The sequence below is a fragment of the Cyprinodon tularosa genome, unplaced genomic scaffold (genome assembly GCF_016077235.1).
Source record: "Cyprinodon tularosa strain WSP-4 unplaced genomic scaffold, ASM1607723v1 ctg207, whole genome shotgun sequence".
NCBI lineage: Eukaryota > Metazoa > Chordata > Actinopteri > Cyprinodontiformes > Cyprinodontidae > Cyprinodon > Cyprinodon tularosa.
The window spans coordinates 1,992,639-2,240,264 of record NW_024038767.1 but is presented as its reverse complement, the minus strand read 5'-3'; the positions used below and the strand labels follow the sequence as shown (position 1 = coordinate 2,240,264).

The following is a 247,626-nucleotide window of genomic DNA, read 5'->3' as shown; positions in this document are numbered from 1 at the left end:
ATATTACATTTCTGACTGTATATCCCTGTAATTATTACACACTGTAGCTTTAAATATATTGCAAAAAAACTAAGAAAAAGGCCAACAGGAAACTATGAGGTGGAGAAGAAAAAAATTACATCAAAAAACAGAATACAGGGTGAAAAATCAACTCAAGGTTTTTCACACTGCAGAAATATCCTTTGGTTTAGTAAAACAAAAGTTGAATTGTTTACCTGTAAGGAGGAGCTTACAATTCAGTTCAGTTCTGTTCAGTTTATTTCTATAGCTCCAATTCACATCATGTCATCTCAGGTCACATTCCAATTCACCAGATCATCCAGTCAGATTGATTCAAAGTTTTCTATCTAAGGAAAACCAGCTGATTGCATCGACTCATTGACTCTTCAGCAATCCCTCACACTAAGCATGCTTGTAGCGACAGTGGAGAGGAAAAACTCCCTTTGAACAGGAAGAAACCTCCAGCAGAACCAGGCTCAGTGTGAGCGGCCATCTGCTGAGGCCCACTGGGGTTCAAGGAGACAGAAGCAGAGGATGAAGAGAGCACATCCAGTTACTCACAGTCAGAGAAACAGGACTACACTGGAAAACAGGCCAAGCTCCAACATCTGGAAACAAAGGTGTTGATGGCAGCAGCACAGCTGATATTTCTCTCCAGGATGGAGTCACAGCCAAACAGGAACAGACCAGATGAAGCTACTATGAGAAAAAGCAGATAGAGCAGAACGTTAGAGATTGAACTAACAGATTCTGCAGAGTGGGAGAATAGAGATAGAATGAAGCAGAAACAAGCCTCAGGATGATGTATGGGGTGGCAGCGTCATGCTGTGGGCGTGATTTGCTGGTGAAATAGATGGCATCATGAGTAGAAAAGGACAACACTAAAGATGCCCTTCATGATTTAGGAATTGGTCTAAAAACAACACTTCTGTAAACTAGTTGGAGAAAGATGTGAAAGGATTTCTCATTTGACCCAAATCCTAAAACAATATCAACTAGTAACTACTGTAGCCTGCTGTTTGTAAACTATGTGAATGTAGAATGTTTTTTTTCAACAACTATTAAATATATATATATTTTTTGTTTTCTGATTTTTTGTGATCTTAAAGAGGAAAAGCTGCATCTTTTTATGGCGTTTAAACATCTAGTTATATCTTTTTTTCTGTGGCTTCATGGCAAAATAATCTTACCGTCTGTTTCTGACCCTCAAACTTTACCTTTTCCGCTCTTTCTTTGAAACTTTGACAACTTTAGGAATATTATAGTTTTTCGTTTGGAAATATTAAGGAGTGTTTCCTGACTTTGTGATAATTGTAAAGCTAAACTCTGTTCCAGTAAATGGGACAGTTATTGTTTTATATTAGCTTTAATGTTTTTGTGTGATGTTGTTTTCCTTCATAGTCACAGATTCTTATTGCATCCTTCCATCGAGACTCTAAAGGCTTTTACTGCCCTCCTATGTATATAATGTCTAAAGGTCTACTTCAAGCTCTGCTTCATATTCAAATCATTTCCAGTCATAAAATGTTATTAAATTTCTACTCATCGCGGAGTGTAACTCTCTTGCAGACTGTTTCTCTCCGATGCAATAGAAAACTATCATCTCTGTGTGATTCACCGTTAAGACAAATAAACAGACTACAGCAACTGCTAACTTTGAATGAAATAGAATAGTAAAGAAAAACTTAATTGTCTACCGTACACAATGACCACAGACCTTTGCCTTTGGCACAGCGCATGTAATAAAAATACATTTAAATGAAATTGTAAAAGAGTTCATGGGAGTCGCAGCAGCAGATTCACTTCATCGAGGGAAAGGAAGCAGAACAGACTGAGTGACATTCAGCTCCTTGAGGCCATAAAATCATTTCTGAACACATTTTTCTTGGCATAAGAAAGTCTGTATCTTTGCCGTGATGGAAGCTGAAAGTGAGAGGAGAGTGGATGGATGTCATGTGTGACCTTTGACTGACCCGATGCACCGCCTTACTGTAATGCTGAGACTAATGAATCTTACTGCCCTGTTTAACAACTCTGCCAATTTAAGCTTTGATTTTGGTAATTAAAGCATAACCCTAACCTAGAATGTTAAATGTCAGTAAACCCAGAATAACTAAATAATAAATAATAACTCTGAAATAAACCCTGGATAGGATGTGGTCACTGACCCCTCAGCTGGTGCAGCAGAAGGGGCCATTGCTGTGCTTTCTAGTAAACACAGTCAATATGTTAACTAAAAGTGAAAGAATCGTCCAAAATGACGCCTAAGTATATGAATGAGGTCACCTGCTCTACATCCTGATGCGGTTCAAACATCTCCAGTTTCCGTTGGCTGCTAACACGCATTTCTTTAGTTTTATTTAAGTTTAACTGGAGATTAACGTTCTGAAACCACCGGTAGTTCAGAATGATCTGTAACCAATTAAAAACCAGCGAGATCCAAAAAAAGAAAATCATCAACCAGTAAAGGTCTGGAGACATTTTTTATTATAATCTGTTATTTTAAACTGAATTTAACACTGAAAAAAAAAGAAAGAAAAAAAAAATATATATATATATATATATATATATATAAGAAACATTTTCCTGTCCAAACTGTTTCTAAATCTCACCCCGAGGTTTGGTGAAAGGTTTGCAGCGCTTAATGTTGGCAGTGGGCTTTAGGCTGCCCTGCAAGGCTTTAAACCTGGGTTTAACCGGAGACTAAGCCATTCTCAAGCACATATCAAGGAGCTCATTTTGAGCCTGGATCCAGATTTATTATTGATTCTGTTCATGGTGGAGAATCCTGCTTCACAGCAGCAGGTTGAGCCAAACATCCTCTAAATGTGCAGGGTCATCTTTGAGCACGCCATTTCACTTTTCTTTCACCAGTTCACCGCAGTTCTTCCAGCAGTCCACACTTTCTCTGCTCTCTTTTTCTCATGGTCTTCTCCTTCTTTCCCATCGCCGGCCTCTGCCCTTAAGACCCGCCCCTCCTCATTTGCATTATGAGGCTGAAATGCAGACAGAAATGAAAATACAACAGGCAGAAATAAACAGGCTAAAACAACACAAAGGAAGAATAAACCAGACAAAAATATTATAACATGCACATAAATAAATACTTAAAGAAATAAGAAATAAATAAATAAAGTTAAAGAATATTACGGACAATAAATAAATAAGGTAATTAATAAAAAGGCAAATAAACTAAGCTAATAAAAAGAGATACATATTTATGTCTCATTGTATAATTAAATTTCTACCTACATTTATTTGTTTATTGTATTTTGGGGGGAATTAATTGTATGCTTGTTTATTTTTGGAGCATTTATTTATATCTGTATTTATTTTTAATGATGGCAGGATTAGTCCTCCATATACCACAGGTTTGCCTGCAGCAGCAACCCAGACTGACAGCAGCTCGTTGGATAATTGGGATCACGCGCAGCCTGGTCACGGGTGCGCTGGAAGGCTTTACCGTATTAACAGGAGAAGAGGCGCAAGGCAGTTAGAGACTGTCGTCAGACAACATGCAGTAATCTATAAATGTTTTCTATCAGGTTGGCTCTGGACCGCGGTTCGCTAAACCGTGACCTCTGCATGTATGAAAGTAGTTAAATAAAGTTACTGACTTATTTATGATGACTGTAAGTTTTCTGTTTCTATAAGTATGTTGCTGTGTTTCAAAAATCCACGTGCAACAGGATAAATGAATTCACTGATAGTGAATCTGTGTCACATTTGTCTAAATCAGGCTCCTAGTTCACCTTCTTTGGAACCGTCAGTCGCATTTAGCTCCATCTTCAGTTACTTTCCTATTCTTTACACAACTGTTGTTTGAATTTAGGAAAACTTATTACAAATTCCTTAACCATGTAAAACCTGAACTATGAAACAATTATCAAAAATGTTTTATAGTGTGTTCATTGGGAAAAAAATCTGTAGATTTGTGTCATTTGTTCTTTCTGTGTAATTTATTGTGTTTTGTTTGCCTTTCAAAACACATTTTAATACATTAAAGTTTTATTTAAATTTTATTTATTTTTTTTCTCCATATTACATCATTACATCAAAGGTATTATACCTGCTGAAATGAAAACATGATGATCAGAGGTGAACAAAGTTATTCTACAGTAGTATTTGAGTAAAAGTATTGATACTCGTAGTAAAAGTTACTCAGTCAAACATCTATTCAAGTTAAATTAAACTTGACTACAACTCTGACTGTTGGGAGCTGGAGAAAATCCCATCTTTCTCCAGCAGAGTCCGCCGTGGATCCTCTGAGGGAGCCTCCTGCACAGGTGCAGCTCATCAAGACCATCAGAGGATCCACTACTTAAGCTGTCTTCAGACCTTGCCTCAACGCCGCAGTGTTGTTCCAGTTGGTCAGCGCTAAAGCCTAGCTCCTTGTGAATCTCCATGACTTTGAATCCAGATTGGATTCTAACTTCTCTCTCTGTGTTCCCAGGAAACCCGTGTCTCCTCCGTGAAAGCTCTAGGAGAGCTAACCTGCCGAGCCGACCCTCTGAGCCAAACCCTGAAGACTTTCTGAGAACCTCCAAGCAGCTCAGGACTAGAGCTGGAAAAACCAAACCAAGGTCTGTACGAGCTAGACGTGAGACGCTGAAGCAGCTACGGACTCTGCTGATAAACTCTTCTCCAGAACCAACAGAAACTCCCCCAAGGAGAATAACTCAAGAACCCTCAAGGTACTATCTGAGCTCACTTGAAAACCAAACCCTGCCAGCAGTACATAACAGCTCTGTCTCTCACGCAGACTCCAGTGAAACCAGGACCCAGGCCCGAACCAGATTCCAGTACACTCTGTGTTTGTGCTTAAATAAACTGTTAAACTTTTATCCTCGTGTCCGCCTTGTGGTGTTCTGCATAACTGGGTCTCCATTTGAGAACCCATCATGACAGAACACTGCGGCCAAACACAAGGCCCAGCAGATCACCTCACCCGTCGTTTGGAGGAACAGGATGCCCAACTTCAGGGACAAACCCAAACGCTCCGTGAGTTATACCATCTAGTTGGGACTCATAACCAAATGCTACAGAGTTGTGCTAATTTCCTTAATAGCGCTAATGCTGCATCTGTACAGCAACCATTTCCGGGTCCAGTCCCTCCCCCGAGGGACTGGACCCAAGATTGCAAAGGATTTTTATTTCAGTGCCGGTTGATTTTTCAGAATTCTCCAGGTTGTTTTTCTACTGATCACAAGAAAATAACGTTCATTCTTTCTCAGTTAACATGAAGAGCCTTGGAATGGGCTCAGGCAAGATTTGCCTCTGACGACAGTTTAAATTGCCTTTTCTCTGATTTCATTACTGAATTTACCCAGGTTTTTAACCAGGAAACTGACCAAACTATTGATTCCAGAGCTCTTTTCAGCCTCAAACAGGGAAATTCTTCGGTGGCAGATTTTTCGATTAACTTCCGGGTTAAGGCGGCAGCTTCCGGATGGAATCAAAGCGCCTTAAAAGGAGCTTTCTTCATGGCATTAAATGAACAGATTAAAGATGAACTAGCAACCCTCGACGAACCAGCTTCCCTCGAAGATTTAATTCGCCTCTCCATTAGACTTGATAATAGGATTCGAGCCAGAAACAGTTCTAAGAAGCAGAGTAATTTCTCTCCTGCCCCTCTTAACGTGACTGTGTGTTCTCCCTCTACAGAGCAGATGCCCACTCGGAGGCCTAAACCCCAGTCTCTTCCATTGCCTGTTCAGGCCTCTCATTCGGGGGAAGGGGACTCCGAACCCATGCAGGTGGGACACACTAGGCTCACTCCTGAGGAGAGACAGAGGCAAAACCTAAGTAAACTTTGTATCTACTGCGGCGAGAGTGGACATTTTATCGCCTCCTGCCCGGCAAGATCAAAAGCCGGGGCCCGCCAGAGGATCTGAGGAGTCTGGCGGGCCAAATTAACACAACAAAATCTCCTTGTTTGTTGCTTCCAGCCACCCTCTTCTGTGATAACCAGAGTCTCTCTTTTTCCGCCTTCATCGACTCAGGCTGTGAGTGTAACTTAATAGACTCTAACCTCGTCCAGCAACTTCACATAAAGACCGTTCCCCTCTCTCAGCCTCTCTGTGTGTCAGCCATCGACGGAAAAAGACTCCACCGAGTTACCCACCAAACCCAGCCCCTCGAGCTACTTCTATCAGGTAACCACCGAGAGACAATAACCTTCTTTGTTTTTCCCTCTGCATGTTCCCCGCTAGTCCTCGGGTTTGAGTGGTTGGAGAAGCATAATCCTCACATTAACTGGACTAAACGTCTCCTGGAATCATGGTCCACTACGTGCCACGAAACATGCCTTCATTCTGCTGCCCCTATGGTGGGGCCTCCTAGTGGTGGGGGGGAGATGGACGCTCCTGACCTTTCTTCAGTTCCCTCTGAGTACCATGACTTAGCCCCTGTCTTCAGTAAGGTCAGTGCTACGTCCCTACCTCCACACAGACCATACGATTGCGCCATTGAACTTTTACCTGGTGCTCCTCTTCCAAGCAGCAGACTGTATAACATTTCCAAGCCTGAAAGAGAAACTATGGAGAAATACATCAACGAATCATTAGCTGCTGGAATTATTCGTCCTTCATCCTCTCCGTTGGGTGCAGGTTTCTTCTTTGTGGGCAAGAAGGATGGTTCCCTGAGGCCATGCATTGATTATCGGGGTTTGAACCAGATCACAATTAAAAATAAATACCCATTGCCTCTTCTTGCTTCTGCCTTTGAACCTGTACAGGGTGCTACAGTGTTTACTAAGTTGGATTTAAGAAACGCCTATCATCTTCTGAGGATACGAGAGGGCGATGAATGGAAAACTGCCTTTAAGACTCCTTTGGGCCAATTCGAATATCTGGTAATGCCCTTTGGTTTAACCAACGCTCCTGCCTGTTTCCAGGCCCTAGTAAACGATGTTCTCAGAGATTTCCTCAATGTGTTTGTTTTTGTGTACATTGATGACATTCTCATTTATTCCAAGGACCTCAATGAACACAAGAGACATGTTCGCCTTGTCTTAAAGAGACTACTGGAGAATAAGCTGTTCGTGAAAGCCGAAAAGTGCGAATTCCATCAACCGTCAGTCACCTTTTTGGGGTTTGTGCTCGAGGGCGGCCAGGTAAAACCTTCTGAGGATAAGATCAAAGCTGTTTTAGACTGGCCAGTCCCTGAAAACCGAAAACAGCTACAGAGGTTTTTAGGGTTCGCAAACTTCTATCGTCGATTCATAAGAAACTACAGTCAAACCACCCTTCCATTAACCTCTCTTACCTCCATCAAACGAACCTTTCAGTGGACCCCCGAGGCTCAAGCAGCATTTGAAAAACTAAAATCCTTGTTTTCCAGAGCTCCTGTTCTAATTCAATCTGATCCAGCTAAACAGTTAATCCTTGAGGTGGATGCTTCTGATTCCGGAGTTGGAGCGGTTCTCTCCCAAAGGCTCGACTCTGATCAGAAGATACACCCCTGTGCTTTCTTCTCCCGTAGGCTTTCTTCAGCTGAACAGAACTATGACGTGGGCGACCGTGAGCTCCTGGCTATTAAACTGGCGCTGGAAGAATGGAGGCATTGGCTGGAGGGAGCTGAGCATCCAGTTCTCGTGTGGACAGACCACAAGAATCTGGCTCACATCCAGTCAACTAAACAGGCAAATCCTCGCCAGTCCAGGTGGTCAATCTTCTTCTCACGTTTCAACCTTATCATTTCCTACAGACCCGGATCCAAGAACGTGAAGCCCGATTCTCTCTCTCTCGTCTCTACTCCGTCGATCATCCTGAGACACCTGAACCCATCCTCCCAGCTTCGTGTACCATAGGAGTGGTCAACTGGGAGATATCGGACCTCATCAATTCTGCCCTAGCCACAGAACCAGACCCAGGTACCGGTCCGCCTAACCGGTCCCATCTTCAGTCAGGTCCCGTCTCATCCAGTGGATGCACGCCGCCAAATTCACCGCTCATCCAGGAGTGAGTAGGACTATAGCTCTCATCTCCAGGCGCTTCTGGTGGCCCAAACTCCACAGAGACGTTAAGGAGTATGTGTTGGCTTGCCCCACCTGTGCCCGCAACAAAGCCTCACACCAACCTCCTTCTGGCCTGCTTCAACCACTTCCTGTTCCCTCGCGTCCATGGTCTCATATAGCTATAGATTTTGTCACCGGCCTCCCTGTCTCCCGAGGTATGTCCACTATTTTAACCATTGTTGATCGTTTCTCGAAGTCCTGCCATCTGGTTCCCCTCAGGAAACTTCCCACGGCCTTCCAGACAGCCCAGCTTTTAATAAAACATGTTTTCCGGCTTCATGGCATTCCCCAGGAGATTCTATCGGACAGAGGTCCACAATTCATCTCGCAGGTATGGAAGGCTTTCTGTTCTGCTCTCGGCTGCAAACCATCTCTCACTTCAGGTTACCATCCTCAATCAAACGGCCAGACAGAACGCATGAATCAGCAACTGGAATCCACCCTCCGCTGTCTCACTTCCAACAACCCCGTGGATTGGAGTCAATACCTCCCGTGGATAGAATATGCCCACAACTCTCTCCGTTCTGCATCCACTGGACAGTCCCCGTTCCAGGTCAGTCTCGGATACCAACCACCTCTTTTCCCTGCAGATGAGAGAGAGATATCGGTGCTGTCCGTTAACCATCACATCCGTCGCTGCCAGAGGATTTGGAGGGAGACAATCGCCACACTCAACCAGTCAACCGAGTCAGTCAAGCGTTTCGCTGACGCTAAGAGACGCCCCGCCCCTGAGTATTCTGTGGGCCAAGAAGTTTGGCTCTCCACTCGAGACATCCCCCTCAAGTCTGCAACTTCCCCAGTCCCTCCGTATCCATCCCACTTTCCATGTTTCCCAGATCAAACCTGTTTCCTCGAGCCCCCAAGGTCTGTACGAGCTAGACGTGAGACGCTGAAGCAGCTACGGACTCTGCTGATAAACTCTTCTCCAGAACCAACAGAAACTCCCCCAAGGAGAATAACTCAAGAACCCTCAAGGTACTATCTGAGCTCACTTGAAAACCAAACCCTGCCAGCAGTACATAACAGCTCTGTCTCTCACGCAGACTCCAGTGAAACCAGGACCCAGGCCCGAACCAGATTCCAGTACACTCTGTGTTTGTGCTTTAATAAACTGTTAAACTTTTATCCTCGTGTCCGCCTTGTGGTGTTCTGCATAACTGGGTCTCCATTTGAGAACCCATCATGACACTAACTTGATGACTAATGAACAACTTGGCCACATGGCAACAACTATCTCCTTAATAAAATGATAAACTACAGATAATATCTGTCCTGAGTTTCTTACATTTGTGGAACTTCATGTACATTTCTAAAGCAGTGGTGTCCAGATCCAGTTCTAAGGGCTGCTATCTGCCATGTAGAAATTACATTTCAAGAGAGAAAAACTGCAGCAGCAGATTACAGAGCTAAGCTGAACCAAAAGAAACAAATAACAAGCAGCTTCCTAGAAATTTAGAGGAGTAGAAAATATAATATTTAACTTTGAAAAGTAGTGGAGTGAAATTCATAAGTATTCCCTAAAAAAAGATACTCAAAAAGTACTTAAGTACAGGAATCAGGTAAATATATTTTGTTACTTTGCACCACTGATGACGACCAATTAAAAAACCTCCAATGGAGCAGGCGTAGTGGTAGAGGAACTAATGACTTATTTCAGTTTTTGATTAATATGTTTATTTTGCATTGTGATAAATTTGAAAACATCTAGTATACCCATGAAAAAAGAAACGATTGGCTGAGCTGTGGTCACATTTGTCTGGTTTTTTCTGATTGGAAAATTTCTTTCTTTCTTTCTAATGTCAAAGGGAGGTGCAGCCGTTTGCTTCCTGCTGGTGGTGGAGGTCTGTGCTGCTTCCTGGAACGTTAACAGGATGTTAACAGTGAGACTGATTACTGCCACACTGATGATCTGCCACCTACAGTGAAGCAGGTGAGGGTCTGGACGGAGGGGGCCATGGAGGCACTCCAGGACTGCTTTGAATGCTCAGAATGGGACATGTTCAAATCAGCAGCAACATATGACAACAAGATCAATGTTGATGAGTACGCCATGACTGTTTCAGCCTACATCAACCACTGCATCGAGGACGTCAGCACAACAAAGACCATCACCACCCGAGCCAACCAACGGCCCTGGATGACTGAGGAGGTCCGCCACGCGCTAAAAGCACGGAACTCAGCCTTCAAGTCTGGTGACAAGGAGGCACTGAGGACAGCTAGAGCCACCCTGAACCGTGCCATTAGGTTAGCAAAGCGGAACCATAACCAGAAAATCCAGCATCTGTTCCACGACGCCAACAACACCAGGAGCATGTGGCAAGGCATACGGGCGATCACGGACTACAACACGCCCCCTAGCCTCGGTGGACGGACTAAATAACTTCTTTGGGAGGTTCGAGGCACTAAATCGCACTCCAGCAGTGAAGGCTGTCCCACATCAGGAAGAGGAGGTGCTCTGCCTTGACACAGCCGACGTGTGGAAGACTCTGAGGAGGGTCAACCCGCGGAAGGCCCCAGGTCCCGACAACATACCTGGGCGGGTGCTCAAGGAGTGTGCAGGTCAGCTAGCTGTTGTCCTCACGGACATTTTTAACACCTCGCTGGAGCAAGCCACAGTGCCAGCATGCTTCAAGTCTGCCTCCATCATCCCAGTGCCAAAGAAACCTCAAGTCACCTGCTACAACGACTACCGGCCCGTCGCACTGACTCCCATCATGATGAAGTGCTTTGAAAGGCTGGTAAAGGAACACATCGTCTCCAGTCTCCCCCCAACACTCGACCCGTTCCAGTTTGCCTACCGGCGAAACCGCTCCACTGAGGACGCCATCTCCTCTGCTCTTCACCTGAGCCTGGCCCACCTGGAGGAGAAGAACACCCACGTGCGGATGCTGTTCCTGGACTTCAGTTCAGCGTTTAACACCATCATCCCACAGCACCTGGTGGAAAAGCTGGAACATCTGGGCTTCAACACACCCCTTCGAAACTGGCTGCTGGACTTCCTCACCAACAGACCTCAGTCGGTCCGGGTCGGTCAGAACACCTCTGACGTCATCACCCTCAGCACGGGCTCCCCTCAGGGCTGCGTCCTGAGCCCCCTGCTGTTCACCCTGATGACATATGACTGCGTCCCCAGGTTCACCACCAATCACATCGTGAAGTTTGCGGACGACACAACGGTGGTGGGCCTCATCAGGGACGACAACGACCGGGACTACAGAGAGGAGGTGGAGCAGCTGGTGGACTGGTGCAGTGAAAACAGTCTGATCCTGAACGTGGAGAAGACGAAGGAGATCATCGTCGACTTCAGGAAAAACCGCCCCCACCATGCTCCACTGCTCATCAACAGCTCAGCTGTGGAGGTGGTCAGCAGCACAAAGTTCCTGGGGGTGCACATCACGGACAACCTCACCTGGACTGTAAACACTTCATCTCTAGTGAAGAGGGCACAGAAGCGCTTGTACTTTCTGCGGAGGATGAGGAGAGCCCGCCTGCCCCCGCCCATCCTCACAACCTTCTACAGAAGCACCATAGAGAGCATTCTGACCAGCTGTCTCTCTCTGTGGTGTGGAGGCTGCAGAGCCTCTGACTGGAAGAATGTGAGGAGGGTGGTGAGGACAGCAGAAGGAATCATTGGGGCTCCTCTTCCCTCCATTAAGGACATTTCATCACAGCGCTGTGTGTCCCGAGCCCGTGACATCATCAAAGACCCCTCACACCCCCACCACGGACTGTTCTCCCTGCTGCCCTCTGGAAAGAGGTTCCGCAGCATCCGCTGCAGATCCACCAGGTTGTGCAACAGCTTCTTCCCCACTGCCATCAGACTGTTGAACCTTTGATCCACAAACCGAACTCTGCACCTATTGCACATTATCAGGCATCAATGCTGCTGAACGTTTAACGTTTAACTTTTAGCCCTTAAATTGTTCATCTCATTTCTATTTTCAATAACGCATTTTTTGCACAAATGCCTATTTGCACTGAACCACTGCAACTTGCACACTGTCTCTTATCCTCTCCACTGTTCACACTTTGACCACTGCTGCACTTTTTGTATTTAACTCGTGCCATTTGAAATATCAATGCAACGTTCATAAGCTGTATGTAACGCAATTTCGTTCTGTATGCACCCTGTGCATACAAAATGACAAATAAAGAAGTCTAACCTGTCTAACCTCTAACCTAACTAGGTCTACATGCAGATTAAAACACATAAACTGTCAGGTTTTCATCCTGAGTTTCGTCACTTTTCCATCTATAATCATCTTCAATTTATCTTCAACACACAATATATACACCAAGTAAAAATAGTATATAAAGTAAATTAATGTTTTCTGTATTGTTCAGTTTTAGCAGAAACAAAAAAACATAATTACTATTTAATTTTTTTTTTTTACTCAGAATACTCACGTTTGCCCAAATGACAAAAAGACTGCATGTTGCTTTAGCGAATAGCAGATGAGACGCAATAAAAAGAAACTGGGGAGAAGATTGAGAGATTTGCATTTATTTTTGTTACATTTTCAACACAGTTATTCTAGAAATCAGGTTTTGAAACATTAAACACTTAGAAATAGCTTTTTCCAGCCTCAGTAACAATTTAAATGTTTTCTTTACGCTTTTAAAACTAGCAAAACATGCGTGGTTCACTTATTGCAGCTTTTCTGCATGAACAGCTCCAGTAGATGACAGAAGAAATGATTCACTGCAAAGATAAGGACACCTGGCGATCTTTAAATCTGATTAAATCAGTGAAACTGAAACCAACAATCAGCAGAAAGTCTTCCTCTTAACAGATGATGTGCAGATTTTCCCCAAAGTGTAAACCAGTCACTGTAGGACATTCTTACACATCATTATGAGACGGTAGAAGTGTAGAAAATTATTATGACCTGAACAGAGAATAAATATTTAGTATTCATTCAGTTTAGAAGTCAGCAAACTATAAAATTGGCCATTATTTTATTTTTTTCCCAGATCTATAAGACATACTTTATTTTAACTACTTAAAATAATTTTGTTTTTTTAATAAAGATGTCAATTGTCAAGAGTGAAGTTAACAGTCTTAAACTAAGCTATTTTTCAGATAAACCTCTAATGCAAAGTAGTGTTTTACTCATAAAAAGAATTTGCTCCACAAAAAAAAAAAAAAACGTACATTTAACTTAAATGTATTTGGAAATATATCATTTTGAATTAAAAGCTGCAAATTGTATGGGAATATGATCAGAAAAGAGAAAAAAGTGTGCAACCTTTAGCAGAGGAAGTGCAACATAGTAGATAAATAGAAAAATATATAATAAAAACAGCTAAACGTCTCTGAAAGGACAAGTTTCCATAAGCAGAAAAAGTGTCTGAACAATGTTAGTTTTAGTCCGTGAGGCAGACACCCTGTCTACTTTTAAGGCTAGGCTTAAAACTTTCCTTTTTGATAAAGCTTCTAGTTAGAGTGGCTCAGGTTATCCTGATCTATCTCTATAGTTCTGCTGCTATAGGCTTAGACTGCTGGAGGACATAGGGACCCCTTTTTCATCATTCTGCTTCATTCTATCTCTATTCTCCCACTCTGCAGAATCTGTTAGTTCAATCTCTAACGTTCTGCTCTCTCTGCTTTTTCTCATAGTAGCTTCATCTGGTCTGTTCCTGTTTGGCTGTGACTCCATCCTGGAGAGAAATATCAGCTGTGCTGCTGCCATCAACACCTTTGTTTCTAGATGTTGGAGCTTGGCCCGTTTTCCAGTGTGGTCCTGTTTCTCTGACTGTGACTAACTGGATGTGCTCTCTTCATCCTCTGACATGGGAGCTGGCTCGGAGCTCGTGTGCCTGGCTGTGTGTTTCCTGGACGGGGCCGCCTGTGGAGCTGGTTGACAGTTGCCTTTTGTATCTATGCTTCTTTTTCTATGTCTGCTTCTGTCTCCTTGAACCCCAGTGGGCCTCAGCAGATGGCCGCTCACACTGAGCCTGGTTCTGCTGGAGGTTTCTTCCTGTTCAAAGGGAGTTTTTCCTCTCCACTGTCGCTACAAGCATGCTTAGTGTGAGGGATTGCTGAAGAGTCAATGAGTCGATGCAATCAGCTGGTTTTCCTTAGATAGAAAACTTTGAATCAATCTGACTGGATGATCTGGTGAACTGGAAAGTGACCTGAGATGACATGATGTGAATTGGAGCTATAGAAATAGAATTATTTTTATAGAGTTGCTATGCTGCCCCTGCAGGTCAGCTTCTGCTATTTTTAAAGCCATTGGCAGCAAACTGTTGCATCTTTTTAGTTTAAGCTGTAATTAACCTAAAGTTCCACTTGAGGGCAGCAAACACCATCATTTACTATAACTTTTCTATGAAAATAACGAACCCAATGTTTTTCTCACTAGTGAAAAATTACTTTGGCGCTTTTAATTTGGTTCGCTTTTTGCAAACCAATATTTTCCTCTGCTTACGGGAGAAATTTATCTAGCTAACTACATTATGCTGAACTAGAAATATAATAAAAAGAACAAATAATAATAATAAAAAAATACAATATCAGAACTGTACTTTTCATAAATAACAAAAGCTGAAATTTATTCTATATCAAAAAGGAAATTTGCTGTCCTGCTTGAAGTCATAAAATGTCATAATGTACTTCTTTAATCAGAATTAATATTGATAGTAGATTTTTTTTATCTAAGTTTTTCTTCTGTTCACTAATTTAATTTTGTTAGGTTTATTTATTGCCCCCTCCAGCAGTAAAAGCATCACTTTATTTCTGTTCAGTCGTTCTTCTCTCCCTTCACTCTGAGGCTCCCGCCTGCTTTGAGTCGCCTTCATGCTAAATCTGGGTGGAAAACATGCTGCGTTACAAGAATAAAAGCTTCTGCTTCACATTTTCTTTGTCGAGCGCTTTTCTCTCTTTTTGAAAGGTTTTAACTTTAATGGCCTTTTTAGGAAGAAGTTTTTGATCAAGTTGATCCTTCTAAGTTTCTTTTCATTTCACAACGCTGAAAAATGAATTTTACGAACCACACTGAATGTTATTTTTTCCTCTTAATTCTTGCTTTGAAGTAGTTTTAAAGTTCTTCAAGTCTTTGATATAAAATATAAATATTTCCTCCATTTCCAAAGTATCTGTTGCTTTTCTGTTTATGGCGTTACTCTGTTCTTTAGTTTGACTGATGTTTTATATTTATCTCACAGCAGGGTCAGAATTAACACATTTTCACACAATCTTGGAGCAAAGTTCCAGGTTCTATTTTAATATTTTTCACTAAAACAGGTCATTTCTAATAAAGACAATATATCAACATCTATGCTGATGATTTTCTGACATGTTATGCCAACTTCTCAATGGCAATGAGTTCTTGAAGACTGTTTCGCCTGTTTTCTCTGTAGTAGTTGAAAGGTCCTACATGTAGGAATTATAGAGAGCTGTTCTTTTTCTTTTAATATCATGGTTTATTTTTTCCCATCAGTCTAGGATTTATCTCCGCAGGATCTTCCTTGTTTTGCTGCAAACATGAAGCAGATTTAGTCTGGAGTGCACCTGCTGTTCCATAAAAGCAGGAATAGATGTTCTCTATTTCCTTCTCTACTCCTGTTAGCTCACAGCCAGACGTAGGAAATCATAACTGCATCATGCGAAGAAAGATCAAACATGGAAGGTAACAAACTTAAGAAATATCATCAGCATATAAGCCATATTCTGTTTTTTTATTAACCGTCTACTGAAAATCCACTGGCAGCTTATGAGATATTTGGATATTTTCTAATCTTATTTATTTTGGTCAGATTTTTGAATAATAAAGATACAGAAGTGGTGTGATGGATTTTTATATGTATATTTTAAACACACTGACATATTTTTTTTTTCCTAACTAGGATTGTTTTCTAGGTTCTTATAATAAAATGGTTAAAGTCTATAAATGTGATGACGGGTACCTGGATTTGAAGCGGAGTCGCTTCCTGTGCAAAAACGTTTGTTAGTCTTTGAGCGATTTCTGACTGCTGGTTTTCCCTGAATATGGCGGAAGCCGAAAGGAAAAACTTGACTGTTTTGTCTTTTTCTTTGAAAGCATCAACCTTGTTTTTTCTTCTCTTATTCACATTCCTTACTCTTCTAAATACAGACAAAAATAAGTTCTGTCCAATTTCATAAATAAGTAATAACTATATTATCCTGCTTTTTATTGCCTTTTACATTATCAGTTTCATTTAATATTTAATTAGAAAAATATGAAAATATAAATTCTTAATGCTTTTAAATAAACTAATGGAACCCAACAATGTATTTCAAAAAAAATTTAAGTCCTTTTTTTTAAATGGTCTTAAAGTAAAATAAAATATTTCTGTCATCTGAACAAAAACATGAAGGCAGACAGTTCCGAGATGAAAATTAGTTTATTATTATTACTCTTTTAAATTAACAAACACTGCTATACATATTGCTGTTTTTATTCATTTTGAATCATTTTAAACAATTAAAGCATTTAAAAAAAAGAAGAAATCATAGTTCAACAGGCGACAGACAGCAGATGACATGTACAGCAGAACATCTACAGTCAATGGCTTTTAATTGAAGTGTTGAGGGGGCTCTAGAACGTTCCAACATACAGACATTTAGACGGTTCTGGTTCTCAGATCGACTCTGTGCTGTCGAACCAAATCACCCCCCCATTGCTAGAAAACAGCCTGTCAAATAGAAATGACATTAAAAAACAGCTGACTTGCTTCCCCAAAAACGGAGAAGCAGCTTGAATCGGCCGTAGAACGAATCTGCATCCAGAATCATCTCCAATTCCTCTGATTAGAAAATAAAAGGAGGTTTACGCTCAAAGTCTTTGACGTTAAATTCATTTGGAATGTTTCAAGTAAACAAAATAAATTGTAAATATCGCTGATCTGTCAGTGCAAGATAGCAGAACCCTTGTCCCTTTAACATATACAAATAATAAACAAGAGATTCCTTTTTAAAGTGTTGGCTCTTTCACGTCAGACCAGCTGTAGAGAGAGTCTTCTTCATCCGTTTCCTCATCTAAAGTACCTCTGGCACTCAAAAACCAGCCCGTCTGAGTGGAGTTTAAAAATCACTGTTTTACTAAAAGTGACTGATCTACAAACACCATTTAGCCTATACAAATATATATATATAAACAGGGTTGACATCATGATGCAGCTGGCGACAGTCTGGACCACCGTGGCTTTTGTTCAAGTTAACCAAAAATTCCTCCTTTTTTATTTTAGACAAGGACTGATGAAACGCAGGATTACACGTGCCCAGAAAAAGCGGATTTGGCTTTTTTTGAAACCCGAGCTGCCCCTGAGAAGGCAGCGGCGGAACAAAAGGATGTTTATTTAGAGAAAGAAGCGGAGGAGGGTTTTCTTCAAACTTTGTTTTATATCAAAAAAACGACTCACAACAAGGAGATGAAACCTTTTTTTTTTCCCCAAAAGTACCACCTTTGCCACAGCCACTCTTTACGACGGGGGGGTTCTACTAAAACAAGCAAGATAATCCCTGACATCAATGTAAATCACATACACTTTGTCAAAAGAATAAAGGGTTCAGGTACAAAAATCACTGAGGAGGATAAAAAGCACACGATACTACTGCAAATTCATGCCGCTATGGCAAAAAAAGAGAGAAAGTATTGAGGATGTAGCTGGCTCAAACGTTCTGAGGTCAACCTCAGGTCACCTTCAGATTTAAAGGACAGGATGTTTCCACCAGCACAGGTCATAAATACACTGAAAGAGATGAAGTCAACAGAAGAAAGCGTGACCTCTGTCCTGAATCAGAGTCAGAAAATAAAACGAGAGTCTTTGCCTCTCTGCAGAAATCCCAGCAGATGCTGACCTCGTTTGGCGATCTGTTATTGAGTGCAAGCGTCAACCGCATGGCTTTTTAGGTGTTCTCAGAAAAATAATATATTAGTAAACCGTTCTGTGGGTGATGTCACAACATGGCCATGTTTTCCTTTTTTTTTCTATTTTCATAAATGTCAGTAAACACATCAGCAGTCAGGAGTTGAAATGGCGAAGGGTGGTAGATGAGCGCAGACACTGATGGATAGAAAAATGTTCACGCTGAAGAAGAAACGCGGCGTAGCCCTTATGGCTCCCCCCCTCCCTCCGGCTCACGCGTTCAGCTTGGTCGGGACTTTTTCCATGTGCTTTAGAGAGACCAGAGGGTCTCTGGGTGGAGGGCCGGTCTGTCCTCATTGTTTTCAACCACAGTGTTTGTTTCCCGGTTGGGCCTTGGCGCCCCGGCCCCGGCTGACTCAGAGCGCCAGGAGAGTGGGTGAGTTGAGGGAGTCGGAGGACTGGTCACCACTGCTGCTGCTGCGCCGGTGGGCTTTGGAGCAGGACTCAGAGGAGGGTGAGGGGCTCTCTGGCTCCATCATGTTGGAAAAGGTGAATATGAGGTTCTGGGCGTTTGGCGTGGCTGCCGGGGTGGACGCCACCACCACCGGCGTGTTCAGGCTGTCTCCATCTGGGATGTACATCCCACCACTGACGCCGCCGCCTCCCAGGCAGATGGGCTTAATGACAGAGCGCTGAGGTTTGCCCACCTGCTCTTCCATGTCCTCGGGCTCCTGCTTCACCACCACCTGGTTCATCTGAGCGCGCGTGTTCATGCTGTGGCGCATGGTGAGCTGCAGCGGGTTGCACTGATGCTGCTGCTGCTGGTGACTGGACTGCTGGTGGCGCTCCTCCATGGGCAGTTTGCACATGGGATTATGGGCGACCAGCATGAACTCCAGCTTGTCTTTCTCCTTCTGCAGGCTCTCGATCTCCTTCTGCAGGTCGGCCTTCTCCTCCTCCAGCTTCTCGGTCTCCTGTTCAGAAATAAACACGACAGGTCAGAGGTCAGAGGTCAGAAGAAGTGACACACAAAGAAAAATACACACATTAGAAAGTACTCCAACGTAGATTTCGGAATATTACTAAACACAAAAATAAGGGTGAAAAAAAAAACTTAATCTTTATGCTTTTACATAGATATTAAAATCAATTTAAAAAACTTTCTACTTTTTTGTTTATACACTTAAATTAATATAATTATTTGAAATATTTTACGTATTAGATGTCTATTCTATGCATGATCTTTTTGATGTACAAAATATGTTTACTAAGCATTTCATTTATTGTTCAGATTCGAAAATAAATTTTAGGCAGACAGCAACAAGAAAATATACCATTAAATCTAAATAATTATTTCTTATTTATATTTGTGTTATACCTTATTTTTTATATACATATAAACCTTTTTCTCTTCAGTGTGTGTATCTATATATATCTATATATATCTATATATATATATATATATATATCAAAATGACTATGCTATATACGGTTTTGTTTATGAATAAATATAATTGTTGCTTTTATTTCTAAATAAACATACATTTTAATTGTGTAAAAATCTCTCCTATTATTGTATAAAATGTTTCGCTCCATTCAGTTATTTTTTTAGTCTCATAATATCAACACGTATTTTTATTACTTGAAATCGTCAAGCTTGTTTTTTTTTACTATTTAACGTTTTTTTTATATTTTTATTGGCTGTACGTTTTTGCATTTCTTAGCGATTTAATACTTTTGACTATCAATTAAATCTTTTTTGTTTTCATTTAGTTTTTCTTTATTCTGGCAGTTTAAAATGATTTTTTTTGCCTAAGTTCGGCAGCCGACTTATAGAAATAGCAAACAGTGAAGAGAGTTACTTTGTCTAAAGCATTAAAAACTAAACCATCCTAAATCTGCTCAAAGTAGAAAACTTTGCTCCCATTGCTGTTTCTGGCTCCTAAGGCACCAGCAGAGGGCAGTGTTCGCCTGCTTCAGATTCATGCTGTTTTTGTGTGGCATGACCTTTGGACTGAAACCATGTAACTCAGAAGCCTGAATCAAAGAGTCTCCTAATGACTCTAATGTTTGTGTCTCTAAGAGATGCTGCCTCCTTCAACAGTTTGACTCCAATGTGTCAAATCAAACGAATCAAACGAAGGGAAACTGCAGTCGGACGTCAGGTAGGCTGACATGAAGGCCGTCACAGACCTTTGACTCATGGGAAAAGCAATCAGGAAGTAATAAATTAGACATGACGTTTTTTCTTAAAGGAGAAATAGTGCTGCTCAACTTCACTAGAAACCTATTTTTGGATGATTAAAAAGAAAATGATCAGGCGGGATAAAATGTGCCGCTTTACTCACAAAGCCACCTGCCTACAGCCAGTTCCACTCCAGGTTTTAAGCTCAGCCTGTCTCTAATTCCACTAATTAGTCCATTTAGACACCGTTACTGTCTGCCTACGAGACAGCCCAGCCTCTGTCTGCAGCCGCCCGACACAAAAAGCTTTTCAACGCCTTCAGTCAGAGCCTGCACTTAGAGTCAAACTTGTCTGGCGAGCTTGCTAAAGCAGGAGTGGAGTTGGTGCTTTCATCAGAGCGTCTGGGCACCCGTCCGATGGGCTGGATGTGATGCTCACCCCCTGCAGCATCTCTGTCAGCTCCCGCCTGCGGTTTCTACATTTGGCTGCAGCCAGCTTGTTCCTCTCCCGTCTCACCCTCCTTTTCTCCTCTTCCTCTGGAGTCAGCTGCGTTCAAAGATGAAAGAGAAAATAAGGGTGAAAAAGCTGTCCGATCTGTAGGCAGGATTAATGTGTAATAAAACCTTCAAACTGCTCACCTGCTCGTCTCTCTTGCGTCGCCTGAGGTCGCCGGTGGAGCGGATGACCCCGGGTCGGGCCAGCGTGTTGTGTGCCAGCAGGCCCGGCCCGTTGGTCAGGTGATGGCCGTAGGGGTGGGAGCGGGAGTATGGGTTGGACATGGAGGTGATGACGGTCGGCTGCACCATCCACTGCAGGTCTTGGCTGGTTGTGATTGCATTGATTGTAGGGATGAAGGCACTGTTGGAGCCAGGCATGTCAACCCTGTACTTCTGGAAAAAGAGAGGAAAACAGGGCGATGAAAGAGGAAAAAAGTCACCTTTTATCTTCACTTCCAAAGGATAAAGCTAAATCCTCTGAGCGTCGCCATCTTAAACATTTGCTGGAATATAAGCAACGCCACAAACACCTCCAACCACCAATAAATGAGCACATTTCCCCGAGTTTAAAAGCTTATAGTAATGATTCAATCCGTGTGGACTGTAGCCCCCAGAGTGGAACGCTGACACATGCAGTGAATCATGTGGGAAAGCCCAAAGGTGTCCAGCATCTCATTGTTCTACAACAACCAACGCCGCTCAGGCTTCTGATTGGATAAAACAGCTTTTTAATCATTTATTTGTGGAAACCTTGAACCAAAAAGAAGAACCAGTCTTATTTTTTCAGATAAGACATATTAGTGCCCCCCCCCAACCGAAGGCCCATCATAGCTCAGCCTCTGCCAAATATCTCTGGTTTGTCTTTCTTTGATTGTTTTTTTTTTTATCCCTGTTTTAAATAAATCCCACTGAAGATGCCTTCAGGTCTCCACATCTCTAACTTTTCAAAGCAGATCACTGTTCCTCCACAGATGGGGGGCCTGTCAGCTGCGCGTAATTTACGCACGTCCCCCACAATATTCCCGACTTTCCGTCGGATATCCCGGCAGTCTACTGGAACTTTGTTTATCCCAGTGAGTCACTGTGTATGGGATTTGTCCAGCACGTGTGAAACCAGCTCAGTTCCAGTAAAATGGGGGGAAGCAGCCAGCTGGAACAAGCCAGGAATCGCGCATTGAGGAATGTGAGAGCGAGAAATAAAGGGAAAAAACTGCTAGGTAATAAAACAAGCCTGGATGGATCCTCTCTGTGCTGCAGCGACTCAGACATTCCTTGGAGTTGTTACATTGAATACTTGCAGAGTGATAAAATCCTCTATTGCTCCAATAAAGCCAGAAACGGGAGGGCCGTGTAATGGAAAACAGGCAGTGAGTGATTACAGGCTGATAGAAACAGGCCAAAAGTCGTTTACTGTAATGTTGCGTTAGACTGACGCCACTTTTCCACAGAAGTGGAACCGACGTAAGACCGGGGTGTGGGGAAATAACATGCCTCGTCCTGAATTTACATCCTTTTTCTTTTAATCAGAATGTTAAATGGACGCTGCAGAACACCTTAATATTAACATGGTGCTTTTAATGCCCGAAGCGACCCTAAATGTTGCATTTCCTCTGCAAGGAAGGATCCTGGTCGTGTGAGCCGCTTCCCGCTGGAGGAAACGCGGCCATGTGCGGCCGGAGGCACCGACGGATCCAATCAGACAATCTGGACCCAAATATTAATAGTTATAATAATAAAAACGCCGCAAACCTCAAACTGCGGCAAAACAACACGCGATGTTTCCATAGATGCGCAGGAGCCACAGCAGCCTGTTGCATCCAGGACGCGCGTTACGCTCCGCTGGCTCAGAAAAATGCGTAAAATGATCTGAGCTTTAGTTTACTGCCGCCGCAGACCGATGATCAAACCGATGATCAGACCGGATCTGGAATCAGAGGCTTGAATCCATGTCGGTTTGAACGGAACAGGTTTCACATCGTATCAAACGCTCTGCTGGGAACAAGAAACGGATTTTCTGCGTAAATTCCGGGTTTTTCGTCCATAACTTGATGCGGTTTCATTTGTATTTTATAGTCTCCACTGTTTCAGTCAATTAAATAAACATTTAATTCAAAATGATGTAAATTGGTAGAGGTGGGAGAAGGTCTCACCTGGTAGTTTGAGGTAGATATCGGACTCCCGATCGTGCTGCTGCCGCTGGTGAAGGACTCTGGCTGCGCCGGAGAGGCGCTGCTGCCGCGGGATGAGGTGTCGTAATTCCCGGAGTAGTCCTGGTACATGATCCGGGAGGGAGGAAGGTTTCAGGGGACTGTTGGAGCTCTGGAGCTTTTTTCTTTCTTTCCTCCTCTGTCACTGACACACAGCCCCCCCGCAGTAAAAAGGCACCAGCAAGAAAAGAAAGAATCCTCTGATTGTTCAGGTATCCAGGAGCGCAAAGTGCAAATATTACAGCTGATCTACAACATCTTAGAAATATTGCAGGTGTGTTGTGCTTTCAGGTAGAACAGACTATCAGATCCTCTCAGGCAGTCAGTGACTCAGTCTTGCCTTCTTACTCTCAGCTCTCTCTCGCTCACGGAACCTCCAACTTTTTTTCTTTCCCTTTTCACCCCACTTCCTACAGATGACTCACTTCAATGGCACTAAGAAGAAGCGCGACGGCTTTTCAACACCAACGAAACGGCCCACGTCACGGCGGGGCGTGGCTTGCATTCAGCAGGGGAGGGGCTCTCTGTTCTCCTGCTTCAGTTTGTGGATGAGCGCAAAGAGAGAAGAGCGCAGTTCTCCCTCTGCGCATCGCCGCTGGGACCAAAACCTGCTCAGCAGCCAGAGCGGCTTTTATTCCTGGACGTCAGTCACCTGCTGCGGACTTTACGGTTCTGTCTCTGTCTGTCTCTGTCTGTCTCTGTCTGTCTCTGTCTGTCTCTGCGGCCCATTGACGCATGTTTCCTAAAATGGGCAGTTGCGTCAGAGCGCGTGTGGGTTTCCTTGGTAAAAAAGAAAGCGTCAGACTCTGGAGGGATTCCCTCCCCTTCAGCTGCGGGGCGCCGGATCCGCAGCTCTCAGGGTCCAGATTTGGTCTGAACAGCAAAAACATTCAAATGATGAAAGATGAAGAATAATCTGGATGATCAGATACAGGCAGGGGCGTCAAAAGAAAGTTTAGGGGGAGGGCGGGGGTAAAATAATTCCTACATTAAATATAGACTCTGTCTTCAAATACTCAAATCCTAAAATACATATTTTTTAAATATGTTAAATGCAATATCCTCATCCCTTTAAAATATTAGTTATACATTGGTTTTAATGAATCCATTGTTATTTTTTTATTTCATCAGTGAATCTGACCAAGTTATGCATAAAATAATCAGAATAGTTAATATTTACAAGGTAAGTAGATTTCTATCATCCATCTATCTATCTATCTATCATCTATCTATCTATCTATCTATCATCTATCATCTATATATCTAGAATCTGACAAAAGTAATAATAAATATATATTCTTTCAAATTGGACAAATTAAAATCAGGTTTTACTTTTTAACCATAAACACTCAACATGTAGAAAGTAAAGGAAAGAGAAAAACACAGAAAGAAAAATCACTTCTAAAGAGATTAAAGGTGAACGAACACCTGAAGGAACCAGAGTGACAAATCACAGTGTCCATCATCGTTTGAGCCAAAGTGGACTTAATGGGAACTGACCAGGGAGGAAACCACTGTTGAAAATAAATAATAAAAAAAGTCAGAAGGGAATTAGCAAAACTACATGTTAAGTAAAGTTCTGAGGGAATATCCTATGGACAGATGAGACAAAAATGTAATGTTTTTTGTCAAAGTAGATCAACTCTATGTTCACAGACAGAAAAATGAAGCATATGAGGAAAAGAACGCTGTCCTACTGGGAAACATGGAGGAGGCTCTGTTATGATCTGGGCTGCTTTGCCTCATCCCAGGATCGCCTAGATCCGTAGCGTAATTAAAGTTTATTCTGCAAAATGTAATTTAGGTTTTATTATTCTCAGAAAGATCTGCAAAAAATGAAAATAATAAAACAAAACAAATAAAACAACAGAAACCCAGCAGAACTTGTTCAGCTAAGGGTTCAAATTGATTGATTGATCTGATATATATGATCCCTTACTAAGTGGTAAAGCACTCTGCCCTGCAAACACCAGTTATGAGTCGTTAAGGCAAACTAATTAGCCCCGCCCCTTTCAGAATGTTGTAAAAGGCAGTGGTTATAGAAGAACTCTCTTTGGTGAAACATCACATAGATATTTCTCTCTGGCAAAGATGGAATCATGCAGGGTTTGAAACCAATGATCTGTAGAGAATGATTTAGCCCTCCAGTGTTGGTCATCTGTGTTGGTTTGGGTGTTTTATATTTCTGCTTAATTTTATGTTTGATTAGGTTCTGTCAGTTACTGTTTAAACGTCCTTAATGTTCCATAATGTTCCTTAATGTTTTCTAGCCTAGATAGGTTAAGTGGTGTCTGAATATTCCTGGGGTCTCTGTGATCCAGTGGTAAATCTTTTCCTCTCCACCTTTAGAGATCCACACTTGTAACCTTCTGAGATTAGAGTTTGCTTTAGAATATAGATGGATCGTTCTAGTTCCTGGTTCCCCTCACAGATGTTTACAATCAGCCCAACCAATAACCTGTTTTCATTCGCTTATGCTACGTTCACACCTAAAGCAGCAGGAGCAGCTAAAACGCGCGTGCTGCTTCATTTCTGATGCTTGTACCAGTTTAGTTCTGACGCGCGGCGGAAGCATCTTTGCTGCTCTAGCTGCACGGTGATAAAGTGGGTCTGATGCGCGGTGGGCGGAGCTACTCTATCCTTTCTCTGCCTGGAACAATGGCGGCTATATTAGCTGTGATCAGCGGGTAGAAAGTAGTTAGAATCTATGTTGAAGTGAGAAAGTCCTCCTGAAAACATGGTCTGTGCAGTCAGTTCATCCAGATTACCATCCTGCCTTCAAAGATTATTTCTCTGTGGGAGCCGCTCAGACCCCCACATACCGGCGCTGCGCTGTCACTGGGAATCCCCAGCAGCAGCTGCCTCTGGCCCGGGAGCCTCTTGGCGGTTTGCCGCGGCTGCTTAAAGGCGTTTTTTCTTGTCCGTAATCCAAACTGCAGGCAGCAGGATAATAAAAGCCAACATATTCTGCCGGCAGGTTTCTACATTCGAAGTTAATTTAGGCGTTAATAAACTGTTTCAGAGGAGTGATCATAGCGCTCTGCATCAGCAGTGCTGCGTCTGACTCCCTGCCAGCTCCCAGATCAGCTTCCCTGATTGGTTGATGAGGCGCGTCCAGCAGCTAAAGTTAAATAATTCCAACTCCAGCAGCTGCTGCGTTTGCGGCCCGTCGTACTTAAATGCTCCCGACCCGCTGCCTCAGCTGCTCAGACGCGCTGCGGGACGTTTTGCTACACCTTGATGCACGTCAACCATTGACTTTGCATGTAACCTAGCTGCTCCTGCTGCCTCTGCTGCCTCTGCTGCTTTAGGTTTGAACGTAGCATTATGTTCCTTCTCAGTGCATCTTTCAGTCTTTTCACCCTCTTTAATAAATCCCTCTGCAGTATGATTCTCTCTAACTCCTGCCTCTGCTTGGCTGCTATACAAAAATACTAATCTTTGTATGTTATCAATATGCTCATATTGGAAAATGATTGACTGGATGATCAGGTTGAACTGTAAAGTGCCTTGAGATGACATGTGTTGTGAATTGGCGCTATAGAAATAAACTGAATTGAACTGAATTGATGTTGAAGCCCCACATCTTTGATGATGGAATCAAGTTGGAAGATTTGATCTCTCAATTTCTTTTCTCTTGCCATCAACACCTTTGTTTCTAGATGTTGGAGCTTGGCCTGTTTTCCAGTGTAGTCCTGTTTCTCTGACTGTGACTAACTGGATGTGCTCTCTTCATCCTCTGACATGGGAGCTGGCTCGGAGCTCGTCTGCCTGGCTGTGTGTTTCCTGGACGGGGCCGCCTGTGGAGCTGGTTGACAGTTGCCTTTTGTATCTATGCTTCTTTTTCTATGTCTGCTTCTGTCTCCTTGAACCCCAGTGGGCCTCAGCAGATGGCCGCTCACACTGAGCCTGGTTCTGCTGGAGGTTTCTTCCTGTTCAAAGGGAGTTTTTCCTCTCCACTGTCGCTACAAGCATGCTTAGTGTGAGGGATTGCTGAAGAGTCAATGAGTCGATGCAATCAGCTGGTTTTCCTTAGATAGAAAACTTTGAATCAATCTGACTGGATGATCTGGTTGATCTGGATCTATACAGTGACCTGAGATGACATGATGTGAATTGGAGCTATAGAAATAAACTGAATAGAACTGAATTACTGTCATATCAGGGATTTAGTCTTTAAAACTTGGGAGAATCAGGATAAAGGGACCAGGTTAAATCGACTTTGATATGAACAGCTGCTCCTGCCTTTCTGAGAAGTATTTGTAGAGAGTTTAAAGTGCGATCTCAGCTCAGAAACAAACAGAAATTATTTCTATAGTCGCAGGGTTCAACTATGACTGAGTATTACATGATGGAAATCTGATTATTATGTTTACACACCTAGAAGTTCTGTAATTAGTTCTTATTGGTCTTATAGTTTAGGGTCACATTGGGTCTCTGTTTAATTTGTCACAGCCCAGTTGTGTGTAATCGGTCAGATTCAATGGGGCTGCACTGATTAGGGCAACACAACAAACCGTGGAAGCTGAATCCCTGTGAAATGTGGGCTAATTGTAATTCGGACGCACCTCATAAACAAGGGCAAAGCGCCCAGAATGTGACACGTTCCGCCACATAAAATGTCCTATTAAGTGTAATCCAATCTGCTACGGTTCCTATTTTAATCTGCATCACCAAAGCTGGGTGTTCTGAGCTCCTAAAGCTCCTTCCAGCATCAATGTTTGCCAGAAAGACTCGCCGTGCTAAATAAAAGTTCATTTATGTACTTTTTTTATTTTATAACTTGTGGAAGGGGGGGTTTGTTATTTTATGAGGTCCATAACAAGTCTTTTTTCTTACATGTGTTGCTTGATTGTAGAAATTTTAAAATCTTATTTTTTAATCTTTGGCAACAGAACTAAAAACTTGCATCTCAATAAACTAGAGAATTACTAAAAAGTTTATTTATTTTAATTATTCCGATTCAAAAAGCTCTTATATTATTTGGCCATTTATTTTTGTTACCTGTGGTTTGCACTCAATTAAAACTGAAATAAAGTTCATAGAAAGTTATTGCATTGCCAAAAACTAATAAATTGTTTATTAAGTACAAACATACTATGTATTATGTAGGGTGTCAGTTAAGATAATGAACATAATTCTTCCAGTGGAGGAAAAGACCTCAAAGGTGAATTCTAAAGAGGAGGCGTCTTAGAAACTACAGATAATACAGAGAACTTTGAGAGAATTTAAGAAGAAAAGAGTTTGGACAAATTTTATAGGTGCGGATTGAAAGTTTTATGACCCCCGCAAAGAATACTGTCAAATTGTAGCTCAGTGTTTCTAGACTATTTATTTATTTTTAATGAAGGCATTCTTGCATTTCATTTTGGAATCGAGGTCCTACAGTTTGGAGGAACAGTAGAGAAGCACCGAATCCAGGCTGGAAAGTTTCCATAATAAACGATGATTAGAATCAGCTGGTCTGAAATCCACCATCAGCACAGAGATAAAAGCATCACTATTCAGCAGAAGTGAAGGAGCTCCAGCTGAATACTGAGGGATAAATGCTGCACAGTGCATGGACACAGGTACCTTTAAGTAGGCCTGAATTCCCACATTTAACCATTTGTTTTGTTACAGTTTTCTAAGCAGCTGAATCTTGAGTTTTTATAAACTTTAAACCATCAAAACTTACAGGGATGTAAAACTTTCTGATTATATCAGCATTCAGATGAATCTCAACCTCTGCTCAGAATAAAATGGTCAACAGTTCAGCGACTTTCAGCTCAGAACATGAACTACTGAGATGCTGCCCTGCAGAATGTGATCTGCACCCAATGAGCAGAGACCATCCAGATGTTTAATAAATCTGTGTTTGACTGATATTAATTTATCATGAATGCTTAGCCTGTAATAAGCCAGCGGCGCAGCTTTTTGAACCGGAGCTGCGTTGCTAAGCGACACAGTTTCTGCTAAATTGCTGGAGGGGAATCAAATTAGCCATAATAGTCCTACAATAATTAATGCCTTAAATATCATGTGAGCTGCTGCTGGAGGGAAAACACAGTTTGATGTGGTGACAGCTCTACAGCTTGGCTTTAACAGCAGAAAGAAAATATACAGCAGACCAAGATCCTATCCAGGGGTCACGGTCAGGTGAGGGCAGGTGAGGAGCGTGGGTCAGCGCACGCGCTGAGGTCAGCCGGTGCGCAGTTTGTGCGCCACTGACGCGTCGATGTGCCGCAATCACACATCAGAAGGAATCAGGCGCCCAGAACATCTCATCCAGGATTATATCCTGCTGTCAGACTGCAGGCTTACCTGGCCAAGCGACGTGCGCCCGTGACGCAGAAGCCTGGTGCCTAATGCTGCATTCAGGTACTGTCGGATAAATCCCCACCTGCTAATAGGCAGCTCATAAAGTCCAGACTGTTTTAAGGGGAAAAGTCGGCAAAATGGATGAATATAAGTCAGTTTGTTTTTTTAAGCTTCCAGAAAATTGGGTCAGGGTTAACCAACCAAACTGGAGCCCAAAGACAACCTTGAGGTTGCTCACCAAAAGAAAAGAATATTTCTGGTGTTGAATTTTAGCCTAAATGTGTTTTAATTCCCATACAGATGTTTAACTTATGAATAACCATTATCCAGCATTCATTTACTGAAGTGCTTTCAGCTTGTTTATGAAGACATTTTTAAAACTAAACGCTGAATTATCTAAAGGCCAGAAAGACACTGACTGCAGGAACAATTAGGGCAGAAAATGCAAAATAATTATATGTGAAAGGTTTAAGTTGTCTTCTAAATAATCATTATATATTTGAGAAATTTTATTTTAACCCTGTAATGCCAAATGTATCGTATTTGATCCTTACGGTTTCTGGAATGTTTTGCGTCTAAAACCTTTTGCATAATTTAATGGTAAAAACTTTGCTCAAAATCCTATTGTACACAATCAGATTTACCTGATAACAGACGACAGAAGACTACACAAAAAATAATCCTGACTTATCGCATAGTGATAAATTATTAATATATAAAAATTTTTTTTTTTTTACATATTTTGTTAAAAGGCCAAATAAGGACTTCAAACCAAAAAAAAGTTATTTTCTGTTTTATTTTATTCTTGGATCGGGCTTTAAAGGGTTAGAATATCCATTATGTTTTTGCATTTTGTAATTGTGTAATAAACACATGATATTTAACAAATATTCTTGCTTGTAAATGTTAAATATTGTAAAAGCGTCATTATTTGTGTAAAGTAGGTTTAGCTCTAGGCGCTAGTTTAGGCTTTAGGCTAGCTTAACCACAATATTTAAATACAGAATTAAAGTATCATTAAATAAAGTAAAGCTTTGTTTATCACTTCATATGAGGTTCTAAACGAGCATTTCATGGACTAAAAATAAAACCCATAAATCTTTTTAGAAGTCTGAGGGCCCCCCATGTGGTCCATGAGGGGCCCCTTGGGGCCCGCAGGCACCACGTTGGTGACCCCTGCTTTAAAGTATAAAATAAAACATTTTATTTAAACCGCTGGACGGATATCAGTCACAGTGAGGTTTTCAATCTATTTCAAGAATGATTTAATAAAATAAAATAAAATATTTGTGACTCAACAGGTGAATAACTATGAAGAGGGAAAAAAAATCCATTGTTTTCCTTCAGATTGTTCTGTATGTATGATCCTCTGATGGAAAGCATCCCCACATCATGATGCAGCCATCACCATGTTTGATCATGCAGTGATAGTTTTATTTAGTTTTACAGTTCAAATCCTGACCAAACCCGGTCTTCCCTGCCTTTCAGGGTGCGGGTCATCGCCCTTCACGTTCAAAGCCTGGATATTTTTTTACCATCTGACCCTGATTTAAAATTCTCTCCAGCTTTGTTTCTGACCCACCTGCTTGGTTCCTTCTTCTGCATGATACAATTTGTTCACTGCTCTTCTGTAACAAACATCATCGGCCGACACAAAACAGCTTTTTACTATTTAGTTTAAATTAGCAGTCTTATTCAGGGGAATCAGAGTAAAGGGGTTTGTGCGACCCGATGTTTGGGATATTTATTTGTCTTACTTTGCACATCATAAAACCTCAATGAAATACATTAAAGTTTGCAGTATTGTAGCTCAAAATGAAAAAAAGTTGTGGTGTGCAAAAAGATCTGAAACATCAGCAAACAGTTTGGTGACTAATGGTTGGACTGTTTTATCTCTTTCTGTCTCATTTTGCATGTAAATCTATATAAATGTGTCTCCTCGCCTCTTAGAAGGTGAGATCAGCCTGTTCCTAGAAAACAAAAGCTAAACATGTTTTTACCTTTTTTCACACCACAAACAATAAGATCCAATTTTTGCACTGAAAGAGCAAGATAGCATCAGATAAACTGATCAGAACGCAGATGTAATTAAGTCTTGTGATATTGTCAGAGGCTGAACAAGAATCCCACCCATCTCTGCAAAATGAGACGCATTCAGCCTCTGACTCACTTTATTGCTGAACATTTAGAATTGAAACAGGTGTTTACCTGACTTTTTTTTTTTTGCCCTTGCATACCTTTGTTTTTTTTTTTTTTCTGCCCATAGCGTCATTCACATGTCAAGCTGCAAAACCTTAGCCTGGATAATCCTTAGCACGATTAGCATGGCTTATAGCTCAGCTCAGGTGCTGTCAGTGAGACATACGTAGACACCATAGTGCTGACTCAGACTGTGGAGACTGGGTTAAAGAGCAATCAGCATGACTGACAGCAGAGCTTATTATCATGCCAGTGGTCTGTTTACACACTTAATGCACTGCTTTATTATGCAATGCTGCACAGAAACAGCAACATGGGGCTGCAGCAGAAAAAGGAGTAAATCCAGCGTTGATCAACAGGTTGCCTGTTTGCATGAACCCACATGCTCCTCCTAGTCTTAGTATTTTGTGCAGGTCTGGCTTTAAAATAGAAATCCAATCACAGACCACCAGCTGTGGGGGAGCGGGGCTTAAAGAAGTGGCTGCTGTGAATTAAAACGACCCTCATCAAGGGTTTCATTTCCCCGTTGCCTTGGTGACAGATGCAGAGCAGTCGACTTTAGCAAATCAGAAGGGATAATACTAACGTCCATGACCTCCAGAGAGTGCAACTGGGGAAAATGGATTCCTTGGACATTTGCTCCACATTTTGGTCCATCACAACAAGAAATAGATATTTGGGCATTTTTGGACTAATCTGATTTTCCTAAAATGTTTAATATTTAATTAATTAAAGATCAGGTAACAGCTCTATCTCTGTAGTTTTTCTAGGTTGAGGTTTGATGATGCTGTCTGTGGGCATAGAGAGGCGAACTCCTGTTTTATCAGTTTCTGTCAGTGTGTTCAAATTTATTGAATTTTTTAAAATGTACAGAAAGGGGAGAAAATGCACAAATGAATTATTTTCTTTTGTCTCTTAATTGCATTGATTCTGGTTCAAATCATTCTTACTTCCTTGTTTTTCCTTTAGAATCTAGTTTGATAATCTTTTTTCATGCACTGGAATAAATCAAAATCTAGATAAGTAATTTTTTTCTTAAAATAAGTGCATTTGTTGTTGGATTGAGGAGGTAAAAGAGACATTTTGTCAATGGAGCAAGACAATTTACACTTAAAATAAGAAAACATTGCATCGTCTTATTTCAAGTGCATATTATCTAATTATCTTATTATAAGAGTAAGAATACTTATTCCATTGGGAAATCATCTAATTAGCCTACTAAAATTAATGGTAAATACACTTAATTTAAGACATTTTTACTTATTTCTAGATCATTATTTCCAGTGTGGATCCTAAAAGAGGGTAAAAATCCAGCAGAATCCAGCTTTAAGCCATGATGACAGCTGCTTCTCCACAGGTTTGGATTTACTGTGGTCCCACTAGGATCCGACCCTTGCACAAAATCTGAATCAAGCTTCCTCCGTAGGCCGGCGTGGCTCTACCTTAGAGATACGGTGAGCTGCTCCTCTGCAGCATAAAGGAGCCGCTTTAGAATCTGATTAGGATTCATCAAAGGTATGAAAACTCTTTAATATCACAGGAAAGTGTTGCTGAGGAGATATTTGGTTTCTGGACCTGCTGCCAACAGACAATCCAAGTTAAAATGGTAATAAGAATAGTTTATATGAGTTATTTAGAAATAGTGATTACCGATAAGATCAGGTATTTCTCATGAATCAAATGAATTTAGGGTGCAGGCATGGTGACGGTGATGGGGAACTGAAGCCAGATTGCATCATCATTTCTCAGACATTTACTGTCACATAAAAATGTATTCATAGATCAACTGTATCAGATCCAAAACTGGCTCTGCTGACATCAAAATACGGTTCAATGGCAGCTTATATTTCAACTGAAACTGGCTCATTTAGGATTACAGGTTTAAATAACCTTAGCAGTGAAAGTTCCTCCTCAGGTTTTAAAGGCAATAAATAATTATTGGACTTTCGGTCAGAAGCTGCTTTTAGGAACAAAATAATTTTATGAAATCATCCATTAATCTGAGAAATCACAGATGATCAGAGGTTGAAGGTGTCTGTAATAATACTTCCTTTATTTACCGTGGCTATCAAACATCATGACTTTCCGCCTCACACGGGTTAAACTGGCTTTTTTTCTACTCTCTTGATTGTGGTTTCCGTTGGTAACCATTACACCCATCAGCCGTCTCATTTAAATACACAAGGATGGTTTATGGTTGAAGGTGGTTGACGTGTGAAAAGGGCAGGACATGAGATAAAGCCTTCTGCCTAAACTTTAAGGCCCAGCTGGGATTTATAAAGGACAAATATTTGGGTTTTTTTGCACATTTTTATACATAAAGATTTTTTTGCTACTCCATTTTTGGGTGTTCTGCAAACATCCTGTTTTATAAATGAGACCCTTTGATGTTAACTGGACCATTCTTCTTTTTTTTAGGCTTTCTATTTTAAATTTCCACTATTTTTTAGATTTTCCATCATTGACCCATGTTGGTAAAGCTTCTCTTGCTGGAAACATATCTGACTTATCAATAATATCATATACTAAGGAAAATGTGTTTGATTCGGTGGCTGTAAGGTGCCCAGGCCCCATGCCTACATTGATAAAAAAGCCCCAATAATGACACATCCACCACTGTGCTGAAGTGTTAATATGAAGAGTTTCTGCAAAAGTTTAATTTGGTTTAGTCCAAACATTGCAGATGTTGAACCAGATGTCAGATCTGTGACAGAAGCTTCAGTATCTAATAATATTTAAAAACACTCATTTAGTTTTCAGAAAAATAAACATGTTTTTATCCAACTGCTGTGAATATTTAGAAATTTTCCCAAATGTGAATTCATACAAATATGCAAGATGCAAGTAAAATGGAACAAACGGGATTATTTGTGGTAGTAAACAAGCTTCATGCAGATATTCAGACGTATAGATTATAAAATAGGCTCCATTTCCATTAATATCAGGCAGGGTTAAAAGAAGAGCGTTTTCCTGTAGGGCTGAAATGTGTTGCAACCTGAAACCAGCCTACACATCCACTCTCCCTTTACTGTAAACAAAGGGTTAACCTTCTCTTCATGTAACAAATCCATCATTTTCATTTAATCTTTACCTGAAAAAAAGGAACCAGTGAGAATTTTCATTTTTCCCTTTCCGTCATTTAACTTTAGCTTCATCATCAAAGTTTTACATCAAGATTGAACTCACAGCCTTTTAAAGTGAGTGAATCACCTGCCGTGATCCCCAGAACCTTCCAATCAATACCCTCCAGTCACTATTGACAGTAAACTTAGTAGCTTTAAGGTATCAGTTTCTGAGACAATGGAAGGAAGTGCGTCACAGGAACGCTAAAGATCGAGACAAAGAAGAGCGGAACGCCGCTTGGGGTACAAACAGCTCAGTGGTAGAAGGGGAAGTGTTGTCGGGGCATGCGGTGGAAGAAGTGAACCAATAGCAAAGGTCTGAGAGAAGGAAAGGAGCGAGTGGTCGGGGGACTTCAGCCACCTGCAGCTCGCAAAAACAAGCAGGACCCTGATGTTCCTTCCACTTTTACTGGACGGCTTGTTTTTGACGGAGGAAAACAAAAATCCCCTCCCTGCTTCCACCTCGACGCAAGAAACCGAGGAGAGGAAAGTGTTGGCTGTCTGACAAAAGTGGGCTTATTATTCTGTTTTGTTCTCCTGCGACTTGTTTTCCTCGTCGTTGGCCCAAAACAATCAAATCAAATAACACTGGAGTGGAGCTGGGTGAGAGCAGCAGCAGTTCGCTCACAATGGGCCGGTTTATCTCCATCTGTCAACAAGGTTGTCAAAGTAATTTAGAGCACAGTGGACTGAGAGCAGACCCTGGGTAGTGCAGCCTGGAATGTTAATGGCTTTTTGGTTGAGAAGTCATCAGCCAAAACAATGTATGCAAATATTGGACAAAAGATAAATAAATATCCTTTTATTGCTCTCTGACATTTGACCCAGCATTTCAAATGTTTAAAGTTAAGCTAAGATCACCTAAACTCATTTTATTTGCTAAATTCCAGAATTTTGGAAAAGCCTGGATGATTAATTTATGGATTAAGACGCTTCTAGTTGGTTTATTTACAAATTTCTGGGTAAAATAAAGCAACACATTTATAAGTGATTATAAATGCTGGATGCCTAAAGGTTCCACATCCATTTCAACTATCATTGTAAGTATAAAGACTAAGCAAAGGCCTAAACATTATACCATTTTGAAAAGAGATGGGTTCTATGTTCCAGATTTGAACATATTTTAGTTTGAAATGTTCTCATCATCCAAAAATAAAAGACTAGGTAAAGATGCCAATACCAGCAACTCCTGTTTGCCCCAAATGGAAGAATGAAATCTCCAAAATCATCATTAAAGGTTACATTACACTGCAGATGCACAGAGGGACAGAGACCGTGACTCTTATGGTGACATGTGTTACGCATGAAGATTCGGTCACATTTAAAATCCCAGTGTGAGAAAACTCCTGGGATTGCAGTCTTAGACTTAGCTGAACAAGGAGGATTTTATTTTTAACTTATAATAAGGCATTGAAGCTACAGGATGGGATCCAAAGATCCCAAACAACGATCTGGAAGAATCAAATGCCTCAATATCTGGACACATAAAACAGTTTCTAACGTTTGCCTGGAGGGGAACAGCATCATGCTGTTGGGGTGTTTGGCTCCACTTTAAATCATGAATACCATCCTGAGGTAAAAATAAATACATAAAAGATCTTTTGGAAATATCTCAGGACATCAGCTGGTAAGCTAAAGCAAAAATCCATTTATAATATTCAATGAAATACTTTGAAAATCCAGATTTTAAGCCAATAGGGTTATTGGAATCCAGGATTAGACCTTATTACCTTTGTAACATTAAAAAATATGGATATTTTGATGGTAAAGATAAATGTCAATATAATAACAGGAAACGCCAACTTACCCGAATATATTAAGAAAAATAATAAAAGTGCTTCTAGAAGAAATTCATGAAAAACACTCTAAGAGTGAAACACATTTTTTTGATACAACTTAACCTTAGAGCATTAATGCTGATTCTGGAACTTACATTTTTTAGTTTATAAACCTAAATATTATTGTTAACTAGCCTTATTAACTTTTAAACTTTGCTCTTTAATTTAATTAGCTTTTTACCTTTTTTCTTCAGTTGTTAACTTTCTTTCACCTTAATTTCCAGCAGGTAATCTATTATTCAGGGCTCATCTAATTGATCAAATGCCAAAATCAGATGTACAGCCGTGTAGCAGGATCTATGCTGAATGGCTGGATATAGATCTAGTGCTTCTAGACCTCACTGAGGGACGGGGGGATTCCATTTCTAAGGGAACACAGCAAGTGATCAAAAACGCTTACTGGCCCAGTTCAGGGTTAATAATAATAATAATAATAAATCCAATTTTGTACCGCACTTTTCATTAAGAAAAATCTCAAAGTGCTACACAGTGCAGTGCAGGTTAAGCATGCTGACAAATTTATAACAAATGAGCCGAAACTAGAAAGAGTTCATAGCAGACAGAGAGAAAAAGGACACAGTGTTTTCATAGAGTGTTTGTAAAAAGCGGGTTTGAACTGCCGCCTCGCTGGAGTTTCGGCTGTTCGGGGCGACTTTTACTTGGAAGTTGCATTTCAAGAGTTTCAAGTTGAAAGAATCTGCTGAATTTCTGCAAGTTTAAAATTAACCTTCAACCAGAACACGGCTGATCACATTTAGCAGAGCGCCCAACATCCTAATAAGTTCAAAAATATGCAACTTTAAAAAACTCTAATTGAAAGATTAAATGACTCTAGGCTAGGCCTGTCATGATAGGAGTTAGCGAGAAAAAAAAAACACATCTTATGTTGGGGGAGAAAGCTCAAAATGGAACTGGTTTGAAAGCCGAGCGCAACAGCCGCAGTGTGGGAATATTTCGGATTCAAACCAAATGACCGAAGCGAACCGCTGAACTTATGCGAGCCAGCATGTCGCATTTGTCATAAAACAGTTGCAACTAAAAGCAGCCAACCTACACATGCAGCTAACATTTTTATTTCCACTGTGGGTTTATCTTTTGTTTAGTTTTTATTCAAGTGTATTTTTAGTTAACAGAGACTGAGAGTCCATTTGATTTTTATTTCTGGTTTATTTTGTTAACCAGTTCCAGTGTTGTGTTGAAAATAAGTGTGTTTATCTTTGGCAGGAAAATACATGCATTATTATGTCATTTTTATTAAATCAGTGTAAAAAGGTCTTAAAACAATATTATCGTTTATTGCAATAATTTTTGAGACAATTAATCTTTCAGCAACATTTGTTATCGTGGCAGGCCTACTCTAGGCTATTGTTTGCAATTAGGAGAGAGTGGTGCAAACTTTAGCAGAATTGCAACCCTTAGTAAACAAAAAGGTGTGTTTTGCTTAGTGGCTTTGGCCTTATGGTGTGTGAGCAAATACTTCTTCAAAATCATAAACTTGACATGGACTTTGGACCAATCCACCCCCTCGGCCAAGGCAAGCCCAGCCACCAGACATCCTCCATCGTCCCCTCACCTTACAGCAGGCACAGGCCGATGCAGGGTTAAGGTAGGCAGCCGGGTAGTACGGGAACGGTAGTTGTATCCTACCTGCTGTACAGCCAGCTGGCTCCGCCTCAAGGATGAAGCCAAACCCTCCAATGTCCCAGACCCCCACCCAATGCCAGGAACCAGGATCTCCTTTCCCAGACAAGGCATCAAAGCCATAGGATGGGAACCAAAGAGCCCAAGGTAAGCCAGAAACGCCGCTCCTGATTGGTTGAAGTATTGTTGTCTGTTGGACTACCGTGGATTTAAAACCACCTTCCTTTCCTAAACTCTAAGTGTCAAAATTCCTTCCAACGATCACAGGTGGGTGTGAGGAAGCAAAGCCAGAAAGGCGGACCCTTCTCCTTTGCCCCAATGGATGGAAATGTTCTAAATGATGCTGGTTAGGGTGTTCATTAAAACTGGGTCATAGATGCTACAAGCTTCAGAGGACCCACCCTGGTGAGGATCTCTTCCCCAGGATCCTATGTGTGTGGTTGTGGAATAGAGCAGGTGAGAGGAAGCATCAGAGATGGGGAGCAAAGGACGGGGGAACAGGGTTCCCCCAGGGAGCCAGCTCTCCTAATGACCCCAATAGGCACCCTGTTCTCCATCCTCCACCAGGGGAGCAAGGCCCCAATCACCGGGGGCAAGCCACCACCCAGACCGAGGGCTCCCAGCCCCCACTCTCTCCCCAACCCTCAAATCCCAACCCCAATACCGCACCAGAAATAGAGAGAGTCTGTCCCTGGAAGACAGGCTGTGGACAGGCTGCCGAGGCGACAGAGCACCCCTAAACCCCCGATGAGAACCGACCAGCCAGCGCCATGCAACCTTACCAGGGGGCACCATGCCCAGATGAGCGCAAGCCAAAGCACAGGGTCAAACCCAGCACAGAGCCCCCCACAGCCAGATCAGAAAACAATCACAGCAAGACTCACACCTAGCCAAGGCGGATCGAGGGCCGGACCAGCAGCTACACTTGCTAACACATTCCTCACACAATAGGACTGGATTGACCAGTGTTAGCCGAGCAGGTAGCCTGACAGGCCAACCCCCCATCCAGGCCTCCAGTGACTCCAAAGTGACTGTGTGGAAACCAATTAAAACAGGATCCTCTGCTCCATCCATCTTCCCATCATTTTCTAATACCCCCACCATGATACTGCCACCACCTGAATGATAAAGCCACGTTCTTGAACTGATGTTGCTAACTAAGAAAAATAAACCTTTTTTAATTTTACAGATAACTGTACATGTTGCACTTCTGTCTGTTTGTTGTCATATTTCACTATAAAATAAACCTGAAAAACTTGCATAAGTTTTGCCATAAATTCCCCTTCCTGACGCCCTGGATTCAAACCAACATCCACCATATTAGACAAACTGACTTAGCAAGCTAGAGTAAAGTGGGACACATTTGTTGCATCTTTCAAAACAGTTTAAATTTTCTCATTTGTCCTAAAATTTAAAGTCATCATCATGATGAGCATTCCTTAAGCGAAAAAATCCAAACAATTATTAAGTGGAAATGCAAACCAGAATGCCATCTACAATGGAGTCCTAGAGAGCATTGTGCTGAACATAAACACAGCTTTTACTGAAGCTGCTGCTCAGTCCTTGTTTATGAGGCTGTTTTATTGTCTGTGAAAACATTTCCCAGAACTCTCCTGTTGAACTAACTGTGGGTGGTAAAGAGGCTGTTTGCTTTGGATTTTCACCTGAAGATGACTCGGTTTCACAACTTTTCATCTGTTTTGCTAACTGTCAGCACGTTTGTTCCTATAGCCAGGAAATGCAAACAAATCGCTCGCCCTATTTCTGCCAGCTGTCCCAGGAAGTGGCAACCATGTTTGGAAACCTTCCCTGTTTCAGGGCAGCTTACAAGAAGATTATTTATGGCATGTTTTTACATGCAGTCATGTGTTTAGTGATGTTGATGTATGAACCCTAACCTGAAGAGATATCTTCACTGCGGAATATCCCTTGTTTTTAGAAGATAAACAGAGTGAATGCTCTGGAAGACTGATGGAACCAATTTATTGTCTAGTTAGTGCATGAAGTTTAGAAGGATTTGGCTTTAGTTTATGTTTTATCACTTGTTCTTAAAAAAGGACCTCAGTTGGATTGAGATCCTCCTGAAAGATACATCAAGATGTGCCTGAATAATTGGAAGAATATTTATGCACTTTTCTGCAGAATTTCAGTCTGAATAACTTCATTGGTCAGAGAGGCTTGATGTCCTGCAACCCCCCCCCCCCCCCCCCCCCCCCCACAGGAGGAGACTTCATTGGTGTCAGATGTTAAAGCTCTTTATTTTACTCTTCCACAGCATCACTGTGCTGATCATATATTTGCATTGCAGACAAATGTTTGCTTAAAGCTAGCATGAATTAATTATTGATTAATTATTATCAATAATGAAAAATTTATAACGACAAAAAAACTGTATGTTCAAACCAAGAGTGCATCACCCTAAAAAACGCCACAACAATCTCCACTGTGAAATACGGTGGTGGCAGCATTATACTTTGGGAGCGCTTATCTTCAGTTGGTAAAATAAGACGGTCAGAAGATAAAACAGGTTTATAGAAAAACAAGAACATCTAACCCCCCCCCCCTGCAACTATAATCATTTTTAAGAGTTTTACTGTTTAATCTTTTAGTTTCCTTCAGGTTGGATGAAGAGGCGGAGTTTAAGGACCTTGGGGTCGTATTTTTACGAGAGAGCGGAGAATGGAGCAGGAGGTGGATGGACGGATCGGTGCGGCTGCTGCTATAAAGCTGAGTGAAAAGTCAAACCTCTGGATTTATGGGTCGGTCTACTTTCCTGACCTCATCATAACATCTGGATCATGAAGGAATGAGATCATTGATAGAAGCAGCTTCTAACTGTTGATGTTTCCTCAAGTTTCAGGTGAAACTTACCGATCGAAGCTAACTTAGAAAACAAGCATGGTGGCAGATCTCCTTTCAGGGGGGGGTGTGGTGTGTGTGTGTGTGTGTGGGGGGGGGGGTCTTCCTCTCTTCCTCCTCTGCTGCGTCCATTCCTTCCATCCAGCTCACTGGAGGCTTAATGTGAGTGTTGAAAACTGGAAAATTTAATTAGGCTGCCAAAGGGGGTTTATGTCACTTGGGACGTGCTGCCCCCCCCCCCCCCCCCCCCCCATTATCACTCCCCCTCTGCTCTCACCCTTTGCATTTCCCCTTCAGCTTCAGCTACCGTCTTGCTTGCACTTCTTGTGGTAGTTTTAGCCGACCCACCAGGCCACAGAGTCAGACGGAGGTCAGCAGCTGAGTGCAGAGCAGAGTGGGTGTGAACTGATGTGTGGATACACTCAAGCTGCCTCTCCTCACATAATTACTGCCATACTGTTGGTCCTCAGATCTGGGCGATGAACCTTTAAGTCAAACAAGCTTGTGACAACCTTATTAACCTTATTGCCTCATGGCTGCAGCAGACCGTGGCAGGGTTCATACTTACCCTCATAGTTTGGGATTATGAAGAAGAATTTTCTTACTTTCTAAACTTTAAGCCCTTTTTCTGTGCCTGTGTTTACATCAGGTGTGGCTTAGCTGGTGTCCCTGGGGCAAAGATCTGCTGTCAGGCCCGTTTTAGGCCCCACCCATCTTACACATTCAGACTGTTCTGTTCTGAACATTGTGTTAAATCTTTCCAAAGATCCAAACCTGTTCCTTTCCCAGACTGTAGCTTCTAAATGCGTCTGCTGTCTGAATCTCCCAGTAAGCTGTAACACAGCAACATGTCGACCCTTACACTGCAAAAACACGCCGACATACATGTAAAAATGGAGCTCATTTTAGAGTCTCTCTGCGAATTTTGATTGTTTTTGTTAAATAAAGCTGAGCTGCATGAAGACATTTAAATATTGTTTTCATACATGACATTTAAATAAAACTTCAGGTTTGAAATTAATTGACTTTTCTTTATTATAAGTGAAATATCTTTTAAACTTAAAATTGCTCCAATCCTTTTTTGTATCCTTGGCAACTCTTTAAATGAACCAAAGGTTGTTATCTGAGTGGCCTGTTAAAGTTGACTGTATTTTTGGGGGGGGGTGGGGGGGTGGGGGGGGGGGGGTATTTGCAATCTGTAATCTTTGCTTTTTATGTTGCTTTAGGCTTAACAGCTCCTTCCTGCCTGACTTACCTTACAGCTCATATTTGTAGAGGACTCACCTCAGCGTGGATAATTAAACCTGTCAGCCAGTCTTTTTACAAAGTTTTCTGTTCTCTTGTGAGGCTGACATGTACGATCTGCATAAAGACATTTATCTCTGGGACCAAGAACCTATTCTCCTTTCTGAAAAGTATGTTTAGTGGCTAAAAGTGTTTAAACTGATGTGAGTTAAAGGTCTTGTTTACAATTTAATAAAATATTGCTGATTAACCAATCAAAACCATCCAAAGCAATAGCCTCATTATCTTGGTTTTCCAGATTGTTTAAAACCAAACCTTTGGTTTGTGAACTTTTAACCATTTATTATTGAGGTAGCTAAAACAGGACAGGTTTGGTCTGCTGCCGTTCAGACCATCTGGAGCACATGGCCTCCTTAGGCTAGCAGCACTTATATGCTAACAGCGCTCTAAAATTAGAAATAAAAATGAGACCTGCATTGAATGAGCTGTTCTTGACTGTAACAAACGCAGCATAGAAAAGCAGCACATAGAACTGCTCCCAGTCTGTCACCCTCAGTCATGCTTGACAATAGGAGCAATGACCATTACATCCGTAACTTAGTTTATAGGTCATAGTTCACTAAGTTTAGTGAAAAAGTGAACTGCACCACCAATGAAGTCCACTTTTGGTCAAAAACCAAGCAAGCGGATCAAAAGATGTCCCTGATTTGAAGATGCTTATCTGGCCCCTGTTATGATGACGAAATACTAAAAAGAAATTCTAATGATGATCTGCGCTGGAACAGACTTGGTTACTGATTGGTCCTTTGGATCTATTTCATTCTTTTTCTTTAAAAAAATTCTGTTTTACTAATTATTCAGAAACAATAAGCTGATAGCTTCAGTGGGACTGAGATAGGATCCCAGTTTTCATCTGTTAAATATTTTTTTCCACAACAAATAAAAATAATGGAGTTCTAATTTTTTAGAATTTTATAGAAAACTGTAGTTTTAACTTAAATGAAGTAAAAAATATGTAAAATTCCTAAATTATAAATGTCTATTGACTTCATAAGAAATATAATTTCTATTGAACCTAATTGAAAAGAAATTGCTCCACCATAGAAAGATTCCTTTATTGTGTTTCTATAATTTCATCAGTGCAACCAAACCTAAACCAGGCGGTGACGCGTTCACTGCTCCTCCCTCACCTCATGCTGCTGTGTGACCTTTGCTCCAGGATTTAATCATGAATGTTTATTATATATTTAAGCCCATATAGTCCTTTTCTATAGAGGGATAAAACACTCAGAGCCGTGATTCCAGACGAGGCTGATAGAAGACTTTTACATTTTTGCGGCTCCAGACAGATTTAGTTTTTGTTTGGGTTACCGACCTCTGACCTTTATTAACTTAAAATGTAGAAACCTGCCGGCAAAATATCTTTGCTTTTTTTAATTCTGGTTCCTGCAGTTTGGATTAGATAGACGAGAACCGCTAACAGCTCCTTCCAGCCGCAACAACCAGTCGCGGAAACCCCAAGAGGCGACTGGCCAGAGGGGATTTCCAGTGACAGCCGCTGGTGTACAGCCGATCTCTGCCATTGAACACAGAGCAGCAGGAGCATTAGACACATTTGCACTCACTTTACTGGACTGGTTAGGGTTAGACCTGGACCTCGTCAGACCTTAATGTGGAAAAGCATCCAAATGAAGCAGCAGGAGCTTTTGGAAACCAAACGGTGTCAATAAAAGAAAAAAGCACAGAGATAAAGATAAACTTTCTTTAGATCTCATCTGTAATGAAGATGAACTTGTGATTTCATGAAGTTGCTCAATAGCTTATCAATCCCGTGCAGAAAGTCAGGATGTTCAGATCAACGATTCGTCATGTAGCTGCATCACATTTATTCAGCCTCAAACTAAAACTTTCCCTTAACTCGTCAGGATACATCCTCATCCTTTCTGCCCTCTTCCAACTTATGGGTATTTATTTTTTCCAAGGTAAGGAGGACGGGGGGAGGGGGTTGGAGAGGAGAGGAAGCGGGGAGTCTTGTCACATTACATGTACCTGTCTGCGTGCGTCTTCAGTCGCAGCCGTCATCCCACCTGACAGGTCTATCAGTGTCCACGGCTGATCGGAACGCATCCCTCAGCGTGACAGGCTGAACCGACAGCGCCGAGATCCAGAGTGACAGCTCCTCAGAGGGGGGGGGGCACAGAGCCATGGGATGGGGGGGGCACAGAGCCATGGGATGGGGGGGGCACAGAGCCATGGGATGCACTACCAATGGAAAGTATTCAGACCCCTTTAATTCTTCCACATTTTGCTAAATTAATAACCAATTTGGAAACAAACATTTTCTAAACATTTGACAATCAGTGGCTTTTAGAAAGAAATCAACAATTATTGATTCATTCTATGTTAAAATGATGAAAGTGAACTAGATGCAAACCAGCAGCTCCTGACAGTAAAAGGTGAACTGGAAAAAACATCTAGAAATTAGTAAACATTTATTAAATTAAGTGTATTTACTCTTAATTTGAGTAAATGAGATGATTTGCCAATGGAATGAGATTAAAATAAGATACTTAGATAACATGCACTTGAAATAAGACAATGAAATCGTGTTTTCTTGTTTAAACTGTAAATTGTCTTGTTCTATTGGAAAATGTCTCTTTTATCTCCTTAATCCAAGAACAAATGAAATCATTTTAAGAAAAAAATGACTTATCTAGATTTAGATTTTTTTCCACTGAAACACATATCTTCTTTTTTTTATTTAGTTAATATGTTCTTTTGAAATCTAAATCCTTTCAAGCAAAAATACATTCAGGATTATAATAATTTTAATTGTAAGGGAAATACGGAAGACAGGAGAGGTTGGAAAGTCTATTTAGTGGCACTTTAATCAGAAAGAATAAATGCTTCAAGCTTTTCCATGATCCTAATATTTTAAAACATTTATTCTCTCCAGATTGGCAAAGAAGGCAGACTGGGCCTGTTTCAGTATTTTTCTCTAAAGGTTTAATCTTTTTTGACAATCATAGCAAAGCAAAGCCAAAAACAGCTTCTGCACTGCGAAGAAAACCAAACACCTGCAGGAAAAGCTTTAGTTAAGCTTTAAACTAATGATGGCGCCCACAGGGGTGGAATAAAGGGAGTCCTTCCTCGCTTTTTAAGGAGATCTCTGTACATCTTGTCAGCGGCCATACAAAACAAGCTCCTTCCAGAAAATGATACGAAACGGGAAAAACCTACCAGCTCCTGGGTGAAGACTCATCAGATCAGCTTAGCTACGCTCTCCTGCCTTAATAATTAGCAATTAACGAGCCGGGTTTAACTGGATCCAGTTAATAACTAGAGGAGTGGGAAGGAAGAGTGTTTGACTCAGGACTGCAACATCCTCCAAAAAAAACAAGTGGAGTGAGGAACCGAAGAAACGATTCAATTTATTTCTTTTTTTTTAATTTATAGATCAAACAGGCAGCAACAGAAGCCCCCCCCCCCCCCCCCCCCCCCCCCCTTTCCAAAATTAGTTAAGCCTTTCAGCTCCATCATCCCAACTCGGCTCGCATCAACAACCCTACGTCGCTTTGCAAACGCCCCAAACTTCGCCAGAGATCAGGAGAAACGTGGAAACTTTACAGCCTGACTCTCTGCCATGCAGAGCAACCGGCGGCTCGTCCTGTGCCTTCGGTCTGTAGAAACAATGAAGAAAAGGTCAAACATGCAAAGGAAGGATGACAGATGCAGTTAGTCGAGAGGAGAAGTAAACATGCTCCAATAAGGCGCCTGTCCACTATGGCTGACATATTGAGGCCTTTCAGACGCCTCCCTCTCTCAGATTAGCTCAGTCTTGCAACAGTTTGTCGTCTTTCTGGGAGATGATTCAGGATTTTCAGTCGCTCACTTTCTTATCTCTTCTGCATGTAGACACACTTCGTTTTCAGCAGAGTTTTGTGCTCTTCAGAAGTTTCCCACGACTCGGCTGACTTCTGGGATAAAGTGGGAAGGTTGAAGAGTTGCGGCGCTTTAAGTGATCCTGTTTCACACACTTGTCATTTCTTTAAGGCTGGCAGGTCCTGACTTCCTTTAAGCATCATGCTTGCAGAGTTTCTTTACTTAAAGTTAATCTAATGTAAATATTCATCTTTTTTTCTGAAAAGAGATGCAAATACTTCTATTAAGGAAAATATGACAATTGCATTTTGGTTTTGAGACAGAAACAGCCCCATGAAGCAAAAACCCATTTTCTTCATCTCTTTAGATCACTGTGTGTCCGAAGATTCCAACTAATATTTCCCATTTTAATGATTCCATCTGCCTGCTGTGGTTGGATTAGTGGATTTGGAGAATTAGCGGTGAGGGTTGGCAGACCTCTGAACTGTGATTCAGAAATACATCTTCAAAAGGTGCCTTTGCAGGATCATTAAGACGGGATAAATCCGCGTTAAGATGTCCTAAAGCGCATTAAGGTGAGACGTTTTTAGGTGCAGGGAGGTTTTTAAACAGGAGGCTAACTAAATGTGACTGTGATGCAGTTTAGGACACTTTGCAGGGAATTGTTGGAGTTGTATTAAAAGGCTTATGTCAGCTCGGGTCAACATCAGTGACTGGAAGAAAACGGTTTTCTCTAACTGACTCTCCAAGTTGTTGAACTTTCCCTCCTGTGATGTTGTAATCTGCACTTAAGCTTAAATTAAAGGCGCCGTTTTTAGACACTAGATTAAAGATGGTCAAACTCTTTGGAGCGCGTAATCAAGCTTTACCTATTTTTTTATGTTTCGGCTGCGACGCCTGCAGCCTTCTGTCAACTTCTTTACATAAGCTTATTAAAGATGCCCCCCCCCCCCCCCCCCACTGACTCCCTTCAAAAATAAAAGCAACTTATCCTCCGGCTGACAGCCGAGAATTTTTCAAAAACAGGTCGGAAAGGTTAGAGCGACAAATGAGGAGCGGGGCATTCCAAAAGAAAAATAATCTTGTTTTTATTTATTATTTTCTTAAGAGGCTTCCTGCTATTAAATGGCCCAGAAACATTCATCCTATAGTTCTCAATTAGAGCTGACAGCTGCTGCTTTACAGACAATAAATATAGCAAAGGGCTGCGCCTCCAGCCAGCAAGGACCCCAAACAACGAGCTGCTTTTAATGATGAAAACAAGTGAGTGTGCACCCCCCCCCCCCCACACACACACACACACACACAGACCCCCCCCCCCCCTTCTTCACATTCAGAAAACCTTGATGTCTGCTGCAGCAAACTGCTTTATTTGGAAAAGTGTTTGCTTGAATGAGACGTTAATGTGGAACATTATTTAGTAATTAAATGTGTTCATAACTCTTACCTTATTGAGGCTTGTTTTTTTCCTATTAACTGCAGGTTTAACGCTCGAGCTATTTCCCAGCTTCCCCACAACAAAAAGGCTCAATTAAATTTTTCGTATTTTCTCTCCAGTATGAGCTGCGCCGTAATGAATGCTTACACAGAACGTTATACCGGTTGTGCTTAGAGAACTTCGTTTTCATATAAATCTACTAATTCTTCTGAAAACTGATGAAATGAGGCAGTTTTAAGTTGAGGAGTCTGGAGAATCACTATGAATCTAAATATTGTCACTTCTTTTTCCAACATATTAAAAGTAATCTCTAGATTACTTGTATTAGATTACACTAGGAATGTTTTAGTACAGTAGACAGTTGATGAAAAAATCCTGCTTTAAAATATATTTATATAGAAAGATGATCAGATCCTTTCTGATCTGCTCTCACTGAAGTAAATGTTCTAATTCCTCGTTTTAAACATGCATATATTTCTTTTCTTTTTGGTTTAGGGATCATTTGTTGACGCTCTCTGGTTAATTAAAAGTACCACATATATTTCCAAGTTATATATATTAGACAGTAACGTGATATTTATTTGGATGGATTGTTAATAACAATAAAGAAAAACATTACTGTCTTTCGTACTCTTATGTTATCATGCAACTTTAACAAGCAGTAAATAGTTGATTAAAGGTTAAATAGTTTAGGGAGTTTTAAAGTGTAGCTCTAGCAAAATAACTAAGATTGACATCAGCAGTGAAGGTCAGTTCATGGAGTTATTGAACACGTTTTAGTGAATGTGATTCCCGATCACTAATGTTACAGCAGTAGCCATTGAAAATGTCCCCTTGGCCGAGTCGCTACGATTCCTTTGAAACATCAGACTTTGTAATAAAATATTCTGTCTTTTGTGGAGTTTAAGATCTAAAGAGAAGTTTAATCTCCTGGTCAGACCCTGTGATTCACTGAAAGGTTGGAGTCAGAGTAACAAAATACAAACGCCCAGGAGGGGGGGCGGGGGGTGGGGGGGTGTACTGCAGCATATGTGAAACTTCTCTGGACTGTTTCCCACCCTGAATTTGTAAAGTACTTTATAAAAAACTTAAGCTGGGGGGGTTAATATTTCTTGATTACATTTTGGTTTATTTCTGCCTCTAATTTCTGTATTTTTCTTTTTGATGGAATAAACTATTAAAAGTAAAATTGAACACTGCCAATTGAGATATGATCTTCTAAAAGAACGACGAAGCTGTTTTCCCGCTGGGTGTTTCAGTGTGTTTGGATTATTACAGGGAGTCTAAATACATTTATATTATACCTCTTTCACACTGGATGAAAACCAGTTTAAACTGGTGAACAATTGGCTCTTAATGGCAGTGCAAACAGCTCACGGACTAGCCGGGTCAAACAGCTCGGCAAGCGACCCGCGTTAAAATCCCCTCGGCTCTGATCGGCATTCTGTGCGAACACCAGACCCGGGTTGACCCGCTAAATTACGTGACACCATTGAACGCAGCGTACGGACGTCAGCACGCCGCGGCAGCAGCTTCTGATCTAAAACTCTGTTCATAGTCGATAAAAACGGTGCAGCACTGAAAAGAGATTCGGACAGATAAGAACGAAATAATGATGAATACTGACGACTCTCTGGCTCCCGTCCATGCTGCTCTCCATTATTTACTTCCCTGATTTCCGTTCCGCTGTCGACATCGTAAACGCTCACGCAGAGTGATGCCGTCGACAGACACCCAGTGTTGGGGGGACGGTGGCCATGCAGCTTGCCGATGAAATAGAACAAATAGCAGAAAGCCGATCGTTAGCGGGTCAAGCTAGCTTTGAGTGTTCAGCAGGGAAGCGGCTTAAATGTCTTACGCCCGTTTGGCATAGTTAGCTCTTGGGAAACACGATCAGACCAAAATAGTTTCCTGCAGCCTCCGACTTACAGGCAACATTTCCTACATCAGCAAACAGTAAATGATCGGCAGGATATTGAAAAATCATCAGTTATTGAAGTCGGTTTAAAACATTGAAACTGTGACACGGTAGAACGACTGAAACATTTCCTCATTCGGTGTTAAGTTAGCAGAAAAAATGAAGTTCTGTGCAACTTATATTAGTCAAAGCATCCTGAAAATAAGAATATTTATTTTCCAAATAGTGAAGTTTGTTAAGGTTTGAGTTACTAATAAAGCCTCATGTGTTTTTTTTTCTGTTTATCATTTCTTGACCTCTTTAAACGTCTAATGTATGTAAAAAAAATGTCCCCAACTCAATGTAGAATTAAACCATAATTTCTTTAAATCTCAGATTTATTCAATGCACTAAAACAATCAGAGGAAACATTGTTTTACTAAATGAATATAATGAACATTTCAGAAAGAGACCATTTAAGGAATAAACAGCTAAGTGAATAGAAAACATATCTAACATCATCAGCTGAGCACTAACTGAGAACCTGATGAAAGCAAGTAAACAAAGCTTGTTCTTTCAGCTCTTTCTAAAGCAAATAAATCTGAGCGTGGAGTTTCTAGACGTCACACACAAAACAAAACAGTATTTACTGTAAGAAAAAGTACAATACAAGCTGTCAGCTTCATTTTCTGCAAAAGTTTTAAGATTTAACGCTTTTTACTCAGCTGTCAACACTTGTGACGAATCTTCATGATGCCACAGAAAACAATTTCTACAGAAAAACGGCTTCTCCCCGAAGCTTCGGTGAGAACAATGTGAGATTCAAAGTGCAGACAGAGACACTAGAGCACAAACACTCAGACGCACTCCAGCAAATGTCAGCAGAGCTACAGTTTCCCGTTGGCGAAGGCTCCCTCCTGGAACTGAGGGATGAAGCTCTTGAAGTACGCTCTGAAAGAGAGACAGAGGTTTTAGAGGAGCTCTTCCGTACTTTCTTTACGCTGCAGGTTTGACCTACTTTGCCCTTTTAGCCATCTCGTTACCGTCCCAGCGTGGGCTGTAGGGGTATGACGTCTGCACCTGAGAGTAGAGCTGACCGCTGCTGGTGAAGTGGTACACGGACTGGAAGGTTAGGCTGGGTTGGTCCCTGGGGAAGTACAGCGGAAGATCCACTGCGATTTGCAGAGAAAAAACAAGGAGATAAATGTTAGAGAAAATAAAAACTAAACCTCAGGTTAAAGGAGGAGTTTTTAAAGCCCCGCCCTCTCCACTTAAAAGGAAAAATATTATACATCAGACTAAATAATACTACTTATACTTCAGCGACAGCATCAAGGTGTTACTTTATTATATCTCTTATATCTGTTGGTTGTTCTGTTCTTTTTCCTTCTCTCTGCAGCTGATGAAGAAGACTGAAAATGTTTTATCATTATCTCCATTTTATCTCCTCTTTCTTTCATCTTTTCTCCTTTTTTCTGTTTTTCCTTTCCTGTTCTATTTCCACTGCAGTGTCCATAGAATCTGTTTAACTTCCTGCATGAATCATAATAAATGTATTTATAAGCATAAATCAAGGCATCATCATGGCGATAGCCGTACTGCTCCACCTGGGAAAGTAAAATCTGTTGGCCTCTTTCTGGCATCAAGACAATGAGCGTGCGAGAGCGTGCACAAGCCCATTTATCCTCGTGCACGCTCTGTTTACACTGGAAAAACAAAGTAAGTGTATTTACAATTCATTTGAGAAGGTAAATAAGATAGTTTGCCAATGAAATGAGTAATTTTACTCTTGAAATAAGACAATGCAATTGTTTTCTTTCTAATATTAAATGTAAATCATCTCGTTCCAAACTGTCGCTTTCCTCCTCAATTCAAGAAGAAATTCACTTATTTTAAGAAAAAAATACTTCTTATATTTTATTTTTTTTGCAGATTAAAAGTTGTTTGCATCACTCATACAAGCTTACTTTCCAACAGAAGATTTGGAATTTTTCCAGCATGTCAGACTCACCAGTAGAAATAAACATATGAGCAGAATGATTGACATTTAGGAGGACCACTTATTTAGATGATCCACCTGGAAAAACCTCCTCCACCATGTTTGTAACTTCCCTACCATGCACCAGGAAGCAGAAGTCTTTCCACATGAGGAGGAGAGTCAGTTTGGTGAATCCCTCTGCGTCGTACTCCACCACCCCCCTGAAACACGCAGCGCCATTTTGAATCCGTTTCATATTTATCATGGAGAGCTGATAATGATTTGAAAGCAGACTTACGTTCCAAAGTGGCTAAGAAATGCAGCGATGTATTCCCTCCTCTTGTGATAACCTTGTATGACGTACTGAACCTGGACAAAAGGAAGAAACAGGACAACAAACTGTATCCTTTCAAAAAAATCAGATTATTCCTTAGAAATGGTCCATTTAAAAGAGTTTTTGACCATTTTTATTCTTTTTAAAACCATAAAACAAGCAACAATTGCTAAAAGTTGGATCCAAATGGAGACATTAAAGTGGCCTAATCTCCTGAAATGGCTTTGCAGCTTTTTAACGCTGAATCCCAAACCACTGACTATTAGTCAGTGGTTTGTCTGTGGAAGGTGCCTGGATTGCACGTAAGGCGGGTATGAACATGAAAGGGACGGCCTCCAATGGAAAGGGAAAGCAGCCGTTCCTATGGCAACACAGTGACGCCTCATGTGGATGGATGTAGCTCTGCTGCGCAGCTGAACATAACATTTGCCCCTTTCTTCAAAATGAATTTATGTCGTTAAATGTAATAACTTCAAAGAGGACCCCAGCGTTTAGCGATGAATGGATCTCTCTGTATTTTTTCTAACTTCTGTCATTGTGACGCAGATGCAGCAAACCGGTGGAAGGAAATGTAGGTGTTTCCTCCTCCATCAGGCCGCTGTTACACCTGCTGCCGAATAGGGAGGCTGCATGGATGCAGACTGGCACTTTAAGGGCTGAACTCGCCCTACCCACTACGTGCTTTGGGATGGGCGTGATGCACCTGCTGCAGGAACGTGCAAACACAGGGTTAGGTCAGGGTTGGCGCTGAGGAGCCGGTTTAGGATCAGGTCCAAATATAAGAGCAAGAGAGACTTTAGAAAACTTTTCACAGCAGATCTAGGATTGTTAATCAGGATTAGTCTGCAAGAGTCCGTTAAGAAAAGAACAAAGTAGCATATTTGGCTTTAAAATGTCGCGTGTGTGTGTGTGTGTGTGTGTGGCCTATAATTAATACAGCCTAACATTACTTCTACCTGCAGCCATGCATGTATCCAGTTTCTCTTTCCAGTTCTAAGTGAAATCATAGGAACCTATAAAGACTGTTTGATGGAGGTTTATGCAGCGTGTTTAGAGCAGGAGGATGTTTCATCATTTTCTGCAGAGTAAGCTGCACATTACTCACCTTCATGTATGACTGATAGTGTTTTGTAATAGTAGTAATATATGACACACACACACACACACACACATGGAGCTGTAATCCATTGATTGGTGGCGTCTCTTGAAGAACTCAAACACTCATTGTGTCTGCAGCTTCCGTTCAGTTGTGATGGTGACGGTGGAGGCGGCTGCTTTCTGAAAACAGCTGCAAGGCCACATATTCATTACACTACAAACATGTCGCTGTGTTTTTAAGGAACTGTGGATCACTGAACTTTCATGCAGTCTGAAAATGGGCTTCCTGCACACCCCCGCTGCTGTCATTGTGCCTCCACCTCCCATTGGCCGCCTGCAGCCGTGGGTGATGCAACCAAGGTGAGGTTGCTGTGCAGGTATTTGGACCTGCCCGCGCCCATGGCTGCTCGCCTCAGCTTCCAGTTACTGTTTGCTAATGGCTGCAGGGAGGATGATGCAATAAAGCAGGTCGTTTTTACTGCAGTTCCATTCACACTGACCTCTGACCCTCACATCAGAGAGGAGACAACTCTGTTTTTCCTCTTTTTATAGAGATTAATGCTGTTTGGACGTCTGATCATTACATGGGCTGAAAAACAGAGACGATACTGATAGAATAACTACAGAGCTAGCATCTAATCCGGTTCTTCAAACTTTTTCCATCTACACTTTCCCAGAATTCAGAAGACTTCTGAATCGACTTTGTCGATTTTCCAAACATTTACTAGAAATCTAGTGCAGGTTTTCCTATCAGATGCTTTGAAATAACAAACCTGCACAAACAGCATGGAGGAATAAAAAGGAAGGAAGGAGAAAAGGATGGGAATCAGGGCAAGATGGGGGGGCACAAAAAAAGACAGAAAGGTCAGGAAACAGGAAGGTAAACAAGAGAAAAGGGAAGCAATATAGAGAGAAATAAGGAGAAGGGAAGGAAATGTGCAGGTGAAAAAGAAAGGATGGAGAAACAAGAAGGAAACAAGAAGGAAGGAGAAATGATTGAGTTATGGAAGGACAGAGTGAAGGAAAGGAAATAAGAAGGAAAAGACAAAGGAAAGAAGAAAGGGAGAAAAAAGGAAGAACTACGCTCGTCATCTTCTGCTTATGGGGGATCAGATCAGATGCCTGACCGACGCAGGGCGCTCCCAGACCGACGCAGGGCGCTCCCAGACCGACGCAGGGCGCTCCCAGACCGACGCAGGGCGCTCCCAGACCGACGCAGGGCGCTCCCAGACCGACGCAGGGCGCTCCCAGACCGACGCAGGCAGGGCGCTCCCAGACCGACGCAGGCAGGGCGCTCCCAGACCGACGCAGGGCGCTCCCAGACAGACGCAGGGCGCTCCCAGACCGACGCAGGGCGCTCCCAGACCGACGCAGGGCGCCCCCAGACAGACGCAGGGCGCTCCCAGACAGACGCAGGGCGCCCCCAGACAGACGCAGGGCGCTCCCAGACAGACGCAGGGCGCTCCCAGACAGACGCAGGGCGCCCCCAGACAGACGCAGGGCGCTCCCAGACAGACGCAGGGCGCCCCCAGACAGACGCAGGGCGCCCCCAGACAGACGCAGGGCGCCCCCAGACCGACGCAGGGCGCTCCCAGACCGACGCAGGGCGCTCCCAGACAGACGCAGGGCGCTCCCAGACCGACGCAGGGCGCTCCCAGACAGACGCAGGGCGCTCCCAGACAGACGCAGGGCGCTCCCAGACCGACGCAGGGCGCTCCCAGACCGACGCAGGGCGCCCCCAGACAGACGCAGGGCGCCCCCAGACAGACGCAGGGCGCCCCCAGACAGACGCAGGGCGCCCCCAGACAGACGCAGGGCGCCCCCAGACAGACGCAGGGCGCTCCCAGACCGACGCAGGGCGCTCCCAGACAGACGCAGGGCGCTCCCAGACAGACGCAGGGCGCTCCCAGACCGACGCAGGGCGCTCCCAGACCGACGCAGGGCGCTCCCAGACAGACGCAGGGCGCCCCCAGACAGACGCAGGGCGCCCCCAGACAGACGCAGGGCGCCCCCAGACAGACGCAGGGCGCTCCCAGACCGACGCAGGGCGCTCCCAGACAGACGCAGGGCGCTCCCAGACAGACGCAGGGCGCTCCCAGACAGACGCAGGGCGCCCCCAGACAGACGCAGGGCGCTCCCAGACAGACGCAGGGCGCTCCCAGACAGACGCAGGGCGCCCCCAGACAGACGCAGGGCGCCCCCAGACAGACGCAGGACGCCCCCAGACAGACGCAGGGCGCCCCCAGACAGACGCAGGGCGCCCCCAGACAGACGCAGGGCGCTCCCAGACAGACGCAGGGCGCTCCCAGACAGACGCAGGGCGCTCCCAGACAGACGCAGGGCGCTCCCAGACCGACGCAGGGCGCTCCCAGACCGACGCAGGGCGCTCCCAGACCGACGCAGGGCGCTCCCAGACCGACGCAGGGCGCTCCCAGACAGACGCAGGGCGCTCCCAGACCGACGCAGGGCGCTCCCAGACAGACGCAGGGCGCTCCCAGACCGACGCAGGGCGCTCCCAGACAGACGCAGGGCGCTCCCAGACCGACGCAGGGCGCTCCCAGACCGACGCAGGGCGCTCCCAGACCGACGCAGGGCGCCCCCAGACAGACGCAGGGCGCCCCCAGACAGACGCAGGGCGCCCCCAGACAGACGCAGGGCGCCCCCAGACAGACGCAGGGCGCCCCCAGACAGACGCAGGGCGCTCCCAGACCGACGCAGGGCGCTCCCAGACAGACGCAGGGCGCTCCCAGACAGACGCAGGGCGCTCCCAGACCGACGCAGGGCGCTCCCAGACCGACGCAGGGCGCTCCCAGACAGACGCAGGGCGCCCCCAGACAGACGCAGGGCGCCCCCAGACAGACGCAGGGCGCCCCCAGACAGACGCAGGGCGCTCCCAGACCGACGCAGGGCGCTCCCAGACAGACGCAGGGCGCTCCCAGACAGACGCAGGGCGCTCCCAGACAGACGCAGGGCGCCCCCAGACAGACGCAGGGCGCTCCCAGACAGACGCAGGGCGCTCCCAGACAGACGCAGGGCGCCCCCAGACAGACGCAGGGCGCCCCCAGACAGACGCAGGACGCCCCCAGACAGACGCAGGGCGCCCCCAGACAGACGCAGGGCGCCCCCAGACAGACGCAGGGCGCTCCCAGACAGACGCAGGGCGCTCCCAGACAGACGCAGGGCGCTCCCAGACAGACGCAGGGCGCTCCCAGACAGACGCAGGGCGCTCCCAGACCGACGCAGGGCGCTCCCAGACCGACGCAGGGCGCTCCCAGACCGACGCAGGGCGCTCCCAGACAGACGCAGGGCGCTCCCAGACCGACGCAGGGCGCTCCCAGACAGACGCAGGGCGCTCCCAGACCGACGCAGGGCGCTCCCAGACAGACGCAGGGCGCTCCCAGACAGACGCAGGGCGCTCCCAGACCGACGCAGGGCGCTCCCAGACCGACGCAGGGCGCTCCCAGACCGACGCAGGGCGCTCCCAGACAGACGCAGGGCGCTCCCAGACAGACGCAGGGCGCCCCCAGACAGACGCAGGGCGCTCCCAGACAGACGCAGGGCGCTCCCAGACCGACGCAGGGCGCTCCCAGACAGACGCAGGGCGCTCCCAGACCGACGCAGGGCGCTCCCAGACCGACGCAGGGCGCTCCCAGACCGACGCAGGCAGGGCGCTCCCAGACCGACGCAGGCAGGGCGCTCCCAGACCGACGCAGGCAGGGCGCTCCCAGACCGACGCAGGCAGGGCGCCCCCAGACCGACGCAGGGCGCTCCCAGACCGACGCAGGGCGCTCCCAGACCGACGCAGGCAGGGCGCTCCCAGACCGACGCAGGGCGCTCCCAGACCGACGCAGGCAGGGCGCTCCCAGACCGACGCAGGCAGGGCGCCCCCAGACCGACGCAGGGCGCTCCCAGACCGACGCAGGGCGACCCCAGACCGACGCAGGCAGGGCGCTCCCAGACCGACGCAGGCAGGGCGCTCCCAGACCGACGCAGGGCGCCCCCAGACCGACGCAGGGCGCCCCCAGACCGACGCAGGGCGCTCCCAGACCGACGCAGGGCGCTCCCAGACCGACGCAGGCAGGGCGCTCCCAGACCGACGCAGGGCGCTCCCAGACCGACGCAGGGCGCTCCCAGACCGACGCAGGGCGCTCCCAGACCGACGCAGGGCGCTCCCAGACCGACGCAGGGCGCTCCCAGACCGACGCAGGGCGCTCCCAGACCGACGCAGGGCGCTCCCAGACAGACGCAGGGCGCTCCCAGACAGACGCAGGGCGCCCCCAGACAGACGCAGGGCGCCCCCAGACAGACGCAGGGCGCTCCCAGACAGACGCAGGGCGCTCCCAGACAGACGCAGGGCGCTCCCAGACAGACGCAGGGCGCTCCCAGACAGACGCAGGGCGCCCCCAGACAGACGCAGGGCGCTCCCAGACAGACGCAGGGCGCTCCCAGACAGACGCAGGGCGCTCCCAGACAGACGCAGGGCGCTCCCAGACAGACGCAGGGCGCTCCCAGACCGACGCAGGGCGCTCCCAGACCGACGCAGGGCGCTCCCAGACCGACGCAGGGCGCTCCCAGACAGACGCAGGGCGCTCCCAGACAGACGCAGGGCGCTCCCAGACAGACGCAGGGCGCTCCCAGACCGACGCAGGGCGCTCCCAGACCGACGCAGGGCGCTCCCAGACAGACGCAGGGCGCCCCCAGACAGACGCAGGGCGCCCCCAGACAGACGCAGGGCGCCCCCAGACAGACGCAGGGCGCCCCCAGACAGACGCAGGGCGCTCCCAGACAGACGCAGGGCGCTCCCAGACCGACGCAGGGCGCTCCCAGACAGACGCAGGGCGCTCCCAGACCGACGCAGGGCGCTCCCAGACCGACGCAGGGCGCTCCCAGACCGACGCAGGGCGCTCCCAGACAGACGCAGGGCGCCCCCAGACAGACGCAGGCAGGGCGCTCCCAGACCGACGCAGGGCGCCCCCAGACAGACGCAGGGCGCTCCCAGACCGACGCAGGGCGCTCCCAGACAGACGCAGGGCGCTCCCAGACAGACGCAGGGCGCTCCCAGACAGACGCAGGGCGCTCCCAGACAGACGCAGGCAGGGCGCCCCCAGACAGACGCAGGGCGCTCCCAGACAGACGCAGGGCGCCCCCAGACAGACGCAGGCAGGGCGCTCCCAGACAGACGCAGGCAGGGCGCTCCCAGACCGACGCAGGGCGCCCCCAGACAGACGCAGGGCGCTCCCAGACAGACGCAGGGCGCTCCCAGACCGACGCAGGGCGCTCCCAGACCGACGCAGGGCGCTCCCAGACCGACGCAGGGCGCTCCCAGACAGACGCAGGGCGCTCCCAGACCGACGCAGGGCGCTCCCAGACAGACGCAGGGCGCTCCCAGACCGACGCAGGGCGCTCCCAGACAGACGCAGGGCGCTCCCAGACCGACGCAGGGCGCTCCCAGACCGACGCAGGGCGCTCCCAGACCGACGCAGGGCGCTCCCAGACCGACGCAGGGCGCTCCCAGACAGACGCAGGGCGCTCCCAGACCGACGCAGGGCGCTCCCAGACCGACGCCGGGCGCTCCCAGGGCGCTCCCAGACCGACGCAGGACGCTCCCAGGGCGCTCCCAGACCGACGCAGGGCGCTCCCAGACCGACGCAGGGCGCCCCCAGACCGACGCAGGGCGCTCCCAGACCGACGCAGGGCGCTCCCAGACCGACGCAGGGCGCTCCCAGACCGACGCAGGGCGCTCCCAGACCGACGCAGGGCGCTCCCAGACCGACGCAGGGCGCTCCCAGACCGACGCAGGCAGGGCGCTCCCAGACCGACGCAGGGCGCTCCCAGACCGACGCAGGCAGGGCGCTCCCAGACCGACGCAGGCAGGGCGCCCCCAGACCGACGCAGGGCGCTCCCAGACCGACGCAGGGCGCTCCCAGACCGACGCAGGCAGGGCGCTCCCAGACCGACGCAGGGCGCTCCCAGACCGACGCAGGGCGCTCCCAGACCGACGCAGGGCGCCCCCAGACCGACGCAGGGCGCTCCCAGACCGACGCAGGGCGCCCCCAGACCGACGCAGGGCGCTCCCAGACAGACGCAGGGCGCTCCCAGACCGACGCAGGGCGCTCCCAGACCGACGCAGGGCGCCCCCAGACCGACGCAGGGCGCTCCCAGACCGACGCAGGGCGCTCCCAGACCGACGCAGGGCGCTCCCAGACCGACGCAGGGCGCTCCCAGACCGACGCAGGGCGCTCCCAGACAGACGCAGGGCGCTCCCAGACAGACGCAGGGCGCCCCCAGACAGACGCAGGGCGCTCCCAGACAGACGCAGGGCGCTCCCAGACCGACGCAGGGCGCTCCCAGACAGACGCAGGGCGCTCCCAGACCGACGCAGGGCGCTCCCAGACAGACGCAGGGCGCTCCCAGACAGACGCAGGGCGCTCCCAGACAGACGCAGGGCGCCCCCAGACAGACGCAGGGCGCTCCCAGACAGACGCAGGGCGCTCCCAGACAGACGCAGGGCGCTCCCAGACCGACGCAGGGCGCTCCCAGACCGACGCAGGGCGCTCCCAGACCGACGCAGGGCGCTCCCAGACAGACGCAGGGCGCTCCCAGACAGACGCAGGGCGCTCCCAGACAGACGCAGGGCGCTCCCAGACCGACGCAGGGCGCTCCCAGACCGACGCAGGGCGCTCCCAGACCGACGCAGGGCGCCCCCAGACCGACGCAGGGCGCTCCCAGACAGACGCAGGGCGCTCCCAGACCGACGCAGGGCGCTCCCAGACAGACGCAGGGCGCTCCCAGACCGACGCAGGGCGCTCCCAGACCGACGCAGGGCGCTCCCAGACAGACGCAGGGCGCTCCCAGACCGACGCAGGGCGCTCCCAGACAGACGCAGGGCGCTCCCAGACCGACGCAGGGCGCTCCCAGACCGACGCAGGGCGCTCCCAGACCGACGCAGGGCGCTCCCAGACCGACGCAGGGCGCTCCCAGACCGACGCAGGGCGCTCCCAGACCGACGCAGGGCGCTCCCAGACAGACGCAGGGCGCTCCCAGACCGACGCAGGGCGCTCCCAGACAGACGCAGGGCGCTCCCAGACCGACGCAGGGCGCCCCCAGACCGACGCAGGGCGCTCCCAGACCGACGCAGGCAGGGCGCTCCCAGACCGACGCAGGGCGCTCCCAGACCGACGCAGGGCGCCCCCAGACCGACGCAGGGCGCTCCCAGACAGACGCAGGGCGCTCCCAGACCGACGCAGGGCGCTCCCAGGACGCTCCCAGACCGACGCAGGGCGCTCCCAGGGCGCTCCCAGACCGACGCAGGACGCTCCCAGGGCGCTCCCAGACCGACGCAGGGCGCTCCCAGACCGACGCAGGGCGCCCCCAGACCGACGCAGGGCGCTCCCAGACCGACGCAGGGCGCTCCCAGACCGACGCAGGGCGCCCCCAGACCGACGCAGGGCGCTCCCAGACCGACGCAGGGCGCTCCCAGACCGACGCAGGGCGCTCCCAGACCGACGCAGGGCGCTCCCAGTGTGCTCCCAGGGCGTCCCATAGAAAAACCAGAGCCTCCTCATCTGATGCCTCTCGATGTGGAGCTACTTCCAGCATCTACCGGATGGCCGAGCTCCTCACCACATCTTTAACGTCACTTTCAGTAAGATGGTTTCTGTAGAGTGTCGTTTATAGAAAAACTCATAAATGTTACTTTGTTGCAGGAAAACTGCTTAAAATATCAGTTTGTCCTAAAGGTTTACTAAAAACCAAAAACAACTTTAGCACAACGAGGAAGATTCAACAATCAGAAACAAATGTTTCTATGAGTCCTAATCTGACTTCTATTTAAATCGTTCTAAACTCTATAACCGAACATCTAAGTCTCTGTTAAGGTTTTCATTTATAAAGCAGATCTAAAATGTCTCTACTCAGCTGCAGACGGTTAGTTTCAGAGGAATTTAACAGCTAAGCCTGAACGGTCTGTTTAACGGCATCATATTCCACCTTTAAGGGAATATTCTAATGAAGGTTCTTCTCTGACAGGATGATTGGTTTTAGGAAGCGATTAATCACTAATGAGTCACGATGTTCTCAGCAATGCTTGATGCTCTTTGTTTACATAATGCATTAAATATCCTGGCATCCATATGTTGCACCGGCGCCATTAACCAGGAGGCAGACATGACAGTTGGTCAAACTAGACATTTACTCAACATAGTTATGAAGATTTTTACAACTAGTTGATTTATTTAAAAATGTAAAATAAAAATCTCCTATGGATTCACTCAATGGCCCAATTAGAAATATTCAACCTGGAGAAAAGTTTGACCTAATTAGTACTTTATTTTTTTTAGTGTGAAAAAGTATGAAAATGATTTTCTTTCTTTAGGATATTTCTTATTTAAGCTGAAATATGAACAATTTTAATAGAGATGAAAACTTTTAGTCCTCAAATATGTTGATATCTTGACTTTTGAAGCCTTTTCTTGGTTTTCTTTACGCCAGTTTTTACAGTTAAAATGTGTAATTATATTATGTTAGTTGAGTGCAGGTTTTATTTAGTTTCTACGTTGTTTAGTAACTTATATTATAACAGACATATTCTTAATATTGTTAGATTTGATACAAAAGCAGCTGAGTCTACGTCTGTCCGTTTAGAGGTGGAACATATCGAGGTAACGATGATCGAAGGGGAAATGTAACGCATGACGGCTCGGATAGATGATGTGTAAATATTTCTGCTTGAGATGAAACAAAAGAGAAAAACCTGCTTTCAGAAAATCCCTCAACATGTTTAGCTTCCCTCTTAAGAAAGCAGCGTGTTTATTTCCCTTCTGTAATTTATTCCAGTTAGATGACAGGTTAGAGCTTTGTTTCTACGTTTCCCTGCTTTGGTTGAATGTTGTAAAGTTGTAGTGGTCTGAGGAGGAGGCTGGGCTCTGCAGGATAGATCATTTGGAGGTTCATCGTGATCCGGCTAAACCACTTCAAGACAGCCGATCTGAAACCAAGCAGTAATGATCTTGAGGTGTTTTGCACTGAACATTTCGTGCTTTTTCTTTAAAAAAAAAAAAGACATCCTGAACAGAATTAGTCTTTTTTTCTTTCTTTTTGTTAAAAGCAAAGCCAGATGCATCTTCTTTCTCCTGTTGGTCAGGCTGTAATTTGAACAGGAAGAGATGGAGAATCTGTGTGTGAGCGGCGAGGAGGAGGATGGGTATTCTGCCTTGAAGGAAATGGCATTACACCGCGTTCACGCTGCATATCTGCCTGTCAACCTGCGGAGGCCAAAGAGCACTCAGACAGCCTATGGAGGCTGGCCAGAACGCCCACGCTGCATTGGGCCGACACACGTGCACGAACACACAGATGCACACCTTTAGTTAGACGTTGCACCACATGTACAATAACTGATGTAAATAAATGGAAGCAGTGACAGAAAGGGTCCCTGTGCTCATCCAAAGAACAGCAGCAGCTTTTACCTTGTTGGTGAGTAACTGACACACTTGAGGGACGTAATCGATTAGGCATCCTCCGCTGGGGAATGCTGGGATGTGGAGAGCGGAGGAGCCTCCCAGAGCGCTGAGGAAGGAGAAAAAAGAAGCAACAGTTAGCAGTGCTTCTCATTTGTACTTTATGTTAAATATCATGTATAATGCTGAGTCTATTTTTAGATGCATTCGTGGCTCCAGGAGCAAATCCAGGCCGTGCGTGAGTCTGCCTGACTTTATAGGACTGAGCGTTTACAGCTAAACAAATCCAAAAAACAAGCATGTTAACATTTGCAGCAATCTACCTGAAACTGAGGAATTACAATTTTAAAAAAGAGCAAGTGGAGCCTGTGGCGCTGCCTTCATTCTCTTTCAGTTATTATTGTGACATCCATCTGATTTAATCCTGGAGCACAGCTCCATTAGTGATTAGCGCATGCTTATTTAATCAGGAAATCTGCTGCTGTGGCTCCCTGGTGACTAAGCCGTCGCCGAAGCGACTCCCCTCTTCATTTCTGACTGGGGCAGAAACTGAGGGAATACCCGGAGGACTGCTTGAAGGTCTCAGGAAGCTGCTTTAATGCTTTAAATGCTCATTTAAAGGCAGATAGAGGGGGGGGTTCTTTCACAGTTTGCTGTTTTTATGTCAGACTTGATAACATCAGGGAAGTCACAAACTGATTACAATAAGTTTTATCAGTTGCAAATAAACAGTCTGTTTAGAAATACAACAAAAAGGTTTTTCTTTAGAATATGGTTTCCTTTGGTCAAATACTGGAGCAGAACTTTATTGTTTAACGACTTTAACCAACGAATAAGAAGAAATAAATGCAAACCAATAATCTACTGGACAGAGTAATGGTCGGAATATTTAGATACTGAAGCGTTGAACAAAGCAACAATTTTCATACTATGTTGTTTTTCATATTTATCATAACCTGGAAATTATTTCTAGACAGAAAAATGAACCAAAGCAGAAGAACCGCAGTGTTAGAGGAGACATTGCTAGTTTGATTTCTGCTCTTTTTGCATTTTATCCATTTTTTATAAGGAGATTAATTGTATTCTGGATCATTAAAGCAGCTTTAAAAGCCAAAGATTCCTACTTTCTGTTCATGGGTCATTTTCAAAAAAAAAAAAATCAACCAAATTTAAATAAATAAAAAAAACTGTTGATCAACAGCAGAATAAAATATGGCAAAGTATAATAGATAAAGAATATTATTATGCTTTAGAAGGCTAATAAAACGTTTTAAACATTTAGCTTGTTTAATAAAATGTTCTCACCAAATCTCTTTTTATGTAGAAGCTGTTCTGTTAAATAAAATATCTGCTTCTTACAAACTGATGATGTTTTAGCAACTAAAAAAATAAAACAATTCAAAGGTGAGAGAGTAAAAATGAAAGATGAATAATTTCATCCAACGGCAAAAACTCAGGCATTTATATGTCCAATGTCTCTGACTTTTAAAACAGGCCAAAACCAGACAAACTTAGAAGGAATTTAGAGTTTATCTTTGATTAACCACCAAGTTAATAAAAAGGAATAAAATAGAAGCACATTTAAGGACAATGAATGTTGCAAAAGCACATTAAAGCTACAAAAAACAGGTTGCAAGAGCCAGATAACGTAATACAGCAGCTGAACATGGTCAGGAAACCCTTCCCATCATGTCCGAAATATTTTACACATCTACTCACAGTGTATTACAATTACAAGAAAAACAATTGCACAAGACTATTCCAAAGAAAAGCAGTGGGAGTAGCTCCTCCCAAATGCTCCACCTTGCTGTCATGAGACCAAACGACTCTTTCTGTGGAAAAAACTTAACTTAAGTCAAACAAATCCAACAGAAATAAAATAAGCCCAACAGGTTGAATCAGGACAAAAGTAAACCTTTAAACAAAGTTCTGCTAGTTAGAAAATAATCAACCAAGTTTGAATTTCAGTTTGAAGTTATTAGCAATGTCTATGGTGCTCAGCTGGAAAAGAAGAGCCTGTATTCAGAGGAAAACAGGGCATGTCATAAAGACGTTTTCATTGTCGAAATCCTTTTTTCAAGAACTCCAAAGCCACCATTTACAGTAGGCTTTGTGCACATAATTAGCATTAGCCTGCACACTAACAAACGGTCGATTGAAAATAGCTCCGAGCCGCGAGGAGAAAAGCTTTTGAAAATGAAAACCTAAATGATGCCCATCTATCCTCCCACAGATCTAAGAATAGCTGCACATCATTCAGATGGAAATGCGGACAGAGCCACAGAATAGTTGGCTCTGCGCTCGTCATTCATTTGTGTCGTTAGAAACCATCGGATCAAATGTGATGCATAATGCATTTCATGGCTTTAGCATTGGGAAGTATGTTAAGGGAGGAAGATGAGGAGATTAAGTTTAACCTCAGCTTCTCCGAATATCCTAATAATCTGTGTAGATTGTTTTATTTTATCAATCAGACCCCTCATATTTAGCACCATTAAATCTGACGGAGGAAAAAACCTGATCGATAAACCATGCAGAGCCCAACCCTACTTCAGACGAGTCTAGCCTGTTGGTTAAAACCGAAAACAAATCAGACTTTAACAGTGTTCCTGCTCATTTTGCATCACTTACTGTTTTAGTATTTGGTGTCCGGGTTTTTAGAAACAGGAGACAAAGCTGAGAAACGTAGTGGATTAAAGGCGACGGCGTGTTACGGAAAGACCGGCTGCATGGTCAACAGATAATCCAAATGAAAAGAACTTTACAGGGAAATCTGTTTTCCTTTATTTTAAAAGTGCCATCTGCAGCTCCTGTTAAAAATGGACCTTTACAGGATGAAGGGTTTTAATAAAGCTGCTAAAAAGGATCAAGTTCATCTGTTTTAATGTCTTAAAACACGTGTCTCAGGTTTGTTTTAGAGAAAGAATTTAGTTAAATATCGTAATACTTTGGTAAAGGAAATACATCTACATTTACAGTCATCTTTTTTCATTTTCTTGTGTAATCAAACATTTTAACTTTGTTTTTGTCCTATAATTTTCTATCACCAATTTAATTTGTGCAAATGAAGCTATTCTACATGGAGAAGAGACTGGAGGAACAGAGTGGAGCTCAGTTCTTAGCCAGAAACATCAGTCCTGTTTATTTCTAACCAATCAGCGTTACTTTGACAGCAAAGGTCTCTCTACATGGAACTACTTCCTGTCCTCCCAGAGTATTTACACCATTTCTACTGCATCCAGCAGCAGCAGTACACGGCCGTTACTCATGCAGGCATACCTAGGCCTTTTTAGGTTAGGAAGCGCTTGGCGGGACAGACTGGATTCATCAGTTCCTCACGCCACGCCATGTCTCATTCTGTCTCTACGGAAACACTGATTTGTTGAATGTGGGACATGGAAACGAGTCCAGGTGTTGGAAGATTATAGGATAGTTGTACTGGCAAAAAAAACACCCATTTAAACCTTTAAAACAAAACTTTTCAGCCCCCTCCAAATTCACAACATTGCACAGATTAATTTGGCCTCTGTGGCTGAATGGAGCTTCTGCTAACACAAAAAACCCTCAATGGTTTCTAGCTGTGCTGACTCTCATTTTCACAAATAAAGTTCTTAACTTTTTTTCTTATATAAAGTAAATTTTATTTCCCCGAACTAATAATTGCTGTGTCCAAATTTCTGCCCTAACCACTATATATGGCACTATATAATGATTACGCCATTTTAGATGAGTGTCCGAATGTCTAGTGGATGAAAAAGTAGTGGACTTGAAAGTTCCCACAATGCACCTTGAAAAGTATCCTCGGTCAGCTCTCCTCGCAAAGATTGTCACATCGGTCCGCTGTTGCCACCCAGAATACAAAGATGGTGCAGGCAACATGCTTTTTTTTTTTAAACTCCAGTTGGAAGAAAGTCTCTTAAGCAACTTTTAGCAGGTAGTCCAACAGCAGATGGCCAACTTTTATACTATATATGAGAGTCACAGCAAACATGGCTAATCTTCCTCACAATAAGCATTTAAATGGCCCATAGTTGTGTGAAAAAGGGTTTGTACTTTTCCTGATTTTTTATTATTTTGTCACACTTTACATCAGAACACCAAAATGTTTAAATAAAGACACAACGAGTAAATACAAAAAGTGCTTCCTAAATGATTTATTATCATAGAAAGAAAACAAACCTAGATGGCCTGTATGCTAAGATGTAATTCACCTGATTACTGTCACACCTTTTATCACCTGAACAGATCCCGCCACAAAGCAAAGGATGCCAGAACGTCATTAGACATTATCCTAAAAGACATTACACCTAGATCCAAACAAATTCATGAACAAATGACAAATAAAGTAAAATCTGTCCTCATCATCAGTTTAAATAAATTTCTAAAGCTTTGGGACTCGAGGTCTAACAAATGGCCGCCGACACTGACCCTGGTTATGCTCCATTGTCTCTAGAAGCATGCTTAGTGTGAGGGATTGCTGAAGAGTCAATGAGTCGGTGCAATTAGCTGGGTTTCCTTAGATAGAAAACTTTGAATCAATCTATCTGTATGATCTGGGTAAGTTGTTTCTGTAAAGTGTCTTGAAATGATGTGTTGTGAATTGGCACTATAGAAATAAACTGAATTAAAGGAAACCTGAATGAGATCCACTTTCCATAAATGGAGAAAAGTGCTAATGCTTCCCAGGAGAGGCTAGCTAAATAAAATCGAGGAATCCCAACGACTCATCCAAGACGTCACAAAGGACTCTACAACTAAAGCTGCTTGCCTTACTTGCCTCAGTTGATGTCAGATTCCCTGCCTCTGTCACAAAGAGACAAGAGAAACTGGAGATGAAAGACTGCTGCCTAGAATTATTATAATTATTATTAATATTATTATTATTATTATTATTATTATTATTATTACTATTATTATGTGATTTTGCCAAACAACTCTTGGCAATCACCAAGACTTTGGTGAATATCTTCTGCAGATTGATGAAACAAAAGATTAACTTTTAGGAAGGTGTGTCCCATTTAATGTGCCGTAAAACAAACACGTTGAAAACAGCATTATATAAACAATTAAAGATGGCGGTGGTAATGTTATGGTCCGGGGATATTTGGCTGTGATGAATGGAATGAATTCTGCTGCCTACTAAAATACCCAGAAACAGAACATCTTTCCATCTGTTCATGAACTAATGTTGAAAACAAAACGTGGGTTCCGCAGCAGAGCTACGATCTAAAACACAGATAAACAGAATTAAGATTTTAGACTAGCCTAGTCAAAGTCCTGACCAGAATCTAAGTCAGATGCTGTGACCTAAAAGAGGGCGTTCGTGCTCCTGACAAGATCACAGCAAAGTTTGGTTAGTGAAGGTAGGAAAGCCATCGTTAAACAATGATTGTACTATATTAGGTCAGAGACGGATTATCCTCGGTGCAGTTTCTCTAAACATCCATGTATTCTGGTTCTGAGAAAGCACTCTGCTTCTTCCCTCAGTGAAAGCTTTAAACCAAGCTTCCTGTGGGTGGACTCACAATCAAGACATAATGGTGTTTAAATCTCCCAAGAGGCACCCTGAAGTGTCTCCACTGGTGACACCACTCTCAGCACTACCCACACATGCTGGAGTCACGGTGCAGACATGCTGCCTGAGTCGAACCCTCTGAGCCATCCAACCCACCGCATGACATATTTACATTAGACTGTGTACATGTAAACACACAGCGTCCCATGCTGTACAGTGACGGGGCTGCCTGTGACTTCATCAAACGGAGAGATTATCCTCTGTGACTCAGGTGAATGGTGACGAAGCTCGGTTTGTTTGTTTGTGTGCGTGTGTGAGGGAGAAAAGCAGGAGTGTGTATAGCAGCGTGGGAAAAGATAAAGGCGCCAATGGAAGGAGGGCAGCCGTGATTCATGATGAAAGTGAAAGATGAGGCCAGGAGGAACTGTTTGGGAATTCAAACGCAGCTTCCAAAGCTGCATATTTCCATTTTCATTCCTTCATCATTTCCAAAAGGCCTGGGAGGCATAAGTCTGGATGTATGCCGTCTGCATAAAGCAGCACCGTGTGGTTCCTCTGAGAACGGACGAGGAGACCTTTGGCCTTTGGCAACACAACTTGGTGCCCTTTCCTCCGACAGTAATGAAATAATGTACATTTTCCATATATCAACCATTATGATAAAATCACATTCAGGGCTCCATGTTAACCATCTCCCAGGGCAAGTAGTTTTTATTGTTGGGAGAGTCCAAATTTCATTGCATTTGCCCGCCGGGCAATGATCGCAAAAAAATCATTTTATTTTATTTATCTTCTTTAGGACTAAAGAAGGGCTGCGTGGCCAAGAAACGCTGCTTTTAATGACAAAGTAGCATCAGGAAGTTTCCTTCACATGATTTCAGAGAAATATGCAAAGCAGGAATTTTCAAGGAGAGAAGAAGGAAGCAGTGAACCGTCTGCTCTGACATCTCAGACTGTCGAGTGTCTGCAGAGCTGGTGGAAATTTATTTTATAAAACACACAATTTCTGACTGTGACAAGATGTTTAAAAAAAACCTTGAAAAAAAAAAAGAAAGATCTGATTGAAATGCAGACTTTCAAAGTCCATAACACACCTCTGCAGACCCTGGAGAGGGGACACATGCACCCCCACAGCCGGCATGCACACACTCAGGGTAAAGCATGTGTGCACACAGGCAGAGGCACCTACAGGCAAACGCAGACGCACAAACATTAGTGCACTGCAGCCTAAAACTGTCTGTGTTGATTTTTCTGGGCTCCTAAATCTGGTTTGGGGGCAGAGATGGTGCCCACTCCATTCCTTTATGCCACGCTGCAGGTTTCTCTGGGGAAAGGAGAGATGTATCCAGCTTGTCTCACAGGCTTGGGAAAATCAGGTAAATGAGATGAGAGCATAGAGAAAAAAAAAAGAATTGAGAGACGGTCGGGTCCAGCTATGAAATGCCTAAAAATTAGCCAGAAATTAACGTCTTTGCAGAGGCAAAAAATAACGGCTGAGATTATGATGGAAGCTGCAGGTAAACCAACGGATTACTGGGTCTGATCTTCAGTTAGCACAGGTGCAGCTTCAATGAGGCGAGTTAATGAGCAGCTTCATTGCTGCAGGTAACAGGGAACCTTCCTTCACACAGATACAACATGAGAGCATTAGGGAGATTTTACCAAGAGGGCGACTTCATGTCTGAATTTCCTCGTTCTTTTAACCACAGAAAGGTAACTGGTCTAATAACAACATCAGATGTAGAGCCATGTAGCAGGATCTATGCTGAATGGCTGGTTATAGATCTGGTGCTTCTAGACCTCACTGGGGGGGGGGGGGGGGGGTTGTCTGTATTTGTAAGGGGGGATGCAAGTGATCAAAAACGCTAACTGGCCCTATTAAGGGTTAATATAGGGCACTTGGTGGAATACTTTAAAAATCTAAATTTCAAGCCAATATTTTTAGTGGAATCCAGGATTAGACCTTATTACCTTTGAAACATAAAATAAAAATGGATATTTGATGGCAAAAATTTATTTCAATGTAATAATGAGAAATGCCAACTTGCCCGAATATATTCAGAAAAATTACCAAAGTGCTTCTAGAAGAAATTCATGAAAAACAGAGTAAAAGAAAATCATTTTTTTTGGTCCAACATAAACTTAGAGGCATTAATGCTGATACTGGCAGTTAAAATTGGTTTATAAACCTAAATATTATAGTTAACTAGGCTTGTTAAAGATATAGTGGAGGAAAAACTGCAAATACAAAACCTAGTAAATAAGTGAAATGTTAAATTTCACTTATTTTAAGTGAAATGTGTGTGAGAGCGTGCACAAACGCTCGTGCACAAACGCTCGTGCACAAACGCTCGTGCACAAACGCTTGTGCATGCTCTGTTTGAAAGTTGCTGTGTGCATCGCTCATCCAAGCTTACTTTCCAAAAGAAGGTTTGTAATTTTTCCACCATGTCAGACTGACCACCGGTTAGTGAAAATGGGGAGGGGCATGTAGGACGGCCTCACAGAAACAAATCACCAGAATGATTGACAGTTAGGAGGACCACTTATTTTCATGATCCACCCAGAAAAACAACATCCTCCACTTTACAGTTAATATAGAACATTTGATTGATCAAAATGTGAATTCCAGCCAATCACAGCAAACCTCATGTTTTGTCTTAACGTTTCCTTTTCCTACAGATTCATTTTATTCAGCCAGCTGTCCATCATCCATTGCGCTGTTCTGCAGTCTGCCATTAAAGGCGGGTGAAGCAGGTTGGAGGAGGAGGCAGATCTCCCTCGCTTCAACTCCACTCTGATGTCCGTATTCTGATGATCGGTACATGTTTCCCAACATATCTGCTGGTTGGCCCCTTTGTGGGACCAGAAGAGGAGACCGTTGCTGCTTTAGGCCTGCAGCTCCTTCTAGGCACTAATAGTGAGGCTGGTGAACTGGCTGCATTGTCTCTGTTCACATTAGACTGCTAACGATGCAGCTGTTGAATAACAGGCAACAAATCCACCCAAAGCTTCAGTTATTTATGCTTTCTAAATGTCTACATAAATCTAACAGCTACTTTAAATGAGTGTAACACTATCGGCTTCACAGGACATTTTATTCCAGACGTCCCGTAAAATATTACATAACCAACGAACACTGAATGTTAAACAGGTGCAGCAGAGTGAACCCAGCAGAGTGGAAGGTTTAACACGATAAATGATTTCCACAGAAAAGAAGCAAACAAATCGGAAAGCTGTGTCTCATACGCTCGACTTAATCGATGAAAGACGTGGGTGTTTGTTGGGGTACTTCAACATGTTGTTGTTTTCCTTTCCCCTTGTCGCTCTGAAGGGCTGAAAACAGAGTGACGATGCGTGGAGGGAAAAAGCAGAGAGAATGGGGGGGGGAGAGAAGAAGAAGGGAATGGAAATGGAGGTATCAGGCTGTAGCTCAGGGGGCTTACTAGTGAGCGTTCAGAGCGCTGAGATCCAAGCCACCGCTGAAAGACAGCAAAAGTGAGATATCAAACAAAGCAGGAGTGATGGAAGGAAAGAAGTAGAGAGGTGGAAGGGAAGAGAAAATGAATGCTGTTTTTTTCTCCATGATGCGTTTTATTTGAGCGAGGGACGACCTTGCTGGTGAGAGCGCGGTGCTTTCCTCTCTTTTAAGTCCCACTCACTCCCTCAGTTTCCCTTTGAGGATCAGCCAGAGGGATCAGCAGAGGAAAGCAGAGAGAAGGATGGAAGCAGAGAGGAAGACGAGCAGCAACGCATGTGGAAAACATGAGGGGCAAAGATGGGGGTGGAGAGACATACGACCGGCGACGCACAAGTTCAAAACTTCAAAACTGAGTGACGGCGTAAAAAATAAAGACCAGAAAACATTTATTCATCATTAAAGGGAGAAAATGATGAAATATTTCTAAATATGAATGAATCATTTAGTCTTTTCATAATCTTTGAATCAATAAAACTAAACTGACATAAACATTTCACCTTAAATAACATTTTTTAAATGTTATTTACTTAATTTAATTATGTTTTCATACATGATGCTTAATAAACAGCTTCAAACAAGAGTTCGACTCTCATGGCCATCAGCTTTATACAACTAGAACCTCATTTATCAGTAATTAACTTTAAAAAGTGAAACTTGTTTTCTTTGTTACAGGATGATTAACGTCATGTTTCTGTTTGCTGTGATTATTACGGCTCAAACCGCCCTGCTTGTTCCAAATACTATTTCATTCCTGGTGTTTTCATCCAACCATAAAGACTCGGGTCGTGGTTAACATGCCTGCTGGTGACTCCAGCTGTGGGACTGCAGCTGGACTCACATCCACATACAGTACATGTGTGTATAAATATATAAAGTATAAGCCGTATGTCTGAACCAGAGGCGGCAAATATCGACTGGTTTTATTGTTTAGACACAATTCAATAATAAAGTTCCTTTTAAGATCTAGAGCAGAGTTAACCAATAAAAAACAATGAATAAAGAAAATAATCAACCAGTAAAGGTCCGGAGACATTTTGAATTATCACCTGTTACTTTAAACAGCATTTAATGCTTACATAAAATTAGTATTTTATGCACCCATGGGTGAATTGAATTTTTAAACAACAAAAAATAAATAAATAAAAGAAAATGATTCCATGTTAAAATCTAAAGTGTTTTTGAAGTAGAGAACAACAATCGTTCAGTTTGGTTTATAGATAATTTCCTGATTCCCATATTTTCTCAAACCCCTGAACTGATGGTTTGTTATTTTCTTTCTTTTTTCTGTCTTAATGTTGGCAGTGGGCTTTAGGCTGCCCTGCAAGGCTTTAAACCTGGGTTTAACCAGAGACTAAGCCATTCTCAAGCACAGATCAAATAGCATTTATTTGAGTTACAATACAATTATAGTTTCATGTTGTTTTTCAGACATTTCTTCTACTTCACCTTTTTTTATGTAATAAGCCTGTGTGACGGTTGGGATACGCTTCATTCAGAGCTGCTGTTTTATAATTAGTTCATAAACAGACTCACATATAGAGATAAATATTAGATATCGCCATCAGGCTTTAAAATAATAGAAAACTGCCCAGGCTCAACATGATCCAATTATCTAAAGGTTTAATGTGAAGGTTCCTCTCTGCTTACCTCATCAGACGTTAGCACAGAAATTTGGGAGGTTTTCATACTTTTGTGTGCTGAAATCATTTTCCATCATGATTAGTCATTTGCCTACAATCTTAAATGTACCAATACTTGCAACAGACCTAGCCCCTATCCCTCCCTATGGAAAAAATGTGCATGGGTCCAAATTTCATTGAATCCAGAAGAAATGCAGCCGTATTTCCACTAAGATATCTGATCTTATTTATAGTTGGACAATCCGGCACTTCCAAGCTAGTCAAAACAAGTCCGCCTAAAATTAGGGATTCCTGGAAAACCCAGAACTGTGAAACACAGCATGATGTCATCTTATCAAAGTCACCTTTGTACTCTGATGTCACAGAGGCCTCACATTTATCCCATCTTTGACTTCTTAGGATTAAACAGGAGACATCTAATAATTATGTGTTTCTTTTTGCAGAAATATACACTTTGTGAAATAATATGAAGAAGTCGTGTGTGAAATATATACTACTCAAAAAGATTAAAGGAACAGGTTGTAATCAGAGTAAAGCATGAAGTTGATTAAAGTTGTGGGATATTGATTTGGTCAGGTCAGTAGCAGGGGGGGTGTTAATCAGTTTCAGCTGCTTTGGTGTGAATGAAATGAACAACAGGTGAACTAGAGGAGCAACAACCAGACGACCATCAGAACAGGAATGGTTTTACAGGTGGAGGCATTTTATCCCCTCCTCATCTTTTCTGACTCTGTTTCATCAGTTTAGCATTTGGCTAGGGTCACTGTCACTACTGTTAGCATGAGGCGCTACCTGGACCCTACAGAGGTTGCACAGGCAGTCCACCTCCTCCAGGATGGCGCATCAATACGTGCCATTGCCAGAAGGTTCGCTGCGTCTCCCAGCACAATCTCAAGAGCATGGGGGAGATTCCAGGAGAAAGGCAGTTACTCCAGGAGAGCTGGACAGGGCCGTAGAAGGTCTACAACCCATCAGCAGGACCGCTATCTGCTCCTTTGTTCAAGGAGGAGCAGGAGGAGCACTGCCAGAGCCCTACAGAATGACCTCCAGCAGGCCACTGGTGTGAATGTCTCTGACCAAACAATCAGAAACAGACTCCACGAGGGTGGCCTGAGGGCCCCACATCCTCTAGTGGGCCCTGTGCTCACTGCCCGGCACCATGGAGCTCCATTGGCATTTGCCACAGAACACCGGAATCGGCAAGTCGGCCACTGGCGCCCTGTGCTTTTCACAGATGAGAGCAGGTTCACCCTGAGCACATGTGACAGACGTGAAAGGGTCTGGAGAAGCGTTCTGCTGCCTGTAACATCATTCAGCATGTTTGGTGGGGGGTCAGTGATGGTCTGGGGAGGCATATCCATGGAGGGACGCACAGACCTATACAGACTAGACAACACCACCCTGACTGCCATTAGGGATCGGGATGAAATCCTTGCACCCATTGCCAGACCCTGTGCTGGTGCAGTGGGTCCTGGGTTCCTCCTGGTGCACGACAATGCCCGGCCTCATGTGGCGAGAGCATGCAGGCAGGATGAAGGAATTGGTACCATTGATTGCCCCCCCCCCCCCCCCCCCCCACGCTCGCCTGACCTAAATCCAATAGAACACCTCTGAGACATTATGTTTCCATCCATCCCACGCCGCCATGTTGCACCTCAGACTCACCAGGAGCTCAGTGATGCCCTGGTCCAGATCTGGGAGGAGATACCCCAGGACGCCATCCGTCGTCTCATTAGGAGCGTGCCCCGACGTTGTCAGGCATGCATACATGCACGTGGGGGGGGGGGCATACAAATGATTGAATACCATTTTGAGTTGCTGCAATTAAATTTCAGCTAAATGGACTATAAGCCTGCAGCATCATTTTTTCACTGTAATTTTTGGGGTGTCTTTGAATTCAGCCCTCTGTAGGTTTGATCATTTTCATTTCCATCAAATGATGCGGCATCCTTTGTTCCTAACACATCACCCAGTCCATCTCAGGATAAATAAACAGCAGGATTCTTTTGCTACATTGAGATCTGATGTGTTTTCAAAGTGTCGCTTTAATTTTTTTGAGTAGTGTAGAAATTAACCCAACTTTAGAACTGCAATAGGTTAAAATACTGATAACGTGCTGTAAATCCTGCAGACAATTGTAGGTTTTCACTTTTAACAATGATTATTGAGGAAAATTAGGCCACAGAGAATAGCAAGTAAGTTGATTGTTTGTGAAGTGGAAGGAAAATATGATGTGCATTTACATTTGATACCTCTTTTACTTTGATCCCTGCAAATAAAATCCAGTTAAAGCTTTTCAAAGTCACCTAATTAGTGAAGAGAATCCCCGTGTGTTTTAATCTCAGTATAACCACAGCTGTCGTTTGAAGGCTTCAGCATCATGACGACCAAGGAACAGCAGGAGAAGCAGAAATTACAGCGAGGTTTAAAGGAGGAGTATTTTCTAAAAAGGGTACCCTAAACTTTGCACATCTCAATAACCAAAGCGCAACTAAAAACACTAGTAGTAGAACTGCAAATGTACCAAAACACACTATGGTGAAACATGGTTGTGGCAGTATCATGCTGAGGGGCTGCTTTTCTTTAGCAGAAACAGCAAAGCTTGTCAGAGTTGATGGGAGAGTGGACTTAGGTAAATAAAGGAGAATCCTGGCAGAAAAAGACATGAGAATATAGCTAAGGGTTCCAATTCCAGGATTAAAACTCCTCATTAACAGTCAGAGAGGGTTTAGTTCAAGGCATGGTTATCTGTTTAAACTTTCCTCCCTCCTTAAAGACTCGTTCTGTCTAATCTGACGGAGTCTGAGGGGTGATGCAAAGACAGATGGTCAAAACCTTCAGTCTCCAGGAGCTGGTAGGACCATGCTTGGACAGCGCTGAATATAAGAGCACCACAGAGTTTTTAAAACCAGATGCTACCTTGTGTTGGTCTATCACAGAAAATCTAAATCCCATTGAGGTCTGTGGCTATTAGGGTTAAATCGATTAATAATAATAATAATATTAATAATAATAATAATTGAGATTTATTGATCTCACATTGGAGAAATTTACCTCAGCATTTAACCCCTCCCCTTGGGGAGCAGTGGGCTGCCATAGTGCGGCGCCCGGGGAGCAGTGGGGGGTTTAGGGTCTTGTTCACAGACTGCGGGAGTGGGATTCGAACTCAGAACCTCAGGATTCCAGGCTCTATACCCAAACCTCTAGGCTGCATCTCCCCTAATGGGAACAATCGATTATTGAAATAATCCTTTACTAAATTAGTAATTGATTAATTGTTACCTGGAGTTAAAAAACTCTAAAATATGCCTTTAGCTCACAGAGCAACACACTGAGAGCAGAAAATATACAAAAAACATTTATATATATATATATATATATATATATATATATAAATAAAACACAGCAAAATCCTTGTTCTTCACCGTCCACAGGCTGCAGCCATTTTCCCAATTCCTCGTTTTTCAGCCACTTTTATTGAAATTTCTATTGTTTAATTTTCCAGCTTTTTCTCCGCCTCGAGATTCTTTATGATCAACCAGAAGATTTCCGCCCAAATATAATATATCTGACTAAATTTCTTCTATAAACGTTTTTTTTTTTTTTTTTTATAAAGCATTTTAAATGCCACAATAATCACGTTTAATCAATTTTAACGCCAATAAGGCCTTAATTTAAGAAATAAAAAGTTTGATGACTTTTAATGATTTTTAATGTTCCGCAGAAACCCAGAATATGCTGCATCCAGATCTCCACAAGGGGGAAACGTTTAGTGTCTGCAGGTTTAATTCTATAAAACTCTTCTTTAAGGAACCTTTTCTATCTGAATATTAATCAATGAATTAAGATAATAATTGAGAGATGAATCAATTAGCAAAAGAATCGTTGCAGTATGTACAGAGTGAAAAGACAGAATCATAAATTCAAGGCTCCACAGACAAATTCAGACTGACAGAAAAATTGCAAACAGAATGAGCTGTGATCATTTTCTGACTGAGGAGCTGTTATGACGCCCAGCACCGACAAAGCTGAGACACTCTGTGGATCTGTCACTTCTTACATTCACAAATTGACGGAAATGGGAATTGATTTAAACATTTTCCAAATCTGCTCCGATGCAGTTTTTTTCTTCCCTCCTGGCTTCATGAGATGCTGTGAACGTTTGTTGATAATGAGATTCGACGGCGAGCCTCCTGAACGTCGATCAAAAGGCTCTGCTAGAAAAACACAGACGTGTGCAGGCGCGCTGCAGCAAATGGCTTTTCCTCTTCAGTGGAGACAATGCAGAGATAATGGGCGGCTGTACAGGAGCGAAGACAAACCAGGGTCAGAGGGGACGTGGAACGGAGCTAACATGTTTGCATAAACACAAGTATCTGCATGCTAAATAAAGAGGCGTCCTCGCCAAATGCAACACTCGAGCTCATCAACCTTGCAGTCTTCAAATAACGGTGAATATGACTTTTTTATTTTATTTTTTGCCCTGGGTCATGAATTAACAAACTCCCACACAGCTGACAGAAAGGTGCATAAAAACACGCAGCGCAGCGTATTCATGGATGGCCTTGATATGCATGAAGAGGCAACATGGAGCAGAGGGCTTGGAAACTGGCTCAATCAGGCAGGTTTCAGCCTCTGCATTTGGTGATGTTTCTGAGAAGGTTCCTTCCTCTCCGCCGCCACCCCCCCTCACAGCCTCCCTCTGTCTGCTCGCAGCGTGAAGCTGGCAGAGGACTGAACCTCCACCGCAGCTGAAGCTGCATCAGTCTGGCCACTAATGCACCATAGTTGTAGCATTTCACAGATCACCAATCAGCAGCTCCATCAAATCAGAACTCTACCCGTTAAAATCAAACAATAGTTCAGAGGAGAAGAGAAGGAGCAGGAAGATCTGATGAGTTCTTCATGCACCCAGAATGAAATAATTGAGGCTTATGTGGGGCAGTCAGTAGGTAGGTGACCTTCTGTGTGGGGTAATTAGCTGCAGGGTGAGGATAAGGTCTCGCTCATGTCATCCTAATGAAGAGGACAATCAGCTGGGTGTGTGGGTGTACCTGTCTAGCCCTCACAGTGAGGACCTTTTTTTCCAATTTTACCATCAAATTGAGGACCAGTTGTTTCAAAGTGAGGAAACAAAAATAAAATTAATGAGGTGACCTGTTGTAAAGCTACTTGCTGCTCTGTTGAGATTTCTTCCTGGTTTTTGGAAATAAATATCAACAATTTAGAGTCTAAACTATGCTGATAATATTCTGCATGGTAATCATTTCAACGGCCGTATATTGATGACTTTTTCTTCTGTTCACTTCTGCTCTCCTGCTTTTGCTGCTGTAACACCAGAATGTCCCCTTTGTGGGACAATAAATGGATTTTCTATTCTATTTTTCTATTCTGTTTTATACAACAGCAATAAAATACTAAATATTGTCTTTATTACCTTTTATATTACATCATTTACAAAATGCTCGGCAGTAGAAGACATTAGTGGATAGATGACTTTTAAACTGGATGTTTTTTGTAGTGCAGCTTGCTGAAGGTTCCTGCCTGAAACTTGAGGTCATTGGTCCTTTTTGCTGATGTAAAATATCATTTATCCATTTTTCCTCTACGGTTTGGCTCAGTTTCCACTCTGGGACCCTGAGCAAAACCCTTAACCCCCCCGCTCCCCGGGCGCCACACAGTGGCAGCCCACTGCTCCCCAGGGGGAGGGGTTAAATGCAGGGATACATTTCTCCAATGTGAAATCAATAAAGTTCAATTATTATTATCATTTTTCCTCTATAGTCTAATAGAGTTAATCTGTTTATATTTGGTATTTCTTATATATTCTAACTTCCAGCCTCCTGAATTACATCAGAAATATTTTGCATTATGATCCCAGGAACTTTAACCTGCAGGTATGCAGTTTTTTTCTCCAAACCATAATAAATAATTTTCACTTCAATACATAAAGGATATATTCACTGCACAGCAACTGTAAACTATGAGGCAAACTCTTCAGATTGAGCATAAAGCACAGAAAGCAGTCATTAAAGTCCGCTCTCTGATAGGACTGACAAATAAATCCAGCAATTCCCACTTTGAAATATTGCAAATTCCTCCTTTTAAATATTTCTCTTTTCTCAGCACCCAGTCGGTGATTTAAAATCACTCAGGTTCATTCAGGAAGGAAATGACTTAGCGACAATCAAAAAAGCAGCTAAATTTGTTGACTTTGCTTAAATACTTTTTATGTTATATATAAAAATGCATTTATTATATAAACAAAAAAAATCAAAACATTAGCTGGAGTTTTCAGCTACTGGTATAAGGCGTTCATGTTAGGAATTGTTGTAATAAATAGGAGAGAAAAGCATGCAAACTAGCACGGAGCATAAATGTGAGAAAAACTCAGGAAGGTTTCCAGGAATGTGTCGCTATCGGCCGAACTGGGATTGTTCGGTCATGTAAGGTAAATGTTCGCCAAGTCAGAACTTCATCAGCAGATGCGTTTCTAACTCATGTTTAGCACATCAGCAAACAGGCCTGGAGACTTTTTTGCAAAATCACGAAATGTATTAAGAAATTATCTGTTTTTAATCGACCATATAAATCTGTTTACAGTCAGTTGATGTCAGCAGGACGTCCATCGGCTCTGGGCGGCAACATTTAGGTCCTGGATTAGTTGCTGTAGCAGTGGAGCAGTGATGCTCATCCATCCATCCATGCTGTCAAACTCATTAAAATGATGGACAGTGTAACGCCAGCATAGTTATAACCTACTGTGATCAAAGTGTAAAGTTAGAAACACTTTAGGAGAAATGAGGATCCCTCTCTGAGCCTTCTCCGTCTTCCTTACGCTTATTATTCTTCTTTTGGAAGGAGTTGTTTTTTTTTCTTCTCCTAAGTAATTTAAACCTCTAGCTTTAAGGAAAGTGGTAAATATTTTCTACCAACTGAACTATGTAAACAAGAGTCAGATGTTTTTAACCCTGATTGTAAATCAGTGACATAGATTATTAACCACCGGGGAGAAGTCGCCAGTCCATCGCAGAGCAACACAGAGAAGAACAACCAGTCACACACTGACACTCATTTAGAGAAGCCAATTAACCTAACAGTCATGCCTGTGGACTGTGGGAGGAAGCCGGAGTACCTGGAGAGAACCCACGCATGCTCAGGGAGAACATGCAGACTCCATGCAGAAACACCCCGGGAACCTAACCTGGGAACGGGAATCGAACCTGGAACCTTTTTTTTTTTGCTGCAAGGAAGGAAGCAGTGCTACCCACTGCCATATAAATAAATATATATATATATATATATATATATATATATATATATATATATATATATATATATATATATATATATATATATATATATATATATATATATATGTATACACGTGTGTATGTTTTTCTGAGGCAAAAAAAGTCAATCAGCTTCCCACGGTGTTTGTCAGATGGAATAAAAATGGATGCCTCTCAGCTACAGACATGATTACACTCATGAATCAACATGTCATCCTGGTTCTGCAGCAGCTATTGTTGATTCTGCAAACCCAAATTAATCAGCTGAATTCATGCAGTTTATCGTTCTTCCCTCTTGAGTCCTTTACAGTTAAAAAGCTCTTCTTCTGAGCGCTCTGCCTCTTCTGAAGAGAAGAAAAGCTGTTGAGGTTTCACAGGTGTAACAATAGCTTGATATCCAGCCCAGAACACCTGCTTTCTATTTTAAAGTGGTTTAGATCAATAGTTATTCAGAGTTTAGGCTGCCTTTTCTCCATCATAACCATTTTAAAGTACTGGAGACATAAAAGTAACTGAAAAGGTTGAATCTTTCTTCCAATCTCTTGAGCTCACATTTTTATTGAACATTTAGGTTTCTTTTCAATGTTAATAAGATGAAGTAATGCTGCAGAGAGGAAGTGGAGCTAAATTAGTTTGGATTACTAAAAGCCTAATAAAAATAAATAAATAAAAAAACAAACAAAAAATAAAACGAAAAAACAAAAACGTCGGTATTTGTGTCTCTATGCCATTCAGCCTCGGACTGCCTATAAATGCACAGAAATCTTTCTAGGTTTTTTTTAGTAAGCTTTTATTCCTGCCTTGCATATGCAATGAAAAAATAGTTCTACTTTTGGTTATATACTAATAAAAATTTTCAGTAGATTTTGCATTCTGTCTAATGTAGACAGTGATGGCAGCAAAAAGAGAAGACAGCTTAGGTGGTGAGAGGTCCGTTAATGCAGGAAAACATATCAAACAAGTTGAGAGAAATGAGAAGAAGAACAGATAAAAATGGCAAAATGGGGAGACGGAATAATTTAGGATAGAAGGAAAGAAAGTAGAGAGGAGCAGAGAGCAGTGGAGAAAAAGCATCTTAACCTGGTGTGACGGGGCGTGTGCTCGTAAATAAACATCAGCCCGCGATTATTCCGAGCACGGACGCCCAGACCGTGAGGCCCTGAGGTTAGAGTGGGCCCATACCTGGCTCTCTCCGTCAAACATACAAAACACATCTACATCCACCCATACAAGGACATGGCGCTTGGAGCAAAGCCTACTGGATTGCTGGTGCAAGCATGCAAACACAGCAGAATAATGAGATGGAGGCGTATCCCTCATAGGGGACATTAAACCCCTCACTCCTACATGTATAGAGAAACAAACGCATCTACAGACATGAGCCCAGAAATGCACACAAACACAAGAGAAAAAAAAACTGTGTATACACCTGCAGCAAACTGATTAAAAAAGAAAATCAACTTCCACCTTCAAACACAGACGTGTTTTTAAGGCTTAGCTGTGTGCAGACGTCCAGTCATCCCTGGTTTACACGCCGTCATCCATTAAATCTCCCATTTTTACTCTTTAGGAGAAATAACTAATGAGTTCAAACATAAAGATGCACAATTATCGTCAGCGACAAAACAAGATGCAAGGTGTTCAACCTGCTCATTAAATTAGTTTTGATTTAGGCTGTAAACAGGGAGAGCAGGAAAAACAGGTAAGGAACAGAAGGTTATTTCCTCTTTACCACCTTTTGAAGGAAGAATCTTGAAACAAACTATTATTACAGACTCCAGCTATGACTGATGAGTGGATGTACTTACTGCTCAATGCTGGGAGAGAGGTAGAGTTTAGGGAAGACCTGAGTAGCTTCAGCATCCTCAAAGCTGACCGAGAGCAGAGCCACATCCTCTCCTGGGTCCAGAGCAGTGTCCTGGCAGAGACAAGGGGAAAGTCAGAGGCCAAAGCTTTATCACAATATATTTCCTAAAGTCAGTCCATATAATTCCAACTTATAAACAAGATAACCTGCCAGAGACAACAGAGGCCTATAAAAACCTCTAAATGTTATTATCCAGTCCATTCAGCTCTTCCAGTATAGCATTTTTGAATTTATTGGTCAAAAAAAAAAAGAATCCACATCTATAACCGCATTCTGTTTACGTCAGGCCGTCCTACGGGCTCGTCCTGTCAGCCATCTTTCCTGCGTATATCTGTGGTGAGCTACGGCTTCAGGCAGTCATCGAAGCTCAGCTTTCTCACCGCGGTTCTTTGAAAATGGCCGACGGTCGGAAGAGAAAAGGTGTTGACAAAGCGTATGAGAAGAAAATAAAGACCTCAGCAGAGGCAGATATATCCCAGAATGTTTTGCGTAGAGAGCTCTCCTTGCAAAGCATTATGGGATTTGCTGTCACAGCGGTCCGCTGTCACCATTGGCTGTCGTTACCTGACAGCGGCGACTACTAACAAAGATGCTGATGATACCAGGCAGTGGAGGGAGTCACGTGACCACCGGGGAGCAAAAAGTAGTGATCTTCTGTCCGAACTGTCAGTTAAATGAGTTCACTATACAATCCACTATATAGTCCGCACCCGAACCCATGTAGATTTAGGGGTTACGGCGGACGTTCGGGGGAGTGAGCTTGAATGAGATATAAGAACAGAATCTTTTATACAGAGCGTGCACGAGGAGAAATGGGTTTGCGCACACTCTTGCACGCATTTTTTTTTAGGTGTTCCCTCTCCCTTGTGCATGTCCATTTTTTTAAAGTGGCAAGGGTGGATCTTTTAAAAAATCAGGAAAATCATCAACAATACCTTTAAGTTTCACCTGGTTTAATTTACTGAATAATCTTCTTTAAGGTTTTTCCATGTAGAGCGGTGATACATATTTACTGCATACTCATACTCTGGAGTTGACCAAAGTATTGGTTACAAGTCAGGGGCAGAAATATCATGACATCCCAGAAAAGAAGCTGGGTGTCTGATACTGATACTGTTTGAAAGTGCATTGTTTGGGTTTTCACTTGAATCTTATTTGAGTTTCATCCATCTTGGATTTAAATACCTGTCCCTTTCCACATTGGATCTTGGATTTTTCTTTTATTATTTTCATAACTCAGCTGGGAGGTGCTAACTGGCTTAGCTCATTACTTCCTCCTTTACCCCTGCAAACATGTGCTGTATCATACTTCTGGTTTGTATTCAACAAAATAAGGTCCTGGTGTATTAAGTTAATAAATGTCATATTACAAAGTAAAGTTTGTAATATGACAAGCTAAAGTAAAGTTTTCCAGCATTTTTATTGTCATTCCACTGTCACAAGTACAGTGCAATGAAATTCCCTCACTAGGCTGCCACTCCCCATACAAAAACCCTCAAGCCAGCAGTAGACGTAGCTTCGGCCCAATGACAATGGATTAAAGGGGTCATGTTGCAATATGTTGAGATAGAGTCCTCATTTTAAAAGCTTTGCATTGTTTTCTCTCCAACCGAGGCTTTCATCTTCTCTATTCAGGGTTTTTTACACCTATTACTGTTACAAAAACAAGTTTGCTTCTATAAAATAAAATAAAATAAAGCAGTCCTGCTGAAGGTTTACTCACAAATAGAATAAATGAAACTAAAATCCTCTTCTAACCTGCTTCCATCCTTAATTAAACTATAGGTGCTGGGCTCTGATGGCTTGGAAAATGCAGCTTATCTTAGTGCAGCACCTGAACACATCAAATGCAGATGCAAGGAGAGGACTGAGGCTGGTTACTGGAGCTAAGTCACCTTTTACCCCCACCACCATCATTTAGCTAGAGAAGTGTTTACAGTAACCTTCATTAATCTATTGGTAGGAATCAATGAGCAGAGAGTTGGTTGAACAGCCCTGAACAATGGAAGGATGATGAAAACCAACAGGAACCAGTAGCAGCATCTGCTTTGCTTCATTCAACATTAGATTCAACAGCTGCAGCATGAGTCTGAGCTTCTGACTGGGAGTACGATTAAAATCACGTCTACAATGCAGCTTTTCGTGCTGAACTTCTAGCTCTCTGAGGCGGTAGTTTTTTCTTCTAGGTTTTGTTTTTCTTTCTTTCTTGGAGCGTGGCTTCTTCTATTAGGGCAATTCCACATCAGGTCCTATTCTGGACTCCGCCTCTCATCAGGCTCTGCAGCGTTAATCAAATCTCTTACAGATGGTTTGAACTCATCCAATTGTTATAATCGTAGCCTGCCTTGGTGAGAGGAAATCTAACCACCATACATGACGGACGGAGGCACAGTGCAACCAGTCTGTTAGGAAGGCTGTTAACTAACACAAGCTTTGGACTGCTGATCCCAGTTCTAAGCTAAACCCTACATTCCTTTAGAGAACATTTCCTTCCCAACTAGACTGGAAGTAATCTATCAGCAGTTAATTTGATAATTGTTTAATCAAGGAACAAGGAAATGAAGCAGATAGGGAGAAATCAATGAGAATAGTTGCAGCCCTGAGTGATATACAGATGTGGAATGAAAAGATGCATTCATTAGCAGATGATTATTGGTAGAGAGGAAAAGCTCGACTGAGTGTCACACAGTCTGCCGTGCCACAGCTGATAAATGAGCGGCTCCAGACAGAAGAAGCAGGGAGGCAGAGGAAGACGGCATCCAAAAGTGTTGCCTGATGAAATCAGCTCACATCAGTGCAGAGCGCATCAGTAAACAAGAACTGCTCTCTGCCTCACAGCAGCGCTGGGGGCTGCGCTGGCTGACAATATGGGACAGATAGGAATAGGCATGGAAGTGGGGAGTGGGCTCTGGGAGAACATTGCTTTGCTCCAGTTTGTAGCTGTCATTTCCGGTTTTCATCTTTAGAGGTGATTTAATGAATGCTTCCTTTAGACTGGGAGAGAGTAAACAGACGGATGAGAACCAACAGAAAGGTGAGAGGGCCAGGAGACGCTCACAGGACGACTCTGTACGGGAGGCGGAGGGTTGCCCTTCATTCTGGTCAGACCGAAGGCTCTGAGGGAAGGCGAGTCCCTTTGTGGAATGATTCAGACTGATCTTGTCCCAGAAGACAGAGAAAATCTGTCACAAGTCATTCTGAATCAGGGAAACAAACCAAATCCAAAGGCAGACCCTTTATCTTTAAGCTAATGCCGTTCTAAATTAATGTGCTTTTTAGAGAACTGAACTAAACAGACATAAATAGCTGTTTTTGCTCAGTGAACTCAGAAATATTGCATAAGTTACTTTTACAAATAAAAGTTTTTGGTTTGTTTTTTTCTTCTGCCCAGCGTCACTGAAAACAGAAAACTTAAGTTTTGGATTTGTGACCCACAGAACCCGGTTTGGAAGGAATGTAACTTTTTTGTAATTTTGAAAGACATACGAAAAAGAAAAGCTGTTTTTTAATCACATTCCTTCCAATTCTTTTATTAGGAGAATTACAAGGCAGAGCGATTCATGATTGTAGTGAGCAAAATGCACGTTTTCGGTGAATGCAGTAAAGCTGAAGCTCCGCCCATCCTGCGAAGTACGCAAAGCTAAATTCGCAGAGGTTGAAATATCTGCACCTTTGTGCATATCGGTGCCCAGCCAGTCAGTTTGTCCCAGTTCTGGTGCTCTATGCTGGGTTGCTCTGATCTCTTGTTTCTCTTGTCTGAGCTCCAGAACATAAGAACAGTTTTAACTTTCCTTAACCTGCATGGAAAGTGGCTGTGAACCAGCTGTAACTCTGGACTCCTCCAACTGGGAGCCTCTTTGCAGCATCTGTTGCACCTGGAGACGGCAGCAGCTTTGTTCGACTTTCCAAGTGAATAAAAAGTGACGACTCACTCATTAAAATCTAGGTCTGCCATGTTGAGGTGAAGCAGCTAACTAACAGATGACGCGGCGAAGCCTTTCTCCACCCATTTAATTGATGACTGTCACAAAACTCGCTATTTTTTTTTCGCAGGTCTTGTGTTTTGATGGAAACACACCATAATATTACAGATATTAATTTATCAAACTGCTACAATCTAATGAAACAGAACCGCTATGCAGAAAATAACTCAGGAAATGGGATCCAGATAATGTCTTTTCAAACCTTTCCCTAATCTGCCTGAGATGCTTTATGCAGGTTTAGTCATTACTGCAGAATTGATTATCATAATCACAGAAAATTACAAAGTATAATAAACTGAATGATTGTTTCTTAGGTTATTTCCTTAAACATCATGGTGCAAAATACAACTTTCAAAGTAAAGTAAATTGTAGAGATGCAATGATTTTCTCTAGAGATGGTTTTAGTTACGGAATAGACAGAGAAGTAAAGGAATCCTCTTTAAGTACGGTGGTTATCTGGATGCGTTTTAAAATTCTGTTGCTTTTCGTCTCACAAAACCAAACAAACCAAAATGATCCTGCAAGCAAACGTTGACCTTTCAGTCTCCTTGCCTTGAAAGGAAAGAAAGAAAAACATCACAGCATAATGAAAGATAAGCCTCCAAATGACCAATAATGGTTCTCCTTTTATAGCATATCCACTTGAGGCTGATTGAAAGTATTAAAAAAAGGTTTTGCTGCAGAGGCTACAGGCTGGACTTTAATGAAGAGATTTTATTGTTTAGTAATGAGCATGAAATCCGAGGCAAGCATCCTGTACTAATGTCTGAGGCAGAATTTACTATATGCCCCCAAGAAGATGAGTCAAGTCTTCAAGGTCTGCCTTTACGAGAAGGGCAGAGGAGGAAGTACGTTAACGTAGAAGACAGAGGGGCCTCCCAGTCAACCCTCTTCACATGTCCACCACCCAACATCCTCCTACAATCTTAAAGCGCACAAAGACACACAGAGTGTGCCTGTCCTTGTGCTTTTGATGTCCCGCCCTCTGGCATCTCCTCAGCATGGCGTGTGACAGGTTGGAAATGTGACAGCTGTCCTTATGCCGGACCGTGTCTGGCCAATGTCACAACAAACACACACGTACAAACACGCTCATCTAAGTGAACGCTCCACATGCAAGGCCTGCACTACAGGGCTCAAACGGAGGAGGTGAGGGCACTTTGTCCGCCTTCTTCGCCCAACTTTAAATGTCATGCCTAGCGTAATGGGGCAGTTTGACTGACAGCAGGGCTGTCGTGTGAGGACGTGTCCAGCTTCAAGGCGAGCGCCTTGGAGATTCTGGACACCGTCTCGTCCCTGTACCGCTGTTTTAACGACAACGTGAAAATCTCCACATTACAATAACAGATCTTCAAGGCTGACAGAGAAATCTCAGTCCAATCTCACAGGAATGTGGATTTGAAAAGGAAAAAAATATCTTTATTTCACATTGGCTGCCTAAATCCATTAGCCATTATTAAACCAGAGGATTTCCTTTTAGAGGAAGAAATTTGACCCAAGAGTGAGAAAGTATTTGAAAACAAGTTTTCTGTTTAGGGAAAAAATGTCTTCAATATTGAACAAATAAATCAGCAACACTAATCTGTGTTTAGCGGTATTACAAAAACAAAGAGCCATGTCCTTAAACTTAATAGGGCTGGAATAAATGTCCATCATGTGTCCTTGGATAACTCCTGCAGTAGATTGGCCCAACACAAATGCTAAGAATTTACACAAACGGGTTGGAAAAACTATCATAAAGAAAAGAAAATGGGAAATATTAGTCCTTCAGAAGAAAAAGTAGGACACAACCCAAGACATGTTACCTACAAGAGGCTTAAAGTATAAATGAATGTTTGCTCAGTCCACAAACTGAACCCAGGAGGGTTCAAATAACTTTTTATTCACATCTTTTATCCCTTTTGAGATTCAACATCCAAAGCATAATTGCTAATTATCGTTACAGTTTTAGGCAGATATTTCTATAGTGGTAAAGCTTTACATTTTGGAACCTGTAAAAACTCAAAGAAGAAAGGAAGCAGGACAAACGGACACATTGATGGAAGGATGGATGGATGGACAGTTTAGCAAAGTGAAGATTAATCAATGAACAAATACTTGATTCAGACTTTCAGTCTAGAAGCTTCCAGGACCTACTTTAATCGCCTACTTTTCTAGGTCAACCGTGTGCAGCAGAGATTTTAGTTGAAGAAAAGTTAAGCAGAATGTTATAACCCCGACCCTCATGGTGTCAATAAAACCACAGCAACACTGGAAAAACAGCATTAGAGTCAGCTATCTAAATCAGCATAATTTAAGGTATTTTAAAAAATAAAGATGGCTTGCATTACCAAATGCAATGAGAATGGTGGACGCATGTGGAGTCACGATTAAGATCTTATTTTAATATAAGCCAGGCGACTGCGACAGCTGCAGAGAGTATGCAGAAAGAAACTAACAAAAACAAAAGAAAAGAAAAAGACAGTTGGTTATTGCTAAAGTATTTGTCCTCTGTTTGCAGAAGGTGCACTCAGTGAATCTAAATAATCCCACTTTCTCCACCTAAGTGCAGAGAGCTTGCATAAGCATGTAAATGTGGCCTCCATGTCTGAGGAAACTTTGTCTGTGTGTCTCCAGCAGCCGATCAGCTCATAAAACCGTGCAGGTAGATGATTAACCGGGCAGCTCTGTGCCGCTTCATAGTCGCAGCCCGAGCCAGGGATTCATTTTGACATGGAGACAATAGAGCAGAGATTAAGGAGCTCCACCTGGAACCATATTGGTGGACCAGCAGCCGCACACACCCTAACATTAGGCAGTGCTTGCTGTCACGAAAGCTTTGTGCACAGGCTGTTCTTACTGGACAGCAGGCAGCAGATTAACAAGATGAAAGGAGCAAAAATAAATTACAAACAGGACAAGAAACTCATACAGTATATTTCAGTTGCAAAGTTTGACATATTTAAGTAATTATAGAAGAAATATATATAATATAATCTTTCTAAGAGTTTGTATTCAATGCTCCAAGAAGGCCCAGTTTTGTAATAAAAAAAAAAAACATAAATTATTTTAATGAACAAATTTATCCTTAGGATTTCAAATGTCAGTTCTTCTCAGTGATGCTGTCCTAAATATTAATAGTAAACAAAGAGAAAAGTTTTTCTACACACAAGAGTGAATATGAAAATGTATTTCTTAGAATTTAGCCCTATTTCTTTTTAGATACTTTTTAAAGATATAAAGACTCAGACCTGCTGCCTAGAGTCAAAAACATGAGCTCCTAAACCTCTCACTGATGGACAGGTCACTGCTTAACAAACCTGAGTCAAATACAGTATACTATTACTACAGTATACTATTACTACAGTATACTATTACTATATTATACTATTACTACAGTATACTATTGCTACAGTATACTATTGCTACAGTATACTATTGCTAATACTTCTGCCCAGCATCACGGAGTCTATGCTACCTCTAGGCCATCATAGATTTTTTCTTGTACTTATTTACAGTAGGTAATATATGGTGGCATTAAAGCTAATTGGTTTAATAAATAACATTAACGGCCATGTGGCAGTGTCTTTGCCGAACTGCTGGATGTAGATCTTGTGCTTCTTGACCTCACAGAGCGATGGTGGCGACTCCGTTTGTAAGCGATCAAAAACTGTAACTTGCCCTATAAAGTCAAGGCAGGAGCAACATTTAAAAAATTCAAAAAAATGTTTTTGTTGTCTCAGTGAAATTAGCTGTCCCTTTTAGCACAAAGCATCATTTAAAACAAATTGCAACAGAATATAGACTGAAACTGTAAAACATTATTAAAATCAAATAAAGAGTAGATGGAAGAATTTCTAGTGGTAATCATTTTCTAATAACTTTTTTCCCTTTTTTTCCTGATATCTTGATAATTCATCTTCCACGGTTTGAGGTTGGAATTTCTTCCCACTATCACCATAACTTTAAACTCCCTCCACAGATTATCTGCCAGATTGAAGTTAAAACCCTTGATGGGCAGCTGCAAAAACGTAATATAACCTCTGGTCAGCAGACACAATATGGTCAAATTAAAATATTACTAAGATTGAAAGATGTATGAGAAGGTTGAGCTTTACTGCATCGCCTCTGTGATTCAGTCACAATAAAAAAACTTTTTAAAATACACATCTGACGAGTTGCCAACAGCAGAATGTAGTTCATGAAATCTACTGGACCCATTTAACTGTTTATAAAGTCTAATGACACCGAGCGACATCCTAAAAACTCCACAGTCTTTACTATGGAAAATAAAATAGAAATGGATAATTATGATGGGGTAACAGAAAACATGATTAACAACATAATGCATAAAAATACTATTTGCAATCCTTTTGAGACACTTTGACATAATGTTTGACTTCCATGACCTGTTTTTCTGTATCATAAGGCCATATGTGTTGTTTGGTACTTAGTTTGACCTTTTAACTTAGTCAAACATTGTTGCTAAATTTCTGAAACCTGTAACCGCTGCAAAAGGTTAGAAGTGCAATCTGTTGCACAACCATTTACCAATAATTCCTCCACCCTATAAAGCCTTGAGTTTACACTTATTGCTTTGTGTGGAGCGATCTGTCGTTGGCGGGAAATAGCTGCACTCTCCTCACAGTTCAAGCCGTCTAATAAAGCCAAATCAAAATGAACAGACGATCTAAATCAAACGTGGAGTATTGAGAGAACTGCAGAGATGACAGTCATGCAGGATTTCTGACTTTTCTGACCAATGTAAGGAAATCTTCTCCACTGTGACATGTAGGGCAGACAGACCACCAACATCCAATAATGTCTTCCATTTAAATCTGCAACCAGGACGTCTAGGAGAAATGCTGGAGAAATTTTCCTGCAATGTCATAAGTGTGATTGGGGCCAAGTGTTAATGATAGTGTGTCTCTGCAATGATCTGGTGCGTTCTGCACAGCTTGTGCTAAAAGTGTGATGGTGGGGCTCAAAGCCACAAGGGTGACTCAAAGAATGTGACATTGCATGTGGAAAATTAACACATGCATATGGTATGTTCATGCCGATGACATAATGTGGAGTGAGGCATCAGTCCACTGCCTCCTGATTTATACACATTGGTCCCACAACGTTTCACATTTGGTGTACCCTGGAACAAATCGCTTTGCTTAAACTTTCACACTTGTTCACAAACTGTAGAATTTCTAAGGCCGATGTTAGTGATAATACACTATTTTTAACGCCAAACCTCCAGGCTGTTTTAATCCCAATTTATCCCAGAACATTATGGAACAAAGTCATTTTCATGTAAACAATCAGGAAATAATACATTTATTCTTACTATAGAAAACTGAGACAGTTCATATAGTTAGAGCCATAATATGTTTGCATGGATTTGGTTTTAGTCCAGCTCTTACCATCCAAGTAACCATGTGCAGTTTAACATGGACTTTGAGAAGGAAGCTGAGTAGTCAGTCACTTCATCTGCATGGGATTCAATTGTTCTCAGATAATGTAAAAACCTTGGTGTTAAAGATAATCTGGACTTGTCATTTAAATCCCATATTAGACAAAAAAATTCAAATTATATTATCCAGTGATGAAGGAGAGAAACTAGTTCATGCATTTGTTACTTTAAGACTGGACTATTGTAATTATTTTTTATCAGGAAGTTGAGGAAATGCTAACAAAAGCTGAGAAGCCAAAGTCCTGATGAAAATTAAAGAGAGAGATTATTTCTCCTAACCTAGCCTCCCTTTATTAGTTTCCTATTAACACAAAATAAAATTTAAAATCCTCCTTCTCACATATAAAGCCTTAAATGGCCAAGCTCCATCTGATATCAGAGATCTGATTGTTCCTTATGTTCCTAACAGAGCACTTCGCTCTCAATCTGCAGGTTTACTAGTGGTTCCTAGAATAAAAATAAAATAAAATGAGGGGCAGATCTTTCGACTCTCCTGAGGGAACAACAATCAGTTTTAGTCCGTGAGGCAGAAACCCCGTCTACTTTTAAGGCTAGGCTTAAAACTTTCCTTTCTAGTAAAGCTTATAGAGTGCCTCAGGTTATCATGAGCTTCCTTTATAGTGATGCTGCTATAGACTTAGGCTGCTGGAGGACATGGGGGGAACTTTACATCATTCTGCTTCATTCCATCTCTGTTCTCCCACTCTGCAGTATTTGTTAATTTAACCCCTAACTTTCTGTTATATGAGCTTTTTCTCAGCATAGTAGCTTCATCTGGTCTGTTCCTGTTTGGCTGTAACACCATCCTGGAGATAAATATCAGCTGCGCTGTTTTAATCAAGGCTGTGATTATAGATTATAGACTTGGGCATGTTTTTGAGTGTTTAGTAATGTTTCTCTCCTAGACATAGCTATGGACTCAGAGGAACAGTTGGGGAAGTGTTCCTGGACCTATGAAAGGCATTTGATACAGACAGTGGTTGATTACGTTACTCTTGATCATCTGTCCATCATCGTATAAAGCCCGCCCTGACAATTTGATTGGATCGCCTGACAGTGGGCGATAATACTCGCGCTACTATGGAGCAGAGCCAGACCAAACTTCCCGACCTCAAACTTTGTGGGCGGGACTAAGTTCGGAATGGCACCCAGGCTAATACCAGCCACCCTCGCACACAGGCCAAACACCTAAATTACTTTTATTTCTTTCGCCAACATAGGAACATTTTTGCCGGTTATCGTAGTGAATGATGGTAGCGGCATATATTTAGTTTATCGCGCAGGCCTACATTTTGTCGTTTACTTTTGTTCCCTGTTTGATTAACATTACTTGATCAAACCTTTTGTACAGTTCTACAATATAAAATAAGTAATAAAAAAAGCCGCTGTGATTCATGCTAATATTGTATCAGGTCAATATCAGTATCGACCAAGTCTCAAAGGTACACTGTCGCTATGCAAAAGACTCTGTGGCACATGGAAAAGTGTGGGGGTGAATGGAGGGGGTGTAGTCATGATGATGGAAAGTGAATTTCACATGACTGAATAATCAAACTACTTGAATTAAAATGTTATGTCAACTAATTCAGAAGAGAAATCTCACCTGAGACACACTGGCTATTAATGCTAGCAACTCCAAGAGCTTTGTTCATGGTCAGAAACCAGATCGTCTGCGACGCAGTTAATGTAGATATGCCCCTCCCCCCTTTCCGCAGACACTATGTGTAATTCCTGTTTAGTACCTAATTGCAGAAAGTCTGGCTGTAGTGCCGTCCACAACTATCCCAGACAGCGTGCAGGATGCTAGTTTGTGCTAGCTCTGTGCGAGGGTCTGTTGGTTTGCACAGAAATTGCATCATCTTCTGCTTTTTTAGTTTGAGTCTTTTTGATATGGTAGACATGAAAAAGAACACAAACAATATAAAACTTCCGTAAAAATTCAAAAAATATCCACTGGACTTGATTTCCAAGATTTGAAGACGTTTCTCCACCTCTCCAGGAAGCTTTCTCAATTCAAATGTCTGGATCCGCAGTGAGTTTGAGTCTTTATAGACGAAGGCTTGTATCGCTTGGAAACATGCAAATGGAACCGATGAATGGGTCGTTGGGTTCCATTGTTAGCCTGTAATATCTGAAACCTGTCTATGATCCTGATGGTCGGTCGTTAAAGGGGGGGGGGGGGATTGCCGTTAAGGGGGGGATTGTCTCCTGTAATACCTGAAACCTATCTATGATTGTTAAGAGTCGGTCGTTAAGGAGGTATTGTTCACCGGCTGGCCGTCTTCAAATCTTGGAAACCAAGTCCAGTGGATATTTTTTGAATTTTTACGGAATGACTATGACCTGGATGACTGAGAACCTTCATCAGCATAACAATATAAAACCAATCATCAGTTCAAACAATTCTTAGTACATATTGACTGATAGTCCCCCCTTTTTCGGATGCTGATAATGATTATCTTCAAATCAGTCTTACCAATTCCTGATGTGTGCTGCTGATTTTAAGGGGCTTACGTTTTTGAAGCCATTATTGCTTTTTCATGGTACAATTATAACACATTTTTCTTAAAACTTGATTTAAACAAAAAAGGAACATTTAATGACAAGTGGAGGGAACGGTAGAGCAAGTGCTTCATATGGTCTCACAGCATGGCTGCATTCATTAATGCACAGAAATATATTGGCTGATCTGTCTATATAAAAAAAACCCTGCAGGTATGGGCCAAAAATATTGGCAGGCTGATGTATCGGTTTACCTCTACTTATTAGGGACATTTTGCAGCCACTTGACTTTTACAGCTGCTTTTTGTATCTATGCTTCTTTTTCTATGTCTGCTTCTGTCTCCTTGAACCCCAGTGGGCCTCAGCAGATGGCCGCTCACACTGAGCCTGGTTCTGCTGGAGGTTTCTTCCTGTTCAAAGGGAGTTTTTCCTCTCCACTGTCGCTACAAGCATGCTTAGTGTGAGGGATTGCTGAAGAGTCAATGAGTCGATGCAATCAGCTGGTTTTCCTTAGATAGAAAACTTTGAATCAATCTGACTGGATGATCTGGTTGATCTGGATCTATAAAGTGACCTGAGATGACATGATGTGAATTGGAGCTATAGAAAAACACTTATAATCCATATGTTGTGCCTTTAGCATTGTTTATATTTTCCCCATATTATCAATTTTACACATCAGTCGGAAAGAGAATCACAAGGAATAAAATGCATACTGTTAAAAGGAGAAAAAGAAAGAGCAGATACAGCTTGTTTAAGAGTGATGGTGGAAAGTAGGCCATATGCAAATAATTCCACAAGGAAACGTACAGAGGTGGGGGTCGATTGAGGTAAGGAGAGGGGGGTGGAGAGGGGTGGGGGATCTACTCCTGAGATGGTAAAGCAGGAAACTTCTGATGCTCAGCTTGGGGTCCATGCAGGTGGGTGGGATTCGTTTGGAGATGCTGTGTGGGTGGTTAGGGGAAGCGGGGGATGGCCACTGAAGCGCTCCGTTGAAGATTTGCAGTGAGAGACGAGGGAAGATTGACTTGACCTTTGGCTTCAAGGTGTCAAACTGGGGTCAATGTTACATCAGGGAATGGGTTGGAGCTCAGTGAACTCTAGTAACCCCTCCTGAGGCGACGGTGCCTCTTTGACAGCCTTGCTCCGCTGAGGATGCTAACTTTCTCTCCATCATCTCCCTAAACAAGATCTTTTTTCGGAGGTAATGGAAGCTTCTAATGTGGTACATGAAAGGCATGAGTGTTTCATCATTTCCCAATATAGAAACCCGGCACTTCATGTATTTTTATCTGCACAGGGGGATGTAAAGAACGTCCATAACATGGTGGGCTTCAACAAGCAGAGACTGAACTCTTTTAAATGAAAATAGCCTATTGTGTCCTTAAAAAGGAAAAAAAACAGACAATTCAACCAGAGTATCGCCTGCGGTTTCATCACCATCAAGGTGAAAGCAACTGAGAAAACATGTGCCCTGAATGCATGACATCATGATGCAACAGATGACTCAGATACAGCGAGGAAAACGTTCATCATGTGCAAACAATTATCAATTCATCACCATCAGAGCTGTTCGGAGGCATTAGTCACCGCATATGCTCCCACACCTAGCTACGCTATGATACAGCAAGACTTCATAGGCCAAACGTGTGTCATCAGCAGGGTGCTGAGGTAGTGAATGATGAATTCTCACTTCTAATGAAAAGTGTGCTTCCAGGTTTAGGACAGCTGCATAAAAGGAAAAAGGTATAACAAGGTGGGGAAGGCAAAGAAAAGACTTTCTGTTCTTGTAAAGCGCCTTATTATCTGCTCAAGGAGTTTGGAGAAGTGAGAGAAAGAAAAATGGTATCATCATCCATTAAAACATCTCCTGCCTTACTCTGCTTTTCATTATGAAAATTTAGAAAGTTCTTAAGACTCCCTGACTGCCAAAGCATTGCACTGAAAGTAGTTATAATGTGTGGTTACTGGTAAGTGATTTCTGATTGGGATGCATGGAGCATGGATCCTCTCCTTGGCCAATGCAGGTCATGGTTTAAAATCAGGACTCAAACATAAATGAGTCTATGTGGCTCTGTGTGTGTGTGTGTGTGTGTGTTTGGGGGGGGGTACAGATATTTCATAGAAAAAGTACAGCAATGTTGTGTTTCATTTTAAATAATCCTGCATAGAAGATATTTTCTCCTGAACCTTTACCAATGGGAACCATTTCAGTACAACAACAAAAAATAAAATCTGAAATGTGAGAAAAGTAATGGGCAGCCATTTTTAATAATATAAGAGTCCGCCTTTTTTCACTGAACCACAACAGACTGTTAGGATAATTATCACTGATGATGCGTGAGTTTATTACACCTTAATATTAGCTGCCTGTTGGGCGTCAGAAGGGATGTTTAATTATCATAGTTCCTCTATATACAGTTATAATCTTCATTCTGTACGTGGCAAAGATTTGGGAATGGAATGAGAACAATGTTTAATATTTTGATAAGGCTGGAGCCATGGATGTCTCCTCACCTGCTGACACGTTGGATGTAAAATGTGACGATATGGCAGACTGGAGACGTATAAAATGACTCTTTAACTGTCCAGGCCACTTCCATAGGGGTGAGCCCGGTGGGGGGGGGGGGGGGGGGGGGGGGAGGAGATTGCAGCTGCCTTCTGTAACTCTGAGCTACTTCTCTGATCTGAGTGAGATTATAATCTGTTGTCATGTCTCCTGGTTATTTAACACATATAAGTTATGAGGTGTTATTTAAAGCTACAGTGTGTAATTTTCAGCGACATCTAACGTCCAGACTGCAGCAACATGAACATCTCCCCCCCACCGCTTCTCCCCCCAACAGTACGGCGAGCGTTATGGGACAAAATGTCTTCCACGACGTCGGAATCACCTACCTTCTCAAGTGATGAGGTTTGTTTACATAGATAATTTTACAGATAGTATTTCATTAGTCTGTGTAGGGTATAGATTTCATGTAGACTTTAGATAATGAATATACCCGTTATTTTTTCTACATCGTTGTGACGTTTTGGTGAGCTGCTTTGCATGGTGATATAAACAGACGAAGTAATTGTAGTCATTAGTTTAACAGCGAGATTGTGTTCGCTGGAAGAATATATATTCCCCGTTTACAGAGTCCAAGTCTTGTTTGTGGCACGGGGGTTACAACGCGAGGAAGAGGGAGAGGAAGAGGGCAGAGAGGCCGGGGTGGGCGTGCAGCCAGGGCCAGGCGAGGGAGAGAGCAGAGGAGGAAAGGCTTGAAGATCTCCAAAGGAGCCGGAGAGAAGTAACCGAGGTATATATCCAGAAAATTATTTTACAGAAAATTACTGAATCATTACCTGTGAAACGTCAGGGACGTTGCTGAATAAGTATACTGGAGAGTAACAGCATCATCACGGAGCATGTTATTGTTTTAGACAGGTCTGAGCATCCTGTACTCCAAAAACTGCAGTGATATTAGCATTTGATAATATATTAAAACATCACATGTATTTGTCCTGTGTTTAATTTTCTCAGAGACTTATTGGGGAGATGACCCTGGAGGAGCACAGGGAGCTCACCACCCAGCTCCTGGAGAGGCAGCCAGGACTACTTTTTGATGCCCTGATGATGCATCAGCTCAGGCATGGTGCCCCACCGTTTACTGGTGTACAGGGAGTACCATGGTGTACTTGTGGTAACTGCAGGGACATGCCTACAGACCGGGAGAGGATATGCTGTGGCCAGGATCCAGCTCACTGTGTAAGCCGGCTACCTCACTTCTCCCAGTACTGCTTGGAAGAAGGTTTTTTACGTATTCATAGGCAGTACAGGGAGGAACTGACAGTATTTGGGCAAGTTAGGGGGCCTGGGGATGACAACCGGGAGTACCGTTATGCAGCATATAGGCATTTTATTTTCTGGCAACATGGCTCTTTAGGCCAGGGAAACCGTGTTGTCATCCCCAGCTGCTGTGTTTGGAGCATCAGGGACAAGTTCCCTGACCCCACTGGACATTACACAGGATTCATACCAGGCATCTGAGTATTCTCCCTGGCCCTCTGGCATGTCAATACAGGACCACAAGTGCTCACAAACCTGTGTGAACATCATCAGGGCATCAAAGCTATTTTTCCTTTTTTTGTGGTTAGACTTTACTATTTTTTATTATCTTTCAAAGTATGTTCTATTTTTTTCACTGCAACTTTGTCCAGGAATTATTTTGTATTAAATTATTTATTTGTGAAAGTTATTTGTTTTTGCAATTGTAAATAAAATCTAAAAAATTACATATACCTGTTGTATTTGTCAGTATATACATATAAGCATGGACCCATAGAAAAAGTACTTTCCTGTTATGTTTGTAAATGATAATTTGTAATTCAGGCTACACTAATGTACTTGTGTTATCACAGGGATCAGCTTTGTCCATGTAATTTTAACCCAAAAAGGAATCTACAAAAATAACTTATGTTGACACAGTTTATAATCTAAATAATTTCCAAGTTAAATATTTTGGCCATCTCTTCAAATCTTGACAATATAAATAGAAACATTGTACAATCATAAACCTGCAGTTTCTAGTGTATAAATAGTTGTAAACAGCTCATTTCATCTTCACCAGAACTGTCTTTGACAAAGTCAAAAAATAAAGTATAATTTCTTGTTTGAACTGAAAGCTAAATGCACCCTATCATCCTGTAGTTCTGCCTTCAACTCAAATTTGTATAAAAAATACAATAGCTATAAGAAAAACAGCGGATCACCAGCTATGCATCATTTATTTACTGCAGTGACATAGATATTTTCACTTGTGCAAAAGGGGAATATATTTCCCAGCAATATCTGTACACATCTGAACTCGTTCATTACAACTTTTTTTCATGTTGTATGAAGCAGGATGTCTGAATCACATATCATCAGGTGGACTGAAGACTGGTCCTGTTGGAGACAGTGTCATGATACAAGTAGTTAGTATAGTATTGCACTGATTTCTGTTTGTGGTCAACATCTTACTTCACTTGTCATGCAAGCTATACCCTAATATGCCACAATTGAGGCAAATAAATGTGTGTGACTTACCTAGACCTCTCCTGACTTGTGTTGGCACAAGTTCTGATGTGGCAGGTGCAGTTATGGGGGGCACCAAACCGAGCCTCCTGGGGTCATCTGGTCGAAGGCTCCGTCTTCGCGGCATCCCCACCTCAGTCACAAGTCTTCTTTTAAGAATTCGTTCCTGCAGCTCCGGGATATAGCTGTAGTTTTTTTCAGATTTCAGGGCATATACACTGTATCTTCTGGCGTTTTTGTTGTACAGCCTTCTGAAACTAATTAGACAGATTACAACACTTCAGAGTCAGTTTTTTTTCCCCCACAAAAGAAAAAAATAAATAAGCTCTTTTAAAAAAACATAGATTAAGAGTGTCAGTATGTGCTGTAGTTACTGGGAGTATTTAGTTGTAAGTTTATTAGACTTACATCTCTTTGCCTTCGGCTGTTTTCATTGTAGGTCGGTTCCGATGGAAGTTGTAGTCAAGAGCAGCCAGCAGAACTCTTGCCTCATAAACTGGGGGACTGAAAGCATGACGCTTGCTGGCATACATCAGAATATGGTTCTGGAATGCTTCTAGGTCAGCAGTTGATCTGATTGAACAGTAATTGTAAACTTCAGTGTTTGCAAAAACAACCACAGAATAGTATAATGTACACAATGTGATTTTGTGTGAAGCATTTAGATGCACTTTACCTGAAGCGTAGGTATTTATGAACATTCTTCTGCCAACGCTTATTGAGAATAATGTCTATTAAAGCTTTGTGGCATTTGGAGTCTCTCTGGATCCACTCCTTTCCATGCAGTTCTTCCAGATGTCCATGTTCGCATTTTCCTGTTTTCCATGTGTGAATGTTGCACACATGGTGGGTGATGCCAATCCATAGTGTCTGTGTAGAAAGTAGAAAAGCACTTTTTCATACACAAACTGTATCCTGAAATTCATTAAATATGTGTGCAAATTCTCATACACATATGCACTTACAAGAAAATGCTCAGTTGTGTCAGCCATCTTACAACACCACCAAAAATGGTTCACAATGTCTTTCAGCCAGACAAAGAGGGTTGATTGTCCTTTGATTTTTGCTGCCTTTAGCAGAAAAACAAAACATATATAAAAGGCAAATGACATAAGGTATTCAACCATATTACATGTAAGGGTAAAAGTAGACACATTTTAATGTTGAAGAATACACCTGATTGATTAGCTAACTTCAGTCATACTGTAGATGCCTATACAGTCATCACTTTATGATTAATGTAAATGATAAAATTTGAGCCATTTTTTAACTTACAGCTGCTATTTTTTTAGCCAGGTTTTTGGCACCATGCCACATGTCCAGACTGTGATGAATTCCAAGTGCCTTGTATTTGCCTTTATCTGGGTCTGCATAGTAGGGAAACATACAATATCACTACAGTATTCTAGTAATGTTTAAAACAAAGAAATTCATACACTTTATCAGATAAAGCCTTACTCATAAGGGCCCCAATCTGGGCATGAGCATCAGTGCAGACCTCTACAAGCTTTATCTCTGATGTTAGCTTGTCTACAGTCTGGATAAAGCCCTCCCTCTCCATGACAACAGAGTTCCAGGATGTGTGCCGCTTGTCAATGGTGGCAACATGAATGATCTCTTTGGTGTCATTCTCCATGGTGGTGTAGCTGCAGTACTGTGCACAGTGGCCTGGTGAGTCATTTCTTCCATCCGCTGAAAAAGTAACAAATACAAAAAGGCAAAAAATAAAATGATCAGCTGCTTACAATCACACTGTCCTTGTCTAATGTCTTTATTACTCGTTGAGCTATGTACCTAGAACAACAACATCTTTCCCTTGAAGGGAACTGAGGGCCTCACTCCTCCTCTCTTCCCAGAAGTCTTTTATGGTGTCAACACAGTAACTGTCCTGAATGGAGAAGAAGGTGTTCTTGTTCACCATCCCCATGTTCATAAATTTGAACAAAAGGGCAACCTTTGCATAGTTATTGCCAGACAGTAAAATGTTGGTGGACAAGAGAAAATCTCCTATTTGCATCCCAAACTTCATTTTTGCCTGGGAATTCCATCTCCACAAGCTGTGTCCTTTGGGACAGACCTAAAAGTCAAAGACATGCGAATAAATAAATAAATAAATAAATAATACTGGCTTCCACTAGAAAATTGTCATAGCTAGACAACCATAATCTTACGATGTGCCACAAGGGTCTAGACTTACCCATTCCACACTTATTGCTGTCCCCTTGGTAGCGATGTTTATCTCAAATGGGGCACTGCTGTTGCAAAACGTGCCAGTCTGAAGAAGAGCTGTACACTTATCCACCGGCAGGATCAGAAATGTGGCCAGTTGTTTCAAGCAGTCTTCATAAACTATTGCTGCTCTGGCACCGATGTCATCCTCACAGAGGACATGCAGTGGCTGTGGGAAAGCAGGTGCTTCATCACATGGTGGCTCATCAGGAGGGTCTTCACGTGCAGGCTGATCATGTACAGTTTCATCTAGTCCAATAACTGGAAGTTCATCAATTGATAGTCCTTTAAGTGCTCCACCCATTCTATTGAGACACATAATGAAAGCATGTGTGCAACAAATAATTTGACAAAAAAAAAACTATAATACCACACAACAGTTGCAGTACAAAGAATGAGTGATGACATACCGTATACAAATAGGTGGAAAATACTCTTCATCTGAGCTGTCATAATTCTTGCCATCATCACTTTTGGGATGAATGTTGGAAGAACCTTCATCTGTCCAATCGATTCTGTAAAGAAGGGAAAATTAGGGGGGAAAAGAAATAAATTAAAAATATAAAAATCGTTCACAGCACATTTAGAATAGTTAGAAAGTATCACTTACACACTATTCAACAGATCATTGAAAACATTTTCCCCCATCTCCTCCTCAACAATACTCATGTCCTGTAAGCTGTTAAAAAATAAAAAAAATACACCAATTATAAGTTTATAAAAGAAGATGACATAGCTCAAAGATGGTACAAGTTAGCTGTTACCTTTGCTCCAGGCTCTGAATTTCTGTAGCTCCTGCAATTACATCCAAATGCTCCTCTCTGTAAAGTATAATCACAGCATGTTTCTTTACACATATGGAGAGCGACGGTAAACACTACAGAAAGCTGACTCACTTGCTATTTTATTAGCATCAGAATCTTAGAGTAGCTTTATTTATTACTGAACCAATGTCACAATACAACAAAACTACAATCAGGTTATGAAGTGTGTTGGGACCACAATAGTTTCAGAGTGATGACTTGCCTTTCTGTGCCACTAGAAGCACCAATCGTTGACAGAGCTGGGGCTGTCACAAGAGAGGGTTTTCCCTTCATCGGAGTAGACGCTGAAGGACTTCTCTCATAGCTGTAGGACCAGTGACACATCTGAGGTTACAGAGTCACACACAGCTGTAATAATTGCTGTTACCGTACATAAGATGAAGCTGAGAGGAATGGCTTGCCTAGACTTACAATATTGAAATATACCTGTATACGTGATAAACAGCTATCAGATACAAGTGTTAGATAAATCCAGTGATAAGTCTGCTGCCTGGCACGTAGCTCGCTAATATGCAGCTTCATATATCTGTCCCTCTCACACTCACACACGCCACTATCAGCTGTGGTAATTTTATGAAGCTGTGGCCTTATCTAGGTAATGCTACCAGACATCTTGACAATAGTTTGGTTGAAACGGGATGTGGGGGTGGGGTATTACGTGTATAAAAAGACAATTGTGTGTGTAGGATTAATTACCTGTCCAAGAGAAAACTGGCAACTTGAGCGTCACTTTGAAAACCTTTTTCCTCCATCAGTGACTTCCATCGTGTAAATGCCGTGCCAATGTTGATCCGTGTTTTTTGCCGTTTCTTGTCACGCTTGAGTTTATTCTCGTCGTGTTTCCGCTTCTTAGATGACGGGGGTTCGGTGTCCGCCGCTTTTCGTTGTGATACAGAGTAGGCATGATCCTCCATTCGTCTGATGTTTGGCCACACAGTGCCAAACAGTTTGCCAAGTCACTCACGCCTGCCGCCTTGTTCACCTTTGTTGTTACTGAAGCGCCGTATACCTGCTTCTTCTTCTTCTTTGGTTTCAGGCAGACTAAACGCTTCTCAGGCATAATACTGCCATCTACTGTTCAGTACCATCTCAGTTCATCTCTCTCAACTTGCCGTAGTTATTTTCGAGCGTAATGGGAGATCTCGCAATCGCTAGTTTGTTGCCTCTGCGCTGCCGTAGAGCAAAGATGTCAGCCCCCATGGCTGCGCGACCCGCTCCTATGTAATTATAAATAACGAATTCTAAGGCAACGCAAATATTATGGTTAAAAGGCTGATCTCAAAGGTGATGATAAATAACATAGTTATGTATAATATATTACATTTCTGACTTTATATTCCTGTAAAAATTACACACTGTAGCTTTAAAGAGTTTTTCCCAACTGATCTCAGGAAAAATAACGGGAGAGAAAGCTCCAAGGTGTAGAAACAGAAAGCCTATTTTAACAGGACAAACATCTCATCATCTTTTTGACTTCTACTTTTCTCAGGCTGCAATCACTCAGTTAAATGTTGTTTCTTTAAAGCTACAGTGTGTAATTTTCAGCGACATCTAGCGGTCAGACTGCAGACCGCAGCAACATGAACATCTCCCCCCCAGCGCTTCTCCCCCCCAACAGTACGGCGAGCGTTACGGGACAAAATTTCTTCCACGACGTCCACATCACCTACCTTCTCAAGTGATGAGGTTTGTTTACATAGATAATTTTACAGATAGTATTTCATTAGTCTGAGTAGGGTATAGATTTCATGTAGACTTAAGATAATAAATATACCCGTTATTTTTTCTACATCGTTGTGACGTTTTGGTGAGCTGCTTTGCATGGTGATATAAACAGACGAAGTAATTGTAGTCATTAGTTTAACAGCGAGATTGTGTTCGCTGGAAGAATATATATTCCCCGTTTACAGAGTCCAAGTCTTGTTTGTGGCACGGGGGTTACAAGGCAAGGAAGAGGGAAAGGAAGAGGGCAGAGAGGCCGGGGTGAGCCTGCAGCTGGGGCCAGGCGAGAGAGGGGAGCCAGCGGGGTGAGAGCAGAGGAGGAAAGGCTTGAAGATCTCCAAAGGAGCCGGAGAGAAGTAACCGAGGTATATATCCAGAAAATTATTTTACAGAAAATTACTGAATCATTACCTATGAAACGTCAGGGACGTTGCTGAATAAGTATACTGGAGAGGAACAGCATCATCACGCCGCAGCATGTTATTGTTTTAGACAGGTCTGAGCATCCTGTACTCCAAAAACTGCAGTGATATTAGACAATTGTGTGTATAGGATTAATTACCTGTCCAAGAGAAAACTGGCAACTTGAGCGTCACTTTGAAAACCTTTTTCCTCCATCAGTGACTTCCATCGTGTAAATGCCGTGCCAATGTTGATCCGTGTTTTTTGTCGTTTCTTGTCACGCTTGCGTTTATTCTCGTCGTGTTTCCGCTTCTTAGATGACGGGGGTTCGGTGTCCGCCGCTTTTCGTTGTGATACAGAGTAGGCATGATCCTCCATTCGTCTGATGTTTGGCCACACAGTGCCAAACAGTTTGCAAAGTCACTCACGCCTGCCGCCTTGTTCACCTTTCTTGTTACTGAGGCGCAGTATACCTGCTTCTTCTTCTTCTTTGGTTTCAGGCAGACTAAACGCTTCTCAGGCCTAATACTGCCATCTACTGTTCAGTACCGTCTCAGTTAATCTCTCTCAACTTGCCGTAGTTATTTTCGAGCGTAATGGGAGATCTCGCAATCGCTAGTTTGTTGCCTCTGCGCTTGCCGTAGCGCAAAGATGTCAGCCTCCATGGCTGCGAGACCCGCTCCTATGTAATTATAAATAACGAATTCTAAGGCAACGCAAATGTTATGGTTAAGAGGCTGAGCTCATAGGTGATGATAAATAACATAGTTATGTATAATATATTAAATTTCTGACTTTATATCCCTGTAATTATTACACACTGTAGCTTTAAATAGCACCAATTCACACGTGTCTTTATTTCTTGACGGTGTTTCTGCTGACAGAACTGAGGCCATTTTGTTGGATGTTGCTGTTGGCATTCTGAGACCTGCTTCCTGGAACCTGGATCTATACCTGCGTTTATTAAAGTTTATCACTTTGCTTCCAAAATCCTTGGAAAGCTTTAGGTATGTTTCCATCAGCTTCGTCTCATGTGAATTTTAAAGTATTGCATCAGAAAAGCCAAAAAAACAAACAAAAAAGGAATAACTGGAAAAAATTAAACCCACCAATTCATATACAAGGTTTTAAACCTGCTTCAGGTGGTTTTTGGCAAATGCGCAAAACAGGAGATGGAAAACTTTTTCCGTTTCAGTTCTGACGTCAAACTTTGATCCCACATGACTGATCGGCTCTCCCTACTGTTGCGTTTTCCTCGATGTTTCTATTATTCTCACAGACATGGCTCACAGCGGCATCGCCATTATTAAGACATCTGATTGCAATATATTCATTAAAACTCTCCTCCACTGATCTGTGGTCAGCGCTGGATTGCAGCCTCTACTTCCTGTTTATTACAGCCACGCGTGATGGCGTATGATGACATTAGGCTTTGAGGTGATTGGTTAATTCGCTTTAAACCAAATGAAAACACCACAAGTTCACATTTCCTGTTTTGTTTTTTAAGTTTGAAAAGTTTGCTTTAAGTATGAATCTTGGTCGGATGGAAACACGACTTCCAGGAAGGATTGAAGTAGCTCTTGCAGCAAAGTTCCAGGTTTATTTGTTTTTTTCTTGTAAATCTCTGAATTCATTTTTTTAGTTCATTACTGCACTGCAGGTCAATCGGTTCCATTTGCAGCATAACAGGAGAGAAGGTGCAAAAAGCTGGAATGTATCACCCTGGGCTGACGTCTATAAATCTTTCATCCAACTCCATGTTTCCAATATCCGTCCCACAATAATCAGCACTAAATGCTGCAAACTTTTCCATCAAACATCTGCACGCACGCAGATGTTCCTTCCATAGTTTAAGTTTTGTGCAGAAAGCTTTCTGTTGTGATGAGCTAATCAGGACATTGGACAGTAAGGTTTAGGATTTTAGTTCATGTGTAATGTCCACAAATAATGTCACATCCATCCCCCCATTTTGGAGCATCTAGCACATGAATATCCACTCTACTATCTTCCATGAATTTCTATATTTCAGCTCTTCACTCAAACCTCTTCAAACACCTCCCCTGCTGAGCCAGTGTACCTCAGTGGAGTACATGGCGAACATGGCCATAACACGTGTCGATTTCTTCTGAAAACAAACAGAACTGTGTCGTAAACCTCTGGACCTGATGTAATTCATGTATTTCTAAACTACTGAAGCATTTGCTATATAGTGCTTGCTGATATATGATGCAATGCGGAACGATTGCTGGCTCAGCGTTTTCCTCCTCCAGCTTTCTTGGGACCAGCTCAATCTCGCTCCATTATTTTTGTCCGTCACTCATGGCGCTCCATCAGTGGTAGCACCCACCTGTCTGTCCCATGGCATACCAGTTACACTCAATCACATTACACAGCTGCTTCTAATACATATATGTGGCTGTGGCCCGGCTGAAAACCAAACCCAAACCTAGAAACTCTACCGTCTGATAGAGGCTGCCAGTCGTATGATGTCACGTCTATCAGAGCTTCCATCCAGCACCATGACGTGGTGATGTAAAACTTTGGCTTTGTCCCATAGTTGTTCATGATGTTAGCTGAGAGCCCCTTAATTCACTCTCCCACATTCTTTTCTTCTCAGAGCAGAGAGTATCAGCCACAGCACGGAGTCTTTCAGAAACTCACCTTCCTTAAATGCTTTTCCTGCTTTGGAAAACTAACTTGTTGCATCAGTAACTTAATGGACTTTTTGAAGATTCCTTGCTGGATATGGAATCCTGCTGCTCTTCTCGTTGTATTCTGCACTCCCCTTTGTAGTTCTAATATTGCTTGCTGTGGCATAATGACTCTTGAAGCCGTATTCACTGAGAACAGACGCTCTTTCTCTTCACATCAAATCGCTTTTTTAACAAACTCAACAAATAATCCTGCAAAGTCCACCTGTCTTGAAAATGTCTGGTTAGCAGCTCATTTGGTTTCTTCTTCTACTGCTAGTTGGCCAACCTCTTCTTCATGTGTTCTCCCACATTTAGAGCAATGCTCTTCCTTTGTAACGATGTTTCTTTGTCAGTTCTAGTAAGATGATTAAAGAAGAAGATCTTATAGAGGAAAACTGCATTAGATCTTTGAGAGGGGTCGGGTGTGAATGAATGAATGAATGGATGGATGGATGGATGGATGGATGGATGGATGGATGGATGGATGATGGATGGATGGATGGATGGATGATGGATGGATGGACGGATGGATGGATGGTTGGATGATGGATGGACGGATGGATGGATGGATGGTTGGATGATGGATGATGGATGGATGGATGGATGGATGATGGATGGATGGATGATGGATGGATGGACGGATGGATGGTTGGATGATGGATGGACGGATGGATGGATGGATGGATGATGGATGATGGATGAATGGATGGATGGATGATGGATGATGGATGGATGGATGGATGGATGGATGGATGGATGTCTGGATGGATGGATGATGGATGGATGGATGGATGGATGATGGATGGATGATGGATGGATGGATGATGGATGGATGATGGATGGATGATGGATGGATGGATGATGGATGGATGGATGGATGATGGATGGATGATGGATGGATGTCTGGATGGATGATGGATGGATGGATGGATGGATGATGGATGGATGGATGATGGATGGATGATGGATGGATGGATGATGGATGGATGTCTGGATGGATGGATGATGGATGGATGGATGATGGATGGATGGATGTCTGGATGGATGGATGATGGATGGATGGATGATGGATGGATGGATGGATGTCTGGATGGATGGATGATGGATAGATGGATGGATGGATGGATGGATGGATGGATGGATGGATGGATGGATGGATGATGGATGGATGGATGGATGGATGTCTGGATGGATGGATGATGGATGGATGGATGGATGATGGATGGATGATGGATGGATGGATGAGTGCAGGTAGAGGCAGTCCCGGGTCGTTGGGACATCCAAGAAAAAAAGAAAAACTAGACTCCAAAGTAAAATAAAAACCAGACCTAAACACTTACTGTCAAACCTTCATTTAACTTACTGGTAGAATAACTAATTAATAAAACATTCATGATCTGTAGAAGGAAGACAAAGTCCCATGAAAACCCACACAAGTATGAGAAGAATCTAAAACCAGTCCGTATTTCTGACAATGGGACAGTAAATAAGCCTATATATATATATTTTTTTTTTTTTTTCAAACCTGAGTTAAACATCGACATGGACGATTCAAACCCCTTATCTTTATGTAATAAACAGGGAGCCTGTATTTATTCCTGAATCTTATTATCCAAGCTTCCAATGTTCAGAACTGCTGCTCTTGAACTCTCTGAGGACCTGTTCGCTCCTGTCTAAGTGTTATTTATGGTTATAGGTTGGATTCCTCAGTCTGTGTTAAGTCGCCTTTGGAAGAAGTTTTAAAACAACATCTATTGTTTCAGCTCTGTTGCTGAATCAGTGTTTAACGTCAATAAACCAACTAAAACAGCTAGTTAGTTCTGCCAACACTCCTGTTTTCCTAGAAAGCATTTGGCAGATTTTAGTCTTTTCTGCTATTTGTTTCTGAGATGCAAAGGACAGTGTAATTACAGTGTTCATCTGCATAGTGTAGTTCTATAATGATCTGAAACAATAAGTTGCCTAAAAAGTTTAGTTACTATTTGTTTGTTTTTTTGGCCAATAAATTACATTGTTTTTCATTTGTTTGTGTGTTTTTTTGCAGTCCAGGGTCTGATCAGACTGGGTAGGTCTCAGCCAACCCTTGGCCTCCACCTCCTAAAAAAAACAACAAAACAAACAAACAAAACGCTTAACTTTCAGAATGTACTTTTGGTTTCATGTCTTCTTTAAAAAAAAAAACTGAAGCCTAGAGTTCACCTTTACCTTTGACCTTCTTTATGGTCCTACCTGCAGATTTTTTGTCTATTGATGCAACCTTTTTCCCCCACTGTTCCGGTCCAGAATCGCACTTCCGAGCTCTCGTATTTATATTTTAAAAGGGAGAAAAAAAAAGGTTTGCTTGTAAGAGACGCAAACTGTGGTGGTTTCTGCCAATAGCCCTGTGGCTATACTTCAGGTCAGACCTGATTTTCCTGCTTTGTTCAACAGAATGATGAGGGTGATGCATATCAAACCACCACATCCACATGCCTTCACACCTCCAACTTCTCACTGATAAGGTTTTCTGGAAGAAGAAACCTGAAACTTTACAAACCTCAAACTAAGTTTAAAAAAGAAACTTAGATAATCTTCATGTCGCCAACTCTGGTTGTTGTTCAGCATTTGTTTTTACAAATAGAGTTTGATAGGTTCCTCTTTACTAAAAATCATAAAATGAAATTGAGGGCTTAAAGAATTTAGCAGTAATGATGATGCCAGAACTTCAAATATTTACATTAGGCTCTGTGGGTGTTTGAGGGCGTGGCTATCACCGACCTCAAACTGATATTTACAGGAATGCGGATCAAAAGCTCTCTGGTTTTCCACAGACTCTTTTTTTAGGCTTTAGATGCTGGTTGCTGCGGGTTCAGCTGTTGACCTGAACAGTCACATCTATTCCAGCTAATACGCAGTAATTGCAAATGACCTCACACTCCTCATGACCTCATCTATGCTACAAGGCCACATTAATATGAGCATGATGAAATCAATCTCAACTCAAATCTCCTTTGAGTCTTACTGGCAGAAGACTGGACGCTCCAGACAACTGTCCTCTAACTTTATTATGTTCCATTGATCGAGAGTCTGGTGTTAATGGTAAGCAGTAAATCGTCATAGCTACAGCAAGTTTTACTCATTAAGAAGCTGTAAAAGTTTTGCGTGAAAAAACAAAGGAAAAAAAAAATCAGACTCCTTCCATCCACAATAGCAGAAAACAAGTGTGAAAAAGGTTCTCCATCAGTCTAAAAAAACTATTAAATCCTTTTTTGAATGTCACAAAATGTTCTTGCATTCCCTAAAGGAAGTTTAGACAGAGGAATTTCTTTCAAGAAAAAAGGTTGAAATTTATTTAACGTCCTCAGAAGGAGAGATAGAGCTCTGACTGGCCAAAGCCCAGTACAAACATTTATACCTTACCATTTCTCAACCCCCGCAGGGGAACCAACCCACCCCCTGCATAAAGAACTTTCTCACACTTGAACTTTTGGAAAAAAACTACTTAAGTTCATCAAGGCCGTTCCCTGTTAGGTTAATCTATCTCTCACTGGCCAGATGGATGTTTTAATAACAGCAGTCCTCCCCTTTATGCCACGAAGGAGGCTGTGAACTTATTCTTATCTCTCATGACCTTCGTTTGGAGCCTGTGAGGCTAAGAACAGACAAACCTCAACATTTTTAACTCCACACTACTTTTCTGATACTTTTGCATCCTAATATCAGGAGGCCTAGGACCTATGCCATGTAATAAATACAATGCAAAACCATCTATTCAGAAATAAATTGCATTTATAAAATAAAATGCATTTATATTCACCCCTCCTCTCTTACTCACCCCTGAACACAATCAACTGGAATGATGCTTTCAGAAGTTATCTCATAAACCCCACCGTGAGAAAGGGGGGTTCCATGATAATGATTGGGGGAAACCTTTCTTCAACAAGAACAGAAAAGCTGAGCTTGTCAAAAATAAAAGGAGCTACATGCAAAGAAAATAAAAAGAGAAGGAAAGGGATCAGAGGCTGCCTCAGTCTGACTGACTGATTAAGATGAAGCCCCACCTTCCAGTGAGACACTGACCCTAAACGTCTTATAGGAGCAATGATGTAAAGGGTTCGAGTGTATTCGTGTGTTTGAAGGACCTTCACTTATATGGAGTCGAGTTTTGACCAGACTTGAAAGGGAATATTCGCAGACCGTCATCGTCTGAACTAAAGCTATTTTTGTGAAGAGTTAGCTCTAACTGGCTAAAGCTGGTGGAGATTAACACTAAAAGACTTGAAGCTGTAACTGATACAAAAAGAGGTTCTTTAAATAAAGAAGGAAGAAAAACATCATAAAACTATATTAAACTTTGTGGTCAAAAGATGAAAGAAGGGAAACAGTTCAAGTATGAAGTATTTTTGGTTTATATTGTACTTTACTTGCACATTCAAGAGCAACAGGTGCTTTTTCAAAGATGCTACAGAATTAACTCACATGCAGAAATGATTAAAAGCATAATTCTGCCTTTGATGGCTCAGCCCAAAAAATCACTTATTTTACATGCAACTGCACAGGTGCCCTTTGATTCCAGCTGTTTGGACACTGCATGGCTGTGCGCTACCTTTCCCTTTGTGACAGCCTGGAACAAGAACAAGATGAAAGGATTTTATCATTAGCAGAAGCGGCTACATCCAGTCTCTTTTTAATGTTCTCAGAGCAGAACATTTTTCTCAAAGCACAACAGAGCCAGATGTTACAGCAGCTGGCAGTGATCACAGCAGGCTCCCAGGTCTGCAGGACGCATGAAGGAGACAAATCAGATGTAAAGCTGGACCTCCAACAATGTTGGTTGGTAATATTAAAAACAGTAAACATTGACTGCAATTAGTGTCCGTGTTCTCCTGACCATGACTCAAAGCTTCAAACAAATGTCGATGTGTGTCGAGGTTTTCATTAACCCAAAAATGAAGAACTGTTGATGAAATCTAACAGGCTAACTTAAAGAGATGAAATTTCCTTTATTCTAGGTGGTGTTGGAGATGTGTGGACAGGAAGAACTTCCTTCAGTTAATCTGCATTCAGGGAACCTAAATTTCTCTAGAAGTCGACTTAATCGCTGAAAACCCGGGTTTTTCAAAACCGGGTCGACTCGTTAACAAAGAGATTTTGGCTCTTTTCCCATTTGAACGAAAAGCCGCGTCTGACCCCTAGCTGGGTGGCTACTATCCCCCACCACTGCGTGTCTGATGAAGGCATCACGCTGGGTGAGCGTTGATGATGTCACAACAGAAATCAGGGAAGTAAATAATGGAGAGCAACATGGACGGGAGCTGGAGCGTAGTTAGTATTCTTTATTATTTCGCTGTTTTATCGGTCTGAATCTTTCTCACCAGAGCTGTTCCATGTTTATCGAATGTAAGCAGAGTTGTTTCGGAGTGATGAGATGATTTCCGTACATTGCGTTCAATATATATATATTATAATGCAGTGGGTCAACCCGTATCTGGTGTTCCCACAGCATGCCGATCCGAGCTGGGGGGATTTTAACCTGGGTTACTAGTTGTTTGACCCCGGTAGACGCGAGTCAGTGAGCTGTTCCCACTGCCACTAAAAGTTGATTGTTCTCGGCTTTAAACAGGTTTTTGGCCGATGGTAAAAGGGCAGTGTTAATAAGATTACTGTCCTAAAAGCAAAGCTTTTGCCTTTACATTGTCACGTTAAAACGCTCCAACTGTTGGGAGCCGCTGCAATGAGGGGAAATGGCTCCTTTCTGTAGAGAAGCTGTTTGAAGAGATTCACCCAACTGAGGAGACCAAAGCTGCTTGTATTGATGAACATCTAAAGAAAAATGCTTTTAGGGTTACCATTAGTACACAAGCAGCTACTATTTTAAATAAAACAGTTACCACAGATCTTCTGAATAAACACAAAGCAAACACTATTATCTGTTCATGCTGAGAGGAAAAGAGAAATAACTCTTTCCAAAACAGGGTGTAAACTATCCGAGAACTTTTAATGTTCTTTTAAGGTTTTTTTGAGTTTGATAAATACATGAAGATGATGGATAAGAAAATCAAAGTATGGAATTCATTAAAGCCACGCAGGCAGGGGTCCGACACAGACAAGTTGTTGAGAGTATCATCTTCCCCGCAGTGTGGGTGTTCCTGATAAATATATGTGGTCAAAAGTTCTTCAAATACAATTAGTGTAAAGATCTGATCTGGAGCAAATATCTGAGAGTTGGGTAGGAACTGTTCCAGCTGTGATGTGAAGCTGGTTTTATAAGATCAATATTATCAAAAATGGACGTTGATTCGGTTTGGGCCTGAAACACCAAGAGTAGACCTTCCTCTTCTCAGTGACGTTGATGTAACATCTAGGATAGATCATAACCAAACATCCTGTGGCCCACTGTATCCTGCTGTTTTGCAACTGCATCAAGCTTCTTGCAACAGAGAACTTTCTGTTTGCCGCGTCAGCAATCTGCGGAGAGGATTGTGCATTTCCTGCCATCCGTTTGGACATAAGCCTACCCTTATTTGGTGCTATTCTGTAATAACGCCAGTTGGAAACAAGCTTTTTGACATTATCTTCAGGCAAAGTTATTAATCACAGATTAGTAATAAAGAAGTCGTTTCTTGAGAGTAAAAAATAAAAACATTCATTGGACTTTTTTTGCACTCTCACATAAGATTTGAGTTTCGGACCTTTTATGCCTGACATTTAAATTCATCTTCCAGAGCACACCAAGCTATAATACATCCACCGTTTAAAAGCCACATAATTGTTTATCTGCATGGAAGCATTGGCTGGCCTTTTCTGATTTCACTCGCACACTACATTAGTGCAGCCCAAACTGGCAATTACTTGCCGATGTCTTTTGGCCAACTTGCATTCTGAATAAATGCCACATTTCTCAGTGCTGCACGAATACCTCATCAATCAACGATGGCTTCTTAAAAAGCCCAATGTTTCATTAGGAGAGTATTTCCAATATTAGAGATCGATTTAGATTTGAAGCCGTTATGAAAAGAGGTCCAGCGACAGCTAGGCTGAAATCAATGTAAAAGGAGTGCTGTTTTACAGATTAAATGGCTCACATGAGATGGACATACAAGAACATGTGAATAAATGACATCATCAGTTAAAAAAGGACATTTTCCTTTAATTATAACAATGCATGTGTGATATATCACCTCTATACTGGGTTGGATCATTGTATGAAGGAACCACTACATCATGGAGGGATTCAACCTGAATCTAGAAGCCCAGGTTACTTTAAAAGCAGCCTTCAGCCTTTGTTGAGTCTGTACTGATACGCCGTATATTATCTATACGGTTCTGGTCAGGCCCATTAGCTTAGTCCAATTTACCGCCGTTAATAAACAAGGTATGAATAGTTTTGGTGCCAATTCTGGTTTAAAAAAACAACCTGTTCTAATTTACAGCTTTCATGACTGCAACTAATAAATGAAAAAGATCCACATCATCAGATGAACCCAAATCATCACTGACTGTGGAAACTTCCGGCAGCTTTGATGCTCTGCTTTTTGACAGACTAGTGGACTGAGGAAAGGGTTTAGACCCTCTTTTTGCTTTTTAAACTCTAGAAAGGACATTTTCTTCATTACAACCTCAAGAAATTGCTTTTTTATGTCTATAAACCTTTTTAAACATTATATCAACTCAATAATCAATTGCTATGGTTGGATGCAGCCAGTTTAATTGGCAATGATATTGTGTAGCTTCACCTAAAGTCAGAAACTGTCTGCTAAACAACACTTAAAAACGCAGCTCTTGCATCTTAAATGCTGTTATAACAGAGTTTCACTGTCTAAATATTTATTTCCCTTATTGACCTTGCATAATATTCATGTAAGGCCAATGACAATAACTGGAATGATTTGAATAAAAATAAACTCCCACTCTTGTCTAACTAATTTATCAAAAATAAACTTTTATATAAGAATATAAAACCCATCTTGATTGTGGTGAAACGACATTTGAGAATCATCTTTTGCTCTTTGTTGTGTGAGGTTGTCTCACTCGGTTGCCGAATGCATGAGGTCTTTACTTGTCCTTTAAAAATGGGATTTCTTATGAGCAACATCTGCTGCTGAGCGGTCAGAGCTGGTCGGGCGTAAGGACTGGAAGTCCAAACTCAAACCATCCATGTTGCCCTGAGTCTTCTAAACCTTTTGTTGTTTGATGCAAATCATAAAAACTTTTTCACAAAAACTTTTTCAAACTAGTTTTATATTGTTTTGGGAAAGAAATACTGCAGTCTGCTTCCTGCTGCAGATACTATAGGCTTAACTAATTATCTCTATATGTATGGCAGCCAGTGCAATAACTATATATATAAATATAAATATCCATCTATATCAATACCCATGTAAACACACTTTACCATCATGTTCCAACAGGTCTGCAGGACCTCTGCACACCAACACCCACCCCTGCGTCCTTCTAGTGTCCCCCATTCTTGGACAATTCCTCACACCAGCTGTTTATGGACATGCCTGGACGTCTCCACATTGTTCACTTGCTCAGTCGCCACATTTGACTTGTTGAAAATGCACCTGCTGATTTCCCACCTTGCTTTTCTTCTCCAATGAAAGTTTCCTTTTGAGAATAAACATGAATTTTATGCTCCTTGGTGCACAGGGCGATGTGCAATACCATGAGCAAAATAGAGAAATATTTAGTTTATTTATGATCGAGGAGGTTTCAATAATGTTAGAACTGTGTTGCATCATTATGGTTGAATTCCATCGTTTAACTGTAAATCATAAAAGCTAAAACATTGGGATCGATGCTCCTTTAATTTAACTTAAGAGTCAAATTTCCGTTTATTCTGCAAAGTTCATTTTTCTGCATCTTAAATTTTGCGTTTAACTTTTGGCCACAGGTTTGTTTTTTATTTGTTTTTTTTAGCACTTTATACATTAAAGCCCCAGATGTTTATAGGCACTGTGTAAAAATATCCATAAAGTAGTTTAAACCAGCAGTGTCCAAAATGTGACCTAAACATAACATTGACATTAAATATATAAATACGTAAAAGCTTAATAAATCAGCATACAATTAAATGGATGAACAAATACATCAAACAAACACATGTGAACAGTTTCTAAATTTTTGAATAAGAAATAAATGTAGAAATATATTTTCATTAGTTTTTTTCACTATTGCCTATAAATATGTAATTTAAAATGTTATTTATTATAATGATCATTTTTCGCAATTTTCTAATCTCTTTTAAATGTATGGTTTTTGATGGATGATTGAATTTTCTCTTTATTTCCTTATATCCATTTTTAGTCCATACATTTCTTCAACCGTATTTATTTCCTTTTTTGTAAGCATATCTGGCTTGTTATGCAACATGAGGAGGGTCTGGTTTTAAGGCAACAGTTACTGCTTACTAGTTGGTTACCAGGGCAACCACAGTTACAACAAGATGGCTACCCCCCAGATTATAAGGAAGGTGAGCAACTATAATCGAAAACATTTCAGGGGAAGCAAATTTAGTTTCCATCTGATTTCTGAGCAGCTGGATGTGGAAATAATGGTGTTTGACTTTAGTTAAAAAGTGAGAGAAGGTCTAAATCTCCTGCCTTGTGTATTTTGGGTTTGTTACCAGAGAACATCCGTCTATCTGGAAGAACGAGGCTTTGGATCTGATTAGTAGCCTTAACTGGATGTAGGGTAATACTAAGGCATTGGAAATCTGCTGTTTTAGGGAATGAACCGATCTGATGACTAAAATGGCCTTAATGAGACGGTAACCTTTAGTAGCAGAGGGAGAGGAGATCCGTTCAATCAGGTTTGGGGGTATTTTGAATTATATAGAAGACATGGTGGGATAAATGTGATGTATGTGATACTCAGGGGGTCCAGGTTTAATATATGGTGTAAAATAGGCACTTTGTCTTTGTTTTGTCTTTGGTATTTTTTGTTCTGTTGTTCGTTTCTTTTTTATTGTGGTTTGTGTGTTGTTTCCCAACACACCCAAAAGGGACAGAAAACTCATGTACATCTATAATCTTCTTGATTTCATTGATTTATATGTTTATATGTCTGCCAAAACGACTAAAAAAATAAAAACGACGATGCCTGGTTCAGTCAATAAAGTTTGTTTTTAGCTAAATGAGCTGGAATGTTGGATGATGTCCTCACCTGTTTGCTCCTCCTCTATCCAGGTGATGCTCATTTGGCACCCGAGATAAAAAGCACAGTCTTTATAAAAACAAAAGCGTATACAGATATAAATACATACAAAAAACAACTATAAAAAAATAAAGGTGAAAATTAGAAATATTATTAAATAAATGAAGTAATTATTACAAAGATGAATAAATAAAGAAGCTAATTAAACTATAGTTTTTTGTTCCTCATTGTAAAATTTAATTACTGTTTATATTGATAAGTTCTCTATTAAGTTGTATGCCTATTTTTCATTTCTCTATTTATTTTTAATTATGTCAGAGTTGGTCCTCCATAGGCCTTTGATGTAGAAAGAAAAAAACTTTAACAACTTATTATCCTCGTTTTTGTGTTTTATTTAATGAAGCAAAAAAATCCAACAAATTCCAGTGACTTTTACTCAAATCCCATATTTATCAACAGCTTTCTATTTTTTTTTTTGATTATATAAGGTAAAAAATATAAACCAACAAAAAAAGAGAACATTTAACCACCAAAATAAAGAAAGTACATATATTTTTTTTTTTATTGAAATGTTTATGTTTCAGATAAACTTTTTCTAGAAAGGTCTGACTCTGTTATTTGTTCAATAAATTGCTAAGAAAGTGATGGGAATTAATAAAACTCCAGGAAGTCTTATATTAGTTCATATTTGGATTAAAAAAAGGTTTTGTGGTGTGAAACAGTAGCATTTTGGACCCTTTAGGTCTGAACTGTAAAGTTTTAAGAATTCATAGGTGAGATTAAGTTTTAAAAGTCATGCTATGGTTTACCTGCACGTGTAAAATGGTTTAACTGCAGGAATGATGATGAAACAGGAAGGGAGGATAAGGGTTTCTTTTGTGCTATTTTGGGGTATACATTTGTGAACCTGGCCTGGAGCCTTTATGGTGTTTGCTATAGTTTTATATTGTGTGTCATTATTGTCATTTTGTACGTTTTGATGGTGTTAAGCTTTACCTGCTCATTTGATTCTTTGCTTTTGTTTTGCATCAGCACCAATTATCCTCTCAGCTTGTAACTCATTACACTCTTAGTGTATTTATAGTTCCAGGTTTATGAATGTCTTTGTTCAGCTAAAGCATCTCTCTGTTGATGTTTCTCTAATGTTTTTATGTCCGATGTTATTTTCTATAGACACTGTGTCTGTTGGCTTTTTGTTTTTTATAATTTAATGGATTTAAAGTGTTTTGCATTTTCTGTTTTCACCTTAGTTTTTCTCTCACCTAAATTCTTAGCATGACACAAACAACATATAATACAATAATTTGATTCCATCATGAAAAACAAGAAATGGGCAAACAGGGACTAATTCGCCCTGTAAAAAAAATCTAATAAAAAGATTGTAATGTGACCAAGAGAGCTTAAAGAAAAAACCAAAAAAACCCAGATGAGACAGAGCTGAGCCAGAGGAGCAGCACACTCTGAACATTATGGGAGTAACCTGCAATTATTTTATAGCTCTTAAGATTCCTGAGCTCTTAGTCAGTGTTTACCGTGCAGGGGCAAGGCAAGGCCACAAATTACAACCGCTGCTTTGGCACCAAAGGCTCAGCAGTCACGCACATGCATGGGCTTTCTTTCAAGGTGGCAAACGGGCTGCAAATTGAAAAACAAAAAGGGTAATGGTGTCAGGGCAGCCCTTCTGTAACACTCCTACTTAATATTTGTGCGCACAATGATTCAGAATCGTGGACAGTTCAAGCTGCATTAAGCGCATGGCATGATGAGATGATTCCTCCAGCAAAGCTCTGCTGTGCCACATTTACCTGCTTGCAGAGTGACAGATTTATGGCCTCTGGAAAACGTCCACAGGGTTGTTTTTCCAGGTCTGTGGAGGGAATTGTGAAAGACCTGTCATGTGATGAAGTGGGCTATCTTCAGCCACGACTTCTCCAAAAGCTCAACTGCCACAGAAAGAGGGACAGCAAACCGCAACAACGACAGCCTCATGGGAGGTTGAGAAAGGAGCAGTAATTATGTGGCAACCAGAGAGGTAAGGTGACCACGGCTGCTGAAGGCCGATGAGCCTTCTGGCTTATCTTTAGGGAAGCTGAAGGAGCTACCTGGCCCACATGCAGAAATACAATAATCAGAATCCAGACCCATATACAAATAAACATTAGTGGAGTTTATTAGTGGCTGTGTGTCTTTCTGCAGCTTGCTTTGTCCTGCTCCTGAGATGGGGAGTACGGCAAAAAAATATTTCAATCCCAAGATTGAAACCGTCTGGTTCCGGGAATAAATTGCTTCTCTGAAGAGATTTAAAAGAACAGTTGCAATAATTTGATTTCAGGTTAACGCGTTAGAGTAGACCAGCCAATGGTCTCAGCTGCCTTTAGTCTTTCACAGAGGGGGTTCTGGTGAATTCAAAACAATCTTTTCTGTAATCAGGGTTTTATTTTCCTCTGAAGGTAAAACTTAAATCTGGGATTAATACCAAATATTACCTCAAGAAGTTCCAGTAAAACTTAGGAATCTTGTGGAATTTGCTCATTTCTATCCTTAGTGACCAACCAGACAAGGAATGCTGACTCTTGCAGCAGTCTTAATCAAAAACAAAAACAATTCTTTTACCACCATTTATATGATTTTGCAAAGTTTTTTTAATTTTTGCTATTATCACTATGGCAGCCATATTGGACTTGAGGGATCAGGTTGACACCACTGTTCTCTATTTATTCAATGGATTGCTGGTAGCTCGAAAAAGGTGAAGCCACCATATTGGCACTCCCCGCTCCCACGGAGACGCGCCATAAATATGCCTACGTGCTAAAAAAATAAGCAGTTTTCTGGCTTTTTTTACAGGTAATTTCAGTCAGTGGATGTACTAACCAAGAAAATCCATAAATACGTCGATATATCATATAGTATAGTATATAGCATAACAAAAGTTAATAGGCTGGCTATCCAGTTAGCATGACCATCCAGTTAGCATCAATTGTGTCTCACCTGAGAAAATAGAAAGCGATTCACTGCGAAATGTTAATGTAGTAATTTTTGATTAAATGGATGATGCTGTCGTTTTTGTTTTGTTTCTCATTTGAAAAAGTCATGAGCTGAAATATATTGCAACTTATATTGATGGAAAAAAAGCAACTCAGACGTTTTTCAAGGCTAATGCACATAAACGCAGTCGCAGCTTAAACGTATATGGCACCATTGCATGCACAATCTGCAAATAGGAAAAAAAATATAGAATTAATGGACTGAACTTGAAATTTAGTCTTTATATGATTTTTAAAACTATATGGAATATGTAATTACCAAAAAAATGTTTATCAATACATGTATATTACATGTACATCATCAATTTAGGCATTTGGCACAACAGTATTCTGTTTTAACCCAACAGCTAACTTGGAGCTTTAACCTCCTGACAAACAAGGAATTGCATTTTATAAAAGTAACAAAAGTTAGAACACTCTTCTTAAAATGTGAGAGCATATTACAGATACCACCAAATAAATGTAGCATGTTATAGGTTTGGAAATAAAAATGTTGTTCTGTCCTTTCCCAGCTGGAAAACCGAAAGGGAAAAAGAAATGATGCATTTTCTAAGCAACATCGCTGACTCATGTTTCATTACTATTTCCCTTCCAAGCAATCTCACGCATATTATCCTTTAAACATATCAGCCAAACCTTTTTTTCTAAAATCAACCGAAGTGGCATTAGATGCAGTTTGTTACGGGATGTCTAGTTTAGTTCTTTAGCTTTAACAATTTAGTTGTAAACATTTCTGACATACCAAGAAAATCCTTCCTCCTTAAAATGCTGAGAACGCTGCATGGATTTCAGATACTTTTGGCAACAAAAACACAAACTATAACCTGATCAGTCATAATGATTCAGCCACAGGAACATAAAGCGATTGTTAAAGTCAACCACAGCCACTGTCAACACTTTGCTTTCCGTCAGCATCAATAATAGCCGAGTGGAAACTAGAGTCAAACTCATAAAGCCAAATGAAATGAAATGCTACAATTTCTGGTGTTTCTTCAGGTCAACTGATCGGTTTGATTCTTTTGCCTTCGGTGATGTCATGGACATGGAGCACAGCTAAAGTCGTAGGGAAGCGGCTGTTCCAACCGTTGCATTCCCAAATTCTCCCGAGTGGTGCACGGCTTTACACGGGTGAATGTGATTATCAAGAAGGTGGGATTGTTGTGGCGGAAGGTTCGCAAGCAAGTTTGATTGTAGCCGGTTTGTGGGAAGCATCTTGCTAACCAGTTAGCAACTTAGTGCTAGCACGTTCCCAATGGGAAATTCCATTGGGACCAAGTAGCACTAAATTGGTGACTTAGAAACGACGCTGTCAAGGAACGCTATGGACAGTGGAAACATGCAAGAGGAGGAGAGTTTAGTGTCGGAGGTCGTGGATGAGTCTCCTCCGTCATCCATTTTTTATTTAGAGGAGGAAAGCGGGGACGAAGATGTTGTGGAAGAGGACGCCAGGGCGGCAGAAGCTTGGTTTGGTGTAGAAGGCTTCCAGCCGTACATGTTTGAGCCCTTGCCTCGCAACGCTGCCAGTTCCGTTAGCTCTACGCCTGCCGAAGACACAGACGTCCATCCCCGTGAACACTGGGACGCAACTCAATGGGAAAGGAAAGGATTCTGATTTCAACCGTTGCGTATATTAGCTGCGACACATGAATCAAGATGCTATGACTGAAAAAATGTGATTTACAGATGACCGTTGATATATGATTGGCCGAATTTAGGTGTTCAGGCTGACGTAGAACTAACTGGCCTGCAGAAGATAACGGAAAAAAACAGACTGTAAGACAGGATTAAAAATTTATATTTTTTTTTTTTGAATTTTTGGAACAATATCGCCTGATAAAGATAAATTTATATACATGTTTAAGCCATGATATGATTTCCCTACGACTTTAAGCTGGTGTTGATCTTCAGCATGCTTAAAAAAACCCTGTAATTTATAAAGTCCTTTGCTAGGAAAAAACAGCACTTTGTTTTTAAACTGCGTCCATTTTGCATGTGGGTAATTAATGCATGGAATAGCATAGTTAATATATATTGATTATTAGTTCTGGATTTAATTCTTAATTACATGAGCCTCAATAATGATTTTTATTATCAGAATGACAAAACAAAAAAAGCAATGACTCAGCACCTTTGGTTTGCTTAGGGCAGGGGGCATGACAGCAACACAGGAGAGGGTTAAACACGGTGAAGAAGATCATAACAATATTGTGCTTCTGTTCCTTCACTTCCCCTCCCAAGAGAATCCTGTCGACATTCAGCATTCAAGAAAAATCTCTCCTCTTAGAAATTACACATCAAGAGGTTCTTAAGTGATATAAATCATAAGAAGTCAAGATTGTAAATACAATGCAGTAACTAAGTTGTTATCAAAGTTTGTGGATATAATTTTGCTACAGGCTAATTTGAGTCTTGATTAAATGAGTGAAAATAATTCTTCTTCAAACAGCAACACAGTGACAGAATGAAAGCCGATGGCTCTGCTTCACCCCAGCCCTCCCTGTCGGCCTCTGCCTGCAGACATCAGAAGGTTAAAGCGAGCATGTGTGGTGGGGGGGGGAAGGGGCTACGAGGGTGTGCAACCAAAAATAATTAGAGTACAAATAATTAGATGCAAGAGCTGTTGCTGAAGTATGCACAGCCTTTACTGACCAAACAGCCATGCAGGGATGCCAAGGGCTGGGTGCTGAAACCCCTCAGGTCCTTCTTACCGGGGGGGGGGGGGGGGGGGGGGGGGGGGACAAATGAACTAATGGGAAAACATTCGGCTAAATACTCAATAGTTATTTGATAATGAAAAAGACTCAATATGAGAAAGAAGTGAGTAGAATATTTTTCGCTGTAAACCATAAAACTATTTAATCAACTCAGTTCAGACGACAGAACTGAGCTTTCTGAAACAAGATAAAGTCTAAACATCTGATGAATGAAGCAGCCATTACAGCAGGAGGTCTAAAGCAACTCCTTACAAAAATGAATTTTGGAGCAGCTGTTTCAGAAAAACATTAAGCTTTACAGACCAACCCCCCCCCCCCCCAGATTTATTAGCAAAGAAAGCAGCATGGCTCACTTCAAGAAGATGGATGGATGGACGGATGGATGGATGGATGGATGGACGGATGGATGGATGGATGAATAGATGGATGATGGATGGATGGACGGATGGATGGATGGATGGATGGACGGATGGATGGATGGATGAATAGATGGATGATGGATGGATGGACGGATGGATGGACGGATGGATGGATGAATAGATGGATGATGGATGGATGGATGGATGGATGGATGGACGGATGGATGGATGGATTGATTGATTGATTGACGGACGGACGGACTGATGGATGGATGGACGGACAGACGGATTGATGGATGGATGGACGGATTGATTGATTGATTGATGGACGGACGGACTGATGGATGGACGGATGGATGGATGATGGATGGACGATGGACGGACGGACGGATGGATGATGGACTATGGATGGACGGACGGACGGATGGATGCAGGGATGGATGGATGGACAGACGGAACAACAGCTAAATATAGTGAATTCCAGCCACCCTTAATCCATATGAATATCTCTGCAGTATTTTTTAGACCAGATTCCTGGGGTAGAAACTACAGGGGTCAGGGGTCAAGGGTCAGACCTCCAGAGGAAACTTCCCTTTGGTCTCCAAAAACTGAAGCTAATCATCCAGCATCCATATCCCAGAACATCCAGTCCACTCCAGCGAATGCCTGAACAACCAAGGCCAGCTGCTGGAGGACCCGAAACGCATCAATCTTCCTCTGACGCACACATTCACACAGTGTGCAGTCACTCCAGAGTTGGTGACACGGGTCACTGCTTGTAGGGAAACAAAGTCCAGTGAAGCGAGAGTGGAGGGCTCAGTCACGAATGTGGCATCAGTCCGCGCTCACGACACTGACAAGGAATCAGCTGCAGCTCAACCTGCACTTCACCAACTACCAAGCCCAGGGGGGACAGGGTCGTTTTTGGTCTAGTTTTTCTTTTTTCAAGCATTTGTTACTACATTTTGTTTACTTATATATACACCATCTATTTGCTTTAATAACATTTTAAACATTCATTTATTTCTATTAGATATGCATCTCCACTTTATTTTGGTATTTCTCAAATCATTAAAGGAATAGTACACCCAAAACATGATTAGCCTTCATTTTCTACTCCCCCCCATGCTGAACAAAACTCTGGAGTACTTTTTTGATATCTCAAATGCATCTGGAGATCTGGGAGGCTTCTTGCTGTCTGCTGACATTCAGATAATGGAGGTCTATGGCGCCCGAGGCAGAAAGGTCCACAAAAGTCCACAAAAAACGTGTCAATATTCCTCCATACTGCTCGTCCAATGTATTCCAAGTGTCCTGAGTGGGTAGCGTCCATAATTTACTCGAAACGAAGTCATTTAGAACGTTTTAGAGCCTAAACAGTAGTGTATAGGATTTCCTAATAGCGCCCCCATGCACGCTCACGATTCTACGGAAGCCGGCAGACCAAACCAGATGAAAGTGCGCATTCAGCTCGGCAAAGAACTCATGCTCTTCCTCAACACTGAAGTCCTCAGACATTTTTCTTTCGTTGTTTCTTTCTTTGCACAGGTAAACAGCACATTTCTTCTTCTACGCTTGCATTATCGGCAGAGCAGACGCTGAATGCGCACTTTCTTCCGGTTTGGTCTGCCGGCTTCCGTAGAATCGTTTCGAGTAAATTCTGGATGCTACCCACTCAGGACACTTGGAATACATTGGACGAGCAGTATGGAGGAATATTGACACGTTTTTGTGGACTTTTATGGACCTTTCTGCCTCGGGCGCCATAGACCTCCATTATTTGAATGTCAGCAGACAGCAAGAAGCCTCCCAGATCTCCAGATGCATTTGAGATATCAAAAAAGTACTCCAGAGTGTTGTTCAGCATGGGGGTGAGTAGAAAATGAAGGCTAATCATGTTTTGGGTGTACTATTCCTTTAATATTGTTAATTGCTTTAACCAGATTTGTATTATACACATACACATATATATATATACATATATATATAAATGTATATGTACAGACAGACAGACAGACAGACAGACAGACAGACAGACAGACAGACAGACAGACAGACAGACAGACAGATAGATAGATAGATAGATCCGTTTTGTTTGGTCATAGTTTCTATAAAGCAACCAACCTGCTGACATATACTCTGTGCACAATAAGCAAACATATAGCAGTTAGAAGTGAAATGGGATTTCTAAAGATACTGGGACTCCAAAGGGATGACTGGGGAGAGGATCAAAGACTGGAGACACTATATTGGTCTTAATGGCCTCTAAAGTAGAAGAAGAAACTGCCGATTCTCACTTCCCTCAATGCTCTTTCTCAGCGTCCCTCCCACTCTTTTTCTCTCTCTCTCTCTCTCTCTCTCTCTCTCTCTCTCTCTCTCTCTGCCCCCCCCCCATCCCTCCAATCTTTAAAAATAAAAATGAAATGAATAAACCAGCTCTCCTCCCTGAGGCCAGACGGACCGTGCAGGAAGGTAAACATGTCCGCTGTCGTGAGCTCAGACTATGCGGATGCTTCGCTTCAGGTAACGGTCGTCCTCCACGGCTCTGTGCCCACCAGCAACATCTCGCCGTTCGCCAGCAGAGCACGGTAGCTTGTGTCTGAACAGATTTCTGCTTCACTGCCAAACCGGCGCTCCTCAAGCAAGGACATCCATGGATTTGTTAGAAGGTTGATTAAAATCAGGGTCAACAGTCCAACCTCTACCTACAGCACCTGGCTGATGGCTCATATTTTCATTCTGGATCTACTTCTTGATCAGTAAATTTGTTTTTACTTAAATCTGACATTTAAAATGGGAATGTATAGCTATTTAAGACCAAAACCACGTCAGCATTTAAGAATTTCTGTAAAGCAGCGACGGACACAGATTTTAAGAAATTAATCAACAGTTAAAAAAAAAAATCTGAGGATCATCTGGAATCAGATGAACAAATGTTTATCAAAATCTAGAAGTGGTCTCAAACTGTTCCTCAAGGGCCAGTATCGGGCAACCACCTTTACCTCAACACACTCGACTCCAACATGAGCTCATTAGCAGAGCGCTGCATAGCTTAACTGCTGCTAACGGCTAGCGTGGTAGTTTAGCCCTTTGATTTAGGTCTGCAGAACTAGGGACAGATCTAAAAGGACAGCCGGCCAGCTGCATTTGACTGTAAAATGTAACATAGAAAACTGTATTATCTTCTTTTATTTCGTTTATAATTTATTAGAGCTGTGGATCCTTGTTGGTTATTGTTAAAAAGATCTAAACGAAAGTCGACCTCATGTTGGTGGTCCTGCCCCGTCTCTGTAATACTTCTCATTTCACCCAGGTTTGAATAGTTGCATGTTTTGGTATCAAAGGTGTGTAACCTGAAGAGACTGAACAAACTGGACTGAGAGGAGGGAGCTGTCCAAGCTTTCATCCATCATGGACGCCACCTTCCACCCTCTGCAGCAGACTGGAGAGGAGCTGAGCAGCTCCTTTAGTCAAAGATTTTTACAGTAAAAAGCGGCGCTACTGCAGGTCATTCATCCCTGCTGCAATGCAACACTACAACAGCAATGACTGGTGCAATATCTAATGTGCAATCACTATTTAATACCCTATAACAGGCATCCCCAAACTCGGTCCTCGAGGGCCGCTGTCCTGCAGGTTTTAGAGGTTTCCCTGCTTTAGCACAGCTGATTATCATGATTGCAGTAGAGCTGAAGCCTGTTAATCAGCTTTCAATTAAAATCAGCTGTGCTGGAACAAGGAAACCTCTAAAACCTGCAGGACAGTGACCCTCGAGGACCGAGTTTGGGGATGCCTGCCCTATAATAATAATAACCTGTTCTTTATATCTATAGATCAATAAAGTCAAATCAATCAATCAATGGAACCGTTGCTTTTTATTAGTTCAACAACCAAAAATGACCTTCATATGGGAGCCACCAATAATAATAATGTGTATTACAAAAGTTCTGACCATTGACAAACTAAAGAAATGCTTCTCTGACCAACATTCAGCATTCGTCGGACCCAGATGGGTTCTGCTGCGGTGAGGCGGTAGTTATGTGGCTTGACGCCATCATTGGCTTCACTAATGAGACAATGTTTGGGTGAATTAATAAATCTCAGCCCCTGATGTTTATGCAGCATCCTTAAATGGCATTCAACTAATCGTTGCAAATTATACAACTGATAAATAATTCATATGGGTCCCACTTTTACTAAAAGCAAAACTCAATCAGTTTACCAATTTTTTATTTAATATGATGCAAAAAATGCATCTGAGCCTGCAAAAAATAAACTATAATACAACTTTACCCCTAATGAATCAGTAGACAAATTTAATATCATGAGATTTTATCCACAATATTAAGGTCAGTTTATACTTCTGCCTCTATACTCTATACCTCTGCAACCGTCAAATCTGTCTCTGTGTGCGACCACGCCCCCCGCACACCTAAAAAAAAATCCTGACTATGCGTTGGACCGTCGCAAACCCGCACAGACCTGAAGCGAAAGTGCGCAGACAAAAGCAGCTGTGATTGGTCCTTGGTTTGCCTTTCCGCCTGTCTGTGCGGTCGTCCTTCTGGATTCGGTGCCGGGTCCAGACTCCCCGGTCTCATCCCTGGTCTGATCCAAGGGGCGTAAACGCCACCTACGCGTTCTCCTGTCTTTTTGCCATCTCCATTGACAGAAACCTGATCCTCTTCGATGTCTAGCAACTCTAGATCCGTGACGGTGATATCTCCCAGACGCCCCAATGTTGTTTTGGAAATGAAAACACTCCCTCCGGCGCCACCGAAGAGGTTCTGGTGATCATCCGCCTAAGTCCCATCTATATCCAGAATCTTCCAGGATCAAACCTAAGAAGCCAATGAACAAGTGGCCATTTTACAGCTCATACACACCAAGGCTCAATAGCTTGACTAATGTCCGCCCCCTTTTTGCTCCGTTCTGTTTGACTGGTATCTGAGAAATGTGACGCCAGAAGCCAGAGAAACAACCATCACACAACGATTGAGCAGATTGCAGAAACGTTTTGTGACAGCGTCGTGAACTAGAGGTAAAAATGTGTCTATTTGAGTCCTGTCAAAATGTGTGAAACTATTTTTTATATATAATTAATAGTTTAATTCTGACTACTTAAGATGTTTTACGACTGTATTCTTTTTTCAAAAGCTTTTTTTTTTTTTCCTCAGTTTCCTAAGGCATAAAAAGAACCTTTATGTTAATCATTTGGGTCCTCCTGGTCTCAGCAGTAACCTACCAGTCCAGTTTCAGTCGCGTGGCTAAGAACATGAATATATTTCATATAAATGACGTGCATGAGGTATAATCCAGTGAGTATTAAACTTGTTTCACTGCTTCTTTATGTGGGATTTTATAGAGAATTTCATTCGCTCCGTCACACGCCATCGAAAGAATAACTTAATTACACTTCAGCTGCCCTTCAACACCGAAGAACTGCATGAAGAGCAGGAATGCGCAATGCATGGAAACAATTGACTCAAGAATACACAGACACACACACACACACACACACACACACACACACACACACACACACACACACACACACACACACACACCCCTACTGACAGAAGCAATCTGAAGACAAGTGTGGAAATGAAAATTGAGGTCATGGGTTTTGGGATGTGGTCCAGTCCAGCCTGCATGCAGCCTGCCTGACTCCCTTAGAGCGCGGAGGTGGACAAGGTGTGTGGGCTGATGATGTTCATTACTTTCCTTTCTTCAAGTGTTCAAGCACTCCCTTACTGACACTATGCATACCACAGCTGCCAAGTATTTCATATATATATATATATTTATGATAGGGGTGACAGGAATATTAATACTTTTCCAAGATTTGATTTATTATTTTAAAATATTGAAACATTATAGTTGTATTATTTCCAAGCTTTTGGGCCACCGCCACCCACTGGTAAAAGGTCAGTGAGTCTGAGCATTGCTTCTGCAAGTGACAGCAAGCATGTCACCAATAAGGCTTCCCTCAGGGCGAGGTTTAAACCTGTTTCTTGGCTAAAATTGCACAGAGACAAAAATAAATGACACCAAATTCCCAGAATGAGTGGAAATGTGACTGACTTGATAAGCCAATTCACTGCCTGCTAGAAGAGAGAGAGATCAGTCTTGGGGCTTCAGGTTTGACAGATAAAGCTGATGATGGTTGCCGTTTCCCGTATGTTTACCATCACAGACGGAGGCAGGGCTGGAAGGCCGGAGAGCAGAGGCCTCTGGCTGCTAAAGATCATCAGCGAGGAAAGAGAACGGAGACAGACATGGAAATATTTATAGATACCCAGTGTGTGTGTGCCTGCAGACACCACGCGGCTCAGAGCAGATCCACAGTGACAGTTGCTGATTAGTCAACTCGCAGCCCCTCAACACCGAGGCAGGCGCACACACACAGCTGCACTTCACTTCATTTGAATAAATCCCTCTGTTATCGACGCAAACATTTAAACCCACTGACACACGTACATGTGAAGGAAGTGAGAACAGCTCATCTCAGGACTGATGCTGGAGTCTGCAGCAGTGTCTGCACAGCATGCAGGAAGCGCCCCGTGCTTTAATGGCGCCTCCTGCTTTAATAGCGCCCCGTGCTTTAATAGCGCCTCCTGCTTTAATAGCGCCTCCTGCTTTAATAGCGCCCCGTGCTTTAATAGCGCCCCGTGCTTTAATAGCGCCCCGTGCTTTAATAGCGCCTCCTGCTTTAATAGCGCCCCGTGCTTTGATAGCGCCCCGTGCTTTAATGGCGCCCCGTGCTTTGATAGCGCCCCGTGCTTTAATAGCGCCCCGTGCTTTAATAGCGCCTCCTGCTTTGATAGCGCCCCGTGCTTTGATAGCGCCTCCTGCTTTGATAGCGCCCCGTGCTTTGATAGCGCCCCGTGCTTTAATGGCGCCCCGTGCTTTAATAGCGCCCCGTGCTTTAATAGCGCCCCGTGCTTTGATAGCGCCCCGTGCTTTAATAGCGCCCCGTGCTTTAATAGCGCCTCCTGCTTTGATAGCGCCCCGTGCTTTGATAGTGCCCCGTGCTTTAATAGCGCCCCGTGCTTTAATAGCGCCCCGTGCTTTGATAGCGCCTCCTGCTTTAATAGCGCCCCGTGCTTTAATGGCGCCCCGTGCTTTAATGGCGCCCCGTGCTTTAATAGCGCCCCGTGCTTTGATAGCGCCTCCTGCTTTGATAGCGCCCCGTGCTTTGATAGCGCCCCGTGCTTTGATAGCGCCCCGTGCTTTGATAGCGCCTCCTGCTTTGATAGCGCCTCCTGCTTTGATAGCGCCCCGTGCTTTGATAGCGCCCCGTGCTTTGATAGCGCCCCGTGCTTTAATAGCGCCTCCTGCTTTGATAGCGCCCCGTGCTTTGATAGCGCCTCCTGCTTTGATAGCGCCCCGTGCTTTGATAGCGCCCCGTGCTTTGATAGCGCCTCCTGCTTTGATAGCGCCCCGTGCTTTGATAGCGCCCCGTGCTTTGATAGCGCCCCGTGCTTTGATAGCGCCCCGTGCTTTGATAGCGCCCCGTGCTTTGATAGCGCCCCGTGCTTTGATAGCGCCCCGTGCTTTGATAGCGCCCCGTGCTTTGATAGCGCCCCGTGCTTTGATAGCGCCCCGTGCTTTGATAGCGCCCCGTGCTTTGATAGCGCCCCGTGCTTTAATAGCGCCCCGTGCTTTGATAGCGCCTCCTGCTTTGATAGCGCCCCGTGCTTTGATAGCGCCCCGTGCTTTAATAGCGCCCCGTGCTTTAATAGCGCCTCCTGCTTTGATAGCGCCCCGTGCTTTGATAGCGCCTCCTGCTTTGATAGCGCCCCGTGCTTTGATAGCGCCCCGTGCTTTGATAGCGCCTCCTGCTTTGATAGCGCCTCCTGCTTTGATAGCGCCCCGTGCTTTGATAGCGCCCCGTGCTTTGATAGCGCCCCGTGCTTTGATAGCGCCCCGTGCTTTGATAGCGCCCCGTGCTTTGATAGCGCCCCGTGCTTTGATAGCGCCCCGTGCTTTGATAGCGCCCCGTGCTTTGATAGCGCCCCGTGCTTTGATAGCGCCCCGTGCTTTAATAGCGCCCCGTGCTTTGATAGCGCCTCCTGCTTTGATAGCGCCCCGTGCTTTGATAGCGCCCCGTGCTTTAATAGCGCCCCGTGCTTTAATAGCGCCCCGTGCTTTGATAGCGCCTCCTGCTTTGATAGCGCCCCGTGCTTTGATAGCGCCCCGTGCTTTGATAGCGCCCCGTGCTTTGATAGCGCCTCCTGCTTTGATAGCGCCCCGTGCTTTGATAGCGCCCCGTGCTTTAATAGCGCCCCGTGCTTTAATAGCGCCCCGTGCTTTGATAGCGCCCCGTGCTTTGATAGCGCCCCGTGCTTTAATGGCGCCCCGTGCTTTAATAGCGCCCCGTGCTTTAATAGCGCCCCGTGCTTTGATAGCGCCTCCTGCTTTGATAGCGCCCCGTGCTTTGATAGCGCCCCGTGCTTTGATAGCGCCCCGTGCTTTGATAGCGCCCCGTGCTTTGGTAGCGCCCCGTGCTTTAATGGCGCCCCGTGCTTTAATAGCGCCCCGTGTTTTGATAGCACCCCGTGCTTTGGTAGCGCCCCGTGCTTTAATAGCGCCCCGTGCTTTGATAGCGCCCCGTGTTTTGATAGCACCCCGTGCTTTGGTAGCGCCCCGTGCTTTAATAGCGCCCCGTGCTTTGATAGCGCCCCGTGCTTTGATAGCGCCCCGTGCTTTGATAGCGCCCCGTGCTTTGATAGCGCCCCGTGCTTTGATAGCGCCCCGTGCTTTGGTAGCGCCCCGTGCTTTAATAGCGCCCCGTGCTTTAATGGCGCCTCCTGCTTGATGTGGCTAACTAACTACCTTGAGAAGATAAACCGGGATGTTGCTGAAGTCCACTGGGAGTTTCAGGAGGAAACGGGCTGAAAACTCTCCTGTCTGGGAACACACAAAAAAGACGGGAAAATATCAGACCAGAGAAAGAGGCAATAAATACAAAATAAAGTCACGATTTATTTAACAGCAAATTTTATTTGAACCTCTTATTTCCATACCCAGTGTTCCTACATTTACCTGATCTAATCTGATTAAATCTGATGTGAATAACCATGTAGTAAACCCAGTGCTTTAAGGTGCATGAATTAGCTTTGAAATGAGGAACAGAGAATTTTCAAACTTTCGCCCTGAATCGAATATTATTTCATTTTTATAAGTAGAAGTTTGTTTAGTCTTAAACCCCTGCAACCAAGAGTTGTTACTACATTACAGCATTAAGAGATCAGCGTTGCCATGACGACAAGACAACACAACAGGGTGCGAGAGCACCTGTCAGCAGAACCTGCAACTGAAAAAGCTCAGATGGCAGGATTGGTCCATCCCACTCAGAACGGTCCACTGGAGCATTACTGCAGCACAGGAGACTTCAATAAACGTAGAGTGGAAGAGAAAAGAGGAGTTTCCTGGATTTTAGCATCTAAAACATATTTTATTCATTGGATTTTGCAATGCAAATTAACTTTATGGTTTTATGATAACATGTTAGTCAATCTTTTCCTTTTTAAAAGGATTATAAAGTTTTTAATTGTGCAGGTCTTAATAGGTTCGATTTCAAAAAAAGAAGAAAAAAACTTAGTAAACCTTGTTGACATAAAATTCTCCCCAAAAAGTTAAAGAACTCCATGAAATTCAAACAAACACAGTATGTAATAACGTTTTTAACTTTAACTAAAACTAAATGTGACTAATTGTTGAAGCAGAGGTGTCTGGAAACGTTTTCCTCTACGGAGCGACGCCATGCCTGAAGGATCAAACCTTTTCACTAAGGACCTCCTCCTCTCACGGTTTTGTAACCTCTTTTTAAAAAGGCTTTTTGGACTGTTTGACATATTTATCTGTAAAATAAAAATATTAATATGTTTTATATATTTAATGTAAAAGGATATTCATATGTGTAAGACGGATAAACTTAGTCCAGTTTCAGATAACAAAGAAGGAAACAGGAAGTCTTGTTACATGATGTCTCCTGTTGATTTTTTCATAAAACAACTTCTCATTTTTTAGACCAGATGAAATATAAGCAGCCCAGATCCATGTGACCTCTGCTAAGCCATGGCCTTAATGTGATTCCATGTTGACGGTCATGTTTACTTTGCTTTCTTCTGTTTTCAGAACTATCCTGCTTGCGTAATACCAAATGACCCGATAAAAGATCTTACCCAGGCGTTCTTCCGTCCGGCATAAATCTCTAGGTTCTGTCCAAAGCTGGGGTCTGCTAGCAGGCTGTCGTACTCAAACAGCAGCCTGGAGCTTTCACGCAGGCGGTGGCACTGGTACTGATGGTACTGCTGGATGAGCTCCTTCACCAGCTGAAGCAAACACTCTGGGTTCCCAGCATCCCAGTCAACCAAGTGCTGCAGAAGACATTAAACATGTCATCAACATTACAGTTACATATCTGTCTCTATACGTCTATATACGTCTATATACATATATATATATATATATATATATATATATATACATATATATATTTATTTATATATATATATACAGCATTTTATTGTTTGATAAAAGAACAAGGAGCAATAATTGGTTTTGGAAAAGCTGGCTAGAGTGCAAATCAAAATGAAATGTAATTTAAGGAAAAGGTATTCGATTTAAATAGATTTTTTCCTTAAAAAAAGTTTAATTTCATTTTTTTTATAATATTTCACCTTATGAAAAAAAAAACATGAACTGTTTAGAACTACAAGGAGCAGAAATTGTACTACAGAGGCATCAGGGAAAAACTAATTTGTCCCAGAAGGAGGAAAAAAGTCTGATGTGACAAAGACTTCTTGCTATAAAAAGGAAGCAGGTTGGGCTGAAGGATGTCCTGATTTAGGCTGATATGGAAAAGTACTGAAACGTCCAAATGCTCCAAACACACTTTTAGACTCCAGCTGGAAACAGAGAATTTACTATCGATCAGAACCGGACAAACATGGAACCAATTCTAGCTTCAAAACAGTTTTTTCCTAAAAGTCTACAAAAAAAATTAAGGGCAAAAAAAAACAAGTCTATTACAACAAAAATGATAAAGTGTCAAATATAATGGAAAACATGTCCAGCCTCAACGTAAATGAAATGTCTTTGGAAATTTAACCCTGTTAAAAATAAGCAGATATAGGGGAGAAAATGAGCCTTTGTAACATAATTAGTCCAGTTTGAGCCATCAAATAATTTTGAAATGTTAATGAGGAAACCAATTTCAGATTCTACTATGATGCAGATTTTCCAGCTAATTTATCCACCGTCTGCCAAAACTCCTCAGTTTCCTGGGTATCGCGGGTTTACCATTGGATCTAAAAAGGAAAGTGCCCCCCCACCAACTCATTCTGAAAGTAAAGGATTGCTTTCAGACTAAACTGATGAACTTTCCAAACGTGCTTGTGTAAATATTGCGTCAAAGAAAATATGTTATATACACTCAGGCTTACGAAAAGCAGAGCAGCCTAAACAAAAATCTGGAGTTATAAATATGCATCCGGTGAGCAGGAGGATTAATTAGGGAATTAACCGTTCATACCAGCAACATTTAGATTACAAAAGCAGGATGTCTCTGACTTGCAATAGCTTGTCTCCACGACTGTCTGTCTGCAGGCCCGTATCAGCCCTAAGGAGAAAGCTCCCATTGTTTCAGGAGGCATCGGTGGCTGTGGCAAGGGCAGGCCAAACAGAGCCCATGACCTCATCATCCTGAGCCACCAGCGGTTACCAGCAATGCCTGGATTCCCGAAACGCAGGGGGAGAGATGCAAACAAAGATGGGCATTGTCCAAAAGAAGCAGTCAGAGCCCCGGGCAGAAGGGAGCTGAGACCGAGGAAGTGCTGCGTCAGGACTGTGACAGAGAGTATCAGCCAAACTCCTCTGAAGGGCGAGGAGGGAAGGATCCGAGGTGGGAGAGGGAGAACAGACAACGCTGCAGAGTTCATGCAAGTAGGCCAAGGCCGGGCGGAAAGTGGGCCAAGTCTTCGCGTGTTTGCCGTCTCTGACATCTAAGTTATGAAACCGTTGCTGAAATGAAAATAATATTTCAGGTTATAGCTGTGATGCACAGGCTCATATTTTCCCAACAGGAGAAGTGCTGTTGAGAAGAAGAAGAGGAGCATGATTTGTGGGTGTGAGGACAACAGAGCAGTATAAACACTTCATGGGTAATTACAGCTAAAGTCTCCACATGGTTAGTGGTTAAAGTGAGCTGCTCCAGCGGCCAATGACAGAGAGCCTGGGCTGCTCCCACATCAAGCCAATCGTTTTCCAAGAATAAAGAAAGGCCCTAAAAATATCCTTCAAGCAGACAGAAACAGCAATTACTGGGACCAATAAAGATGAACACTTTGAAAAGATGGACCTCTAAATCATTGAATGAACAGCATCCTTTAATGGCTCTGCTATTCATTTAAAAAAGCAGACTAAAGTTTCATCTCTACAACAAGAAACTTAGACGGTGAAAAGCAAAGAGAAATTTGACAAACATTCATGTATCTAAATAATATACATGTGCAAAGATCTAGTAAATTAGCTAACATGTTTTATTACGACCCTAACAGAACCTGTAAAACCAGATTGTTGTGATCTACATGTGGTTTTACTTGCAGTTTTTGGGTGAGGCATTTTAAGCTCCACATGAATGGGAGTTTCATCATCATGCACTTCTGGTACACATGATTGATAGTCCATGTGGGAACCCGGGAGGCCCTCGCCAAAAGGTAACAGTCACTCCATAAAGGGCCCACTATTGCATAAACTGGAATTGAACAAACAGGAATATATGAATTTAGTCTGATCTGATTTATTTTGGTACAGGTAAGAGTAAAAGCCAGAATTCCTGGCCTACAAAAATAATTTAGAAAAAATATTACATATTGTAGACAAAATCCTGTTAGAAGAAGTGTAAAAATTACGGTCAGGGAAAAATAAATAAATGAATTTTTTATATAATTAGCAACTAACTAATGATATGAAGATATTAACCCTGGATATTGCTTATATAGTGCACTTCACATATAAGCTTTTCAAAGTGCTAAAACATTTCACTAAAAACATAAAAAAAAAGAAAATCATAAAAGCTAAATTGAAGAAAAATATCTAATTAGATGTTGGAGCTTGGCCTGTTTTCCAGTGTGGTCCTGTTTCTCTGACCGTGACTGAGTGGATGTGCTCTCTTCATCCTCTGACATGGGAGCTGCCTTGGAGCTCGTCTGCCTGGCTGTGTGTTTCCTGGACGGGGCCGCCTTTTACAGCTGCTTTTTGTATCTATGCTTCTTTTTCTATGTCTGCTTCTGTCTCCTTGAACCCCAGTGGGCCTCAGCAGATGGCCGCTCACACTGAGCCTGGTTCTGCTGGAGGTTTCTTCCTGTTCAAAGGGAGTTTTTCCTCTCCACTGTCGCTACAAGCATGCTTAGTGTGAGGGATTGCTGAAGAGTCAATGAGTCGATGCAATCAACTGGTTTTCCTTAGATAGAAAACTTTGTATCAATCTGACTGGATGATCTGGTTGAACTGTAAAGTGCCTTGAGATGACATGTGTTGTGAATTTGGCGCTATATAAATAAACTGAATTGAATTGAAATTAATTTCAATCATTAAACTTCAAAGAGCTGACATTATACTTTAGGGTTTGATAAATCACACTTCCTGTAGTTAGTAATATATTGCATTTCTCTCCCAGAATTTAGCATGTTCTGATGATCAGCATATGTTCTGCATATTCATCAGGTTAAATCCCTGACATTTTTAAGCTCATTTTAGGCAGATGAACCTCATATACAAATGGTCAGTAGCTATCTGTGTTATCAGGTTTGCATGTGATTTTAAACATTCAAACCTTTAGTGGATCAGGGTCATATTAGCAATTGCTCTCGGCAGTGTCTTTCATTCTATTATTCTAGAGTTTGCAGATGAGTATTTCTATATACCCAAATCAAAAACATCTCCACTTTTGGGTTTAAATGTGAGAAATTAACCATTTAGAGACATTTCCAATTAACATTAACCACTAGGTTCATGCAGTCAACAAATGGAAAAACAGCTTGACCATTTAGCCAGCAGCATATGCATGACGTCCAGAATCTTCTAAAACCCTGGCCTACGCTGAACTTCCTATTTATTTTTTCTAGTTCAGGCATACATAGAGCATTCATAACAAGTCAAGACCTTCTGTCCATCGACAGCCTAACTTCTGCATAACGCACGGCAGCGTAATGTCCATGAATTGTCCATGATGCTGCCAGAGGCATCCGGCCTGCAGAAAAAGATCTCTTTGATCGCAGTATCAATCTAGCTGCTGTTTACCGCCCACCATAAAAAAAGAATAAATAAAAAGAAAAAAGAAGGTTTGCAGTCACAGCAAATTCAGATGTACCTAATAAAATGGCAGGTGAGCATTTGTCTCTTATTTTTATTATTTTTATGAAATGTATTGTCCACATGCTGGTGGTTAAATAGATTAAAATAGTTACTGGGTTTAGTTTGGATGATTGTAAAATAAAAAATGGGACTCGTTTATGTTGTTCTTAAATGCAACAGTTGTGACTGAGTTGCATTTAGGGACCAGTGAAAACCATAAAAACATTTTACTGCATAAATCCAAGCTTTTAAATGGCTCATTCCTTCAACGGCTGTCATAAAAACGTTTTCTTTAGTGCATTAGAGGAAAACAGCTGTGAGACAAAAAGGGCACGGAAAAGGCCAACAATAGGAGACACTACAGCGGCTTCTCTCACGCTGTTCTTAGCATTCAGATTTTCTGTGAAACAGGTAGAAGCTGAATGCTGGAGCCGAACATTGGTCAAACATAGCTGTGAAGAAAAACAAGCGGAGAGAAGAAAAGCGGCGCTCATGTTTTGCAGTATGAGCGTGGCTGTTTGCAGACATGTGAGGCTGTACAGACTCTTCACTGAATTGATTTTGCACGCTCTGCTGAAGGCTGTGTATGCCAAAACAAATCTATGTGTTATTCTAGTTTTTTTCCTACATGAATAAAATAAGCCCTGAGGAAAATGTACAGACTTGATACATGAATATATACAAAAAGACGCCACAGTCACAATCTAAGCAGTTTGAAAGCTGAGATCTAACATTTGATGAAAGGAAGTGAAAAGAAAAAGCATCTACACGGCCTTCAGATCCGTCAGTTTGGAAGAAACAGCTTTTTCAGGGCTTTAACCACAGGGGGTAAGAATCACAGGCCCCAACAATAGTCCTCAGTTCAATCTGGACCTTATAATCCAATTATTTTGTCACAACGCTCTAGCTAAACCTGTGTCAGAGGTTTTAAGTACTACCTTGGCTGATGATAAAACAGGTCACTTGAAAAAATAAACCAGCAATACCTTCTATTTCTTTGAAAAAGAGTGCACATCTTTAAGGGCAATTTCTAATCGTATTACCACAAGATATTAGGATTTGATTCATTATCAATGTTAAAAACTGCATCTTAAAAATATAGTGGATTAGTGGGATTTTGCATCTGGGGTATTCATAGAGCAATGAGTCGAAGTTGACGATAAACAACGCGAAGCCAACAGACAGAAATATTGCATAAAACAAAAAAACACCTTCGTTTTGAAAAGGAAGGTCTTAGCTCTTACATCCCACCGATTTGTTCAGTTAAATTGCATTTTTTCAGATTATATAGGCTTTGATGTTTTGGGCTTTAAGATAATAAAGAAAAACAACAAATGAACCATTTGGGTTAAATCCCTTAAAGTCTGTTATTTTAACTTTGTTTGAGGATTTGGAACAATTAAAACTATGGCTGGCTAGTTGGTCAAACTAATTTCTCAAAACTTGCAATGAAAATGGATTATTTTAAATATGAGTCTGGATTTTTGGAAAAACTTGGATAGTAAAAGATTAAGCAGTAAAAAAATAAATCAAAAGGAACCACTTTTAGCAGAAAAAAGGAAGTGGTTTTACGTCTGACATCCTCAGCCTCTCACGTTGCTGCAGAAGTCAGAAACTTCCTCATTTAGGACGTTGCTTCACTTCTTTAAGGTCTGCAGGTATTTGCTTATGCAGAGCTCTCTAAACGACTCTCCTCTTAATGCCGTCTGCAGAGGCCGTTTGCTTTGGGACTCGCAAACTAAAGAATTTTCTTCAAGTAGGAAATAAAAAGTAATCATGGTTTCATCCATTATAAATTTAAACAATTTTTACATTTATTAAAATTGGATAAAAACATGTCTGCATCACATGTCCAGTCTAGCACAGTGATTTGAACATTATTTTTGTGTCAGTCAATCACACGACTGAAAACCTGTATATTTGTCAAGAGAAGAATCATTTGTGAAAAAGAGAAAATGGATTTAAAAGTTATAAAAGGGATTGTGCTTAAGCTCTGGTTATTTGGTATTCCTTTTGTGTCGGTGGGACACACATGAAATTTACTCATTTTCTGTGTTTTGGATATTTATGCACGGCCGACCCAGAACGTCTGGACCAGCGGCTCAAACCTGAAAGTCTCAGAGCTGCTGGTCTTCTCCCGTAACGTCAGAGGGACCCTGTCCATCCCAGCTGAGACCATCAGTCCTCCGGCGTGATCTCCGGGTTTCTAGAAACACCTTCCAGAGGAAGAATTTTCAAACATTATATGTGTGGATGGAGGTACAGCTCTGGAGCGACTTCAGTTGTACTTTAATGTAAAGTAGCTGTGAGGCTAAAAGAGGTTCACTACTTTACTATATCCTTTATTTCTCCTCCTGAAGTTTATTTCTTTTCGAGAAGATTGATCAACTTTCTGTCCCGCGTTGATTTTACTCAAAGAGGATCACTGATTTATCCATTATCCATTTATTCGTAAAGTTTGATCACTTTTAATGTTTAATTGATTGTTTTTGTACGACTTTGTCTCGTTTGCTGTGTATGCTCTGTGCAACTCCAAAACGGACTGTTTCCCCTGGACTCTTAAGAGATTTTACTTTGTATTTTCCCCCAAAGCGGATGTGTTTTACTTTGTAACCGCTTCCTCTTCCTGTCCGATGCATGAAGTTGTCTCTGAAAAGCTGCATAGTCCAACTCAAACAGACCTGGGTTCTATCTCAGTCGGAGCTAAACAAGCCCCCTTACGTAAAATCATGTCGGCGTGATTATCCCCGTTGACTTTCAATGAGCGCTAAACGGCACAACCTTTGTCCAATGCGATCCTCATTGCGTGCAGCAGCCACCACAGCCTCCCAGACACTGTTCTCCCTCCCTGTAGATCTCACCTTTCATGAAGGACCACAGGTTCTCCATGGGGTTCAGATCAGGTGACCAAGGCGGCCATGTCATTATTTTTTCTCCTTTTAGCCTTTTTCTGGCCGCCACGCTGTGGTGTATTCTGATGCGTGTGACGGAGCATCGTCCTGCAGGAATATCAGGTGTTTCTGGAATGATGGCGGCTTCTTCTTGTTCCGCTGTTTGAAGAAGGTATCTTCCAGAAACTGGCAGTAGGTCTGGGCGTTGATCCTGACTCCATCATCAACCTGAAAAGGTCCCACAGGCTCATCTTTGATGATAGCAGCCTATAGCACCACCCCACCTCCACCTTGCTGGCGTCTGAGTGGATAAGGAACTTGCTGCCCTTTACTGATCCAGCCTGGTGTCCATCCATCCATCTGGACCATCTAGACTCTCTCTCATTCCATCAGACCAAAACACCTTGGAGGAATCAGTCTGCAGAGATTTCTTGGCCCAATCTTGACGTTTTGTCTCGTGCGTCTTGTTCAAAGGTGGCCTTTTTTCAGCTTTCCTTACCTTGGCCAGGTCCCTAAGGATTGAGCACCTTGTGCTTCTGGGCGCTCCAGACATGTTGCAGCTCTGAAATATGGCCCAACTGGTGGCTAATGGCTTCCTGGCAGCTTCACGCTTCATTCTTCTCTATTCATGGGGAGTTATTTTGCATCTTCTTTTTTCAACACGCTTCTTTCGCCCCTGTTGGCTGTTTGCCATGAACCGCTTGATTGTGCGATGATCCCACTTCAAAAGCTTGGTTATTTCCAAACTGCTCAATATCACTAAGCCGCCGAAAGATACATTTCAGCCCAACTGGCTCAAGCTACATCCCTGCTGAAATGAGCTGCTCCAGCTTCGGAACGTCCGGTACCGCGCCCTTTACCAGCCAAAGCTGTAAAACCTCAACTTTATGGCGTCTGATGGTGTTTCTCACACTGCGTAAGTGAAAAAGGAAACGTGAGGCAGATTCAGCTAAAAATGTCACGGCCAAAGCTATCCACGATGTGCAACTGCTGAGCAAAGATGAAATAAAAGACTTCCTAAAACTGCTTACTTTGTTGCAGAAGATGAAATGGCCAAAGCAACATTTAGCATATATATGCATTAATCTGAGGATAGAATATATATGCATAGGTAACCTTACAAGTTTTTTCCATGGGAAGGTTTTCCATCCGAAAAAAAAAATTTTCTTCCTTTAAATCCACTATTAAGTGAGAAAAAGAGATCAAGCAAGAGAGATCAGCTGGAACAACAGCTAAGGAGACAAAAGGTGGAAAATGAAAGCGATAAATTAATCTAAGGTATGTTTAGCACAATATAAGACCTGTAGTCATTAACTAATAATCCCCCAAAAAATTTATAAATCCCCCCCACTCTTAATTCAATTCAATTTATTTCTATAGCACCAATTCACAACACGTCATCTCAAGGCACTTTCCAGTTCAACCAGATCATCCAGTCAGATTTAAGCATATAAGGGAGGGATTCAAAAGTGAATCTCAGGCCCTGTTAACTTGGACAATTGGGACAAACCTCCACTTTTGTCCAAAATACGGTTTCTTCTCTAGTTTCCTGCATCATTTAAATTAGATTAGATTAGATGAGCTTTATTGATCTCACAGCAGAGAAATTCACTGGTCACATATTGGCATAGTAGTTAAAGAAGGTGCAAACAAGGAGGAAAAAGGTGCATTAAGGAGCTATTGAACAAGTTTTGGGTAAATTTAGTACAACATCCACTCCTTGGAAGATTCAAAGCGTTCTTACATGATTTCAACTTGTTGCTCAACAAAGAATGATTGTTGTACAATTCTTTAGTGGAGAAAAGCTACACTGATAACATTTGTTCTTACTAAAAGTTAAGTAAGATTAGATAATCTTTAACTAAATCATTGCAGTCTTTTTAGTGAGCACCTAAAGGACATATATCCTGGATTAAATGATTCCATAAGACCTGCATCTTCCTTTAAGAACAAAATGTCCTGATTTGGGAATCTTCACATTGAATAGACCCAAGTTGACAGAATTATGTCTTCCTCTGCCATCCTTCTGTATCATCTTCCATCCAATATTTATCTTAGGCCAATAAGAGAGAGACTGGCATCTGCCAGATAATTATATAGGCCAAATGAAGATATTTGTTTTTAACGTCTTAAATGTGATTTTTATAGATGCTGGCAACCTGATCCAATAAACCGCTGTAGACTTGAAAGTGCAAGGCATTAAAAACTCCCAAGTATTAAATTAATCTCTGTTAGTGTGGGCTCACACCCTGTTCTGCCCCCAGAGAGTGCCAAACGTAAGATCACGCTAAATTGCTCTTGTCATGTGTTTAAGACACTTGGCATTCTCAGCCCAGCATTTTTCACTGGGATCTGAGCAGCTTGTGTCCAACGCAGCAGAACTTGCCGACAGAAATAGCTCTTTTCTGACTACTTTTATTCAGCCAATGACAGCTCCCCGCCTGAAATCAATCCACTGTTAGGGGCTGACAGGAGAGTCCTGTCTCTCCCTGCACTCGCATGCCTTATTTTTCCCTGTCCATCAGTTAGTGTTCCAGAATTACAGGACCCTTATCCACCAGCCTTCTCTCCTAGCTAACAATACCATGCCCATTAAGAGCATTCCCAGACCTGTCAGGGAGACCTTCCAATAATAAACGCAAATAAAAGCTGAAACGCATTATTCCCTGAAGCAGGAAGGAAGCAGGACCAACAGTTGGTACACCGCTACAATATTCTGGCTTTATGGGCCATCTGAGGCCCTTTGTTAGAACGGTAACAGGGGACAACAGGAGCTGCAGAGAGGAAGCACTCACCACTGTTTGGCATTAAGGATCACCGAGGGGAACGTCACGCTGGGACAGTTTGCTTTTTCAATATGGAAGAGCGATTAAAATGCTCCGGCCCCTTGGTCATTGTTGGGGTTGTTTCGATGTACAAAAACACTCCTCCATGACCCTTACCAATGCTTAACAATTAGGTCTCAAACATTTGTAGCTTTGCCTCGTCTAAAGTTAGTAGTAAAAGTTGGTGAACAGGAAACAAAACAGCAGGTTATAAAAACTGTTTGTAGGAGGGTTGCAATGAATAGATGATATCAGCCAGGAATGGGATTTTTAGCACGAGTAAAATGTAGTTTTTATTGATGCATTACATTATGAGGAACTACTGGGTCACTATTGTCTTGACAGTCTGCAAAACACTTAAGGGTTTAAAGTGGAGCTATTAGGGCAGGGGTGTCAAAGTCGTTCCAGAAAGGGCCGTGTGGCTGCTGGTTTTCTTTCCACCCCAGCAGTAGCACACCAGACTCCATTCATCTCATCAAGTCATCAGGTAAAGACTAGACTCACCTTGATGAGATGAATGGAGTCTGGTGTGCTACTGCTGGGGTGGAAAGAAAACCAGCAGCCACACGGCCCTTTCTGGAACGACTTTGACGCCTGTGCATTAGGGCGATTAATCATCATTAATTGATAATTGAAATAAACATCAACTAATTTAGTAATCGATTTGGTATAAATTGGAATATAGAGACTCTGAAACATGCTTTTAGCTCACAGAGCAACCATCTAGGAGCAGTACTGTAACCAGAATTTTAAAAAGTATATAAAACATTTTGCATTCAGGATTAGAATGTGAAATGTAAAAAAATATATAATTTAATCTGTCAGTATGCTCTATCCAGAACTCCTCAAATAAAAAAGTTTTAGTTTCCGGTGGTTTAATTCCATAAAAGGTCTTCTTTAAGGAATCCTTGGCTATCTGATAAATAATCATTAAGACTCATTAGTTGCAGCAATAGTTTAAAGTAAAACAAAAACCAAACCTTTAAGCTCAACTTCCAGTGAGATAATAGTCGTCACCTTCAGACCTTCTCATAGAATTTCATTTCCTTGAACGTTTAACATTTAGTGTAAATATTCCAAAAAATTATCCGTTGGTTATTTTCAATAAGATTATAAATATTGAACCTATGAACTCTAATGTAAATTGTATGAATGTTCTTTTTACAGGGTTACATTTTTACACAGATTCCCCTTTTTAAAAACCTAATTGAAACCAATTCACACGTATCGAGTGTTTGACGCTGCAGGTATCTATGCCGCATAAAACACTTTTATTACTTTGTTTACCTGATGATGAAGTTTTGCTTTTGTGGACAGAGGAATGATGAGATTTCACACTCTTAGCAGAATAGTGCAGCGGGGTGTTTAATCATGTTGGTTATGCACTGTCCTTTGCATATGTGACAAGCCGTGACAAATGAGTAAGTCTACCCGGGGCCCGTTTGAGGTCATTTACACTAAGATTCAAGGCTAAGCTTTAAAATAATGTCAAACTGGTGGAAATCAAAAAATAACTGAAGAACATTTGACCTTCTGTATGTTGGCACTGATCTTTAAGAACAAATCAGTCTAGCAGGATGTGATGCTTCAAAGACAGCTTTCAAATGTCCAGAAAAAAAAAAAGAAAATTAAATTACAACAGTAAAACACACAAACACAGAAAACTAGTGGTTTTGAAAATTGGTAGATGTTTTTTCATCTCTGCATGTTTTTGGTGTGTGCAAAATGGTCCTAAAAACACATGTTGGTTTAAATGTTTTTCATCAATCAATCCCTCAATAGAAGCGCAGGCTGCTGAAAGACAGCAGGTTGTGGTTTGCTGGTTAAAGCGAGTGTCAGAAAGCAGGAATGAATAAAGGTATGGGGCCATTATGTTTACAACATGGAAAAGGTGTCAATCTATGACTGATGATCAACAGCATCAAGCCTTTTGTCTGAATGGACTTTATTCTTACAGCTTTATTCTATAAATCACTTTGAGGATGAATCCAAGTTCTGTAATAATAAACTCCACAATGTTGATTTTATTAATTATACTTTATATATTTCCTGATTCTAATCCCTCTTAAAATCATTTTCCTTTGCTCATTTTCCTTCATATAAGGTAAAACACATTTATCTTTTGTAAAAGTATAAATGACACTGTTGGTGGATTTTTATTTTATTTTTTTAAAGATTTCCCTTATGTGTTACAGATGCTTTTATAACATTAATATAGAAAGTTATTTTTTAAATAACAAATACTGTATTATTGTTTATTTGCAGGTGGTAAATGTGCTTAAATGACAACTACAGTCTCTGATTTTACTTTTCCTTATTTTTACTCATTCATGTAAACGCCTACAGCCACATGAACGTACAGGAAGCGCCGTGTGTTAAATTACGAATCCTGGAAAGTGTCCAAAGGTGAAACAACACAAAGCTGTAGGAAATCCATGATGGAGCTTCATTAAACTGTTTGCTCAGTTTTATATTCAGTGTAAATAGTTAAACAGGGACATCCGTCATGTTTTATCTTGCTTTATGGGCCGATCAACGATCTCCCATAATTAAGGAAGGTGAAGCCGACCAATCCATCGGTGCGATACTCTCCACAGATATCCTCCATCTTCATTCAAGGACACCGCGTATAGCCTCAGGATTAGGATTGCTTATATAATGCATCCATGATGGTGGATGGAACTGATGCCTTAAACTTCCTTCCTTCCTCATTCCTCCTTTCTGCTGCTCTCCATCCTCTGCTCCTCGTCATCAACTCATTTACAGAAGTAGCTGATTTACATACATTTCTGAGATCTAGAAAATCGACAGGAATTTTTATTTTTCATCACTTAATGAGATCCAACTACTTTAATACTAAAGCATGTTAATCAAGGTGAGTCCATTAATTAGCCTTACCGGTGTCTACAATCTTATACAGTAGAAGCAATTCAAAAATGTCCCCACTTTCCTTGATGGGTCCTTGGCTGGTCCCCTTTAATTCCTTTTTAAACATCAATCTTTGTACTAAAATATTCTTTCTGTTTTGATTTGTGGACATTAAGATCTAAAGAGAAGCGCCACCTCATGGTCAGACCCTGTAATTCAGTGAAAAGGTGGAGTCAGAGGAAAAACTGCACGCCCAAAGGAGGGAGGGGTCACTCCAGTGGCTGGAAGTTGGAGGGGATTTTGCAGGGAGTTGCACGGAAGAGGGCTGCCAATCGGCTGGCGTTTGACTGGGAGCGGCCATTTTGAAAGGCTGCTACTGTATTTAGGGCTTCTGGCTACTAGCTGTGCTGTTTGGTGACATGACCACATTCAACTTGGACCAGAGTAGCAAACAGACCCTGATGGATGAAGCGGGAGAAGTTGGTTGGAGCCAGTGTTAATTTCATCAACCAGGACGATGACGAAAATATTTCGTTAACACCCCTTTTAACTGTGGCGATGACGAGACGATGATTAACAAACATTGTTCCAGAAACTAAAAATATGATGACAATAAAAAATTATTTTCGTCAAGGAGACTAAGACCAGACAAAATTTACGAGCCATGGACGAACGGACATAAAACATTTAATTGTTTATAATTAGTTTGTAATGGTTAATATAAATGTTTCTTGAGCTTCATAGAAGATTATGCATTGTTGCCCTGTTTGTCCCTAAACAGTTCCTGTCCCACAGCGCCTCACGCCACTCAGTCAATAATAGCAGAGGGTTTATACTGGTCAATGGTTAACCATGGCTAGCTCAACCTAGCAGTCATGGCGTCGGGCTCTGATACCGGTGGATGGTTTGTTGGAGGAGCTGGGCGAAGACAACGCCTGGATATATGAGCCATTTGGTTGACAACGTGAAGGAGAACAAAACAACCTGCATGATAATGACTGACACCAAAACCACATCAGAGGTTGGGGAAGGACAGAAAGTCTGATGCAGAGATGTTGGGAGCCCCCCCACTGTACAAACCTGACTCCAAAGAGCAGAAAGCCCTGCAGAACTCAGTGGTAAAGTGGATTGGATGTTCTGGCCTGCCTGCAAGGACCATTGAGGATGAAGACTTTGTGGATATGATGAAACAAGCCGACAGAAGGTTCAATGTGGGATATATGTTAAAAAGAGAAGCAGTGTGTGGAGAAAATCTATTATTTACAGTGTTGACTAAAGTGACTAAAATATGACTAAGACTAAAATAGATTTTCTTCATTTAGACTAAGACTAAATTGGTAAGGCAATAACTAAATATGACTAAGACTAAAATAGATTTTCTTCATTTAGACTAAGACTAAATTGGTAAGGCAATAACTAAATATGACTAAGACTAAAATAGATTTTCGTCATTTAGACTAAGACTAAATTGGTAAGGCAATAACTAAATATGACTAAGACTAAAATAGATTTTCTTCATTTAGACTAAGACTAAATTGGTAAGGCAATAACTAAATATGACTAAGACTAAAATAGATTTTCGTCATTTAGACTAAGACTAAATTGGTAAGGCAATAACTAAATATGACTAAGACTAAAATAGATTTTCTTCATTTAGACTAAGACTAAATTGGTAAGGCAATAACTAAATATGACTAAGACTAAAATAGATTTTCGTCATTGTGACTAAGACTAAATTGGTAAGGCAATAACTAAATATGACTAAGACTAAAATAGATTTTCGTCATTGTGACTAAGACTAAATTGGTAAGGCAATAACTAAATATGACTAGGACTAAAATAGATTTTCTTCATTTAGACTAAGACTAAATTGGTAAGGCAATAACTAAATATGACTAAGACTAAAATAGATTTTCGTCATTTAGACTAAGACTAAATTGGTAAGGCAATAACTAAATATGACTAAGACTAAAATAGATTTTCTTCATTTAGACTAAGACTAAATTGGTAAGGCAATAACTAAATATGACTAAGACTAAAATAGATTTTCTTCATTTAGACTAAGACTAAATTGGTAAGGCAATAACTAAATATGACTAAGACTAAAATAGATTTTCTTCATTTAGACTAAGACTAAATTGGTAAGGCAATAACTAAATATGACTAAGACTAAAATAGATTTTCTTCATTTAGACTAAGACTAAATTGGTAAGGCAATAACTAAATATGACTAAGACTAAAATAGATTTTCTTCATTTAGACTAAGACTAAATTGGTAAGGCAATAACTAAATATGACTAAGACTAAAATAGATTTTCGTCATTGTGACTAAGACTAAATTGGTAAGGCAATAACTAAATATGACTAAGACTAAAATAGATTTTCTTCATTTAGACTAAGACTAAATTGGTAAGGCAATAACTAAATATGACTAAGACTAAAATAGATTTTCTTCATTTAGACTAAGACTAAATTGGTAAGGCAATAACTAAATATGACTAAGACTAAAATAGATTTTCTTCATTTAGACTAAGACTAAATTGGTAAGGCAATAACTAAATATGACTAAGACTAAAATAGATTTTCGTCATTGTGACTAAGACTAAATTGGTAAGGCAATAACTAAATATGACTAAGACTAAAATAGATTTTCGTCATTGTGACTAAGACTAAATTGGTAAGGCAATAACTAAATATGACTAGGACTAAAATAGATTTTCTTCATTTAGACTAAGACTAAATTGGTAAGGCAATAACTAAATATGACTAAGACTAAAATAGATTTTCTTCATTTAGACTAAGACTAAATTGGTAAGGCAATAACTAAATATGACTAAGACTAAAATAGATTTTCGTCATTGTGACTAAGACTAAATTGGTAAGGCAATAACTAAATATGACTAAGACTAAAATAGATTTTCGTCATTGTGACTAAGACTAAATTGGTAAGGCAATAACTAAATATGACTAGGACTAAAATAGATTTTCTTCATTTAGACTAAGACTAAATTGGTAAGGCAATAACTAAATATGACTAAGACTAAAATAGATTTTCTTCATTTAGACTAAGACTAAATTGGTAAGGCAATAACTAAATATGACTAAGACTAAAATAGATTTTCTTCATTTAGACTAAGACTAAATTGGTAAGGCAATAACTAAATATGACTAAGACTAAAATAGATTTTCTTCATTTAGACTAAGACTAAATTGGTAAGGCAATAACTAAATATGACTAAGACTAAAATAGATTTTCGTCATTGTGACTAAGACTAAATTGGTAAGGCAATAACTAAATATGACTAAGACTAAAATAGATTTTCGTCATTGTGACTAAGACTAAATTGGTAAGGCAATAACTAAATATGACTAGGACTAAAATAGATTTTCTTCATTTAGACTAAGACTAAATTGGTAAGGCAATAACTAAATATGACTAAGACTAAAATTGATTTTCGTCATTGTGACTAAGCCTAAATTAAAAAAAGCTGACAAAATTAAGACTGGTTGGAGCCCAGAAAACCCTTTAGAAAGATGAAAGGTAAACTTGAAGCTCAAGAAACCGTGTCAGGAGGCATCAGATGGCATTGTTTGAGCCACAGTGTACGACCAAGGATGACACCATTGTAGAAAACAAAGAAAATAGCAAGGAAGGAATTTGCCAAACTACCTGTTGCCTCTGGGAGAATGTCCAACAGACAGGGGAGACAACATCACGCTATGTCTATGAACATAGAGCTGATGTAGCTCTAGGTTCATAGATGGAAAAATACAGCATATCAAGAAAGTAACTCTGTCCCTACTGATCAACACGGAGGAGGCTCTGTTATGTTATGGGACTGCATTGCTTTATCTGGCACAGATTGTCTCTGAAAGGTAAAATAACATTTTAAGAGTATCCAGGGATTCTAGAGAGTGTCTTGGTCTCACACCCAGGTCTTTACTTTAGCACCAGGATAACCAACAAGGAAGGCTAAAAGGAAAACACTGGATAATTCTGCAGTGTCCATCCATGAGCCTGATTTAAATCCTATTGAGCATCTTTGGAAGAAGCTGAAACATGCTGCCTGGAAAAGGCACCTTTTGACCACTGGAGCTTTTTGCTCAGCTGAAGTCTCAAAGATTGACTATAAAGGTTGGAGAACAACATATCAAGTTAAGGACACAATCATTTCTTCTAGGCCTGTTTCTGAGTTTATTTTTCTAAATCATTCTGCTGAAGCATAGTTGAAAAGCAATGATTGAATTTTTTTTATTTTCATTGGTTTATTTTAACAGAATATTTCCTTATTATTTTGTCACATTGAAGTTATTGTGAACATTGTAGGTTTATCTTTCATTCAAGAGGTACAAACTATTTTGTCAATGTGTGTGAAAAAATATGGTCTATACAGTTCAGAAAAAAAGAAACAACTATTTGTAGTTTTTATCCCTATGCCTAAACAGGTAAAACAGAAAATGTATATTAAAACATTTTAATCTAATGATCAGAAGGGGACCTAAGTGGGAAATTAAATAAATGAGCTTAAATAAAGACGTTTTAAGCACTAAGCTGTTTCTCATCTTAGCAGCAGAGGACTACATGGCGGATAAGTGGGAACAAGTTTGCAGTCATGTAGAGAGGCCATGGAGGTTAATCTTCAGTATCATGCAGACTGAGAAGCATGCTAAATGCTGGGAAACTCCCCAAAGCTTAACTGCCTGCATGCATCGCTGGGCAAGTCTAGACCAGAGCAATGATATGCTGCACACAAAGAAAGGGGACAGAGGAGCAGACGCATGAGGAGCAGATAAGTAAATAATGAAAAAACAGACACAACAGATTTGATCTGCTGAACACTCCAGCAGTAGAATAAAAACACCAGACTACAGTGACAACATTTAACATTACCACAACTCAAGGAATATGAGTAAAGAAATTCAGGATATTTCTGTTATCTGGCAGAATCGCATAAATGGCTCCTCCACATTTTACTACCAAAGATTTTCTTTAGTTAATTGAGACACATTTTACAGTCAATACATTCTTATTCTGCAGCTGCTGCTTTATATGCATTCCTGAAAAACAATAGATAGAAAAAAAACATTAAAAAATGTCAAATTTTAAGGCAATTAGGGGGGAGAAATAATTTTTTTCCTTCAATTGTGACTTTAAAGAGGCACTAAAAGGTTTTTTTAATGATACTGCCACCTGTGGCCAAAACACAGAACTGCTGTTTCTTTAAGCTCGCGCTCATAATTAATACTGACATTAAAAATATAATACAAAGAAAAAATAAACCCTGAGAGATCTTTTATAGTCCAATGGTGGATATTTAGGTATAGAGTAAAGCGCACTCATTTTAGAGGGTTTTATCGGCTGATGTGGGACTGATGTTTTATCGGGGCTTCGCTTGTTGTTTTGTTTCTGAGGTTTGCATGACCAGCCCATGAAGCGGGAAATGAGTCTGAGTGAATTGATAATGTCTCCTGTCAGGAGAAGAAACGCAGCCGGTCTATGAAAAATTCTCCATGTGGAATGTCTTTATCAGTGCCGTCTAAATCAAGAACCAATGACTTTTACCCACTCATTTTTTCTGGTTTGGGATTATTGGCTTTAAATTATTGCTCATTTACTGTGAATTTACTTCAGACTTGGTTGAAAAGCTAACCCATATAATCCTAACCCTCACTACAATAGTTTGAAAAGCAGGAGGATGCAGTCTGGAAACTGTTAAATTTTCCCATATCTAAAAATAGATTCAGTTTGAGATTTTTCCTGATTTATTGTACATGAACGTCGTCTTAACATGAACAACTGAGCAGCGACTCACTTGATTAACCAGTACCATGTAAAAAGCACAGAGGACCTGGGAAAACCTTTTATGGCTTCATTTGGTTCCTGTTATTGCATCACCTCTAAGTCATTGAACATGTGGGCGGGTTTGGTAACGTTTCAACAAATTAGGTGAGGGAATCAGAAGTTATGATTACATGCCACTGCATCACAACCACAAACTGGTTTGATTAATTAAAAGAGAAACAATTATCATACCAACACATCAAAGCTGACAACGCCGACAATTTCACAATCAAATCTAATTAAATGATTTGCATTTTAAACAAATACTTGAACAGAACTTTGCATCTGAGCCTTCATCACTTACTGACAAGGAACTATGTGATGCAACATTATCTGCTCTCCACCTTTCCTCCCTTTCTGGCTCGGCTCTTTGTCATTTCCTTCTTCTCTTCTGCTAACTTTTCTCTGCAACCCGTGGGCAGAACATGCTTGGTTTTTTTGGTTTTCTTCTCCATTTTACTAACACACAATGTTAAATCAATTCCTCTTCAGTGGGACATAAAGCTGGCTTGGCCTTGCTGGCTAAACTAGAATCACTGACAACAAGGAGAGAGGAAACTTTTAGGAAACATCTGCTGAGGAGGAAAAGTTGAAATGGGTCAGAGAACCTGGGTTAAAACACTGAGTCATTGCTTTGTTATCCAAGATTTTCAGCAAAACCACATCGACTGTAAATGTAAAAAAGCACACACATTCGTCAGCTTTTTTATTTTAGCCTCAAGTATATCTATATATAGATACATATATAAGCAGGTAGCATTAATGTACTGCGTTAATGCCAGACTCTTATCACGCGATAAGGAAAATATCACAGTTAATCTATTTTCAATATTTGGGTTGAGAGCCGGGTCAACCACAGTGATGACTTTCACATTGATATTGTAGCGTGTTTGCTAGTAACTCGAGCTGAAACCAAGGTTTGGCCGCCATGCTTTTTGTGTAACCATCTTTAACACTTTAAAACAGGATAAAATGGTGACGTTTTTATATATATATAATGCATATATACACTCCCCAATATATATATATGAGAATGTTTCATCAGGTAATCATATTTAATTTAGCCCTCTGTTTTATTTCTCGTCCTTTGATTAACTTAAATAAATCCTAAAATTTCATCATTTGGGAAAAAATAATTTATTAACCTAAAGTATTGATGGTTTCCGATTAAAAATACTTTTTATCATATGTGGAGGCACAGTTGTGCGTTGACAGTAACCAGCATCCGATGGAAGCGTTAATAACTGGAAGCGTTAACAACTGGAAGTGTTGGGTATTATCTTGTAGAAAAAGCACCAAGTAGAAGACGCTCCTTGGCCTGAAGTGAAGTAAGAAATTGGATGTTATGTTTCCGTTTGTTTAAGCTCAAACTAGAGGATAAACACGTTTGGCATAAAAAAACTCAACCTAAACAGCGTCACGTATGTACGCGTGTAATACGGGTGTTGACGAGCATATTATGCATAACGTGTAAATGAACACAGCAAAGTCCTTCATCGTCTTAACCGTCGACAGGATGCAGCCGAGTCCCGAATTCCATGTTTTCCAGACACTTTTGTTGAAATTGGCATTTCCCGATTCGCAAACTTTTTTTTCCCGAACATAGAGCTTTACGATCAACAGAAGCAGTTCGGGCAAATATATCACGATATAATATATCTGACCAAACAGTTTTTATTAACATTTTATTTTTTTAATAAAGCATTTTGAATGCCACGATAATCACATTTAATTAATCTTAATGCCAATTAAGGCCTTAATTTAAAAAAAATAACAATTTAATGACTTTTAATGACATAAACCCACATTTCAAACTTCAAAGCAATGACTTTTGGATTTATCCAAATGGCCACCTACATTTTTAAGCCATAGAATATATTACACGTGGCACACATGTATTAAGCTTCAGAGGCTTAAAGGGTCGCATCATAAAGTCATTAAAAGGTAGATTATTGTAACTGCTCTTATTCAAAGTTTATGATTTCGGTTTTCTTAGTTAGTTTTTAAATGTAGACTTCAAATCAAATTTCCCAGTTTAATGAATCATCAAGTCTATTAAATGAGTTTAATCCTGCAAAGAGGTCTGTGCCGCTTTAAGCGCCATGTTGAAAGAGATGAAACTGTTAAGGCAGCGGATGACTTTCACTAACGTATAATCAGAGTCGTGAGGAATAAAATGAGTGACCGTCTATAAAGTAAAGAAACTCAGAGGTGGCCGGCCCTGGTGGCCAATTAGCCACAGTCCAATCTGCTGCTTCCAGTCAACCTCTATAAATGTCCCTCCTGTTTCTTTGCTCATGGAACCGTTGTGCAGTAAACCATTTATTTGTGGGACATGTGGCCTTTCATCACACAGCTAGTCTATCCAGCACTCTTTTATCCCCTCATGCATTGTTTAAACCTTAAAACCACTATCCCACACCATTATAGTTGTATTTGTTGTCCAAATTGTTTAAGCTAGAACAATAGGATGGTGGAAAGGTTAAAAATGAAGATGACAGAATTGATCACATCTGATAATGTTCTATATTAGAAATGTTATTCAATCATTGCCGATGCAAAATGGCTTAAGTTCAACAAAATATTTAGATATCACCCAAACTGCAAAATATCTCAAAGCTGAAATAGAGCTGAATAAATTGTTCACCGAATAAAATTAGCAGCATTTTGTAGAAACTAGGGCTGCAACAACGAATCGATAAAATCGATAAAAATCGACGTTTAAAAGCGTTGGCAACGAATTTAATCATCGATTAGTTGTGTCGCGCGATTAATGCGTCATCCGCCGCCGCCGTCATCCCGGGGAAGAAAAAAAAATATGGCGGAGCGAGTCAGCGCCGCAGTTGCAGTGTTGCCAACTCAGCGACTTTTCAGACCCCTCCAGCGACTATTTTTTTAAAAAGCGACTAGCGACAAATCTGGCGACTTTTTACGGTGTCACTGGCGGCTTTTGGAGACTCTTACGTGAAAGCATGTATCGTTCCTACTCTTGTCCTCCAGCGGCAGCTGCTGCCGTGGGGCGCCACCCCCATCCCAACGCCTTTCTCCCTCTCCCACAGGAATCCCTCTCAGCGTGCAGTCCGAGCCGCAGGATTTTAGTGAGGAGTTTACCCTCAGCGTCCAGACTGCAAATGAAGCGCGCATGCCCCGGGATTGACGGCGCAAATTGATCACAATAATTAAAATAGCCTGCGCTTTGTAAAGTGAAAAAAGTCGTAACATGCAACTTTTGTAAAAAACAAATGAACATGGCACGGAAGCACCACTGTTATGACGCAGCACCTGATAAGGAAACACGTTGGAGCCTTCAATGGCAGCGAAGATAGCTGATCAGCAGGATGAGTAACCATGTTTGTTTGGTTTTAAAGTGGGGAAACGTAACGTTAGTTTCTCAGGTAGCTCATCTGATGCTTTCCTTACCGTGTTAGTAGGTTACAGACAGTGATAAGGTTGGCTACTTATTTTACTTTTAATTTCATTTGAATTAGCTTAAGCAGCGTTTAGATTTTCTTTATAAATAAATAAATTTGCAAATTATGAGGGCAAGGCTTTTAAAGTTTAAATCTTCTGGCAAAGAAAGTAAAGAAGATCCTGCAATTTATGGAAGTAAAGCAGAATAAAATCCAGCAAGATCAGTAATATGTCAATTAATTATCTGCCACATTCCCATGTAAATATCTGTCTTTGGAGGATGTGTTTTTTTAACACCCCTAGTTCTCTCATTTTTATTCCAAATACAATTTATAATTTGAATCACAGGGCTATTTTTATCTCTATGGTAGAGTATTTTCTCAAGTAGCAACTTTAACTGCTGTACTTTCCTGTCTTAAAAGGCAGAACTCTTCTAGTCTAAAAAAAACTCATTTGTTGAAATGGGGGGGCCTATTGTTTGAACCCCTTAGGGGCTTTTAAAAATAAAAATGTCTTTTTTTGCGCTTTATGAAACAAAGTAGCCTATATTTTGTGGATGTACAGCTACATTGTTCATGTAAGTTTGCGTAGTTTTAACACAAACATTTATTTTTCATATTGCACCAGTACAGTTAATGAGCAACCTGTACTTGTGTGCTTGTTTGTTCTGTCTAAAATGTTTATTTTGGAATAAAGAGGTTAATATAAAAAAAAATATTTTGTGTCCGATTCATCGATTAATCGAAAAAATAATCGTCCGATTCATCGATTTTCAAAATAATCGTTAGTTGCAGCCCTAGTAGAAACATGAAGCATATGGCTCAAACAAATTCAACTTTATTTCCAGAAAAACAGTAAAAACTGGGTCTATGAAGTTCTATTTTAATGTTACTTCGCACTATTTTTACATTTTCATGTGAGCATGTTTAGTTTTTCAATACTTGTCTTGAAATCCTCTTTAATGCAGATCTCTAAAGGCCTGGTTTTCCTCCCCCAGCAGCGTGTCGCAGATATTTTTATAATAATAATATTGAAGCGTGGTCTGCGCTATGTTATTCCACGCCACAACGCCAGAGGGCCAATCAGGAACTAGCTGTGGGTCTAGATACGGCCGAGGAGGTGAGGAAGTGGGCAAGTTTGTGCGACAACGGAGGGACATGAGGGCCAAAAAGAGTGGGGCTCCAGGTGGAAAAAGGGTCCCAGCGTTCTCACCTGGCTCTGCTAGCTGCTCCATCCTCACCTGGTCTCTGAGCATAAACCAGCCTTTAGGGTTAAACGGTGGCTGTTTTCCTGTTGGTTAAAACGGTCAACGCTTTGGTCACATTAGTCCTGCGTTCAGGTGTAAAACAGAGCCGCAGCAAGTCCTCCTGTCTGCCATTTCCCCAGCAGCACCAGCATTGGGCATCGCCTTGGAACAAAGCCTCTCCTCAGTGATGGGGAGTCAAAAAACCTCCCCCTCAAAATATCTATCTTTGACGTAACTACAGTACCAGCATCACTCTGCTCACTCGCCAATATGTCGCCAACAACTGCCAAGGGGGGATTTTGTCCAAATTTGTCTAGGGGTGAGAAAATGTTCCATTGAATCATGCAATTCAGAGTTAGGCAAAAAATCACCTACACCTCTAGTACAATCGTTTCAATTTAACAGAGAAGTTTGTTTCTCACAGAAGGTCAGACACTCATCTCTTTAAATATTAAAAAACAATGAAAAAGTAGAAATAAAAAAAAACATTTGGATGTTTTCTTTCATTAAATAATGACATAACTTATTAAACCTTTCTTACCATTTCTCAGTTCTTTGGCATTTTCCTGTTATTTCAGTTATAAAATCAGAGGCCTCTTTGCCATGACCCTAATCGTCAGACTCTATCCCAGGGATGTTGAGTTGGTTCCAGAAAGGACCGTATGGCTGCAGGTTTATTTCCAACCAAGCAACAGCACCAGACTCCAGTCACCTCATCCAGTGAGTCCAGTCCTAACATGATGACTTGATGAGATGACTGGAGTCTGGTGCTGTTGCTCGGTGCTGTTGCTTAGTGCTGTTGCTTGGTTGGTCTGGAGGTTCCTACTATTTCACTGTCAGTAATGGTTGTTTCACGCGGCGCATTTATTGTAGGGTTTTTGCTAATATGAGTGCACACATTTAGTAAACACCTTATTTCAAGATGACTGTTTTTCTTTTGCTGAGGTTGAAAGAACCAGCTGGGGGAGCAAATATGGTGTAACACCAGGAAGTGGAGGAATCCAACAAGCAGCTGAAACTCTGGACCTTGACTCTGGAGAATCTGTCAAACACTCAAAGCTCCACTGCTCTGAAATGAATGTTGGTGTTTGAATAAATTAGTTTCATATTTGTGTTGTAGTTATTATTTGTAGGTTTGACTTAGTTGTCTAGATTTATTTATTATTTGTCTTAAGTTTTGTCCCCTCCTTGTTGTTTGTAGGCTAGCCTATTGGCCGTTTCTCACTATGTGTTCTTGTGCGTCCTCGTGTCCTCGTGAAACGTCATCATCCTCAGCCCTAGTACTGTTCCAATTCACAAGAATAGCAGACAGAGAACAGACAAAGTCCCCGGATGTTGTTCTGGCCCCGCCCTCTTTACCCAGCATGCATCAGGGCAAACTTGGCCTTTCTTGAGATTGACAGCTGTCCTAGCATGCACTGCGGCAGCAGCAGCTTTCAATGGAGCGCTCCATTGAAAGTTAAAAGTTCTCTTTTCTGTTGCTGTTCAATAAAAGTACGTTTAAGATAATTCGAGACGAGAATATTATACTTTAAAAGCGTGACTATATGGCCCGTTTACCCATTTAATGCGCAATATAAAAAAATGTCTGAAGTTGAGAGGACCGCAGCAACCAGCAGACCTGCGAGGCTAACAGCAGCCAGGGCTAACGTTAGGCCGTCTGCAGCGGCCGTCTCTCGGCATGGCCGTGTGTGAAGGACCGCTGGCTATGATGGCCATTTTACTGTTTTATTTGGCAAAATGTTAATTTGATTATTGTTTATCTGACTGTGTTCATTATTATTCCCCCATTAAATGAAAAAAGGTCAGACTTTATTATTATATAGGAACAGTTAATAACAGGAGGTGAAATGCAGCTGCAGACGAGCCGGGCCTGGGTGATGTCATCAGTACGCTTCTGTTTCTAATTGACCCATATTCATGCTGCGTGCCCCCGTTCTCCCCGAGGCCACACTTTCCTGTGTTCTTCTGAAGAACAGACTTGGCGAGAACACGAGTCCGTACTCAGGTTCTAGTAAATGTATAAACGGTGCATGTGTTTAAATAGCCCTGTGTTCAATGTGAGAGAGAACTTCTGGTTTGTTATCATTGGTAAGATTTGTTTTAATTAAATCTTCTTTAGGGCCCATTGTTTTTCTGAGTTTTCAGTCTTTTGTTTGTTAGTACTTTGGAAGAATAAATGGATATTTTTCCTTGGCCTGTGTCCTTTGCCTGACTGCTTGGTCCCTGACAGTCGGAAGGAAAACCTGCAGCCACACGGCCCTTTCTGGAACCAGTTTGACACCCCTGCTCTATCCCAACAGCTTCTCTAGCAGATTCGACTCCAGACTCTTTCTGGGCCTCTGATCAGACCAAAAAAACCCACCTGATTATAATTTATCTCAAAAAGGCAGCAAATTTAGTAAAAATCTTACATTGGACCCATTCCTCTTGTCTCGTCAGGAAATTTATTTGCAATGTCACTAGAACACACTGAAAGCCAACTCCCAACAAAAAACATTTTCTGACAAAGGTCTTTAATAACATAGTGCAACTAAAAAGACATTTCAGAGGAATTCCAACTATTTTTATGTCTGGTTTAAATCGTTCAAGAGCTCTAATGAGCCGATTTTCATACAATAGTTGATCCAGAGTGTCACGTGTTGCTCCTGCCTCTCTCATTGTAGCAACAACACTTTTCTCTGTCCAAACAGAAACATGGATAACAAACCTTGTAGAGTCCTAGTGACAGCGGGGAAAAACACAGGCCTAAACAGAGGAGCTAATGATACCCTTTGCTGGCTGTAAACAAGAGCAATGTTCTCGCTGAGACATCAAGAATTCCAGCAGTCGGTGACAGAGGGCCTAAAATTAGCCTAATGTTTACCCCGCTGGATGACAAAGGCCACAAACACACTCTGAAAGTTCTGCTACTCTTTAGTCAAGGAAAGATCCTATCTTCAATTTATTACACTTATTTGAATGAAACCCTGAAAGTTGGCTAATTTTCTGGTAAAGGCTTCTGCTTCAGAGTCAAACAGTGAGGGATGGTGGTAAAAAATAAAAAAATCCCAGGAGATATGGAGCTGCTTGGAATCCACAGGTTATTAAGCTGAAAAGGGGGATGTCCTTACTGAAAGTCTACAGGAAAGAAGGAGAGGGAGGGATTTCAGGCAGATGAAGAAAGATTATGAAAGCGTGAAGTGAGAAACACAGAGAGTATAAGTGAGAAAATAAAGCAGTGATGTGCTGCCAGGCGCCGGCTCAGCAGAGGTACTTCCCCTTATGTGCACAGCTGGATTTATGAGACGGTGAGCAATTCTGCCCTCGTCTTCTCCCAGACTGTGACACAAGCAGGGGAATTTAGCTTCACCAAGTTTGTCTGCGGCAAAAATAGTGCCGGACAGCATGGCTGCCTTCAAAGTAAACAAGTGTCTCTGAATTAAGCCCAAGAAATAATTACCTTTATGCTAAAACTGCAGGTTATAACAGAGACAAAAGCATTTCTGGCTGAAAACTACAGATCCCACTCATTTCTGATAAAGATTTGACAAAACAAATGAAACATGAAATAACAGCTTTTCCCAGAGTCAAGCTTGGACTGTTTTAGTTTGACACAAACTGACAGTGGGTGGATTTGCTATGGAGCAGAAAAACAGAAGGTAGAGGGACGATTTTAGGGAGTTTGGATTCATAAAGTAAAACAAAATAAACCTTATGAAAGTAGAAACTACTGCCTCCTGTAGAGACAGCAAACACTTCAGAGAGGTGCTTAAAATCAAGGAAGTAAGGAAATGTAGGAGCCTCTAGAAAGGAATCTATTAACGCAGAAGCCTGTTAGTTGAACATGAAAACTGAGCTGCCTTTCAGGATACGGCAGGAAGCTGAGCAAAGAACAGCAAAGCAGCCATGTTTTCAAATCCTTAAAGCCTTTTTTCCAATGAAACTAGCAGGTTAACGTTGGTTTTTAAACATGGGTTAACCGGTTAACAGTCAGCATTTGACTCCCTTCCCATTGGCAGTAAAAGCTGCGTGGCCTATAGGCTAATAACTATTGTGGATCTCAGTTTTATGAAATAAATAAGAAATTTAGGAGCTTTTAATTTAAATTACCCAAATATTTTATCATGTATTAAAATAAGAATGTAAATAAAATAAAACTATAATCCAAATAGATCTGGAGCGTGTTATATTCTCCAGCACATAAAAAAAGAAAGAAAAAAAAGAAGCTGCAGGTCCGTTACAGGCGATTAGCTGTAGCTCCAACCAAATTGTTTATTTTTCAGCTTTACAACAGAAATAAAATCTAAGCATCCAATCCAAATGTACTTTAACTTAAGGCTGCTAAATGTGTTTTTCCCTCTTAGTATTAAAACCTCAGAGAGGCCGTGTGCAGCGCAGGCTGAGGAGGAGATGCTCCCACAAAGATTTTTAATCACACAAAGGACTTTGCTCTCCGTTCAGCCACATCCTCAGCAGCCATGTTTTCCAGGAATAAAGTAAGGCAGCAAGTCAGGCGGCAGCCACACAAACTCTACAAAACAGTAACTTATTTGGTCCGTTGTTAAAATTTAAATACCATGCAATCACGCTGTCAACGTCAAGGATATATTTAGGCTGTTGTCGGCAACATATAATGTAGATTTTAGTGATTGAGATGCTAAATATAGCAGAGATGCCATCATTATTGGAAAAGAAAGAATGAAAATTAGAGTTAGTTATTAGGTTTCAGACCCATATTACAATGACAGTCTTTCCCAACCATCAAGCCTTAATTCAGGCTTTATTTCACCAAAACAACCACAGCCTGTGCAGAAGCATGATGCTGCATGCAGCTGATACCAACAGCACCCTGCTGGTATGAACAGCCCTGTAAACATTACTTTCATCCTTATCGTTTGATCACAGCCATAAAAAAAATGAACTATTCCAAAGGAAATTTCCTAAAATCCAAAACCAATGTGCAATTTTGCAGGATCTAGTAGGCCTTTAAAATCACAGGCCTTTTACTACAGCTGGTTAAGTTCATAATGTATAGCTGATCTAAGGCAGCACCATGAATCCAGGCATGTTTTCCAGGCTATATGTGACATAGGAAGCGAGTGCGTTTTCTGAGAGGTCTAATGATGGACAACGAGTGTTTTGAAGGATTCAAACTAAATATTTCAATCATATAAACAGCTTTGCTGGAACACTGCAGTAAAGAAACAAAAACTCTTCATACAGTGATTTATATGTCGATTCTGAGCTGTATAATAAAGCGTTTCTTGCCAACTATGAAGTAAATATTCAAAGTCTTTCATGCACATTAAACCTAGATGTAGCAGCATAAAAAAAGTGATTTTACTAAATCTTTCAGAAACTCACACTAGTCCAGAGCAGTTTCAGTGAAGTCACCAGCCTTAGTACCTCTAATGGAACTTGAATCACAATTAGTAAAGCATGACTCTGAAACCTTCTGTTGAAGCTCTGGTTGAAGGTTTAGGTCAGGTTAAAAAATGCTGCAAAAATCATCAGGGTTTAAATAAAGAAACTAATCAACCAGTAAAGGTCCAGAGACATTTTTAAATTATAATCTGTTACTTTAAACTTAATTTAACACTGAAATAAAATTAGGTTTTTATGCATCCATGTTATACACTGACTTTTTAAATAAAAAATATATTTTTTTTTTATTTAGCATTTTTCCATTTTAAAATCTAAAGTGTTTTTTTAAGTACACTGCAAAAAATATAAATCTCAATAAGTTATTTTTTCTTAAAATAAGTGTGTTTTTTCTTGATTTGAGGAGGTAAGTAAGACACTTTGCCAATGGAACAAGACAATTTCCTTTTAAAATAAGAAAAAACTATTTTATCGTCTTATTTCAAGTAAATATTATCTAACTATCTTATTTTAAGAGTGAAAATACTCATTCCATTGGCAAATCATCTTATTTACCTGCTCAAATTAAGGCTAAATATACTTAATTTAAGCCATTTTTTACTTATTTCTGGATTGTTTTTGCAGTGTAGAGAACAACAATCATTCAGTTTGGTTTATAGATAATTTCCTGATTCCCATATTTTCTCAAACCCCTGAACTGATGGTTTGTTATTTTCTTTCTTTTTTCTGTCTTAATGTTGGCAGTGGGCTTTAGGCTGCCCTGCAAGGCTTTAAACCTGGGTTTAACCGGAGACTAAGCCATTCTCAAGCACATATCAAGGAGCTCATTTTGAGCCTGGATCCAGATTTATTGTTGATTCTGTTCATGGTGGAGAATCCTGCTTCACAGCAGCAGGTTGAGCCAAACATCCTCTAAATGTGCAGGGTCATCTTTGAGCACGCCATTTCACTTTTCTTTCACCAGTTCACCGCAGTTCTTCCAGCAGTCCACACTTTCTCTGCTCTCTTTTTCTCATGGTCTTCTCCTTCTTTCCCATCGCCCGGCTTGCCACAGGTTTGCCTGCTGTGTCTAAAAGTAGCAGCAGCAGCAGCCCAGACTGACAGCTCATTGGCTCATTTGGATCACGTGCAGCCTGGAGCCGGACGCTCCCCAGGGCTTTACCGTATTAACAGGAGAAGAGGAGCAAGAGAAATTACACACTGTTGTAGGACAACATGCAGTACTTTATAAATGTTTTAAATCAGGTTGGGTCTAGCTTAGCCAGCAGGTGGATCCGGACCGCGGTCCACTAATCCATGACCTCTGCTTTAGCAACCCAGTCTCATGGGAAAATGTACCCCCACTACGTTGGTCCACACTGCAAAACGTAGTGGAGGTACATTAATGGCCATTTTTTTGTGGTACTGTTACGTTTCTTCTGCCTATACGCTTTCTATTGTTTTACGTCCTAGTCACGTGACTTTCAAGATTCCAGCTGGGAGAAGAAAAAAAAATATATATATATGGCCGACATTCGCTCATTTTTTTGTGGAAAGATTAATGACTTGAGTTTGTTTTTGCATTAAAATGAGTTTTGATTACATTTCTAGTGAGAAATGTATAGTTTGTTGCCAGAATATTTACTCAGGGAATGTACATATTCACTAGCTTGTTCGTTTCTTGCAAAGATTTTTCAAGATAATGTGAAACTGAAACGTTTTGGTATAAACATGGCTGAGATTTCTCTAACTTTTAGTGGGAAAATCAATAATTTCAATCAGTTTCTGCGTTTAAATGGGTTTTGATTACATTTATAGCGAGAAGTGTAGGGTTTATTTACATAATATTTACTTAGTGAACATACATAATCACCCGCTTGCTAGTTTTTGCTACGTTTTTCGGATCTCGTCAGGATTATGTGAAAGGGCAAGGTTTAGGCTGCTACCCATCGCCTAGCATTTAGCTGCCACCCCGATTCAACATTGAATTCTTTGTGATTTAACTCCATCTGACGGATCAAACCCTCGCCACTGCGTGCGTTGCGTCTGAGGTTGATTTTCAGATCAATGCATTACGTCGTGGCAAACGGGAGAAACTAATTAAACTAGTTAAAAAAAGGATCATGGGTTAAGATCGGATGTGTTTTATTTGGAAATCTATCGGATCCTTTGTGCATTTAACTTCCTGTTTGGTGCGATCTCATTGATGGGTTTTGACCAGATTTTGACCAAAGAGGAACTAAAAAAAAAATAAAAAATTTAAATACACAACCAGCATATCTGGAATAAGTGACAGAGAGCGACTGGGACCAGAAGTTTATTAATTTCTCCCCATTGATTTCTATTCAAAATGTTTTCGATCCCACCGGGCTCTAGGGAAGGGGCGGGCATACCGCCACCTACTGTTCATGAGTGTGTAGCAACATTGTTTTACATCTATTAAATTCTATTTTTTAATTTTGTATTCTGAAGATAAATAAATAATGCTTTCCTTAATCTATAAATATCTTTTATATTTCCTTTATTTCCCAATAATCCTTTAAGACTCCATTCTTGGCCTGTCCTTTCAACTCTTTTCAATTTCTTCCTTTCAGGTCCAGATGTTTTGCAGTTCATCAATACATCTGCATTTTCTATCTCTCCACATCCTTCACATTTATCATTATTTTTCCTCCCTATTAAGTATAAATTGTCATTTAAATAAGTATGACCTACTCTTAATCTGATCATTATTATTTCTTCCCTTCAGTTTCTCTCATTAATATTTCTATTTAATACTGACTTTTGTACTTTATATAACCTTCTTCCTTTTTTATCTTCATTCCACCTTTTTTGCCATTTTTCAATTTCTTTCCTCTTAATAAATGATTTTCCTTCCCCTTTCCCTAAAGGAATTGTAATTGTTATTGTTATGTAAATAAACCCTACACTTCTCGCTATAAATGTAATCAAAACCCATTTAAATGCAGAAACTGATTGAAATGATTGATTTTCCCACTAAAAGTTAGAGAAATCTCAGCCATGTTTATACCAAAATGTTACAGTTTCACATTATCTTGAAAAATCTTTGCAAGAAACGAACAAGCTAGTGAATATGTACATTCCCTGAGTAAATATTCTGGCAACAAACTATACATTTCTCACTAGAAATGTAATCAAAACTCATTTTAATGCAAAAACAAACTCAAGTCATTAATCTTTCCACAAAAAAATGAGCGAATGTCGGCCATATATATTTTTTTTTTCTTCTCCCAGCTGGAATCTTGAAAGTCACGTGACTAGGACGTAAAACAATAGAAAGCGTGTAGGCAGAAGAAACGTAACAGTACCACAAAAAAATGGCCATTAATGTACCTCCACTACGTTTTGCAGTGTGGACCAACGTAGGGGGTACATTTTCCCATGAGACTGGGTTGGCTTTAGGGTCTTTTTTCTTGCAGGAAGGTGATTCTGCTCCAAAAGCTCAAGTTTTTTGCCTCCTCTTGCAGAATCAATCTATAATTAGCTCCAACCTAAGGCTGTAACCAACAATTATTTTGCAAATCGATTAATCTGTCGATTATTTTTTCAATTAATCCATTAATATTTGGATTGCAAAACGTTCCTTAAAGAAGATTTTTTTTTACAAATTAAACCAGGAGAAACTAAAACTTCTCCACTTGTGGAGTTCTGGATAGTACATATTGGCAGATGAAAAAGTTTTTCAAACTTAAATGCAAAATGTTTACATTTTTTTTCACAATTTTAGTATCATTGCTGCTCAAGGTCATCTGCTCTGTTAGCATTTAGAGTCTCTAATCTCCAGTTAACGATTAATCGATTACTAAATTAGTTGATGATTATTTCAATAATCCATTAATCCGATTGTTTTCTGCCCTACTCCATTCCCAAAGCATGATTCCTCCACCACTATGTTTCACAACAATGTTTTACTCCAAACATGTTATTTTCAAGTTGGCCAAAAAAGCTACACCTCATTTATTAATCAGGTGAGCTGGGAAGCTAATTAGATGCAGCAGCTTATATTCACTAGTCTGAATTTATACTGGGTTATATAAAGGATATACTATATGGAGCAATAATTAATGTATAACCACTGACTTTTCACAATGATGTAATACTTTGTGACTTAAAGTTACAATTAAATAAATGGACGGTTGTGACATAAAATAACCCAAATTTTAAGCAGGTTGAAGAAAGCCTTCCCAGCCTCTATGAAAGCCTGATTCTTTAGAAAATGAAATATGTGGACTTATTCAGCCCCTCTGCTAATGTTTGCATGGCTGTAAAAATTGTCCTAAAAAGCTGCCTCTTTTGATTAAAAGATAAAAAACTCAAACAAATGGATTCCTAGAAACAAATTCAAACAGAAATAAGATAATGAGAAATAAAAGACAGGAATACCAAGAACTGCAGGTGTGTTTCCTGGAAGATGTCCATTAACACAAAGAAGAGAAGCTATTAAATATAAATATGAGTATTAATGATCTGTGCTCCGCTTCGGTTAGGAGGAATTACAGCTCATTCCTCCTCTTTAGACTATTTTATAGTGAGTCACAATTTAACAGAGATACCTGGAGAAATACCTGAAATCACCACAAAGTTGACGAGTTATGAAAGAAAAGAAGCTGTGCTTTAATACTTAAAGCTTAATGCAAGCAAGATATAAACTTTGGAAGAAAATATCCACATTTTGATGGCAAAGAAATTAGGATTTTACTCACAGGTAGCTCAGAAGGTTCAGGAAGAAACTCTGCATCTTCACCAAAAATGAAATCTGGAGGTAATTCAGGGTATTGAGCATTGAAGATGATATCCCCTGAAACAGAGAAAATATTTACCGTTTTTATCTTCCTTACAGAGGATTTTAATAAGAACAGTTAGAGTATATTTTGCACAGGAATCTGATGAAAGAAGACAAAGTGTTTAAAACATTCAGGTATTATTTACAATGTCTACATATATTTTTAGCAGCAGCATGGACGGCACACTTAACGCTTTATTTCTGCTCGTTTTACAGAGAAATGTGAACCTCTCCATGTTGTGCCCACAGGGTCAGGCAATCTGAAGAGAGGAGGTGGAACTGTGCTGGGGGGAAATTTCAAAAAGAGCCGCACCTCGAAGGTCAATAAAGGTCAAATAAAGCTGAAATCAGTTCTTCAAAAAAACCAATTTTGAGTAAAACATCTCTGCCTCGCTTAAACACGTTGGCTTCACCTGAAGACGATCATTAAATCCCAGGATTAGAAAACAGTAACAACTGAAGTGAAATCAGGAGATTCTGTAAAATCCTGGGTTTACAGGAATTACTCTGAAGTTCCAGACGTGGATCCAGGAGACCACAGAGAAAAAGACCCGCTCCGCTGCACAGCCTGAGCTAAACGTTCCTGAACTCTGGGATGCCTTAGCTGTCTGAAGCAAAGATCAACATGTATTCACTGCTGTGTACAGTAAGCTATCATCGCAGCCCCTGTACAGAAGAGCGGAGGACTTTGCCTATTCATCCAGGCCAACTATTCCCTCTAACGACCCCCCTTTCAGAGACATAGACAGGTATGGGGCATTGCCGGCTAACGACCCCCATTGCAAAGGGGGGGACCCGTTCATCCGTTTCTATTCAATGTTTTCTAAACTAAAACCAGGCTTTGTTGGGCTGCTGGATAAAACCTGGAACTAAACGCTATTTCTGACATTTGGATTGAAAAAACTTCCTGGATGGAAGAGAAACGTCTTCAAACGTGGAAACAAAGTCCAGAGGATTGATTTTAACTTTCTTTCTGTTTTTGGAAGCTAAAAAAAGCTAATGACCCCATGGGACCCCATGCTGGTGACTTCAGCTGTTATTTATAAAGCTTGAATCAACTTTATTTCACTAAGGGTTTAAAAACTAAATATAATGTTAACATGTGTGTGTTTCCTCTTATGCATATTAATTTGATTGCCTGTATGGCCAAAAGAGCTTATGTTTTAATTGACTCCACTCATGTCTGCTTCCTACTGGCTCCATTGTTCCATGTTCCAACCAAGGTAAAGAAGCTAGGTCATCCTAGCATCTTTATTTTTTCCTTCAGCAAAAAAAATCGCTCAAGATTAAGAATCAATTATGTATAAGATTTTTTTATACAGGCAAATCATTCAAATAAATATTAAATATGTATTTAATCTCCTTGGATTTGCATTGTAAACTGGTTTGAACACATTCCAGTTGCTCTGAATTCATTAAAGCTAATTTGATCTAATTAAAAAACACCAGATAAACTTTGATCCTCTCTGACATTGTGTTACTTTGGTAACGGTTGAGAGCCAGTTTGGCGTGTTTTCACAGATCACCAATGACAGTCAGAAAGTTTTTTAATTAAACAACATATTTGTACAAAAGTAAGTACAAAGTTATTGCATAACACAGGTTAGAACCAATCAGGTAACTACGGGTGTGATTTCAAAGTATTTTTCGAAGAGCAAAGCTTTTACAGCAGCCTTGATACCTGGAGTTACCTGAAGAATACGGACTCAGAAAAAAGGCCTTTATTAAGAACTAAATAATAGCAATAATCAAACAGAACCTGTAAAAAAATACCGCCTTCTTCTGTTAATATGCCCCAGTGGCCATTCTAACTCTACTCTGTTCTATTTCCTTCATTTATTTCCCTATTTATTACTCTTTGACCTATAATAGGTCAACTGGAAGTTTTATCCACTATAATCGATCAGGAAAATTATGTTTATTGGCAGCCATAGTTAGTGCTAATGACTGACTGATGATCAAAAAACTGCATATGAAAGAATAACAACAAAACACACAATTCATTCTGTAAACATGTGAATATTTTTAAAATAGATTTAAAATAGAATAGGCACCGTTGCTTTGATTTTAATCTTTACAACAGAGGTTTCCAAAATGTGCCGTTAGCTTCTGAATCCTTTTGATTATTTTCCTTTAATCCCGTTTCTCCAACATTAGGACTTTCATTGGGATAGTGCAGCGTGACAGAGGTTTGGAACAAACATAGAAGGCTGCTGATTGAACCGACGTCCAGGAGACCGGCACTGATATTCTACACATCGTTTAAAAATGCAGAATCACAGCTTGTTATAGCAAAGCTCAGTGAAAGAAAAAAGTGTGATACAAAATGTGAGTGAGCAACATTGATAACTGAAGAATTGAGTAGATTGTGAAGCAATAAGCATCAAAGAGTCCAGATAGATGAATGACAGCATGGCAAACCGCTGGGTCGCCTGTCACTAACAGCTGCCCCCTCCCTTCTTTAAAGCATCTCCTTGTTAAGGAATTTTATGAAGCCATCAATCTACACATTCTAAGAATCTGGATCCCAGAAATTATTCATAGAGATACAAACAAAATCATTTATCATATAAAGAGTTCTGACCAATCTAGTATGTTTCTTTCTATTCACCAGGTCCATTAAAGAGGTAAATGGATCTGATTGTTCCGGCAGGATCTAGTCCACCAATCAGGATGCTGAGGGAGGCGTGTCCCCCATCCTCACCCCGCCCCACAGGGGGGGAGATTTACCATCAGGCAATACTAGGCAGATGCCTAGGGCCCCAGGTTCCTGAGGGCCCCATAAACCTCCTTTTACATGTATGGTTAATACAGCTATTCCTTATTACATTAATTATGTCTTGATAAAAATATTTCTGCTAAAATGCCATCAGAACGCTGATAATATTAAGTGTCTTCAGTGTCCGCCATATTGGATCAGTCCATTAGCTGCACATGTTCAGAAAGGTCCAAACAGACAGCAGCAAACCATTTGAAAACAAACCATGCAAAGAGCAGTGTTGCCAACTTAGCGCTTTAGTCGCTATATTTAGCCACTTTTCAGACCCCTCTAGCACTTTGATTTCTAAAAAGCTCCTGGCGCCAAATCTAGAGACTTTTTTCTGCTACTGGAGACTTTGGAGACAACATCTAAAAGCAGCGAACTCTGCTCTCCAGAGCGAGTAGATTGGTAACCCCGCCTCCTGCTCTCCTCTATCTTGTCTGCTGTCATGATTCATGCAGCTATTATTTCATCCAAATGAAAAATGGAGAACAGATAAGCAGATCATGGCTTGTCTACAGTGAAAAGAAGGACTGGGTTATTTACTTTGGCCTTTTTGGAAACACAGGAAGGAGCAATCAGCTAAGTGAGCTTAGCGCTTGGAAAAAATCTTTCATTCCTTTAGAGACAGCATGAAAAGTCAGCTGAGTACAAAACATAGAGAGGAAAACAAGAAGAAAAGGGACAAGAAGAGAGGGACACAACCTAGAACAGATAATGGATGTCTATTCTATTAACATTTATCTATCTGGAGAATGGATCTGTTTGATGTCTTCTCCATTCAGAGGGGCCCCTGCCTGTCTTTGCCTAGGGCCTTAAATTTCCTAAATCCGTCCCTGCCGTCCCATCTTGTTAACAAAAAAGAACAAGAAGATCTGTAGAAGATGAGATGTTTGAGAGGAGCGGTTCACTGAGATCAAAGGTCATTAAGGATAAAACATTTTCTTGATAAAAAATAAAATGTTCTTCAGCAGTTTGGTGACTTTTTCTAATCATTTCCTTCTGACTTTTTTTTGGGGGGGGGGTTTCCTAAAGTCAAGTGAGCACTAATGTAAGAGAATAAAAGCTTCAGCTGAAAGAGGCAGCTGCTCTGAAAGGAAAACAGCAGATAACCACGAGCACACACTGGTTCACCGTGTTCCAACTTTTATGTTACACAATTCTATTTACGCGCTAAGAGACGCTCCTCTTCTGCTTTTTTCTTCTTCCAGCAAACGCCTGATGAACGTCCACATGTGGAAGCGGGGTTTTTTTTTCCAGCGGGCAGAGTCAAACGAGGAAAGGAGGATGTGTTTCTGTACCAAACTCCTGGCAGCCTGTGAGAAAGCTGCTGGCTGGGCTCCAGAGGGGAAACGGAGGTCTTTAAGGGCAAACTTTACAGGTTATAACTCAGGCCTTTATAAGCTGCTCTGTTTAAACTGACTAACATGAAGATGGCTGCCTGAGAAACAGCCTCTATGTCTGTCAGGGATTCAACACAACTATTCTTCATCTTTAATTGAAAGGAGACGGTTTAAGACCAAAGAAACAAGGAAATATCTTAGATGTGTGCAATAATAGAATTATTAATAAATAGCTTTTTTATCTATAACATATCTAAGCCACTCTAAAGGCGGGGCATTGATTGAGCTTTTTATGATTTGATCACTTTAAGTTAAAGATCAGCAGCTCCACATAATCTTCCAAAAAAATATAAATGATAAAAAATGAAAGAGCTTTAATTTAAAATGCATAAACAGCTATTATTTATAAGAAAATAATTAAAAGTAGTCAAAGGGTGGGATTGATTTTAAAAATCAAAGGATCTGCAACCTTAGGAGGTCAAATAAATACGCGATAGAATCTGATCTGATCTACATGACTAAGAAATATCCAGACTCAGGCCTTCAGAAGGAAAACTAAAGCAGCTTTCTGTCTGTTAAAGGATTCAATGAGGTCTCAAAGAAGCAGAAAGCAGCAGTTCTATCGTGGGGAGAATAGTCAACAAGCTGAGGACAATCAAACTAAAACCAAAAACATGGGTCACTGTGAGAGAGGAGCACAGGAAGCTAAAAGAAGTCACCAAAAAAAACCTGAAATATCACCACTGGACCTCCATCAGGCTCTTCCTATTGGGCTGGGAAAGTAATTCATGTCTCAATATAATAAAAAATGTAAATATATAGTCTAACCTAATCTTATTTTGTCAAACTGAGTTTTAGTCACATGATTTTCATGTGCAGCGCAGCAACAACAGAGGCTCCGCCTCTCTGGTCCCTGGAGCTTCAATAATGCTGGCAGTAATGGAAGTAAGTCTGGAAACATGTCAGGTAGCTGGAAAAGAAGCACATCTGCTCTTAAAAAAGACAAAACCAGTGCGCTATTCAGAGGAAGCGTCCCAATTCAATAGATGAGCAGCATGATAAGCTTAGAGAACATTTCAAAAGGTCAGTAAAGATTAGAAATGGAACGATAAATCAGCCGGACGACGCTTTGGGCTGATATTAGTCTTCTTCCTCGCATCTGCATCATGTGCACTGAAGCAGCGCGGTGAAGCACATGTACCGCTTCCTCCAATCTTTTATTGCAAATCATTTGTTGGATTTATTTGAAGTAGACGTTTCTTTTTGTTTAAACCAAGACTTGTGTAACATTTGCTTTCACTGGGTCCCTTTTCTCCTGCTAATGAGGAAGGCAGAGCAATACGTGATCCAAGATGGCCGCTGCTCAAACTTTTGGCCCCTTATGTCTCCAGAAACAGCATTTAATCACTCAGCGCTCCTCTTTAACTCTGACCACGATATGCTGCCATGCTGGTGGGTTTACGCCACATTTCAGCTCTTAGGTACATTTTTCTCTTCTTTCTTATAGGAAACAGTTTCCTCATAGCTTTGCTATTTTTTCATTTGTCATTTGCAGGTCAAAAATACACAAAAATAGAAATTAGGTGTATAGATGTGAGATGAGGCCTCTAACCTAATTCGTTTGCAGAGGAAGGAGGTAACAAGGATAAATCATTTCCCATCCGTTTTCTACTAGCAGTATCTTTTATTTAAGGTATAATGTTCAGGGGGTTTTATCTGTTCACTACACAGATTCCACAAGTGCAGCCGCAACTTCCTGCCGCAGGTCGCAGTCATTTCAGTTCTTTTTGTGGAAGTTAAACAAAACCTACTTCCTTCCTTTTGGCTACAAATCTTCTTTCTACGTTTGCATCAAAGCAGATCTATAAACAAAACTTCTGTCTCTGAATCGAAGCCATATTCACTGGAAAAAGTCTTTTTTTTATAAAATAGGTTCATTTGTTCTTGGATTAAGAGGTTAAAGAGACATTTTGCCAATATAACACGACAATTTATATTTGAAATAAGAAAACACAACTGGATTGTCTTATATTAAGAGTAAATATTATCTAATTATCTTATTTTAGAGTAAAAATACTCATTCCGTTGGCAAACTATCTCCTTTACCTGCTCAGATTATTAGACCTGATGCCGAGCCCTGCCGCTCAGCGGCTTCTGCTGTCAAGAAACAGAAAGGTGTGGGCATCTGTTCAGCTGTCAGATCGACCAACGGCGCCCTGACTCACATTTCCGACTGGCGGAACGTAATGAATGAACGGAGAAGGTGAGGTAATGGGTTACAGACCCACTGAAAACAGATGAAAGTGAAATATCGATGACATAAACATGCTCTGTTACGAGCTAAACTGAAACCTGGTTCTGTGAAAGTTTCAGTCACAAATCAACATCCTGTTAGTCATCGTTATTCCAGTGAGAGAAGGTTGAAATCGACTTAAATCGATTTATTTTCTCCATGAGGCCGGCTCACAGAGGAAAGTCTCAAAGCGGAGATTTGATGGAGAAGGCAGAGATCCTTCCAGTAAAAATACTGAAGAACAAACAACTGGAAACTGAGTGGGATTGTTACGATCATCGAGCTGCTCGTTTAAAGTCTGTAGATTCCATAAAAGGCTTTCTGCCGTTCTTTAAACCCACTAGCTGTGACATCCCAGCGCGCTAATCAAGACTGGACTGAACGCAAATAACATTTATGGAAGGAAAATTAAGCTCTGCCAGTCGGAAAGCAAATAGAGAGATAAAAGCATAAAGAAAAATACTAATAGATATAGAATAGAAATAACCCTAAAACAGTCATTAAATTCTTTACTTAGGCAGCTAATCCGTGCGTTCAGACAGTAACTGAAGGAAGTCCTGAGGCCAGGTGAAAATCTGCAGACCAGCGTCTGATTTCAGAGGAAAAGGAAGTGACAAAACAAAGAAAAAAGTTGAATCAACGCACACCCTGCTGTGCAATCAGCATGATTAGGCTGCCAGTGATTACCCCCAAACTGATGTGGCTTTGTTGCTGTTTCATTTAAGAATATATTGCTACATGATGAATAACAAAGAAGCCTGATTTGAGGCTGAACGTCCCGTCGCTTTAAACTGGATATGGAAAAATTATGTTTATGCAAAGAAACAAAAATGAAGTTCCCCTAAAAGGTTTTCATGCCTCTTAAGCCGCTGTCACACCTTGACGGTTTAGACCAGCGTACGCCTGACAAACAAAAGATTTGGCAAAAAATGCTGGAATACTTTGGATAAGTTATGAACACGGTGAAGCACGCAGGAACACGCTGGCACAGGTGGGCATACGGTGAGTACGCCGTATGCCAGCGTGTGCTCACACATGGGCCATCAGTTCCGGGTCAGTTATCTGATGGCTGACATACGTTAAGTGGGAGTTACTCATAAGTCATGGTGTCTAGATTATCCAAAACCTGACTACCCTGTGCAGAACTTATGCCTTATTTACCAAGAACTTCTCTCCAACATATCAGCGTATCTGACGTGTTCCAGACGAGCGCTGAACGTGTTTCTAACTTCTAGCTACTGTATAATGGCGTATCGCAGCGTTTTGGTATAAAGGGGTTCACAGGAGGAAACATTAGTTCTCCTCCAGACTTCATCCCCATCATAGGGTGAGCCAGAAGGTGAGAGATAGATCCTCCCTGTGTTTATGACCAACACACTTCCTAGCAGACATGAATCTGCTGAGACTGCAAATCATCTTTCTGTGTTTTTCTGTTTTGGGGGGGGCAGACGGTAAACAGCAGCTAAGTTAATACTGCGATGGAAGACATGTTTTTACGCAGGCCAGGCGCTTCCAGGCGCATCACTGCCCCCTCAGGACACTTATACATCATTTCATGGGCATTAAGGCGATTTATACTCAGAAACCAGGTGGTCTGCGTGTCTCGCAGTTAACACAGATATGACCCCCCCTTCTGCAGACACTCTGCTGCTCCTCTCCAAAATGCTAGGTGACAGCAGACAGGAGGCCTCTGATTGGTCAAATCTACATCCGCTCTGCACTATGCGTATTTCCTGTTTGGTTCCTCACCAGCTTGTTTCGTTTGTCCGACCTCCATTATGGAAAATGACTGGTGAAGATGGAGCAGCTAGCAGAGCGAGGTGCGCGAGAAGCTGGGACCCTTTTTCCACCTGGATCCCCGCTCTTTTTGGCCCTCATGTCCCTCCGTTGTTGGACAAACTTGCCCCCACTTCCTCGCCGCCTCGGCCGTATCTAGACCCACAGCTAGTTCCTGATTGGCCCTCTGGCGTAGTGGCGTGGAATAACGTAGCGCAGACCACGCTTCAATATTGGGCAGAAATAAAAAATATCTGCGACACGCTGCTGGGGGAGGATAAAGGGCTGGTTATACTCCCACAGCAGTGTGTCGCAGTGAGCTCATCGCAGTGGGCACACTGGCGTTCACTGCGTCACACAGACGACCTGGTTTCTGAGTATAAATCAGCCTTAACCAGCTCTCACTGCTGTGGGTTATGCATAAGTTAGGCTGTCGTTGGACAAACGCTCTGGACTCGTTATGGATGTATACGCCCAAAATAAAAAAAATACATAGAAAGTTAATGTATGACAGCGTTTTATGAGATTCTGGGACGTGAGGCATAGGCAAGAAAAATCGTCAAGTTGTGACTTGAAGGGGGCTTGAAACGGTGACACATTGTGCTACATCACTATTATAAACCGGCACACGTTCTAAAATATTGTATGTGAGAAATAAACTTAGATGTGATTGGAATTTTTAAGTGGAATAAACAGGGAGGGATTTAAAAGTAAAACATTTTATATGGTTTTGCAATTTAAATGAGTTTAAAAGACCATCTTGAAAGACTCCCACTAATACGTCCGTCTCCAAACCCCCAGCGCGTCGGACCAATGACACGCCAGCACTGCTTTTAGGGGCGGGACATGTAGGAATGGCGACAGTCAGAAGGACCTGGTTACAAACATGGCTACACTGGAGGACTCGGTTTTAGATAAAATAGAAGCACTTTGCATTTGTAGATGGGAGAGATGACTGTGGCAAAGTTTGATTAATCAGCTTATTCTGCTAGTTGAGAAAACAGCCAAGAAGCTGCAGACCAATCCTATCGTGATCATGGGGTCACCTTTGGTGGCTCTCATGGACAACCAGGTTGCCAAAGCTATAAGCTGGGTAACAATGATGGAGATTGGCTGAAAGCGTATTAAGGAAGGCGGGTACTAGCTGGAACGTCATCCAATCAGCTCAAAGTGTTGCACTAATCATCCATCCTTTTCACAGAATGAACTCAGTTATACGCATATCAATCTGGCTGCTGACAGGTTAAGGTCAATCCAGGATTGGAAGGAAATCATGGAGGAGACGTAGAAAGGCATCGTCTGCACCATGGTTGGCCTCTAGCTGGGGACTAACAGTCAGCGTTCAGAGTGATGGAGTGTTTCTAAATGTTGCTCAGACACTTTTATTTTGATTTTGACATTCTCTAATGAAGTAACATTTGTGGCAAGGATGACTCTCTATGAACAAATTCTCCAACCTGAGCTGTGGATCAGTTCAATTCTATTCAGTGTATTTCTATAGATCCAATTCACATCATGTCATCTCAGGTCACTTTATAGATCCAGATCAACCAGATCATCCAGTCAGATCGATTCAAAGTTTTCTATCTAAGGAAAACCAGCTGATTGCATCGACTCATTGACTCTTCAGCAATCCCTCACACTAAGCATGCTTGTAGTTCAGCTCCTCCAGAGTCACCGTGGGCTTCCTGCTGCACCAATAGGATTCCTCCTTTCCTTCAACGAAGTTCTAACAAACTTCTCAGACCCTCCCAGCACATTATGCAGATTAAACTACAAAACTTTGAGATTTATCTAACATCGTAAATATTTTACACATGTAATTTGACAAAATTGCAATTTTATTAATTTCTTTTTTTTTTATTAATTTCTGTGATGGAAGAAAATCCATTTGGAAAAACATCTGAAGCCAAACAGGATGGAAGTTAGTGGAATGTAACACGATCTGCATTTTGCTGTAACAGCTTTAAAATCATCAACGCTCACAGGATATCTGCTTGGAAAAATAAAAAAAGGTCGTAAACTTGCCAACTTACATTTGAGGGTCTCTCCAGCGTAGGGGATGTGGAGTTTGAAGCGATCGCAGCATGGACCCGGGGTTAGAGATGTGCATCTGGACATCAAAGGTAAAAACAAACAACTCTTCAAATAATTGGCTTTACAAACATTTTATTAATGTTTTAAATATAAACTTAATACTTACAGAACTTGTGTCAAACCCAAGCTAAATAAATTATTGTGAATATTCCTACTCTTTGAAGTCTATTTACAAAAAAAATAATTAAACATGGTTTTTTTAATATGAAGCACAAAAAAAGATAAATAAGAAAAAAATAATAATAATAATAAATCTATAATTTAAAGAAAAGTCCTTTATTCCCACAGACATAATGAAATTAAATCTAAATGTTTCCATTTCTTTAGAAACCTGAGAGCTAAATGTTGGAAGCTGGTCTTCTATCCTAAAGCTGCGACTGACAGCAGCCTCACCCCGTTTTAAGGTCTGTGACACGGAGGCAGTTGGTGGAGTCCAGCCCCACTCGGCCGTTCCTCACCACGCTGCACAGCAGCGGCCGCAGCTCGGGCGAGATGCGGTGCAGAGCCACCTCGGGCGACATGTTGTTCATGGTATCCACAGTCAGGGGTCTGCAGACGGATACAGCAACCATCAATCACCCGCTTCCACAGCAGCGCCTCACTACCAAGCTGCAACTTGTGAATTTTGGAAATAAAACACAACATTTTAACTTTTGTTGGTTATTCTGTTGCTCTTTAACTTTTACAGAAGTAAAACTGTGCAGCAAATTCATGATTTGATATTAGCGCATTGGAAAAGAGTTCTTTCATATTTTATAACCCCACATTTTAATATACAATATCAGGATTTTAAATGACAATCTACTATAAAGCACTTCATCGTATCGGGGAAGTGGAAATGATTAATTTTTATTACTAGAAATGTGTTTAGCAGTTGTGTTTAGTCCACTTTAGTCTGACACCAACTGCTGCCAAAAACCACCAATTAAATAAATAGTCTCCATCTGTTTATAATTCAGCCTCACTGCAAATAAAACTCTTATTTGAGTTTCAGAGGCTTGTTAGAAAACATTACTGAACCTTCAGCATCACAGAGCAAAATGAACTAAAGAAGTTATGCTATGTAGAATGTCCTAAGCTCTCAACATCTCATCAACCACTGTTGACTCAATCAGAAAAAATGGGAAAAATAGAATACATTTAGTTTCCAGGCCTGCAAAGGAAACCAGAGAAGCAGCTAAAAGGCCCTTAGGATTTCTAGAAGAGCAGCAGAGATCCATAGCTCAAGTGGGAGAATCTGTAAGCAGCTGTGAACACATCATCTGGCTTACATGCTGATAGCCACGGTTCAAAGAAAGCAACAAGAAGATGATGCATGGAGACAAACTAACTGCCTTTTCCTGGACATCCACTATAATGGGAGCATCATTCTATCAGGGTTAGCCCTAACCTCAACCGTCTGCAGGAAAACCGTCAGAGACAACAGGAGGATCCACCACTATAGGGACCATGAACCAGCCCTCCAGGAGTTTGTCAGCTAGTTAGACAGCTCTAGACTGAAGCTGAATGTCAGCACTACCAAAACGACGGTGGTGACATTATCCAACAAGTAGAGGGAGGAAGCTGCAGCTGTCACCACCATCATGTGGAGGAGTAAAAATAATTGGGTACAACCTTTGGCTGTTTTGTTAAATTCCTCTAAAATGTAGATGAGCTCCTCAGGAAACGCATGGACATATATAATCTCTTAAAGGTATAGTGGAGGATTCTTGCAAAGTTTTGAAAATACCAACCCTCTCCTCTTTAAAAAAGATGCACATGCACAACCCTGTACCCGCTCCCGAGAGGGAACGCCTATTAAACGCATGAACAGGCCCATTTCTCCTCGTGCACGTTCTGCTTAAAAGTTGCTGTTTGCATCGCTCATACAAGCTCACATTCCAAAAGAAGATTTGCAGCTTTCCGAGCGTACGTAGGCCGTCCTACAAGCATGCTCCTACGAGCATGTAGGACGGCCTACGTAAACATATTACCAGAAGGATTCACAATTAGGACAATTGATGATCCACCCAGAAAAAGAAAATCCTGAACTATAGCTTTAAGAAAACTCAGTTCCTGGGCGTGCAGGTGACGCAGCGGTTAGTGTGCACGACCCATGTATGGAGGCCTTAGTCCTCGGCGCAGCCTCGGATCCGACCTGTGGTCCTTTGCCGCATGTCTCTCCCCCTCTCTTATACCCCCTTTCCTGTCAGCCTACTGTCAGCACCATTGGTGCCAAAAAATTATCTTTGGAGTAAAAAGATGAATACCTGAAATAGCAATTCCCATGACGTAGATAAAGGCTGCACTACGATCTCTGGGATCTAGGAACAATGTTCGAATGTGTGGAAAGTTTGAAAGTCTGTGAAAAGACAGGAAGTACAAATGTGTTTCTTTGGCTGAAGCCCTGAATAAATGTACTCCATTTTAAAGCTATGATTTACAGACTGCCCTGCGACGAACTGGCGACCTGTCCAGGGTGGACCCCGCCTCTAGCCGTAGACAGCTGAAGATAGCACCTCATGACCCCACTTGGGACAGGTGTGATGGAAGATGGATGGATTTACAGACTAGATCTGTGGAATTAATGGGGGTTTAAGTTGAACATAACTGAAACATCTGCAGCATCCTTGCTGACTGTCTGTCAACATCTGTCTCTCAGACTGGTTGCATTATTTTAGATCCATCACACACTCTCTCTAAAGTGTGAATCCTCCCTTTCAGGTTTCATTGCCCTGCATGCAGAACTCAGAGGAGGAAAGCCATATTGGTGCCTAAAGATGTGCTGCTGCTGAACTCTAAAGATTACACAGTAAACTCACTGACCGCTCCGCATTGCTGATTTCCACATCATAACTATTGTGTTTTTACGCTGCGGTCTCCTGTTTTATCTGGTGACAGGTTGCCTCTACATCTTTTTTAGAGTATTTTTTTATTGTCTTCACATTTTTTTTATTATTAGCCGTTTTGTAACGTGTGTTGAACTTTATGTGACAATTCATTGCTGCTCTATGTGCCTTGAAATTGGCCACTTTTTCCTGAAGACAAAACCCAGGGACTGACTTTAAACAGAAGATAGAAGGAAATGTCACCATGAATATAGTATCCAGAATAGCAGAGAGAAGTTAAATAAAACAAAGAAGAATAAACGCCAGAGATGCTCACCTTTCACATAATGAACATTATGTGAAATGTAGGCTGACATTAAATAAACACAGGAAGTCACACATGAATATACTGAAGGAGTCTGTCAAATAGTTTAACAGTGTACTGTATATTTTACTGTTCTGTTTATATTTTTACATAACTTACTAAAATCTCTCTATCCTCTCAACAAAAACAAACCTGTAATCTGACAGATTATCAAACTCGGCTTTAATATTAGAACCAAAACATTTACGGGTGAAGTTTTAGCTTAGTTAGCTAACCGCTTCTCTTAGCTAATATAAAGACAAAATAAATGTTCATTGGACTTTAAACGGCTTTGATCTTTTCTATCTATTTTAATTCAGAACACGATGTGAATAAAAGTACCTGTAAGAAACGGAGCTTTGTGTTTTGAGCGTAAACTCCAATGTTTACCTCATGCTTTTAATCTTTCCGGGATGTTATGTTTGGGTCCTGGCGATGGCCCCCTGTTAGCTGCCCGGTATAATGCCTGTCATGAGAAGGTACCTGTTTTTCAATTTAAGGGAAATATAATCAAATGTTCTATCAGATGAGACGTGTCTTTCAGTTTCTATTAATATTAATGATTCAAATAAAGAGAATATCCTTGTTTTTTTATTTATTCAATGAGCAGAATTAGTCTGGCAGTAGCTACAAACCACAGCTGTCGCGGTCGTTGGTTGTGCTTGGAGCGGAGGTTTTTCGGAGAAAAAACTGCCCAGGGAAGAAGGCGGAAAATCAAATTACAAATTGAAATTGTCAAAGGCGGATTGAGCATAAACTGGTATGTGAATGGTTCGGTTGGTAATGGAGTTAGGAGATGAGGAAGATATGGGTTTTGATGGGTGGACGCCAGTGGGGAGAGGAAGAGGGAGAGGACGTGAAAGAAACAAAAAAGACGAAGGAAAGGGAATGAGTGAAAGTCAAGGAAGTAAACGAGAACTGGAAGAAAGTAGCTCAGAGGAAGAAAGGATAGTTAGGAGGAAAGTTGTACGAGAGGAATTTAAAATAATATTAAAACTAAAAAATGAGGAAGGACAAGATAACATTAGCCCCATTGTGGTGTCAAGAGAAATAAAAAAGAAAATTGGGGATGTTGAAATGGTAAAGATGTTGAGAGATGGGAATCTGTTGGTGGTTTGTAAAAACGAAGAACAAAAGAACAAGGCTCTTAACGTGGAGAGTATTTGTAAAAAGAATGTGTTAGAGAAAAGAATCATTGGAGAAAATAAAAAAACTAGAGGAGTGATTTATGGGATCCCTCTAGATGAAGATCTTGATAAAATCAAGAAAAGTGTAGTTGGTGCCAAAGTGAGTAACTTAAAGAGACTGTCAAAAACAATAAACGGGGAAAGAGTAGGGAGTCTGTCAATACTCATGGAATTCGAAGAGAAAGAATTACCACTAAACATCAAAATAGGTTATCTCAGTTTTCAGGTCAGGCCTTATATCCCTCCACCACTTCGTTGCTTTAAATGTCAAAGATATGGTCACATAGCAGCAGTTTGCAAAGGAAAGCAGAGATGTCCAAAATGTGGAGAAGATCACAAATTAGAAGAGTGTAAAGAAGAAGTACAAGAAAAATGTTGTAACTGTGGAGGGAATCATAGAGTTACATTCGGAGGATGTGAAGTCAGGAAGAAAGCAAAAGAAGTCACTCAGATTAAAATGACCAAAAATATAAGCTATGCAGAGGCAGTTAAAAATGTGAAAGAACAGAAAATAAGAGAGGTTGAAAAAACGAGGCAAATTCCACTGCAAAGTGAGATACAGACAGAGGAAAAGATCGTGATACCTGTAGAAAAACTAATATTATTCATGGCATATGTCATCAACTGTACTGACCAAGCCAAGAATAAAACGGAGAAGATTAAAATTATAGTGAGGGGAGCGGAAAAGTTTTTGGGGTTTAAAGAGGGATCATGGGAGAGCATAAACAAAAAATTGGAGGTAGACGGGAAGCCAGGAACGTCTGGTGGAAATAATTCATGTTAATACTACAATGGAATGCAAGAAGTTTGATTGCTAACGGACAGGAACTTAAAGGATATATTGATAGTCTTGAGGAAAAACCAGAAATTATTTGTATTCAAGAAACATGGCTAAAAGAAACGTTGGATTTTGTGATTAACGGATATGGTAGTGTAAGAAGAGATAGGCAGGAGGGAGGAGGAGGTGGATGTGGTATATTTGTAAAAGAAGGGATACAATATCAGGTTTTAGGGAAAGGGAAAGAACTTGAATATATAATAATTGAAATTTGGGAACAAGGTGGTAAAGTTAAAATAATAAATTTTTATAATCCATGTAAATTATTATCAATTGAAATAATGGAGGAATTAACTGAATATTTGGAAGGAAATGTAATTTGGTGTGGGGATTTTAATGCTAATAGTACATTATGGGGTAAATGTAATGATAGAAATGGGAAAATAATAGAAGAATTAATAGAAAGTAAAAATCTTGTATGTATTAATGATGGGAGGGGAACTAGACTTAATATAAGAACAGGGATGGAATCAGCTATTGATTTAACAATAGTCTCAAATGGGTTAGCTAGTAATTGTGAATGGATCATTGATAAAAATACAACAATAGGTAGTGATCATTATCCCATTACAATAAAAGTAGGATTAAATATAAATAATAAAAATAGAAAGGTCAGTAAAAAATGGGATTTTAATAAAGCAGATTGGATTAAATTTAGATTTTTAAGTCAAATAAAATTAGAAAAAGTGGATATGGAAATGAATATAGATGATATAAATTTAAAAATTTGTGAGATAATCTTGGAAGCAGCAGATAAATCTGTGAAGAAAGTAGGCTGTAAAAATTCTAAGAAAATAGTACCATGGTGGACAAATGAATGTAAAGAAGCAATAAAAGCAAGAAACAAAGCATTTAAGGTATTAAGAGGTAACTTAAAGTATGAGAATTTAATTGATTATAAAAGAAAGCAAGCTATGGTAAGGAGAATAATTAAGAATACAAAGAGAGAATACTGGAGAAATTTTTGTAGCACAATAGGGAAGGAAACAAAAATAGAAAAAATTTGGAAAATGATTAGAAGAATGAATGGCATTAAAAGAGAATTCGAATATCCTATATTAAAAGTAGATAATATAAATATAGTTAAAGACGATGATAAAGTAGAAATATTGGCAAGAACATTCAGTAAAATCCACAGTTCTGACAATATTAGTGAGGAGGGTAGAAAAGGAAGAGAAAATACAAAACTCAAATATAAAGATGTGTTGCAGAATGAAGAAGAAGCAAATAATTTGTTAAATGTTGAATTCACAAAAGCTGAATTGAACTCTACATTTACAAAACTTAAAAATACAGCACCAGGGAAAGATAAAATATGGTATAGAATGATAAGTCAGCTCAGTGAAAAATCTAAAGGGATAATATTGGAATTTTATAATAAAATTTGGGAGGAGGGGAAATTACCAATGGAATGGAAAGAATCAATTATAGTACCAATAGCAAAACCAGGGAAAGATAAATCAATACCAGGAAATTATAGACCAATAGCTTTAACATCAAATTTGTGTAAAATAATGGAAAAAATGATTAACAATAGACTAATATTTTATTTAAATAGCAAGGGGTATATAGTAAATTATCAAAGTGGATTTCGAAAAGGGCGGAGTACTAATGATCCAACATTATGTCTAGAGCATGAAATTAGAAAGGCACAAGTTAATAAAGAAAATGTGGTGGCAGTATTTTTTGATATAGAAAAAGCGTATGATATGATGTGGGTAGAGGGATTATTAATTAAACTATATAGGTTGGGCATTAAAGGAAAGATATATCAATGGATTAAAGACTTTTTACTAAATAGGAAAATTCAAGTTAGAATCGGTGAAGTAACATCAGGAGTATATAGAGTAGAGAACGGTACACCACAGGGGAGTATAATAAGTCCGTTATTGTTCTCTGTTATGATAAATGATATTTTTAAAGGTATTGATAAAGAAATGGGATGTTCACTCTTTGCGGATGATGGAGCGGTTTGGAAAAGAGGGAAGAATTTAGATTTCATTGTTAAAAAATTACAAGATGTTATTAATGAGCTAGAGAGATGGGCATGGCAATGGGGATTTAAGTTTTCAGTCGAAAAAACAAAAGTAATGGTATTTACTAGGGAAAAAATAAACAGGGAAGTAAAATTAAAATTATATAGTCAAGAGTTAGAGCAAGTAAAATGTATTAAATTTCTAGGATTATGGTTTGATGATAAACTAAAATGGAATGTACATATCCAGAAAGTTGTTGATAAAAGTAAGAAAATCTTAAATATTTTGAGATGTTTGGCTGGAAATGATTGGGGAGCAGATAGGCAATCTTTGAAACAGGTTTATACAGGTATGATAAGAGCTAACATAGATTTTGGTTGTATTGTTTACGGTTCAGCAGCAAAAGCACATTTGGTTAAACTAGAGGTAATACAACATCAAGCATTAAGATTGTGTTCTGGAGCGTTTAAAACCACACCAAGAGCAGCAATGGAAGTAGAGATGGGAGAAATGCCATTAGAATTAAGAAGATTAAGGTTGGTATTAAATTATTGGTTAAATTTGCAGAGCAATAATTCAGATCATCCAGCTATGGAAATTTTAAAACCATGTTGGGAAAAAGAAACAAAAGATATGGGGAGTCTTGGATGGACAATTGAAAATAAAATAAAAGAATTTAACATGAATAATCTGGAAATTAGTCATACAACACCAACATCAGTAATACCGCCATGGATTTTACCAGAAGCAACAGTAGATATGACAATCATGGAAAAGAAGCAGGATAAATCTTTCATCATTGATAGTAGTTCAGTACAGGTACATTTAAACAATTACTATCAGTATATTCAAATCTATACAGATGCATCAAAGATAACTGGAAAAGTAGGAATAGCGTTTGTTGTACCAGAATTCAATATAAGAATAGGAAAACGAATTACAGACGATTTATCAGTATACACAGGAGAAATGATGGCAATTTTATTGTCCTTACAATGGGTAGAAGAGATAAAACCATTAAAAACAATAATCTGTTCAGATTCAAGTTCTGCATTATTAAGTATTAAAAACAAGCAATCGGATAGTAGAATGGACATATTATTAGAAATTTTTCACACATTATATAGAATTAAAAATATGGGTGTGATAGTTATTTTTGTATGGGTTCCAGCGCATATTGGAATAGAAGGAAATGAGAGAGCAGATAAAATAGCAAAAGGGGCAATTCAAAAACCAATTAGCATTAAAGTTAAAACAAGTAAAGCTGAAGGAAAGAGTATGGTTAAGGAAAAACTGATGGAAAAGTGGCAGAAAAGGTGGGATGAAGAAATAACAGGAAGATGGTTTTATAAAATTCAGAAGAAGGTTAAAGAAAGAAGAAAGGGAAAAAGAAATAGAAAAGAGGAAAGAGTGATAACCAGGATAAGATTTGGGCATACTGGACTTAACTACTCACTTTTTAAAATTCAAAAACATGCAACTGGTAAATGTGAATATTGTGGAGAATGGGAAACAGTAGAACATGTTATTCTAGAATGTGATAAATATGAAAGAGAGAGAAGATGTATGATAAAAGAGTTTGAAAGTATTAAGGTAAAATTTATGTTAATAGATATTTTGAGGGAAAGTTTGGAGAGCAAACATATACAAATAGTTATTAGATTCTTAAAGAAAACTAAGATATTCAGTAGAATTTGATAGAGTAGACATAAGAGTGAATGTGTGGATGATAGTGATGAGTAGAATATAAATATGGATGTAAGTTTGTTTGTGTGGGTTGGTAGGTGTATGTATGAGTATATATAGATATATATATACAAAAAGAGCGTTAGACCAACGAGAGCCACACTCCATACCAGTAAGTGGCGGTAATGCTACTATTAAGTTTGTTGCCAACCGCCAATAAACACAACAAGAAGAAGAAGAACCACAGCTGTCATAAAGCACTTTGACCGTTGCTCACTCCTCAGGAACACATTTGAATGGAAGGTAATTTTTTTTTTTATCGAGTTTCATATAAAGAGTCGTTTCTAGAAAGACAGTTGTTGATGTTAAAATCACTTTAATTAAGATGGACTTTGTGTTTCAGTTTTCGGTTAAATTCTTTTTTAAATGCTGCAGCCCCGCAGAGCCTAATTACAGATCAATCCTGCTGTAGACAGTTTATTATCTTTATTTTAACGCATTTATTATGCGCTCTAAAGGCATCTAAGGTTTTTTCTTCTACCAGCAGAACAGTTTCAAAGTCAAATCGCATAATTAATTCGCTTTTCACCAATTTACAGGAATGCTTTGGATCTTTGCTTACTTCAGAATTTAGTTGTAAATATGAAAGTAACGCATTTATGAATATCAAAAATATTCTGTTTACATATCTAATAATGTGTATTTTGGAAATTGAAAATCTTTAATTATTTAAAAAAAACAACCCGTAAAGGAAGAGAGAATCAGAACTGGGGCCCTGATGTGCAGAATATGGAATGAGATCAGATAAAATCATTTTTAATTATAGTCTGTTACTTTAAACAGAATTTAACACTGAAATAAAATGAGGTTTTTATGTTATATATTGAATTAAAAAAATGTTTTTACCATAATTTTTCCATTTTTAAATCTAAAGTGTTTTTTTAAGTAGAGAACAACAATCGTTCAGTTTGGTGTATAGATAATTTCCTGATTCCCATATTTTCTCAAACCCCTGAACTGATGGTTTGTTATTTTCTTTCTTTTTTCTGTCTTAATGTTGGCAGTGGGCTTTAGGCTGCCCTGCAAGGCTTTAAACCTGGGTTTAACCGGAGACTAAGCCATTCTCAAGCACATATCAAGGAGCTCATTTTGAGCCTGGATCCAGATTTATTGTTGATTCTGTTCATGGTGGAGAATCCTGCTTCACAGCAGCAGGTTGAGCCAAACATCCTCTAAATGTGCAGGGTCATCTTTGAGCACGCCGTTTCACTTTTCTTTCACCAGTTCACCGCAGTTCTTCCAGCAGTCCACACTTTCTCTGCTCTCTTTTTCTCATGGTCTTCTCCTTCTTTCCCATCGCCCGGCTTGCCACAGGTTTGCCTGCTGTGTCTAAAAGTAGCAGCAGCAGCAACCCAGACTGACAGCTCATTGGCTCATTTGGATCACGTGCAGCCTGGAGCCGGACGCTCCCCAGGGCTTTACCGTATTAACAGGAGAAGAGGAGCAAGTGAAGTTAGACTCTGCCGTCGGACAACATGCAGTAATTTATAAATGTTTTAAATCAGGTTGAATCTGGATTAGGCAGCAGGTGGATCCGCTAATCTGTGACCTCTGACCTAAAGCAATCAAAAACCTTTTCCAGACCTATTTAATTGGTAAAGTCTATTCTATGTGGTAATGGATGTTGGGATTTAATGTCCCTACATAAAGGTGATGATGTGGAACTTTCTGATGGGTCTGGCACTGATTGATCGGTTTTAAAAGATTGCAAATCGAATGGACTGTTCTGGCAATATGTTTATATCGAAATATTTTCCTTTAACAGCAGATGTAACAGTGGCCTGGACTTTGTACAAAGTATAAAAGATGGCGTTTACCTCGCGCCCACCCACGTATTGGCGCACCTGACGAGAATGTAAGGAGCCTTAAAATCATTTCAGAGTATAAAGTCAATGCATCATTGATGCATCATGTAGATTTTAGCCGTTTTGGTGGAATTCACCAATAACAAAACAAACTCAGGATTCCTGATGGGGAGGTGGTCGTTAGAAGCTCATCGCCCCTTGTTACCCCCTGTACAGTACGCCACGCACGGCACCATCAGGCTGAAAGTCGTCCCGAAAAGGGCAAAATGATGTTTGATGTCTTGATGTCTGAAAATTTAATTTTTTTGTAAATAAGTGTTTGAATCCACATTCAACAGTTTAGGTGGATATTTAGGTGGTTTTTTAAACTGCTTTTATAGCAGATTAACCCAGTATATTGGAACGGTTGGACCTGCACAGGCAAAGTTTTCAAATAATCTTATTAGATGAACACAAAGTTGATTTTGTACATGAGGGTATTGTGGCTGAGTCACGGCTGGGACCGTCTGCCTTCATAGACGTGATTCATGCACAATCTGAAAGTATCCATCTAAAGTAAAACCAGTCCAGTGCTTGATGCGCCCTGCTGGGTTTCATGCGCCCATCACTGCTGGGATTCCTGAACAGAAAGAGTTTGTCATTGAACAGATATCTACGTGTTTTGTCTTGCATAGACTTTAGAACAGTTAGCGTGAGAGAGCTGCACAAGGTGCTGTTTCAAATACAGTAGCTTTTATCATATTCTGCATTTTTATGATGGATTTTGGGGGGGGGGAGTGTTCTCAGTGAACCTCCTGCAGAGAGAAGACAATACGCTGTGAGACGTGGGAGACAGAATGGAGCCGTCCTACAGCCAGCGGCCAAGCTTTCCAAGTCTCCCACTGCCTATAGGAAGAGATTTAAGGAGATTAACACGCCGGCATTAGCTCCGATACAAGCAAGGGATTGAATTAATTACAGACTTTGCTTGGGTTGTGGTGCATTCAGGGAGCGTAGCGTCAAAATGGCCCCCTCCACCGCCACCTCTAGTAAGGCTGGAATATGTTCAACTCAGCCTTCTGATAAACGCTCTATTTTTACCTTCTTCCTTGTTTCAGTCAAGCTCATGCTAATGTGGGATATAAATGGGTTTGATTTTTGTTTATTAGCCTCAGAGAAACTACTTAACATATTTAGCCTAAGATGGCCTCATTGCGCCTCAGTTTGGATGGTTTGTTCCTGAAAACGTTCCTCCAGCGATCAATAATCTCCTGAATGATGAGCGTAGAATCAGAGCTGTCAGAGATGACTGAGGGAACATTTCATTTCTTCATCAGATCATGAGCGACGCGGCTTTTGATGTCGTGGTGGTCGGCTCCTGCATGACTGACTTGGTGAGGTGAGTAAACCTGCATATCTCTACAATCATAGAAATGTCTGAAAGATGCACAGATTTGTTAGTTGGGGACAACAGGAAACAGAATGTGCTCCAGCTTCTGTTTGACATAGATCTAACACAGAGTTCCCAGCATTTACATTCAGGGCTAAAAATAAAATCACTAAGATTCTTTTATAGAAATATGGAAAAACTCCTAACATGATATTTTATTAAACAGCAGCAGCATATTATCACAACAAACATTTATTACAAATTAAACCTTTAAATTCAGTATATTTTAGTTAATTGTGAAAGAAAACCTGCTTTTAAGAGAAAAAATGTACCATTCATAAAAGAAATAAAGTCAAAAACCATTTTTAAACATGTGGATAATGATTAGCAAACCCAGATGCATGTCAGCTCTGCTGTTTAACTGATTTATCTGCTATAAGGTCAAAGTCTGAGGCTGGGAGGCCTCCTTACCATCACCCTTATCTTTAGCTCACTCAGTCTCCATCTGATTGGAAATGGGACAAATCCAGAACTGTAATATTACTTCTAATCAGAGGAAACATGTTAGTGGAATTAGAAGAGTCCATGGGTGTGAATCATTTAGGATTTCTGTTTATGATTCTGAGCTCTACAAAAGCAGTAAAAGTTGCTGAAACACTGAAACTGGACAGCAGCTCCATGGTGGGGCAGTGGGTGGCTCTGCTGCCTTGCAGCAAGAAGGTTCCCGGCTGGACTCCCGGCCCGGGGTCTTTCTGCATGGAGTTCAAGTTCTCCCTGTGCATGTGTGAATTCTGTCAGCGTACTCTGGTTTCCTCCCACAGTCCAAAAACATGACTGTTACAGCAGTAGCCATTCAAATGTCCTCACTGCACTTGATTTTTCCCCATAAGTTTCCTTTTTAAACATCAATCTATCAATTCAGTTCAATAATATTCTTTCTGTCAGGATTTGTGGACATTAAGATCTAAAGAGAAGCGCCACCTCCTGGTCAGACCCTGTAATTCAGTGAAAGGGTGGAGTCACAGTAAAAACAATATGCAAGAGGGGGGGTCAGTTGGCTGGAAGTTAGAGGGGATTTTGCTGGGAGTTGCAGGTAAGTGAGCTGCTATTCAGCTGGAGTTTGACTGGGAAGCGCCGTTTGAATGGCTGCTACTGTTAGGTTAAATGCTTTCTCTAAATTCTCCCTAGCTGTGTCTCTGTGTTGCCCTGGCAACCTGTCCAGGCTTTACCCCGCCTCCTACAAATAGACTGCTGGAGTTAGGCAGCGGCGCCACGGCGACCTGACGAGGACTAAGCTGAAGAAGATGGATGAAATTGGACCATTTCTTACTTCTTCGCTGCAACATGATTCTTTTAAATAACATTTTTCCATTTAGCAGCTGAAATAGAAATGTTAGCTACCTTTATACTGTAGAAACTTATGAAGAATTTCTGAAAATCTGTTCAGTATTTAGTTTAAGTGTGAGTTTGGGTGTATCCTGTGATATCTGTGACTGTTTGGTGCAGATGCTTGAAATCATCCAGCTTCATTATTGTGGGAATCTGAAGCTGTAAATATAAGAAACACATCTACACATCTCTGAATTTTATCAACAACCACAACCATTTTTTTTTTTCCTCCAGCGATTTAGTTTTGGCATGTGAAGCTGTGGAAAATCTGGCGTACAGACTGAAGGGGGTTTTCCATCTCATTTTAAAGTGGACCCTGTCGCAGGAATAGAGGAAGTGGTCTAAACTTAGACCAAGCTGCTGTTTTTTTCCTAAAAAACGTTTCAGAAGAATCGAGTGTTTGTCTTCACAGTGTTTGTTTCAAGAGCTTTGAAACAAGCTGACTCCAAATGTGAAACTTTTCCCGCTGCTAGAGCAAAGCTATGATCGGAGCAAAGCTATGATCGGAGCAAAGCTATGATCGGAGGAGCTGCAAACATTGTCTGTAAATCAGGTTTCAAAGATTTTACAGTGTGCAGATAATCTTGCATAACTGCTGCTATTGAAAATGTCAGCGTTGCATCATCCTGATAAGTGGTGAGATTTGTTGAGCCAAGTCGGATCCATTCCCACAACTGGTTAGTCATCGCCTGCACCAGTTGAAAACAAATTCTCAGGTCCTCGTGGGAGATGACACCTAAAAGCAGCTTTAATGTCAGAGCTGCAGCCAACTGAGTTTGGTTTTATTTTTTAAAGCTGTTTATGTCACGTTTTAGTGAGTTCCTTACTCATGAAAAACACATGCCCTCTCCTACTGGGGGGGGGGTCTTGCTTTGAAGGGCAGGAGATGTCAATTAGAGCCTTAATAAGCTTACGGAAAACAGCCTGGTTCTGGGTGGGGGGTGGGGGGGGGGGGGGGCAGAATCCAAATAGTGGAATAAAGTTTCAGCTCTTCAAAGTGATGCATCTGGCTTTGAAGTTAGAAATCCAGTCAGTACTTTTGGGTCAGGAAATGTCCCGTTCTTCATTCTGCTTCAGACGCTCAGCTGTTGCTCACTCTACCCCCCCCCCCAGCTGTGACTTCTTCAGCAGCAATCAGTTATTTCTCTGCAGCAGACAGACAAAAGGTGTAGATTGGCTCAGACTTTTAACCTTTTCTCAAAGACATAACAGCGCCCCCTGCTGACACAGCTCTCTGATCCTTCACAGTAAAGAGCTTCTAGTAGTTGGAAGCAGAAAAGCACATTTTGCCGTAAAGTAAAAGCATTTTTATGACCAAATACCAGAAACCTACTACTTAAATACCAATTATTCTTATTTATTTGGTTAGTTTGTGTGAAACTCAAAGAATGGAGCTTTGGATGAGCGTACATTTCGATTAAGGGTTATATTTAATTTAGTCATGATTGGAATGACAGAAATATTGATTCCAGACTCATCTTGATTGATTATTTTTTACCCAAATGTGGGTAAAATACGTAAAAACTGTAATTAAGTCAGAGCAACAACTACTTCATCAGACTTTTACTCAAGTAAGAGTAAAATTGGCAGTTAAAGAAATCAGTTAAATAGAAGTAAAATAAAGTAAAGGCTACTAAAGTATCGAGTAACTGGTCTACTTTATCTACCTGTGATCATAACAAAGATTTAATCTTTTACAAAATGATGTAAATTTGAAAAAAATATTTTGTGATTCACAATTTCAGGTGTTTTTAAAGAATAAGATAAAAATAAACACATAATATAGAGTAATAACACAGTAGAAAATCTATGTAGAATCAACACTATTCAAAATAAATTTTGAGTTATAAACTAAATCAATACGTAGAATATGTGGATTTGGTTAAATTACAGTAAACTGTGATTTCTGCAGTAAACTCCAAAGGACGCGCAGAATCAGCAGATAGAAAACATTTAAACATTTAACCAAATGGTCTTCACAAGAAAAAAGATTAAAATCTGTCTCTCAAAGATGCATATTTGTTTGAATAAAAGCTTGTTTTCATTAAGTGGCAATGGATGGAGTATTCAGAAAATGTTAAGTAAATGTAAGTAGTTTTACCTTACAGTGATTTTATCAGCTTAGTGAACAAATGTCATTATTCATCTTATTTTATAAGTTTCTCTTTCGGGTTTCCTGAAGAGTCTTTTCTTATTTATTTTTACAGAAACGCTACAGAATTTTGTGTTATCTTAATAACAGGAGATATCTACTGTCCCATTTTTCTAACTGAACGTAATCAGCTCCTCTATTTAAACAAAGCGATGCTCTGTCAGCGGGAAGATATTTATACTTTAAAAATCATTCAAAACATGTTTGCAAAGATATGTTTCTAACTTTAATAACTAGTCAAATTAAATATTTGACTAAATATTGACATCATAACTTGTTAGTTTGTTAACCTGAGTTTCTTTTATCTTCTCTCACATCATTGAAGGTTTTGCACGATGACTTCTAATAATTTTTTTGAAGGATTGATTCTTCATTTAAAACTATTTTCTGTTTCTAAACCAGGTTTAACAAACATAATGAATGTATTGTTTTCTAGTGTCTCTTGAATAAGATCTGCATGCAAACCTTTTTTTGTCATCTATAGTTGTATAAATTGACGGTTTTACAGTAATGCATGTGTTCCAGACAGTGAGTATCCTGATAAGTGGCTTATTATATGGCGCTATAGGCTGCCTCTGGTCACTAACTGCATGATGGCAAATTGCACGTGGCTCAGATAAATGGAGTGAAGAGAGAAATGAACGCCCACCTGCATGCCTATTGTTAGCAAAGCAGTTCATGGCTTGTCCATGTCGGGTTTCTTGAGTTTGTCCTCTTCTCCACCTTGTTCCCATTGTTCCGGAACCTCAGCAGCAGGATTCTATTATGGACAGGGGCGATTATACGACATGGTTCAAAATCTGCTTTTTCTTTGTGTCGCCTAGATTTAAAAAACTCTCTATTGTGATTCATAATGTGAGCTAAAGGTCATTGCACTTGAATTAAATGACATATTATGCAATCAGGTAGTATGCATCCTGTTCTTGGAAACTTCAGCACAGGTGAAACCTTTAAATCTGTTGAGCTCTTTTTTCCCCCCTGAGCTTCCGGTCCGCGATAACGCCTTGGAAAGGAAAAGAAAGAGTTCCAGTTAAACTGTAGAAACAACCTTCGGCTTTGTTTTTGTACCAGTTTACTTCCCTGTGTTGCTCGTCAGCAGCTGAGGCATGGATGGAGGAGAGGGAAGCGAGAGCCGGCCTAAAGCAAACACCTGACGTCACAGAACACCTGCTTTGGCCTCTTAGTTTCATGGGAGAAAACGCTCGAGGTTGAACTTTAGCGCCTCACTGGCCTGTTTGTCTGGAACATTCGCCACAGACAACAAAAGCCAAGTGTCTGTCAGAGTTTATGAGGTGTGGGAGGCTTCAGTTTGGAAATCTGTTCCTCTATCCTGTCAGTTGAAATGCTTCAGCTGGCTCTAAGCCAAACTTTACTCATTATTCTAAACCTAATGTCACTTTACCAGCTATAGAATAACGATAGAGGGTTTATAGTTGATGTTACTGAATATGTCAGTCAGTTCTTCTATTATCTGATGCTTTAAGTGTTGTTCTCAGTTTAAGACTTCATCAAGCCTTTTCTATCATTTCACTCTATAAAATAAAAGACTATTATTAATGCTGATGTCATATTGGGTAAATATCAGTATCGGTCAAAACTCAACGCTTCGATATCGGTATCGTATCGGAAATGTTTTAGTTCAAAGAGCCATATATAAAACCAGTTCTCTTTTGTTCATCTTGTTTTATTAGATTGGCAAGTTAACATTTTTCTCCAACTTTACAGTCATTTATCTTTGTGATAAATGGGCTCATCTGCCTGGCTGTGTGTTTCCTGGACGGGGCCGCCTGTGGAGCTGGTTGACAGTTGCCTTTTGTATCTATGCTTCTTTTTCTATGTCTGCTTCCGTCTCCTTGAACCCCAGTGGGCCTCAGCAGATGGCCGCTCACACTGAGCCTGGTTCTGCTGGAGGTTTCTTCCTGTTCAAAGGGAGTTTTTCCTCTCTACTGTCGCTACAAGCATGCTTAGTGTGAGGGATTGCTGAAGAGTCAATGAGTCGATGCAATCAGCTGGTTTTCCTTAGATAGAAAACTTTGAATCAATCTGACTGGATGATCTGGTGAACTGGAAAGTGACCTGAGATGACATGATGTGAATTTGCCGCTATATAAGTAAACTGAATACAATAGAATAGAATTTTTCAAATAAAAGCTAATGTGGGGGGGGTGGGGTGGGGGGGGGGGGGGGGGGGGTAGTGGTTGGGCATTGCGCTTTGATCCCCGAGGTTCTAGATTCAAGCCCTACTCCCACAGACCACTGCCCCCCCCCACCCCCCGGGCGCCGCACAATGGCCGCCCACTGCTCTCCAAGGGGAGGGGTTAAATGCAGAGAGGGAATTTCATTGCTTCATACTTGTGACAGTTTAATCACAATAAAGCTGAATTCTATTCTATGGTAACGGAGACGCCGTGTCCCACCCAGTGGCTCTGCACTGCAGCGCCTCCTCTGGTCCTCTGGGCGGGGCCGCGGTCCGACCTGTCCTGGCGGCGCTTTCCACAGAGCAGCAGCGTTTCTCACACCCTCCGAGCTGAGCCTAGACACCTCGCGCTGTCCCCATTAAAAACACACGAGGCTGGCCGGCTGACTGGTTGTTTACGTTTGCACCAGTGCTGCGCGCTCGTGGCCACTAGGGGCGCTAGACGGGAAAGTTACAGATCTAGAGCTCCTATTGGCCAAAAGTTACCCGAGGAATTTGGTTATGAGCTCGTTAATTTGCTACTCAGATTCCTGACTTTCCAGGGAATTCTCTGTTCAAATTTCTGCCTTGGAGGTTGGAATCTTCTCATAAAACTTAAAACATTTATTTTTTTAAATCAGGTCCCAGAGTGGAACGCTGCTGTAATGTCTCAGTGCGTTCATGCCAGACGCATCCTTGAACATCCATCATGTTGTAGTTTATCTTCCTCTTTACCGCCATGTTTCTGTGTTTACCTCACATTAGCTGCTTTCGCGGAGTTTTAGTCAGTGCTTTGAGGGGCAGTGTCACAGCGCCACCAAAGGGCCCGGCATATGATCTACACCTGTATACACCTGTGTGGACGCAACGTTTTTTTTTTTTTATTAAAATATGCCATTTTAAAAAACAATAGAAAAAAAAATAACAAGTCTTTGAAATGAATGCAGAATAATTATCTTTTTTCCTCCTTGAGTTTATTTTAGGTTAAATTCAGCACATCTTAACTTACCTCTGTGTAGTTTGTATTTGGTTATCTCAAGCTAGTTTAGCATGGTTTAGCTTATATTAGTAAGTGATCAGCTTAGCCCATCAGTTTACTTTAGCATATAAAAGATTTTTTAATTTTATTTTGCTTTAGGTAGCTGGGTTTTTCCTTACTTACCATTTAACTTTTTCTTAGTTTTTTCTTGTTTTGTTGCTTTTTGGCCTCAAAAACAAATATGAGTGAGTTAGTTTATGTTTAAGCCGCAGAATGTTTTCACGCTTCCCATTAAGCCCCGCCCCAAACCCAAATAAAGCAGAAACTGCAGTGAATTATATTTGCTATAAAATGAACATCAATCTCATATGAATCACAAAACTACAAAATTCAAAGTGCAGTTATTCTAAGTTTAGCTGTTTATTTTACTCTGTAACAGAATTCATTGGAAATCAGAGGAACAGGATCAATGTATTATTGTTAAATAACCTTTAAAATTGGTCTTTTATTTAATTCAACCAGGCTGCATTTACAATGCCCCCCCCCCAGGGGGTGAGGGGTTGTGTCCCCAATTTCGGGAACTATGGAGCTAACCTCTGATTGTTATATTAAATATATAAAATAGTTTATCTTTACCCAGCATTTTTCTCCCTAAAATGAGCAAACTTCAGATGAGACATATTGTTAATATTTTTTTAGACTTACAGAATGTTTTGATGGTTGTATTATTATGCTAAATAATTTCACATGTATAATATAGTTTGTTTTTTTTGCTTTTAATTATTCATTCAGCTTTTAAACAATTACTTTAAAAAGTAATTTTTAAAGTCCTGACAGCATAAAGACAAAATAACTAATTAAACAAACATATAAACATTGGTGGAACCAAATGAGTTGGACAGTGGATTTTAATGGAGAAGGAGGTGTTTGTGTTTTCCTTCAGTTGCATCTCAGCCTTACTGACCGACATCCTGTTAGCTTGAGATGTTTTTTTCCTTTTTACAGGGTTTTCACACACTAATATAAAACAATAAACAGTTTTTAAACAAAAACAAACTGCTCTGTTACTGGAAATCCTGTGATTGATTACATTTACAGTAACAGCACACCTGTTACAAACATGTTCATACAGATGTGTGAAGAAACGCCACAGCATTGTGAAAAACAAGTTTATGACACCAATTCGCTGCCCACAATCTCTGCGGCCCGAGGCAAGTAGCGCCCAGGGCCAAACCACACAGTCCTGACATCTTTCTGTCATCTAACCCCATGTTACTCACCGCCTATTCCAGTCTGAATTCAAGGGATAGACACATCCTCCCATATCCATCTGTGGCATATCATGCTCAAGGGTAGGGTTGGACTTTTACCAACCAATGAGTCAGGAACTGCTGCTGTGGCCGGTAACAAGTTAAGACATCTATGAGATTTTCTTCTTGCATCATTTGCAAATTATGTGATGGCTGCAGTGTTATTTTCAGATCTATGTAAGATCGTGGTTCATGGTGATGCAATCTCCAAATCTACATAATGTCTTAAATATCTTTTCTTTGGTTGTGCTGTGTTCAATTTTGGCCTTAAATAACTTTCAGAAAACATTTCTCTCATTTAGTGCTCAGTAAATGTCATATTGTTTGTTTTCTCCCATTAGCCAGACACCGAGGCTACCAAAAGCAGGAGAAACCATCCATGGTCACAAGTTCTTCATTGGTTTTGGAGGGAAAGGGGCCAACCAGTGCATTCAAGCCGCCAGATTGGGGGTGAAAACTGCTATGATCTGCAAGGTAAATTCAGCTGTTGGTAAATTAGATGAGTTTGATTTTTTTTAAATACCTCTTTGTTAATTTATTTAGAATGAAGTAGTTCTACTTTTCCCTTTTGGTGTCTCACTCACTTCAAACCCCCAGCCATCAGATACCATGGTCCACCAACTTAACAACTCCAACAAACCTTTGAGCTTCGTTCCCATTCTTCAACATCAACTGTCCATGCCTGATTTTTTTCATGATCAATACCATAGCACATGCATTTTCCCCACCCACGCTGCTGCGCCTTCAAACAAGCCTATTCCCATACCATACAACCCCGAGTCTCCAATCAGCAAGCTCGGTACGGCCTTTCAACCTAAGCACTAAAGCGCCAAAGCCCCACCTCTTTCAGAACAAAGAGGACCGATCGATAACAAACTAGTGCGGGAGGAGCTCTCCGGGCATGGGGAGAACCCAAAAATAGACACCCAGGCTTGTCAAAAAAACATCCAAGACGAAAGGCCGCTCTTCAAAGAGAACGAGGCCAAGCAGCCAATACCACCCCAACCCACCATCACAGCCTGCTAGAGAGGCTCGCATTCTGGGACGTTTTTTTAGAAAGCGTGGGTTCGAATTGGAAGCCTCAGGCCAAGGTGGGGACCCCTTTCAGAACCCGAAGTAGCTACAGATGTGGACATCCCAAAGCGATAAAGAAAAGAGGGAAAGGAGGGAATGGAAATGATAGCGAGGTGGGCTTGAAGAGGCGTTAAGGCGGGGTTATCGTGTCTTCGAGGCTTGGCGCAGCTGGTCGTGTGTTTGCGAGTGTGTGCATGTTTTGGCTTTTGTTTGTTGGGTGTTTGCACATTTTTTTGACAGCGGCACCATGCCAGTATGCTGGCAGGGCACACGAAAATCCAGCCCAACAGAGATTTGAGTATTTCACTTTTCAAAAGTTGCCGCTAACCAAGTCTGACCCTACTTGACACTCTCTTTGTTCAAATCGCTTTGCTCTCAATCTTCTCTAGGTTGGGAAAGACTTCTTTGGAGACAATTACATCCAGAATTTCAAGGACAATGATGTGAATACAGGTAATATGTTTCGTGGGTTTTTTTCCCCCAACACATGCACAATTGGATACCATTTTCATGGTGTACTACAAAATGCTTCTTTTTAGACAATCTTTTGCCATTTGGATAAATCATTTTCTTACTTTTGGAAAGCACTAGCAAGTATAGATGTGGCCAATTATTGTAACCTATTTCCTATTTCTAAGAAAGCTGCTGTGTAAATATTGTGCTAAGCTCCTTGCATGGTGTTATCAGCCAAATGCAAACAAAGTAAATGGTTGGAGCTGCAATGCTAACATTGTGTCCTCCATACATTAGTGAGAAACATCTTGGCTTGGAATAGAGTGGTAAGACAAACAATAGACTTGTTTAAACATAGCCACTTTTTTCTGTCTTAGACTTTGTTTGGCAGACTTCAGATGCAGCCACAGGAGCAGCTTCAATCACCGTCAACGATGCAGGTAAATGGTTGCGCCGCTAACCCGTACTGCCCTGCTGAGATCCAAAAAGCTCTTTGAGTTGGAGAAATGATTTCATGCATGCAGAGCTGAGAGTACCTGTAGGCTATCAGCACTCTCTTTTCTTTTTTTTGTACTATAACGCACACACACACACACACACAATACACAAGTGTGTGTCTCTACATTTAAGTATTTTCAAGAGATTCTCTGTCTGAACAAAAATTCTTAATTTATTTCTTGCATGTTAAGTTTGTATTTTCTTTGCAGGGTAAAGTTACATTTATACAGAATTTCTTAAATGTTACCTTTTTATTTAATTCACCCATAAAAAGAACTGGACTTATGCACATTAATTAAAAAGTGCATTTAAATAAAATATGTAAAAGTGCTTTAAAAAGTGTTCTGCAACCTTAAAACTGCATTTTTTTAACATCTCAACATCTTGAGTACATTTCTAAATACATTGATGACCTTTAATACTGTGATTGGAAACTTCCATGTTTAACATGTAGGGTTCATCAGCACTGCTGAGGACCGTGTTCACACTCCAACCGGCCTTTTTCAGCAGCATAACAAGAACAGTTAAAAATGGTTTGCTGTAAACCTTCTGCTTTCAGACGCAGATTTTTAAATTTTTCTAATTTTAAGCGAACAAAAGATGGACTTATCCAGCTGTTAAATGGTTATTTATATGTTCCACACAGGTTGCATTATTTCTCAAATAAAAGAAGTAAAGATTGAATCATTTTTCCCAGTTTTGGTCCAAACTTCAGCTGCTTCAGTAGCAGAAGTAGCTTCACATTATCCCCTAGAAACGTGTTGTATCCAGAGAAGGTGACATATTTACTGCATGGTTCTCATGGCCATTGGTGGAATTATAAACAAAGCATCACCCCTCCACCACCATGCTTTAAAGTCTGCGTAAGATGTTGGTGCCTTGTGTGGTTCCTTGCATAATTTGAGCTATAAATTAAAGATAGACAAAAAAAAGCCATTCTAATTTATGTATATATATATATATGTGTGTGTGTGTGTGTGTATTTTATTTTATTTATTTATTATTATTTATTTTTTTACAGTGTCTTGTCTGGCAATGTGGCAATAAGAATAATTGTGTAGATGCCAGAAAGAGCCCAACAGGTTTTACTTTCACCAGTGGAGCAGTACGGCTATCGCCATAGTGATCCGCTTGATTTATGCATATAAATAGCTTTATTATAATTATGCAGGGAGTTTTACAGATTCTATGGACACTGCAATGGAAGTAGAACAGAAGAGGAAAAACAGGAAAAAGGAGAAAAGATGAAAGAAAGGAGATAGAAGGGAGATAAAGATAAAAACCTACTCTGTCGTTTTTACATTTCCAGTTTCACTTTACTTAATTTTTACATTTAACATGCAATCAGAGGCTTCTAGTTTAAAAAATGGAGGTTTTACTCTGTTTTATTTAATTTCTGGAATGTCCATTACTCAGTATAGTGGTGAATTTCTTGAATGTAATCCACTTGGTAATATTCTTTGCACTAATGAATGAAAGACCTTAGAGTAACAGGCAGGACGCTGCTTTGGTCCAGAAACTGTAAAAGTCTTGCTTTATACCTGCTGGTGATAAAGTAAACAAAGGCATTTAAATCACTTTTTGATTTCTCTTAAATCCAGTGGAAACATTAAGAACTGTTTTGGCTCAATGTTTGTTTTGTACGTATTGACTTTGTGGAATCTGCTGTGTGTCTTTGTACACATGAGGCTAGATTTAAATAATCTTAGTATCTGATATAAAAACCCCAGAAACTAAAGCAAATTCTTTTTGCTGTGTATCTGTGAAGGTCAGAGTGTGTTTCTGCTGTATCTTTAGCATTTTCATTTTCCTTTGCAGGTGAAAACGCCATTGTAATTGTGGCTGGTGCTAACATGCTTCTGGGTGAAGAAGAGCTGCAGAAAGCTCTTCCCGCCATCAGAAAAGCCAAGGTGTTGGTGTGTCAGCTGGAGATCAGTTCACGGACCTCCTGCCAGGCTCTTCAAATGGCCCATGACAACAAAGGTGAGTGGAAACATCCTGCGCTGAAGGCATATTTTTATTTTAAAAATAAAAAAAGGACACTTAAAGTTTGTGATGTACAGTCTAACTCCTAAACATTGGATTTATTCAACCTGCCAGATCTATGTTGTACGTTTTGAGTGTGGGGACCAAACCTTTGGTCTTCTAGGATGTTGGGACGGTGGAAATATTTTCCCAACACTAAGCTGAAAGGTCTAAAGGTATTTGCAATGTAATCCACTTCTCTGGTGGCCATCTGGGTGTTCAGATGTGAGTGTAAACACTACTTCTCTGTAAATCTTCACTGATGATCTGGTTAAGCCATTTTTTCTGGCCCAAGAACTTTTTTTTGTTAGGATGGGAGGGGGGGGGTTTCAAAATGGATTTTTGAAACTTCACAGAACAGAAACCGAAGCGTTTTGACTTAAGTTACTAAATAAACTAAAGATTATTTCAAAAATCATTTATTATCACTAAATTTGAATATTGCTCTTGCTATTTCTAAGGTTTGGTCCAGTGAACTATAGTGAGAGCCTTTTGGTGTGGGTGTTGGAGACATGGCACCTTTCCTTTAGTGGCCGGCTAATGAATAGGAGGACATAAACGACTCATCCAGCAAAAAAAAAACCAAAGACCTTAGAAACAGTGAAAGACTGCAGGCCTCACTGCCTCACTTAGTATCCATTGTCATGATTCGGCAATGAGAAAAAGACTACCGTATTTTCACGACCATAAGGCGCACCGTACTAAAAGGCGCACTCTCAGTTATGTGTCCCATTTCTGTATTTAACACACACATAAGGCGCACCGGACTATTGGGTGCGTTTTTTATATACAGGTACAAGTCCTCTACTACCTTTAAATACCTCTACTGCGTATTTAAAAATACAGCGGGGGCAAAACTGAGTATGACTGTGCTTTATTCATGTATTTATTAAAAAGTATTAATCAAACCTGGCAGCTGGCCGTGAGACAGACACATCGCTGATGACACAGCGCTGTGATCACTCCTAAATTAACTTAAAATCCTGAAACCTGCCGACGGAATATGTTCGCTTTTATTGCCGGTATCCTGGTGCCTGCAGTTTAAATTATTTAGAAGAAAAACACCTGCCAGCAACCGCGTGAACCTGGAGGCTGCCCAGCCTAGAGGCTGCTGATGAAAGGATTTCTACTGTCGGTGCACCGCTGGTATGTGGGGGTCTGAGCGCCTCCGACAGAAATAGATAATCTGGATGAACTGACTGCAATTATTAAGTTTTCAGGTGGACTTTCTCACTTAAAAACATATTAAAACTACTTTATTCCCACTGATCACAGCAAATATAGCTGCAAGATTTAGATTATTTAGATGAAAAAACATCTGCCAGCCACCGCGGTGAAGAGGAGGAGACCCGCCCAGAGGCTGCTGCTGAATTAAGTTTTCAGGTAGAAAAATAGAGCGGGAGCAAAACTGAGTATGATTGTGCTTTATTCATGTATTTATTACAAAGTATTAATCAAACCCCTCAAAGTCATCATCCTCTGTTTCTGAATTAAACAGCTGCGCTAAATCAGACATGCCAGTTTCCCCTTCTTCGCTGTCAGAGTCACTTTCCGTGCAGCGCGGCTCCTCAGAAATAATGCCGGCTTTTGCGAAAGCTCGAACAACAGAGCCAGCAGACACGTTAGTCCAAGCTTCTACAATCCATCCGCAAACGGTGGCGTAACTTGCCCGGCGCTGCCTTCCACTTATCCTGAAACTGTGGTCTCCGTCTGTCATCCATCGCTCCCACGCCGCTCGCAGCCTTACTTTGAACGGCCGCTTCACACCGATGTCGAGCGGTGGAAGTTCCTTTGTCAGACCCCCGAGATAACGGCGAGCACAGCGTTTATTTTTTTTCACCATGTTTTTCACATCAGCTGTGAGATGGGCACGCAGCGATGGTGATGCGTGGAAAAAAAACACCTGGTCTCCTCACATACACCTGCCTCAGCCGCGCTTTCATCATCTCCTCATCCATCCAACCCTTTTCATTTGCTTTAAAATCATATGTCATCAGAGCGCTGTGTCTGTCTCGCTGTCAGCTCCCAGATCAGCTTCTCTGATTGGTTGATGCGGCGCGTCCAGCAGCAAAACTTCAATTTTTTCCATCTCGAGCAGCAGCTGCGGGATCTTTTGCTGCACCTATACGCTCGTCAACCATTGACTTTGCATGTAAACTCGCTGCTTCTGCTGCACCTGCTGCGTCCGGTTCACAGCGAGCACAGCATTAATTTGTTTCACCATGTTTTTCACATCAGCTGTGAGATGGGCACGCATGGAGTTACATATTAACAGCGATGGTGATGAGTGGAAAAACAAACACCTGGTCTCCTTACATTCAGCCACTCTTTCATCATCTCCTCAATGAGGTGGTCTCAAAAGTCGCAGTTACAACACACATAAGGCGCACCGCACCAAAGGGCGCACCGCACATTTTGAGGGAAAAAAAAGACGTTTATGTGCGCCTTATAGTCGTGAAAATACGGTAAGATAAAAAGATTTCTATGAGGATGAAAAAAGAAACAGCAGACAGAAAGGATTGCAAAAAAAAAAAAAGTCCTTTAGAAACGTGAAAACTTCTTTGGACTGAAAAGAAACAGTAGAACTTTTTTTCCAGAGTGGCTTCTAATAACATCTGCATTTCAGAAATAGAGCATCAAATCACAAATGGAACAAGGCCGTGTTGGTGGGAGTTGTGTGATGCTGTGGGGCTGATTTAGCACCTAGAAGCTGTTCTGTAATTAACGAAGCACTAATAGAGCCAGTGTGATGCTTTGGCAATGTTCTGCTGGTAAACCATGGAGGCAGCTTTCCAGGGGATGGTTTGTTTCACATGTAGCTCTAACAGTCTAAAGTCCACCCGTTGGTTGAAAGGGTTCCCTTATTGCTCCGCATTAGTCCATAATGGCTCAGGAATGGTTAGAGGAGCATCCTGCCAGAGACTACAGCGAGACTTTAGCGTCTATGCTTCAGTGGGTCAGCGTTTTAGGAACCTAAGGGTAAAGCTACGCAATAATTGACTGGTGGTCATAATGTTATGCTTTCTATTCCCCTGTTTTTATGGCCTAAAATTGTCACTTTAATTAAGTTCTTGCTTGGGACCCTTTCCTTGAATATCTTTGAAATATATTTAATCTAATCAATGGTGGCGAAGAAAGAAATTATGAAAAATAAGGAATTTGTTGGTAAGTGATGTTTGATACACTGATGTTGAGGCCAGAGGATCTCCATTGATCTTTGTAGCCATGAAGTTAGGCTGTTAGAGGGAGAATTCAGGTTTCTTAGTTTTTTTGTGAAATCCTTACTTTTCCTAATGGGATGCAGTTAATTAGAAACATGTAAAATAACACTCAAAATGAAGCAAACTAAGTGAAGGAAATTTGAATTTTTCCACTGGACCGACTTTATGCAGAAACTAACCTGTAAAAAATAAAAGGATTTTCTAAAGCAATTTAAATATAACTTTTTATACCGAATACAAGCAGCAAATAACAGCGTCCATAAACTCTCTTAAAAAAGGATTCTTCACCCTTTTCCTCGTCTTGGTACCGCAGCCTCCGCCTCGTCCGCCTCATCCCGCCGCTTATCTATTGTCATAAGGTTACTGAGTTAATCGTCTATTATTAGCTTCCCTCCACGTCACTGAAACGTCTCAGGAAGACTGTCACCCCTGTCATCAGGGACTGTCCATAATCGCTCGCCGCAGGCTGCCAGCAGCAGAGAGTCGCAGCCGTAACCGTGTTGCAGATGGGATACCCAGATGGCCTCTCCATGCGCCCCGCCCCCCAGCCCCCGGCCACCCTCCGCTCCGTGTCAACTTGGCATGAAGCACCAGAAGAGATGCAAGGCGAGCGCAGACATTTGGCGAGGATGCTGCCTCGATGTTGCTGCAGCAGAGCGTTGCGTAAATGGAGTTCTCTGGAGGAAACGGGTGTTAATGGGTTTAATAATGCGGGGGTGAAGCGACGCTCAATTTACGCAAATGTCACCATCGAGCGGGGTGACATTTGGGAACACTCGCTGTGGATGCCAGAGCTTAGAAAGTCTGGATAACCTGTGAAGAATAAAAGTTTGATTTATGCCATTATTGGAAGGGAAAATATGCAGAATTATTCCCACCAACCATTTAGTATTTAGAAGTTGATAGAAAACACTCAGTTTTCCTCGTTCTGGATTCACCTCCACTTCCTTGTCTTAACAAGATAATGCTTTCTATTTCTCAGCAGATGCAATTAGAGCCTCTTTAAGCCCTTTCACAGACTCACTGCTGACGCATCTACGTGTGGCTGTGTGTGTGCTTGTTCCTGTTTCTTTCTGCCATTGTTCTCCATCCACCTTGGATGCTAAATCAACCACGTCAACATTTTATTTGAGGGGGGTTCCTTCCTAAAAAACTCCTCTGGCTGCTCTCTGGCTTATGTGCCACCAGACGCTGAAGCAGCCAAGATTAAAAAGCCCAGAGTCATGAAACACAAACAAGCCCAGCTGCCAGCCTTGACTCAGTGCTCACATATCCCAGAGTTGCCACATCTGTCCCAGCAGCTGTGAGCATCCTTCTGTGTTGGTTTGTGTGGTTTCATTAACACCTGGTGGAAAAACAAAGCAACCTGAGACAGACAGACACGTCAGTCTGTGTGACGCGCTGACACCACATGCATCACTGGTTTAGGGTTTAATTCAAGATTCTCCTGCTGGAAAAGTGATTCCTGCTATAGATGTCTTGCATATGTATAGATGCAGCGTCTGCACAGTGAAGTCATTCAGATTTTTGCGTAGCAGCTGTTTGGTCTGCTATTACAAAACATTTTAACCTCTTAATATCCACCATCTCTGGGAAATTCTCACCTATTTTACAGACACAATGGAAAAGCAAATAACTAAGGAACTGTAAGGCCAACGTGTGATACGTTATTTGAAAGCTAACACCTTCTAGCTTCTGAATATATACATGAAAATTGGGTGCATAAAACACCCAAGCTGCATCAGTTCAAACATGACTCAAAGTTCTTTTTTTTATTCTGGAAAATAAGTATTTATTTAACAGCAGTAATAAAGACATGCTTGCTTGTTGTGGCTGTTTTGTCACGTTACATTTCGACATGCTGCTATATCTGTGTTAATTGTGCTTTAGTGCTCACTGTGTCCATAAAATGAACCCAGTGGTTAAATTGTGGAGAATCTAAGCTTTCCAATGATGTCTAACATGTCTATATTCGTTAAAAATACAGACATGTTAGCTGTGCATGTGTAATTTTCATGCATTCTCAGTTATTATTTGTAAAATGGTGAATTTTGAGAGGTTAATCTGATTATTGGAGGTAACTTGAATAGTACAACATCAGACTAAATCTCAATGAAGCCAATTTTATTTCACACATAGTTTAATAAGAGTTCACTCTAAGGAAATATGCTTAAAAGAACAAAATGCGGTACGTATTTGAGAGTCATACAGCAAATGAACTAGTGTTGCACCGACACCAGTATGGGGCGGGGCCCCGATCCAGCACTAAAATTTTGAGAACCAAAGGTTTCTTCAACTATTGTCCCCCATTCCAGGTAGGCAATAAAAAGTTCTACTGGATTCTCTTTGATTTAGTCTTTTTCCTGCTTCACTAAGGAAGGCAGCAGCTTGAAGCCGTGATGGTGATTATTTTACATCCAATAAGTCTGCAGTTCTACATATATAAACACACATCAATGTCAAACTGATGGTATCGGCCGATGCTGCACAGCCAGGTATCGGTATCGGGTATCGGGTATCGGGGCCATAAAATGGCATCGGAGCAACACTAGCATTTAAATATGGAAGGTAATGTACTTATTCTAGTTGATTCTATAAAAATCTTACAGTATAAATACTTACTATTTCTAAAAAAAAGCTTACTAATTATAAAAGTTACCGTACATGTAAATGAAATAACACCTTTAACAATTTTCCATAAGATATTTTGCACAGGAATCAGAACATCTCACTTCTTTTGTATTTTTTTAACAGCGCACTCATTTGTAATCTTTTAAAGTGGTCGTTATCCAGATGTTCTTCAGGTCTTCAAGGCGTTCTCTTTGAATTTTGGTTATTTTTCACCCTACCAAAGGGTGTGTTTCACTGTAAGACAGAGGAGAAACAAGAGCATAAGTCAAACCAAAAAATGTTGTCTCATCTGCTAAAAATGCTGCTGAACTCCTACAGGCTCCGTTGATAAGCAGCTAGTGGAAACCTACAGAAGGTGAAGCTGTCAGATTTAAGTTCATGTTAGCAGAAAGATTAGAACAAGGACAAATGTAATAGAATTATATCGACAAAATAAATAAAAATACCTTGAATTCTGGTTTAAACTAAAGCAGGAAACTGTATGAAGTGGATGACGTTAATGAAAAATAATTTGCATTAGTTGCTGTGACAATAGCATGTAGCTAAATGCTAAGGTGCTAACACTAGCATACTATCTGACTCAGAGAAACTTTATTGTCATTTTGGACGCAGACAGTATACAAAACAAACCTTTATTCAGTACAGCTCTCAGGACATTTCATAAAGTGCAGCAGTGACAAATTGATCAAATGTAAACATAACAATGAGATATAATTTACAGCTTTTCCACCTTTTTTTATATTTTATTCAACATTATTAACCATAGCAGTATCTAATATGTTTGCCGTGCCGCTGATCTACCTGATCTCTCCAATCTCTACCATCCATCACCTTATGAGCAACAAGCGTATATCTAGATTGTCAGTACAGTAAATGCATTTTAGGAAACAGTACAGAAAGTAATTATTTCCACCCTTAATTATAAATGATTTTGCATCACTATCATTTTATACCATGAGAAAATGGAAGCGTTTCAACTCTTTTGTTGTATCGGTCCTCTAGTGTCATCGCAGGACAAGCTCAGAGCAGTTCCAGTGAACATTTCTGCCCCATTTTTATCTGTATTTATGTTATTTTGCTTTTTAGATTATACTATACTTGTACAAGTACAATTAAATACAATAGAAGCTAAAAAAAAACCTAGTTATTGACCACAAGCATGGATTGTGCTTATGTGTGAGATGCTGCCTTCATGTGGGATGCTAAAGATGATCCTTTACTAGCTCATTGTGTTTCAGTGCTTTTTTTGTGGTAGAGAAGAGAAACATGGTTGATCCACAGAACATCCTGATCTGTTATGGATCAAATCAGAAGAAAATTATCTCTTTCAGAACCCAGTTTGAACTCTACCCTGCAGGCAGTGACCATGACATCCACACCTTTGGTCCCAAAAAACACACCAAGCTACAGCTGTTCCTCTAAGATGGTTTTCCACCAAATGTCCTCATGTGTAGACCATAGTATGGAGGTCTTTAACAGCGACCCCTAGGGGTCCACGGAGGGACTGCATGGGGGTCACCGAAGTTTTGGTTGATTATTACTGAATTGAACACACTGCAGTAAACGGATAAATGGACCAGTTTGATATAACAATATTTCATACAATATATGGAAAACATTGAAGACCCCTGCCAGAGTAGATGACCTTCAGTAACCCAACATGCATAGCACAGCAGGATGAAATATAGGAATGCTTTTAGTCAACTCCCAGATATGTTTATGGGGTTGCTGGGCCTAAACTTTTTTGGTCTTATCAAAAAATATGATGATGTTTGATTTGATCCTTGATAAGTAGGAAAACTGCAGAAGGTGTGTTATTTCAGTGGGGTTTTTTTTTACAGTGTCCTGTCTGGCAATGAGGCAATAAGAATAACTGTCTTGGTGCCAAAAAGAGCCCAACAGATTTTACTTCCACCAGAGGAGCAGTACGGCTATCACCACAGTGTTCCGCTTGATTTATGCATATAAATAGCTTTATTATAATAATGTTGGGAGTTTTACAGATTATATGGACACTGCAATGGAAAGAGAACAGAAGAGGAAAAACAGAAAAAAGGAGAAAAGATGAAAGAAAGAGGAGATAGGAGGGAGATAATGATAAAACATTTTCAGTCTGCTTCATCACCTGCAAAGAGATGGAAAAAGAACAGCACAACCAACAGACATGGAACGAGACATACAATAAAATAACACCTAGATACTATCGCTAAAGTAGTATTATGTAATCTGACATGTACTCTGTGTTGCCTGAAGATCAGAATATGGGCTTCCTGTGTGGAAGTGAATATCTGAGTACCTGGAACCAAGTATTTCAGTTTTGAGAAGGACATAAACAGTGAGAAGAAGATAAACGCTTTAGAAAGAGACAGTAAGGAATAGATCATTTAGTACAATATTTGCTTTGGCAGACAGATTGATGAGTGTTCTCTTTTTTACATACGAGGAGGCATCACTTTCCAGAATTTTCCCACCTGTCTTAGAAACTAAAGTTTATCCTTAGTTGAGAAAGGCAGAGTTAAAGATCTGGGTATCCTTAGATGATGAGTGCAAATACAGTGTTTTCATGTTGGTAGAAACAGACATTATTTCCACTTTTACTCGCCAGCAGCCGAGCATCCACCTCAAAGTGCCAGGTGGCCAAAGCCCTGCGCAAACCCACGCATCTGCTCCCTTCTGAGCCCACGCACGCACACACGCTTCTGCACAACAGACTTTGATGTCACCAGCGTTGATATGTATATTTCCCTCCCAATCTCAGACTCGCGCAAGGCTTTATTTTGTACACAGAGATCTGGGAATTAATCGGCTCGTCAGGCTGGGCTTATCCTCGCACATACACAGAAATCACAGTATTAGCCACATTAATGCTCTCTGCTCATGAATATGCATCAGCCAGTGATTTGCAACACATACAGAGGATTACTTGTGACACACAAATTCACTCTCATACAGGCAGAGAGGGTCACAACTCCAATAACACCCACACAGGCATACACATGCATGCATGGTTCTATGGACGCCTCATGTTGAACTTCCCCCTCACATATAGCTGGAAAACGCTGCTAGATTTGAGGTCCTTTAACTGTTCATTCTTATTTTTCACACAAAATGCTAATTTAATTGTTTAAAGAGTTTCCATTTATAGCAGCTTTTCCACTTGAGCTTTGCTTTCCAGAACAATCCCCAGCGGTCGCATGCAGGCCTTTGTTCCCACTGAGGGTTTAATTAAGGTGTCTTGGCAGCTTGGCTCAGAAACGGAGAAGAAAAAAGATCAGCAAGTGAAACTGTTAAGATCCTTTTTAAAACAAGCTGACAGCCATACAACCGGCTGGATTATTCTGAGCATGTACAGACTCTGATCAGACTGTGCGTTCTGCTGTTTGATGGCTTAATCAATGACTGACTGACTGTTTTTGTCTCTCTTTGCAGTAAAGACCATCTTTAACCCTGCGCCGGCCGTCCAGGACCTGGATCACAGTTTTTACGGGGTCTCTGATGTGTTTTGCTGTAATGAGTCTGAGGTGATGAATCGCACACAAATCTCACTGCATGGCTCAGGTTACTGTTGGTACCTCCAAATACAGTCAGTCAGAGAGAAACCAAACTGTCGTACAAAACACTGTATTTCAAACCAAGATATTTATACATACAGTACATGCATGGCGGAATAGCTTTTTTTTTTTTTTGGGGGGGGGGGGGGGGGGTGAGGTGTCCCCTGCACTTTTTCAAACTTTCGTTTTTATCCGCTGCGCTTCTTACTGTCCAAAAACAGTGATACACTAGAGAACACAGACATTCATCCAGCACCGGGACCAAGAGGCTCGAGCTGAAGTTCAGACCTCCTGATTGGCCCACCGTCTTTTCCTGTGTGATTGGCTGTCACCGCTGTCACTCCTGAAAGGCTCACTTTACAAACATTTGAATAGCCCCTGAATCTGGTCTGTGATTAGATGGTCAAACACCCTGAAGATGGTTATAAATATATATATGAACCCCAGTGGGCCTCAGCAGATGGCCGCTCACCCTGAGCCTGGTTCTGCTGGAGGTTTCTTCCTGTTCAAAGGGAGTTTTTCCTCTCCACTGTCGCTACAAGCATGCTTAGTGTGAGGGATTGCTGAAGAGTCAATGAGTCGATGCAATCAGCTGGTTTTCCTTAGATAGAAAACTTTGAATCAATCTGACTGGATGATCTGGTGAACTGGAAAGTGACCTGAGATGACATGATGTGAACTGGAGCTATAGAAATAAACTGAATAGAACTGAATTTGAATTGAATTATATCAAAAAAATCTTGCCTCCCCCCACTTCTGAAATTTTAAATTTTATCCATGCGTACACCTGACCATCTTTTCTCTGATTTTTAATCAGAATAGAACCGCTAGCACAGGTCAATCAATCACACCCTGGATGTTCCTCTTGGTTTTTTTAAGTCCTGGTTGAGAGAAAGTTTCTTGATGTTATGTCAGTTAACATCCTTCCAAGCTTTTATCCACGGTTTATAATGTTAAATACGTTTTAAAGGCCTTGGAACCAAATGAAATGAAACCATGTCCATCCATTGATCAGGACAGTCCACCCTGTTGGAGCAGTAGGATCATTTACTGCTTATTATCTTGAACATAACGGTGAGTTTTCCGCACTCACATGTGTGCATTTCAGCCTTTGCTTCCTATTCTAAGCTGAAAGTAGAGCAACCCGGAGTGGAGGAAATGCTGATGAAGTTCAAACTGTTTTGTCTTCATATATGTTTAATTCTCCATGCTTCATGTGGAACATGAGGTTATTCAGACGTCTTTTGTCCCTCTTCTTTAAGTGTAAACCAACCTGACCTTTCTGCTCTGACCTCTGACATTATAAACACATTTTTGTCGACATTTCTGTCGCTGAATGAATATTGTTGGCTTTTTCAGACCAGCTTTGGTGGCTGTGTGTGAAAATCCCATTAGATCAGCAGAGGCATGTAGACCAGCCTGCTCTGCACCAACAACCAGGCCATCTTCAAACTCCTCTAAATCCTCTATTTCCCCACTTTGGTGACAAGACAAAACCCTGGTATGGACCAAAAGCTTATGCAGCAATAGAATGTGAATTTTTTTAAATCCCTCAGAAAACAGATTATTGACAATAAGCTAAAAAAATTCCCTAAACTGCAACTAATGAAAGAAAACTGTGAGATGTGAACATTAAATGAACCCTCCTGGGTCATGAACCGCTGTGAGTACATTTATAAAACTGTTCATCCATAAAAAACACAGCTATGACAAAGACAGAAAGTATGTCTCCAGAAAATGTTCTCCAAGACACCCTGAGTGCTTACTGTCAGGCGATGACAGACGAGCAGCGGGGCGGCAGGGATAGACGGGAATGGTAGTAAAAACAAGATGGCAGATGTGCTCTTTGGTGGCGTTAGTCACCCCCCCCAGGAATGAAGTTGATGTCAGTTTAACTGCGCTTCTTCATTTGATGTGGTGATGCAGGGCGTGGAGGGGCTGTCGCCAGGTGTGGCAACATGAAAGGGAGAGTTGATAAAAACCAAACATGTCTCATTCTCCCCCCCCCCCCCCCCCCCCCAACTGTCAGGTGATGCAGGTACTGTCATATTATTTACTCTGCAGGTTGAAGAGGTTAGAGGAGCAACTGAAACAACCCTCCCAGGGGTAGGTGACCGTCATGCACTCAGTTTCTGACCTGGTTAGAAATGACTAAATATTTTCCCAGATAAGATGTGATCCCTTGCATTGGATTCCACATGAAAAGCAAAGGTTTTATAGTTGTAGAAATTAGATTTAAAGTTCAGCACCATTTTAAATGACTTGGCATCAGTCTTCCTTTAGTATCTTAGTGGCTCCTTGAACTCCAGAAGTTTTCACTTTGCAGTTCTGATGCTCTCTCACCTCCTGCAGCCATTTTTCAATCTGCTCTTCACTGGTTTCATGAATCTATTGTGTCTTTCGTAGCTCACTGGATATTTGCTTTTGCAAAAGTTTTTCTTTCCATTTAAAACAGATTCATACAGTGCATTGCAAAAATAATCACACACTTTAACTTCTTGTCCCATTAAACCACATGCTTCAATGTATGTTTGCGGATTTTTGGTGAAAGACAAACACAAATACTTTAATACTTTTGAAATGGAAAAAAAAATGTATGTCAAAAGCACATACGTTTTAGCCTGATACGCCTGATTAAAATCTGAGTGAAATCATTATTGAGAATATAGAAAGACCCAAATTCAGCCCTAAAACTAGTTGGGATTTTCTGGAAAGACTTGGAAATAAGTTTCCACGTGTTTTACATTCAATCTGACTAATATGCAGAGGCATGTGCAGAACTTTCATTCTCTAGAGCAGTGATTCCCAACAGGGGGTACTCGTACCCCTAGTCGTCCGCGAGTGCATTGCAATGGGTACGTGAAAATATTTTATTTCTTATGCTGCGTTCACACCGGGGGCAGCTGGCGCGACAGAAGCAGCGAGTTTACATGCAAAGTCAATGGTTGACGCGCGTCAAGGCGCAGCAAAAGGTCCCGCGGCGCGTTTCGAGCAGCAAGCGCAGCGCGTCTGAGCAGCTGAAGCAGCGCGTCGGGCGCGTTTTGGCATCTGACGCGCGTGACGCGCCGCAAACGCGTTGCTGCTCGAGATGGAAAAATTGAATTTTTGCTGCTCGACGCGCCGCGTCAACCAATCAGAGAAGCTGATCTGGGAGCTGGCTGGGAGAGAGACACAGCGCTGATGACACAGACCGCTCTGATTACTCCTCTTAAACAGTTTATTAACGCATAATTAACTTAAAATATATACATCTGCCGGCAGAATATGTTCGCTTTTATTATTGTGGTGCCCGCAGATCGGATTATTTAGATAAAAAACACCTACCAGCCGCCGCGGTAAACCGCGAGGAGGCGACCCGCCAGAGGCTGCTGATGAATGGATTCCTTCTGTCGGCGCACCGCCGGTATGTGGGGGTCTGAGCGGCTCCGACAGAAATAATATTGGGAGGCAGGATTGTAATCTGGATGAACTGACTGCACTGATGAAGTTTTCAGGTGTATTTTCTCACTTAAAAACATATTAAAACTACTTTATTCCCACTGATCACAGCAAATATAGCTGCAAGGCAGAGAAAGGATAGTGAAGCTCCGCCCAACGTGCGTCAGACACACTTTTGGACCGCGCAGCCAGAGCAGCAAAGCTGCTTCAGCCGCGCGTCAGAACTTACTGGTACAAGCAGCAAAAATTAAGCAGCAGACGCGATTTTGCTGCTTTTGCTGCCCCCGGTGTGAACGCAGCATAAGGTAGTAAAATAGAATAGGGATGGGATCTGTTTTGCTTTGTAAGGAACCAATTGAAAAATGCAACAAGCTTTTCTTTAAAAAAAAAAAAAGTACGTTTTTCTTCTATATTTGAGTTCCCCTTCAGCTGTGACACACGTCCAAACCAAGCAGAGGAACAGTCTGCAGGTAGAGAATCACTGATCTAGAGGATGCATTGCAACAGAAGCACATCAGAATATTCTGGTTTGCTGGATAGATAAAGTTTTACGATACATGATGCTTTCTTTCACCTCACAACTATGTTCTACTTTTGGTAAGTGCAGTAAATGCTGTTGGAGTTTAACAACGCAGTAGACTCTGGTTCCTCCACTGTTGCATGTTGTAGGCCAGGAGTAACCAATTAAAGATCAGCGGGGTCCAAATAAAGAAAATCATCAACCAGTAAAAGTCCGGAGACATTTTTTTATTATTATCTGTTACAGAATTTAACAGTAAAATAAAATGAGGTATTTATGCCTCCATGTTATACACTGAATTAAAAAACAAAAAATAGCATTTTTACATTTTAAGATCTAAAGTGTGTTTTGAAGTAGAGAACAACAATCGTTCAGTTTGGTTTATAGAGAATTTCCCAAACATCCTCTAAATGTGCAGGGTCATCTTTGAGCACGCCATTTCACTTTTCTTTCACCAGTTCACCGCAGTTCTTCCAGCAGTCCACACTTTCTCTGCTCTCTTTTTCTCATGGTCTTCTCCTTCTTTCCCATCGCCCGGCTTGCCACAGGTTTGCCTGCTGTGTCTAAAAGTAGCAGCAGCAGCAACCCAGACTGACAGCTCATTGGCTCATTTGGATCACGTGCAGCCTGGAGCCGGACGCTCCCCAGGGCTTTACCGTATTAACTGGAGAAGAGGAGCAAGTGAAGTTAGACGCTGTTCTCAGACAACATGCGGTAATTTATAAATATTTTGAATCAGGTTGGGTCCAGATTGTAGACGATGGACTCAGAGATTTCTGGCCTTTACTCTTAACTTAATGTCACTCCACTCTCAAATTATGGAGATTGTCACTTGACAGGTCTGCATTTGCCAGCTTGATTTTTCAAGTGGGAAAACATCAAATGGATGATTTAATAAAGAGGCGATTTTTTTTTAAACTGACCTCCTAGAAAATCTTAGACACTTTCATGCAGATGCAGTGTTTATTGCAACTAAGTAATCCTGTTAGCTCAGCTCCTAAACACTGACTTTAAACAAGGTGTCTAATATCTAATGTAAAATTAGTTTATTTCTACATCTACAGTTTTTGAAGTGATGAACATGAAAAGAAAAACAAAACTGTAACAACAGCCTTGTTTGTCTTTTTAATGCAGAAACAAGTACCTACCTTTAAATACACCCACACTGTCAACAGATTTTTAGTGCATATGCTTTAACCAGAACAGGTCTGTGAGTGTGTGTGTGTGTGTGCGCGCCCGTAGACACACACACACACACTGGGATGACTGAACAGTGAGAGAGCGGTAATTCTGCTCATATTTCTGAACACAGAGGGAGGTAGATTGATTCCCTGCCCTGGTGTGAAGCTGATGACTAACAAAACGGCTCTTTTTCTCCTTTGGCGTTCGAGTTGGCTGCAGGCTCTGAAAGCACCAGTTTATTTTTGAGCCGTCCCAGATCAGCACTCACTCCGACGCACTGACAGATCTCAGTTCGGGGGAAGATCCACACACGTGTCGGCTGCCTGTTGACACTTCCATCCCATGCTGCAGGTGACGCGCTCCGTGCACAGGTGTGTCTCATGGAGACGGAGCACTGAAAGAAAAGCTTTAAGACGACAAAGTACAAATCACTCTTTGATCCTTGAGCCCTTCCTCAGAAACTAGCACTAACAGCATACTGCATATAAACATCTATGCTTTAAGGGAAATAAAGGGGAGAAGAAAACATATATTATGTAAATCTATTTTGCATTTACAGTCATTATTTTATATAAGGAAGAAAAAAAAGAATCAGTTAGTGTTTCTGCAAATATGCTCATTTGTTGCATTAAAGTGTTGATTGAGTTCAATTAGAAGCAGCCTGGAGATGGAATCTTTCTCTCTGGGTTCTGCAAACAGCGCTGTGACCTACAGGTGAAAGGTCAAACAGTGAAAGGTCAAACAGGACCTGTCCTTGGTGGGACTCCCTAATGAAGCAGAAGCGATTCCTCAGCCGTCATTAACTGTGCGCTAAAATTTCCGGCTTAACTTTGACTCACTTTTCATTTGACTTTGCAGGTTAGTAATATTGATTTTAATTTTTTCAAAGCAGAATATCATGCTTTGCAAAACTATCAATAGCACCTTTTTCTATACGTTTTTACATCATAGCCACAAAAAAACCTCATTAAGATGTGAAATTATTATTAAAATGTGTCAGAATCCATTTGTGCTTCTTTTTTTCCTTTTTTTTTTATTGCTAGAACAAAGAATAGAAAAAAGTTTCCTACCTTTATTTCCCTCCGCTGTGTCAGAACTTCTCAGATTCACCTTTCAGAGCAAAAACAGCAGCAGGTTTTGCAGCTCTGTGAGTTTTTCGGGAAGTTTCTGTGGACTTTTTTTTTTTTTTTCAGATTTGATTGTAGATTTAGATCTAGAATTTGATTAGGCCACTTTAGCTGGATATGCTTTAATCTAAATGACCCCATGGTAGCTTTGGCTGTTGAGAGAGGATTTCTAAAATAAAAAAAAAATAAAAAGTGAACCTTGAGCTCAGCTTTAATTATTTTTGCAGCCTTTGTTTCTACTCCAAGTTTGTCCTGTTTTTATCTCATCCTTCTTTCCATCCTCTCTGTTCCAGCAGAGTAACGGCATCCCTCAGCATGGCGCTGCCATCACCGTGACTCACTGAGTAGAAGCCATATTGAGGTTTATGGAGGATGTTTTGGACCAGCGTAGCTTTTTTTAAACAAACTTGCTCTGCCTTTTTATAGGAAGCCTCTGTTTACTAATTAGTTCACTTCTGAAGGCAATTAGTGCAAAATAATTTATTGAAGGGGGTGAATAAAAAAAAAAGCTTCTCTTACTTTTTATTTTGTAAAACTCAACTCAACTTTATTGTCAAATGTGCTACATGTAAACATACAACACAGATGAAATTTCCATCCCCTCAACCCCACGTTGCATAATAAAATATAAAAATATATATATATATATATATATATATATATATATATATATATATATATATATAAAATGAACCATAGCATAAAAATAAAAACCTAAGATATAAAATAAATATTAAAATATTAAATATGTAAACAGTAGTGTGAATGGTGCAAATAGTGCATAGAGTAGCAGTCCTGACGTGGGGGAAGTAGTGGAGGATGGGGATATTGGGGGGTCGGGGGGGGGGACAAAGGGGGGCAGGGCAGGGAGGGAATTGAGCATCCTCACTGCCTGGTGGAAGAAGCTGTCTCTGAGCCTACTGGTTCTGGCCCGGAGACTCTGCAGCCTCCTCCTGGACGGCAGCAAGGTGAAGACATTGTGGGCGGGGTGGGTGGGGTGATAAATGTCCAATAGAGAGGGGAGGGGGACACCGAGGATCTTCCCAGCTGCTTTCATGGTGCGCTGCAGTGTCTTGCGGCAGGCTGCAGTGCAGGCTCCGTACCACACGGTGATGCTGCTGGTCGGGATGCTCTCGATGGTGCCCTTGTAGAAGGAGTGCAGGATGGGGGACGGGGCTCTTGCTCTCCTCAGTTTCCGCAGGAAGTAGAGTCTCTGTTGGGCTTTCTTTCCCAGGGACGCGGTGTTGGTGTCCCAGGACAGGTCTTGAGAGATGTGGACACCCAGGAACTTGGTGCTGCTCACCTGCTCCACCTCAGCACCGTTGATGATCAGGGGAGCGTGCTGGGCAGGCCTTCTCCTGAAGTCCACCACAATCTCCTTTGTCTTCTCCACGTTCAGATGGAGATGGTTGTCCTGGCACCACGTGGCCAGGCGGCTCACCTCACTCCTGTAGTTTGTCTCATTGTTGTTGTTGATGAGACCCACCACAGTTGTGTCGTCTGCGAATTTGATGAAGATGTTGGAGCTGAATGTTGGAGTGCAGTCGTGGGTCAGCAGAGTGAAGAGGAGGGGGCTCAGCACACATCCTTGGGGGGCCCCCGTGTTCAGTGTGATGGTGCTGGAGGTGTTGCTGCCGACCCGGACAGCCTGTGGTCTCCCCGTCAGGAAGTCCAGCAGCCAGTTGCAGAGGGAGGTGTTGAGTCCCAGCTGGACCAGTTTGCCGATGAGCTGCTGGGGGACGATGGTATTGAATGCTGAGCTGAAATCGATAAACAGCATTCTGACATGTGAGTCGCTGGTCTCCAGGTGGGTGAGGGCTGAGTGGAGGGCGGTGGAGATGGCGTCATCGGTCGAGCGGTTGGACCGATATGCAAACTGGTAGGGGTCCAGATTGGGGGGGAGGGCAGACTTGATGTGGTGCATGACTAGCCGCTCGAAGCACTTCATGATGATGGGGATGAGTGCGACAGGGCGATAGTCGTTGTGGCAGGTGGGGGGCGACTTTTTCGGTACCGGGATGATGGTGGTGGCTTTGAGGCACGTCGGGACGACAGCTTGTCTCAGCGAGATGTTAAAGATGTCAGTGAAGACATCCGTGAGCTCTGCAGCACAGTCTCTGAGGACGCGACCAGGAATCCCGTCGGGACCGGGGGCTTTCCTGGCGTTGATCCTCCTGAGGGTTCTCCTCACGCAGTCCGAAGACAGTGACAGCACCTGGTCGTCGGGGTGCGGAGGGATCCTTCGTGCTGGGGTGCTGTTGTCTACCTCAAAGCGAGCGAAGAAGTCGTTCAGCTGGTTCAGCAGGGAGGGGGAGTTGTCACAGGTCTGCGGTGGGGGCTTGTAGTCCGTGATGGTCTGGATGCCCCGCCACAGGTTTCTGGAGTCTCTGCTGTCCCTGAAGTGGTCGGCGATCCTCCTGGAGTGCTGCCTCTTGGCCTCTCTGATCCCCCGTGACAGGTTGGCCCTGGCTGTCCTCAGGCCCGCCTCTTCCCCAGCCCTGAAGGCAGCGTTCCGGGCCTTCAGGAGCCTGTGAACGTCCCCTGTCGACCAGGGTTTCTGGTTAGCCCGGATGGAGATGGTTCTGGAGACCGTCACGTCGTCCATGCACTTCCACATATACGCTGTGATGGTCTCTGTGTACTCCTGGAGGTCTACAATGTCGTTGTATAAAAGAAAACATTGTGTTGTTCTGTCGCGGTAAAGAAGGACAAATATGAAAGAGGATTTCTCTGTTTGTCTCTCGGTGCAACTTAAAAGACTTTAACACTAAAAATTCTGCAGCTGTGATCCTTTTTAACCCTTTAAAGCCAAGTGTGTCATATCTGATACGGGAGCTGCGGAGGCCTCTGCATCATGAGTTCAATATTTTGGTTCTTGAAAATCTCAATTCACAAAATCAGATAAGTGAACAAAAAAAAACCAACACATTAAATATGATAGAGATGTGCCCAATGTTTCAAAATTGATGCAAATAAATGATCTAATTTAACCCTAATTTTTCAGGAAGTTCAATGACAACTATAAAACTAAAAAAGAATTTCTGCCATGTTTTTGGCTTTAAAGGGTTAAATCCAACCTTCCAAACAGGGTTAACTTGACTCGCAATGGATGATTAATATAATTAGAGCTAAATGAAGCTCCTGCTTCCTTCTATTCAACATCCAGCAGAGTGAAGCAATAATTAGTAATTATGCTGCAGTGCTGCTCACCTCAGCAGGGAAATTACAAACATGCTGAACACAAGATTGTGCATTTAATTTAGCTTTTTTGTAAGAACTACAACAGTCAGCCTGCAGAAAACAGCAGCTTGTTGGGGAAACAATAGCAAACAGAAGCTGTTAGTTAAAAGGTTTCAAAGGTTTCATCCTTCCTGGATGTTGATTCGCTCTGCGACCCGTTGAGTTTAAAGATTCCTCTGGGAGAATTTGAGTTAATTCGATTCCTAAAACCTAAAAACCAGAGTGTTTCATTGGTCTGTCGGACCACAGCCACCGTGTAATTAAAAGCTGACTCATAACAGGCAGCTACTACTAATTAGAGATGTGTTTACATAACTGTAATATATTTAAATGTGTTTTTTTTATGACAAAAGGCAGAAAATAAAGCTTCACTAACCTACATATTCTAGAACACGTGCTGCTTGTTTTATCTCTGGGAATTTCCCTAACCAAGTATTTTTCTGATCCTCCCAGTATCCCCCACCAGTAGTTTTGTTTTTCTGACCCTTTGTTTTAATTCCTAACCTGTGACTATCGTATCTCTGTGACCTGAAAGCTGACAGATTTCTGCCGTCTGCCTCCTCGCAGGCGGAGCTGCTGACCGGCTGCACAGTGAATAATGTGGAGGACGCTCATCACGCTGCCGAGGAGCTGCTGAGGCGAGGCTGCGCAGCGGTCATCATCACTTTGGGACCCCAGGGCTGTGTGGTGCTCAAGGCACAGGATAAAACTTCCACCCATGTACCTTCGACTGCAGTCAAAGCAGTGGACACGACAGTAAGAAAAGGACACAATCTGATGCCGTTCCTTGTTGAAGCATCTCCGCTTTGACTTTTCCTTCTGAATTTCATCATATTAAAATACGCAAATTTCAGTTTGCCGTTCCGTTAGCAGATCTTAATTGATAAATCTGTTTTTGGATTAATTATTTTTGCCTGTTGTTCCCTAGAGATAGAATAATCCATTTTATTTCTAAGGCCGTTCAACATAGCTGATAATCTAAAAATGGATACTAACCTGGCATAAGCCAGATTAAAACGTGTAATTCAATCTAAATCCACTGCATCAATCTGAAAAGCATCGTGTGGAAAGCGTTTGCAAAAGGGAGGGACATTCAGTTCAATCCATGGAGCTGATTGGGTAAATCACCAAGTGGCGCTGCTTCTAAAGTGAAGGTTTTAGCCAATCGCAGCAGCAGCAGCTGTGACAAATCACATTCATGACTTGTTTCGCAACGAGCCGAGTTAACTGATAAATCATTGTTGGGTTTATTCAATGATGATTATAAAATGAATGTGTGTTTATGAAACATTAAGGGGATGCTCCACTCCTGTCTCATGATTCAGTCAGGAGACCATCCTGCCTCGTCATTCTGATGGAGCATTCTGTCTTCATGAACTGATCAACTGTTCTGTCAGAACAATAATCTGTTTGTAACCATGCGCCGTGTTCTGTTAATAAACGCTCTGCAGAGGAGGTCCAGGGGGAGACAGTATGTTTGAGTCTGGGGTTCAACTGTCTCTCCTTCCTGCAGGAATAATATGGATAAGTCTGTATTTCAGTTCTTCTTAAGAAAATGAACCCGACAATCACATCCAGGCGGGAGGAACACACAAACATCTTTAACATCCACGGAGGCAAAAATCACTTCTTTTTGATGATTTTTCAAAAAAGGAATAAAAGGCAAGGGCTGCATCTGACGATCGCTTTTTAAATCAATTAATCTGTCGATTAATTTTTTGATCAGTAATCGGATAGAAAAAGGTTCCTTAAAAAGTAATTTTGTGAAATTAAACCAGGTGAAACTTAAGATTTTCCACTTGAGGAGTTCTGGATAGAGAATATTGACAATAAAAAAGATTTTTATCTGAAATACTAAATATTTAAAACATTTCTGCATTGGAGGCTAATGTTTCTATTGGCTTCAGGCAGGATGCATTTTTCTGGGTTTATTAGTTCACAAACGTTGCAACAATTCATTTTGCTCACAAGTTAAACTTTCAACTTCTTCCAAAAAGAAGTCATAATTGAAGCTACAGAACTACAATGCTTTGGTCCAGAAAGAAAATGTTTGTGTTCATTTGGAATAAATGGCAACAGGAATCTTTCTGGGTTCTCAGAAAATCCCAAATTATTGAGATTTACACGAGAATTTAAACTGACCTCTTCAGCTGACTCAGCATTTTTGTAAAGGAAAGTAAACAAGGCAGCAGCAGCTTTGCTGTTTGAATTGCTGTATAGAAAAATAACAGAACTACTAATTTACAACATAAACTGCAACCAGCCATCTGGACACCTTTTACGTATTTATTTTTTTTTTTGGCAGCTTTAAGACACTTTTTTCCAATCTAAATGGTTTTTCCAGTAACATCTGATCTGTTGATAGAAACATGTAAACTGAAATTCTGTGTTTAATGTTTTATATCTTTTAGTTTCAAATTAAGAAGCTCTAAAACCTTTTCACGTTATCATTTTCTGTGGATGAACTTCCACTAATGGAGAAGTTTCTGCTATTTTTAATTTGTTTTAGCAACAAACTGAAGCTCATCAGAAGAGAAGAAAAGTGTGATTAAATATGTGAGAGATTTTCCTTTGTCCTGGGCTTTGACTAGGCCGTTCAATCACACACATATACTTTAGACCATTTTATTCTCGCTCTGGGTCTATTTTTAGCTCCATTGTTCTTAAGTTTTTGCAGCAACATTTTTTTGGCAGTTTTTCTGAGTATTTATAAAGCTTCTAATCAGCTCCGCCCAGCTTCCCATCCCCACAACATAATGCTGCCACCACCATGGGCTTCTTGGAAATATTGTCTGATAAAGTAACACTTATAGGCAATGTTTGCACCCAGTTTTATTTAGGCGTAACAAAGTAGGAAGTAATAAATTCAAGAAATCAGCAAGAAATTTTTGAAATTATACGTCAGAATAAAGAAAGGAAAAACAATATTGAGTGACTTATGGAAATGATTTTAATGTAAAAATCTGAAGGTGTGCATCACGTTTAGATGGTTAATCTTATTCAGACATATCAGCAGTAAGTTAAGCTGTTTTTAATCTTTCCATAAAGCTTTCAGCCTCTTCAGTCACTTTCCACCTAACTTCAAAGAAAAGTAAACAGTTCAATCAAACCTCATAGAGCATCTGTGTTGTTACTGTTATAGGAAATCAGAAATGATTGTTTTGTCCCAGTGAGCAGGAAGTCTGTAGATTTATGGCTCTGTGATCCGTTGCTCTGGTGTAGTTAGGTGTTGATTTGGTGACCACCGTCGGCTTCCTCTGACTGATTCTAATCTTTAAAAGAGTCGTTGAGTCATTTCACGCCGGCCTCTGCGGTTTGTTTTCGTCACACAGGCCTGGGCTGGATGTTTCCTGCCGCTGAGCGCGTCATCGCTCGCTGCTGTTAATCGCATTCATTCAGACTTGGAGGGGGGGAATGTTGTTATTGTGCAATGGTTTTAATGCCCGATAGTTTCCTTTGGGACTTTTATTTTGCAGTCATGGCCTTAAGCTGCTGGAGTTAAACTTTTACAAGAATCGGAGATGTTCTTTTTAAACCGCAGCAGATTTAGTGACAGAGGGAAAAAAGCAGCACAGAGTGACGGAGGTTCAGCGTCTGAAGCAAACAGCAGCATCAACTCGTCACTTTCCAAGAACCCCAAATTTCTTTCAATCTGTTGCCACTGCTAACCTTCATAATGACCCCCCCCCCCCCCCCCCCCCCCCCCCTACATGACTCACCCCTCAGGCCTGCATCAGTCAGCAGAACGCTGTGGTCTGCCCCCATTAAACACGTCTTCTGTTCTTTGATAGGCTCATAAATCTTACTGTGTTTAAAGTTTTGGACATCATAATCCGTCTTCCAGTAACTGGATTTTGTTTTGTTTAGTGTTTTTTGTTTTTTCTCAGAGGCAAACGGTAAAACAGGTCGTTATCTTTCACTTCACCAGTGGAGGCTGTGATGATTATCTCCTGTTGTTTCAGGAGAATCATATTTTTAAAGAATTGTGGTTAAAAATACTGAACTGCGGTTTTTTCCAGGCTACTGCCTCCGCTTGGTGCCACGGCTGGAACAACACGCTGTAATGAAAGTTAAAGCATGATTCTATGAAAAAAGGAAATAAAGGGAAACGTGCAGCAAACAGAGGAATTCTAGTTTGGAGGATCAGGGAAAACGTCTCATGAAGGAGTGGAGAGTTTTTTTTTTTTTCCCACAATGTTTACATTCGATCACTGCTGCACTTTAAGAAAACGGAAATGTCATGAGAGCTGTAAAAAACAACATTTTGTTTTATAGAAACTCTGTATACAAAATGACAGTAAATGTTTTCTAAATCTAAGTTTATAACTATTATTCTCACGGGTCACAAAATCCCAGAGATTCCAGCGGGACGGGAGTAAACTTTCCTAATGATGGCGTGATCGGGGGAGTTCAAGATAAAAGGTTAGCGGGAGCAGATGGCCGTAGTTATTCATCTGATTAATGTACAAATAAAAGTATTTATCAGCTGATTTTATGAACATAAAAGTATCTGAGACCATCGGTTTATTCCTTGAAATCTCTCTCAGTCCTTTCCTGCCCTTCGCTTTTCACTTCACTGTTGATCAAGGTGAGCAAATCTAAGGCGGTTTACTACATCATGTCTGCCACGTAAATAAATTATAAAACCACAAAAACAGGCAGGAGGGAGGGGGGGGGGGGGGGGGGGGTTGGTGAGCTGAGAGATTTCAAGTAGATGAAGCAAAAAGTGCAAAAGTGGCAGCAGGACTGAAGCAGTCTTATTGGGGGAGCAGAGCTGCCCATGGGGGGGGGGGGGGATAAAGGAGGACGGGAACAAAAAGATCATCAGAAAAGCTCTTAAAAGTAGCTGAAGATTTTAGAACTACGGGAATCAATTAACAAATAACAATAACTCATATAACTCAATATCTCATTACAGCAGCTTTGGTAAGGGATAGGAATGAATGAATGAATGAATGAATGAATGAATGAATGAATGAATGAATGAATGAATGAATGAATGAATGAATAGGAATTTATTTCAGACAATTTTCCAGACAGATATTTGACTAACAAAAATAAACGAATCAACCAAATACACAAAAAAGGAACTAGTTAAGATCAACCAAACCAGTTTCTGAACTAACTAAATTAACGTGAACATAAATAAAAAGAAAACCCTCCACAAATAAACCTGTGGGTATAAACAGTAGTGTTGCACCGATACCAGTATCGGACGGGGCCCCGATACTGCCCTAAAATGGTGGTATTGGTATCGGCGAGTACCAACCAATAGGGCAGCGATACCATTTTGAGAGCCAGAAGTTTATTCAACTATTATCATCCATTCCTGGTAGGCAATAAAAAGTTCTACTGGATTCACTTTGTATTAGATTTTTTCTTGCTTCACAAAGGAAGGCAGCAGCTTGACAAAGACATGATGGCAATTATTTTACATTATTATGGTATCGGTATCAGCCGATGCTGCACAGCCAGGTATCGGGGCCAAAAAGTGGCATCAGCGCAACACTAATAAACAGCCAGAGAAATGCCATCGATTAAAGGATATGAAGAAGTAAAACTTATTTTTCATACCCTCTGTCCCTCTAATTGGACTGAAATTACTTAAGGCAGAGTAACCTTCCTGTTTAACTTGTTTTTATCCAATATTCAAATACATAAAAATATTTATACATATATACACAGTAGGGATGGAACGGTTTATGAAAACCGTCCGAAACGTTCGGTTCGACCGTCTCGGTTCGATTCGCGTGTGTTTCGTTTTTTGCAAGTCAGGCCAAATCTAGTTACACGAACAAAGTTACAGATGCAGTTTAAAAAAGTTTCTTCAAGCAAGTTTCTAAACACTCCAATTAGCTATCGATAAAAATATTTTTTGTTGTTTTATTTGCTGTTATAAACTTGGCACTAGAGATTAATTCATTGAATGCTTTTATTTTTGTTTTGTTTGCTTCTTTTAAAAGAACACTTTAAGTATTCAGAAATAATGAAATACATTTTAAGACACAATAAAACACGACTTACTGTAGAAATTGGGGAACCCTTTGCCACTAGGGGCGCTAGACCTGTAACTTCCAGGTTGCGCGCCTTTGGAAGCCACTGGAAACACTGCGCTGTCACAGAATCAGTCAGTCTGACATGTTTTGGAAACGTTTCGGGTCTTCACCTGGTTCCCTCTGTCCCTACAGATCATATTTGGAGCTATTGAACCCATCCTGACCTTGTCTCATTCTTTATAAGTGCTTGATTAAAATTTGTCCAGACCTTCTATATTTTCCCTTATGTTGTTTTCTGTCTTATTTAAAAAGGCTTTCTCTAACTTTTCAGTGATCCAGTGTGGTGCTAATCGAGTGCTAATGTGGGTGCAAAATCATTTGCCTCCATTCTGACCTGCACTGTTTCATTATCTTCTCCGTCTGCATGTGTCTGAATAACACTTTACACAAGAGGGGCAATTATGGTCTGAGTCAGGGCCATGGATCTGGATAAATACCAAAGCAAATCACCCGACTGTGGGTCCACCCCGTCGCTTTGTCTCCAACTGAGATCAGGTTTTTCCTGGCTGAGATCAGAGTTGCAGCTGTTTTGTGTAGACGGAGCACAAACACCCACCCAAAGCCCCGTAGCTTCTGCAGGACCTGGGTGGCCCTGCTTTCCGCTGCCCTGGGAGGTCTGGAAGGTAGACAGCGCTGTCTAAACCAGACATTACAGTGGCCCAGTGGGTCCGCTGTGGCCAATCGCTGTCGGTCTTCTCCAAAGAGAGCAGGACTGAAGGAGCGGATTCCTTCCTGGAAGCCTGAAGCATTTTGGCCAGATCACCACGTTTAGTGGGCTGCATGTGACCCGCCAGCTGCTGCACAGTAATACAGATGTTAGATACCATCTCTGCCACTTCACAGTCATGTCAATCAATCTGTGTTGTTCCCAACAGAGGGCGAAGATAAAAAAACGGAGGAAGAGGAGCCTAATTGGTCCAATTAAATGTGTTTGATCTCAGAGTCTCCCTCCCTCGTTACTTCAGAGTCCTCGGCTGAGGGCTGCAGGACGCTTCCGGGCTGAAAGCTGATGTGAGTCATGGCTGCCCCTCAGTTGGTCTCCGTTCTCCCCGGGGAGCCTTTCATTGACAGAGGCAGTAGGCCAGGAGTTAACTGAATGCAGCTCCATCTGTCACCCAAGAGCGGCAGTCAGGATCTCAGGAGGGGAGCTGTGGAGGCCGGAGAGGTTCACAGCGTTTTGGTTTTTTCTATTTCACATCTACATTTTTCCTCAGATGTCCATCTCTAGCTCTCAGTGGGGACCATGCTGTGGCACCTATGGGCTTCATTTCTGCAAAGATCTCATGTCCATCAAAGCGTGTGGGGGGGGTTCTTCTGATTATAAAACTTCTATGTTCCCTTTGTCTGCAGTCATGGCACTTTCATCTATCTGTGTTCTACCTAGACTAGACCAATGGGAGAAAACCAGTTAGACATTCCTGCAGCCCCCTTAGCCAGCCTCTCTGACCAGTTTCATTCTGGTCTAGTTTTCATCAATCAGATATTAACAACAGTCTCTGTGGCGCCGCAGTTAGTAGAACAAATACTGTGAGTTTTTAGCTCCTCCCCTGGTTTAACACTGAATGATTTATTACAATCCCTCTACAGAAAGGAATAAAATGATAAGGAATAAGTCAGATAGTGATTTAGCTGCAGTTGAACAGGGACACACATAAAACAGTTGATCTGGACGGTGGTTGATCACCTCTGCTCAATGAAATAAGATCATATTGATGTTTTTAGAAGCATTTTGCTAAACGATTCATCTTTAAATTTTTCCTCTTCCTGTTTATATTTTCATTCCAGTTATACTGAATGTTTAAGATACATATACTGCTAACCCTGATCCAACCAGGAGGATCTGATAAATAATACTCTAAATAAATAAATACTCTGATAAATAATAAACTCCTCCAATTAAAGAATTGTCAGCAGCGCATGATTTAGCAACTTTGCTAAGATTTATCTCACTGCAGACAGTTTATAACAAACTCTGCTGCAGAAAAGTTCTCCGACCGCACTTAGTTTATCCTCTTAGTCGTCACAAAGGCGGCTGCCATCATGAATTCCTGCTGCTGTGTGAAAGCGAGCAGCGGCAGAAGAAAGGCAGCGCAGGTCAAGACACGGCGGACGGACGGCGAGAGCGTCACGCTCATCCGCAGCAAGTGTTTGTGTCATTTGACTGACAGGCCTCCAGATCTAACCTTCGCCAAAGTGTGTCGAGGGCATTGGTGGGGGGCTGAAGGGGGGGCAGCGCTTGTCATCCCTGCTGAGCTTCATTCAGCTCATCCAGGAGCGTCAGATGCCGGTCTCACTGAAGAAGACAGAGGAAGGATTCATGGTCCCGTAGCTTCATGCTGCTTTAGTTACGTAGCACAGTTATTCTAGAACCAAAAGGAAAGTCTGTTGCAGACAAACAGACACTTTTTGGCCAAATCTATAGACCCAGATCCTTGAACTTAGAAATAAGTTATTTTTCTTGGTCAGCGGCATTTATTTGCATCAAATATCATCTCAAACAAGAACAGCAAGTCCAGTTGCTTTGCAGTATGTGGAATCCAGTCTGGTCCAACTGACTAATCAGCAATCAGGACGTGGGAGCAGGAGGAGAGAAGACATTCAGAAGAAGTCTGAGGGTTGAACCCCAGACAGCAAAGCTGCAGAAATATTGTCTGGAAATAGGGGCCGCCAGCTCTAGCTGCTCTAAATGGGCTAACAGGCTAAATCTGTGACATCAACTTTCCAAGTATTTCCTTTGTCTCTGCTGCTGCGCTAAAATAGATAATATCCTTAGTCCTTCCAGTTTCTGTTATCTAGAGATTATAAATCAGCACCACAGATATCAAATCATCTCTTTCCCCGTACGGCAGCTCACTCCTGATATCCCATGTTGTGTAAAAAAGTTTGAGTTAAATCACATTGCTTCCCTGAACCAACACAAACCTTTTTTTAACCTTTCAACATAAAAGATCAGGAAGAGAATTATTGGTCAGAACCGGTTTAAAGGCAATAAACTTTTCCCCTTGGATGAAAGTTTTTTTCTTTGCATTCTACTGGAATCTATGTGCAGAATTCTAGGTTTTTTATTACAGCTACCTGATTGATATTTCTCAATAACATAAGACATCAGCTCCCCGCGTGATGAGTACATTGGGGGGGGGGGGGTCACAGGGTTTTATCATATCTGTTTCCCACTAAACAAAATGTAATTTTTCTTTTGGCATCATTTAAGTATTTTCAGGGTAAATTAAAGTCTGTAAAGTTCCTGGTTCCAGCGGGACAGAAAGCTATTTTTAAGGTGTTCCTGTGAAACGTGATAGATGGTGTCCAGTGGGAACAACGGAAACTTCAACACTGACTTTCATCCAGCTCTCTGGGTGGTACAGTAGGTGGAACAAATATAGATCCTGTCCAGCTGCTAAAAGTGGCCTCTACACTGCAAAAAAGTGACATTTTTTGCAGTGTAGAGGCCAATGTCTCAATTTTTTCCTGAACGGAGGAAAAAAGTGAGAAATTTTGCCAGTGGAACGAGACAATTCACATTTAAATAAGAAAAAAACATTTGCATTGTCTTATTTCAAATGCATATTATCTAATTATCTTGTTTTTAGGGTAAAATCACTTATTTTTAGAAGTTTTGACTTATTTTCCAGTGTATGGGGTGTTATATTTATAACCCCTGAAAAAACAAATACAAATTTCTTTAAAAAGGAATTTATTAATTCACATTTACATTCACATTTAAAACAACCTGATGAAAAGTTTTCCTCATCTTTCAAATCTGCTCCTATTCTTATCCAATATAAATCCCTTAAAATACCACAGAGACGTTTCTTTCAGTGAATAGAAACCAGTTCCAGCCCCACCCTGTCAGTGTGAACAGACCAAGCTTCTAGTTATGGAAGGCAGATTAGCGACTTGTCAGCAGGTGGATTAAACTGAGCGGGACTCGTGAACAAGGCTGAGGTTATATAAATAACAGACAATAACAAGTAACAGCGACTTTAGATCTTCATCCATCTCATTTCATCAGCCATCTTTAAGTGGAGCAGAGGGGATCGCTCAGGTCCACCTTTCAGTGGGACACGTCCAGGTCTGAGCCGTGGGGTCCTTTCCCTGCAGGCGGGGGCCCAGTGGGACGCGTTCAGGTCTGAACCGTGGGGTCCTTTCCCTGCAGGCGGGGGCCCAGTTGGACGCATCCAGGTCTAAACCGTGGGGTCCTTTCCCTGCAGGCAGGGGCCCAGTGGGACGCGTTCAGGTCTGAACCGTGGGGTCCTTTCCCTGCAGGCGGGGGCCCAGTGGGACACGTCCAGGTCTGAACCGTGGGGTCCTTTCCCTGCAGGCGGGGGCCCAGTGGGACGCATCCAGGTCTAAACCGTGGGGTCCTTTCCCTGCAGGCGGGGGCCCAGTGGGACACGTCCAGGTCTGAACCGTGGGGTCCTTTCCCTGCAGGCGGGGGCCCAGTGGGACGCATCCAGGTCTAAACCGTGGGGTCCTTTCCCTGCAGGCGGGGGCCCAGTGGGACGCGTCCAGGTCTAAACCGTGGGGTCCTTTCCCTGCAGGCGGGGGCCTAGTGGGACGCGTCCAGGTCTGGGGGCCCAGTGGGACACGTCCAGGTCTGAACCGTGGGGTCCTTTCCCTGCAGGCGGGGGCCCAGTGGGACACGTCCAGGTCTGAACCGTGGGGTCCTTTCCCTGCAGGCGGGGGCCCAGTGGGACGCGTCCAGGTCTAAACCGTGGGGTCCTTTCCCTGCAGGCGGGGGCCCAGTGGGACGCGTCCAGGTCTGAACCGTGGGGTCCTTTCCCTGCAGGCGGGGGGCCCAGTGGGACACGTCCAGGTCTGAACCGTGGGGTCCTTTCCCTGCAGGCGGGGGCCCAGTGGGACGCGTCCAGGTCTAAACCGTGGGGTCCTTTCCCTGCAGGCGGGGGGCCCAGTGGGACGCGTCCAGGTCTGAACCGTGGGGTCCTTTCCCTGCAGGCGGGGGCCCAGTGGGACGCGTCCAGGTCTGAACCGTGGGGTCCTTTCCCTGCAGGCGGGGGCCCAGTGGGACGCGTCCAGGTCTGAACCGTGGGGTCCTTTCCCTGCAGGCGGGGGCCCAGTGGGACGCGTCCAGGTCTGAACCGTGGGGTCCTTTCCCTGCAGGCGGGGGCCCAGTGGGACGCGTCCAGGTCTGAACCGTGGGGTCCTTTCCCTGCAGGCGGGGGCCCAGTGGGACGCGTCCAGGTCTGAACCGTGGGGTCCTTTCCCTGCAGGCGGGGGCCCAGTGGGACGCGTCCAGGTCTGAACCGTGGGGTCCTTTCCCTGCAGGCGGGGGCCCAGTGGGACGCGTCCAGGTCTGAACCGTGGGGTCCTTTCCCTGCAGGCGGGGGCCCAGTGGGACGCGTCCAGGTCTGAACCGTGGGGTCCTTTCCCTGCAGGCGGGGGCCCAGTGGGACGCGTCCAGGTCTGAACCGTGGGGTCCTTTCCCTGCAGGCGGGGGCCCAGTGGGACGCGTCCAGGTCTGAACCGTGGGGTCCTTTCCCTGCAGGCGGGGGGCCCAGTGGGACGCGTCCAGGTCTGAACCGTGGGGTCCTTTCCCTGCAGGCGGGGGCCCAGTGGGACGCGTCCAGGTCTGAACCGTGGGGTCCTTTCCCTGCAGGCGGGGGCCCAGTGGGACGCGTCCAGGTCTAAACCGTGGGGTCCTTTCCCTGCAGGCGGGGGCCCAGTGGGACGCGTCCAGGTCTGGGGGCCCAGTGGGACACGTCCAGGTCTGAACCGTGGGGTCCTTTCCCTGCAGGCGGGGGCCCAGTGGGACGCGTCCAGGTCTGAACCGTGGGGTCCTTTCCCTGCAGGCGGGGGCCCAGTGGGACGCGTCCAGGTCTGAACCGTGGGGTCCTTTCCCTGCAGGCGGGGGCCCAGTGGGACGCGTCCAGGTCTAAACCGTGGGGTCCTTTCCCTGCAGGCGGGGGCCCAGTGGGACACGTCCAGGTCTGAACCGTGGGGTCCTTTCCCTGCAGGCGGGGGCCCAGTGGGACGCGTCCAGGTCTGAACCGTGGGGTCCTTTCCCTGCAGGCGGGGGCCCAGTGGGACACGTCCAGGTCTGAACCGTGGGGTCCTTTCCCTGCAAGCGGGGGCCCAGTGGGACGCGTCCAGGTCTAAACCGTGGGGTCCTTTCCCTGCAGGCGGGGGCCCAGTGGGACGCGTCCAGGTCTAAACCGTGGGGTCCTTTCCCTGCAGGCGGGGGCCCAGTGGGACGCGTCCAGGTCTGAACCGTGGGGTCCTTTCCCTGCAGGCGGGGGCCCAGTGGGACGCGTCCAGGTCTGAACCGTGGGGTCCTTTCCCTGCAGGCGGGGGCCCAGTGGGACACGTCCAGGTCTGAACCGTGGGGTCCTTTCCCTGCAGGCGGGGGCCCAGTGGGACGCGTCCAGGTCTAACCCGTGGGGTCCTTTCCCTGCAGGCGGGGGCCCAGTGGGACGCGTCCAGGTCTGAACCGTGGGGTCCTTTCCCTGCAGGCGGGGGCCCAGTGGGACGCGTCCAGGTCTGAACCGTGGGGTCCTTTCCCTGCAGGCGGGGGCCCAGTGGGACGCGTCCAGGTCTGAACCGTGGGGTCCTTTCCCTGCAGGCGGGGGCCCAGTGGGACGCGTCCAGGTCTGAACCGTGGGGTCCTTTCCCTGCAGGCGGGGGCCCAGTGGGACGCGTCCAGGTCTAAACCGTGGGGTCCTTTCCCTGCAGGCGGGGGCCCAGTGGGACGCGTCCAGGTCTGAACCGTGGGGTCCTTTCCCTGCAGGCGGGGGCCCAGTGGGACGCGTCCAGGTCTGAACCGTGGGGTCCTTTCCCTGCAGGCGGGGGCCCAGTGGGACGCGTCCAGGTCCTGCAGGCGGGGGCCCAGTGGGACGCGTCCAGGTCTGAACCGTGGGGTCCTTTCCCTGCAGGCGGGGGCCCAGTGGGACGCGTCCAGGTCTGAACCGTGGGGTCCTTTCCCTGCAGGCGGGGGCCCAGTGGGACGCGTCCAGGTCTGAACCGTGGGGTCCTTTCCCTGCAGGCGGGGGCCCAGTGGGACGCGTCCAGGTCTGAACCGTGGGGTCCTTTCCCTGCAGGCGGGGGCCCAGTGGGACGCGTCCAGGTCTGAACCGTGGGGTCCTTTCCCTGCAGGCGGGGGGCCCAGTGGGACGCGTCCAGGTCTGAACCGTGGGGTCCTTTCCCTGCAGGCGGGGGGCCCAGTGGGACGCGTCCAGGTCTGAACCGTGGGGTCCTTTCCCTGCAGGCGGGGGCCCAGTGGGACGCGTCCAGGTCTAAACCGTGGGGTCCTTTCCCTGCAGGCGGGGGCCCAGTGGGACGCGTCCAGGTCTGGGGGCCCAGTGGGACACGTCCAGGTCTGAACCGTGGGGTCCTTTCCCTGCAGGCGGGGGCCCAGTGGGACGCGTCCAGGTCTAAACCGTGGGGTCCTTTCCCTGCAGGCGGGGGCCCAGTGGGACGCGTCCAGGTCTGAACCGTGGGGTCCTTTCCCTGCAGGCGGGGGCCCAGTGGGACGCGTCCAGGTCTGAACCGTGGGGTCCTTTCCCTGCAGGCGGGGGCCCAGTGGGACGCGTCCAGGTCTGAACCGTGGGGTCCTTTCCCTGCAGGCGGGGGCCCAGTGGGACGCGTCCAGGTCTGAACCGTGGGGTCCTTTCCCTGCAGGCGGGGGCCCAGTGGGACGCGTCCAGGTCTGAACCGTGGGGTCCTTTCCCTGCAGGCGGGGGCCCAGTGGGACGCGTCCAGGTCTGAACCGTGGGGTCCTTTCCCTGCAGGCGGGGGCCCAGTGGGACGCGTCCAGGTCTGAACCGTGGGGTCCTTTCCCTGCAGGCGGGGGCCCAGTGGGACGCGTCCAGGTCTGAACCGTGGGGTCCTTTCCCTGCAGGCGGGGGCCCAGTGGGACGCGTCCAGGTCTGAACCGTGGGGTCCTTTCCCTGCAGGCGGGGGCCCAGTGGGACGCGTCCAGGTCTGAACCGTGGGGTCCTTTCCCTGCAGGCGGGGGCCCAGTGGGACGCGTCCAGGTCTGAACCGTGGGGTCCTTTCCCTGCAGGCGGGGGCCCAGTGGGACGCGTCCAGGTCTGAACCGTGGGGTCCTTTCCCTGCAGGGCGGGGGGCCCAGTGGGACGCGTCCAGGTCTGAACCGTGGGGTCCTTTCCCTGCAGGCGGGGGCCCAGTGGGACGCGTCCAGGTCTGAACCGTGGGGTCCTTTCCCTGCAGGCGGGGGCCCAGTGGGACGCGTCCAGGTCTGAACCGTGGGGTCCTTTCCCTGCAGGCGGGGGCCCAGTGGGACGCGTCCAGGTCTGAACCGTGGGGTCCTTTCCCTGCAGGCGGGGGCCCAGTGGGACGCGTCCAGGTCTGAACCGTGGGGTCCTTTCCCTGCAGGCGGGGGCCCAGTGGGACGCGTCCAGGTCTGAACCGTGGGGTCCTTTCCCTGCAGGCGGGGGCCCAGTGGGACGCGTCCAGGTCTGAACCGTGGGGTCCTTTCCCTGCAGGCGGGGGCCCAGTGGGACGCGTCCAAGTCTGAACCGTGGGGTCCTTTCCCTGCAGGCGGGGGCCCAGTGGGACGCGTCCAGGTCTGAACCGTGGGGTCCTTTCCCTGCAGGCGGGGGGCCCAGTGGGACGCGTCCAGGTCTGAACCGTGGGGTCCTTTCCCTGCAGGCGGGGGGCCCAGTGGGACGCGTCCAGGTCTGAACCGGGGGGTCCTTTCCCTGCAGGCGGGGGCCCAGTGGGACGCGTCCAGGTCTGAACCGGGGGGTCCTTTCCCTGCAGGCGGGGGCCCAGTGGGAAGCGTCCAGGTCTGAACCGTGGGGTCCTTTCCCTGCAGGCGGGGGCCCAGTGGGACGCGTCCAGGTCTGAACCGTGGGGTCCTTTCCCTGCAGGCGGGGGGCCCAGTGGGGACGCGTCCAGGTCTGAACCGTGGGGTCCTTTCCCTGCAGGCGGGGGCCCAGTGGGACGCGTCCAGGTCTGAACCGTGGGGTCCTTTCCCTGCAGGCGGGGGCCCAGTGGGACGCGTCCAGGTCTGAACCGTGGGGTCCTTTCCCTGCAGGCGGGGGCCCAGTGGGACGCGTCCAGGTCTGAACCGTGGGGTCCTTTCCCTGCAGGCGGGGGCCCAGTGGGACGCGTCCAGGTCTAAACCGTGGGGTCCTTTCCCTGCAGGCGGGGGCCCAGTGGGACGCGTCCAGGTCTGAACCGGGGGGTCCTTTCCCTGCAGGCGGGGGCCCAGTGGGACGCGTCCAGGTCTGAACCGGGGGGTCCTTTCCCTGCAGGCGGGGGCCCAGTGGGACGCGTGCAGGTCTGAACCGTGGGGTCCTTTCCCTGCAGGCGGGGGCCCAGTGGGACGCGTCCAGGTCTGAACCGTGGGGTCCTTTCCCTGCAGGCGGGGGCCCAGTGGGACGCGTCCAGGTCTGAACCGTGGGGTCCTTTCCCTGCAGGCGGGGGCCCAGTGGGACGCGTCCAGGTCTGAACCGTGGGGTCCTTTCCCTGCAGGCGGGGGCCCAGTGGGACGCGTCCAGGTCTGAACCGTGGGGTCCTTTCCCTGCAGGCGGGGGCCCAGTGGGCAGACAGATGTAAACAGGCCCTGAGCTTAAAGGTGGAACTCCAGCAGGCCTGAGAAATGTTTCATCTCTGATGTCACTCTTTCCAGCATCCCAGTAGTCCAAGCAGAGAGGGTGGGAGGGTGGGGGGGCAGTAATAATTGCCTTTTAAATGTCAAATCAGCTCAAGGTTTGGATGCTGAGAACACAGAAGCCTGTCAGAACCTTTCTGTTCTCTGAGCGGGTCACCATTGGTGGTTATCCCCAGACAAAAGGATTACTCTGATGGGGGGGGGGGGGGGGTGAACTGTTCAGAGCCGAAGTGATGAGTAATGGAACGGGCTTGTGAGAACCAGCGTTGAGGGGCCGTTTGCGGTTAAACATGAGCGTGTCCCTACATACCACTGCTCCCTTTCCCAGCATAGACCCCCCCCCCCACCGCCGCAGCAGACAAGCCCCTCCAGGGTGCAGACAGCACATTCCATCGTTATCAATAGACCAAGATGGGAAAAAAGGAGGATTTATGAGGAAAAATCAGAAACAGCTTGTAGCAGAGAAGCTTCGTGTTTCCAGGAAAACTAAGATCCTTAAAGAACTGAAGTCGTCGTTTATGGAGATCTTTGTAGTAGAAAGCTGCCATTACTTCCTTTCCTAATCCAAGATTATTTTAGTACAACCGACATTTTTTTCAGTAACAAACATGATTAATCTAAATAATAGTTTTTGATTTGAGATTTTAGGAAATCAAACATTAAATGATAAAGTTCTCAGTGATGTTTTATTCAGAAAAAGCTGACTGATGGATTCTTTCCCTCCTTTCTCTAACCAGCTGTGGGTTTAAAGAAGCAGCAGATAAATGCCACAGCGCCCCCTACTGCTCAAACGCCTTCCTTTAGTTTTCATGCTGTTAGATTTAAGCTTTTTTTTCTCCTCTGAAAATAGCTGATCTAAAAGCTAAAGTTCTTTTCTTCTGCTGATAACAATGTTTACCTGCATTTCTGGAGATTTTTCACCCGTGACTTAAAGGCCAGAAGGTGCAAAAAGCTTAAGAAATGTTTTTGTGATTTTCTAAGTGGGGGGGGGGGGGGGGGGGGGGGGGGGGGGGGACGTGTGAATAAAAGAAAAGCTTTAGAAATTTCTCCTTTTTAAAGAATACAGATAAATAAAAATAGTTTACCATTGAAACTGATGCTAAACGCTAATTAACGTAAAAAATGATGGAATGAAAGTTTCAGATTAATCTCAGCATGTTAGATTTACTGAATACAAACAAGATTAAAGGAAATTTAATAACACATTTAATCAGAGAAGATGTAAACAGGTTCATTTTACCCGGTTAACGCTTTTTTAAAGGGTTCATAAGGTTTTTTTATATATATATTTGTAGTATTAGTTAATATGTAAAAGATTAAACTAAATCAAAATCAAGTGTTTTATTTTTGAAATGATTTCATAAAACAAACACTGAACTTTATTAGGGATTGGTTGTTATTTAAAGGTAAAGTGGAGGCTGATCTTTTCCCGGGTGGATCATCTAAATAAATGCTCATCCTAACTGTCAATCATTTTGGTGAGATGCTGACAGACGCGCTCGTCTCCATTTTCCCTACAGTTAGTTAGTCTGACATGGTGGAAAAATTGCAAATGTTCTTTAGGAAAGGAAGCCTGGATGAGTGATGCAAACAGATAAAAATAATTCACCTGTCATTCACCTACTGCGTTTCTTAAATTGCTTCCAATAAAGAAAGTTAATTAAAAAATAATAATAAATTTCCCATTTCTTTAATAACACAGCAATCCTGAGTTCCAAAAACTAATTTCAGGGAGATGCTTATTGAACAGCTGTTTATTAATTAACGGTCATTTCTTAAACACAGAACAGAACAGGATTGGTCATTTAAACAAGTCAATACTTCCCTTCTTCCACCTGGAACATCTGTTGGTGGGACTCAGTTCACCTCATCATTCCTCACCTCCAATAGACATGGATATACTGTAGCATATTCTGCTGCTAAATGAATGTTATAGTTTTGTTTTTTTACTCGAGGATTGAACCTCCGCCGTTTCCCATGATGCACTGCTTTCATCGGTAACTAGGTGACTGCCAGAGAGTAACCAGAGAAACTTATCGGCATATTAATCCAATCAGCTCTCTGCCAACAGGTCGCCTGGAACGCTCGCTGAACAGAGCATCGCTTTGGAGATACGCACAGTTTGCACAAGCAGGACCCCCCCCCCCCTTCTTGTGACTGCTTAATTGAACTAGTTCTAATCCAACATGATGCATGAATTACTGCACTGCCTGCTCGCTCTCATTAGCATTAAAAACACCACTTAGTGTAAAATCCAGGATAATTGATCCGACTGGCGGCCATCAGGGAACAACTATCGATATCAGGGAGACTGGCATGTCTGCAGGAAGTAGTTCATTTTTATGTAACGTTCAATCTGGAGTTATTGTGCTTTTTAAATAAACAGCTTTAAACAGATTCATGTTTAGATTAAATAACAGGAGGAAGATGCTTAATATCAAACTGTTGCTTTTTTTCCATCTCCTAAAATTATACATTATTTTATCATTTTAGCTTTTAACACTAATTCAATAAATAGACATTAAACCTTCACCAAATGTAATATTTATCATTGTGGTTCCGCCTGGCCAAACCATTTATTCGCTGCTCAGAGTAATTATTTATTTTACGCGGTTCTGTTTCTCTGCAGGGAGCTGGAGACAGCTTCATCGGAGCGCTGGCGTTCTACATGGCTCACCACCCGGCCATGCCTCTGGAGGAGATGGCGCGCAGGGCCAATCAGGTGGCGGCGCTGAGCGTGCAGACTGTCGGCACCCAGACGTCATTCCTGTTCAAGCGGGACCTGCTGGCGGAGCTGTTCTGAGACTCAAACCCTCTGCAGATAACAGCTACTCTCAGTAAACACAGTAGAAAGTATTCAGGCAGAATTTATTGCATTTAAACAGACATAATTTCACACGACGGAAGGAGCAGATTGAAATATCAAATACATCCAGAAACTGCTGTTGGTCCGTTTTCATTCTTTCAGCGTCATGCTGAAGTCTTATGGATGTTTTCCGATGATTGAACAGCAGCCAATCAGAATCCTCTCCCAGCCAAAGCTTCATATGATCTCTGTGAATAAAAGTGTCTTTCAGAGGCTGTCCGTGTTTGCTGGTGCATCAAACCGATCTGATCTTCCTCTTCTCCAAGAATAAGACGTGTTTGTTCACTGCAAAGACACAGAAGCAGGAGGAGAGGCTGAGAATGACGTTTATTAGCGCTGGAGTTTGAAAAACTGCATAAACACACAAAGACAAGCTGAGGAAAAGCCGCTCCAATGGAGACACATTACAGATCCAATGGTCGGTTATTCAGAGATGATTGCAGATGAAAGTTAAATAATGTTAAAACTTTTCCAGCTGTTAAACCTTTCTGTTGCTGTGATGGTTTATCCATGTTAGAGTCAGACTGAAGAGACAGACTTTATTTCCTTCCTTTAGATTTTTCTGCATCATTTCTCCAATCAGTGACGTCATGAACTTTCCTCTCCTTGTCTGGCATGAGAAACAAAAGCCACAGAAGCTCCATCGACTCCCAGTCAGACCATAATATCACTGTATCTGATAGTTCACCTATACCGCGGCCGGCAACCCGCAGCTCTTTAGTGCCTTTTTTTTGTGTTTGTTTTAATATGGTGTGCAGCAGGTCAAACAAAAATGAATTGTTTTCCAATGCTGTAAACATTTGTATGATAAATAAATGTAAACAATAATTTGCGTCATAGCCATAGAGATCAGTGATCTTTGAGCAGTTTGGGCTGCTGACCTCTGACCTATACCTAACCTTGGATATAATACAGGTTTCTGCCTCTCAAACTGAGGATTGGGAACAACTGGTTAAAATAATAACAAAACATGTTTTTCCAAGATTTAAAGGAGTTTTACTGATTTTAGTGCTTAAAAAAGTCATATTTCCCACTCTGCATCAGAAAGCGTCACTCAGCTGCTGGCAGAATGTGAGAGATTATCTTAGGAAGCCTTTGTTAAGCTCCTTCAGGCTTTACGACATGTTGACTTTTTCCAGCAAAGACTCCTGTGTGGTCGGAGGCTGAATCAGCACAGCGGCGCTCTGACCGTTTGGTCGGAGGCTGAATCAGCACAGCGGCGCTCTGACCGTTTGGTCGGAGGCTGAATCAGCACAGCGGCGCTCTGACCGTTTGGTCGCACAGATGAGCTTTCAGAATGTCTTCAAACTAAGGTGTGAAAAAACACCCAGACTAAAGTTCAACCACAGATCTCTGTAATCCAACAGGAGCGAACTTTCCACCAGAAAAGATGCATTTTTTATTTAAAAACACTTAATGAAGTCAGCTGCCTGTATTTCTGACCCATCCCCCCCCCCCCCCAACAGAGAATGTTTGAAAGCTTAAAAAAAAACAGTTGCACAATTTCGGGAGCTTTAGCAGAAATAAACGTCTAATCCTTTCTCCATTAAACTGAATGCTAACGATGTAGCTCGCTGTTCGGCCATCTTACCGAACGGGTCGTGTTTCCGCAGCACCAGTTTCTCTCTGAGGCGGTTCCTCTTGGTGTTAAAGAAGTATCCCGTCCCGGCAGCGCTCACCATCTGCACCAGGATGGTCCTGAAAGAACAACAGACATTCTAACCGTCATCCATTTATTTAACCTACAACTGCTGCTCAGAGTTTAAACGTATTTATACAAAATGCTGCACACTGGAAAAAAGCTAAATCTACAGAAGTCTTTTTTTCCTAAAATAAATGCATTTGTTCTTGAATTGAGGAGGTAAAAGAGACACTCTGCAATGGAATGAGGCAATTTACATTTAAAAAAAGGAAAACACAATTACATTATTTTAAGTGCATTTTATCTAATTATCTTATTTTAACAGTACAAATACTCATTCCATTGGCAAACTCCTTTACCTACTCAAATTAAGGGTAAATACACTTAATTTAAGACTTTTTTACTTATTTCTAAATCGTTTTTAAAAATAATTATTTTTAAAGAGTTGCTGAATCCAAAAAACAATTATCTTTATTGTTGCATTAAATATTAGTGTCTCAGCAGTTATTCAAGGTAAGAAAGAAAACCCAAACTTTCTCACTCAGATGAGAAAAACTAAAGAAGTCCTGGATCCATAATCGGAGGAATAAAGTTAAAACAAAATGATTTTCTTCCCACATCGGTAGGAAAACTTTCCTCTGGATTAGGCTATTAGATATTAACAAAGACTTATATTACAGAATGGATACTAATTGCCTTTAACCCTCGTTTATTTCATCATTGCTCTATGATAACGGCACTTAGTTAGAACCACCTTTACTTCAAAATGACCCTAAAATATGTTGAAAGAAAAATAAGTCAGGCTTTCAAGACTAAGGACACAAACCTGACTGTCTAGCATGGTGGCGGCAGCATCAGCCTGTGGGGTTCTGTTGCTAGGGGTGCTGCAGCATGTTTGATGGGAAATGGGATAAAGGCCATAATGGGATAAATGGCCAAGCTCCATCTGATATCAGAGATCTGATTGTTCCTTATGTTCCTAACAGAGCACTTCGCTCTCAATCTGCAGGTTTACTAGTGGTTCCTAGAACTTCTAAAAGTAGAATGGGAGGCAGATCTTTTAGTTCTCAGGCTCCTCTCCTGTGGAACCAACTACCAGTTTTAGTCCGTGAGGCAGACACCCTGTCTACTTTTAAGGCTAGGCTTAAAACTTTCCTTTTTGATAAAGCTTATAGTTAGGGTGGCTCAGGTTATCCTGAGCTATCTCTATAGTTCTGCTGCTATAGGCTTAGACTGCTGGAGGACATAGGGACCCCTTTTTCATCATTCTGCTTCATTCTATCTCTATTCTCCCACTGCAGAATCTGTTAGTTCAATCTCTAACGTTCTGCTCTCTCTGCTTTTTCTCATAGTAGCTTCATCTGGTCTGTTCCTGTTTGGCTGTGACTCCATCCTGGAGAGAAATATCAGCTGTGCTGCTGCCATCAACACCTTTGTTTCTAGTATCTTTGCCTGTGGAGCTGATTGACAGCTGCCTTTTGTATCTATGCTTCTTTTTCTATGTCTGCTTCTGTCTCCTTGAACCCCAGTGGGCCTCAGCAGATGGCCGCTCACACTGAGCCTGGTTCTGCTGGAGGTTTCTTCCTGTTCAAAGGGAGTTTTTCCTCTCCACTGTCGCTACAAGCATGCTTAGTGTGAGGGATTGCTGAAGAGTCAATGAGTCGATGCAATCAGCTGGTTTTCCTTAGATAGAAAACTTTGAATCAATCTGACTGGATGATCTGGTGAACTGGAAAGTTACCTGAGATGACATGATGTGAATTGGAGCTATAGAAATAAACCGAATAGAATTAAAAGAAATGTAGTGAGCATAGGGCACTTGATTATAACTTGCTTATTATTTACTATATATTATCATATGCAGCAATCGTTTACTTTAAACGTCTCTTTACTAAAAGCAGTTAGTTGGGCTCAGGTCATGTTTCTGTTATTTTAATTTATAAAAGATGGCAGCCCTAGTTAAACCTGAGAGAAAATAAATGAAAAGCAGTTAATGCATAGAAATATATAGAGTAGATACACTTACTTGGATTTAGCTTTAGCCACTGAAAAAGAGCAAAAAATGTGAACTTTATTATCAAGCCTGGAAACAACAGGGTTTATAACAGTATAACTTTACTATAAACCTTTAAGCCGCGTTTACATGTTTTAGCAGCATAAAATATATCTACTTATAAAAACAGTGGTAGAAAACATCCAAGCAGCTAGCTCAGACATGCTAACATGCTAACTCAAACACATAAAGGTGAGTAAACGTCCACGTGATCAACCGAAACAGTCTGTTTTAAAACCAAGAATAAAACATGAACTTCAGCTGCATCAATAGAATCTCTCTAATACTCACAGTTCACGCTGGTGAGAAACATTTTTAATTAAATGTTTTTTAATTACGGAGAAAACATAAACAGAGGATGTGGGATGTGGGCAGGTCACATTGAAGGGTCGCACGTCCAGCGCGTAACAAGCACTTCCGGTGTCTCTTAAAGGCGCAGTACAGCAGAATGAATCCATGAACAACTTTGTTAAACTGAGTTAAACTCTGACTTTTATTGCTTCAGTTTTTTCCCTCTAGGAGTCCAGACGTTACTCTGATCTTTTTAACTTCTTTTAAGGAACATTTCTTCATCCTTTCTGAATATCTTTTAGTTTAACCTGGATTTTGGCTGCTTTTCTCTCTGATAAACTCTGTCCAGCCAATATTCACACGGTGCTTTCAGGGATCAAAACTGTTTTCCATTAAAGCCCATATATACATGCAGAATATTGGATTGCAATGTAATGTATGTGTTTTGGGAATATTTATATGTTTGATGACTGCTGTTTTTTCTCTCTATTTCCATTACTTTATTATACCTAATGACCAAATAGACTCCATTAATTGCTTTGTACTTGTAAAAGTGACTGTGAAAATACAGTTATAAATTATCTTATTTGGGCCGGAGGTTAACTGCCTATTGAGCTGAGATGCAGCACATCTTTGGCTAACCAGGGAACCATATGGGTTGCTCAGAGTTTACTGATTTTAATTTTAAAATACACATTTCAGACTAAAAGGTGAGATTACTGCAGTGGATCCCATATATAACGCACATTATGAGTCCTAGCCTCACATTGCCCACCCAGTAGCACATTCCTATGGGGTCTTTATGCACAGTTGGCAGGTTGATCAGGACAGAATATCACATTCAGAGGTACGAGTCTTTCATTAAAATAAACACTAACTAATAGAGTGAACTAATGATGCTATGACATCGTAGAAAGTCTCTACCCCTAACCTTTTCAAGAGTTAAATATTCAATCACCATTCAGTCAGTTAAAAAAGCTTAAATCCCTAAGACAAGTTCAACTTCCTTAAGGAGAATCTAAGAAATGCTTCCTTCTATTTCTTGTAAACAAATCATTTTATGTCCATGAACTTTTACCACGACGTTTAGGCTTATTTTTCATTGTCAATCAGTAAATTCCAGAATTAGAGAGATAAATGGAAACAAAAAGCTAAAATCTTAATATTTCTAATCTATTTATTATTGTTGTTCAATTTTATCATATTTATTGACCAGCCAGTGGTAAATATGCTATTTAATGTATCAGATAATACTGTCTGTCATATACTGCTTGTGAACACATGCCCTAATGGCTGTGTTAGAAGAACAGAAAAGGAAAGAGTAATCAAGCTCTAATCATTGTCAAACAGATAATTCTGCACATATATATGGTATAAATCACCTTTCAGAACCTAAGAGTTTATTACCATAATCATTCAGTTCCAAGTCAAACATATTTCAGTTAAAAACTCTCAACTATACTAGTGAAACTTAACTCACCTGCTCACCTTCCTCCATGAGTCCAGTATGTAATTAAGTCAGGATAAAAAAAATGCTACAGGAGATAAAAATTATTTAAAGGTATAATGGAGGATTTTCGAGAATTTAGGAAAAGACCCTCCCTCACCACTTTAAAAAAAGAATGCTCCTTCCTAACCCTGTACCCGCTCCTGAGAGCGAACGCCTATTAAACGCAGCTCCAGCAGTGCCTGAGCAGCCAGGCGATTGGGTAACTGTATGCAGAAAGCGTAGTCGTGGATCTCTGCCCACTGGTCACCACCAACCCCTCCATGTTTCTAACCGGTTTTCCCCACTCAGTGAGACACCCACTGAGAAGCCCACTCTGGTGATTGGCAGCTCCATAGTCAGGAACGTGGCATTAGAGACACCAGGGACCATAGTCAGATGTTTGCTGGGGGCTAGAACGGGTGCGTGCACCGGATGACAGGCAGCCCGGGCCACAGGCGGCTACACTCTACCCCTTCTATTCATTCTAGCTAATCTGAATCGCTCAATTCCATTTGGAGAGCGAGATCATCTGTGGTAGCAGCACTAGACATCTTCCAGGAATGTGAGGAAAACTAGCAGCAGTTCAGTGGACAGGATGAAGGAATGGTAGTCGGCGCAAGCAGATGACATCATACACACTCCGCTTCGTTTTTAAAAGATATACATTACCGTTCAAAAGTTTGGGGTAACATTGAAATGTCCTTATTTTTGAAGCAAAAGAACTGTACTTTTCAATGAAGATAACTTTAAACTAGTCTTAACTTTAAAGAAATACACTCTATACATAGCTAATGTGATAAATGACTATTCTAGCTGCCAATGTCTGGTTTTTGGTGCAATATCTACATAGGTGTATAGAGGCCCATTTCCAGCAGCTATCACTCCAGTGTTCTAATGGTACAATGTGTTTGCTCATTGGCTCAGAAGGCTAATTGATGATTAGAAAACCCTTGTGCAATCATGTTCACACATCTGAAAACAGTTTAGCTCGTTACAGAAGCTACGAAACTGACCTTCCTTTGAGCAGATTGAGTTTCTGGAGCATCACATTTGTGGGGTCGATTAAACGCTCAAAATGGCCAGAAAAAGAGAACTTTCATCTGAAAGTCGACAGTCTATTCTTGTTCTTAGAAATGAAGGATATTCCATGTGAGAAATTGCTAAGAAATTGAAGATTTCCCACAATGGTGTGTGCTACTCCCATCAGAGGATAAACAGGCTCTAACCAGAGTAGAAAAAGAAGTGGGAGGCCGCGTTGCACAACTTAGCAAGAAGATAAGTACAATAGAGCCTCTAGTTTGAGAAACAGACGCCTCACAGGTCCCCAACTGGCATCTTCATTAAATAGTACCCGCAAAACACCAGTGTCAACATCTACAGTGAAGAGGCGGCTGCTGGTTTCTGGGCTTCAGGGCAGAGTGGCAAAGAAAAAGCCATATCTGAGACTGGCCAATAAAAGAAAAAGATTAAGATGGATAAAAGAACACAGACATTGGACAGTGGAAGTGGAAGACTGGAAAAAGTGTTGCGGACGGATGAATCCAAGTTTGAGGTGTTTGGATCACAAAAGAACAAATGAAAAGATGCTGGAAGAATGCCTGACGCCATCTGTTAAGCATGGTGGAGGTAATGTGATGCCCGGGGGTTGCTTTGGTGCTGGTAAGGTGGGAGATTTGTACAGGGTAAAAGTAGGGTGACCATATTTTCATTTGGGAAAACCAGGACACCTTTGAGGGGGGGGGATTGAAAGAACAAATGTCTCATCATCGGGTTTTGCTCCGTGATCAGAGGGGAAATGTTACTTGACACAGAACAGTGGTGAAAATTGGAAGTTCAGTTTAATAGAATACAACTCTGTCAATAGTTCCGTCTGAAATTGTTATTGAGTCAGATATGTGGCGGTAATGTTTTATTTATCTAAAGGTTTTTATCTGTTACTGTGTAAATGGGTTTGGCTGGAATTTAAGGACAGATTCTAATAGATCTGCAGGGTGGGGACTATAAATCTGATAGGAGTTTAATTTTTTTTATTGTTGTTTTGCACAATATGCTTAACTAAGTATTTTTTGTTGTTGAATATTAGAGATTTTGCAGATATATTTTTTATAAATACATTGTTTAGATTTACTTATATATTTCTACCCCTTTTATACCCCTTTCATTAGAACTCTGGCTGCAGCATTTTGGATCAGCTGAAGGCTTTTAACTACAGTTTGTGGACTTCCTGATAGTAAAGAATTACAATAGTCCAGCCTTGAAGTAACAAATGCATGGACTAGTTTCTCAGCATCACCCCTGGACAGGAGATTGCTCATTTTTGCAATATTCCTCAGATGAAAGAAGGAAATGCTAGAAACCTCTTTGATCTGGGATTTAAATGACAGGTCCTGATCAAAATTAGCACCAAGATTTTTTACTTTATTATCTGAAATCAGTTTAATCCCATCCAAATGAAGTGACTGGCTAATCAGCTTCTTTTTCAGAGACTCTGGTCCAAAGACTATAACTTCTGTTTTGTCTGCATTCAGAAGCAGAAAGTTAAGAGTCATCCAGGTTTTTCTGTCTTCAGACATGCCTGTAATCTATGTAATGGGTTAGCTTCATCTGGATTTATAGACAGATATAGCTGGGTATCATCAGCATAACAGTGGAAATTAATCCCATGCTGTCTAATAATTCTACCAATTGGGAGCATGTATAAAGTAAAGAGAATTGGTCCTAGCACTGATCCCTGTGGTACTCCACAGGTAACATTTGAGCGTGTTGAAGATCTATCATTAACATGAACAAACTGAATTCGATCAGATAGATCAGATTTAAACCAGTCTAGAGCTGTTCCTTTAATTCCAACAAAATATTCAAGTCTTTCTAAAAGAATATTCTGATCAACTGGATCAAATGCAGCACTGAGATCCAACAGGACGAGCACAGATACAAGTCCATTATCTGAGGCCATGAGAATATCATTAGTGACTTTCACCAGAGCTGTTTCAGTGCTATGATGAGCTCTAAAGCCAGACTGAAACTCTTCAAAAAGTTCATTATGGTGGAAGTGATCGCAAACTTGTTTGGCAACTACTTTCTCAAGAATTTTGGATAAGAAAGGAAGATTGGATATAGGTCTATAATTGACCAAGTCATCTGGGTCAAGAGACAGTTTCTTAAGCAGAGGTTTAATTACAGCAACCTTAAAAGCTTTAGGTACATATCCCTGTAACAGAGATTGATTAATCACATCTAAAATGGAGGAGGAGATCAAAGGGAATACCTCCTTAAATAACCTGGTTGGAACTGGATCTAACATACAAGTTGAAGGCTTAGATGAAGACAATAATTTTGCTAATTCAGAAAGTTCAACTGGATCAAAGCAGTCTAAACCCGGTTCAGATTCCATGACTACCTCAGGTACAATCGCGGATAGAGGAGTGCTTATGATCTTATTTTTAATAAGATCAATCTTATTTATAAAGAATCCCATAAAATCATTGCTGCTAAGAGCAGGTGGAATGGACGGTTCAACAGAGCTATGGCTCTGGGTGAGTTTGGCAACTGTATTAAAAAGAAATCTAGGATTATTCTTATTCTCCTCTATTAATGAGGAGAAGTATGCTGCTCTTGCTTTACAAAGGGTCCTCTTATACAGCAGTAAACCATTTTTCCAGACTAGGAAGGACTCTCGCAGGCCTGTGGAGCGATATTTTCTCTCCAGTTTCCTTGCATTTTGCTTCAAAGTACGCAGCTCTGCATTAAACCAAGGAGCAAGCTTTCTATTTTTAACGGTTT

At 41.9% G+C, this 247,626-nt stretch overlaps 5 protein-coding genes and 1 long non-coding RNA gene across 6 annotated transcripts; 2 read left to right on the top strand and 4 right to left on the bottom strand.

The window, feature by feature from the left end:
• Nucleotides 1-16,368: 16,368 nt before the first annotated feature.
• fosl2 (FOS like 2, AP-1 transcription factor subunit) lies at nt 16,369-23,186 on the bottom strand. Its single transcript, XM_038285121.1, has 4 exons — nt 22,684-23,186; nt 20,675-20,926; nt 20,475-20,582; nt 16,369-18,825 (listed from the first exon to the last, which is right to left on the bottom strand). Exons 1-4 carry the CDS (start codon nt 22,810-22,812, stop codon nt 18,268-18,270), a joined length of 1,047 nt encoding a protein of 348 aa, XP_038141049.1. The 5' UTR covers nt 22,813-23,186; the 3' UTR covers nt 16,369-18,267.
• Nucleotides 23,187-49,541: 26,355 nt separating this feature from the next.
• babam2 (BRISC and BRCA1 A complex member 2) lies at nt 49,542-180,408 on the bottom strand. The gene is made up of 12 exons (XM_038285173.1): nt 180,307-180,408; nt 177,187-177,408; nt 176,733-176,809; nt 166,444-166,538; nt 133,120-133,314; nt 131,768-131,842; nt 81,766-81,875; nt 62,039-62,138; nt 51,438-51,508; nt 51,278-51,360; nt 50,180-50,333; nt 49,542-50,112 (listed from the first exon to the last, which is right to left on the bottom strand). Exons 2-12 carry the CDS (start codon nt 177,363-177,365, stop codon nt 50,049-50,051), a joined length of 1,203 nt encoding a protein of 400 aa, XP_038141101.1. The 5' UTR covers nt 177,366-177,408; nt 180,307-180,408; the 3' UTR covers nt 49,542-50,048.
• Nucleotides 96,617-97,947, top strand: LOC119783581 (P2X purinoceptor 7-like). Its single transcript, XM_038285174.1, has 2 exons — nt 96,617-96,666; nt 97,276-97,947. The coding sequence occupies exons 1-2, from the start codon at nt 96,622-96,624 to the stop codon at nt 97,780-97,782; spliced, it is 552 nt and encodes a 183-aa protein (XP_038141102.1). The 5' UTR covers nt 96,617-96,621; the 3' UTR covers nt 97,783-97,947.
• On the bottom strand, nt 98,503-99,704 carry LOC119783582. Its single transcript, XR_005280819.1, has 4 exons — nt 99,485-99,704; nt 99,217-99,381; nt 98,821-98,980; nt 98,503-98,679 (listed from the first exon to the last, which is right to left on the bottom strand). It is a non-coding gene; the product is annotated as an uncharacterized LOC119783582 (long non-coding RNA).
• Nucleotides 180,409-185,901: 5,493 nt separating the features above from the next.
• Nucleotides 185,902-238,506, top strand: rbks (ribokinase). The gene is made up of 9 exons (XM_038285100.1): nt 185,902-185,954; nt 188,833-188,894; nt 197,233-197,365; nt 198,355-198,418; nt 198,796-198,858; nt 200,735-200,899; nt 210,223-210,314; nt 220,419-220,607; nt 238,132-238,506. Exons 2-9 carry the CDS (start codon nt 188,836-188,838, stop codon nt 238,303-238,305), a joined length of 939 nt encoding a protein of 312 aa, XP_038141028.1. The 5' UTR covers nt 185,902-185,954; nt 188,833-188,835; the 3' UTR covers nt 238,306-238,506.
• On the bottom strand, nt 238,353-242,444 carry mrpl33 (mitochondrial ribosomal protein L33). The gene is made up of 4 exons (XM_038285101.1): nt 242,355-242,444; nt 242,037-242,055; nt 239,960-240,066; nt 238,353-238,653 (listed from the first exon to the last, which is right to left on the bottom strand). The coding sequence occupies exons 1-4, from the start codon at nt 242,374-242,376 to the stop codon at nt 238,604-238,606; spliced, it is 198 nt and encodes a 65-aa protein (XP_038141029.1). The 5' UTR covers nt 242,377-242,444; the 3' UTR covers nt 238,353-238,603.
• Nucleotides 242,445-247,626: the final 5,182 nt, after the last annotated feature.

Coding starts and splice junctions, on each gene's coding strand:
- fosl2 (XM_038285121.1), bottom strand. CDS start 22,812: ATGTACCAGGACTACTCCGGGAATTACGACACCTCATCCCGCGGCAGC. Junction 20,583..20,674: donor GACGCAAGAGAGACGAGCAG/GTGAGCAGTTTG, acceptor CTTTGAACGCAG/CTGACTCCAGAGGAAGAGGA. Junction 18,826..20,474: donor TGACAGAGATGCTGCAGGGG/GTGAGCATCACA, acceptor ATTTCTGAACAG/GAGACCGAGAAGCTGGAGGA.
- mrpl33 (XM_038285101.1), bottom strand. CDS start 242,376: ATGTTTCTCACCAGCGTGAACT. Junction 238,654..239,959: donor GCGGAAACACGACCCGTTCG/GTAAGATGGCCG, acceptor GTGTCTTTGCAG/TGAACAAACACGTCTTATTC.
- rbks (XM_038285100.1), top strand. CDS start 188,836: ATGAGCGACGCGGCTTTTGATGTCGTGGTGGTCGGCTCCTGCATGACT. Junction 197,366..198,354: donor AAACTGCTATGATCTGCAAG/GTAAATTCAGCT, acceptor AATCTTCTCTAG/GTTGGGAAAGACTTCTTTGG. Junction 220,608..238,131: donor TCAAAGCAGTGGACACGACA/GTAAGAAAAGGA, acceptor GTTTCTCTGCAG/GGAGCTGGAGACAGCTTCAT.
- LOC119783581 (XM_038285174.1), top strand. CDS start 96,622: ATGTCTTCCACGACGTCGGAATCACCTACCTTCTCAAGTGATGAG. Junction 96,667..97,275: donor CTACCTTCTCAAGTGATGAG/GTTTGTTTACAT, acceptor TAATTTTCTCAG/AGACTTATTGGGGAGATGAC.
- babam2 (XM_038285173.1), bottom strand. CDS start 177,365: ATGGTTGCTGTATCCGTCTGCAGACCCCTGACTGTGGATACCATGAAC. Junction 166,539..176,732: donor CGCTGGAGAGACCCTCAAAT/GTAAGTTGGCAA, acceptor TCTCTGTTTCAG/GGGATATCATCTTCAATGCT. Junction 50,334..51,277: donor CTTCTGCTTCCTGGTGCATG/GTAGGGAAGTTA, acceptor TGCAAATCGCAG/TGGATCTTCCGCTGTACTTC.